General features: G+C 39.4%; 3 protein-coding genes and 1 long non-coding RNA gene across 10 annotated transcripts in view; 3 read left to right on the forward strand and 1 right to left on the reverse strand.

Moving 5' to 3' along the window:
* Positions 1-40,041: 40,041 nt before the first annotated feature.
* OPN4 (opsin 4) lies at positions 40,042-61,498 on the forward strand. Its single transcript, XM_027698671.1, has 12 exons — positions 40,042-40,068; positions 46,698-46,840; positions 48,771-48,904; positions 50,115-50,318; positions 52,151-52,322; positions 53,191-53,355; positions 55,832-55,939; positions 56,779-56,959; positions 59,165-59,314; positions 59,838-59,900; positions 60,344-60,383; positions 61,188-61,498. Exons 1-12 carry the CDS (start codon positions 40,042-40,044, stop codon positions 61,373-61,375), a joined length of 1,575 nt encoding a protein of 524 aa, XP_027554472.1. The 3' UTR covers positions 61,376-61,498.
* LOC113975042 lies at positions 56,801-75,567 on the reverse strand. The gene is made up of 3 exons (XR_003536738.1): positions 75,437-75,567; positions 66,881-67,011; positions 56,801-56,911 (listed from the first exon to the last, which is right to left on the reverse strand). It is a non-coding gene; the product is annotated as an uncharacterized LOC113975042 (long non-coding RNA).
* A 271-nt stretch (positions 75,568-75,838) lies between these two features.
* Positions 75,839-196,842, forward strand: LDB3 (LIM domain binding 3). Of its 6 annotated transcripts, XM_027698652.1 has the most exons (17): positions 81,754-81,796; positions 81,900-82,025; positions 114,031-114,182; positions 128,297-128,372; positions 140,501-140,523; positions 143,981-144,184; positions 151,037-151,206; positions 152,167-152,203; positions 166,608-166,643; positions 172,419-172,589; positions 178,923-178,970; positions 181,571-181,698; positions 187,738-188,041; positions 189,271-189,451; positions 191,653-191,773; positions 193,130-193,245; positions 195,171-196,842. In XM_027698652.1, the coding sequence occupies exons 2-17, from the start codon at positions 81,933-81,935 to the stop codon at positions 195,258-195,260; spliced, it is 1,950 nt and encodes a 649-aa protein (XP_027554453.1). In that variant the 5' UTR covers positions 81,754-81,796; positions 81,900-81,932; the 3' UTR covers positions 195,261-196,842. The 6 variants fall into 6 exon arrangements, with proteins under 6 accessions (XP_027554451.1, XP_027554453.1, XP_027554450.1 ...); XM_027698650.1 differs by lacking the exons at positions 81,754-81,796; positions 140,501-140,523; positions 143,981-144,184 and adding exons at positions 75,839-75,940; positions 135,544-135,950; XM_027698649.1 differs by lacking the exons at positions 81,754-81,796; positions 140,501-140,523; positions 143,981-144,184 and adding an exon at positions 135,544-135,950 and having other exon boundaries at positions 81,804-82,025.
* A 12,423-nt stretch (positions 196,843-209,265) lies between these two features.
* BMPR1A (bone morphogenetic protein receptor type 1A) overlaps positions 209,266-209,414 on the forward strand; it is an 80,273-nt gene continuing 80,124 nt past the window's right edge. For both annotated transcript variants that reach the window (XM_027698666.1, XM_027698665.1), the window contains exon 1: positions 209,266-209,380. The gene's annotated coding sequence lies outside the window, so the exon portion shown is untranslated. The remainder of the gene's footprint in view (positions 209,381-209,414) is intronic.

The following is a 209,414-nucleotide window of genomic DNA, read 5'->3' on the forward strand; positions in this document are numbered from 1 at the left end:
CTGTAGTTCGCGGCGCGGCGCCCGCCAGGCCCCGGCGCGGCCCCCGCAGCAGGCGGGCGGGTCCCGTGGCATGGGCGGCACCGAGGGGCACAGACCGCCGCGGCGGGACCCGCCGCCGCCTCCGCTCCGTGGTCTGGAAGGCGGGGTCGGCGGAGCCCGCCGCGGGCAGCGCGGAGCGGCCCCACCCCGGGAGCGCCCGCGCCCGGGCCCGGGGAGGGGGTGGTGGGGCGGCTTGGGGGGCTTCCGGGGCATCCCCGGCACCGCCGGCCCAGAACGGGGAAGGACAGAGCCCTCCCCGGGAGTTGGGGAAGGCGCTGAGCCCGCCGTGCGCGGAGTCCATTAAAAGTTTGCCGTTCCTCGCCCCGGGCACGGAGCCGCTTTGCTGCTGGCGGGGCTGCGGGGCACTCACCGCGCCGCCACAGCCCCGGTCCGGCCCGGCCCGCACGGCCGCGCCCGGCGGGACACACGTTCGGCACGGGAGAGCCCCGCGCAGCGAACACGGTGCCGCGAACGTGCGGCTCGCACAGGCTCCCGCTGCCACGGGCTGTTCCAGCCACCCACGTGCCTTAGATTTATGCGCACCTTTGAGGCTTTAATTAGTGCTACACGCACTGTGCGGAGCGAAAAAACGCTCCGCGGAGGTTGTGTCATGCGGCAAATACGTGTGGGCATCAAACAGCCACCAAATTCAACGTTTTACGTTCCAGAAGCAGTATTTTGTAAAATGCTTGTGGAATAGAAAACTAGGGATGCACGACTAGAAAAGCAATATATTAAAAAAGAACATCACACTCGCAGATGTAGTTTGGTAATTTTTCGGAGGAGTGAGGAACTCAAAAGAAAAAAAGGAGCAAAAAAACCTCTACAACCTTGAGCCTAAAATGGCCTCACAACATGTGCTCATATTTGCCATCCATTGTTTGAGGCTTTATAGTACAGGTCCCAAATGCAAAACAAAAAATCTAAGAGGCTGATTTCACTGCACGGAAGAGGTTAGAGTTGTCTCAATGCCTCTAGCTAAGAAACATTACTTTTTTCTTAATTTTCTATTTACTTTACCCAGTGCAAAATCACTGGCCTTCAATGAGGAGATGCAGGACTCTGGTTTTGTTCAGTGATCCTGTGAGTCAATCTGGTCTTTACCTGATACCTACTGATGTGTTAGCAGCTTCTAAGTATTACTTCTGATGGACAAAATGTGCACTGTAAAGCCAGTGTACAACAGGTGCTATCAGAGAAAGGGAAGATAAAACTGACTGGGCCTTGCGAGGAGATGTACAAGCTTCATTGGAAATATGGTTGGGATTGGTGTTGTGTCAGAGAAGGTTTACAAGCTCATCTTACCACCTGACTCAGTTATCGAAGAGCCACTGGAAACAGGTCACTAACTTTAAAATTCATAATTTGAATACAAAAAGTGGGATTTTTTTTCCCTGAGACTACTCTTGATCAGAGCTCCTAATAAGTGCATTTAAACTTGAAGAGTAAAATGGAGAGCTAAACCAGTTTGAGTTTTGCATAGTCTTACTTGGTGACTAACTGATCTGAGACAAGAGGAGAACACAGGACTGTGAGAGCTCAAAATACCTTGAGGCTCTGTGAAGTTCTTTACAAGATAAAGAAAAGTTTGTCCAGAGAACCAGAAAAAGTGAAGAATGTGGCTTGAGTGAGGAACTGACACCAAGAAACTAATAGGAGATAGTTTCTATTTTGATATGAAGTTAAAAGAGTTGAAATTAAATTAAAACTGTTTCTAACACAGAGCCTGGGCTACCTAAGTCACTTACTCAAGTAACTTAAAAAATTTTGCAGTCTAATGATAGTAATTGGATGTCATTTGAAAGCTCTCACACACCTTATACCTCCAGGATAGCTTCACATTTCCAGCAGCATTTCCAGTCTTTGCAGACTCCCCATACAGAGTAATCTAAACCACTGCAGATTCATGGTCATGATGGAATTTCCCATGACTAACAGAGGATAAATTAAACTCATTTATGTGCTGCCTGTCCTATCTTGGGTATCAGCAGAAGTCTCTAAGCCTAATAAAGCCTTTTACTAAGATGATGATGGAAAACAAACATTGTTGTGTTCAAGAACAGCAGAGATGGGCCAGTTTTACTGCCCCTAACATACTTGAGATACTTTTGAAAATTTCACATCTTGTGTCTTAATAGGCTTGGCAGTTAACATGTTAAGGTTTGCTATTTCCATTTTCATCTGGCTTACCTCAAATATGCAAGTACCAAGGCAGAGCAAACAAAAGCCAAATCTCATCTATGTTTGGCAGTAGGTAAGTTTAATTCTCAGAAGGTGGAATTTAACAGGCATCTTATGCTTTTTGTGAAATTCCATTACTGATAGTTACCGTCTCCCTTCACACACAAAAAAACAACCCCAAACCAAAACAAAAAACCAAAACTCATCCACAAAAACCTTTTACAAAAACAAAAAGCCAGATATGAAATACTGCAGTTTGGCATTTGCCTCCATGAGAACAGCAGTAGGAGATAAGCAGCCATCTTACAACTATAGCTTTTCTACCTTAAAACTTTTCTGAGAAAGGTATAAGTGAGTCTTATAGCTTCCCATTACTGTTCCCCATCAAGAGAAACTATCATCTGTCCTACTTATAATAAAGTCAGAAAGCCCTGAAAAGCACAGCTTAAATACATCAAAGCTACAGATAAGAGAGATAAAAGTATAACAGTAGAAGGAACATATAAGAGGGACAGAACAGTTATTTGGATGCATCACATCTTAATACACTCTAGAACCCTCCCAGTTCTCTTTTTGAGGTTCTGGGCCAAGATCTCTGTAGGGGGAATAAAACAGACTTTTCAAAATGAGCTGTAACCTAGCTAGTATAGTCTTTCACATAATTCAGTTTTGAGACACCATTGAAACATTTTAAACTGTTTCAGTTTCTTCCAGAAGAAAAGGTAGGCAATGCAGCAGGAAAATGGAAGGTTTCTCATGCAGCAGATACCCTTGGGGCAGATGAAGACAGTCATATCCTTCCAGAAGCTGTCAGGAAGGTTTCTCAGTGCTGCCTCATGGACCAAACCTAGCATTTGACAGTAATATCAGCTTAATTGAGACTACAGGCTTTAAAGGGACCATAGCACTAGGTATCCTTCATACCAAGTACATGAATTAACAGCACAATACATCCTTGCTCCACCCCTTTTCCCACAAAAAAGAGAATGAGCTCCATAACCCCTTGCCCTGTTCCCTGCGAGGCGCTGCCCAAGAAGCAAAGAGCAGCTCACATTACTCCTCATGCCCATCCCGCTCCCCTCACAACTGTGCAAAGCCAGCAGCCTCTCAGTCCACTCATCAGCTTCTCCTTTGCCTCTTCCCTGTTCTTCTGTCTCAGCCTAGTCACGATTTGTCTCCCAAGTCCTCCCCAGCTTCCTCTAGTACTTCCTTCCTTGCCTCTTGTCCAGGTGGGAAGGGATGGGGGTGAAGAGGATGTCCTGCTGCACTCAAAGCTGCTGCAGTGCTTTCATGTCCCAGTTAGCACCACTCAAAATGCTAAACATTTTGGTGCTTTTTGCCTTTTCTCTGCAAAATGTCAATCCCCTCCTGTTCCTGTCCTTCAAATGTCACCAGGCACACACGGGTGAGAGCGCACAGGCCCTCGACATTTCGATTCACCGGGGCTAGAATGTTCCCCTTGCTATTTGCATAGCAAAGGTGAAGGGAGGGTAAAGAGCCACATTAAGTAACTAATTACCATACTTTGGTCAACTTCTCCGAAAATAGTCGCTCACACGTTCATTAGTATCGCTATTAACGCTTGCTATAGGAAGTGCAGCAGCAGCTCCCCGGGGACTGGGCAAGAACAGCGGCACCGAGAGATGCAGCAGCTGCATCTGGGCACATGTGGTGGGTGCACCCAGGCTGGACACCGGGTGCCCACCAAAGCTGCTCTGCCACTGCCCTCCTCAGCTGCACGGGGGAGAGAAAATATAACCAAAGGTTCATGGATCGAGATAAGGGCAGGGAGAGATCACGCAGCAATTACTGTCACAGGCAAAACAGAATTGACTTGGAAAAATTAGCTTAATTTATTACCAATCAAATCAGAGTAGGATAATAAGTAAAACTAAATCTTAAAACACCTTCCTCCCATACCTCCCTCTTTGCAGGCTTAACTTTGCTCCCAGTTTTCTGTACCTCCTCCCCCCTCTCACATATTCTCATTCCTCTCTCCAGCTGCAGTTGTGCAGTTTTCTTCTTCCTCTTTTTAAATCCATTATTCCAGTGGTGCTGTCACCATTGCTGATGGGCTCAGCCTTGGCCAGTGGTGGGCCCATCTTGGAGCCAACTGGCATTGGCTCTATTGGACACAAGGGAAGCTTCTGGCAGCTTCTCACAGAGGCTCCCTCTACCCTACCTGCTACCAAAACCTGGCTACACAAACCCAATACAGCCATCATAAAGCAGAATGTACAGGGGCAGGGAAGGAGAGGGAGATCTGCAACCCAAGTATGATTTCTGTGAAGAATATGGCTTTTCTTAGTGAGGCATTTCCAATGGATAACGTATTGCTTATTTCTGACACTGAACCCTGAGAAGAAAAACTGAAAGGGATTCAAAGAGGGGATCTTTATACAGTTTGGGATCGTTTTTTTCAGTATTTGCATCCTAATGTAGCTATCTCCTCATATGAGGTGGTCAAGCCAAGGCATTAAGTTCAGTAACTGAAAGGTTAAAACAAGTACTGCTGGACAGAACAAAGGAATGCTCATATGAGTCCCAGTTCTCCATGATTAAACAAAAAAAAAAGAAAAAAAAGTTACCTGGATTGTGGCATTACTGAGCCAGGCCCAGGCAGCCAGCAGAAAAAGTTGTGCTACTCCACTCTCTCTGGCCTCCACACCCATCTGTTGCAATCACAAGAGGCAGCATCGTCTCTGCAGTGTAAGAGCCTCTGGAAAGACTCGTTTGACTCGATGAACCAACAGTAGTCATTCACCTACGGCTAAATTCCCAGTGGTTTTCTGTGCAGTTTTTTCCCCAGGTGATCAGCCTGTAAATCTACTGGAAAAACCTGTGGTGAAACACCAGTGGGAAAAGCGCAAAGGAGCTTTCACCTTGTTATAATCATCAAGGTCAGAGCTTTATTCTGCCGTGCAGTTTATCCCAGCAAGCTCTGCTGAGAAAGCAACCACCTGCACTGTTTCCCACTGAAGATTTTACAATGTGCCAGCATGTTTCAGGGGAAAAAAAAAAAACAAAAACCAAAAGCATTTGTAGTAAGGATGCAGCCTATCTTAGAAAGCTGCAAGGAAAGTCTAGGTTCCTTGGTCCTTTGAACCAAAGAAGTTCCCATTTTTTGTTAAGGAATGAAAGGGGGCTGACTCTCTTAAATGCCTGAGTTCTTTTGCAGCTTTATAGGAGGAGCAGATTGAATACCAACCTCTCTTTGAATTTTTTTGACTCCTTCTTTTAAGATCTTATTGTTTCACATTATTATTGAATTTCTGTCTGCCTTTACAGCAGTAGCCCTTAAGGAAAGCTACCAAAGTGCACCAGCATAATGCTTGTTGGGCAAAGAGAAACATGGGAACACAACAAGGAATTGGTGTTTTAAATTGTTCTTATAACAAGCTCATTGGTGGAACTGTCATTGTCCTATTCTATTTCTCCTCCAGCAATAGGGGAGCAGCCATTTCTGTTGCCTACTTTGCTTCCTTCATCTTTTAAAAAGGGCAGGTATATGACCAACATTTTATGTCCCTTTGTCCTCTAATGTGGCTTTTATGTGCAGATCCTGTAACCTGTAACATTACCTTTTGAGTTTTAATTTATAAGATTTTTGTTTTCACCTTCGTATTTCCCAAGTACTTGTTTCTACTTTTTAGAAGGAGTAGAACTTGCCCAGTAACTAAGCACTTCTACAGCAGTTACAAAACATTAAATCCCAGCAACAGCAGGCCAACAATTATGTTGGTGCACTGAGATCAGTACGTGTGGCCATTGAGGGTTGTGTGCAAAGCTACACAGGACAGCAACATAAACTACAACTGGAAAAGAAAATCCACAGAGAATTAAAGCTTGTGGGACTAGTGAGATCTGCATGGATATGTCCTTGAACGTCATGACAGAATTTTAATGTACTATCTAGCAAATTAAGCTGATAAAACGAAAATTAAAAAACCAAATAATTAAATGAAGGTTTCCTCGTGGGAAGGTAGGAGGCAACAAAATACCAGTTAGTGACTTTACTACTTTCCTCCCAGAATACAGCCCTGAATAAATTACTTTCACCTTTATCAGAATACAATGCAGCACTATGAGGAAAAGCTGCAATGCCTTCTGTCTCTTGCACAAGATCCTGGTACACCCAGGGCCATACATTGTGCCAGTCCTGCAAACCTGTTCACACTTAAGGATCATTGCCTACAATAGAACCTTGTCCCATTAAATGGTCAAAGATCACTCTGCAGCATCAACAGAGGGCCTGTTAACAAGTGCTGGCAGAGTATATTCAGAAATGTATTTAAAGATTATAACAAAAGGCTAAAAACAACCTGTGCACTGCTTGGTTCTTTAGACATATCGAAGAAATGACTCATTAATGGACCTAGCCACATGTAAGGGCAACAGAGCATGCAGTGCATTTACTGTCCAAAAGCCCATTATTATTCTAATAATACACTGGCCTGCAGGCAGCCTCCTTATGCTGTACTTCTCTGCTGGGTCTGTGACCTTGAAATTCTGAGATAAATGTTTACGGTGCAGCACTTTTTTTTTTGGTAAACATTTGAAAGAAGTTGGAGGAATGTATTGATGCAAGAGCTTAGGCTCAAACTAAGATGCTACAACTAACTCAGAATGTCTCCTTCCTGGTTTTCGTAACAAATAAGCCTTGTACCACACCTGGTGGACAACAAAAATTAACTCCCTTTTTGTCTTTTGAGTGTGATACCAAAGGGCTTGATCAATATGCAGAAACCACAGGTGTCTAGTTGGTGCTTTCTTGTGCCTTTCAGATAGTAAATACTTAAGCATACTTGAAAGCTCATTTCAACCGAAATACCTTTGCTGATCACCTGGTAAGCCAACACACAGCAGACAAGAACTGCGGTTCATTAAAGAAGGCAAAATCATTCCATGGGCTACTTCAGCAGAGTGTTCTGTCTTCTAATGCAAGGTATAGGAAATCTTGCTCCCTACATGCTTTCTCAGTCTTGCAGAAAGCTGCTCTGTGGCTGCCAAGTCCTTCCTGTCCCATTCAGTTCCCAGACTCTAATTTTGAACACAGACCACTCCCCCCCAAAAAAAACCAGTAGTATTTGGCTTGATTTTCCATATTATCCCCACCACCAAATGCAAGATTGGGCAAGGACTGAGTAATCATATAGGACTTCTAACTGGTTTCATCTTTGCATAAAGTAATCACTTTGGTCATTATCAGCTTGGACCAGATTCAGGCATGCTGGAGAGAAAAAATCAGAATTCTTTCTCAATCCACTGAATTATCCACCAACAGTCATCAGAAGCTGAGACAGGAAAAAAACCGTATTTGAAAGAGCATTGATCCCTGTTCTTCATTTTTATTGGGTGTATGTCAGCAGGTACAACTACTGAATGTTTCTCTATGAAATACATGTTCGATTAAGCAGAAAAGATGTTTTAAAGCAACAATAGCTCTGTGCTGGGCTCCAGTGACACCTACTGGTAAATAAAGAAGTTACCAAACATTTCTTGAGAATGTAACAGCATTAATTTACACACCTGCCCTTAGGATCACTAATAAATATTTTTTTTGGCAGCTCAGGCTATGAACCATATTACAATTCGTGTTAGAGTTGATGAAACTGTGTTTATATTTCAAAACGGAGCTTTGACTCCATCTGATTATTAACTACGTGAAACTGCATTTTTATCACTCTAAAGGTATTTTGAAGTCATACAATTTACAAATCTACTGGCAGCAGTAGATTAAGATAGGCCAGTGAATTTATGGCTTACTAGAGTACACTGGGACATGTTTGCAATGATTTTCCTAGTAATTTCATTAATATGACTGTAGTCAAAAAGTAAATAATACATCTCCATTTGCTTTCAATTGCATGCCTTTTAGCATGGATTCCAAAAATTAAGATCCCATTTAGTAGCACAGCTGGGCTGAGCTCATGGCTTTGCTTCTGACACATCCTTGCTGTTTGTAGTGCTGAACTGGTTTGTCACAGCTGTGTCAGTCTGGTAGGTCATACAGACAGTTCTGAATGTAACTTCAGCCAGCACTTGCAAAAGAATAAATACCAGTAAACTCCCCAAATGACAGTTGGGGGACCATGATTCAAATAAGGTATTTCCAGTGGCCTTTTAGCAAAAACTGGAACAAGCAGCTCTGTCTATGGTGGAAATAAGTAGTCTCATTTCTACATGCCTTTTCATTAGATAATGCAGCCAAGGGCAATCAACTTCTTTTTAGGTACTTGATTATTTTTTTTTAAATAAAATTATATCCACTACAACTCTTGAAAAAACCCCACATGATGCAAGACTTTCCCCACAGAAGATGGATGCAATACACATGATGCACATTCAGAGACACCACAGCTGCCAACTGGAACATGCAGAAGCAACACAACAAGCAAAAGCAGTCCTACTGCTTTGTGCACCACACTCATCTCCCTGTCTACATTAGGCTCCCCTGTGTGAACTAGTTTAGTGTATGGGCATGAATATTTCTATTTGAGACAATCTGGGACTGAGGGATTTCTTTTGAGATTGACATGGAAATAACACATGCAAGATTTTCAAACCACAGTCTGGCCAAACAGTTGTCAGGAACCCTCACTGATGGAGGTCTTGCCATTCACGTTGCTCTAGGAAACTTTGCCCTTACTGTATCTGGCAAGCTTAGAGTTGTCTCAGTTTCATCTCTAACACTGAGGTACTTTCAGATATGGCTGAACAAAGCCACAAAGTTTTTATCCTTCTTTCAAAGAACTGAAGCTTTCTATCCAAAAGCCTACTTTGGTAAAGTCTGCCAGTCCAGTGCAAAATGTCCCAAGACAAGAAAAATGCTGTATGGAGTGAGGAGTCAGCATGGCAATGAGCACCCACCACCACAAAAAGCACAGCTCTCAAAGTGTCAGCCCAGGCATCTCAGATCAAAGACTGCACAGATTTTTTGAGTACCAAACTTCAAGTTGAAAAATCACTCCTGACAGAACACACCAGCCAGATTTGCACAGGCAGGAATATTGTTATAGGTTACTGCAGAGCAGACACAGACAGGAGCAAGGCAACTTAGTTCTATGGTAGAACACTTGCAATTAAATGCTGATCCCAGTTCTCAATAACAAAAATCTTCTAAGATAGACCATAAAGAAAACAATTTCTAAAGGAAGTGTAGAGCCATTTTTAGAAGTCAGGTTATACATCTGTTAAGTGCTAGTTCAACATTGATTTCTACAAATATGTCCATAATAATGACTTCACAAACCTGTGTACATAATTAGAAAACATTACAGAAATTGCAGTATGTTGCAGCTTGAAGATCTGGTCAAAGAATGTAATTCTTTGGTTTTAAACATGATGCATTAAACTTCATCAGAACAGAACTGTGCTTGCTCCCATGGAAATCAGATGCCCAGCTGTTACTCCCTGGCCCTCTGCATTCAGGCCCTGGGTTAACCACAACTTCTGTGAAGTGCAGTGTCGGGCAAACTCATAGGAAGTCGTCATGGTGACAAGCAAATGCAAATAAAGAGATGTATATAGAAAGAACAAGCCCATAAAAACCAAAGAGACTGTGTATTCATACCCTGACTAAACAGAGATTCACATAATATATTATACCAGGATTAATGATTCTCATAAATTAGATGTTAACTTCTCCACAGTGGAGCAAAAATATTTAAATGAAATGGAGGAAAATCCATCCAGTCAAAGATAAGTGGGAAGCTTTTCTTGACAAATGAGGGAAGCCCAAGTAACCTGTTTCCAAGTTTCCATTTAAACCAGTAGTTTAAATGTCTCATTATTTCAAAAAAGACAAGCCCAAAGATATCTTTCATGTGAACAGATGCTGCGCTGTTTTCTTGAAGCTTCAGGCTTAGAGGCAGATTTTTCCTGCAGCTGCAGAATGCAGTCAACAAGCCCACTCTGTTCCAGGGTTGCTATTCAGACCTTTGGGGCAGCAGTGAAAGAAGATCACAGCAATTTCATGCTGGTTTTGCTGCCCTACAAAGATATGAGCAGCAGATGCAAAAACGAATCATGCCTAGATTGCAGGGGAGGAAGATGTGCCAAACTCCTTAGGAAAACAAGGTATAGAAGATTTAATCAAGTACAACTTTTACAAATAATCTCCTACTTCAGAGTACTTTTGGTGCCATGGCACTGCTTCTGTAACAGCCCACACTCTGGCTGAGTTACAGACATTGAGTTCCGTCTGCAATTAAATACCACATGAGTAGGGCCCCTGTATCCCTGCTGGAACAGATTTTACAGGCATTGGCCTCTCTCCCTGTCAGCAGCACTTCACCTGTGGCCCATGTAGGTTCTCAGCATTGTGTTCTGCATCTGACATTACTCCTGAACCACCATCCACCACACTTGTTTTACAATATGAATGTAATAATAATAACAAGAGAAATTCCAACTGCAGATACAGAAAAACCTTTGCAGGCAGGCAGGGGAACAAGGTGCTCAGAGAGGCTCTGTAGTTACCATCCTTGAAGATTTTCAAACTTAACTGGATAAAGCCCTGAGCAGTTGGGTCTGACCTTAGAGCTGACCCTGTTCTGAGCAAGAGGTTAGAGGAGAGACCTCCTGAGGTCCCTTCTCACCAGGGCTATTTTATAATTCTGTGATAAATTACATAACCAAGTAAGTGCCAAGTGATCCATATTCTACTTGAAAATGGCACCCCATATATACATACACCCACACTAATACCTATGCATTAAAATATACTAGCTTCAACTCTCTATGATTTTAAGAGCCTAAATCAGAGCCTACAGGATACAGCATTCTTTGTAACACCAATGCTGTAGGTTGGGATGGCTGCAGTGCATGAATAGAAAATATAAGTCTCAGCACTCACTGGGTTGTTCAGATCAATAGAATAAGTGTGCATTGTTAGACATTGTCTTTTCAGTATTCCAAGGGAGAGGATATAAAGAATTAGTAGCAATTTGGAGGTGCATAGATTGCTTTGTTTAGCCATGAGTTAATAGCAAACCCTAGCATTTAGGGAGTTAAGAGTCTTGGAAGCAAAGCTTGGTGAAAAGCAGCCCATTGACTAGATATCAGAATGACCCTAATCAGAGTTAGCCACACTTAGATATGAACTTACAAAATTAGATAAAAGTAGAGGCACAACAGAGCTAGAAAAGCAAGTTGTTGCAATGGAGTCTGTCAAAATCCAGTTACTGAGCTTTGTCATCTCCCTGTTTTTGAGGGCACTCAGCAACCTCAAGTGAGTACATTCATGTTATATTACACTTATGTCCTGTTTATTTGTACTGATTTCCCATCTTTCATGCTAAACTCCAGAAATCTAATCTATATTTTTCTCTACAGCACAAGGAAGTTAGTGTGAAGCATGCCTGCTAGTAGCATTGATTCATCCAAAGAGTCCTCAGATTGGTAAGTTGGACATAAAAAAAGAACAGGACTTCAAAAATCAGATGGATGAACCGCCTCTGGTGAAGCATGTTTGAAGTCTAACCTTTGATCTGCTTCAGGCCATACTTGTCTGTCTCCCTGATTCCAGATGAAGGCTGAGCTGGTACAACTGGAAAGTCCTCCCCCTTCCCTCCCAAATCAGCAACTCTGCCTTAGTTGGTGGCTGCACCTGTACTGCAGGCAGGATATCTGTGCCCTGAGCCTCCACTCAGACCAGCTCTCCCTCAGGCAGAGGACTGTAAAAGCCAGAACTGCCACAGTGTCCCTGCTGCTGGCACCCAGTGTGGGCAGGCAGATGAGAGCAAACTGGTGTGACTCCAGCAAACCTGCTCTCATATCCCTCCACAGGAGACACTTGAGAAGGTACAAGGCAAGCACAGATCTCCTTCCTCTCTGCTTATGTTTCATTGTACTTAGACATTTACAATCAATATTTACTGTTCTGCTTGTTGGTAAGTTGTGAGTCAGGAGACTTCAGCACATTCCTTGCTAGAGAACAGGGATTAAACTATCAGATCTTACTTGGTTATATGTTTATGCTGAAAACTAATAAGAAAACACTATTTTACAAAAGTATTACACTTCAAACCTGCTGAACCTGAGGCAGTTAATTCAGTTGAATTTTGAAGTCCAGAAAGGTTTTACACGTTACTATAACAATGGCTGCACCACGTTAGACTGTAGAACCCTTTAATGCAATATCCTCTCTCCTGCCTAGGAAATAGGTCAAGAACAGGGCAAGTGTGTAGTAGTTTACAACTGATGCAGGAGAGCACCAAAGGGCTCTGCAACCTGCCACCCCCACCTCTGGGTGCCCTGTGCTTACGGCCAGGTCAGATACAGTGCACCTGCAAAGACTCCATTTCACTTTAAGGTGCGTTTAAGTTCAGACCCTCACACTGGTCTGGCTGAGCAGGTCTAAAGTGTACCATTTAATCCTGAAGTATGTTTTGGGTAAGCCTCACTACGTGTGATATGCCTCGCTGATCTGGACCCTGACTCAGCTCTTCCATTAGACCTTGGACACACCTCATCCCTATGGTCTTGTCTAGTGAGGACTGTGGCCTGCCACTGGACCTTCCCAGAAGTCTCGTGGGATTAGCCACTTCCTGCACCTGCCTTGCTGTCATCCCCAGCTCCTGGCTTGCCTACCTTGCAGAGCAGCCTACTCTTACTACTCCCTGACAGCAATCTCTCTTTGAAACTAAACAGGAAGCCCAAATCTAACCTAATATAAAACCAAACACCAATTTGGTAATAATTAAGGTGCACTAGAAAAGTCCTTGATGAATGCGATCCCCTCTCCCAGGTCCTTCTTCAAGCTCCATCAAGAAAGTATAAAATGCAAGCTCTCATATATTCTAGGTACAGAACAACGAAAGACAACTGGCCCATAAAAGCCACACTTCAGAAAAAAAGTAAGATCAAGCTTCTTTACAGCTTTCTTTACACGTCTACTGGCTGGAAACCTGCTGCATGCCTGTGGCACCTTGTATGAGAAGTCAGACTCAGTAATCAGTAGGAAACAGAATTAGCAGTGAAGGCAATGATATTCACGCAGTGCAATTTACAACAAGGCATCTGTCTGTGCATGAATTAGTATTTTCCTTAATTATCTGTAATAGGAAATCCCAAGATTCTCAGCTGGCCCTGTCAGTCAATATTAACTACAGACTTGGAAAATGATACAAAAATAGAAAGGAAATTGAATCCTGCGGAGGCTGCAGTAGCACTTTACAGGGAATGTAAATAGAACTTCACTGGGAGCGGCTGTATTGGCACTGTTGGTCCCACTCCACTGCAGAGTTTGCCAACACACCACACAACAATACAACGTGACATCCAGTTAACTTGCAGCTCTCAAGTAGTGCAAAAAGAGCACCAGAGATAGAAAAACTGGTAAAAGCAGCAAGTCCAGAGCAACACGTGATGATTATCCACCTACACTCACCTTTTAATGTGCAATGGTTTGTCTTTTCAAAACTCTGAAGATCTGACCATAAAGGTGATATAGTCCTGTAAAGAACTGTGTAAGGCATACCCCGGATTTTGCCTGGTTGGGGAAATTCTGCAGTTGCTGTTCTTTAACAACAAGGGATCTATTCTTCCTTATGTCAGACCTGACTGTCTAATAGCCAGTCACTTGCTACAAAAGATGTGATCTGCACCTAGTAAACCTTGCCTGGAGTAAGATTGTCACTCGGGGATATTACGTAGTCCCACTTGAGGCTTCAGAGTAGAGCTGGCACAGACACTCCTCACACTGCATGACACAGTCCATCTGCAGTTGCACAGGTTCAAGAACATCAGTTATCAAATACAGCAACTACAGACACAGTCTACAGGCTTCCAGATCAGCCAAGCATACTTATCTTCACCAAGGAGCAGCTACAGAAGACAAGTCATACAGCATCTTGCACAGTGTCAGTCCTTCTGCACCATGATAGCTGTAATCATCATGGAGGCAAAGGAGTGAAAACTAGCAAACCAGACACTTCTCCATTACTCTTCCACAAAAATAAAGCATGCAGTCATTCCCATCATCATTCCTCATTCATGTGTTTCATCTCCTCACTATTCCTCTGGCATTTCACATCCACATCCATCTCTCCTTACCACATTCCTTCTCTTCCTTTCTTAAATCTCCTGTATTTTCTACAGTGGCTTCTCTGACATGTTTAAGAGGAGAATGGATGGCACAACAATGCAACTATGCTATGTCTCCATCACTGTGCTTAGCTTTCATCCAGCAAAATACAACCTGGCTCTCTGGCTAAATCAGCAGAAACAGTTTAGGGTTGTCTAAAGCACTGGAGTTTAGTTCCTTTAAAGGGAAGCAAGCATAAACAAGTGAATAACTAAACTAAACTAAGAGCTTTGTTTCCTTCTCACAGGCAAATCCCCAGCAGCAAAAGACTAACCCAATGCACGCCACCACACATCACACCATCACATTGCTTTGCTTCATACAAGCCAGTAATTCAAATCAAGCTCACTCACACCTTCCCCACAGCCAAGAGTCTTCAGAGAAGGCATTCATCACCAGATAACTGTAACTTACTGAAACATTACTTCATACTTTAAAAAAAGTATACCTTTTATAACAATACATTTCTATGTTAATTAAAAAAGTTTTTTTCACCTCCAAAAGACTCCCACAAACATTTGATTTCTCTTTCAGGGAAAGAGTTAAGTCAAGTAATTATGTTGCAAAAGAGAGCACAGTCAATCCTCTTCTACAGAACTGCATTTACAGTCAATTACTTATTAACAGTGCACTGTGTCATGCTAACTTCAAATATCGAAATCCATTGTTTGCTCCCAACCTTTTCTGTTATATAATTTGTTGCTTGGAAAATGTCCATGTAGGTCTTGTCATAAAACCATAACAGCTCCAAATATCAGTGGGAATTACTTCTGTTGAGTAGGTTTGAATGGCTCTGCTTGTTGTACAATGTACCTAGGAGTTACACTGTAAACAGGCCTTGATGTGCCAGAGTATTGCCACTTCCACTGCTTGAAAGTGTCTGTCCTTATATAAAAGCCTATGTATATTTAATATTTACTTGATAGCTTACAATGCATCAGTCATTAAGGAGGATTTAAGATAGACATAAATCTAAAAGTTTTTCTACACACAAAAAAAGAAATGTCCTTAATTAAATTAAAATAGCTATGAAAACAAAAAAGACTTGCTTTTAGCTTCAGTTTTCCTACACACTTTAAATAAGAGCTCCTACCCAAACTTAATAGCTAACTTGTCATTCCTTCACAGGTATTGTATTGTTTATCTTTTATATTCTTGGAAAATATTTTCCCTTCCTTGGAAAAAACTAAACATTGCAATCTGTAACCTAAAGTCCTATAAGACAAAGAAGTTGCACCTCTCCCATGTATGATCTTTTTCTCTGTCAGTGCAGGACTGTTCCTTCTGATACTGGTACAACAAAGCTACACACATTTAATTACACAGAGCACTGGGGCCTGAAAGCATGAGAAGAGAAGGCAAGGTCCTGCTCTGCCATGGGCTGTTGGTGTTGCAGAAGGGACCACAGAAAGTTCCCACAAAGCAGAAGACTTTAAGGCTTTCTGAGAGCAGGTAAACAGATCATTCAGAGATCATCGTGGTGCTGCCTCCCTAAGGGAAACATCCAGGGCCACTGGTGCCCCCAAGGCTCTTGTCTTTAAAGGGTTGCAAGGGTTGAAGATAGTCTCTGAGGAAGCTTGAGAACAGCATGAAAGCTAAGTGCAAAGCAGTATCCTTGGAGATACACTAGCCTGACATGCTAGGAAAGCTGGTGATTTAGGTTGAACATTAATTCCTATGACCATGGTTCCATGACAGATTACGTATCATACGAAGAGTATATAGAACATTGTTAAATATTATCAGTGTCTTGTGGGGGAAAAGTGATTTAACAACAAACTGCAGACAACCTTTAAGAGGAAGGTGGAAGAATGTTAAGGCTGTGAAAACTGCAGAAGTGAGGGGTGGGGGGGAAAAAAAGTAGTTTTCCTGCCTAAGGGCAGGGTCCTCCTCTATACTGATGCAAAAGAAACATACTTGATACATAAGTCTTACTCTGAAAACAGATTCTTCTGTCTCATGAAGAAGATATAATTTTCCTTCCTTGTCTTTTCTAGAGCATCTGGTAGAGTCAGACAGAGTTGACTTTAAATATTTTCTATAACAACACCCATGATGATTATCATTAGTATCTCTGAATGTTAATAAATAGTTCCCACATGCCAAAAACACCTGGTCTGTTTTGCATAATTATACTGCTGAGGCAGCTTCTGCTGCCATAGTCCCCATCTGACGAGGCTGTACCTGCTGCACCACCAGGCCACTCCCAGGCCACCAGGCAGTTACAACCAGCAACTTGTCAAGCTTGCCTTCAGCTTTTTCATCCCTCAGCAAATTCATCCATGAACACAGAATTTACTACTGACTTCCTCTTTAGTAGTAGCCATGAGGCAGAATTAATTTCTTTTTTCCTTCTAGAATAATGTCTTGTGCAAGCAAAGACAGACAGGCCTTCTAGACGAAACTGGGACTCAGGCAGCCTCTATTTCTGCTATAGACTTTCTGAACAGCTTCATGTAACTCTTAATTCATGTTTGACTTCTGAGCTACAAGCAAAAGATACCACTTTTGCATTCCTGCCTTTTTTTGTCTTTCTTCTGTGTGGTTTTGGACAGGAGGAAACCCCCTTTTTGACACTCTTAGAATGCAAACCTGCTGACCCTTGCAGTCTTTTATAGCTTCCCACTAAAAAGAGCTCATTCTGTGGTGAGAAATGTGGCACTGGGGAAAAGGGAATGTTATTACTTCCCTTTCCTCAGTAGCCTGCTTTATGAGAACAGCATCTGGCATAGCAGGCCTCCCTCATAAAATGTGGTAGGACTTGACTGGAGTGGTCACATTTGAGTTGTAGTTTGGCCCATGGTGCACCATAACAAACCTTTACCTTCTCACATTTTTAAGATAAGACAGAGTTAAAATGCTCCTGCAGTAATCCAGCACCATATGGATTGTCCTGTCATTATTATACTCCTGGGATTTGGCAACAGCGCTACATCAAACACCAAATAAAGTAGAAATCCTCACTAAAACAATTGCCCTGTAATTGCTTTCTGAAGCAGTAAAATCAACCAAAGCCACTCTGACTCCTGAAGAGGTAGGAAGAAAACTTCAAGTAATTTAATAGGCATATGTAAAGAAGCCAGAATAGGGCTGGATCATCACTCCTGCTCAGCCTCCATCAGCTCTCTGGACTCACTTTCACTGCACTTCATTTTCAGTTCTCTGACCTGGTTCATTGCACAGGAAAGAAGAACCATACCTTTAAGAAGCAATATGATAATACATTACATAAATGACAAAGTGTAGGAAGAGGCTGAAGGGCAGCTGAGGAGAACAATCAGAGAGATTTCTGCAAGCAGTAAAGCATTGCTAGCAGTAGCATTAGGAAAAAAGTCTACATTACATAGAAATGTAGTCCCTGAAGATGCCTGGAAGCCATATAGACCAGTTCTATAGCTCCTGAGCTTTATTTTGTCAGGGTGCAGTAAGGATCAGCTGTTCCCGAATAGACAAGGAGCCAGGCACAGTAACAAAGCTGGCAGTGCCCACAGCACCCACAGACAGATCCAGAGAGAGCAGCCAGGCTGGATCAGACACCCAGGTTATCCAGCAAGTTGTGGCAGCAGTGCAGGTCCAAGGTCAAAACAGAAAACTGATATACAGATCAGGTCTGGTCCAGTAAGAACCACCAGGGTCAGACATTGCTTATTAAGCAGTTAGCAGACCCCACAAAGATAAGACAAACCAGAGGTGAAGCTAGAAAGGCAACCTGCATGTCAGGACTAAAATCAATATCCAGATAAGATTATCACTAAGCTAGAGATCAGTATTCCTACAGTACAGCTTAGATACTAAAGGCTCAGACCTGAGTTTAAGTAGCACTCCTGGGCCCATAGGCAGTGTGTGTGGGTGGGGGTCTCAGATGAGGTCAGTTAGGGTCATTAAGGCCTCATCATTCAGGCCTGACACATTTAATTCATTTATCAAGCAGGAAAAAAAATGCAACACAATTCTTCAGAGAATTCAGAGTTACACAAACACTGTATTTGCACTCACTAAGGATATTTCTGATGAATTGTACTGTCTCAGCACAGGACTACACAGGCCCCATTGCTACTACAATTTAATTTTCAAGTGATTATTGGCACAGCTGGCTCTGCACGTGACTTGTGCCTACATAGCATGTGATCACATTCCTCACAGCCTTGTGACAGCTCAAAACATTTTTCTCTGCCTGTGCTCACTGGCATCCATTTGGTTTCCTGTCTGGAAAATGGCAGGACCCCCACAGTATGTGCCTTGAATCAATGTGGCCAGTTCTCTTTCCCTCCAACTGCTATTTTAAATAAAGTGCCTTGCAGAACATGCTACATATATACCTTCCCTATGCCAGGGATCTTTGTGTATCCGACACTGAGACACCCAAGAGCACAAGGTGGTGCAGATTCTCAGCTATTATCCCCATCTATTTTCTATTTTATTTTATTTATTTTTACTGTGCCTATACCATACACTGTTTTGCTGTGCAGAGAAACTAGAAGTAGTAAAAGAAGTCACAGAAGAAAGTTAGTGCAGCACTACAATTAGAATAGTTAACATTACTGAAAAGCACTGCTCAGCAGGGGTAACCAGCTGGGAAGAAGTGTTGTGCTGGGTTCTCCATTCTGCTTCCACAATCCAAACTAGCATCTCTGCATGGTGCTCATTGTGTGGTGTTGACATGCCCTCTGTTCTCTCCCTGATTCAGAATACTCGTTTGCTCTGTTGATAAAATGAAGGGGAAGTATGAACAGTCTCGTGTCTATTTGATCTGACAGCTTGTTAAAGACCAAGCTACAGAGAGTAAAAGAGAAGCTGAAAATCACTGAAGTATCATTCGCCTCAGGAACGTGAAGAGAAACCATAGTGAATGTAAATGCAACAAGAGAAATACTCGGAGATGTAATTTAAGCTTGTGTGATCGAGTTGTAATCTTGCAATAGATGCTTTCTTTTTAACTTTTTACCTTGGCAAGCCCAGCAAGAAAAGGTAAAGAACAGCTATATAAATATTAGCAAACCAGCTACTCTCAGGGGAAGCAAGATTGCTTTAAAACTGTCATAGCCTTGAGCAAACTAACAGGCCTTAATTCCCCTGAGCAGCCTCACCTGTTGCCTCCACCCACCCCTGCTGCCAGGAGCTCTATGTAGCTCAGCCCTGGATACGCCCTTCCTTCTTATCTGCAGCCGTGCTGCTGGTCTGTAGCTCCAACCTTGCTGGGTTTGTGTCTTTTTGGTATTGGTTTTGGTTTCTTAGCTTGACTTTAGACCTGCTCCCTGAGGTGTCTTGCCCTTATTATCCTGAATGAGTCATATTCTAATATGCCTTTTCAACCTAATGTTGGCTCTGCCTTGCTGTCTTCAGAAGCATAAATAAAGATCTGGACTCCCAGCTGCTCTCCCTCAACCTGGCAGCTTCCTTCTCAGGTACAGTGGGGCTGGTGGAGGTCCCTGTTCTCATGGTTGTGCTGCTGTGTCTGGTTTCCAGTCCCTTGGGGAGCTGCTGGCTCTTGGTGTTTTCTGATACAGAGCTTTTTACACCAGTTTTACTTGCTGAAAAATTACAGTTTAAGTACTTCTTACATTTGTAAATGAGTGGTGCTAATTTGATAAGACTTTCATGAATGGGCTGAATTCAATAATACTTCCACTGCTGATCCATGTGTAAAAACATTCTATGTGAAAAGAGCTGTGATCCTTGCTCCTAGGGAGCTTTGAAGGCTAATTCAGACTATTGCAGTCAGCTTTGTTAGAAATACTGACTCAATTTTCGTTTAAAGCCTCATATTCAATTGTGTTAATAATACATTAGCAAAGCATTCCTTTATTTATATCTGTGAATCTCTCATTCACATTAGACATCACTGTTGTATAAACTGCAGTGATTCTTATATGAAACTCAAATTGGTGTTAATCCTTTATCTACAGATAAAATATTAATTCTTCAATAACTTAAAACGAGGGTATTTGCTTTTAAGTGATAAGTAAATAAGCAATTTAATCCTTCCTGAGATGCACCAAAGTAAAATTCTCAGCATCCCCTGTGATCCTTAAACTTTCCAAGACTGGAAGAACTAAATTCTGCCTGAGTTAGTCAGCCACTCTGAATTTCAGGGTTCAGATGGAGGTAACATGGCTCACTAAGTATGTGCAGTTCTTCTCAGTTTATAATCTTAAGCGACAAATATGGAGTAGGAAGCATTGATGTATGTTATCCTGTGTTGATTTATTACATCTAAAAATTGCTTCTGGCAAATGCAACTGAGAATTACTTCTACTGTTTAAGATAAAGTCAGAGCCCTTGCAATGAAGCCCTGCTTAGGAGAGGCTATTCATGCTCAGACTTAATTTTTCACAAGTTGGTCTCTCTCGTATGGCTCTTGTCTTGTGACAGTGCCCCAGGATCCTTGACAAACAGACTAACTGCTGCTCTCTTTGTTAATTAAAGTTTAGAGATTAAATTAGGCAATACAGTAGCATATTATGAGCAGGAATAGAAACAATTGTTGGTGCTTACTGTGGGTTATAGCAATGGTTCTCAGTCTTTCTCTGATGAACCAGGCTGTCCATAAAGGTGCTGTGAACCTTGGTGTAACTCCTCACTGAGAAACTTCCTCACTGGTGGTTCATGTTTCAGATGTTTTATGTCCCAGGCCTCCTGATCAGTACTGTCTGAATAGTCTTTTTTTTTCTCTAACAACTAAGAAATTATTTTGCTGCTACTTTTTCCTCTTGCTGTAGCCAGTTTGATAAGCTGGCTAGGAAAAAAGTACGTGATCCTATGATATTGTCTCTTAATAGCTGAACTGTTTCCAGTCACACTAGAGCATGTGGCTTGAAAAAGTAACAGAAACAGTATGTGCTTCTCTTAAAATTGAATATCCTAGAAATCTACTTAGTGATTAATCAGAATCTTACAGATAATATAATCTAATCATATCAAGGAATGGTAGGTAAGTCATGGTGTAACTTGCTTTTCAAGCACTGAGAATTGCCTAGACCACGCGTTAGTACAGAAATAAAGTGGTATACAACTGAGATTATATAAAACATTACTTCCAAAGCAGAACCAAGGGAGAGGAGTTTGAGAAACATGGACCTCTACAAGTTCCATTAAGGAAAAGGACAAGTTTAACCAGAGAAGATTACTTTTCTATAGATGTCGAAAGCTCTTATATGTCTTTCATCACAGCTGATAGCCAAGAAAGAAGTCCTTCTAAAGACTTGGGCTCTTTGCTAAAATACTTTTTTCTGTATTATATCAGAAAGTCTTTCTTAGTTGGAGCTATTATTTCACTTTAAGAGGATGTTTTTCTATAATGTAACAAATATACATAGGGTATCCTGCTGAAAAAAGAGATGGAGACAAGACACTGTAGTTTTGTCATGTGATGAAATAGGTTGTAAGTAAAGGTATTGTGCCTTGTCACTGCTTTCAAAATAAAAATGAATAGCTATTCAAATAAAACTGTGTTCAAAGAAATCAAAATTTGCCTTCTTCGTGCAGAACACGCTATTCCCCATCCCTTCTGTATCAGGTAGTGCTTATTTGGAAACAGTCATTTGTTTGTGAAACAGATATGAAACTTCAACAGGTGCCCCTGGCTGAGCCCTGTGTCTTATCTCAGAAGGTTGTTAATCTTGCTGTGATTGCATTTGCTGGAACTATGTAATCAAATGAAGGAACAAAACCTAATTTCATTGTTTAGTGTTCGATAGACTGTATTAGATTGTAAAACAGATTCTGTAGTAGTTAACTAAGTAGTTCACAAAGCTCTCCTTAATGCTATATGTTTAAAGAAAATGCCTCTGTTCTCCTCATCTAGCTTCTAAAACTGGAATGATGCTGGTTTTGCACTAATTTACAAATAACCAGGTCAACATCTATCTAACAAAACAGCTGTATCTATGAAATAGCTTCTATATAGTAATTCTTCTAGCGCTGGGTGTGGAACTTTTTTAAACTGTTGATTATTTTTCAGAATAAGCACAGGCTATTCCAAATGATATTAATTCAACTAGTGCATTATATGCAGCAACATGCAGTAATGTGCCTTTGCTCTGTGGGGAAAACCTTGTTTTCATCTTCTCATTAAGTAATGTCATCCTTTGCAATGGAGGCTTCCTTCATTACCTAAAAAAAGGCCTTAAGTCTGCACCAAATACTGCTGTGAAAGCTTTTTAAAGCTTTGTGTATTTGTTAGCTTGCTCTTGAACACAAAATAAGAGTGGGACTGGCAGATGTGAAACTCTGAATTATTCCAAACAATAACTGTTAGACTCCCAGATTAGTTTGCTATAGGTATGGTCCACCACTTCCCTGTTCAGGAAAATAACTTACTTTTGTGCTTTTCCATTTTTCTATAAAGCTATTTATTCTTCATCAGAGACTGAAGGAAATTGAAATGAAGAAAGGATGAGTTAGAGAAAGGAATGAGAAACACAACTTGGGAAAATGGAAAGAAATGAAGAGTGGGAGGAAAAGGAAAGTAAGTTGATTGGGGTGAGAGAGAACTGAGTAAGGTGAAAAAGGTGACAAAAGAAATTATTTCATCACTAAGGCAATATTTATAGTATAACAAGAACAGCATAAGCTGGGTGACTGAAGTACTGCTTGAACTCTTCAGCTTTCAAAGAACACTATTTGAATAGTTCTGAATGTGATATTAGGAGGCCATCTTACTGTTAATTTCTTCCACTTTTATTCACAATTTCTTTCCAACCCCTAGGATGACACCTTCTGCATTAGTAGAGTGGTGTGTATAATACCATATAAAGTTATTCTTCTCTCCATATAAAAACTCCTGAAAGAACACAACCCCCCACCAGTGCCTGCCACTGTGGGATTTAACACGTGTGTTCAGGGGTGGCTGCAGGTCTTGGGACTGAGAACTCACCTGAGAGTTTTCTGGTACCAGCATATGCTTTAGTCCAACACAGTGGCCCACAGTCAGACCTCTACAGATTAAGTGCTGTTAATTATTCACTTGTTTAGTGAGGATCTATGTTCATCAGTGAAATGAGCACATCAATATTTACTTTCCTAGCCAACAAAGGGGCTGGTAAAACTAGTCATGCCTTTATCTACCACATAAACACCATTAAAATCAATACTACTTAGCATATGCTTTAGTTTTAGTTACCATAAGCTCTATATCCTTATTAGTTTTGATAGAGGTTAAGTGATCCCAGTTATATTGTTATCACACTGTTCTTACAGACCTTCTGCAATCTTATTTTATACCTTTTTATCTTTATCTGGAAACTTGCCCAGTTTTTGAAATCAGTTTTATTTACAGAATTTGCATTAGCAATGAATTTAACCTAATTTGCTATTTCCAGTTAGTTTAGTTTTTAAGTTGCCGTTCAAGGAAATGACAACTTCTAGGCACAAAAGGAACCAAAGGGATAAAACAAAAGAAAGGAAACTACTAGTGGGGCCTGAAGTTAATGCATATTTAGAATGACAAAGGGAAGCAATGTCATCAGCATTTGTGTCGACCTTTGGAAGTCTCAAATGTCTGCTGGTTGCTTTTAAAAATATTTGACACATAATTTACTTTTTCCAGAAAATTATCTTAGATGTTCTTCTTTTGTGGGTGGTGGGAATGAGAAAGATACCTCTTCCCATTCTGTTTGTATGCTATTCATCTGTCCTTTGGCGAGCAAGGCCTGGAAGAGACCTTTTTCATCTGCTTTGGACATTCAAAGGCCATTCTTCTCTGAGAACAGCTGCTCTTCCAGAGGAGTCCCTTCTTTGAAGAGATGATTGCTGTGACAGGCTTGCTTTACAAATTTGTAATCCTCTCACATAAATGTTACGCCAGAACCATTAGTAAGATCAGCATTTTTTGTGTCAATAGATATTCCTTGTAAGAGACACACTTGATTTGACTTGTTAGTCTTATCACAGCCCTTGCAGTTTCTTTCCTTCTGTCTAAAGAATAAGAAAAAATCTGCAACAAAACATTCCTGTAATGGAATAGCCTTTTATTGTCTAGATACAATAGATAAAAGTATTTGTCTTTTTTTTACAGCTAAAGGGAAAGGTAGCATGATGGCACAGTCACTGTATTTCATTATTTCCACTTTAACTTCTGGTGCTAGTTAGTGCTTTACTAAAATGTTTCTATATCTATAGATATATATATCTATATCTATAGAATATATGTTGTCCCTTAGCAAAAGACAGTTCAACTAGGTATTTTTTAGCGATGTGATCCTGAAAAAAACCTGAATATCTGCATTATTTCACAACCTTTTTGAAATAAAGATATTTTTAGGTTAGAAGCTTCATGCAAAAAAAATACAAAAAGGGAACTGTCAAAAGACTTATCTTGACAGTTCTTTTCATGCAAAAAATCAGAATTTATGCTTTTCATATCACTTGAAGATATAATATTGGGTTTTGCACAGGTAAGATTCTCTGACTAGCACTAATGTTCATGCAGATTGCTTTTAGTAAGTAAGCTTCCCACACCACTAATGACTTTTCAGTTCCATTAGTCTGTTATGTATTATTGATTTCAAGCATTACTGATTAATGCTGTCAGTAGATTTATTTCTGTTCCTAGAGAGTAAAGATTGGCACCTCTGTTAGATAAATGGTGTGTTACTGCTTGCTTTAGTCAGTTCTTTGCTGTGTCCTCTTCCTTTGCTCCTGTCTGTTCCCTGTGCCACAGTGCTGTTCTTTCCTTTACTGTGTTTTTTCTAATACTTGGTTAAATGTTCTGTGCTTTCCATTCACCTTCTATGCAAGGAATTTGCAGTGAACTTTGGAAAGTATAAGCTGGTGCAGAAATGGAAAACTCATGCATGTGCAGCTGTGTTTTTCCAAAGTGAACAGGGTGGTGTGTCATGGTCAGTGCTCCTTCCAGGGCCTGTCTCTGCCGCTCTGTCCTGGCTGCTCCTGCTCCCCAGGGATCACAGGCTGCTCTTGGCACTGGGGGGGCTCTTCAGTCATTGAAGCAGCTCCTCATCCCACCACTTCCAGGTTCCAGATTATTTGTAGTGCACAGGTATGTGGGATTACTCAATACTGGGTTTCTCATGTTTCGTGCAAAGCACTACAGTGCACTTTGGGTTTGTGACCAAGCCCCATAAAACCAGATCCAGCTCTTCAGTCTCTTGAATTCAAAGATTACAAACGTCAGCTCCTTTTATCTTTTTAACTAGTGACTTATTACATTGTATGTGTTCTTCAAGCTACCATCTATTCTGCACTTTTGAATTACTTTAGATGTTGAATACCTAAACTTTAGTCATCAGCACCTCTGTTCAGTACAGGTTATATATCTTTGGTTGTTTTCTGCAAGCTATTCTATAGCTGTCTGATAGCTTATGTCCCTGTAGACCACAGACATTTTGCTCTCTGATATAGTATATAGCTCATCACCTGCACTTCTAAGTCTCTCACTATTTCCATTGCACATATATAATAATTAGACTTCATATTAGCCTGTCAGCACTGATAATCTACACCATATTTCAAAGTCAGGTTTTTTGAAGTACTTAAATGGTATTTTTGGGAAATCTTACTTAATACCAGGCTATCAGCTGTCTGTAAGATTAAGTCACTCAAGTTAATTCTTTGAGAATGTGCCACCTCCATCAGCTGTGGAACAGAAATACAAAGACCACGTGCCTATGTAAATTAAGACTTGGGACTTTAATATCAAAGTTAGTGTAAGTGGTTGTAAAAAAGAGTTATAGAATAGAAGTTTTAAATGTACCTGGTTTCATGTGTCTGGGTGGGGGTTTTCTGTTAGACCTGTCACCTAATAGCCTTTATTTTTCTGCAAGGAGACAGAGTGAAGCACTTTGTATGAAATGGAGCAGAAAGTTCCACAGGTGTGGAAAGGTGGCTCAAAACCTTTCCTGTGAAGGGAAAAGACTGAAATTAGTTTAAATAAAGGAGTTGTTTCCATCTTTTGGTAAACAAATCAGTCAGTGTAAAGTTGTATCCTGAATTTAAACAGTATCAGTCTTCTGCCTTATACACATCTAATTATAAAAGAACAAATTGCCAATCATACCTCAGAGTTTATTTAGGTAATTATCCTGCATAAAAGACCATTGGCATCTTTGACTTCTATGTAAGTACTTTCAGAACAGTGCATCAAGTGAGCTCACAATGAATTATATAGGTGAAGTTCCAGAACCAGTTCTCCAAAATGCACAGGCACAGATGATCATTAAAGGACTAAAATACTTTTCCTGTGAGTGAATGTTTCTCACAGAATGATCTCTAATACAACCTCTCAATATTGGTCTTTAAGCAAAACTTGCCAAGCATCTTTCTGCTTGGGAATATATATATATATATATTTCATAACTCTACTGGCTACCAAATATTAAGAACCTGCCCCACTGGAATGGTTGGAGAATGAAAAATACTCTTTAAAGTCTCCTCTTCATTATTTTTCTATGCTTAGTGAATTGTGAAGAGCCTTTTACTGCAGTAATGTCTAATAAACAAAGGTAAGAAATTCAGAAGCACCATAAAATATAAGAAAAGCCTGAGAAATAGCAGTGATTAGAAACTATGCTCAGCACAGAGACTGTTAATGTTGCATTACTGTGTTACATTTCTAGTTCTACTCAGCCTCTCAGTTCTTCAGCCTAATTCTTATACAAAAACCATGTTCCTAAATCTTCAACTGGTCATTTTTGGGTGCTTCAGTTGCAGGCACTTCTGTGAAATGTGAATCTCAGAGTGCTGATTATCAAACCTTGAAAAACAGAGCTTTTTTAATAAGACCATTTTGGATATTTAAAAAAAAAATATTTTGCATTAAAATAGGTGAAGCAAGAATTCATTTTGAGTGGAAAAACTTTTCTTCCAATCATTAGGAGAAAGGAAGGAAAGGGAGCTTGTCTCAGCTGGTTCATTCTGGCAACTTTTTTAAAAGGCACTTGCATATCATGAAGGGAGCTGCTAAGCTGAGCTGAAAACTGGGTTTTTGTAGTATGACTGTGTTTTAAATTATACAAAGCTTTCCAAGAGAGGCTGTGTTAGCTTTCAGGTTTCTGTGCTTGTGCTCAAGCTAAAGAGCAATTTGGCTTGGACCAAAATAATTTCATGGTTCAGACTGCAGCCTTTCTTTTCCTGGACTTTTAGGATAACAACTTGAAACTACGTTCTTACTTACATCCTGAATCCTTTTTCAAACCCACAAAAGCCCCATCAATGTTTGATTTAGATCACTGAAATATGGTTTGAGAAGCACAGAATTGCTGAGCTGCATACTGTGTGAGGCTGAAAGAGTATTTTAGAGAAATCTCACCATATTCCTGCACTCTTTCCTGGCACGCTGCTTTTAGTCACTCAATGTGGAATTAGAAAAACCTTTGGACTGACTCAGAATGGCCATTGTCACATTCTACTGTTCTTAGAAATACTTACTAAATACCACCATCTTTCTCTAATGCAATAGATTATTTAAAATAATAAATGAATTTTAAAAATCCCTCATGAGATCTCTTGGTCTAAACCTCCAAAATGTCAGAAGATTCCAAATTTAAGATCTTAAATAAATGTCCAGATGGTAAATAGGTATTTAGGTGCAAGGTAGTAAGCCTCTGTATTTGAGAAAATGTGCTAATTTATTAAGAATTGACTTAGCAAGAAGACTTTAGTAGTGAGAACTCAATAAGAATCTGAGACTCAGTGTCTGTCAGGTGCACTTATAAGTGCACTAATAGGACCTAATTTCCCTGACCAGCCTCATCTGACACCCCTCTCAACCCCCTCTACCCATGGGGCTGGGGCTGCATTTAAGCTTAGGCCTGAGCCTGTCCCAGCTATGCCTTGCCCAGCCATGGGTCTCACTGATCTGGCCCTGGTACCTTCACTGGTTCCAAAATGCTGCCCTTTGCTCCCAGGTTTGCCTCAGGCCTGCTTTGCTGGCATGGGCTTGCCTGACAGCCCAGACTCTCAGCTGGTCCTGGCTCACCTTGTTCATGTGCTGTGGGACAGTTTCCCGGCTGTTGAGGCTTCTGCCCTCCTGGTGAATTATTGTCTTCCTGGCCCCTACAGAGTAGCTGGCCTTTGTTGTTCCCTGATGTGTCCAACACTCCTGTTCTTAAGTTCTTTCTTTTCTTTATTCTTAATTTGCTTACTTCAGTGTCCAAACATCTGTTTAACCTTTTTGAAACATCCCCGTGAGAAAAGAAATGCTACTCTTTCTGCTCTACATGTATTGAACTGGAGTTGCAGCAGAGCCAAGTCACTTGTTAAACTGACAAGAAGTTCCTCTGGAGAATGAGATCTTGTAATGATGGAATCTGCAGAGTGAATGGGAAAAATACCTCCATTGTTTTCCCACTGTAAAGAAGGTCTAGAAGGCTTGTCCAGAAAGTAGAGCCTGTCAGGTAACAAGTGTTGCCAGGAAGGTGTTGCTTTGGTGTTTGAACAGCACTTGGAAACTCCTCTGACAGAATCTTCCTTGGGTGATTTATACTGGCTTTGCAGTTGCTTTGTAATGGGGAGCCCTGATCCTCCAACAGTAAGAGCTGAGCCAGTACAGCCATGCTGACACACATCTGAGGAGATCCATTATAAAAGTACACAACTGCTTAATAAGGGGGATTAGACCTGGAAGTTTATTGTATGTTCTGTGGAATACCTATTTTGGTCAACTGTTGTAAATTGGAGTCCTAACAGGTATACTGTTCCTTAAATGTGAAATGTTTATGCTCAGGAAATAGGTTTGAGTTTCTTTGGTATCTAACTTGAGACTGCTGACATGAGATTTTTTTTTTTTTTTTTTAATGGAGTAACCACCCATGATCACTGTTGACTTGCAGTCTCCAAGACACCAGAGCACCCTGAGATCACTGCACTTGTCTGCTGATGGTATCTCATTCTCATTGCTGTCCAAGGATGTTTCTCTGTGAACTGCAAAATAAACAGCCCTGTTCTCTCACATCAAGAGAAATCCGAGAAAGGTACTGTGCCACAAGTCAATGAATTTGAAAACAGAGAGATTTAGTAGACTTTTAAGCGTGTCCATGATCAGGAATATAATAGTAATAGATTGTACTGATTGCATGGTTAGGATTTTTTGAACTTATCTTCACTTAAATTTGTAAAGTCAGAAGTGACTGTATTTCTCTTTACTTCTTCTCCCTAACAATTAGTTACTATAAAAAAATAGAAAAAAAGTAGCATTTTCACCTCTTGTATCAAAGGCAGCAGCAATGCATTTGTTTATTAAAAAAGTATTTGTGTGGTAAGGCAAAGGCTTAACTTTTTGGCTGGATAGATTTTTTTTTTATGGGGAGAACAAGAGAGGATGAGAATAATTAATAAATTATATTTTGTAACTGAAACCACAAAAAGGGGAAAAAAAACACTCAGAAAATGATTTTGTAATCAGGGAAAAGTGCCTCTAAATGACTGGGTTTTGCTGAGGTGTTCTGCAGTCTGAAGTCCCATTACTGGTACTCTGCTTAGAAAAGAGTACATTGATTTTTCTCACTAGGAAAAGGAGTAACTGGATCATTCACTTGGAAGTGAGATAAGGCCTGTCTAAATCTGATGTTTCTCATCATGAAATCCACTTTTATATTACACAGGGAGGGGTCAGTCACTCCCTACTGGTGGCATTCTTAACTTTCAGTGTGTATAAGAAGGAAACTGGTGTGCAAAATAGCTCAAGTGTCCTGGGGAATCAGGCCCAGAAATGAAGTCCATATTCAAGGATGCATGTTGTTAATGTGTTTTGGTGTTTCAAGCACATTTTTAGCCATCTCAGAGGAGCAAAAGAGTGCAATTCCCAGCTTCTCCAATCACATATATTAATTTCAGGATGTTCTTTCAGTGAAAAATTCTTACAGTAAGTAGAGATGACATGTTTGGCTATGTTTATCTGCTATGCAGCAAAATTACCACCCAATTATGCTTTTATGATTTGCAACATCATCTGCAAGTCATGAACAGGAATGTGAGTTCTGTAGGGAGTAGGCAGAATTATAAAACTAGACTAAAGTGAGAAATATTAGTCTGACTTTCTGAGGACCAGTGCCAGTGTTTATCACTTTATATAGGTTTGCTTTTGAGATGTTTGTTTATTCAGAAGGTTTACTCTCTTGCTTTTTAAACTGAGAACAATCTTCAGATGTCCCCATTTTTATTAAAACAAAACACTTGCTTTTTATTGTAGTCATACTGAAATACTTGCCAATTCATCACCAAAAATGTAAGCACAGTGCATTTTTTTAAGCGAATTCATGGCACTACCCGAGAAGGGAAGCCCACCACGTTTGCATTACTGTCATACTTAGAAACTTTAGGCAAGTCAAAGCATTATACCAGCATAGAACAAAAAGTCTCTGCTCCAAAGAGCTTGCTACCAAAGTACAGGGAGACAAGAAATGCAAGGTGTACAGGCAGGAAGGGGGCAGGTAAAATCAGACAGTGTAGGTCAGTGCTGCCAATAGGGCCAGCAGGCTCTGTGTGCCTCCAGCCTGTTGTCACTGTCCCCTGTTGCCACTGCCACCAGCATGGGGAACTGCATGGAGACAAGCAAATTGTGCATGTTGGACACTGTGTTCAGTGAGTGATGGAAATGAGCACCACTGGCTGACAGGATGACAGAGCCGGCAAGCCAGAGCTGTCTGAAAGATGATAGGTAAACTGGAGACAGAGAATCCATCCAGGCTTTTGGAAGGGAAAACCAGCAATATATATCTGATTTAAGAGAAAAGAATGGTGGGGGGTTATCAAAGAATGGGATGCAGGACAATAACAGTAAAAAATGGACTGGGAGGGGATAGGATCAAGATGAGCTGGGCTTAGACTAAGCTGGACATAGCCATGCTGGCACACATGGATCCTTGGCTGCAATCTTGTGATAATTGCCCTGTGCGTTCCACTAATTAAGGTCAGAGAAATCAATGTCATGGCAACTGAAACAGAAGTCAGTGAGGATCCAGAGGAGGCATTTAGCAGAGAAGGTATTAATAAAGGCCACACTGCAGAGTTAAACAAGAATCTGTTCATTTAGAGACCTCATGTGAACACTTGGGAAATCAAAGTCCAAGGTGGTAACAGGCTGGATGATAACCCCAGCAGAAGAGTTTGTAAAGAAATGGGCATATGGCTTTGCACTTCTGTACATGGAGAAGCAGTGATTATACTGCACTGGATTCTGTTCCAGCTTAGGCATTAGGGCTGTTTGAGTTTGGTCTTTGTGTGAAGAATTTCAAGTTGCAGCAGGGACAAACTCCTCATAACATCTCTGTTCTCAGTGGTCATTGTAGAATTCTGACCAAACTTCGAATACTCTTGTAGTCTGTACCAAATCCTGCTTCTGCTTCAACAGCTGGACCTTTGCCTCGGGTAGGAAACTGTTCACTGAAATCTCTTACAGGCTCAGCTAAAATATCCTTTAGCATTTTTACTTTTCACTCATTCACTCATGTTTTCAGAAAAAAATCAATTACAATATTTAGAAAATTCAGTGTTAGCAAGTGGTCTGTTTGGTCCTCCTCATCCTACCCAAATTCCTGAAAGCACTGGGTACAGTGTAGTCTAGAACAGCAAAACAGGGCACCTGCAATAGCTGTGAGTTCCTGAGACTGAAGCTGCAGTCAGTCATAAAGCTGCCTGCTTATTAGTGCAGTAACAGAATTTTCTCCCACCAGTGGCTTGACAATCATAGCTTGTTGGTTTGGGTATTTTTTTTCCTACAGAACCACTGATGGTATTTCCAGAAACAATAGGATTCCTTTCACAAGGATGTTGTAGACAAGACATTATGTGCCAAAAAAAAATAATTGTATAACCATCAGGGCAGTATGTGTATTTTCTCTGGATCATTTGCAGACCATAGTGCTATAATCTAAGGAGAAATATGATAATTCTTTTATATCAAATGAACCTCACTTTGTTTACCTTCTAGTTATCATGAACTATTATTTCTCAAATGTCAGGGTTTTCATTTTGATTGCTGTGTGTGGGTACAAATTGCTTCATATTGCTTAGTCTTTTCACATTTTTCATTTGCTTAGTCTTTTCATCAGGCTGTTTCCATTATCTTCCTCTGTCTTACCTATCAAGACACTTCTGCAGCCCCTTCCCTGAGAGGCTGTAGTCACTGAGTTCTTTCTGTTTCAGAAGTACCTACACCATAAGCAGATAAAAGAACAAACAATCAAAGCCCAAATGGTACCAACAGTTCTTCCTGTAAGAAGAACTATTCATGCTGACCCAAACCTGGCACTGCTGTCTCTGGTTACCTCTAATGGCAGTCAGTACTTGACTGGGGGGAAAATGCTGAATACAATTTCTCTGCAATTTTATTTCTCACCTCTTCACCAATAATCCTCCTCTTACTGGAGTCCTGTCACAGCTGGGAAACACAATTCTGCTGTTTCTCTGCGTAAGCAAATCTTTCACAATGCCTGCTTCCAGCAAAAATGACCACCATGTGCTGACCCCACAGACAACTGCCCACTGCAGTCATCCGTGACAGAGACCTGATATATTAAGGGGAGGAGAGTAACAAGGGAAGTTTTCTTTCAGGTTTGTATCTAATTATTGCCTGAATGATGGGGAGAGTGGTTTTTCTGCAGTGGTACAGCAGCTTTTCAGTCATTTTTAAAATACAATTTTTCTCTGCCGAAAGTAGGTACTAAACTGCACCAGCACAATCAGTTTTAGTTCACATACGTGAGAAGGAGAGAGCTCTTATTTGGGAACTGAAAGTAGGGAAGCTTCTAGCTGAAATGATTTGAAAAGAGTTTGGCTAACCAGAGTTCCCTGGAGAAGGGTAGGCTTTTTTGCACAGAGGTTAAGCCATAGGAGACAGGAAAGGATGAGTCTGAAAGCTCAGTCCACAAAGCAAGGTAAGAGGGTTTTTTTGGAGGGACTGCAAATCCAGCTTGGCTTGGTGTGGGGAGCTCTTTGTACAACTACTTTGCATTCAGACTTGGTGGGGAAGGACAAGAGGGACAGAGGTGGGTTAACCTTTTTGAGCTACCTGGCCTTGAAGTCATAAGCCACTAGAGAAAGCCGGAAATGGAACTGGGGAAACTAAGGCAGAGCATCTGCTGGATTGTGCCTTGCCATAGACTGGCAGCCTAATGCCATTTACAGGGATGCATTCATAGTGTCGGAGAGATCACTGATATAATCTCTTCATCTCAGTGGAAAAGATTTTTTTTTTTTATATATAAGTCTTAGAAAAAAAAAATTGTGTTTGATTGGACTTTTCTAAACCATCCTTTCTGGTCTGGCCCTTCTGTACTTGGTCCAGCCCTGAGATTCTCCCTCTCCTGCTGTGGGGCTAAACAGCCCAGTGTTAGTGTTTGCTGGCTGCACCCTGCAGTTTTTGCTTTTGCTGTTCATCATAGATCTTGGCTACCCTACAAACTTAGAACTGCCCATGAGGTGAATTATTCACTTCTACAGCAGAGCAGAAACCACGTTGATTTGATTTACTGTTTTCTATTTTGTCTATTGATTTTTGAGTAGTCTTAAGTGTATGCTCCCATGAAAGGCCACACAGAACTTTGTACTCAGTCTAACAATTTTATTTACAGAGTCTCCTTGCCTCCATGTCCCCTTGCCAAGTTGCTCTAGGCATGAAGAACTAAATTTAATTTCTATGATTAATAGAGCCCAAAGAAGATATATATTACACAACTCTCTCCCTGCTTTGTTATTTGGGGTGCCAAAATTGCAGTACACTGTCTGAGAACAGCTAAGAAGTGGGAGAGCTCCCACCTGACACATCTTAGCTGTTAAAAGGCAAAAAGAACACAGATGGTCGAAACCAAATTTTTGTATAAAATGAGCAACCAGATTTCTCCTGCATATCTAAGCAGATAACTTTGTTGCAGGTACCATTACAAAAGTATGTCCCTAAAAATGCTTCTGAGAGAAATGTGTTTTCAGGTGTTGCAGCCACAGACGAGCAGTACCACAGCAGACAGCCAGGGCTCACCCTCTACAGCAGGGGCTGTGTAAGGGACTCAGACTGTGGAGTGTGATATTGCCTTTTGAAAGGCAAATACTGCAAATAGTCAGGCCCTCAAGTGAAAAATCAATAGTTCCTCCCTCTACCCCATCACTTACAGGAAGACCTAGCATGGCTAGAGGGCAAGCAGAGCATATTCTGAGCATAGCGTTATCTTCCCCAAGATGTTTGCAGGAATTATCACTATCATTCTCTACCTTACAGTGGGGAAAATAAAATCACTCAACTTGAAATACCCAACAGCTTTGCTTTGTGCATTCATCACTTGTGGAAACTCAAATCCCAGGACCTGTATTTGCACTCAAAGAAGAGTGGGACTTTACTGTTCCCATTTCTCAGTAGTCTATTCCTCTTTCCTCATGCTGGCCTTGGAAACCCAGGTGATCTTTCAAAAAATGTAAGGAAGCCCAGGTGAGCCTTTGTAAAGATGTCTGAAGGTTGTTAATGCCCATGTCGCTTAACTCTGCTGGCATTTCCCAAGAGCAGTCTGTTTATCTTCTAAGCAGCAGATTACCTGTTCTTTCAGTCCACTCTGTATTCCTGCAGACAAACTAAAATCTAATTCCACACAGAGCTCCCAGCCAAAGAAGAGGACAATGAGTTCTTTTTCAGTCATTGTGAGACAAGTCCTATGCTCATTTGGACTTTAATTAAATTTTATCCAGGCATTATCTTTCCCTTTTTTCTGTTAGACAATTTTCTCAGTTTCCTGGAAGGGTCCCAGAATCTATGGTTTGCTGCTGGTTTTGCCTGTAATTTATAAAAAACCCCCATGAACAGAAGTAAATTATCAACAGCAAGAGGCTGCATTGGGTCTGACTGACATGGAGTTAATTTTCCACATTGCAGCCCTCCCAGATCTGTGCTGCACTGGTATCTATAAAGGCGTTGCTCAAACACCAGTGTTTTGGCTACAGCTGAGCAGTGCTGGGGCAGCATCAAGGCTCTCTCTCCAGCACTCCCCTCTTACCAGTAGGCTGGGGGTGGGAAAGATCTTGGGAGGGGCCATAGCCAGGACAGCTGATCCAACTGACCAAGGGCATATTCCATACCATTCTTGGGCAGGATGAGCTCGTTAGCCTTCTGACAGTCATCCTAGGAGAAGGACAACTCTCATCCCAAACCCAGGCAGATGGAACTCGCTTAGCCCTGTAAGGCCATCCATCTAAGAGAAGGACACTCTAATCAAACCTACGTCCTGAGGACCTCGCTGCCACCATCCAAACTTGCTCGGCCCTGGCAGATGAACCTTAGGATTAAAGGGTGGGTTCAGTTCCGTGCACACTGCATCTCACCTAAAAAATCCATTGTGCAGTGTTTACAGAGCCATAGTGCTGTCTACTCTCGTATACGGATCTGAATCATGGGTCATCTACCGCCACCACCTGCATCTCCTAGAACGCTTCCATCAACGCTGCCTCCATGCAATCCTAAACATCCACTGGTCAGATTATGTGACCAATACATCTGTTCTTGAACAGGCAGCAGTCACAAGTATTGAGGCCATGCTACTGAGAACGCAGCTGTGTTGGGCAGGGCACGTCTCCAGGATGAAGGACCACCACCTCCCTAAGATCCTGCTTTATGGTGAACTTGCCACCGGCTGCCGCAAGAGAGGAGCCCCAAAGAAAAGATACAAGGACTCCCTGAAGCAACAACTCAGCCTCGGCCATATTGACCACCATAACTGGTCCACTCTGGCCTCCAATTGGGAGGCCTGGAGACAGACCATCTGTAATGCTGCTGATGCTTTTGAGAAAGCATGCAGGATCACCCTTGAGGAGAAAAGACAAGGCAGACAGAATCGTGTCTTGCAGAATATACCATCTAAGGAGTCTTTCTGCTGTGCCTTTTGCAACCGGACGTGCCTATCTCGTATTGGCCTTTTTAGCCACCAACGCACTTGCAAGAAACGTGGGTAGAGCCCTTCCCAAATCTTCATTTGTGAAGCCTAGCCATGATGTGATGTTTGCTCAGCAATAAAAGCTAAGAGAAAGGAGGAGGTAGGAGGCATTTTTATTACAATGTTTGTCTTCTGGAATAACTCCTATGCTTATGGAAGTCCTGCTTCCTGGGAAGTGGCTGGGCATCACCTGCTCATGGGAAGTGGAGAATAAATTTTTTTCCTATGCTTCTGCACATAGCCTTCACTTTTGTTTTATTAAACTACCTTTATCTTGAGCCACAATTTTTTTCCATCTTATTTTTAACTTCCCCCCTAGTCCTGCTGTGGGGAGGAGGGATAGAGTAGCCTGGTGGGTGTCCAGCTGAAGTCAGGACTCTAAAACTGGGAAGGCCATTCTCACCACAGTTCGATGTGACAGAATTCTGAGATTAATTCTGGGCAGGTTTTCTTTTCTCCAGAAGTGACTGGAGGGCAATTCAGACCTTGCCATAAACCAGGTGAACTTCCACCGTGTTTCACACATAAAACTAGGTCAGAAATGTCTGAAAGCTTTAGGATGAGCCAGATGACTTTGAAAGCACCTGGGGTCACAAACTGATACATTTTCTCCATTGGGCTTCCCAGGAACACAATAGAGATAAGCTTTTGGTAGAGAATAAACAAGGGAGAAAGAAAGGCCAAATTTCCCTCCAGATCCAAGCCTAACATTCTGATAACTTTAAGTGAAATAGCCTTACCTATAAAGAAAAACAACCATCTCAATAAAATACTTGGAACTGTTCTCTCTGGTTTAATACTGCATATAAAACAAAGCAAACCTAAGAGAAAAAAGTTTTATGAATGATTTGCTCTATGTCTTTTTCTGACTTCTTGAACCCTAGAGACAGAGAATGAGATGTCTTGTACTTTACACCTTGTGCGGTTCTAGGATGACTCCTCTCCTTCCATGCAAGCTGAGGCATCACATTTAAAACTGGGCAGCCGAATTGCCTCTAGCAATTGGCTTCAATAAAGGATCAGACAACTGCCACCATATGAGAACATTTCCACTGGGCATGAATCTTAGTGTTAGGGTCCAATTTTCAAAATACTTTCCCCTAGCTTGGAAGTGCTTAGCATTCCCAAAAGCAGAGTCCCGAGGCGAAGGAAGGATACCAGAGCAGTAGCCCTCTTTGGACGAGCATCCGCTTCTCACTGGGAATACTTTCTTTCTCTCCTTTTCTGCATATTGTTTCATCATACACTCCTAGGAGCTGCTGAACTAATCAAATTAATCTACCTGGGAAGGCACGTGCAACAATGCCAAATCTAATGAAGCAAGAAGACACGTAGCTTCTGTAATGTCTAATTTACTTTTAAAAAGACCACATTTATTCCATGAGCTGATTACTCTGCCAAATATACTATGGGGTCCCCTAAAAATGCCAAAAAATTGGATGCTTCCAGGCTAACTGGAAACGAAATATTTTCAGTTCAGTGACTTCTTGTTAAGATGAGAGGAAACAAGAAGGAAGAAAAATGTCATCTGCGACTGAGGGAAAAGGAAAACTTCATGTGCCAGCTGCATGTAAACAGACTGTGTTGGCATTGTCCAAAACTAAGACACAAAGCAGAAAACTAAAAGGATCTAAGCAAAGAAAATGAGAATGTTGAGTCAAAGATCACATCTGATCCAGTGTTTATGCTTGTCTTGAAGATTGTATGCATCAAACTTTATGTCTTATCAGTTTGACAAGATCAGGATGTAAGTCTATGCAACTCCTTTGAACATCAAGTTCACAGAAATGGCAGATCTCTCATTGTCTCCTGTCTCTGCACGTCAGTCATTTCAGTGTCCTTTCTGCTCCACTCCCTTGATAAGCTTTATTTGAAGACAGTATGAGCCTTTGCCAGTCTCACCTTGTGGCTTTCTGCAATGGCACCTCCTGCCTCTTTAGAAGTAAAATGGAAAATTGTCTTCCAAAAGGGTCCTGTCCCTCAAAATGTCCAACACCGTTGTTTGCTGCCTCATCCTTACAGTGTGCTGCCTGGAAGCACTGTGTGTGCAGGAACAGAGTGATGCATTTGGAGTTCACAACAATGTCTTTTGAAATTTGTACCATTAATGTCACATCCACCATAGCCCCGATATTCTTGTGTCTGACGTCACACACAGAGAAGGGGGGAAGAGCACAGTCTAGGAAATGACTGTAGAATCTCAGACACTGACAAAGCTGGAACTTGTCAGTCCTAGAACCACCTCTGGGTGCAGTTCTGCCACAGCTGGTTTAAATCTGGCCTGGTTGTGTCTACCAGCACTACAGGACAGAGATACTCCATGGAATATATTTGCCTGTCATGACAGGTCTGCTAACAATTATTTTTAATATCTCACGGTTTGAGAGGCTGTAGCATCTAAGAAGTGTCTCCTCTGGTTAATGTTCAGTGGCCTGATGACACAAGGTTATCCCTGCCTTCCTTAAATGACTGTCAAGGAAAGGGACTCTGCAGCACTACAGGTGAGTGCCTTTCATTAGAGGCACAGCTCCTGTTCATGCAAAGAAATGCAATCCCTTTTCCTTCAATTTATGGTTAGGTGCTGCTTGTGCTAATTTAAGGAAAGGTACATGAGAAGAGGAGTGTGTGCAGAGCTGGGGGAATACAGTTCCCACCATTACTATCACAGCCTTCTCACAAAGGCTTTCCAGTAACAGTTCACACCATCTATTTTTATCCCCAGCTGCAATGAAGCTAATAGCTTGCATCAGGGTCGTTTTGACGCTGGGTGGAAGGCCTAAACTCTCTGGTATTTAGGCTGCAGTATCTGCTAGAAGAGCTTTTTCACACACTGTGCCTAATTCTCTATTGCATTTAAACTTCACTTTAGCACAGTAATAGGCCTTCAGCTGGGAATACAGCAATTCGTGTCTCTTTGCACAATGCAATGTAAAGCAAGATTGGTGTGAATAAAAACCTGCTTGTGTATGCCCTACATAACACAATTGAAAAAGAAACCAAGCACCTCTTGAAACAGGTGGATATTTGCTATTTTCTGCTAAGGTATTTGCGTGTCTTTTCTTTTTTTTTTTTTTAACTGAAGAGCAGAAAAGGATGATGTCAGTGGGTTTTATCCCTATGTTTTGTTTATTTTTAGAAATGGACCAACAAACAACCATGACCTAAATTCTACAAGACAGAAATGCACACAAGCACATTGTTTAATATCAGAATGTATTTGAGTTCTGACAATTTCAGCAGAACTGTACACATATATCTTCTTTAAAAGCAGACTACAAAAAACTAATTCACCAATACAGTGAAAGTGAACTGCAAGGTCTAGTATTTGAGGCAGTGAACTCAGCCCTTTAACTTTTTTGTTTTCATACACAGATAATGTGCAAATAGCATTAAAATTCAGACATAAATCTGTCAGAGGCAAAAAAGAGATGACAGCACTTTTAAGTGAGCATCAGTTTTATACTGTCATTATAGGAAAGCTGGAATCAGGATGGAACAAGCTTCAAACTGGGCATGTGCGGACTCTGCCCCCTCCTGTATTTAAATGGAAGCCGCTGGTGCTGCCCTTTGCTAAGCTGGGGATGGACTGAAGCAATCTGAAGCTCTAGTGAGAAGCTCTGCACTGGATCTCACACTATTCCAAAGAATCTAACAACCTGCTTTGCACACACACACACACAAAGGTAAACTGGCTGACTTAAATTCAGAGGACAGCTCTTCTTTCTTGGTTTTTGCTTAGATTTTGTTCACTTGAATAATCAGCCCATCCAGAGGGGGATCTCTTGACCCTCTGAGGAAGCCAACAGCACCAAAATTGTGGAGGCCTTCAATGCTTGGAATGACTCGGAAGCCAATGCCTACACACTCATGGATCTGCCTCTTAGAGCCCCAACAGTAAGTGTTTTCTGTCACTAAAAGCTGTAGCATATAGATCTCTGGCAAGGCTGGCATTTATAGGACTGTAAATGGACGTTTAAGGAGCATGTACACATTTAGTGCTGTAATGCAATAATGCACAACATAATGAAAACTTTTAAATCCTCTTTTTATTCCTTAAACTATTTATTTAATGCAGAAAGGACTGCACAAGCAGTGTTTTTCAGCAGAGTTACACGGGTAGAAGGCAGAAAGGAATGGCTGATGGCACAGTGCATCCAATATGTTGCAAACTATCAAAACGTTCTTGTACATTGAACAGCTGTTTAGCAGTTCAAACACAATGCTCTCTTGTGTTATTATTCAGGATGGAAATCCCCATCATTTCTGAAATAATCGGTATGTAAGTGCAGTGGAGTGCTTATGTCAATGTTAAAAGAGTTGTTATGTGCAGTTACCCAAGAAAGTTTTTCCCAGGTAAGTCCTATCAAAGCTCTTTCTCAGTTTTTAAATACTGAAGAGAAAGAAAACTTCCTTGCAAGTGTGCAGGTGAGAATCTGTTGTGGTGACACTTCAGGATGGAATTTTTTGGGGTTTGCTAAAAATATCCTCCATCTGACCCCACAAGCCTGAACCAAAGGAGTTCAGAGGTCCTCTGCCTGTTTTTGTCTCTCAATATGCTATCAGAACTACAAAGGTTTGTTCACCTGCTGTCTATACAAAAGCCTGTTTAAAAGTATATAATAAAAATATGACCCAACCTAATTTTCAAAGTTTTTAAAATCTAATTTTAATAAAACCTGGATGTGTGAAGTGTATTACAGAAAAATTAACAGAGAAGTGTCCTGAGCCAAGGCGCTTACACACTCAATTAGATGGATAACACATGAAAGAGGATACCAGAACATAGCAGGGAGAGAAAAAACGGACTGGAGAGAGCATGGCAAAATGGAAAAGGATTCTGGGGATGGAGTGATTTACATTGGAAAATTAAAAATTGATCTTTGACTTATTCTGCTGAAAGATTTAATTAGCTGTCTGTTTCCCCTCCCTAGGTAAAGTGCCTGTATTTCCAAACTTTTGCGGTTTAATTTGACACATAAAACTGGTTTAAGAGAGTTTCAGGACTGAAAGCAGAATGCGCTGCTCGTGGCTGAGATTAAATCTGGAAGATAGGATACAAAATCTACTATCCAAATTGCTCAACAAGACAAACGTCATCCATGGAAAGCCCTGCTGTCAACTGGAAAGAGGGCTTAGCAGTCAGCGTCACCCTGCTGAAACCGTAATTGAGGTGGGATTACACTCCTGTCTGTGCTGCCTGTCATCACAGAGCAACTGCCTACAGAGGCAAGCTCAGAAATCAGAGTGAGGACCTGTAAGGAAAAATGAGTGCTCTCAGTTGTTTGAGGCCTCTTGTAGGTAGGCAGTACAAACACCGCACAAGAAACCCCAGGAAATGGTAGTGTTTCTGATCTGATAATTTTTCTAAACTATAGAATTTGTTGTAATGTGAAAGGCCTAACACATTGGTTGGATAAGTCATACTGTGTAAATAAGCAGCTTCCTTACCTGTATTTGTAGGAAAATTAACAACAAAGGAAGCTGTTATATTGCCAAAGTCAATGTCAGACTGCCAAAACTTGCAAGTGTTTTGGAACTGGGCTCTATTCCATTCAAACATTAATTCTGCAAAACCAATGCCTCCATTGTCAATTCATAAAAGCCACAGCATAGCAGTCCCTATTTCCTTTTCCTTTTCCCTTTCCTTGTCTTGTTTTACACCAAATTAGATACAATCCATCTGCCATGTTCAGGCAGAAGTAGCTGAAAAATGTCCTTGTTGTAGTCTTTTCTATAGTTTTTCGGAACTTTTTTCAGAATTGTCTTGACAAACTTCATGGTGAAATACAAGTTCTGCCCTACATGCCCTAATGAATCTGCCCTGCAGCTGATTAATTTTTACCCTTTCTGTGCTTGCACTAAGCCTTAGCAGGAGGGCCTGTGCTCTGCTCTCTTCCTAAAGAAGGAGGCTGACTCCTCAGATTGTCCCTCCAGGAAGAATTCTGCCTCCCACAGTAACAGCTGTGGCAGCTGGCCATAAATAGAGAATAATGAGGCTCCATATTGTGTTCCAGCCTCCACAGGCAAGGCCAGAATGGCAAGGATTTAGACATATCTCTCTATAACACATTCATTTTTCTTCAAACTCCTGAAAAGCATCTCAAGTTTATAAGCCTCAGTCAAGTTTACTGAAAGACAACTGAAAACACAGTTCTATTTTAGCTGTCTTGTTGTCGGCAGTATACAAACATTCCTTTAGGGAAAACAGGGAGCATTTTAAGAAGGCCAACTGCCTTAAACCGAACTGTTTGCCTCCACTCTAGTGTTTCCACAAGGACACTCTTAAACCTGCTGGAAGGAAACACATGAATGTAGAGCAACTTCATGACTTCCTGACACTGCATCTACTGAGGCAAATGATAGGGCAGGATTTAGCAATGGATTACACTTCATATGGAGGATAAAAATATGCTACACTAACATTATCCTTTCAAAGGGTTAATAACCCTGTTTTAGGGTACAAACCAATTACTAAGACTATTTAAAATAAAATTCCCACGTCACTGTTCATTCTGCATGTTTCGCATCTCTATGAAGCCCAGTCATGGCTAAAGGCAGGATAATGTTTTGTCAGGAATGCTCATCTGAATTGGTTAACCAGAGTAAAATTATTTATTGATTCTGCAAAACTATAGTCTAAATAAATAATAAATGACATATCTTTCAGAGATTAAAACCCATGATTCTTACACAGCTGTAGTAAAAGGCCTGTTTTCATATGTACCCAAACAAAATTATAAAACCTACTTTTAACCTGGTAAAGGTTGAGAGTTTGGGTTTGTTGAGCCTGCAGAAGAGAAGGCTTTGAGGAGACCTCAGAAGTCTTTCAGTACTTAAAGGGGGTCTACAAGAGGGAATTCTTACAAGGACACAGTAATAGGACAAGGGGAAATGGCTTCAAACTGAAGGTTTAAATTAGGTATTGGAAAGAAATTCCTTACTATGAGGGTGTGAGGCACTGGAACAGCTTGCTCAGAAAAGCTGTGGATGCCCCATCCCTGGAAGTGTTCAAGGCCAGGCTGGATGGGGCTCTGAGCAACCTGGTCTAGTGGAAGGTGTCCCTGCCCATGGCAAGGAGGTTGGAACTGGATAGTCTTTAAGGTCCCTTCCAACCTAAACCATTCTGTATTTCTATGGACACCCCCAAGTCCTTCTCCCAAGGGCTGCACTCAATCCATTCTCTGCCCACCCTGTATTTGTGCTTGGGATTGTCCTGACCCACATTTAGAACCTTGTCTTGGCCTTGTTGAACTCCATGAGGTTTCACAGCCCACCTCTCAAGCCTGTGCAGGTCCCTCTGGATGGCATCCCTTCCCTCCAGTGTGTCAACCACATCACACAGCTTGGTGTCACCAGCAAACCTGCTGAGGGTGCTGATCCCACTGTCCCTGTCACTGACAAAGATGTTGAACAGCGCCGGTCTCAGCACCAATCCCTGCATTATGAGATGTTTGTAGGAAGAAGGCTGAGCAGAAAAGCAAGGCATTATCACTGCAACTGAAATAGCAGCTCGGAGTATTCTCACAAGACAACTGCAACAATACAGGTTGCAACAGCGGGATTTTTATTCTTCCCTTCCAACCAAGTACTGTGGGAGGACAACAGAAGATAGAACAAACAAGGCTAATGCGCTGGAGAAACTGAATAGAGAAAAGCTTTGGGAATTAACTGATTTCTTGATTATCCTGCTGACCTGATTTTCTCAAGCATTATCTTTCTCTTCCATCCTTTCTTTTGACATGCAATTCCAATAGAAGTTACAGAGCTGAACTTGAGACAAGCACATGTTTTTGTCTTGTAGTAAGGAAGCTGTAGGTATGCAATTTAGCGATGAATTTTTAGTCCTTAAGCCTGAGCTAATGCTTTCTTGGTCAACTAGTAACCTTCTTTGACTGACACAATCATAGAATCAGACCTGTATTTCCAATAAAAACAGTGAAATTAATTTTTTTAACAATTGATTTTTACCTTTTAGAGAATAACCAGAGTTGTACCCTCTGGGAAAAAATCTAAGTCCTAAAGAAGTCCATGCTAAAATGCTAATTTATTCCTTTCTGCCACAGATCTCTTTTTTTTGCCCTTATATGTAGTATAATTCATGTCCTTTAACTGCTCCAGTATAAATATTACTCCTTTATTTTTCCCACACTTGACATTTTTATTGACTCTGAACTTGTTTCACTTGTGAATGTCACTTAAGTCTTCTACTTTCCCTTAAGTAACCTTGCCTCTCTTGTGATTTCTCTGTGTATTTATATTTGCCTTTAAGTTTTTCTTGTCCTTAGTCCCACAAAAATTTAATTCAAATTAAAGCCATTCTAATCTGTTTTTTGTAGCCAAAACAATCTCCTTTAGTTGCTTCATTTCTGTAACATTGATCCAGTTCTGATTAAATGGGTAGCTACAGGGAAAAAACATCAGGAATTTCCATTCCATTAATTATCATAATTAACCCTCTGTAGAACAGCAGTTTAAAAATTTTCTAGCCACAAGACTAAGGAGAAATTAAACCAACCCAAACCAAAGAACACCTGATCTCATTTACTTAAAACAGTTTTATCTCAGGCTCTCCCTATCCACTTGTTATTAGTATGGGATTATTTTGTTAGTTTACTGGCAGTGTGTTGAGCACAGCAATTTCCACCTAGGCAAGGTGCCTATTGATGTTGATGATGTGGTACCAACTTACACTTTGCTGCAGAAACCTGAGCAGTAAATGCCGTGATACTGTTATCCAGTTAGTGTATTAACCTTAACAGTCTTCTCCAATTACCATAACAGCCAGAGCTATGTTTTCTCTCTCTAAGATCAGAGTATTTGTCCAGCATTTCATTGCTGCTAATGTAGGAACCCAGGGAGTGCACTCCAGTTGTTGAGGATTGCTGCGGGCAGACCTTCGGCACACAAAACAAAGACAATCTCTTCCAGAATTCCAGACACTCCTGGGGTTCACCTCTTGTTATTGGCACATTGGTTTTAAATACACACTGTCTCTGAGAACCATACAGCTGTAGCATAAAAGGCAGAGCTTCATATCAACCTCTGGGCACTTTCCTCCTTTCCTGCTAGCAACCGTCCTTTTCCTAGAAAGGAATGACTGCACATGACAGCTGTACCCCCACCTACCAGTCCCTACGATTGGAAAGAACATATCCAGCCTCAGAGCACTACTGAAGTTTGGTACAGGCACAGACCTTGGTGTAGGCAATTCCCTTGTCCTGGGTCCTAGGCCACAGCCAAGTTGACAGTATTCACAGGAGGTAGGCTAAAAAGGATTTCCTGGTCTTTTCACAACCCTGGTGTGATTCTGGAAGCTCAGTAGCTGAGGAATGCCATGGCTGCAGCTTGCAGGCTTAAGCTACAAGCAGAGTGAGTGGCCACCCTTGATGAGAAAAGCCTGGCTGTGAAGAAGTTGCAGGTGAATGAGGATGTGACCTGGTATTTTTCATGACTCCATTAGCTGGTTGGAGCTGATGCCAAAAAGGTGTCTAGGACACTGGCAGATGCACAGAGGTGAGTGTTTAAGTCTCCTCACCTGACCTTATGTCAAAAGGCAGCAGAACAGGAATAATTTGGACAGCTGTTCTTCTCTTCAGTTTCTATCAGGTCATCCTGTTTCTTGGGTGCAGCCTTATAGTTTGCTTCATTGCTTCAGTCTTGGCCTAAAATGTTTTTGTGACTCCTCATACTTAAGTAAAAAAATGTTTTAAAAATTATTTAAAATACTGTAGTCTTCAGACTTGGCTACAGAATTTGGCTCTGAGTTATTAATTGATTAAGACACAGATGCTTTGATCAAAGTGCTTTATGAAATACTTCCCAGGCAGCAAAATACTTTTACTCAGTGCAGAGCAAAACCAGAACTGGTGTGGAAACCAGGCATAAGGTATACAGGGTTTGTGTTTTAGTTTTTTCCCGATCCTTAATTTAGTTTCCAAAAGACTCTTGTCATGCTCTTTGTAATCAGCTCTTGAGGGCAACTTGCAATTCAATGTTATTCAGTGGGAGAAGTGGAATAGCCATACTGCTAAAAGAGTGAACACCTATTTCTCCATAGATCATTTCTACTTAATTAGAGTCTATCCAGTGATGTCACAGGACAGCAGAAATCACACTTCACAGGTACAGAAACTTTCCTGAAATGAAAACTATAGAAACCTTACTTGTTAAATACTGCATTCCTTGATGTCATGCAGTAATGTGATGCAATGAAATGGATCCCTTCCTGTCTCTTTTTTTTCTCCTCTATATCCTTATCTTTCTTTGGGGAGGGAACAGGTTGCTTTTCTGTACCAAAATTCTGAATAAACACCAAATACATAAAGTGCCCTTTGCACTGTTGATGGCATATTTATCCCCTGAGGGTTATCAACAGTAAATGTAGTTTGAAAGCCATTAGCTTATTCTGACTTTTTTTGCTTGCTGTCTTTTTGCATTCTGGACCGTTTCCTCTTCCAGAGAAGCACATGCCAGCTTATTCTGAAGTCTGGCAATATACCTATGACCTCTTGTTTGCTCCATAGAAGATGACAGTGCAAGATGTTCCTGATGCCTTTCCTACAGTGGATGTCCCAGACCATGCCCATTATACGATTGGAATAGTCATTCTTATAGTGGGGATCACAGGAACTCTGGGTAATTTCCTGGTCTTCTATGCTTTCTGCAGGTATTTTTCCTTTTGAATGTCTTTTTAAATATTCAAATATAAGAATGTTAACCCTACCTAGTGCTCTGCAAACACGGTGCAGGCATACTATCAGACTGCTATGCAGGCACAGTAAAATGCACCAAGAGACATGGCTGTAGGAAAAGAGGTGGCAACCTGCCATTTCCCTCTGACTTCCTCCCAGTACCCACAGCCGTAGAAAAATGGTTAGCAAAACTCCCCAGAATCACCCAGATATGCCAAGTAGTAGAAAAGCAGCCAAAGCAGAAACATTCATTTTTTTCTACTGCCTGAACTGTGTCTGCACTGGACTGATGGGCTGGTTTGCACCCCTGTGTCCCACAAATCTCTATTTTTGATGCATCCTTCTTCCTGCTTTTAGCTACTCAGTTTCTTTTCCCCCTTTGTTCCTTAGTGGCCATGCCCCATTTTTTTCACATTTTCTAGCACTTGGCTTATTTCCTTTTAACTAAAGCCACATTCCAACTCTTATATCTGAGGGAAATTTGTTCTCTGGCAACAATGTTATATGTCCACCATGTCCACCTGTGTCTGCTTTGTCACACTGAGGCAGAGCATTGGCATCATGTCCAGGCTGGTGAGCTTCTACTGTCTGATTGGTCTTTAGACACTAAGTAATAAACCAAAATAACAGCAATTACATGATAATTTGCCAGGGTTAACTCACATCACTGGAGTGTGGAGGAAAGTAGTCTGGGTCTCAAGTCTATATTTATGGGTGCGTTAAATGTTAGGTTTCAGCATGTGCATTCAAAGTAGATACCAACACTTAAGTGTGAATGACAATGGCCTTAAGAACAGGAAAGGGTTGGCATGCAGGTCAGATATGTGAGGATGAAGGATGTGTGCTGGCTTAGCTCTTTGCTGATCCCATAAGGGAAATCCAGTCACAGCAGTTGCAGTTCCACTGGAGGACACAGGTTGTCTTCACTTCAAGGTGTTATGAAAACAGAAAGGGATACTGATAGCAAAGTAACAAGTACATCAGAAATTCAGAGAACACTTCAGGTGCTTACAAAGCAGTCTCAAGTAATGGCAAACAGTAAAACAGCCATTACTGTTTCTGTTACTGCCTGAAACAGAAATATGTTCTGTAATTTTGCAGACTATGGAACCAATACACACTGCCCATAAGCACCTACCAATAATATCTCCTTGCTCCTAAATTGACAGATAGGGGACAGTAGTTCTAGAGATTGATTCTGGACTAGTGCACAGAACCATCATTTATTCAGGCCATTTTCAATTGTGTCTAAGACTGAAAATTTGAGAAAGGAGCTAAAAAGTTACACTAAGCCCCAGAGTGAGGAACTCTCCATTGAGATTTTATGTGTACTCTTTAAAACACTGCACTGTAATACTAAGAATAACATACACAGGCAGGATGCACTGAAGGCTGGCTATTGCTCTCTTTAAAGTCAATGTTCAGGCCAGTGAAATGAGTGTCACAGAGAAGAACTAATGTTAAACAAAATGCTTCATATGGTACATTGTGAGTTTGCTTAATCCCTGTATTTGGAAGTCACTGTTGATCCTATCAGCAGTGGAAAATGCACTCCCTTCTCCTGCTTGACACGACCCAGATCCAGAAATCCATACTGTACATCGACTTTAATTTCCTGTTAATCATGGACATGCAGTGCACTGGGTTAGAATATTTAAAGAACAATATGATTTATCCCTAACACTGAGCTGGTTATGAGAACAATCCTTTAAAGTGCGCAGGAGTATAAGGGTGTAAAACTGAGCCTTGCTTGTGTTCACTCATGAGGGAAATGAGAAGCACTCTACTCTAGCTTACTGTGTAGCATTCCTTGGTATTTGTGAAGCTGCCAAGGCTCACAGGAAAGAGTAACAGCACAATTAACAGTGCAGGAGTGTTTAGCAACATCTCTTCTGCTCTTTTTAGGACTAGGAGCCTTCGGACTCCAGCCAACATGCTCATCATCAATCTGGCTATTAGTGACCTCCTGATGTCCATTACACAGTCTCCAGTTTTTTTCACCAACAGCCTCCACAAACGCTGGATTTTCGGTGAGAAAGGTTTGTATATGTTCTTTCTAAGACATCACTATTTATGTTCTTACCATAGTGGCAGTTAATCTATTTCCTTATTCTCAGGTACTCTTGCAATGTTGAGAATGTTTATCAACATTGTTTCAATGTTGACATAAATATTCCTTTGAACTTTTTTGTCTGTGTGCAATAAATACATTCCCACCAGAAGAGCAAAATTACACGAGACAGATCCAAAGGCAGCATTGGCAATGTGAGGCACAACACTACTCTCCCTGCCAGCATTCTTCCCCAGTCATCTCAGGACCCAGTTACTTTGTCCTGTGACAAAGAAGCAACGCCCCTCAGCACACCAGCTTTAAAGCTCTTCTAAATAACCTGCTCTGGGCCTTGCACTTGGCAAAGTGAGGCAAGAAAGGCTGGAAAACGTGAGTTTTCACAACAGAAATATTAACTGAACACTTCCTGTGTAGTAATAAAATGTGGAATGCAGGTGCTTTCATTCTTCCTATATAACTGTTGTAAGAGGAAGACTAGTCTTTGCCTCTTGAACAGATACTGACAAAGAGTATTACTTCTTAGAAGTCAGGGAAGGAGAGTTGCTATTTTGATCTCTGATGACCAAAAATGTATTTTTTTAGTTCCATTAAGTGTTCATTTGCATACATGTTAAAATAAAAACCCAATCCAAACCACTGCTTTTAATCATTAGGTTGTTTGAGCAATTAAATTCACTCATTAATATATTCATAGTCTGAATATTTACTTCAGAAAAATTACTCATTAATATATTCATAGTCTGCATATTTACTTCAGTTATGCTGACCTTGAGATATGAATTGTTCTATGATACCAAAGTAACTAAAACCCACTGTTAAGCCAAACAGCTGTTTCTATGGGAGCTGCAGTAAAACTGGATTTAAGCAAGACACTAATTGACAGCAGAAATGATCCCACTAGAAATATCAGAAATCAATGAGTGAAAATATGTTAAGTATCACTGTCTCCAGCAATTGAAGCAAACAAAATCTTTGAAGTTTATCTCCATGGATAATGTAATTAGTAAGACAGACAGCAGCTTTGAAATAGCATTATAACTGCAGGAAAACTGAAGTTTCATTGCTTTACAAATTCCAGGAGACATTAGTTCATAAGAAACACAGACTTGAACTCTCCCAGAAATTAATTAGCATGGGCAGATTAATTTCACTGCTACTTCTGTCATCTTCATTGAAAGGCTGTGAGCTGTATGCCTTCTGTGGAGCTCTCTTTGGCATTACATCTATGATCACTTTGATGGTGATTGCCTTGGACAGATATTTTGTCATCACAAAACCTCTGGCTTCTGTTGGAGTGACATCTAAGAAGAAGGCCCTAATAATCCTGATAGGAGTCTGGCTGTACTCTTTGGCTTGGAGTCTCCCACCCTTCTTTGGATGGAGTAAGTGAAATGGAATAAAATTTTTTTGCCCTCATAGCATTGGATTAAAGACCAGTTACAGGTACAGGAGTGGGTTGAATTAATGGCTTGCATATTAGTCTTGAATAAATCAACTTGAGAAAAACCCTGATGAAATACATGTTGAAACTGAAGATCTCTAATCAAAAGATAAAAATCCAGTGTGTATTACAGAATATTATATGACAATGGCACTTTCTCTTAAGCACATAAAGAACAGCAGATAAATTCACGACCAAAATTTATGAAGAATGTGCCTGCCTATTATCCCATGCCTACTTCTATTGAACCAAATTCAACAATATAAAAGTGAAATAAATGTATTTGTGCTATTTCTGAAGACTTTTTTCATCCTCAAAAGTGCTGTGTAAGACAGTAGTCAATCTAATTTTCTTTATTCACAATAAGGAGGAATACAGTCTGAGCATTTTGTGCAAGTACATCTTTAGTAAGTCTTGACTGTGTTCCAGATGGACAAATTTCACTAGGTATTGTCCACATTCTCCACTCAGCGATTGGTGCTGTCACTGAGGCTTCCAATAAGGATGGCATTTAGTAATAACTAAAATGCTTCTGTAAATGTGAATTTTACACCTGCAAATTGAAACACTCGTACAGCACCTTGATCCCTGCAACGTGTAACAAAGAGAGTTTCTGTTATTCTTCCTCATTTGAATCTGCCTCACTACCATTAATTTATTTCCTGTGAGTCACCAGTTTCAGTCACTAAGTTACAATGAACTCATCATTCAAAACCCCAGCCCATTATTATGCTCCCTAATTCCACAAGAGAATGTGTCTGCTCAGCTGAGGTGAGAACACAGACATGTTTGACTTTACTAAAGGATGTTGCAACCAACTCAGTTACTGAGCAGAATTTCAGCAGAATTTTGTTATTGTCATATTGTTGTCATCCTGGTGCCCCATAAACATGAAGCATGTTCAGGCAGGCAAACTGCAATATTGGCAGAAGCAGCCTTTAGTTGAGTGAGGAGCTGTTAGAACAACAAAATGACAACATAGTCATAGATTCTAGATTCTTAATTGGAGAAGGTGAAATAATTGCTTGAAGGGTGTTGTTATCTTTTAATTAGATTCTAATAGTGTCCACAGTATGAACTCTCACACTGTAATTAGATGCATTTGAGAACATCTGGTGCAATACTTTTAAGAGCTGAACAGAAAATATCAGTGTAAACAGTGAAAATTAAAATTCAAAGGTAAAAAGACATTGCTATTATCAATTTATTTACTGAACAGTTTGACAGTTCTTTTAAATAGATTGAATTTTATTTCACTCAGAACATTAGATATATACGATATTTTTTTTACTTGTACTCAGCTTTACTCCATGACAAAATTAATTTGATCTACACAATAAATCTTTCTCCTTTGTCCAGTAAATTTCTCTTACCTGCACGAGCTTAAAAAAGTGGTAGCCATAGCAATTGGTTTAACTCCTTGGGAGGACAGGAAATGGAGATACTTAAAAATAAATACAGGTCTGGTGCAAGACCCAGTAAGTATTTGGAGAGATGCCCTTTTATTATGATAAGCTTGAAACAATATTCAAGAACTGAAGCAAAATATTTAGTCCTTGGAGGCCTTAGATTGCTAAACATGAATACAATAGGACAACAGAGTAAAAGAAAATAGAGAGGTGTTTTATATGAAGAATTGTTTATCCTTTTAAACTCTTTTTGCCTTTCAGAGAATAAGACTAAATCCCATGTTATTCTGAGTATCTTTCTCTGATTTCTGCACTCAGAATAAGAATGACTTCACGATTTGTCTTCTCCTGTCTGTCTTTCTAGGTGCATATGTTCCTGAGGGGCTGCTGACTTCCTGTTCCTGGGACTACATGACTTTCACCCCATCAGTCCGTGCCTACACGATGCTGCTTTTCTGCTTTGTCTTTTTCATTCCTTTGATTGCCATCATATACAGCTATGTCTTTATATTTGAGGCTATCAAGAAGGCCAACAAGTAAGTAGCCAACAGTCTCAAATTTCTATCCTTCTGTTTAAGTGACTGTTTCTTTTCTTAAAACAAAGAAAGAAAGAAAGAAAGAACAGATGAAAATTGGGAAGTTTTTCACTTTTATTTTGTATGCACAACTGGGACAGGCAACCAGACAAGAATCATGTCAATAGTCAACATGGTAAGAAACATGATCCTTAGAAGTGCCATTCCTGAATTTAAGCCAGAGCTGTTCAGTATATTATCTAATGACATGGAAAAGGGTACAGAAATTAACCAACCATAAGAAATACAAAAGGGACATCAGAGACACCTAAAGACAGTGTATCAATAACTATTCCACAGAAAAATAGATGGAATTGAGCTACAAATTCCATGTTTGACAAAGGGTGACAAGGAGATAAAACGTTAATCACTGGTCTCTGAAACAAAAAACTATAGCTGTAAAAATCCAGGCCAGCCTGGCACTACGTGTGTAACCTGCAGGAATCTGCCCTGTCTGTACCAGCGGGTCTGGTCACTTAGCTCAGAAGTACAAAATGACAGCCAGGGAGAAAATCAGACCCAGGCAAACAAAGACTCCTCTAACTGTCTTTAACATAGTGTTATTCAACTGGGTTGAATACCTGTTTTATGTGGAAATTCTACTGGTACAGGACTACTTTCTTCACTGAAGCACATGTGAATTTTGCCACTGATAAGTGCAACAAAAGTGCATTGGATTGTGAAGCACCAGTCACATACATTAGCATGCATTAAAAGTGCAGGAGTTTTAGCCTAAAGTAGCAGAAGAGTAATTGCTGCCCCACTTTATGAAGCTATTTGCTCAATTCCCTACTTTTGTTTTTTGCTGTTGTATGTTTATTTCCTCTAGGTCTGTTCAGACATTTGGAAGCAAACATGGAAATAAAGAGTTCCAGAAACAGTATCAGAGGATGAAAAATGAGTGGAAGATGGCCAAAATTGCACTGATTGTCATCTTGCTTTTTGTCATTTCCTGGTCACCATACTCTGTTGTTGCTCTGGTAGCTTTTGCTGGGTAATTATAAATGTATCAGCAAAGGAATATTCAGTGAAAGCAAAAGCTATGAAATAGTAAAAGATAGATGAAAGTCAAAGCTACTTGTCAAGTTTAATGTCTGAAGTGTATCCAAAATATTCACCCATTTAGGAGTGATATTTAACAAACAGGCACATGCTGACTGTGATTTTTTTTTCTTAGTTTGACTATAAGAAAAGTAAAAAAAAAAAAAAAAGAGAGAGAGAAAGAAAATAGGAATGTTATTAATGTTATTGCTGGCAACATAAACTACCATGCTGAAGACCTCTGAATGCAGATTCTCTATGCTAGGAAATTTGAACTATCTGAACTTTATTTAGCACCAAGGTACTAAATAAAGGGCCCCAAAAAGATCCACCCAGGGGTTTATTCTCTTTTCTTTCTCCACTTCTTTTACTTACAAAAGTCTTTTCATTTTGTCATGTTACAACAAACTGCTGAAATTCCTTACATGTATGAGCAAGTTCAAAATTAGTACATACTTGCATTAGGAGCTTTTTGATGCTGGATATAAAAGATCCTAAATATAAATCATCAAAGCACATTCTTCATCTATTTAATTGTCAGCATTTTATACAGCAATTTCAACAGAAGCATGATAGTATAAAACAGTATCTGCACACAGCTTCACACCAGACTCTAGTTGGTACAATCCAGGCACAAGTAATGGATTGAGAGTCCAGATGCCTTGGCTCTATGTGGTTATTTCTCCCACATTAACATGTGAATTTTCCTGTGCTTCAGTCCAGCCTCTGTAAAACGTGTGACTATCTGCTTCAGGAAGGCTTGTCACCTGCAAAACCTCAAGTGGAAGATTCCTATACCACTTCTCTCTGTATTTTTCAAGTCAGAAATAAAAAGTAGGTTTTCCTAAAATTGACTAAAATAGCTTAGGAAGGCAGTTTCCTAAACATAGCACTTCTAAAATCTTCTTAAAATCATAGGCTTAAGACGAAAAAATACTGAGAGAAGAGGATTCTCTCCCTTTATATCCAGAAGGGTAATTCCAAGCAGCAACAAACATTTTCTCCATGAAGGAAAACAAGTTCCTCACCTGGAAATGCAAATCCTTAGGATGTGTCCTAGTGTCCCATTTCCTGTCAAAGGGGGACTTAGGTACTGGATATCTCCCACTGGTGATATGTGAACAGTCAGACAGAAATGCAGCACAGCTACCTTGCAGTACTCTAAGAGATCTAAAGAAAAAATAAATCAGGAGATGCTTTCAGATAACCATTTTAGCTACATAGAACTGTCAGGCTGTCCTGTGTGATTCAGCATCTACCTTAGGAGAATCAAATCTGCCTTAGGAGGATCAAGTGCCTGCTGAACTTGACTTCTGCTCCATGTCTCACACTCACAAAAATTTGAACAAATGGACAATTTTGTAACTCTTCAATATGTCACAAATGAGCATTTGCACATTTTGCTCATGAAGATATCTGGGGAGCAATATTGCTTCATTCAGCTTTTTTTCCGTTTCTGAACTATGCCTTTTAGGCAATCCTTCTGGGATTTTTCAGAGATTGATGGACCGATGCCTCCTGTGAACTTTTATTACAACAGACTTGGATAAAATCACTGCATGCTACATCTAGAAGGCAGACAAGCAGTCTGTGTCTATAGCCTTGGACTAAAGACAACTCATCTGACAGAGCAACTTCACTTAGAGTTCACTTTACCAATGCAGGAAGAGGCCTTCAAAGCCTCTAAGGTGTATGGAGGATTTACCTGGTAGAAACTGAAATGTTCCTCTTATTTTGGTCTGAGCTGTTCTATTGACTTTCTTCTGACCAAGATTTGTGGACTACTTCAAGCTATATTCAGAAATTAACTGGCTGATAGCAGCATGGCAGATGATAGACAACAATTCCTTTATCCTTCAGAGTCGCATCACCTGCATATATGCATGGTCACAGTAACAAATGAGTGTAACATAAGAGACATGAAAATACTTTCCCTTCACTGTTTAGTTCAGAAAAATACTTCCCCTTCACTTTTCAGGTCATTATCAGGAAAAAAAAAAGAATAGAAGTAGATTCATCAGTTATCTTTCCCTATAATGCCTCATTCTTCACACCTCTTTAGTGACATATTACCCAGGAAGTGTATCTGCTGAGTTTGGAACAGTTGGATACCCTGATGAATGCACATTCACTTCTTGAAGGCTGACATTGTCCCTAGGCTAAACAACATGGGAATTACCACCACCTGAGTCATAGTAGTGAAGTGCTGCAAGAGAAGCCCCAAGAAAATCATACTTCTCAGAAATGCAATTAGACTGATGTTGATCTTTACAGGCAAAGCATGTAAAATTTGCTCTCTCACTGTTTAGGGACAGAACTCCCCTTTTACTCTCTCTGTAGGACTAATAAAGCATTGTCTTGCCAGTGTATATCTGCACAGACCATACAGAACTCAACACTAAATATATAATGTATTTGCATTACTCTAGGTATTCCCATGCTCTAACACCCTTCATGAACTCCATACCAGCTGTGATTGCCAAAGCTTCTGTCATCCATAACCCCATCATTTATGCCATCACTCACCCCAAATACAGGTAAGTTCGGTTTTATAAACTAAAACTTATAAACTATAAATCTGAGAGTAACTTTGTCACTTTCAGGACTAGCACCCCCACTCTCCCTCACCTGCTCATTTTAACTTGTAGGACAGCCTTGCCCTCCACAAGAAAACTTCTCAATGCCATATATACATCCATGGACTTTGTACTTGGAACAAATTACTACGCAGATGAGAGTTCAGAGATGTTTATGGATACTGATCTCTATTTACCTATTACATGATGAAAGATGGAAGCCTTTCCACCTCAAAGGAAAGCACCATAAATTTTTTAACTATCTTCATGAGAGAGGCAGACAGGAAGAGGAAAGCTGGGCAAGAGTTTCCTTACGTTGCATATGAGCAAAGTAATACTGTAATATAAGTACACATTTTGTACAACTCTAGAGATAGCCAGCAAACAGATGTGTAAGAGGAAGCTAGAATAGCTGCTTAGGGGAAGATTAAAATAATTAATTATGTGGGACTTCTGTGAGGTTCAGTTTAAAGGGACAGAATTTTATTTCTGCCCTGATTAAGCCGAAAGCAGATAAAACATTATTTTAACAGCTTCCTTCAGTTCCAAGAGTTATATTTTAATGCCCTTATCCTTGCCAGGCAATAATTTGAGTTTTCCAGAACACTGTGAATAAGTGATCTTGCAGGGTGATTGTAGATGAGATATCTGATATCTGGAAAACTCTTTTTATACCCAGTAATTTTCCAGTCCATGCAGCATTAGTTCATCTCTCTGAATAAATGCATTGTTTATGATTTTTGACTGAATAGTTGTGCTAACAGAAAAAAATCTGACTGGTTCTACCTCTTATCCATTAGAAGAGCCATTGCAACACATGTTCCTTGCCTTGGATCCCTACTGAGGGTTTCTCCCAGAGACTCACGGTCTTCCAGCAGTTATTACTCCTCCAGACGAGCCACCGTAACCAGCCAGTCTTCTGAGACAAGTGGGCTGCAGAAAGGAAGAAGGAGACTGTCTTCTCTCTCTGACAGTGAATCAGTAAGGGAGACACTTCCCATACACCCATTTTTAATTGCAAAGTAATTCATTTTCATATGGAGTCGTTCCAAGCGGTAGATTCTCCGGATGAAATGCATCACAGCGCTCATTACAAGAGCTCCAGAGAAAGTGGAGGGACAAAGTGAAATGAAAGACAGAAGGATGAGGTGTAAAAGAATGTAGGTCACTGTTTGCTTGATGGCTGGTGACACTGAAGGAAGAGCAGAGAGATGGAACAACAGGAATTTTAGAAAGTAAGGGAAGCTTGGAGCCAGAGCAGCCTTTAAAGCCTGACCATACTTTCAGCCTGCACTTCTCTGACCACAGGTTTGCAGTCTGGACACACACAAAACAAACTGCTCATCACTGGGTAGTTCTCTGGTGAAAGCAAGGTTGTAATGAAACAGATAATGCTTTCTGAAAGTGTAGTGTATTTGGAAACATATTAATCATTACATTTAGACAAATCAGTAAAACCATTACAGAATCTTTCTCACAGAAGACCTCAACAGGTGTAAGTGAAACCAAATGTTCTGCACAGCAGCTGAGAACAGGGCAAATATTTGGCATCCCAGGCTCTCTCCTGCAACCCAAAGTTACTTTACTAAGTAACTAACCACACTCATTGGTTCATTGCAATTGTTTTAAACAAAATTTCTAAATATATGAAATTATTTTCTTGGTGATTCTTTTTCACAGTCAAGATAATGATTGTATCTAATCCAGATAAGTGCTGAATTCTGACAGTTATTTCCAACAGTGACATCTCAATTTCTTTGCACTCCCTATTCTTTTGACTTCTCGGTCCAATCAAAATGAAATTCTTCTGGCTAGTGGCCACCATTCAGGTGGAAGGTTTTAAAACTGGCTAATAGAAAAGTGACATTTTTATGATGCATCTCTTACACCGTGAATCTTGATTCTTAAAAAAACAACCGACTCCTTTGGTAAGACTGTGTGTTCTTGTACTACTCTCAGTGCTGGGGAAGGAGAACCACACAAACAATTCATTTTGCTTAGGAAAGCAACTCTGAATACTCAAAATAAAATAATGGAATGGAGGACAAAAATTCCCCAAAGTAAAAAATTCCAAGCAATTGGCATGCTTCACTCTGGAATTTTCTATAGCCTTGAGTAAGTCTGAATCTTGTTTGGAACAACGATAGACCTGAGATTTTCTGGCAATATATGTTTCCCTATTTGATTTGGCCATAGAATACTCTAATTTATTAGTAAGTAATATCAGTTTAGCTGAATTACAGAGCAGAAAGAAGAGCTCAAGTTTGAGCAAACAAAAGTGTTTCAATGCTCACTGATTTGGGGTTTTTTTTGCACCATATGTGTCTCAATTAAGTTCTAAGATTTCTAGACACATACTCACAAGGCAAAAAGGCAGTACATATGCTGCCATGTGTTTTATGTCAAGGCTGATCATCAAACTGAAAGCTGATAAGATCATGTTTTTCTACACCTCTTATTTTTTATATTCCCTGGGGAAAGTTTATCAAAGTATCAATAATTAAAAGTATCAAATATTGAAAGTATCAATAATTGCTTTGAGTATTGCTTTGCTCCCATCTGATGGAAGCGACATCCAAAGCACACAGATTGCTTATAAAAAACTCTTGTGGAATGAAAAAATTGCGGAAAGTATATTACAGTGTTATGTTCCCCCATTTTAAGGTAAAGTCCAACAGAAAACAGACTGGTATGCCATGAGCTGCTCATCAGTCCCATTAACTCTTTCATTGTTTTGTTCTGACCTCTTGATCATTGTAGTGAAAAGGCTGACAAAGTGAGGAAAAGGAACAGAAGTTTTGACTTCTAGGAGATACTGGTGGGCTGGGGTTTTTGTCCTTTTATTTTTTTGTTTTCTCATTAATTGGAACAAAGTTTATAAAAACCAGGGCTCCTTCATGAAACAAAATGTTTCTAAAGAACTGATTCTGCAGTCTTGAGATATTTCCTTCTATTTATTTCTGCTTCCACCCAAGCCAAACTTTAGACATGACAGACTTGATAGTTTTGTACTTCTTATAAGCAAACATTTTATGAAGTCATATACGGCAGAACTTTTGTGAAATATCTTTTATACAATGTCTGTCTCTTTTACTGTTTCTATCTAGGTAAAACTGACTCTCATGGGGCAAATTGGATGAAAGTCTAAGGAACCTAGAGTGATTGTTTTTGCTGTTTTAATTCTAGGCCTGTACTGAAACAAGTACTCCAGACTTGCAAGTCTCCAGACTTGCCAGAAGACAGATTCCCTATGAAATGGGTAAAGACACAATTCCAACCAGTGACATAAGAGCCAAAACCAACCTGAAGAGCCAGGATTCTGGGATCTGTGAGAAGGTAATACACTGCATTCATAATACCTAAATTCTCTGACAACTGGCAAGTTAACAAATCTGCATATTGTACCATAACTAATCAGGAAGGTTCCTGCCAAGAAGATGCTGATAACCTGGGAGTTAACACAATGAGCAACGATTTAGAGGCTGTAAGAGGTCATCAGCTTTTTATTCCCACCCTGGTTCATTATTCTGCCGTCTTTGTTGTATTTCTGGTGCTGCTTTAGAAAACTTAGCATCTGAGTGGTGTGTTGGCTTGTGTTTGGTTTTAAGTGTCCATTTAGTAAGATATGTCTTTCACTGTCCAAATTACTTGGCCCATCTTCCTGTTGTCTCACCATTTGCTACCAAATGAGCACTTACAGTAAGATGTAAAAAAAAAAAGGCTATTTTAGCATACCACTACTTTTCAGTCAGTCCTCTGCTATCCTCTTTTTTCCCTATATTTTGCATTGTGCATATGTAAAATATTGAGACTTACCTATATGCCATTTATGTCTTTCTTATCTGTGTTCATTTTTCAGACATCAGTAGATGCTGATGACATATTGATGGTGGAACTGAATGTCAGAATCGCTACACCTACTGTAAGAACCATTATTTTAATATTTGGCGTGCATCTAAGTAACTGAGGGAACATAAACTAATGGCAGTCTCTGAGCACAAAATAATTTATTTTTTGAGATGCAAATATCACACAACACTCCCAGAAGAATGCAGAAAACATGACCACAAAGGGTAGATCATTGCTGAAACTAAGCAGAAGGAGAACACACATACTACAGGGTTCTCCTTAAGTCTAACTTCCTGAAGGAACCTGAATATTTTCTTGAATTAATAAGTCTGTGGAAGCAGACTTATTAGTCTGCTATTATTATTAGTGGAAGCATTAATTTATTAGTGGAAGCATTAATTTTGTGCCACCTTCCTATGAATAATATACACACTGAGACAGCCATAGTCCTGTGGCAAGTATTGCTGTACGAAGTGATGTTGTTAACTATTTAATGTTCTCTGTTTTGGGTTGCAGAAAACATCTAAAATGTGCAACCTGGAGGAAATCAAGGTCAGTTTTTGAAACATGCCATGTCACCTGTTCAGTAACATGTTGTTCTAGTGTCTGTTTCTTCTTCCGTCTAACACAGCTACAAACGTGTAAAAAAAACTGACATCTGTCACAAGTGAGTCAATTTGCCTTAATTCTTGACAGATGGAGGAATAAGAGCAAAGAGCTGACAGGTGAAAACAAGGCAGTTTTATCTCTGCAGTATTAACCCCAATGTAATACAACTATCTTAAATTATCTCTTCATTGTTAGCAGTGATCCTTAAGAGCTATTGTTAGCCTCATCCTATCTGACTTTTTGGTCCTGTGCAAATGATAGCTACCATTGCTTATTGTCAAAAATTGCTAATTAATCTTTTCCTCAATTCCTGTTTTCACCTCATTATAGAGTTTGCTTACCCCTTTAATCTATCCATGCTGTTATCATCACATTTTACATTACCTCTTGCCCAGAGAACCTAAACAGGTTCACTAAGCATATTCACAGCACTTTTGTTCATAGTTGAATGTGCTGTCATTAGTCTGGTCTTTCTTCAAAGTAGACCAGCTCTTAAGTAGCAAAAACAAAGTCTGTGCTTCAGTACATTAACTTGTTTAACAGGTTTTTTCTCGTAAGTTATTCATGAAATTTTTGAAAAAAATGTTCAGATCTACTTTATCCTCCATCATTTAAGTTGGTTTTGAGGTAGTCATGGGGCTCAGAAAAGTGCTTATCTAAATATATGCCACTTTTTCACAGATGATGCAATGTGATCTTGTACATGTTTTGGTTTTCCATTTCTTTTAAATCTCTGCATCTGTTTAGGAAGGTGAGAGCCTGAACAGTATTGGACAAAGGAAAGGAGAGTCTTGCTATGGATCATTGGCAGCTCAGATACCCAGCATTACAATAACATGCAGCAATGTCCAAGGAGTAGAGCTGCCTTCTAGATACAACTCTGGTTTCCTGTACCCTAAGACCAACAGTCAGAAGCAGAATAAGAAGCCCAACAGTTAAGTAAGTGAGTGGTGCAAGCCAGAATATCATCCTAGCCAATAGCTCTGGAACAGCTATGGACTGACTGAATCCAGAATACCTTCCTGCATTGTTCTGAAATGCCCCTACAGACACAACACAAGCAAGGAGTAAAGCAGGAAGAGTGATCTTTTCAGCATCAGAACTCTCTCCAGTGGTTCATGTCTTGATCTGAGTCACACTGTATTTTTTATGCAGCTCATGAAACAATTTCTTTCATGTGGATTTTACTCTGCTCAGGTATATTCCACCACTACACAGACCTTACCCACAAGCCTCCTAGGATTAACTTGAGAGGAAAGGGAAATACAATATTCAAAACAGGCCTTTGTTCACTCAGTGTAGTTTAACTTCAAAGCTATTACAGAGGTAAAGCTGAGAGATTTGGGGGAAACTGTACATTACCTCCTGAAGATGGTTTCTTCGTTATTGTGAAGTTTCTCAACCAAAAGAAAACTTAATCACACAGTCAGTGCTCCCCTCTCTCATCAATGATGTTTTACCCCATTTTCTTCTACAATCCAATGGAAAGGCAATGCACTTGAGTGGTAATTTAAAGTCTCAGATCTTTATTTTAATTTCTGAGACTCTGGGGAAAGAGAAAGGGATAACACTTGAGGACAAGGCAATGGTCCTTTCCATCCTTGGCTTCTTTTTCCAACAGTGGCTTAAGAGACCAGTTTAACCCAGTCTTACCCAATCTCCCCAGAGGTTCTGATATCTGCCTTCTGATACTTCAAAGTGGTTTACATTTAGATGTGCTTTTCTAAAGTAAATCTTGGGAGGAGAAGGGTTAGTTCCCTGAAAACAGTTGTTCTAGAGATGTGTGGAATCCACACCATCCCCACTTTGGCATTTCCATTTTTCCCTTCTCTAAACAGCAGCATTCATATGGTGAGGGTTTTTTCCCACAGTGACTGAATCCATGAGATTGTATTTATTTCCCTTGAAAGGAAAGGAAAAGAGTTTTATCAAATAGTGATTTTCAGCTTTCCCCTGGTGTTTCTTCTAGTGCGTAAGAATAAATGGACAAATTTCATTTGCAAATCATAGCAGTCTACATCACAAGAATTATGAGGAATAGACAGTCCAAAGTGGGGATACAGACCTTCTGAGCCCAAAAGAACAGGGCACAGAGCTATTGAAACAGATCTTCTCTACAGGCCCTCCAGCAGTTCTCCCATTGGTTGCAATAATAGAGGGAACCCAGCAAGGCATTTTGTCCTAAGTAAATCAGTTCTTCCCTATGTCAGATCAGAAAAAGCTATAAAATCAATAAAAATGTAACCAGCTTATTATTTTGAGGGGGGAAAAAACGTAAATTGGTGGGTTCCAGAAGACTTGGGGCATTGTTTTGAAGCACACTTTTGGAAACTTACTTCAAACCAAGGTTTATTAAAAGAAAGGTGATTAAAACTAAAAATAAAGGTGATGATGGCTTCTGCAGCAGATGAATGTTAGATCATGAAAAAGTGGGCTGTTCAGGCTGGTCATAAACCACCAAAAGAAACACACTGTTCAAAATCCACAATGTTTTTATGTAAATAAAATCATAGGCATTAGAGATGGAAAGGAGCTATTACAGTTTCTCCCTTCACCCACCACAGCCGGATATTGTCTCCCTGCAGAGAACAATATTAAACTGATAATATATAAAGCCAGTAAAAAGGAGAAAGAAGGGAGAAAACATCCTCAGACAGGAAGTGTGCTCAAAGATATTCATCAAGTCTAAGGAATTCTATTATGACTTATTGCTTGGGCTTTTAAAATTATTTAAAAACATGAAGCATATAATTCTTCCTTTGTCATGAAGGCCTTTGACACTAGTGAAAAATGGGAAGAAACATTAGTAAGTGCTGCCTATTTCATATGGGTCACAAAAGACTGAACCTGTCAAGAAAAATAGGTCAAAGCTCACACATGCTGTTTCATGTGTTAACAAGGAGTGCATGGTATGTGTCATTAATAGCTAGATCCTTTGCTCCTGTCATGATTTTGTTCCAAGCAGTATTCTTGAAGACTACACTCTGCACACTTCTGCATTCCCTTCCACTTTTAGAGGGCATAAAAAGAATACTTCCATGGCTAGAAAAGCTTTACGAATCCACAGCATGTTGTTCTCTATATCCTTCAACTCCAACATGTATTAGAGATTAGTTTGTATCTATAAAAAGAACTACAGCTGTTCGTGCTCATCTACTTACAAGAGACTTGTAAAGCATATATTAATTAGGGAGAATTTGTTTGTGAGCACTTCAAAACCCTTGTGTGTACTCCTTGTGTAACTAACAGTTTTGCCTTCCCTTCACTCTGCTGAGACTATAAAAGTCATTCTGGGGAAAGCCTACAAAATTCATCTCACCTGAATATCTCTACAAGTGGTTCACACTGTAACCCCTGTGGCATTTGGAATAAATCATTATTAGTTCATATTTCACCTCATCTTAGCAGTTTTATTTGTGTCCTGCATCCTCTGCTTGGCAGCCACTCTCTTTGCTGTGCTGCCTCTTTACACCCTGTAACACAGATGACTGATTGGATTAAAATAATTCAGGACCGAGATGATTCACGTTTCAGTTAAAGTCAACTGTACAGCCTGTTCTGCAGTGCAGAGACCGCCTGTAGTTTACCATGCACTTGGATGTGTCCCAGTGCCTTGGAGGTGTGACAGGACTAGGGCAAAACTGAGGCGCTTCCCTTTGGCCTTTTGTACCAGAGCAGCTGTTCCCAGGGCAGGCTGCTGGCAAAGGCAGCAGCAGTGCTGTGAGCTGACAGACACGCTCTGCCCCTCCACGGGGGCACAAACTCCGCCTTGGGTCACAAGTGAAAATGTTTGGTCTGATCATTCGAGCAATTCTGCGAAACTGCTGAGCTACTGGTCACTACTGCTGGACCTGCAGAGAAGGTGCCAAGAGCCAGTGTAATAAAAGGCTGCTCCAAGTCAGGACTGGAGGACTGCATAAGGCAGCAGCCACAAGTTGCCAGTCTTTCCAACTTCCACATACACGCAGGGATCTTAGTCCCTATTTTTGCAGCTTACAGCCTCACTTTCCATACTTTTGGAAACTTTTGTACATCCACCGCTGAACTAAAAAGTGTCATCGTAGCACGTGACATTGAGTATTGGCATTTCACACATTCCCAGGTAAGACAGAATAGCAAAGAGCATTTTTTTTCACTTCATATGCAAAACCAACAGCAAGCTTGACATGCAGAAATAACCAAAGACACCTCCAATGCTTCAATGCTTTTTGGGGCATAATATGGGTAAGTCCCCATTCCCACTTGTGCCTGTTTTCCTCAGTGTGGCTGGTGCCATTTTTCACTTAGGCTGTTCCAAGAGGTGCTGCAATGTGGCCCCCATCCTGTGACCCCTCAGTGACTCTGACAGGGCAACTGTCTGTCTCTGCTGCTGAAACTGCTCCTTCCACAGGGCTTTATTGGGTGGGGCCCTTATCTGCAAGGCAATGTTTGTATCAGACAATGGTATTTCAGTGGCTGAGCAACAGGTATCTCAGTTCAAACACTTGTGTTTGTAGCCTTGCAGTTGTTAGTGTCATAGGAATGTGAGGAGTCTTATGTTATAAATAGGTTTATATAAAAGCAGTTTTAAAACACATAAATAAATTATTAATAGTGCCATCCCTAGTAACCCTAGACACAGGTCACAGTCCTGTACACTAACTGATTCCTGTACCTCCCTTACCCCGTCGAATTTATAACCTAAATACTCATTTTCAATCTTATGCAAACTTCACAGTTGTCAAAATTTATAAGCTGTGCTATTTACTTCCCTTCTATGGACAACAGACTGAGTAGAACATCAGTGTAAGCTTAATAAAGCCAGAAAAGTTTCTTCACAGCAAATCCAGCTTAACAGTCTGATACAAACCACAAACAGTAATAAGAAGATTTTTTTTCTCTTCTGTAGGAAAATACTTCTTTTAGTTACAGCAGTTCTGGTAGCAGCAGGGCTCTGCTGGAGGCACACAGCACAGGAATTCTTTGTACCTGGCCCAAAAGCAAAGCAAATGCTGCGAGTCACATCAATGTAGGAAAATGCTCACCTCGCTATGTATAGAGATGTCAAAATCTCTTACTAGACTACAAAGCTGGACTCATGGTGTTTGGTTCACATATTGCCTACAAACACTTCTGGCAATGAAATTTACTCTCAAGGTTAACATTCCCCTGAAACTGGGGGTAAACAGTAGGCTGAGAAGAATGGAAAGGGATTCACCCCTCTTACAGTGAATGTTTCCTCTCTACTCTTATGTTTCCTTTTTTTAATTATTATTTTTAAACTTACACAAACAGCAGTATCTATGTAGGTTTAGTACCAAAGATATTTTTGATGCCTTTCAGGAAAAGAAGATGGTTTGGAAATAGACCCAAAAATCTGAGACTACATCATTGTATAGCACAAGCTCTCCAATGTAAGATTGATTTCATAAAGGACATTTCCTGAATTAGTTGTGGGACACTTAGGGGCATACTTACAACTGCCATAATGTTTTCCACTGACTGGAAAAATAGAAAGGAAAATCCATATCCTTCCACACAGTGCCATGCCCAAAGGGATACAGAGAAAGTGACTGTACCTCTAATGTAACAGCATTTCCTTCAAAAGCCCCAGTACTTCAAAAATCTATTACAGATACCCAGATGCACCCTTTGGATTGGTATAACTGCTTTTCATTAAGTTTTTCAGATGCCTGAAGTTAATCAGGTGCATAAATATTTACACAACCCTTTAGGACACACAAGTGAAATGGAGGAGTTAAGAGTATGTTAGGTCAGTACTAAAAGTTACTAAATTTTTTAAATATTTTTCCAGGCTAGTATTTGCTGCTAACTCCATGGAACTGTACATTATTAAATTTTCCAAGTTTAGATTCTTCTCATTTTCCCTACTTCCCATAAGTGACCAGTCAACTCTTCACCAGTTAATCCACAGGGCCAGAGAGAAGGCCTGCACTCACTCTCTCCTGGGTAAGGGGGACTGCTGTGGAATAGCTGTTTCTCACCCCACTGCTCTTTGAAACCCTGATCTCTTGAGTGCCTGTAAGCCCAGGACTCAGCTCCCTTCTACCAGACAGGTCCTGCAGTCAAGCATTCCTTGACACTCATCCCAGAGACAGCCCTGCTTTCAGTATCACCATCTTCTTCTAGTTTTCACTAGTTCACTATTGTAGTACCCCTTTCCAAGCAGTCCCCAATGCCCTCGGGTGCCAAAACCAGCATTAATTAAACACAGCCCCCTCCTGGCTTTTAAAAAAACGATGTATGATCCCACCTTAACAGGCAAACAGATGGAGCCTGGGTTTATAATAACCCTCCAACTGTGATTTTAAAATATGAACACTTTTGATGCTGCTGTCCTCAGCTCAAGTCTCTGTGTAACAGAAGCACGTGGCAGAACCCTTAATGTGTATTGATACATCTTATTCGAAGTGCTATTTTCCAGATGCACTTGTTAAAACTCACTTTCTGCTGCTGCTGCTCAGTGAAGTAAGAAGAGAACTTAATCTGATGAAGGACAGAGCCAAGGTAGAAGCATCAGGCAGCTCGGTGGTTCATCACATTCACTGCAAAGATTCCTTTTGAAAATCATTCCTCTGAAAAAGAAAAAGCCACACCAGTCTTTCAGGTTTGGGATCATTGTGTTCAGTTAGATGAGAAATAAATTTCACACAGTAAAAGCTGCTCTCTTTGGGCACTGTAGATACCATTTATTTCACCTATAGGAATTAAAAACATGTAAAAATATGATGTAAACTTCATTGCAATAAATCACACTCACTTTAATTCTTGCTTTACTCCAAATTGCCATGGTAGAATATGCCCAAAGGCAAAGGAAGCAAATAAGAGAATACAATTCAGGATACCCATTAGCACTGCATCAAAATAAAGTGACCCCAAATAAACTGGGGAATCCTAAAATGCTGGAAAACACAGTAACTTTATATGAAACAGGCCTCTTCTCTTTCCCATTGTGGGCCACTACCAGAAAAGGAACTCGGAGCTACCACCTTGTGTTAGATTTCTCCTTGCTCCTTTCACTGACTCAACCATCCCTGATTTTTTCTCATGTGCAGGAGCCAGACCACAGTGATTTCAGGGCTAAGGAGGCCACAGTACATGTTACAGAGCTGTACTTTGCAGCTTCCCTTCATTGTGCTGTTTCCTGAAACACTGAGTCCCCATCACAGCTGAACCTGCTCCATTTTCACCGGGTCACAGCACAAAGGCAATTGCTTATTAAAGCAGTTCACGAACACGGCAATAGTGTGAGCTGCCTGAATTCCAGCTTTTAAAAATCAAATTACTGCAGGAATTTTCAAAATAACACAGCTGACTGTCTACCATCACTGGAAGGCATTTCTGGGAAACCTAGGAATTTGGGTTTACATAAGATCAGGGCATTTCTTTAGTCAAATTATGGCCAAGGCCAAATGTTTTTTACCAGAACAGCCATACAGGTAGGAACGGCATGATACCAGTAAGAACTTACAGCACAAGGATTCAGCCACACAAAGTGGATCCTGGTGGAATCCGGGTTTCAGAGAGATGTAATTTCTCATCCACTATTCAAGGAGAATTCTCTGAACAGAAGATCATGGCAGTTAAGCCACTTCACAGGAATCTTAAATCAGTTCTGAATTTTGTCAGTTAAAAGTGATAAAACAGAACAAAAAGGCTCATGGCAATAAAGCAACACCCTCTAATAAGCACTTTGTGTCTTTGTCACTACTTGCTTAAGATTTTCACAATATTAGTATTCCTTCTCCAGTTTTGTAGCTCTCAGGACTGGAGACAGAGATTTGAAAAAGGATTCTTCTAGTGCAAAGGATATGCAGTTGAACTTCAGCCACTGAAACTCTTTGGAAGTCCCAGCCTAAGGAATACTGCAACACTCCCAAGTATTAACATTTACAGTGCAAATTACACCACATTACACTCAAAATCTTGGTTTATTTGACAAGTCAAGAAGACCCTATAATGTTTCTCTTTCAACATGTGACTAACTTGTAGGCACTTGTCTTTCTACGCTTCCTCCTTCCCAGAGCCAGTGGCTTGGTTCCAGCAGAATTATTTGACTTCAGTATAATTTGACTGTTACTAATTTTTTTAATCTCAATTTGAAAGAGTTCATAAAAGAAAAAAGCTCATCACTGGAACTTTTACTCTGTTTCCTCTACAACTGATATCCAGCATGTAAAGGAAAGGGCTGAGTAACAAAACATGATAAATGGAATAAAGAAGAAGATATTCTTGTTGACTTGTCTGGGAGCTCTGTTCTTGTTAAGTCGTGCACTACTTTAAACAATGGGGCAATTGAAACAGGTTACTTATATAGTAGAATCCTGAATTTCTATCCTACTTGCCCTCCTCTAGGCCACTGAAACTCAGTTGAAAAGCTTGGCTGACCCTAAACAAACTTTTTATTACTGAAATTGCCAATAAAGCTACACATTAAATTAATTTATTTTACTTGTTGTGATTGAACAGAGGTGGTCAAGAACATTTTTTTGACATGGTGTGCCTTTCTCTATTAGTCCTTCATTCTGCTTCCTGCATGAAAACATTGTGCAAGGACAGAGCTGAGAGTTCCCATCTCATGAGTTGTACTTTTCACACCTGACCATCAAGACATTCTTGGTTTTCCTTCCTGTCAACTGAGAAACAATCCTCCTTCACACCTTTCAAACAGGACAAAAATCACCTCTTGGGAGAATCAGGCTAAGTCAGCCAGCACATTCCCTCACCCTGCCCTTCTTCCTTGGAGTTTAGTTCCTCTATTATTGTCAGCACAACCAAAACCACTAAGAAAGGAATGGGAAAATGTGTGAATGGAAACTAAGAAAACCTTGGTTAAATCATTATTAAATAGCCAAGTCCTCGCCTGAAACAGTTCTGACACTATTTTGTTGGAGCATTTGGCTACAGTCTCCTACCTTAAGTAGAAAATGTTTGCTTTTGCACACATTCTCGTGTGGATTTCTGTAACTGGCAGGGCAAAATGAAAGCATAAATGTACTAAATGAAAATTGTTGTGCTAGGTTTCAGTCTACTTTGTTCTATTTCCCTTTTAACATACATGCTGCTACAACAATAGTTTACTCCAGTTATCTATTGAGGTGGTGGTGTTAAACAAATTTGCTTTATGCTTGAAGAGACAGAAAAAATTCTGTCTGAATTGCAGATGCAACCCTTTGAAAAAAACCCATGTACCAGCAGTCATTCTTCAGTGGCTGCTAAGTTAATTTTAAAATAATTATCTTTACCTGCAACTACAATGGGGCCAAAACATTACTTGTAGGCCACTGTGAAAAATGCCACTGAGGCAGTTCACATGTTCTGTTCACAGTAAAATGAAAAATTCTCAGAAAACTGTGGGTCATTTTGCTCCTCCTTTACTGCTTTGATGCAGTGAATTTATCAGCAGCAGAGCAAAATATTTGATAATTCTGGTTTAAGTGGGTGAGGTGGGCAGTCTTTCTTCATTGGATAATCTAATAATATATCCCTTTGTAAATACCTCTTTTAAAAGTTTCTGGGAATGTGTATTTTAATGGTCACACACTATTTTAGTGCTCAAGGAAAAGTGGTGCTTGAGTTAAGCCCTTATTTGGAAGAGCCAACTGAGTCACAGTATTCTCAGCAAAGTTTATCCTGGTCTTCAGATGTCACATTTGAAACTGTTTCAATAAATCAATGGCTCAACTGAACAAATCATCAGATCAAGGCACCAAGTAATCAAACTGAACCAGACTGACACTCAGCAGACACTGCTTGGGGTAAGCATCAGGCAGTGAGTTGTGAGTGAGAGTATGGCATTAACTCTCTCTGGGACCTGGCAATTCAATTTAGTGCAGTGCTCAAGTTTATCTGTAAAAGGGCATGTCATTTACTCTTGGAGTGCTGCAAGGCCAAATTAGGAAAGTTTTGCATCAAGGCTGCAACCTGTAACCTTTTCTCCACACTCAAATAGAAAATTAGCAGTGCTGTTATAAGAAAGATGCAATAATGGATTAGTCAGCCTTCAACTGAGAGGTGCAGAGAGATATCCAGGGAAACAGGTGGGAAAAGATTCACCTTTCCCTTGATATAAATAGCATGCATTTAAAACTGGATATTTACAGTTGAACAGTGAGACAAAATTAAGAGGCCAACATTTATTTAGACAAACTAAGTTAAAATATTAAACTTTAGGAGAATTTCAGCTTTTCTTCTGTATAAAATCGGTGCACTTTGAGGCTGGATTGGCCCCAAGCACGAAAGCAATGAGGGTTATAAGTCAAGCAGCATTGCTGGGGTTCATCCTGTTGACAGTCCATCTTGAATTACCTCCTGCCATAACTGTTTTCACCCTGTCCTAGGAATGTTATGGTAATAATATAGCCCAGGGTAATGACAAGAACAGTCCAAGGAGGTTACCACGTGGACAGCCTTCTCTTTAATGTCTGAGCAACACTCTAGAGTTGCAATTCACAATGTTTTATTGAACTGTATGTTGACATTTTGACTGTTTTGTTTGCATGTTTGTTTGCTCTTGTTTGTGGGCAAATTTAGGAACTCTGCAAAAACTACTAAAACTGAAAATGGGAACAATGAATCTCTTACAAGGGTAAAATTACTAAAGTAGAGTCACTCTAAAAATATGATTCTCATCTGAGCTGTGCTTGCTACATTTTCCTAATATTTTCTGGAAAATTTCTGCAAATAAAATAATTTTGGAGATCCAAAGTATTAGATTCCTTTGGCAGCTTTTTTGCCAATGCCAAAACACAAACCCATGGGGATCAGACTGTTAATTGGAGATACCTATAGTCCTAATTTTAAAGAAATTCCAGTCTTTTGTCAGAAAGGAAAATTGTTGAGTTGTTTTGCAAATGGCCCACTCATTTGTCAGTGACAGAAGGAACAGAGCCCTTCATCTCCTGCCCCCTTACACAGCGCGTGCAAAGGCCTGTGAAAATCAGAACTGTTGGGCAATAAACAATCACAAATGGGACGGCCTCATTTACTGGAGCTGTTACAGTTTGGGTAAATGACAGTGCAAATGCAGCCCAGATCTGCTCTCCTCTAAATGCCAGCAGTTCTGTCTGAACAGTCACACCGGCATCACCACAGGGAAGTAACACCTACACAGCCCCTCCAAACCGAGGCAGTGTCTTGTTACTGGTTACTTGTTACTCAGTAGAGGCTCTCAGAAAGCCACACTCATCACCAGCTTATTTCTGAGTTTGGAACTGCAGCCTCTTCAGCTGGGCAGGGAATGAGATCAGCTGTCAGAAGCATTATCCCGGGAGAAAGCACATCCATACTGTGTGCTGCAGTGATGTACTTTCCACGCTAATTTTCCTCACACCATCATTGGTGAGGAACCCTTAGGTAGCCAAGGAGGCCAAACTTGTTGGGTATCAATCATTCCTTTAAGTTTCCATCCATGGTGGTTGTTCCTTCAGTTCAAAGTTACTGCAAATAAACTGTGCAGACAGCTTATTAAAATACCTCGTAAGCCTAATGAAACCATAATGAAGAAATTTATGAAAAATTAAGGGCCTTTTTACAAGGAAAACAACATTGCTGTGACTGATCTGAGGCTGAACAGCTAATGAAACATCTGGGGAGACCAGATCGTGATTAGAAGAAAGGACATAAGACTGGGAGAAAGACTTGCAGAAACCCCAGAATTTGCCCTTGACAGAACTGTCTAAATTTCCCAGAAAAGGAAATTGCCCAGGCTGGAGTGAAACTCATGGGTCAAAAGCAAATCACCCCGAGTCACTGAGGAAAATGGACAGCTAAATCTATTAGTAAGCTACTTTCCAGAGAGGAAATAGGATTGTTTGCACAGGATGGCCTGGCCAGTGTAGTCTCAGTCTTCAGCTTTTCACACTAAGAGGTGATCCTGAAGGTGCTTCACTGAACTATTCCAAGGCTACCGGCAGGTAAGCAACGCATTTCTGAAACATTATTTAAAATATGAGTTTAATACTGTCATTAGTGCTTTCTTGAAAAATAAGACAGAGAATTTTGACCCTCCAAAAGACAGGCACAGGTTTCTGGGAATCAGTTGGAAGGCTCTTTTAGAGAGTGCTGAGCAGGTAGAGCTCTCATCCTTTCAAATTCCCTTGCCCTGAGTGACAGTGACTTTAATGAGCAACAGACATGCTCACGTATTCCATCCTGTTTCAAACAAAACCAAAACAAAAACAAACAAACAAACAAAAACCAAAACAAAAACAAAAACTGATCCGCCACTTATCAGAACAGGATTATGGGCCAATTTCCAGTCATCCTTGCTGATGCATTTACTGGGGAGCAGAAAATCAGGTTGTTGAGGGCCTTGGAAAGGTCTTAAAGCCCTTAAATATGATTTTTTTCTATCACATGTAGAATGGAATAATAAAATAGATCATCGTAAAATAAACATAATTTCCCACCATCTTGATTATGTTTTCCAGCCTAAGTCATCACGTCTGTTACTTTACAGTTGCTTGTGGTCATTTTGCAGCTTTTGTTATTCAAAGAGGGCTTCTCAGAAACAGAAGAGTTGGTGAGAAATTCAAAGAATTACAAAGAGATACAGCTGACTTCAAGGATAAGAAAGCATGTTTTTTCATCCTTATATTTGTTAACTCATATCCCACTGCAAAAAAACCCTGACAACCAAAACTCCCAGCCCTTAAACACCCTACTGAGTGTGTAAGGAGGGTTTTGAATGCACATGCAGTATATTATGAAATTATTACAGAGCACACAGAAGAGGTGCCTAGACATGTACCACAGAAAGTCAAATCATATTCTGCCCTTATTTTATTCTAACTGATCTTCCTAAAGAGAATCAAACAGCCTTGATGCAAAAAGGGTATGAACTTGTGAAGGAGGGATGTGTACATCACAGTTATAGCATTATTCATAGCTTATAAATTAAATATTTCTTGAAGTTCTGAAGCTTTCAGCCAGAAGAGGAGAAGATATCTAGGTCTTTTGTTATACCAACTTCAGGATCAAATAATCTCTTACTTGAAAAGCACCTCGGTTACTCCCTGCAAATATTCACTATGTTCATTAATTGGTAGATACAGAAATACCTATTATCATCAGAGTTAGTATCATTATTTGTGAATAAAGATACACAAACTTTAAATAAATTGCTCGGAGTAAATTTCCTATATTTTTCCAAACGGTTTCACTGCTGCCTCAAGACTAATCTAAGAGGCAATGGTTCATAGTTCTGACAGCTGTAAGAAGAAGCAATCCTAAAAAAATACTTCGGTATTTCCATGGTTTGAGGTGTCAGTAGCTTCAAACATCCATTTTAAAATCAATTTTCTAATTGCTTTCTTTATTAAAAGAAAAAGTGAATATACTGCTGTCAGCAGAATCACTTTTTTCCCTAATGAGATGTATAATTTTAGCTATAAACAAATTTTGGAAAAGGTGATATCTACTACACTGTTCAAAAGTAAGTGATCTATAAAACTGACTGTGCACTACTCTGTGGGATGCTTTTCTTCCTTCCACAGCAACCATCCCATTATTTCGGTTTTGTCATATTTTCTAGGGGTGGTGAGGGAGAGTATAAGCTGCAAGGATTTTGCTTTTATAATATATGGTAAAACTGATCTGCTCTGTTTGCATGTTGCCTTCATATAAACTGCATTGTCTTGTGGTAATCATTGGTAAGTTAATGCTCCATGGAAAGCGATGTATTCAGGCATTTGACAAGATGCAAAATGTTTCCTTTGGGGATGTAAGCCAACTTGTCAATACTTTTGCAACTATCATTGTTACAACCCATATGAATACGAACTTTGGGCAAATATAAATACAGAAATCATTTAGATCATGTTTTCCTGGCCTGGTCTGTGCACCCCGTGTGTTGGACCAAAAGAGCCCACGTAGTATGTAGCACAGACAGTACTTCAAGAGTAAAGAGACTTTAGGTTCCATAAGACAAGAAGCACTAAACTTGAATTCTTTTGAGTAGGCTGGAGCTGAGAAAGCGGTCAAAACGGTTGTGTATTTCAGCGATGCCGTTGTTGGATTTATTCCCGCACATGACCGGGGAGGAGCTTTCGGATCCTGAAGCTGTGGCGGACCCGGCTCCGCGCAGCTCCCGGGGCGCGGATCCCGCCCTGTCCCTGGTGCTGACGGGGGGCAGCGCCCGGCGAGCAAACCCCGACCCCGGCACAGCCGGGATTCCTGGCGGAGCCCAGCGCGGTGCCACTGGGACGGGAGCTTCCTAGCCCGGGGAATTTTCATTCCTGGTCAAACCCCAGGGGGCTCAGACGGGGCACCGCCCGCGTTTCCAGTGCTTTGACGCTTGGGAACATCTTTCCTTTCGACGCTTGGGAACAGTCTTTTCCTTTTTTATTGTTAACAAACTCATAAAGCAGCGGCTCCGTCACTGCACTGAGAAAACAGCTGGATTCCTGGAGAATATTTCGGGAAGCATAACATAAAAAAGAAGAAACCCAAACCACCAGCCAGCACTACTGAACAGAGGGATATGTGGACAGGGATGCTCGGTCCTTGACAGCACTCAGCAGCCATGTGAACGCACCGCCAGGCTCAGTATCTTAAATTATCTCAGTATCACTGTCCTGGTGGGCAGTTACGTTGATCGTTTTGCATTTTTTGTCTTCCAAACCCTTTGTCTCCTCTCGGGACGTGGTTTTAACTTTTCCACTCAGTTAAAACGACCATCACCTATCAACACCAGTGAATCAGCGGGGGTAAACAAACCTCACTTCCACTTTTCTTACGAGGCAATGAGTGAAATCAGCGATTTCGCTCGGCGAAGGGGCTGAAGGCTGCGGGCTCCAAGCCCGCACGGCACTAAAGCACACGCTGGAGAGCTTGTGCTGAGCTCGGGCAGGACCGCAGCCCCTCCTGCCGCCCCGCGCCGCCCTCCCGAGCGCCCCGGGTCCCTCCCGCGGGCGCGGCCCCCCCGCTCCCGCCGCCATTTCATCCCTCGCATCCTTCCCTGAGGGCGCTCGCGCGCGGACCGCCCGCCCCCCGGGATACCTGCTGCCGCTCCCCACAGCTCTGTGTCACCTTCCCGCTCCGCCACCGCGGCCCCGCGGTGATCTCGGCTCGCACGCGGGCATTTGCACACCGCGGGCAGCGCTTTCTCGCTCACCGGCCCCTGCGCTACCGCCCGCGGCGGAAAATCCCCTCAGCGCGCCCCGCCCGCGCGGCGCCCCCGCGCGGCGGCCCCGGGGAGCGGCCCCTGCCCTCGGGCCCTGCCCGTGCCCCGGGCGCTTTAACAGCCCCATCGGGGCGGCAGCGGCGCTGCCCTCTCCGCGGGGCCGGGCGGGCTCCGCGCTGCCCTGGGCTCCGCGCTGCCCTGGGCTCCGCTCCCCTCGGCCCTGCGGCTGCGGGGCCGATGTCCGTGGGTGCGGCAGCTGCAGCTCCCGTGGGGGCGGGCCCCGCTCCCGCCGGCCCCGGCCCACGCAACGCGGCGGCGGCGGTGAGAGGGGGCGGCCCGGAGGGACCGCTTGGTTACTCGGGACGCCGCAGGTGGGCAAGGTGGGTGCGCCGCGACCACGGAGTTTCTGTAGTGGAAGGTGTTGCCCCGGAGAGCCTTTGCTGGGAAGGCAGAAGTGAGCGGGCGAGGCGTTTGGGAGGTTGTCTTGTCATCTTGTGCCTACGGGCACACCGCTGCATCAGTGTGGTGCAGTGATCCCCTGAGGAGCCTGCGATGGCCAAATGACGCTGATGGCACAGGATCCTTCTCCTAAGCCCTGTTGAGCGCTCTCTGCGCTGTGCCAAACCTCGGCTGTCCGGACACGAGCCAGCGCTGTCAGCGGTGCTGTGACCTCGATGGCAAAGCTCAGCCCCTGCTCTGTGCAGAGCTCGTGGTGACCTGCACGCAGCCTCTGTAGCTGTTCTTGGGTCTGTTGGGGTTTGTTTGGTTTTTTTTTTCATTCGCTATTTCCCCCTTTCTAAGAGAAAACAGTCGTTTAGGATTGCCTGCAACAAGGCACAAATTACAGTAGTCACAGGCTTGCTGTAAACTTTCCTGGTTTCAGCCCAGAGTTGGAAAAGAACAATGAAAACTGAATGGCAACGCATTTGACAGCCTTGTTTTTCTTCTTCAAGTACCTATATTAAAAACTGAGCTCTGCATTTTAATCCAGTTGCTGCTGTTGATACATTTTGTCACTTAAAACTGGTAACCTAAGCGCTATGGTTACATATGTAAACAGGAGTTGGTTAAAACACCAGGTGCTTAGGTGTTCTTTACCTTAAAAAAGAAATTTTATTATCTTGGGAAGGTAGGTGCCATGGAAGTGTTAAGTAATACATGGTGTAGTGACTGCCTTTAAAAACTATAACTGAAAAGCTGATAAAACGAGAACTTAGTAACATACAGTCAAGTCTTTGGAAACACTCTGGACTGGTATCCTTCTCTTCTCTTGGGACTCTGTCTTTCCACAGATTTCCACTTTAACATAGTTACCAAAAACTTTTCAAATATTTTAAAAATCAGTTCTGACTACACTATGTTGTATACCAAATCTTTTGTGGTAGCAGAAAAGATGTGCAGGGAAAAAAGGCCATGTAGTAGGGGAATAAAGTGTGAAATATTTTTTTTGTAAAGGTGAAAGTAGTCATGGTGAAAGATCTAGAGGAGAGGGTAAACAGCAAATTTGATCAATTGGTAAAGTGATACTGGCAGCAACAAACAGGCAAGCAGGAAACACTGGAGCTGCATTTCTGAAGGCATTGTATTACAGGGAAGGGAGATAATATTCTGTCATTATATTGCTCTAGCATATCTCCCCAGAAATACTGGCTTTTGTTGGAACCCACAAAGCACATTAATAGAAATGTATTGGCAAAGTAGAATGAGATGAAGCAAAGTGTGGTAGAAAATTTAGCTTCTTGGGAAAGATCAAAATGCAGGATTTACGACAACTTGATAAAGGTGCTAAAAGGAATTCAGAAATACTAAGTTCTGTGAGAATCGAAGGATTTTGATTCAATAGGTCAAACAAAGCTGTACATGGAAGTAAAAGGAGGATTAGCTCAACTTAGAGCTCAGCAGTGAAGGAAAGGGGATTGCAATGAGCTCTTTTGCATTGTAGAATAGCCTTACTTTGGAAGCAATATTGAACTTGTGCTGAACTTGTGGGAAAAAAATCTCTACTCTTGGTAATTACTTTTATATTCAGTTTGACATTGGCAAGGTGGGAATTCAGAGTTAAAAATTTTTTACATCTCTGAAGTGTCAGTTTCAAATTCTTTGGCACAGCTTAGCCAATATATGGTAAATATGTGCTATTTGTACTGTGGATCACAATGAAGATCTCTCCCCAAATACAGCTGTTGATTCCACATGAAATGTAATTAACATTCGAAATTTTGGGGCTGGGTTAATTCGAAATTTTTGAAAACTCTAGGATTGCACATATCAGTCAACCAGTACAAAGCTTGAGTTTTCTTCATGCATCTGTGCATCTTCAAGGCTCCATTCTCCTTGCTTTTCCACTGTTCTGAAAGAATGTGGATAATTGTACTGGGGACAGTGCAGGAATCCATGGGATGGAAAGGGCATGTTTGTCATAAAGCCGAATGCTGCCTTCTCATACTGCCACTCCCTCAGGTGAGGGAGACTGAAATAAAGGCAGGCAATCTTTTTGTCAGGTTTTTTTTCCCCTAAAGGAATGTTGAATATCTTTTTATCAAATAGGAAATGATAGTTTATTCCTGTGGCGTGCAAGTCTTTCACTTGCCTAAAGAAAAACATAAACCATGACCTTGTATGCATCTTTTTATGTGCCAGGGATGTGCAGTATGTTGCAGATCAGAAGTCAAACTCTAAGCAATCTGCTTCTGAAATCCTTAATGATACAAATCATACAACCGTGTTGCTGCAGTAACAGTAGTTCAAGGCTCCTCTATGCACACTTTTACCTCTGCAGCTAAAATATAACCCGTGAGTAATACATCCAGCTCCATGGAGTAGTAGCAACTTTAACAACTGGAATTTCCATTACTTGTTTCCTCCCACCTTTATTTAGCTTTGACACCGGTGGGTTTGATTTCATTCACTCCATGGCTCTGCTCTCCCAAGCATGCAGCCGTCGCTCTCCTAAAGCCGGTTCACAGTAATGTGTCACAGCATGGTCTCCCAGCACGTGGGGATTGTTTCCTCCAGCGTAACATCTCTGCTGCAGTTGTGGAAGGACAGCTCTGCTCAGGCTCAGAGGCATTTGCTGGAGGTGGTGGCACTTTCCCCTGCCGTAGAGCCTGGTGTCCATCCAGCTTCCTCCCAGCTGTTCCCATCAGTCAGCTGGGAATAGCTCGGGACGGGGCAGGGCCTGGTGAGCTCTGGACAATTCTCTGCTTTGATATGTGTGGAGAAAATGTCACCCTGCTCCTGGAATACGTTTTTTGTTTAAATGTCACTCCTTACATCAGTGACCTCATCTGACTCAGCATAGCTTCTCTCTGAAGGGAGGGAGCTATGAGCAAATCAGATTTTGACATGGCAGGAGAATGTAGGGAAGAAGGCACACCAAGAGAAACAAAATACTGTTATCTGAGCAAACAAAAAATGAGTTTTGGAACAGTCTAACAGGCAGTTATGTAAAGCAACTAAAACCTAATCTAAACATCACAAGCCTCTGAAAAACAAGGGGACTGTCTATTATGTACACACAGTTTATTGCAACCTCAGGTTTCCCAGAAGGTGTTGCTGAGATTTGTGCTGATAGCTGTGATGACACTGTACCTGCTGCCCTTTTAAAAACAGGGTGGGGTTGAACTAGCCATCTGGGTGGATCACCAGCTTTCTTATTTAGAGGCTCATTGTATTGAAGGTCTGTAGAAAGTGAGACCTGTGCTAAATGTCCCTAACAAATGGAGCTGTGACCACACCATGAGCTTCTGTAGCATTTTAACTTCATTATTAAGCACAGAACTTTCTCCAGGCAGGCAGAGGGGATACAGACACAGGAGGGAAACGACTTACAGAGGCCTGGAGAAAGAAAACTGTGGAATGTTTTTTTCTCCAAATTGCGCCTGGTAGTGATAGAGCTGTGGTCCTGTGGTGTTGAAGGGGAATGTTGGCCAGGACTCTGGCATATCCTCTCCACTTTCCTTTTAAAAGTGCCAAGCTATGCTGGACATTCATGCAGACACAGACAGAAACCAAAGGAGTAGGAACAAGTGACCTTAGTTTAACATTTCATTCAAATGACAGAGCCCCTAATGAGATTCCCACTCTAGTTTCTTAGCACACCACCCAGCCTGAAGGATCTCTCAGATCCTTTCAGATGTCCTAAACTGATAAGGGAATGGCATGTTACAGATGTGAAAGTAGGACAGAAACACATAGTGTTTGATTAAACAGCATCTCTGTTTCTTAATTCTTAGCTCTGTTCAGCTTGCTGTGCAATTTTATTCTGTTCTGGGTTCTGTTCCCCCCTCCCCCTTTTTAAATCTTTTTTTTCTATGAATGACTGAAGGTTTAGGTATCAGAAGGTAACATGCACAGAATTTACAGTCCATAAAACTGTAACTTTTCTTCTAATACCTATTTAGGTGATACTGTCTTTACTAGTGAAGCCATAACTTGCTATGTTTATGTTACTCCTAGTAAAGAGTTCTGTTCTCCTGAACCCTTTAAATGGAGCCAAGAAAGGGCACTAAACCAGCATCAATTCTTAGGAAAAGGAGAGAAATACTGCAATGAGCATTCATCTTCAAACTTGGGTGACATAGGACTTTCTAAAAAAAAAAATAAATTCAGTACTAGATAAACTGGCAGGCCCAGAAATTCTGCCATTTGAAGTCCAACAAGTCAGTCTTGTCTCTCCTCAAAGTCATCATCCAAAAATCACTGGTTCTGGACTCACAGAGGACAGGTTATAAATCCTCTTGATGTAAATGTACCTTAGAGGTATTTGTGAGACATCAAAAACCCATCTTCTTCTCAGGCTGTGTCTTGCTATTTGCCTTAGTTTGGGCCAGTTCTGCTGGCTTGGGGTAACTTCCATTTAAATCCAAGTGAAATGCTGTGGTTTAATGTGGATCTCTGGCAAAAAGATATGGTGATATGGTTATATGGTTTAGTCTATGCCGAGATTAATTATTCCCTTGTACAAATGGCTTTTCTGACACTGTGAATACTAAACGGACACTGTATTGCTTCATGATTTTGAAAATTATTGACCATCTCCTCAGATAAAGACTGAGTTCCTGGCACTGCTTGCTCTCTGCCATTTCGCCACCAGATATTTACCGTGTTTTAAGGTAGGTGTATTGGCAGAGTGACCCATTATCAACATTCGAACTCAGCTGCCTCACTCTAGTGCACTGTGTGGTTTTGGTTGTCTTTTGGATCATCAGGGCAGAACTCATGCTTCCCCCCCTGCCACCTTAACATAATGGCAATTTTTTTCTAACCAGAGGATAAAGAAGGATAAATGCTGCAGAGATACAGGAGAGGGCTCCTTGAAATGGGAGAGCAGAAATTTTTTGTTTATATCTGTAGATCTGCCAACAGCTTCTCCCCTTCCCTCATGTCCTCTGCCTTTTAGCAATTTCCAATCTAAGGCAGAAATGCTATCCAGCATTACTGAACAAGGGTTACAGTTTTATGGAAATGCCTAAGAACTGGAATATAAACTATGAAAAAATCAAGGAATAAATTAAGAAAGCAGTTGGCTAACTATTTGTATTCTTAGCCTTTCATTTAAGTGTCATGCCTTTAGAAGACTTGTATTGAAATGACGAGACAGGTATGTAGTGAAACTATGCTTTTGCCACAGAAATTAAATGCTGATTAGAAGTATCTCATGATACATCTTTCTGCATTCAGAGAGAATAAATTTTAATTTTCCCTTGAGAAAGCAAGGGCTGTGGAACCAAGAGCCAAACACGAAGTTGTGGGGCCTTTTTGTGATGCTAAAACTTTTTTCAGTTTAACAAACTATTGCAAAGGAAGGTAAACACTTTTTTGGTGCCTTTCCTGCTACATAAAGTAAGATCTATGTAAAAGGAACTCGCTTGTAGTATATTATATGTCACAATGCAATAAACATTTGCTGAAGCAGAATTTAAAAATAGCTCTGTAGTTGTTAACAGGTTAGTGAAGAGATTTGGGTGTTTGGGATTTTAGCATTGGATTTTGTTTGCTTGTTTTATTAAAACATGTGTTTTGTCCATAAAGGAACTGGGCAGGACGAGGGGCTTCAGGAGCCTAGAAAGATCTGTCCCCTTTCCTGAGGACTATATTAGATCTCTGAGTCATGAAGTCTTTGCATAGTAGGTGTCTGGTTACAAACCTTTTATGGGCCCTGCTCAGCTGGGATATCAGCATCTGCATTATAGCTCCCATCTATTCTTAGGTGGTATCAGAGCACGACTGAACAGGCAAGGCAGAAAGAGAATTGCTTGCGTTACGTAAAACTCTTCCCTCTTCTCATTCTGTTGTTTTCACACTTCTCTCTGTCCACCCCATCCTTGTGTTCTGCAGTGCCTTCTTGTTGTGTGGTGAAAGCAGCACACAATGGCTTACAGCGTGACTCTGAACGGACCTGGACCGTGGGGCTTCCGACTGCAAGGGGGCAAGGACTTCAACATGCCCTTGACCATCTCCAGAGTAAGTGTGCAAAAAACCTTGTTGAGCTTGTTTAGGTTGGAAAATAGCAGTCACATGCACACTCTGACTAGCAAAATAGAGGATCTTTGCACCTAGGTGTGAATCAAGAGAATATAATGTGGACTTTAAATATACCTGTTAAAGTACAACCTGGCATGGTTTATGCCTCAGGAAGACAGTTCTGGTTAGTATATTTTTGTGAATGGTGATACTCTCTCTCTTAAATGAGCTTCCAGTTCTATATTGTACAGTGTTGTCTCTTTTTCTGCTGCCTATTTGAGGGGAAGGGAGTAGAAGAACTATGAATGAGAATATAGATTATGTTTCTAGAAAATAAGCATGTGACTGCTTGTAAACTTGTGAAGTCAGGTGTTAAAACTGGACAAAGACAGGGATATGTGTCCCTTCCTGTGAGGGGGTGCAATAATTGGATAAAAATTCAATATGTCAAGCAGAAGACTCAATAGTGCTTAAAATACAGTCTTAAATTATGCAGAAGCCTTCCATTTGCAGCTGACAAACAGCATGTGATTTAATAATTAATTACCTGGTGCATCTGTCAATTACAGATGAGTCCATTTATTTCCTAGCTGCCTTTTTTCCTTCCTTCCCCTTAAAGCATTATTTTAAGGTGTTGCACTTGAGTACTCTTATGATCTGAATTAGCTCAGTTTCTTAAAAGTTTTTAACATTGGATGGTTTTCAGGAAACTTGATTTTCCCTTACCTACCCTTCTCTTATCAGATAGTTCTGTGTAACTTCTGGTAGCTCCCTTCTCTTTTTCTTTTTCTTCTTCTTTTTTTTTCTTTTTTTTTTTTTGTTTGTTTAGGGGTTTTTTTGTTGGTTTTTTTGTTTTGTTTTTATTTTTGTTTTTGTTTTCTTCTTTCTGACAGTCTCAAATCTGCTCCAGAATGTTCAGATCTCTTTAGAGAAGTCTTGGTTCCTCTACAAATCACCTGCAGAAAGCTTATTTTGCAGTGACAAGAGAGGTTACTTACATAACAGTGTTTAAAGGAATACCAGAATGATTTAATCAGACAAACAAGTGGAATGCAAACAAAAGGTCTGCTCCACTGGGAAAAAAAAGAAAAAAGAAAAGAAAAAAAGCCACCTACACTACTTTTAAAAACTGTGTTGGGTTTTTTTCATAATGAAAAAATACAATCTGTTAAGTTGTGGGTACAAAATTGGTATCTCTGCAACAATCGTGATTCAGAGTCGATCAGTGAGCTTCTGAAATCTTAACTATGCTTTTTCATATTCACCCTATGAAGCTTTGTATCATTTGGTCTCCCTTGTTCTTATGCACATTAGCCCTTTCTCGGAAGACAGAGCTGCATTTACCTTTATTATTAAGGCCTATGATGATGAGAGGACCTTTTCAGAACTCCTTTTGCAGAAACAGTGCAGTAACTGCCAAGAAGGATGTTTGGTCAGTATTATTGAAAGCAAGCAAGTAGAAGACAACCTAAAATACTCCCTGCCCACAAAAATAAACTCACTTCATGAACTCAGATTAATTTCACTTGTAAATAGTGTTGGTCTTTCTTTTCCTATCTCACCCAAGGTAAGTACAGAGAGGTGCCAACATATTTCTGCAGTCATTTTCATGACACTTTGCAGCCTGACAGTCATACCTAGAGGCTGTCAGTCGAGGGCTGTGGCACTTGGACTGTGTATGACACAATCAGTAATGAAAAGCCAGTTGTTTCCCAAATAACTCATTGTCTCATATTGTAATTTATTAAAGTGTAAACTCTATGCCCAAAGGCTGTATGATTCTCATGGGGCTTTTGAGACCATATGAGGAGCAGGAGTGAAACTACAATGGCTGAATTCCCAGAGGTGTGGAGGAATTACCTCTTCCCACAGCTGACTGCTTTCCCAGCAGTAGCAGTGTCAGAAAGCACTGCTAAATGTTTGGAACTCTTTCCCAGTGAGGCCCAACTTTTAGCTGGGACTACTGATTTGGGATGGGACTGGATTTTGTATCCTGCCTTATGAGGGGAAAGCATACATACAAGAATGAACACAGCCACTTTCAGGGCAAGCTGGGATAGTAATGCCTGCTGTTTGTGATGTTTTTAATTGGAACACCGTGTAATACATGGCTTTTGATGGTAATAGTGTATGTTTTTCTTTAGCATCTTTCACATAAATATATCTCAAAATAGATCCAATATTCCCCTTAATCAGAAATTTGCAATCATAAGGGAGTTGAGGTGTGAACTTAGCCATAATTGCAATCTTATCATGGGGGAAAAGAAAATCTGTGCTTACATTCTCAAGATATTCTTGGGGGGCAATGGAGGGGAAGATAACTGGGAGAAAAATCCCTTTCTTGGAAGAGGGATACAGCTTTAAATGTTGCTGGTGGATGCTGTACACTTATCTATGGACTGGTTTTGATCCACAGCTACCCCGAGATGAGATATGACTTTCTATGTGCAAGATGAGTCCTAAACCCCAAACACTTCAACTTAAAGGGTCTTGTAATTGCTTTTACTACCAGATGTCCCATGGCCCTTTTACCTGTATAGGTGCAGTGTCCCACATGCAGACACCTCATTACACTCCATCTGCCCCCGAGCAATTAACCTGGCTGTGGGTGGGCCACAGAAAACAAAAAGGACCATCCTTTTTCAGGAAGGCTCTGTGGTCTTCTGTCATGCTGCAAGACAGTTGCTTCTGAGCTCCTGAGAAAGATGATGGCAACAGTTGAACACAGTGGGATGGTTCATCCCATCTATAGTATTATGCCAACATGTTTCCAAGGACCTTCCCAAAAGAGGGTGCTAATGTTATGCCATAATGAAACTGGCCCATGCATAGACATAAAGTGGGCACCCTGGACTTGGAACTAGAGCTGTGGCTTAGCTGTCTGTTCACCTGCACTCTGTAAGCCAGTCCTATACAATTCCCACCCATCTTGCACTTTACCTGAGGACCAGGAGAGAAATCCTGAAGGTCTTTGAAACCTAGTGACAAAAGCACAATACAAGATTGTGGCATTGCTAATGCTTCTGCTCAGGAAAAATGCTCTTAAAACAGTGGACAAGGAAGGGAATTCCTCAGAGCTGTTTGGCACAACAGTTCACTTTAAAAAGGAATCTTTAAAGTGATGTCTGAGATGCTGTATTTTCTTGCCTTCTGGTAGGTCCAGGTGATCAACTCATTGCTGAATAGTCAACAGCATAAGGCACAGGACTCAGTCAGTCAGCTGGGTGACAGGTGAAGATGTGTTCCTCTGAAATGGATTGTTCTGCTTATCTGTTTTTTATCTAAAAATAAATGCCTGACTAACATAGTGGGTGGGGACAAGAAAAGAGGAGACAAAGACAAGTAGGGGAAGAGTTAAGGTCATTCTGAAGCTTTTACACTCCTTTAACCATGGCATTGGAAAATAATCTGTGAAGATTTTGAAACTATTATTTCAATCCCCACCCTGCATACCATCCTACCCTCTAGAAAAATCCTGTGATAAGATGTCAAATTCTGTCATGAGATGTCATGGACAGGTAGCAGAGGTAGGAAAACAGTATTGACAGACTTTTAGTAAAGCTGAGCATCTGTCAGCCCCGCTGAAATGAATGAGACTTGCAGGTTGTTGGCAAAGCTAAGAGCTGTCACCAGTGGCATGATCACACACATAAATCTGGTCTTTCCAAACTGACGTGGGCAGCAAAGCCGTTTATGTTCTCCTACTGCTTGCATGGACTGTCTGGAAGCAAGCAGAATTCATTAATTTTACAGACCTAATCCTTTGTAAGAAGGCTTTTGGACATAGTTAATTATCTAAGTGCTCTGTTGCCGTGTTACCTAAGATGGTACAATTGTACATGGTTGGATGCAACAGCAGAACCTCTCCACGTGTTTCTGAATGTTTATTGCCGAACGGTAAATTTTCTAGTGGGACAGACTGGCTTGCAGGGGATGCAATGAGCTGAAAGGTGTGCAGGAACTATCATCATCTGAGGTAATGGAAATATTATCTAGAACACTGTGGTAACTCATGACTGGTATATTCTTTTTGTGATTATCCATAGTTTTGTACTTCCTAGTAGAGAGGTTTTTAGTTGCTTGGGTTCCAAATCATAAGTCAGAACCTGAAGCAGAAGGAGATAATGTTTAAACAAAACAAAAGCGTTCAAGAACTCTTTTTCTTTATTTGATTAAGGGAGGAAAAAGCTGAAATATGATGATGATGTAACCACAGTGAGGGGAAACAGCAAACACTATTATGAAAAAATTTGAAATAGCTGATCTGTATGCTTACTCTGATACAAGCAGCCTGAAACTGCTCTTCAATGCTGGGGGAAACCCCTGGTCTAGCATTTTGCATTCTGTCTCTGCAGGAGCAGGAAGGTTTTTCTCACAGTTGTTAGACTCTTTCCTTTCATCAGCATCCCTTCCTGATTGCTTCCTGTCCCTCCTCCACTCCCTAGCATACATATGTCAGCCTCTGGCTGTGACTGCCTTTGCTTTAGAGGAGCTATGTGAGAGTACTCATTTCCTGTGGGCTATTGCATATCAGTGCCTTACAACAGACAAGTGATGGGGGAAGGTAGTCCCTCTACTTTTATTTTTCTATTCTTGAAAGCAGGGAAACCTCAAATGATCTGGGTCAGGCTCTAAGCATTCTGCAACTGTCACTTAAATGGCCATGTGGTGCTGTACATAAATTATAATAAGAATGCAGTTTACCTCTATTGACTGAACCGAAGCAATTTAACAAGTTCACTTGAAATGCTGATCCCACATCACCTCTGGTGAATCGGACTGCTGAGCAGTTGTCCTACAGCTACAGCTGCAACTTTGAGAGGTGTTTTTTTCATCTCTAAACAGGAAGCCCTTCACAATACCAAAAGCCACAGATTATTGTTTGTAATTGTTGATATTCTACTAAACAAACAGGTAAGTCTCATGTCCTCTGAAAGTCTTCCTCTTTAACTACTATGCAGTAGAGATGTTTCTTTTTTTCCCCCAAAGTTCAAATGACTGAGTCAACTTCTGAGAAGGGAGTGGGCCATTTAATATAATGACTGTCTTATGTCTAGATAAACTGTAGTAATTTCTTATGCCTGAGCAGTCACATTCTTCCAGTCTTGTTACAGTTTAACTCAAAATAGTTCCTTGTGAGAGAAAAATTAAATACTTCTAGGCTGGCTTTTAAGAACACTCCAAAACTTTCCTATCTCTTTTTTGATAAAACAACTATTCTGTGGGCATCAGCATTTTAATTTGTAGATCACTTCTTGAGCAACAGTCACCCTATCTGCAGTTACAGCATTCCGAATTCTATTGCATCCAACTATTTGTTATTTGTGCAGATGTGTCAGTATCATGAGAGTTCTAGTTACTTTAGGTGATGTGTTTGCTTTCAAACAAATTTACAAGCCAATTCTTGTGTGTTTACAGCTACAGTTATCAGAAGTTATTGTATTTCTGGGAGCCTGAACCCTACAAGTAACTCCTCAGCCTCCTGATTTGGTATTGTTTATTTGAGACGTTCCAGTAGTCAGCATCTGTACTATAAATGGCAGATCAGTATACAGGGCATTTGTATGCTAAGGTTGCATGTCTAATCAAATACGACAAAATAGCTTTCAGGAAGGATGTGGAGCTAACTACAGCTTTTGGTCAAATGATTTCTCTTTTAAATCAAGTAGGTACTTGGAACAGCAAGGCAGCCCCTCTTACCTGTTTGTGATTAAAGTAATCACTAAATACTAAGTCCACTGCTGAAGGTCAGGGTATATAAGGAGTATTATGTACTCTGCACAGTGCCTATGCAAAAATCATCTGTTTAAGGTTGTGTTCTGCAATTCTATCCTTGTTTTGAATTTCAGGAGAAACATTTAGCCCTGTTAGAATATAGGCCAGATTAATATGAGTAATGGCCTATAGTAGCTGAGGTACTGTCTTAAATGATGTTACATCATCAAACCTGCTGCTCTGACTGCTCTGACACATAATACATAACCTGTGGGTTTGAAGCCCTTTCATTATTTCGCCTGCTAAATGCAGCTCTTTTCTTTGGGCTTGATTGTATCTGAGTCATCAATACCCATGTGGCATTATCCATGAAAAGAGCTCAGTGTATGAAATAACAGTGCTGAATGGCAACTATGCAATTGCCAGTTATAAAGTGACTTTGCAGCTTTCTTCCCTGCAAAAGGAAGGGGAATGTAACCCTTCCTTTGACCAGGAGGTTAGCTGTGAGAAACTTTGGCCCAAGACTGGTAAGAAACTGAGAAGTTCACAAGTCAGGATAACAGTAGTTATTGTGGTTTTATGGAGGAGGAGGAGGAGAAGGTTTCTTAACCTGAGGAAACAGATCCACAACTCAAATGGGTTATGTTCCTTTTTCTCTTGTTTTAACATTTAACAGTGCTGCCTAGCAACTGGATAGTCTGGTCTGACAAATTGCTCGGCTTTTGGCCTAGAGTTTATTTATTTGAGAATACAGTTCATGTGGTATTTCAGGAAGTCTTCAGATTTACAGGATTATTATTAAAGTTAATAATTTTGCAGATCTTTTAGGACCAGTAAACACATCAGGAAGTAACAATTAAATTCTGAATTTAAAGCTGCTGAACTGTTTGTGCTTTATAATTAAAATGCACAATAAGCCTTTTTTCAGGTAGAACTTTTTATTAGTGTCTGATGTCTGAACTCTGTGAATGACTGTCTTAATAACACAGCAGATAACTGTCATTAGCTCCATTCTGAATACATTTTTGCAAAATGTTCTCCAGCCAGTGGAACACAAAGAGAAATTAGCTCTGCAAATATGTTAGCATTAACTCTCTATTCTAGCAGCAACAGTTCCCATCTGGTCACCGTTGTTATCTAATGAGTAGCATAAAGTGTATGTTATTTTATAACTATCTAAAATGTGGGTATTTAAAAAGAGAACAACAACTCAAACCCTAACTAGCACTGTGAAAGTATGAAAATGCTGTACAAAATGGAATGGCCTTCACCATAATCTAGATTCCATAGTGGACTTGGAGCTAGCTTAGAGCACAATTTCATGTAGCTGATCTTTATGTAACTAGAAATTTCTGCACATAGATACCTGGGGTGCCACCATTTTAATGCCTGATATAACATTAAATGGTGTCCAATATAACATGAGATACTGCTCTTCTTTTTTCGCTGATTTTAATTGCAAGATTAGCCAGATGATCAATGTGTAAGTAAATTATTAATCTCATTAAAGATCATGAGAAGGGGAGAGGAAGGAGGGAAATTTCTGCTGCACATGGTAAAAAATCAATTGCAACTGCAAGCCTTGGGGAAATAAATGAATTTAAAACATTGTCCGGCAATGTCAGCAGTAGTATGTTGAAATGAATAATGCTAATTGAAAAAGAATGGCTTTTATACAGCATGTTAAAGAGCTGTTTCTTCTGTACCAGTGTAATTAAAGCCTTAATAAAAAGCTTACCTGAGAACAAAATCTTAGAAGAGGCTTTTTGTTACAGTTGTCTATATTCCTAAATCCTAATTTGATAAAAGTAAGCTATGATATTTCATAAATGGCATTTCATACAGAATTTCATTCTTGCTGGTACCGAGTGAGGACAAGGCCTTCTGTTCAGGCACATTGCGTTGATCCATAATTTACATTAGATAAAAGCAAACAGATATCACCTGTCAAAATGTGCTACATAGCTGATGATAAAAAAAGTTTATTTTACTTAGCTGCTATCATAACCTCAGGTCCTAAAAAAAATAAAGCTTGACTATATGAAGCTGGCTCTGAAGCTCAATTCAGCCTTACTGTTGGATATCCTTTGGAAACAGTTCTAAAAACTTCCATGTTTTTCAGACCAATGAAGAATATAATATTTCCCCCAAATGTAAAGCTGTTTGTGTTCTTCTGAGAGATTTTCAGGAAAATACCAATAAATAATAAACCCAATAATAATACCCAATAAACAGGGAGAAGACAGTATCTGGAATGAAATACCCTGAAAAAAATTCATTTTTAGCTTACGAATGGCTCCACATGACATCTTGAATGGGCTTCATACAAGGTGACTCCTCTTTCTATTAGTGGTGGCTAGAAGCCATTTTCCCAAAAAGTCAATGAGATCTTGCTCTTCTTTTAGGAAGATCTAATGGGTCAAATGTCTTAACGGCATGCAAATCCCCTGACGAGGGTAGAGTTACTTTCTGCACCTCCCACATGCGTGGCTGGTGTTGTGATCATCTGTGCCACAGGTGTTCAGTGCCTGGACACTGCATAAATAGGTTTTAACCTTTCTCCAAAATCCTTCAAAATAAACTTGATTTGTGGCAATGGCAGCTGAGGATTAGGAGAAACACAGCCTTTCAATATGTTCCCACCATACTCCCACCTTTCCCTTGCTCAGAGTCCAAATTCCAGCCACTGGGCTATTTTGGCCCCCTTGCCTCTCTTGCTTAGCCATACTTGTTAATACAGATATAACCACTTATTAAAAGTAACAGGCTTAATGACACATGCTTACTAGAAACAACTGATGGGTTCTCAATTTAAAGCCAGCATTAGTGACAATTAGTCTTTGTGGCATGAATAAAAATATTTGTAGTGCATTGTAGTACTTACTATACCTGGTTAGGGTGCCACGTACACTCTTGAGAAGCCTCTGTGGGACTCTCATGCTATATTTAAAGCATCCTGTAACTTAGGAAGCTATTTTGAATTGGAAGCTATGCTACATTTACCTCAAGCTTCTGGAATGGGACATCGTATCCAAAACTCCAAAAATACTACGTGTAACCCCAGATTCCGGTACCTAGTGCCAAATTGGAATGTTCTGGTATTAGGGTGAATTTGGGTTGCCTTTTCTTGATCCTGAGGGCCACTGGGACCGTCCTGCTCTATTTGAGAATGTCAGCATTCTCTCCTTACCTAGTCATAGCTGGTTCAAAAATGGCCAAGGGCAGTTGGTACTATGTCAGGTGTTTAAAAAACAAATAGGCAGCCAAAACAAGATGTTCTTTTTCATCAGCATTGGCTAAGGTTAACTGTTGTAGGAAATAAATGGATAGTCTTTCTGCTAATTTTTTTACAGGAATTGCAAAATACAAGTACCTTCCTCACCTACTGTCAAAACTGCTTTCCTGTCTAAAAGATTCTTATCTCACTTGTTTGCTTAAATTATCTAACAAATTATTCAAGATAAAATCCTTTTGTCAACTGCATGGGGTGGGATGGGTGAGGATCTCTCTATTACATGTGTGCTTTGCTTTCTTGATGACAAGAAGTGGTCAGCAGTCTGTAAGCATCATAGATTGCGTGAATGACAAACAAAACCTATTTGAACAGCAATTTCTTCTCAGTTTAATTGCCTGCTGCTTGGTACTGCTTCTTTTCGGTGCAACACTTCTCAAAATGCAGTGTGTGCTGTTTTGGCACATAGTTGTCGGTAGCTCAGGATGAGTGTGCAGAGCTGTGGGTAGGAGAGTGTTGACACCTGACAGGAAGAGGGAGCAGATTATTGGGGTGCCAGAATTGTTTGGCTGTTTCATCTCTTCTGAGGGGGGCATCGTCTCACTCTTGAGAACTGTGTGCCTTGGTTGTAGCAGGCAGCTGCGAGGACAAGTACTGATATTGGCATGGTCATAACGTTGGCTCTTGCCATTCACCTTCGCTCCACGTGGGATGGTTCTCTGCTGTCTCCTCCTTCCATATGCCTGGGATGTGGCCTTCCTCCCCTGCTTGCCTTCCCTTGCACTACTCCCACACATTTTATCTCATCAAAGTCTGCTATCCTTTCTTTGCTCCCAGCTTTCCATGATGTTCAGATTAAGTGCACTGAGGGTGGAGGAGCAAAGAGATGAAGACAGCATTTGGAAAGTGAAAGTTACAGACCCTTCCACAGGGTGTTAAAATATCTTATAGAACAGTAAAGGGAAAGGAAGAATATACAGGTTGTACATGTAGATGTGCAGGAAGGAGCTGGCTAAATATGGGACCTCATGGAAGTTCATAACTGCTGTGTGTGAAGCTGTGGAGTTTCCTGTTTCTCTGATTACATGTGTTGCTATATTAAATAGTCTTCTTTAGCCTGTGTTGAGGAACTCACGCTGCAACTAATATCAATATAAATTCTGTGTTGAGAATATCTGCTCTGAACATTCCTGGAAGATACTTTCTTCCCTTTACAGTCACACATCCTGTAGTCCACAAAAGGATGGTTTTGTCCTGCTCATCAGTAATTCCCTTTTCCTATATATCTATGCTTAAGTTTCTGCAGAGCTTTGCTTCCTCACCCTGCAAAATATAATTTTAGAATGTAATCTCCAACTTCGTATGTGAAGAAAATATGCTGAACATAGTAAGATATATTACTTCTTTAAAAAAAAAAAAAACAAGCAGATATTGATTATAAGCAAGTTCTTCATGGCAAAACATGGAAATATATGCATCATTTCCAAGCCTATGTTGTATCTTCTGAGGCTAACATCACTTACTTGATTAAATTTCTAGAAAACATTCTTTAGATGACCTAAAGAAATAGGCAAGTGGATAAAAGAGTTTTTTAAAAAATTCCACCCTGTAGAGTAACAGAAGCTTTTGTGGAAAATGTGCCTTGTGAAGATGTATGTGTGTGTCCTAAATGGCAATGGAGAGAGCCCCAGTGACTCACATCAAAAAGGTCTGGATCTTCAACTAATACAGATCTAGTATTCCTTCTTTTACACAACATGATTCTGTGTTTTTTAGCTTTGGGAATCAGAGATGAATAAAGTGGAGGAGGGGGGAGCAGAATAAACCTTCTGTAAGATCTAGAGAATTTGTGAATTAATTCAGTTTTAATTTCAAATCAGTTTTATCTAGACCTAATTCTAATTCCTTTTCTAGGAAGGATGAGAAGAAGCCTAAGGATTGATGATTTACATGAACAGGGTTGCTCTCTGGAAGAATATGAAGTGGGTTTGGTTTTTTCCCCAGTGTGTGTGACTTGCCATGGAGGTTATCCCCAGCTTGTGGGAACATTCCTGGCCTAAAAAAAAGTGATCATCACTTCCACAATATTGCAGACATATTTGCAATATGATTGACAAGATGAGGAGGTGGTATATAATTTCTTGGCATGTCAAGGGACTGGCAGCGAACGAAACCAAAACTAGAACTTAGCTGCTTTATTTATCCCTTGAACAGATGCAGTGCAAACAGCTGCAGCAAGATCTTTTATACATTCCACCCACAATTCCCTGGAGTTCATGTGTCCTAAAGACAACCTGGAAAAGGAGGCAGGACATTCTCTTGTACAGTATTATATTTTATAAGTACAGTGTGAGATGCTGATCCTTCTCATGGGGAAAGAATTCCAAGCTGGATCTGAGTTTCATGCCATTTGATGATATGGGTAGATGTCTTTTGCCACTCAGAGTATTTAGCTCATACACTTAATTTGGGCTCTAACTTTTTTGGTTTATTAAAACTCTTAATAGACCAGGAAACAGCATAAATAAGTAGTTTTATTGTAATTTAACACTTATTTGCCTTATTAACTGGACATTTTATTAGTTGTATCTGAGGAAAGCATCACAAAGAGGACTGGTAAACAATATTACTTGTTTTGTCTCCATTAGGTCTTGATCCTCCTCCACTGGTTTTGCAGAGATTGGATTGGGTTCTGATATTAAATGCACCTCCAAGCTCAGGAGGCCAGGGAAGAGCCCTTGCCATGTAGCTGATTGTTTGACCTTTTTGTTCAGTGTGTAGATAAAGGGTTTAGGTATAAACTTTCCTTGTTGGCACTTAATTTTAGAACATCCACAGTGAATGTTCTGGCCTGGATGCCACAAGGCTTTAGTTTTAATCTTCCCATAAAGTATCTGCTCTCGGCTGCTGTCTGAGGAGAGACTATGTGGCCCATACATCCACACTACTGTGAGACTGCCCTGGGATATACTAACACTGTAAAAAGATATTTAGAAAATACTCTCTAAAATATTATCTTTTTTCCACAGCAGAGAACCCAATTTTAAAGTAGCAAAATATGGATCAGGAACTATTGAGAAAAGCCCCTAAATTGCCAAAGTCATTCTGAAAATAGAGGGTACATGCCATCCTCTGAAGCTGTTCATACCTTTCCACCATTGCAGCAATGACATTAATGTGATACTCAGTAAAAATTAGTTTTCTCAGTGTGTCATAAGAGAAAAGCATTTTTCTGGCTCAGTTCTAATACCTTAAAATTGGTGATGGTGACCACCTTGAGATGGTGAAGTTGAAACATCTAATTGTTTAACACTTATTTGAATATTTTCATATATTTATTGGGTAAAGCCACAATATTAAAAGCTCCAAATCCCTATGTTTATTTGGGTTTTTTAAAATAAATTAAAAGCATGTTTTTTAGAAGATACCAAATCCTGAGAAGAGATGAAAAATGCAGTGACTTGCAATGTCCTTAATACATTTTTAGTTGAGCTTAGTTTTACATTTTTGGCTGGAATGCAAGAAGTGTTCTCCCCATTTTCCCTCCTGAGTGGAATTTTGCATCACTGCCTGTGACCTGTGTATTTATTTTTGGATACAAATGGCCCGCAGAAAAATCTCTCCTGCTTATTTTTTTGGGTACATCTGTGATGAACAGGTACTCTTGATTATATATATGCATATAATATATATGCATATAATAATATATGTAGCTTTTCTTTGTCATTTGATACACCATGACTTGCATTTTACCTAGTTTATCTTGCTTTGATACCAGAATAAGTCAAATCTAGGCTTTTTTGATGGTATCTTTTTACTTTTTGTCCAGTTTCATTCCTTTAATATGCAAGAACATGGAGACTTGAATTGTCCTCCCAACTGTAGTGCTTTGTTTCCTTTTGCTAATGTTTTCATATGCCTCACCTATTTAGACAAAAGTTTTGATGGCTGTGTTTTCTTTTTTGGATGAATTTGCAAAACTTGTTCAGCAGGCTCAGCATTTCCAACTGAACTTTGGGCACTACTGTGACACCAAGGACAAACAGCCATTGGTTTGGCTGTGCCTCTTGACACTTCCCTCTCTTCCTCTGCTGACTTGTATCACTTTGTAGTGCAAGTAGGTTGCACTGTGACAGTCCTCAATTAACTTAGATAACACAACAGAGAGAGCGCCATGGCCTCATGTTTAAGGAGAGCTGCCTATAGGCCGCACTTAAAAATTGATAATATTAATTTTAACCTCTGCTTAGCTTTGAAATATATCTTTTACTTCCTGTAATTGTTGATGTTGTTTTGAAGTGTATTGTCTTTTTCTTTTCTGTTCTTACCTCTGACATGTTCATCATCTGGTTTTTATAGTTAATTTTCATTGCAAAGACTAGTGAGAGAGACTAGGATGGAACTTTATTTTTTTGGTTAAAATATACATTTTCCATTTTGTGATGTGAGAAGACCATGTTACAAGGTATCCTTTTTGTTGGCTTCACTCCAACCCACTGTTATCCGTAGTCTCAGCGTACATGTAACTGCTTCTATCCTCTCAGTAGAAACCAAAGTAACTACAAGACTGAACAAACTGCACAAATACTAGGAATGTAAGCATATAATCGGAGATAGTGAGAGTGTTAGGAAGCATTGTATATAAGGCTGGATATCTAGGATGCATGTGGAAATGACTGGTAATTTTTTCTTTCACCGTCTCTCACTATCAAAACAGTTGGTAATATTCTGCTTGGAATGGGATGGTATTTTGAGCTTTAAGTTTGGATTAAGTAATGTCTAGAGAAAGGCCAGGGTCAAGTCTGACAGGAGAGAGAGCACTGTAAGCCTGTGCACTGGCATGGGACCACAGGAAAGAAGTTTGAAGTCTTGCTTGGCAATTGTCCTTCTGTAACAGTCCTGTTGTTCTGATGAACACAAGATTAATCTATTGTAATTTAAACAAGGAAGTTGGAGAATAAATAGTCCTGCTTCCACTCTGGTGCTTGCTCACAATATTTACATTGGTATTTAAAACAAACATAATTTATTTTGTGTTGCTCTATATGTTATGTTAAATACATTCTGGTGCTGGCAGCAGGAAGAAACATTCCCCAGTAGGGGTAAAAAGCCCCACAACCAAGTAAAAAGATCCAAAAAGTAAATTCCTAATACTGTGAGAAATTATTTGACCTGTAAAGAACCAAAACTATTCAAGTAATAAAAGTTAAGGTAGAATATAATTAAAGAATTCTTTTGGGTTTGGATATTTCAGACTGAGTACTAAGTTGCTGTGACATGCCCAATTCCCAATGTCAAATCTCGTCTTCTCCCCCCCTTCAGTTTTATCAAAGTATGAAAGTCTTGACTGAGTGAGATGCTATTGTTGGCAAGCCTTTGATGGACACTCCTGGAATTTCATTGCAGGAGCCATGACTTCTGTTTTATCTGAAATCTCACTGGCTCTTGATGACAGACAAACTCTGTTTTTAGCATTGCACTGAAGGTCAGGCAAATGACTAGTTTCCAAATAGAGTAACTGAAGATACTGGAACAGATTTATTCCTGGTATAATTCCACTAGTTCTACGAAGTTACAGGGGAAGTATATTTGTCAAGAGAGCCTTATGAGTTGAAGGATAATACTGCTGCTCTCAATAACTTGTGTATAAAAGGAGCTTGGAAAAAATACTATTTAATGTAACATTAAAATTCCTTCTGTAGGAGAAATTCTACACTTACTAAGATAAGAATAATGTTTTTAGCTGGTATAAACCAGTATAACTTCATTAAGGAGACTGACGACCATAGAATGTAGTACTTTTTCTGATATCAGAGAATGCAGCTCTAGATTTTTAATTACAGATGAGATTGTGGTTTTCTGGGTGTGTAAATATTTTAGGGCTAATCTAGGAAAGGTAGATACTGCATAGGCTGCTTTCCTAGTAGCATTTGGGATGATTCCGTTATTTTTACAGATCTTTAATTTTGGCTACAGTTTTGGCCCACCTCAAGTCCATAAAGTGACTATCAAGCAGACTGGTTAGATATTTCATTTGATTTTTACAAGTTATCTGTGACCTTAATTCATACAGAAAGCAAAAACTGATTTTGCAGATGGGTCAAGAAAACGAAAACTAGATACTGTTGTACCATTGGTCAGGTATTAGTAAAGGAATAATCTACATCTTTATAGAATGACCTTGCAAAGGCCAAAACTACCAGAAGCTGCTTTGTTAGAGTGGATTGGCCAGTCCAGGTTGGGCACATAAAGTCATAAATGCAGAGAGATCCTATGATTGTAAAAAGCTGTCACATTCTATGCCAGTTTGTGCCTGAAGGACTAGGAGTACATTGGTTACTGACATCCTTTGACACTGGGACTTGGCACAAACATTTAAGATTTAATTTTTTCGAAGAGGACATTGTCAAGAATGTGAAATAAACGTAAACTGTGTTTACATGTTGTAAAACAGATGCAAGTATAAGCTTTACAGTTCTTTGGCAGAAATGTATCCCTTGAAGGTCAAACTGCATGTTTTAGTACTTTGGTCGTACTTTCCCCAAAGGGTTACACTTCAGTGAGCTTTTCCCTTAGAGGTGTCGAAATGTTTCTTTAATGACAGATACTCTGATGATCATGAAGTACAAAGAACTGTTGCCATCACAAGGCAGGGTTTCTTCAAATTTAGTTAGCTTTGACGCTAATGCTGTACCCTGAAGGCTCCACTTTTCCAAACCATTCGCAACATATGCTCTTTTTAAATCCATCAAACAATCCTGCACTCATTCTATACCCTACGTTCTAATGTCAAAGCAAATCTACGTTCTACTTGTGGCACCTGCTGTGGCACATACTTCAGCTACTTTAGGGTAGTACTAAGCATACCACCAGACTTAAAGTCCTGTCAACATAGCTGTGATAAAGACCCTTTGGAAAATGTATAGCTTCACCCTAAAATAATCATTTATCATAACTCATAAGGGGGAATTAATTGGCATTTAGTACTTGTAATAATATGGATTAGTGCCCTTGATGAACAGGGCCATGTATAAAAGTACAGGCCTCCTAGAGGTGTCCTTTCATTTTTAACAAGGCAAAACAGTTTCTGTTACAAATAAACTCCACTTTTAAAAACATACTTAAGATAGTAAATATATTGGCAAGCGCTGTTGCACTGAATACTCTTAAACCAGGCTTTAGCAATGTCAATCTGTATTACTAAATATTGAAAATACTATCATAGCTTCAGTTACAAGTTTATGTTAAAAATAGATTAAACTTTTTTTTCTTTACTAACATCAACATAGTTCAAATGATGGGTTAACAAAATGCTATATTGTAATATTGCTGTCCACTATGGAAATACCTGTGCCATGGACTGATAAATTCTTTGTCTATAGTTTATGCAAAAACATACAGATCCCTCAAACTCTTTGGTGTATTAACATATTATGACTGGATTTGAGAGTGTGCACTATCTACACACGGATCATGTTTCCCAGTTGATTGTTATATCTATTACATAAAGCTAGAAAGAGAAACAGAAGATATTTTAAGAGGGAAAAAAGTTACTTTCTTAGTATTGACTCATGTTTACCTCAGAAGTTTCTGTAGTCATTCTTTCTTCCCATTGAGATGTGTACAACTCTGAAATCCAGTCTTTCCTCAATCCATTATATGTTGATTTTTTTAAAAAAGAATTTCTACGCTTCATAGATTTGTCATGACAAGGAGTTGCTTAATTGAACTGAAGATAAATGTAGATGGATCCTTTTGATTCCGTGGACATTCTCCTGACTTTCTCCTACTAACATGGGCTTGTTGTCTGCATTCTGCCAACACAGGCACTTTGAAACTTTAATTTCTGTGATTTAAGCTTATTTGTCACTCAAAAGATTGCAAAGATGATGTGTGCTTTGGGTGTTTGCCTCCTGGAGCAGAAAAGGACTCTCTGGTACAAAGAGGAAGGTGTGCTACTCATTGACTTTGCAAGATGGCAAGTTACATGTGAGTCCTGACAGCTCTTTTGTGAAGTGTTTGCTGTGGCCCCAGCCACAGTCATTAGAGAGGGGCTCCCAAATGTAAGGGTGACATGGACTTACAAGCTGTTATTTTTGATAAGAAGAGCAGGGAGGTTGCTCTTCAGGACAGAAGGAAATGGGGACAGGAGCACCAGGCTGCCTGCTTTCCTTAATTTTACTTCCATACTCATAAAAGTGTAGAGGGAATAAAGAGCTTTTAGAACCTTATTGTAAATTAAAGGTGTGTTTTCCAAATGTTATTTGAGAAGAAATCATTTATGTTTTGCCCGAGGTGAAAAATGAAAACTCTGATTTACTACTGCCAGGCAGTTTATGAAGGCATTTGTAGTGCAAAGCAGTTAAGAGAGAAACTGAAATACTTGCAGTTGCACTGAAGAGAAGAAATTTGTGCAAAGTAGTGGGAAATCGGAACAATAATATTTTTGCTGTGCAAAAGCTTTATTTCTAATGTGTTGATAGGACAGAAAAATAAAATCCCAAGATATCTCTGGTTCTCCAAAGCAAACAGGCTGGGGTCACAGGAAGAATATGCACAATGGAATTAATTTTCTGCATGAGACTCCTTGAGTCATGAACTTTCACAACAGCTTGATTCACACCTTACTTGGGGAAGGTACTTGTAATGGTGCTGTTTCAAAAGCTTTTAGTCTTGGAGCAGTTCAGTTCTTTGCCCTTCCTTCTTTAGTAAGATGTAACCACTTTTGATATTCAAACTTTCAGTTCTCCATTCTTTTTCTTTTTGCTTTTTTTTTCCTGATAGTTGATTATCAGTGTCCCTACTAATACAAGCACAAGACTTTCTAATTCCTCGCTGATATACCACAAACAGCACACGGCCTTCTTATCAGTTTTTACATAAGATGGGCATGACTTCGTGTCATATCTGAGTTGCAGCCAGCAAAGGCTTAGCCTGAAAGCCTAGTGCTTTTTTTTTCTCTGGATGATTGCATTGCACATTCTTACAGGGTCATGCATGTTAAAAAAGGATAAGGGGCCTCTAAAGAGACGTGACCAACACCTTATTGTCTGTGGAGCTTTTACCTCTGCACCATCACTGCAAATCTCTTCACAGAGGCTGCAACAGATGCCAGAATTACTGCCTAGACTGAAGGGCAACGTAGCATAGAGCTTGAAATGCATGCTTTCGTGGCAATTCTGTTTTTCTTTGGTATTCACACAGAGCAGCAGATGAGATGATTTTAAATGTTTTGAAGTAGAGAGTGTCTTGTTCTTCTCTGACACAGCCAGAAACTTGTAAAATAAGTTTTCTCTTCTTATTATGTCTCAGTTGCTCTGGGTTTTTTCTATTTGAATTTTTTTTAGGAACTCATTTTAGTGCCTGTATGATTTATTTATACCGGTCTTCTGTGTCATTTGCCCAAAATATTGCCTGATGTCTTGCTTGTCACTGTGAAACATGCTGGTTCTTTATTTGCAGTGCTTATATTACCCTGAAGTACAGAGACAGGGAGGGTCTAAGCCACATTAAGCTCAGCATTGGCCATGTGTGGAAGAGGTTTCAATGCCTCACTGTTTAAAACCAGAGAATTTCCTCAGGTCTCTGGTGTGTCCCTTCATCAGAGAAGACAGATAGCTAGATGAGTCTAGGCTTACTTTTACATTTTCTCTGTGTGGTTGATAATACAGCTTTAATATCAGCTACAGCTTATGCTTAACATTTTCCTCTGCAGCCTTGTGAGTGTCTCCAATTTGATAATAAAATTTTGCTGGTAAAATGATATTTCCAGTTGTGACTCAGTGTTAAGACTGAATAATAGGAGTCTTTTTCTAGTTCTTACTTTGGATAGCTCTTGAAGAATAGCATCATTATGAAATAATTGCTTTCTAGATATAGAATAGGAGGTTAATGTCACTGTGTGGAATAGAAATTACTTTTACTTGAATGTATACTGCACTGGCTATGACCCAGAAGACTCATTGGTATGATCTGGACTTATTAAGGAGCTCTTTTCTGAGGATTTTATGTTGGAGATATCCAGGAAATGGAAGCAGAAGGTAGAGGGTGAATTTCTTTCAATCCTGACAAAAATGCAGAGGGGAAGGCCATTCAGAAGAAAATGCCTTTCACCAGCTGAGAAAAACAGATGGACATAATATATGGTACTATTTAAAATATTTCTACTAAAATTTTGGGAGCATCTTTGGATTTTATTAGGCAGTTTCATGTAAAATGCATATACTGCTCCCATATCATATACGTATGCAATCTTATAGCCTCTTCAAGGGCTGCATAATTCTATAAATAGAAGACCCATCCTAGGATAAAGAGAGACTACTAATACAGCTCTTTCTGCCCCAGGAATCTCCCCAGCTGCCAAATAATCATCCAAGCATTCTTAATTTTCATTTATTTCCACTTCCTGGTATCTGAAGTAAAAGCCTCCTGTTCGTTAAATAGGTGCATATTCACTTTGCAAAATGGTTTCTGCTGCCATTGCAGTTGTTACAGTGTTGATGTGGATCACATCAAAGTTCCATCACTGACAGTTTCAAATATTTTCTCTGCAAACATGTTTAATGAGACTAAGCAATGTTACTGAACAAGATGCTGTGAGAGGAGAAAGGATGTAAGAAAAACGAAACAGATGAAAAATAAGACTAGGGAGAGTGGGAGCCAGTCATCCACTTTGTAATCTCCTGATTGAAGAGGCTGTAGAGAAACTTGGCCAAAATCAAGCTTTGACAACATATTGAAACTCCAAAACGCCTACAAATTTTGTTTGCACGTGGGTGCACAGCTCTGAAAAATGTCACTGTAAATATAACTGCCTAGAACAGAGAACTTTCCTAATTCCATCAGTCGTAATTCTGGCTGAATCTGAGATTTGCATGCTGGTATTAGGGAATACATCCATCTTCTTTAAAGACATTTTTTCTTTATGCAGTCCAAAATGTCACTTTAATTTAGCCATTCAGATGCTTGCTTGATGACAAAATACAGTGATGAAGCTCATTGTCCTGCAGTTTAACTAAGTCCTCATTTGAGATCAAAGTGGAGGGTTAACTTTTTTTCTGTGTTCCTTTCATTCCTCATTTGTATCAGGCAAATAATGGTTTCACCAGCAGCAGGAATCCTTGTTAAAGTAACTGTCATATTTTCTCGTCTATACAATCCATTGTTTAGCAATTCATTTGGTGCCAGATGAAGGGAAAAAGACAAACTGGACACAGAAAGGCAGACCACCTTAGACCTTCTGAAATTCTGTCTTGGTCAAACAACAACTTTCCTGCTGCCTCTCCCAAACCAATTATTTTGACATGCTCCATTGCAGAAGTTAGTGTCTAATGCAGCCAAGGAAAACACTGCTAAGGCAAATTCTGAATTTGATTGCATTCTTTCCAAGGATTTAAATAGATGCCCTGTGAACATTTATTCCTTAACAAAATATGCAACCAGATTATCATAATTAGCGTATTTGCCCTGGATCAGGCAAGGAAAATTCCTAATTTGGACACGCAGAGTTTAGAAACAAATCGTGGCTAGGTGTGTAGCTCATTCCAGCCTCTGCTTGCAGCGCAGAGGAAAGTGTCTGCAGTTATCACTGAGAAATTAAGATAAAAGTACAGCTTTGAAATGGAAGTGAAGCACTTCCTGCAGAATAATTCTGCACTTCCTGCAGAACTTCCCCATAAATTGCACAGCCTGATGATCCATAAGGAGCAATGCTCTGAACTGAGGGTTAACAAGTATCTTAAACAAAGAATCAGGACCATATTCGGCTCTATAAAGCCTAGCTAAGTATAAAAAGCCGGCTAATTATGATTTTCTCACAATTTATGCGCCTAGCCTTTGTTGCCGGAGAATGTTTATTAGATACAAATGTCTAAGCCATTTTGGAAAATCCACACTAAGTTCCTAAACCATTGATCATGCTGCCAGACTGGTAGAAATCTTACATTCACTGTTATTTCAAAGTATAGTTAATCACTTGAAAGAAATAGGAATGTAAAGAGGAGTGAGAGTTGGAGGAGTATATGTAGACAGCAAACTTCAAGGCCCTACCTGAAATGCTCCATTAAAACCTGCAGGCTCTGGAAGAAAAATCCTGCCATATCTTGGTGCTGCTTACACCAGTAAATGGTGAACACCAAACCTAGATGAGGAAAGAATGAGAGTACCCAGAAAGGAATTGGCAGAAACATTGCTCCCCAAGTTAAAAGGTAAAAGTATCCCTAACCAGCAATATCAGTGTCACAGGCAGATCTGCAGGCTGTGTTTTGCAAGGGCCTGTGGGTTTGGCAGAAGGTGTTCATTCACAACTGATGGGTCCTCTCTGTAATTAAAACAATGGAGGTTTTTGACTGAAGCCTCTGAAATGTAGTACAAAATAAAGTTGAAGAATGTATTAAGATGGGATACATCTTAGGATTCCCCATGCAACTGAAAGTTTTCCAACCCTCACCTGTTGATCACCAGGGTGAGCAGCACAGAAGGTGAAAGGGTGTCCACAGTAACATGTCTGCTGGGTTGGAAATACTGATTCTTTTCCTGCCTTCATACTTTCTTTCAAGTGCCAGTTACTGATCGTAGTCTTTGCACATTGAAATCCCCCTCCACACACACCTGTGCTGGGTAACTCCTTGGGGGAATTCAAAATATGTAATCAGAAACAACACTGTAAAAAAGAAAAATGAAACCCCCACTGGCTTATCCAAAGATAATTGAGGCTGCTTGAACTATGCACTCTGCTGAGTTAGGAATCACAAGATGACAGACTCCTGCCGTTCTCTGGAATGAGAATTCCCCAAGAACAGCTTTCCTTGTAGTTGTTGGGAATTTTTGAATCAAGTTTCAGCCCCAAACTTAGGCATAAAAACAGGAGCTGTGATGCAGTGAAGGTGAGTGGCATTGTTTGGATCTTCATTTTAAATGAAGAGCCATTTACCATAGGCAAATACTAGCTAGCTGAGGTCTTTAATTTCTTAAAGCTCTTTTTAAACAACCTTCTAAATCTGCTTATGGCTTCTCAAATTTATAGGACATTCTTGTTGAAACCTTATTTCAATACACCCTTCTTGATGTTGTATTTTCTGAACCTAGCAGTATTTTCAGTTGTACCTTTCAGGACGTGTTGGCTTACATACAATAATGATGTTTAATGAAGACTTTCCTTAAATTTTCAGAACATAATCTCTTTGTCTTTTGTGTAATTTTTTGCAAAAGATTATTACTTCAGGTTCTCCCTGTGAAATAGTGCAGGTTGGGAAGGGGAGCTGATGAAGCAGTACTCTATGAGGGAAGAAGACTGTCCGTCCAGATTACCTTTGTGTATAGCACACCCATCTGATCTGACTTCTTTTTGATCAGAAATTAAACAAGCATTAGGAATTGAACCAAAAATTATCTTTCTCAATAAGTGATTCTTTTTCCATCTTAGTAATTTGACTTTTTTTTTTGAGTCTGAAATAGCCTTTAGCTACAGACAGTACTAGTGTCCTACAACATTTCATTTCTATTGTTTTATTTTGTCTGTAAACAGAAAGCCATTCAAAACTCATATGAAAGTTTGTTATTGTAGAGTTATGGAAAATACTCTAGTATTTGCAAAAAAACTGCAGAAAACCACATTTTGAAAACTTAGCTTAATACTGCCATGTGCCCTGAAGCCACTGAGAGACATGTAGGAAGATACTGCATTTATGCAATACAGGATTATAAAGCTAATCAATGTAAAATTCAGTTAGAGGGATGCTCAATAAAACCATATATGTCACTGGCTGGTACTTTATCAAGTAAAATCGTGTGTGTGTGTTGTTATACTCTGCAAGCTTTCAGTGGGAAATCTTTGAAGATTGCTATACTCACTACTGTAATGTGTTAAAACACCCAAAACCAGCATTGGCATCATCATACTATCAATAAAGTTCAATCCTCTGAACCCTCCTTAAGGATGCTTTTCTTTTAAAAGAATTTAGAAAAACAAGATCTTTCCTTTTTTAAAATTCAGATTGTGCTGCTTCAACGTAACAATCTTCAGCATAACAGGATTTCCCTTTTAGATTTGAGATTATATCAATATGTTCAGATTACTTCCTCTTAAACAAATGTGGCTTCCGTGGCTTCCTAAGGGAAGTGGCCTCTCTGTGTTCAAATGAAGAGCTAGGAAAACAAAGTTTAAGCTGTTACATTTGAACAGGTAAAAGAACCATCCTCAGTCTCTCTAACTTCCCCAGCTTCCTTAAACATCCAGCGCTGTAGGTACCCGTTACATGCATCAAGATTGTATTTTATTTACTCCATCTTTAAATTTCCAAGGTTCCTGCTGGGATACCTGGCAGAATGTCATGTTATGCACTAAATGTGACACAGCATATTACAGAACAAATTGGCATTACACTTCCTTGGGGGAACTTTCTTTCTATTCTTTTTTATTAACTTTGATCTTGAAAAGAATTCTTTACTCTCTGAAGTTAGAAGCTTGTGCTTTTGTTTATTCTCTCACAGAGCATGGATGATTGCTGCAGGTACAGAGCAGTTACTCTTGTGGATAAAGCAAGTGTTTAATGAGTAGTTGCTGATATTTGCTGAGTGGTTAATGCTGGGCCTTCCAACTGGACTAGATTCACATTAGGCAAGACGGCCTCCTAAAACCTTAGATGCCAAAGTAATGGCACGATACCAAGTACAGTTCCTGCAAATTTAGTTCTGATTCAACATCTCTGTCACTGTGGCCGTGTGCTACATTTCATCTTCTTTCATGCAGATGCTGTTCTGTGTGTACTATACTGTTCTACCATCTGTAGGCAGAGCACAGAGTTGAGTACTAAGTTCTTCTGGTTTAGAGGCAGGATCACTATTTGCTGTGTCAAAATGGCAGTTCATATTTTAGTGATCAGAGGAAGAATTACTACTTTGTATTCTGGTGGCCAGAAACAAAAATAATTCAAACAAATGCACATTTAAAGAACAGTTAAATGTAAGCCTGCATCAATGTAATAAGTACCCTCCTTTACAAACACAGGAGCAGAGGAATCACTTTTATATCAGTCAGATCTGTGCTGGAACCTCAGGACTTAAAGTCAAAGCTGTCTTAAGTTGCTTAATATCAGAAGTGGTTGCAGGCCACTAACTGCCAAACTAAAATTCTCAGTATGTCTCAAATGTCCTTTTAGTCAGACCTTATTGTTGCTGAACCAATCAAAAGCCCTTCAAATATAAAGCGTTGTGGTCTTAGTTACATACCATGAGATGCATTAAGCAGAATGAACTTGAAAAAATAAAATCTTACCATAATGGCCATTAGCAAAAGACAGAAACCCCTCAGTTTATTGCTAATGCTTGTAGGGGGAGACAAGACAGATTTTGTTTCTGTGAGCAGGTCAAAAAACTGCAGAGAATGTAGGATTCAAGAAGATGATAGCTGTGAAAATGTAAAAGGCAATATTGCTAACTGAGATCTGTCTACTTGAAACACAAAGAAACATCCCACCTTCTACAACTTCCTTGAAATGAATTTAGATTTGGAAAAGAGAAGCAGAGAAGAGGATGGGGAACCTTTGAAGAAACTTGGCAGTTGTGATCCTGCAAACACTTGGAAGCTGAGTGTCTGTTTGCTGCAGGGGGTTGTCCTATGCAAGTTGACAGAACTCACACACACAGGGGCTGCCAGAATACTAAGGATCAGTGCCTCCCTTTTATTTTCAGTTTTGATTTGCATTCAGGTTAATAAACTCTTTGATACCAAATAAGAACTTTGTCACTAGTTCCTTAAAACCTGTCGTTGTAACAAAACAATCCACATGTATTGTGTGACTCACCTCTCTGCTCCCATTTAACTTCCGTGAGATGCACAGCACACACTACCTTTCTTCCCTTTTTGTTTTCTAAAGCAGGATATGCCTTTACTGATTGAAAGGTTCTGGCACAACTGTGTAGACATGGAAAGACACACATAAAAAGAAACACTACGGAAAGTCCCAGCACAGTACGTGATGCTAACTGAGAACAGACTGAATAGATCTAACAGCTATATTTAGATAAAGACTGGGAGAAGAGATATTACTATTAGTCATACCATGCAAGATTTAAAGAGCTGCTTAACCTTCTAAGTAACGCCAACACATCCTATTAAAAAGCCACATCCACACTTTTACTATCATCTGTATCGCTGGTGTACACAGAGTACTCATGTTTCTAACAAGCTAAGCTGCAAAGTCCACAATATTTCCTTTTTTTATTTTTTAACAAAGGATTGAAATTTTTTCAATCAGATAATGTGGAGGGGGGGGCAGGGAATGAAATGATCTTCCAACTAGAAACAGGAGTATTCACACTGACTCTCAAAAAATCCCCCAAAGCCGTGCCTAGGGCAATCCCCTAAGCATTGCCTATATGCTTCCTTTCGTTTCCCAGCTGAAAATTTTTTACATTTGGTTTATTTTCATCACCTGGGTCTCATTAGCTTGGCAGGAAGGGCTATCTGTCTGCTTCCTCAAAGAGCCTATATATTGTGCATGAAAAGCAGTGTTGTGGTATTATGTGGCAGGGAAATTCTGGTGTTAATCAAGGTGGCATCATTGTAGTATGGCCTGGCACACCCGAGGTTGAGGTAAACCAGATAGCTGGAGTGTTAGAGTATGGATTTTGGCACAGGGTGTCCTGAAACCTAAGTGCTTGACTGGCCATCCCACGAAGTCTCTGTGCTACTGTGGCTCCTGGTACCCAAGAGAGGTAGATTAGAGCTATTTTGGGTGTTCTCACATGTATTGTAATCTCCCTTCCTAGCTACAGATGAAGCAGAGCCTGAGAGGCCACTTCAGATTGTCTTTGCAGCTTGCCAGCTCAGCTCTGTTTAGTATAAATGGAAGCTCTTCAAGGTGTCAGTGGCATGTTTTGCAGATGCCATGAGTGTTCATTTAAGGCAGGTTTTGTTGTCTCATTAAAACAAACAAACAAAAAACAGAAAGGAAAAAAAAGCCAGTAAAGCCCAATAGTGAATTTAAAACGATGAGACGTATTGTTCAGGCAAATGGTAGCTGCAGAAAGGGAATTTTCTTTAGGTTTGCTTAGTGGTACGTACAAGGACTTTAGTTTCAGGTTTCCTACAGTCCTGTCTTAACATTTAATTGTGCTTGCTCAGCTCTCCCATCTGACACAGAAAGCTGTAAAAGCCATGATCAAAGATAGTGGGGTGTTTGCTCTATGGTGTAGGTTATCTAGGCTGTTTCTTTCCTTGACTCTTGTTTCATGCCTTCTGACAATGTGTCGAATGAAACGGTGAATTTCTGCCTGTTGACTTATCCCAGTAGGTTTTATTCATTTTTCTTTGCTGTTTTTTCTAGCTGATAATTGACTTCTGTTTTCTAAGAAAACCCATGATTTTACCTTTGAAGCTGTTACACATTTATTGTGGGGACAGAGTGGAAAGTGACTAATTTAGGAAACAGTAATATAAATTTCCTCAACTGACTTGTTCACAATGGGAGAGGAACTGATGTCTCTAGTCCAGAGATAATTGCTTGGATTTATATGGGCATTCAGCAACTGTTCTGCAGTGGGATTTCAAAGCAGGTCTGTCCTTTCAGTAGGTCATGCTCCCATGTATAAAGTGAGGAAGTTTTGTTGCCACTCTCAGACACTGAGAGCCTCAGGGCTCACAGACTGCAAAGACTTGTTGGAAGCATCTGTGAAAAAACCACTTGCATAAATGCAATGGAGAGAGATTTAAATGCTGTTTTCTCTATAAAGGAAGCATACTTTATTTTCTAGTGATCCTTAGTCTCTGTCCAGTCCTTTTCTTGTAAGAGCATATTACAGACTCTGGTCACTGGTAGTTTATGTCCACTCTCTGAATTTTTGATTATGGAAAGGAACATTTTCTTTTAATAATTTCTTCTATTCCAGAGATCTTGAAGAGGAGAGGGTGTTTGTTCCCTATACTTTTGCCTATTTCTAATGCTAGTGAATATTTGATTCTCTGAAATGTTATTCTTAAATGAGAAGCAGAAAATATAAGTGGTTGATTTTGGGGTTGAGGTCAGGCATAGCTGAAGTCCCGGAAAAAGAAGAGGCCCTGGCTAATGCTGCAGGCTACTATATTAACATCTTCTCAGTTGTACAGGCCTTCCTTTGTATTTTCGTGTGCCTTGTAAACTAGGAGTTCCTTGGGGGTAGGAAGGCTGTGTCCATCCATCTGTTTATACAAGCATTCTCGTTAGTATTTTAACACTCATCCACTCAAATGCTGCCTGATCCCTATCTCTCCCCCCCTTGGAGTGGAGCTAAGAGGCCTTGAATGGGAACATGTGCAGTTCTCAAGGTGGTACAGCAGCTGCACTTTGTACACTGCCTCCCAGAGCTCTGGCTAAGGAGTATTTACTCTGAACCTCGTGCAGACGTACTTTTTTAGGGCACAGCTGTCACTGTGGTACTATATATTCCCCCAGAATACAGAGCTGCTCACAGCAGAGAGTAGTAAGAATTCTCTGTGGTGCATTGAATGTAACATGTGATACTTCCAGCCTGCCCACTTGCTTTAAGCCAGGGATATTGGAAGTCAGATGTCTGCCTTGTAGGAAATTTGTGAGGGCTGAAAATTCCCATCTCTGAAGCAGCACATGTTCCTCTGCTTTTCTGAGAGGCATGAAAGATGCTTGCCTTTTCAATATGAAGTTTGTGCTTGGGCTGGAGGCACTGAAGAAACACTATTAAAATTAGATCTGTCGTTGGTACCTTGGCTTGGATTTTGTAAATCAGTTGTCAGAACTGGCTGTGCCTTGAATCTCTGGTGAAAGTCTCTCTGTAGCCTTAAATAAAGGCATTTGTAGCACCCAGCTACTGAAAGCTCTGTTGTAATCCAGAGCAAGTGAGCTAAGACTGTTACAAAGGTTTTCTGAAATAGTCTAGATTTTTTAAGAAAAAAGATCATGGTCAAATTGAAAAATGCACATTTGGCCTAGACAGTTATATGTTTCCCTCTGTTTGTTACCTCTGTTCATAGAAGAGAGGCTGAGACAAGAGCAAACTAGAACTTACTGTGTAGATCTAGATTTGCATTCTGATTCCAAGGGTTAATTAACATTTGTCCTTCAAAAGTATTTTTAAAAAATATTTTTAAATAGAAAATATTCCCTAAAGATTTCACAAATACACAGTGAGCTCTTCTCTGCTTGTGATTATATTTAGTAAATTTTAGTAGATCAGAGATGAATTTTCAAAGGAAAATACCAACAGATAAAAGATAAACACTTTGCATTCCATTCCTTTCAGCTGGATCTTTAAAAATGGGAACAAGATAGTCTTGAAAGTGCCTTGACACTTCAGATCTGGCTGCCCTATATCTCCATCTGTATGCTGGTATTTTGTCCCCAACAATTACTGACTGTTCTCAATGTCTGCTGTTAATGCATGCTGTGACTTCTCTTGAAACTCTCTCAGCTTCTAACTAAAATAGATATAATTTTGTGCTTCAATTTTTGAATGTTTTATACAGATTCTGCATCCAGTCCTTAATAATGCCTTCTATATAAAGCTCTACGGGACCAAAAAATCTAGCATGCTTTTAGACATTGGAAATACTGGGGGAAGAAGTAATTCTTTTCTGATACTTATTATTTTTCTGAATTACTGATACAATAAATTGGGTCCATCTTTTATACCTGTGAGTCTTGCTGTCTATGAAGTTAGAATAAGCTGAATTTAAGCCCAGAATTTGCTACCATTATTCTTAGTTGAAGAAATGACTGCAAATCCCTTTCTTTTCCTTTTCAAATATAAGAACAGTGGCTGGTAAGCCAGGATTGAGATATTTTCCTTGTCTCTCACAGTATGGTTCTCCTGGAGCTCTTTGCCTCAGAAAGGGTGTTGCAATGGCTATAGTTATAAATTCATATAAATCACAAATTCAAAATTATTCAGGACTTTTTGTTCGAGAGATTCTTTTGATGAATGTATTTTTTTTCATTTAGGGAGTGTTTCCCAGAAGTGTTATGCAGAAAATATCCCGCTATAGTAGGTGAAATCAGGTCAGTAGTTGACCTCTAAATTGGCTGTAATTCTAGGACAATTGTAGTTACCTGCTGCATCTTTAGGATATAACATTTACATTTGGGGCTGCTAAAAGCAGAAGTCAGAGAAAGTGAGAGTGGAGTCCGTGTGTTACAGCTGTATTAAACTAGTGCCAGATCTGGACTGTTTTATCCTTTCTGTGGAAACTCTGGGCTTATTTTGTTCGAACCATCACTGGGGAGTGGAAAGGGAGATATATGGGTTAGGTAGGAATTGCCATATTAGGGCAGACATTTGACTTTCAGTAACTGGGTTGATGTACAAAAAACAGTCTTTGTTCTTGATGAGAGAAAGTGTGTATGTGTGTGAGGGAGGGGTGTCCCAGAATTTGGAACCAGCTGTCTGGCTACTGGAAACACCAGCATCACACAGCTAATGTTTTGTGGCAAGAACTTGCATGTTTGATGAGGAAGTAAAAGGTAGAGTCTTAGAAAAGTGTTGTGTGGTGATTATTTATTAAAAAACCTCTATCAAGCAGGCTCAAGCCTTGGTGTCTGCCTGACTGGCAAACAGTTCATGTTAATAGAGAAAAAGGATAATTTGAGAAAGACTGAAGTGTCCTACTCGATTCAAGTCTTACAGACTCAGACAAATGAGTTTGGCATTAGTTCACGTTTTACCCTTTCCTGACTTCTTATTTTATTTCAAATTCTGTTTCTTGATATATTTGGAGGACTGAGCAGGTACAAGTACATATGGGTATGCAAATAATCTGTATTCTTTATAGGCTTCTGGATTCTGTGTACTTGGCACAATGCAAGTCAGTAAAATGCATAGAAGCTAATGTTTGTATATAATAATGGCCAGTCTTCGCGAACGAAGATTTTGGGAAAGGTCTTTTACCTTTCCAGCCTGCGCAATGGATTTTTTTAGGTGAGACACAGCATGCGCTGAACTGAGCCCACCCTTTAATCCTAAGGTTCATCTGCCGGGGCCAAGCAAGCTTGGACAATGGCAGTGAGGTCCTCAGGATGTAGGTTTGTTTAGAGTGACCTTCTCATAGATGGATGGCCTCACAGGGCTAACGGGCTCCATCTGCCCGGGGGACCGAGGAATCGAACCCGGGTCGCAGCAGTGAGAGTCCTCCATGCTAACCACTAGGCCACCAGGGGTCCCTAATGTTTGTATAATAGGTTAGGAAAACAATGTTTGGAACATGAATCTCTTGTTTCTATTAATCTCTTTCTATGAGGGTGTATTAGACTACAGAATAAAACTCCATCTTTGAAACTACCACAAAATATTTCTCCCACCCCTCGGTGCCTTAACACAAGAAAAATGCTTTGGGGGGTGGTGCTGCCATTATCAGTCACTTCTGCTTGCTTGAGAACATTATATCTGTGGCTGTCTTTCACTCAGAAAACATAGAACTCTTATTGCTTCTGTCTCTAATGAAAACGTATAAAAACTTATCCCTTCCAGTCAGATCAGTTCTGCGATGTTATTTACAGTGCCTAATTTGAAAGTAATCTTTATTTTAAGCAATGTCTGAGTAAGCAGGGTGCTGTGTTTTAGCTCCCTGATACTAAAGCTTGTGTTCTAGTAAACTCACAGCTCCCACTGTCAGGCTACACTGTCAATTAGGCTGCCAGCCTCAATACTGAACACCTTTAATGGGATGTGAAGAAAGGGTTGGGGTTTTTCCCTTCTTTTGCTTATTTTTCTTTGCCAGTGAAGAGCATAAATAAGCAGTCTGGGGAATTGTTTTGGAAGGAGTTTTTCATTTTGAGTATGTACATATTTATAAGTGTTTTGAGGTCATATTAGGGAAGGGAAGTTCAGGAATTCCACTTCACACTTAGAAGTGTTTGAATTTTTGTTGGGTTTTGGTTTCCCTAAGAATTTAACTTCACAGTTTCAGCCTGGCTGAATTCACAGGGGAGTTTTGGCTCGTAATCAAACACATCTTTCTTTTATGTCCTCTGTACTGAAGGAACAGAATTTTTGAATGCAGCCTTTGTTGTAGTATTTCAGAAGATCCTTGGGCTTTCTTAGAAGTGAGGAATGTAAGGCAGCAAGTCTCTAAAAATAAGAGCAAAGACCTATAGCTTATGTCCATATGCTTCAAGTTCTGAGTGCTGAAAGCAGAGGACATCTCCGATGTGTGCACTAAAACTTGTCTGACTGTCGGTGTGTGAAGGCTCTTCTGTTTTAGTTGGAGTTCCCCAGTGGAGTCGAGTTTCATAAGTAGCTGCATTGGTGTCATCCATATGGAAGCTGAGACTGCTGTGTAGAGCTGAGGTCAGGGCACTGTCTATTTGGAGAAGATGCAGTTCACAAGGTACCTGGGGCTGTGTTACCATAGTGAATGACCAGAATTCTGAACTGTTGTGTCAGTGTTTGCATTTGTAGTTGAAGCATTGTGGCTTTTTATTTCTAGCAGTGCCAGTCTGTCTTTGGAGTGTGAGGTCCAATAGGTTGATGAGATCATCTTGGGGATGTAGTGATCTGCCTTGGTAATGGAGCTGTAGTTGTATGTAGGTAAGGTTATCCTATAAAGCTTGCTATAAAAGAAGCAAAGCATGCCCAAGGCCCCTCACACACAATCATTTTCTGTCTGCTCAATAAAATTAATTAATTTTGGGAAAATGGCTTTTAGGAGGAAAAATACAATAAAATCAAGCAGTAGATAGTAGTTCATTAGTTTTCTGCTTCTGAGTAAAGTCTCTATATACTACTATAATATAAATAGTGATAATTATCCCCTTGAGGGAGAGATAATAGGCAGTAAGGAAACCACTACATATGGCTTAAACTCTCAAAATGGAAGTAATGACAAGTAGATGTTGTCCTGGACCTCTGCAGAAATGTGAGTTAACTTTGATTTGTTTAATTGCCACAAATGTTGTTGTTTCACCCATACAATAGTAGATACAGCTAGTGTTGTATCTGTTAGCGTATTTATTGCTGTATGTATTCTGTATTATAATTCAGGGTGAGTTCTCCAACTGTTTTGTGTACAGAATAACTTATCCTGATGAGACCTTTTTTTGTTTTCCTGCACAGATTACCCCTGGCAGCAAGGCAGCACAGTCACAGATGAACCAGGGGGACCTTGTGGTGGCCATTGATGGAGTCAACACTGACAGCATGACCCACCTTGAGGCCCAGAACAAGATCAAATCAGCCAGCCACAACCTGAGCCTCACTCTTCAAAAGTATGTTGCTATAAGTTAAAGTCTTTGCATTCCTAAGGGCATCCTATGAAACTCGTGACTAAGAGTTATAAGTGTTTTATCTCTGCCTTTCAGATTTATTTGAAGTGCTCATGACACAGATAGGAGATAGAAAGCCAAAATCTGCTCTGATTCTTGTAGAAATTGGATGGTGGTTATGTTGGAATTTAGCCCACTGAATGGAGGTGTCATGCCAGATCCACTCAAGCTTCTGTTAAATAAATTCAACAGTGATGTTTCTTTCATTTATTCCCATATGGACAACACAGTTTTGTTTGGTTCATTTATGAACCACCGTTCTAGAAACAACCAGTGAAATAACTGTTATGGGTGCACGGGAGGAACCTGTCATTCACAGGAAGAATAGTCCCAGCAGGCTGAGAATTTGTGCTGTTGGTCTGGCACCTGAGAGTTTGAAAGTGTCCACTTTGCATCTGGCAGAACGAGAAAGGTGTAGCCCAAGTGCAGGAAAGGGAGTCAGTACAACATGGCGAGGGCAGGTTTTCTCATAGAGATGTGATGGAAGTTGTCTTGCCATTAAGAAAGCAGATAATAGGTCTTTTAACTTTTCCTCGTTAATGTTGCTTCCAAGGAAACTTGTTCTCAAGTCAGATAACCTTGCAAAGAGAATTTCTGTAATAAATGCATTAATATTTAAAGCTCCATAATTATAGAAGGCAAAGTAGCTGCTAATTTTATTGCATTATGGAGAAGATAATTTTTACATAGGACAGGTAAAGACTGGTATGGAAAGCAGCTTGTAATGTGGAAGTACAAGTTAGAATATACCAAAAAATCTCATCCAGGAATGTGCAGCAGGGCTAATCAGTATCAGGAACAGACTAATACCTAAAGGAATAAGATCTTTAGCCAAGGTTTGCAAGACAGAGCAGTCTATTCCAAAGCAAAATGTATGGCTGAATTTCCCTCATGGCTTTAACTTTCAAGTTTGTCTTACAGGAGTGTCCCAGGTAGTGTATAAAATCAGTACAAAATGCAGAATGATGCTAACAAAACTGCAGCATATATGTTAGCTTTTGTGAAAACACTGGGTAGACTTCTATATTTCCTGGAAATGTAGAACTGTATTTTCTGGAAAAGGGTTTAAATTAAAGCACTTGAGATTTTGAGTTGTTCCAGGTTTAAGATTTTCCTCAGTGTGGTCTGCCTGTTCCAGTGAATGCAGAGGAGGTAGGAGGATGCATGGAATAATTTCTGCCACCTCATATGATGTGCACGTGTGCCTCATGTGTGCTTAGGGAAGATTAATGAGAAACTGAACAGTCAAAAGAAACCAGTAGCTTAATACTAAATGTGCTGAAATGGGCATTATATCAGAAGCCAGAAGAAAATAGTCTTCCAGAGCTGTTGAGGGAAGATGAGGCACTATCTTGATGTGTGTAGTGGAATTCTCATTTCTATGGCCAACTCCAGCTTCTCTTTTTCTGCACTCTAGTGCATGCTAGTTTTATTATGAATATATGTAAGATAACTTTTTTATAAAGATTTACATTGTTCTGGATTATTTTGTATTTGAAAGTTAAGGAAAATCCTTTCCGATTATTTTAGAACTTCTGTCTGCTTTTCTGTTGGATCCTTGTGTTTTTACATTGAGAGAAAATGTTTCTTATTATGCTTGGGGTTGTTGCATACTTGGAATTAATTTTCCCCAATAGTGGATCTGAAAAGTGGTCTAGTGTCTGCCTCTATTGGCCTGGCATTTAAAACTGCAACCCAAAAGCTCTCCTTCCACACAGAAGAAGGGTTTCCAAAAGTGTGACTAAAAGGAAAAAAAAAAGAAAACTAGTAGAAGTACCATTATTAATTGCTGTCATGCTCTGTTTATTGTTTCTTCTATTTTTTTAAGCCTTGCCCTATTTCTTGATTCCAAAACAATAGTATAGAATTCAGATAATCGAGTTATGTGGATAATGACCAGCCAAAGAAAGCAGTAATGGAGTACTCCACAGACTGAAATATGCTTGCCTAGATAATAGATGTAGATGAGCTAAAAATCCATTTTGAAAAGAAGAAAAATGATATAAAGTAAAATGAAATACTAGTAAGCACAAATGGGGCAGAAACGTGCTTTTTTAACAAGGGAGAACTTTCATAGGTCATGTTTTTGCTCTGAACTTACACAATTCATAGAATCTTCTCTTCAGCTGCTTTATGGTGTGAGCTCTTAGTTCATCTTGGTGACCCATTCAGCCTCACCGGAGTTATGTGGGAAAAAGAAGTGACAAGAACTGAAAAGTAATTTATTTTTTTAACAATGTTTTTTTCTTAGATGATTAGGGGCTATTCAAAGAGTTGTGCTCAGAGGCATTAAGCTGGCTTTTGCTCTGTACAGTTCAGTATTTATACAAGCTAAAGCTTATCAGCATGTGATCTCAGCCAACTGACATATGCATGGAACCCTATTAAATATCCACTATCCCAAAGACTTGAACAAAATCCACAATATTCAGGAACTTATATTAATCTTGAAAAATCACTTTTTTCCTGGACACAAATGGGTTAATTTACTTAGGGATGAAAAGATTCTGTCAGTTTAGTCACCTTCCCAAAATTCACAATGCAATATACTTTTTTCAAAAAAAAAAATAATTTACAGGTATTGTATTGGTGAGAAGAATAACAGTTAACGTGAAAAATATGGTAGCAGGGACAAGGGATAGTAACTTTCAACCAAATAAGAACAAAACAGAAGACAGGCAGAATCTCCTGGGACTTGGTTAACAGGAAAATGACTGTGCTGAGAGATCACTGTGACATTTTTAGATATGGCTTGCAGGACGAAACTGGAGTGGAGTGTTCCACTACTGTGGAAAAACAACAAGAGTTGCCATAAAGAGCACAGAGATGGAAATGCTCACTTATTTGTATAAAAATTTGCAAACATTGGAAATCCATTCAAATGGAAAAGGCAAATATGTGTATTAGGAAATTGATTGTTGTGATAAGAAAACTTAAGCCCTAAACTGTGATGATATTGGGCATTTACATGAAGTAGTCCCATGGCTCTACAGAATATGCTTCAAGGTCATAGAAGGCCTTGCCAGGCAATCTGTGGCTTGGTTTTGTTGTTCCAGCACTAGAAGTTAGAAGTGAACTTGCTTGCTTAATCCAGTGAAGAAAGAGTGGAACATGAAATCTAGACATAAATGCTCTGAGATAGAAAGCTTTTTATTTTTCTAATGGTTCTTGGCTCTCAAGAGCAATGGCCTTTTCTTTTATTGATCCTGGCCATGAAGGTTTCATGAGCATTGTTTGTAACCTGACAGCTCAGACAGTGTTTGCTACTACTCACTTTTATTATCACAATTCAGTTCCTAGTGGTTTTTTTCAGGGTGGGAAACTGTTTATTTTTTTATTTGGCTGTCAAGAAAATCTGTAGATGGTGTCAGCACTCGTGCAGGACATCAAACTGCAAGACCTCAAACGTAGAAGGGAAGTGTTAAGAGTGCCCATTCATACTTGCCTGCCTAAACAACAAGAGTCTCTGCTTCCCTGGCTGTACTAACTTAGTTTTATTTTGAGTACCATCAGTCTGCACTGTTCAAGGCACACTAACATAGCTCTTCAATGAGTGCTAAGTGCTCAGTGCTGGCCTGAATGCAGTTCTCCATGTTTCGCTCATGTAGATATCCCATTATGGGTTCAGGAATTTGTGGATGTTAAGTTTTTTCTGACAGCTTCCTTCCCTAAGCTCCCTGTTAAATTTGTTCTTACCACCTCACCCATGCAATGTTTTCACATGAAACCACAAAATTAGACTGGAAGTCTCGCCAGCTGTGCCAGAGGTTTGATCAGGCAGCCAGAACTTGTTTAGTGGCTTGAGTGCAACACTGCTTTGTCTGGTTGCCTATTTCTCCAGAGCCTGCAACATGCCTCCCCATGCTGCTCTGGGAAGTTAAAGGATGAAGACAGGCAAGTGTCAGTATTTGGACCATTCCTGAAGAAAGAGACCTGTGATCCAATGATGTGGGAATGTATGGGACCCTCCAGACTAGCTCTGCTTGCTTCAGTTTAGAGGACGAAATACATCTAGGGAGTGAATTCTTTTTTGCTGAAGGAAAGAGAGCAGGAGTGAGGGGAGAGGGAAAGAAATGTCTTTGGCACAGTGCACCCAGTAGAATTCCATGAGGCACAATAGTATCCAGGCAAACCAGACTGATATTCTAAAACATTAGATATATGGGTGCAGCTTGTTCCTTAGAAATGTGCATTCTTCCAGGTGTAGTGAGCGGGGTGTTGGTGCTAGTTCTTCTAGACCATGCTATGGAAGGCCATGATCATACTCTAGAATGGCCTGGATCATGGTGGAAAAAGATATTACCTTGCTTATAGTTGTTTTGTGACCTCCTGGAGTTTAGTTCTCAATCATTTTCCAGTATCAGTTTCTAATCAGTTACTTGAGCTACACAGCTGCCCTCAGGCATTTTAATTCTGGGCCAGTCAAAGTTCATCTTTAACTATCTGGCTGCCCCACAGATATTAGGCCACAAACTTTTTGTCCTGCAGTATTCAGTTCACAGGTGATGAAAAGAAAAATGCATGCAAAATTTATTTTTATTTCATAAAAATGGGTTTCTCTTTTAATGCACAGTAAATGCAATGCACAAGAGAGCAGCATTATTTGTCAACATGTTTCACTGGAGCATCCACAACATTCATTTGATCTTAAGTAATCTGATCAGCCTCCTTGGAAAGGATTCACCAAATGTACTGGCTTGGTTTTGGAAAGTGCTGTAACATGAGTGCGCCTCATTCTGCTGGCACAAACATTCCTGTGTCACTCGAAGACTCTGCTTTGGCGTCACTCTGTGCTGGAGAGGAGCAGGGGAGGTGGAGACCTTCCCTGCCTAGTGTGCTTTGACAAAACCTCCCCCTCCCAGGGCATACCAGTGATGCTGCCATTTGCTTCCAGACAGTCACAACTGACTGTCTTTTGCTGGAAAATCATGAGCTAAATAATTCTTTTCTCTACTGAAAGGGAAAGTGTCAGAGGCAAAGCCATGAGAGACCTACGGTAAATATTTAATAGCTTTCATTTTTTGTGAAGCACCAAAAGATGTCTGATCCTGCAGTATTCATTTCAGATCTACTATAAATAAAGCGTGTGGTGACAGCAAACTGCAAGCAGGGGGAATTCTGTGGTTATTGTAAACTGCTTTCTTTTGTCTGAAGCTGTGAATAGCAACCAGTTCTGTGCATGTTTTAGGTCTGCTGATGGGCATATTTAAATCAGAACCAGATTTAGGCTGCGTTTATGCTCAGGAGAATTAGAAGAGGGTATCTCTTCCAGTCTGAGAGTAAATTGGAACTATATAAACAATACTGATGAAAGCATGGTCTGAACTAGTCATAATTGGACTATTCAAAATTTTAAGCAGATTAGTACAAAAAAGGAGAGGAACACTAATGTGGATGTGACATGTGATACCAGTTAGTTTGCTTAGACATGTGACTCTAGAACTTTGAGAGTCATCTACCTCCAATAGCCAAGGTTTCCTCCTTCCTTCTGGTGATGCAGTATGCTTAAAGCACTGAAAAAAAGACATATCCTCCTAGGGAATTAAGGAGACTACATTACTGTGAGCTCAGAGAGGTGGTCCTCCCTCACTCCTGGTAAATTAGAGGTGAGTTCCATTGCGTGCCCAGTTGTCTCTGTATGCAGGTATGAGAGGACAGTAGATTTGTTTACAAGAGTCAGGCTAACATTTGTTCAGGGCTGTGAGTTACTGCTTTGGAGCAGCAGCATTTACTGCTGTTAAAATTAATGAGCGGCTTTTTCCATGGAAAATGAAATAAAATATCAGTCACTGCAATAAATACAAATATATTCCTTACATGAGCAGTTTAATTGAGTGGACTGCTATTTACACTCACTGCATAAAGTGTCCTTGTTAGTTTTAGAAAAGAGCCTGGAAACTGTGGATATATGCCAAGGCTTTAAAGGGCAGTGAAGTTTTCATTACAACAGGATTCTACTTAGGGATTAGAACTGTTCTGAGTGCCCATCACTTTTTTTTTTCCCAAATACCAGTTTAGAGATGAGGTTAAAATTCATTATTTTATTCCTCTAAGAAATATTCTCTGGATCCCCTAAAGATAATATCCATGGGAATTCTTCCACATATTATATTGCACTCACCATGGAAAGGTCAAGATGGGTACCAGGGGCACATCTCACCGAAGTCAATGAGCTGACACAGCTAAATACACATGGCAGTTGTATTCTTTCAGACAAACACTTGCTGGTTGCATTCTGCAATGAGGAAGCAGGTATGTTAGCCAAAATGTCACAGTGTATTAGATCTGGGACCTTTTCTTATTGATTAACATTGATTAGCTTAAGCGTGGTCATGGAAAGATGTAAATTACACACTTGAAGCTAATTGGAATGGATGATAAAGTATTTTTTAGAAGTGGAATGAGAAATCGTTCAATTAGGTAAAATACTAAGGCTTTACTAGATCAGTCTTGTAATACATTCTTTGCACATGTAAGGCTGTTGGTTTCCTTTGGATCCTTTTTACTGTGGTGTTTCTTGCCCACCAACCACTATAAAAGCTGATGGGCCTCATTCTTTTTTCACCAAGTTTTAATCATTGGTAAATGTTTTTTTTCTTAGAGCGAGAGCAGCGATACACCCTGGTCCATTTTGCCTGGCTTTTGGCCACCTCCTGGGGTCTGTGCTCTCCCTGACTGGTGCTGCTGCAGCATGTCAGTACTGAGCACTAGGCACAGGCTGGCACTGGGGTGTCACTGCATTAATGTAATGACAACTCCAAACAGCACTCAAATACCTCCAAAGGAAACAAAATCTTTTGACAGGTCCTGGCTACCCTTCTCGACTCAGCAGTCTGAAGACATAGAGTTATGTTTTCAGTCAAAGTCTCTCAGGTATAGGCCTTAATGGAAAGCTCACTCAAGTGTTTTAGTGTAGAAAGTTAGAAAGTGAAGGCCTAAATGAGGCAGACTGTAGTTAAGATCTAATTATCCATGTTCACTAATTTTTCCCTTCCACATATGCCAATTAGAAATGCTCTAAAAACCATGTGACACGCTGTAAGGTCCACATCCCAACAAAGAGGAATTACAAGAAAATCAGCTAAATAAGTATACCTCATTAATAGCTTCTGGAAACTAACAAAAGTGATTTGTGGTCAGGATGCCCAAAGTATCCAGAACTGGGCTTTTCCTTTTTGAAAATGTTGAGTGGTAAGGGGAAAAACAGAGTTTTTCCGTGTGGTGTTAGAAATCTGTTTGGATTTGAACACTACTCGAATTCCTCTGATTGAACAGAAGGCAGTTACAATGGTAATTATGTTATTATTTTGTGAATCACCATGTCTTTGAAGTTCAGCTGCAACTTCCTGATTCTGGAGCTGGCTTTTCAGGGTAATGCTCTGCAGCAGTTCCCAGTGCTGTTCTGAAATCTGTACCAGAATGGCTTTCACCTTTAAGGGAGCTGTTAAGAAGCCAAGACTTTACAGTACTGCAGGGGAACCTGATGATACTGGAATAGGGTAGTCTAAGTCTCAGGTACACTATTTGTATGGGAGGGGAAAAATAATCAGAGTAAATCACTATGGTTCACTTCGGGTATTTAAATATTTGATATTCAATTCTTCAGAATTGTCATTTATTATATTTATTGAAGAGAGTTGCATCACATCTCAGGACCAGGGTATGGTAGGCTACATCCAAGCACTAAATCTTTATTCAGTGTCTCTTCTGCTCCTTATTAATAATAGCTAATTCTTTGCTTTACACTACTAGATCTTTTCATAACCCAAACATTTCTTCTGATCATTTTCTAATTTGTATGTTTACCTTCAATAGATTTTTTTAGCATCTCTCAGTAATTATAAATAATCATCTAATAATTAAATCATTAACAATAAATAATTATTCCAAACTGTAAGATTTCAAGGGAGACACTTAATTTGAAGGTTATATACCATTAAGCTTTGATCCCTCTCTCATAAATTTGATTGCATTTCTGCAGTTAGCGAATTTATTATTGAGGTGAGAATAGTAGCTTCTTATTTATAATCAATACCTATTTATATATTTCTGAGTATTTCAAGTACTGTGGGTTTTCCTGCACTGGGCTGGAAGTACCCCTTCTATTCACCTTAATGTTTCTGCTGTTATTTTAAAGCAAGCTTTGAGAGGAACATCTAATGCTTTTACCAGATCTGTAATAACCATAGAAAACATGCAAATAAAAAGTAGAAAGTTAAAAGAACTCATATCCTCTCTCCAACAGAATCCTTTTCAGGCTAGTTAAAATGTATTTTACTTGTGAATCCCATGCTATTCAAGTGGAGTTAGTGTGCATAACTAGAAAAGTTGTGCAAAAGCCCTGTAATGAAATCTGAAATAAAATGTGAATTTGCTTTGGGTTAACATTAAAAATTCAGGTAAGTAGCATTGTGGTGGCAATCTATGGATGAATGATCTAAGCAAAACTAGTAATACCTTACTTAAGCTTAAAATGTAGCACCTTAGCTGTGGGAGAGATTGGGATGATGATATTCTGATATCAACAAGGTTGTTGCAATCACTGTATAACTGAGTGATCTATTTGGTAACTCACCATTAAAGCAAGCTGACCTTCAAATTCTTATGATCTGCTTAATATTACTTAGAAACAAAGTTATGGTTTCTATATAAAATAATGTATTTCTTCAACCATGTTGATGGCAATACATACAGATTCAGTCCACGACAGCACAAGTTCTGTAACTGAATGAAATTTCCTTGGGATGAGCCCACATTTCTTTATGGGTTATCTGGGTTTTTGATAGTGATAGGGAGAGGAAATTTTTGGAAATGTTTTAGAAATAGTGCAAAGACATGAAGAAGGAGACAGAAGGAGAAATAACTTGCCTGAACAAAGGTGTTCATGGAGGTTAAGTGTGGAGCTTGCTGTGCGTGTTGGGTTAGTGCCAGAGATGTGTTCAGCATCTTATAACTGTGGATAACTGTCACACATGGAGCAGAGCTGCAGGGACACTGCCAGAGCCTCCCAGTTTGCCCACAGTTGCTGCTGGGATGGAAGAATTCTAGGGTTGGTACCAAGTTAATTGAGAGGAGAGGAAGGCATCAACAGCCAGTTACTCCATTCAGGAGGAACAGACTGGAGGGCAGAATGTGAGGCAGTTCAAGAAAGAAGGGATTTTGCACAGCAGGGGAGAGGGCAGGAGTTAGGAAGATGCAACTGGCACTGTGCAGATGCCACAGAAGTAGAAAGAGTCAAAGAGAGACAAGGAGAGACTTTGCAAAAATCTCAGCTTTACACACACTGGCTCCAGTTCCCTTTCTTTCCTTCCTTTCACAAAAATCTCCAAGGCTTCTTCCCTTTTCCTTTGCCTCTCTGTCCCTTAGTGTTTGTGGTTGCCTCTGACTAAGATCCTTTGTAAGGGAAAATGAGTATGACATACTTACAAACAGCTTTTTGATTGGAGAGCTGCTTCCTTTTAGGCTGATGCCATTTGTGCACGAGAAGTTCTTGTCTATGTGTTGCTGTGTGTGTGAACATTAGGTCTGGAAAGTGTGATTGCCCACCTTGCAATCCAAGTGCAGCACAATGCAGGGAAATAACGAACTAATCAGTCATCCAGCCAAATGCTAATATTTGCATTTGCCATGGATACATAGAGAACAAAACTGCTGATGAAAATATTTTTCAGTTTTATTGCCGGCACAGATGATATCCTGAGAGAGGGAAAGTAGGTCTCATCCCAGCCCCAAAGGGATCACAGTTGTATTTGAAGTACTGTGAAATGCTTAGGGCTTTGTCTTTGTGATTCTCATTGGAGTCACTAAGACTGGTTGCTGATGTCCCAGGCAGGGCTTAGAGAATTAAACCATGGTATCATGAGACTCAAGATTTTCTGTGCAAGACTTAGAAACAAGAAGAAGCTTCTGTTTGGCTACTTAATTCACTGGTTAGCTGAAGATTTAACTGGCACATTGCTGTCTCAGCATTTAAATTGATAACCACGAGGAACACTTAGTTGGTCCTTTTTACGTCTCTTCCCCACACTCCCATCATCCCCACTAAATTGTCAGGAATAAGAATGCATTAAAACAAATACATATCAGACACTCAATTCTACATGCTCTGTTGTTTTGCATTCTGCAAATTCCCACTCCACTCCAGAATGACTCCATTTCAGTTAGGTGATAGGTAAAGTATGTAAGAATTGTTCTAGGCATTTCTAACCCTAGCCTAATCTGGTTTATTACCTTTCCATAAACTTGACCCTTTTCATCTTCTAGTGGTTGAAATATTAAGATACAGTTATTACGATTCTCAACAAAGTATAAATAAGAGCTTACGTCACAAAATAAAAGCAAAAGCTTACTGTAAGAAAGAAATGTTCATTTTAGCTGTCCTGAGAATTAGGAAAGAGAGGCACTGACTGGTAAAGATATAATAGAAAAAAAGCCCCATGAAGATGAAAAAGCTATTATCTCTTAGATCATTTCACCTCTCTGCAAGTACAATATTGTGCTCCTCTGAGGATGCAATTTAAACTGATAGTGAATCACAGAACTCCTTTGCAGCCCTTCCTTGGGCAGGCAGCTCCTCAGTGCAGTTGGCTCCTAATGAACCTTTGTTGTGAGTGCAAAAATATCAGGATTGAAGTCAAGTGCTCTTCAATTAAAGATATATCTAGGAAGGTGGGAACAAGTAGGAATTTTGACAGCCATTTCAGCAGTGCTATCAAAATAAAACTGCTTTGCAAAACTACATCCATCTTGGTTTTGAACCTCATTAAAAAAGAGAACCAATATTGAGGGAGAGGAGAGTTGAGGAAAGGAGAAAAGTTTAAAAAAATACCAGAATGATGTATTTGGTCATCATTAGAACTGTTCTGAGTTTTCATTTTGAAATGAGGTCTTTGTTTCCATTTTTAACTTGGAAAATATAGAAGAAAATGTCTGAAAGTTGAAATCTAATTAATGGCTTAAGAAAAAGAATCTTGATGGGAAATTTCAACATCAAATCTGAAATTATCACAGTCATTCGTGAAATTTGGACTTTCATCCCTCTCATAGCCCTACTGAGCAGATACACTCCTCAAGTGTTTGGAATAAAATAATTTTGCAATCAATGGATTAAAATGTAAACCTGGACATATATGTTTACCACAGCACCATCATCACTTGAAAAGCAAACTTGTGTTGCTGCAGGCTTGGATTCATCTAGCAAAAGAGGGAGGAAAAAAATATTCTGAACTTGCAGATGTTTTTCCCGGCGGAGTAATGACTCTTATGTAAATAATCACTTTATTTTGCAAGTGCATAGACTTTCATTCCACAAATTGATTTCACCTTTCCTGCCCTTTTCTCTGGTGCAAGCTTCTGCTAAATCTAGCAAGTCTCATTATTCTGTTTTTAAATATCAAAGCTATAAAAATCCAGGGCAGAGTTATGTAGGAACCTCATTGTTTTTGAGTAACATCTTGAAACCTCCAAGTTGGTATCAAATAAAAATCTTGGTTTGATAGCACTGGAATGGCAGATGTAGTTTATCAGTAATATGGAAGGAATGCAGCTTTTTAACATCATCTTCTGTGGTCAGGTAATGAGTGAGAAAAAAATAGACATACAATAAACATCAGAAGTGATGGAGCAGTCTGGTAAATAACTTCCTTTGCTGCAATACAACTATTTTTCAGTTACACATGAAACATGCAGTGTGCCGTTGCTTGCTCCACCTCTGTACGTGGCAAACCACATTTCCAGTGCTCTGCAACTCTGGCCCTAAAATTCACGATCAGGGAACAGAGCAGGGGGACACTCAGTGTGGTATGCCCAGGCCCACCCCTGTCACTTCACAGAAATAACTGGGTGTACTTGGAAATTATACCATTGGAAAGAAGACCAGAATCTTCCCCTAAATCTTTGTCTGTTCATAAATTGTCACTGTCAGTTTTCAGCAACTCTGTGTTATGAGCTGCAGTTGGGTTTTTTTTTCTCTTTTTTGCTGTCTTTAATGATACATGTGCATGTCTCATGAATATGATTTATTGTTTCTTTTTGTAAGCTAAAATGGTTGGAGGAAGGGTATGGCACTTATTCCTGAGGGAAGATCAGATAGTAACTTGCCTGAGGAAAATTTGTTCTAGGCAGTAAGTGATTAGTTCTTGTTCCTAGAACTTGAAAGAATATCTTTCTCTGATAATTATGTCTTAGGGAGTATATTGTGATATATTTCAGCTATGAGTATGAATATTAGTGCCTTTAACAATTTTCTAGCCTGTTGTTTCAGGAATACTTTGTCAGTGAATTTCACAGGTTGATTACACATTGTTTAACAAAATGCCAGTTTTCACTGTCTCCTTAGACTGTTCATTTTCACAGTATCTGGTTGTGAGATAGGCATCTGTTACATTGGCTTTGTTTTCAGCTCTCAAAGTTTCCATACCTTCTATGTGGAAATCTTCTGGTTCCTGTAAGGATTGCTCCTTTCTCCTAGGTGGTCTTTTTTTGTTTGTTTACTCCTGTTTATGGAAAAATGTTGTGTGTGGCAGCAAAAGCTGAACACAGAGCTCAGTGTGAAGCTCGGTACTGATGCAGGGATTGCCACTGTGATGAGCCCAGTTTTTGTCTAGCTCAGCTTTCCCTCTCTGATAGATACCATTGCTAAGTGTTTCAGGGGAAAGTGCAACACAGCCCTCAGGAAGGAAATAATGAACCTAACACAGAAGGTTTCTCCCTATCAGTCTTTAAAGCTGTGCCTTGAAAAATGAGATTCTATATGTTTATTTATTATACTCAGTGTAAAGCTGCTCTTGGGGTTTTGTTGTAACCATAACTCTCTCATCCTTTCTGATATCCTGCTATTCTCATAGTCTCAATGATGTTTTGTAACAATGAGTTTCACCTCAGGCTAATCAAGTACTCTAGGAAAAGATGTTTACCTTTATCAATTTTATATGTGTTGTCTTCAATTTCACTTAATGTCCACAAGTGTAGCTTTATTTCCCTTTTTCTAGCTTTCATTATTTTCTAAGCCTCTGTCTTCCATTATTCATCTCCTGTCTAAAGCAAACAGTTCCAAATGTCTCAGTCATCTCTACTTGATTTGTAAGCTTTTAAGTATTTTTATTTCATTTTTGTCCCTGTCCTAATTTTGCAGTGTACTTTTTAAAGATTAGAATTCAAGGCATGACTCTGATCTGTGTGTTGGCAATGGGATATTACTTGTAAAATTATGATTCTTTTGACTATTTTTTGCATTTTTCATTTCATTTTCTCTGGTGATCCCATGTGTGTTGGAAAGATTTCAGTAGAATGTTCAGCACTATGCAGATTTGTACAACACCTCCCACAAATACATCTTCACTTACCTGAGCATCCTACAAGTGCTTCAGTTAGCATTTGTCACTGTGCTTTCTTGGTTGTTTACCAATGAAAGGGCAAACTGTGTGTTTTGGAAGCATTTTAGTGTGGTTTATTTTTGTTTTCTAAATGATCAAGTATATGTAAAATAGAGGTGAAAGACAGTCATTTGGAGTAGCTAATTCAGTAGTGTTCTGCTCCTTGTGAAACTAAACTGTCTGAAATGAAGCCCACGTTTCTTCCCGCAGAGAGGTTTAAATAATTGCAGTTGCTCTACAGTTGAAACTATTAAATAATAATCTTTTGAGGAGTTGATCTTGAGGTGCCTCAGCACTGAAGTTTAGCCTCCACATTTTAAAACACCACTAAGTCCCTTTTCCCAGAGTGCTGCCCAAGCCTGAATTTATCCAGTTGTGGCTGATTCTCATCTATGAAAATGCAGTTTGTCACAAGGTATTGGAAAACAGATGATCTCCCAAGTCAGAGGCTGCTTCCATAACTGGTGGGTTTTCATCACTCAGAGAAACTTTCTCAAACTATTTCTCACATATAAGACCTTTGTAAAGGAGGATGTAGAGAAGGTGTGATGATTGATAGAAAACGTCTAGGCCATGCTGAACTTTCGCTCCTGATGAAGGAGAATTTTGGCAAGAAATTAGAGCTGAAAAATAGAAGTCCAGATTGCTCATCTTTTATTATTTCTTTTTTTTTTTGATCCCCAGATCTAAACGTCCAGTGCCAGTTTCAACCACAGCTCCCAGAATTGACTCTCCTCGGGCTGTAATCCCCCACCAGAAGGTAAGTGACACATTCTCAGCCAAAATGAACACCATTTTTATCTGCTGCAGTGAAGGTAAATACCTACTACAGGAAATAGCTTTTGCCTGCCCCAAATAAGTAAACGTTGAATGAATGCAGAGGCAGCAAACTGCTGCAATGCAATTAGTGATCTGTATTTTCCTAATTTTTGATTAGCAGGACCAAAGCCTCCAGCCAGCCTCTGATGTGATTTTGTCTAACCCATTCTGAGCAGCTTGTTTTCATCTGGGCTGCAAGAGGCTACTAAAGCTTCTCAAAACATACATTAGCTTTTGTAGATTATTGGGGGAAAACCATTAGCCTGTACGTCTCTCTCTCCAAATCCTGACTAGAACTGAACAGACACTGACTTGGAAAGAGGACATGAGGCCTTTTGAAAGCTTGCATCATATTGCACTCTTGTCACAGTATTCAAGAAATGAGAATAAAAAAATAAAGATGATAAGTCAATTTAATGAATAACATCAAGTGGCAGAGGAAATGGATGGCTTGGTTTCTGTTGTCAAAGCTCTGCATCTTTCATAAAATAAACATTCATTTTAAAACAAACAGCATTCATTGACTGTACCTGGCAACTCATCTTCTGTATCTTTGGAGGCACTGAGGAGCAAGGATACCTGAAAGATGGTGTATATCCTTAGGCTCAAGCCCTGGGTAGGATATTAGGATGTTTGTAGTGCTGACACGTTTCATTAGCTAAATGGAGAGGAGGTAAAATCTCCATTGCTGCAACTTATCCCTTCTGTCAGTGCCAGTTTCATCTCTACCATGCACTAAAAAAATAAGAAGCAAAAGATCAAAACACATGGGGAATTAGATGATGTTCTACTGGTTTTGGCAGTTCTGACATCCATAGATCAATTTTAAGTAATTTTTATAAACACTATACCTTCCAAATTCAGAGCAGAAGGTAACATCATCCCTGAAACTGCTTCAAATAGGTTCAAACTAACAGAGGAGAATGCACTTGGGGAGAATAATTTGATTCAGTTTTATTTTGTGAAATTTTAAATGAACCTGACTGGCCATTTATTAGTTGAGACAAAAATAATGTTATTTCAGACTGGATCTTGTAAACTTTTTGGCAAGGGAAAATTAAATTAAAGATTTATCTTGCTCAGAGTTGTTTCTGCTTATATCATGATTTTATAAAAGTTATCTTGGAGAAAGTTACTGGAAGAGTCACCGAACAGTATCGTGAAATTGCTGTAACAAAAGCGATGGATCATTTTTTTTAGTTAGACCAGTGTTTGACTGCACCAGCAAAATAATAGGGACAGGAAGGGGAGATATTTCTTATTTCCCCTCAAGAATTAGACAGAATTCTGTTAGTTTTCAAGGCAGAGAGTAGATATGTCTCTTCAGAGTTATTCACGATCACAAGACTGACAGCTACCTTTTGAGACTCTCTTTGGCACCTGCACAGGTATGAAACATTTGTCTGCTTCCACCACAGTCCCACTGAGCTTTTATATATGGGATTTTCATGACTCTGTGTTAGGTGCATTTCTTCCTTGTCAAGTGTCAATTTTAAAATTACTGCCATAGGTATTCAAACCTGTTTATCACACAAAACATTTTCCTCCCTTAACTATCTACCATATAAAAAAGTTAACTCTTTGTGCTGTAGGGTTTTCTTAAAGGTCCTAAAAGAGCCTTTGGCATGAAAGCCATAAGGATATTTTATATTTTCTATCCTAACCCTTCAGAGAGAGGTGAGGATCAAAGGACTCAACCCATTTTCAGAAGCTTGCTGTCTCAGATTTTGAGAATTCTGTGTGTTGGTGCTTAGGAAATGTTTATAGGAGCTGTTCTGAATGGGCTACAGGTAGTGCTGGCAGCTGGAAAAGAGAGTTACTGGAACATTTCTAGAGGAAAAGGGTGGCATCCAGGATAAGGTATGCTGGGAAACAGTCTATTCAGGAGTATCTTAGGTGTAGGGCCTTTGGCCCAGAGGGAAGAGGTACCAGTAGAGTGCTGGAGTGCGAACCCTTTGCAGGTCAAGAGGAGGGACATTTATATCACTGGTCTACACTAGTAGACAACAGTAATTTTTAAGTGAAGAAGAATTCTTCTCTGGAGGTAGTTTGGAAGGGAATGAAATCATTGAACCATCAGAGAAGCCTCAAAATCCAGAATAAAAATTCTTTACTGATAAACAATGGTATGGTGATGTTGCAGTAAGGTATGGTACAGTAAATACACTTTAAAAATCAAGGTTTCTTTGCTTGTCCCTTTATTATTTCTAGTAACAGTATCATTGTAGAAATGAGGAATTCTGTGACACATAGGCAGAAGCTGTCACCTCCACATCACTGCTTGACAGTGTTTAGACTGATGGCTCACATGAAGTGAATTTGACTGTATTTAAAAAAAAAACAGCAAAAAACTGCATTACAGGACAGTCGTGACAGTGTCATCCTCAAACATCAAGAGAAGCTTTTCTCACCCTTCTCTGGTTAAGGTTAAGGCATGTCAATGTGAGCTAAACAATCTGCATGTGCAAGTTCAGTGTCTAGTTTAAACCTGAAATTCTCTTGTACATAATGCTGATCTGATTGCAGCTTACACTAATTTTCAAGCATGCATTTCTTCTTTGAGTACTGTGGTCTTGGGATTTTTGTGTTTTAGGAAAATAGGCACACATTCTGTCACAAAGGTCAGTCATTCTTTCACATAGCTGATCAATGTTATGGATGATACAGGTTCTGCAACTATAAATAAGGCACCAACTGAGCTGTGGGGATATTATTGGAAATACATGTTTGATTTATTTGCAGTTTCACTATATCTTTATCTGACATTAATCTCAAACTGGAAACAATGCTCATTTAGTTTAGTCAGTCTTTCTCAATTAGTCAAAAGATTTAGTAGTCTTTTGCACAGGTGCGACATAGAAGGATATAGTTAATGTTGAAAGCATTCAAATAACAATAAGCATAAACATGAGTCCAAGGACTGAAACTAAGCCATCATCAGTCAGTGAGTTCCTGCAGCTCTTCAGGGGTGACACAACACAGGTGAAGATTCAGCTCAGTGCAGTTCAAAACATTCCAGCTGAAGCTTTAAGGGTAAGCACAGCTTTAACATTTGTCCCTTTGCATGAAGGTATTGACAGCCTCTTTAATTTTAACAGTATGACTGTGTGCTGTGATGTTTATGAAATAGTGATTATTTTGGAGTCCCAGTGAGGATCTTGTAATACTCATGATTTGTTTCTGCCAAATTTGGGAACCTATGTGGCTAAGAGAACATAGAAGAAGAGATGATTGACTTTTTAAGTAAAGCATAGGATGGAAGAGCTGGCTCAGCCAAAAGCAGTTTGTTGGATATCTTTGAGCAGAGTCATTTGGTGCCTCCATTACCTTCTTTCTATAAAAAGTTTTAAAAAGAACAACTGCTTCTTGGACATGTTGGGTGGTGAAATTCATTAGTACTGTTAAAATTGTTCTCTCAGAAGTGCAAAAGGTGGGTAAGAACTGTCGGGTCATAGCAATAGATAAATAGAAAATGAGCTGTCAAAGGAAGAGGATCTGCAAAACTTGGTATCATGCCGTCCAACATAAATTTGTTTCTCGCTTCTCTGATCCCTAATAAGGAGGTTTTGCCTTTCACAGAAACTGGATGTTTATAATAATAATATTTCAGAATGAAACTCCTCTACATTTATCAGATTTAAGCTCATTCACTGACATGACGCTGGGAAATTAAAACGCAGTTTTCCTCTTGCAGTGAGGAATCGCTGCCCGATCCCGGCATCTTTCTCGAGGGAAGCCCATTGCTCAGTGTCAGAGCCTCCTCTTCTGGTCGGCTGCAGGGCTAGCATCAGACTCCCGTAGTTGGAAATGCCGTCTTGCTTTTCCAGGCACGGAAACTGGAACAGAACGGGATGAGAGACAGGGAACAGGGGAACGTTTGTTACTGTTGGCTGCATTCCATGTGATGCAATGCCCAAAGCTGTGCTGCTGCTCAGTATTAGAAATTTGCCCCTCACAGACAGAAATGGTTTCAGAAATGCTGCATTGATCTGGTTTTGCCATTGGACAGGGGAAAAAAAATTCAAAAATACCCTACCAGGAATAAACTGAATGAGGGATTCTTTGTCAAACACAAAAGGAAAGAGCTAAATATGCTGATGATTGGGCAGTAATTCCTTAGAAGAAGTTATACTGCTACTCTCTGATACACTTCCTCAAAATGGAGAATGCTAACCTGGCACTGCTGGGTTCTTAGGAATTCTAGTGTTGAGTTACCATCATGCTGGTGTTCCAGCTGGTAATTGTTTCAGGAGTGAAACCAAAATTCCATCCATGTCATAAAGGTGAGCAAAATTATCAACCATCATTTTTTATGGTTATCCTATAATTTTCCCTTTGCCTACTGTTACTGTCCGGTAACCCAAAAACTTTGAAAATGCATTTGGATTAAAAAAAAATCTGGCATTTCTCTCATTAACAGTTGAAACTGATACTTTTTGATCAGCTCTCCTTGCATGTCCTTTTTATTTTGAGGTTTAAAAAGGAAACCCAGAGTTAACAAAGAGCCAGAGAGTTTTCAGGGTAACAAACAAATATAACTCTGGCATATCCTTTTTCTTCTCTCTTGCCTCTATATTTATTTTCTGTTTAATAATTGTTTTGTCCCTCTCTGCTGGCACGTGAAACTCATTTGCACAAGTGATGACTTAATTTTTGAACAAGACCTTGTGCATTTGTGCTTCTTTTTCAACACATTTTTATAGACAACCTCTGTTTTCTGTTTATTTAACGATATCTCAAAGCTTGCAATAAGCCACTGAGGGGGAGGCTGTTAGCTGTTTTCAATGTCAGTGTATAGTGACCAAAGTATTTATTTCAAATGTAGTTATTTAAAAAGGCACAGTCTGAAAAATTGCTTTTAGGATTATCTGTTCCTACAGCCTCGGGCAGCTATTAATGCCAGCTAAAATCTCTTCCTGTTTATTACTACGAAAAATTATCTCAGTTCATTTTATCTGCCTTACTTTTTTGAATCAAAATGTCTTCAATATGTTTAATGGTATGATTAATTATATCCTTAGACCTTTAGGAGTTTTTTTTCAATAAATTTTAATTAATCAGGCCATGTTATCTTGATTTTTTTCAAATGTATGCTTCCATAGAAAAATCCAAGAGGACAACATAAATATTTATTTTTCTAGTGAACCTTAGTATCAAAATTAGTAAATCACATTAATGATAACCAATAGTAGCAAAAGTAGAAGATCAGAAGGCAGATTATTCTCAGGCCTGTGTTTCATGCAAGGCTGTGGAGAAGATGAGTGATTGAGCCCAAATGAGGCAAAATGTCACTGCAGGCCACCACCTGCTCTTGAACTGGCTTTCATTGAGGCCAGATTGTGGCTCCATTGCCTCTTCAGGATAATGTCCCCTGCCTGTCCCCATCCCCTGAGCTGGACTGCAGCAGGCAGGATTCCTGGTGGGCCTCTTAACTGTGAGCATCTGGATCCCGCTTGTGGCTGCAGCATGTCCATGTCCAGAGAGAGAGGCTGAACTGATCCTTTTCCTGTAACAAAAACTACGTAGCCCAAGTCAGGCTGGAGCCAGGATCTTCTGCAATAAACTAGAATATCCCAACTCTAGAAAAATCTGTAAATTGCAAAGCATTCAAATAGTTCATTGGATAGCTCAGCTATAGACTTTTTTTTTTTAATGCAAAGCACATAATTACAGACAAACAGAAGTGAGGAATAGAACAGTTTTTGAAACTATGTAACTCGTTCTTTTAAAATGTGCTAATGAGGTCCGATATTCAGGGTGATAAAATGGCAAACATTAAAGAGATGTTAAAGGTAATCGACATCAGAATCTAGCTATTCATGTTCCAGTCACCAAGCCTTTAGAAGTGAAAGAATAGCAAAACCAAGAGTAAAGGTATAAAATTCCCACCTGAAAGTGAATTTCCTATTTCTCTGTAATAAAATTGTCCTTATTTCAGGTAGACAGGCTTCCAGAAAGTTTAGAGCTGTGGTCACTACACGCTACCAGTAGTTGGAAGGAGAGGAGGCGATTTAACCCTAATGGTGCTCTGTGCTTCCCACAAGGTACTGAGTACCCTTCAGGCCCAGGTGTTGCACCAGAAGGAGCTTGAAGCAGTGATAAGGTGTTTTTAGGCAACAAAAGCACAGAACTTCTACATGAACGTACCTCAGAACTCACATGACAACTTATCACCTGCATTGTGTTGCTGATAAAGCACTATTTTTCTTTTTTTAGTATCACCTTTATTTTGGTTTAACTAAGTTGCATTAATAGTGAATCATTTATTAAACTGAAGTGTAGGACTGTGTTTTTCCCGGATGATTCTTCTCTAGATTGTTTCTAATTTAAGCACCAGCACAGACTTCTATGGGTATAGCTATTGCGGGAGAGATTCCTGTGACTTGCACCCTGGTGTCCTAGTTAGGAATATTATCTGGGACATGACAGTGGGATCATGCACACATCATCAACGTAGTCATGTACACATTCCTTCAAGTGTAAATTATGCAGGAATGATCCTCATAGAAACATCTTCTCTGTGGAGCAGTGCCTGTCCTCGAATCGTGTTGGTCTATTTGCTAACCCTGCTGCATGGCCTAATTAGCATGAACCAGAGCCCAGGAAAGCAGTGCCATGTGTGAGCTTCCAGAATTCACAGTGCACTCATGGAAAATAGAAAATGGAAAATGGCGTGGTTTAGAATCATTATGTATTTCTAATAATGGCATTGACTTTTATGTTTGTATATTATCTAAAATGATTCTGACCTCAAGATGTTTTTTAAAGGTTTTTAAATATACTAAAAATTGATGGACAGCACTGTGTTTGTATAAAATTATTGCTGTGAGGTTGACTAGTCGCAAATGCTCTTTTCATGTTAAGCTTTCTTTGTTGATTTCAACTAAAACCCAGTAAAAAATGCCTGAGTATGTTTTGCTTCCCTTATTTGGAAACAATGCATTTCTTTGTTGAAAATCTTCCCCAAAAGTTTGAATGCTTTGGCCCCAATCTATTTATTGCAAGTTTATCAATATGTTTAAAGCAGTAATTGCAGATGTTATTTTTGCATGTGTTCTATGATTGCTCTTTTCTTTTTTTTCTTTTCTTGGCCTGCATGTTTGCTACTACAGGAACCTGCTTGGGAAATCAATGGCAACAGAACAACCTTCAGCCCTCTAACTAACACGGCGACTGGGCCTGTGGGTAGTGGTTTAGCAACCAATGGAACGTTTTCAGGCTACCTCAACCAGCAAGAGATCAGCTTTTCAAATAGTTCTTCCTACTCAAAGACTACCACAGTTAGATCTTCCATGTCCTCTCAGTCTGTGACTCCTGACATTTCACCTGCAAAGAGTACTCTAGGTTCCAAACCAAGCCCTGTGCTGGCTGGTGGCAATAGCCCTGCACACCAGCTGAGCCCTGCAAGGCAGTATAACAACCCCATTGGCCTTTACTCAGCAGAGACTCTCAGGGAAATGGCTGAGATGCATAAATTAAGTCTCAACCGAAGGGCTTCAGAAGGTGGACTTCCTAGAGGGTAGGTAACATATTTAATATTTCAATAAGTAATGAATTTGCTGAAAAATGAGTGTAATAGTACCTACCCTACTGTGCTTTTATCTGGTAATCATGATTAAGGTGTGGAACAATCATTAAGTTTTCCAGTAGCCCCCAAGACATATCCACATTGTCATCACAGGATAAGTCTTGTTCTTTGGTATCTGAAGTGCAACATGGGTTGGCAATAGTCACCAGAGCATGAGGAGGAACACTAGGACTGAAGTGACTGGGATTGTCTCGGGGTTCTGGCACACAGCAGTTTTAACTGATGCCTGCAGTCTCACAGAACCAAGTATTGCTGTTGGCCATTAGAGCAGCTGCCATCAACCAGGTCTATCTTTGGTACTTTGCTAAAGACAAATGGCTTGGACCAGCAAATCTGACGTGCTCGGCTACTGGAATGTCCTGCTGTAGTTCCTGCCTTAATGTATTGGCTTTTCTATGCAAAATGAGTCAAAATTGCAATATTTTGGACATTGTCGGGTTTGGATGTTGTCTGTCTTGCATCCATTAGCTTTGCTGTTAACTTGTATGTAACAATGAACGATCTCCAGATACTGCCCAGATAGTTTGACCCCATGCTGTCCAAGGTTTTACATATTACTCTGTTGCAGATCAACTGTTTTCTTAGAAGGTTTGTGAAATGAGGACCTGGGACTACAGTACATGAGAAAGAGCAATGAGAAACAGGTTTTCCTAATTTTCCTGCCTTCATGTACTAATTGGCAAACAAATGTAATTTTTTAGTTTGTTTATTTGTGTTTTGGGGTTTTTTTTAATTAAGATGAATTTCTTATTATGAATATGGGGAAAAGTGTACTTTTGACACTAGGGACTTGGCTATATAAGGAAAAACAGAAAATTCAGACAATCCACTGAGGTCTGATAGCAAATGCATATCTTCAAGTACTTTATATCTCTTTGCAGGAGCTCTTTGCAAGAGCAAAACCAAGGGGTTTAACTTGTAGCAAAGTAAGGATATTTTATCCTTATAAAAGAGCATAAGTATGTGTTCTAGATGATTCAGGTAGTTTATATGATTCATTGCAACTCTCTTGAGGACTCGGCATTAACAATCCTAATTAAGTTATCTGCAAAAATCCTATCCTCCCTTCTCATACTGGATAATTAAGAAAAGCAATTACTGTTTAGAAGAAAATTATTTCAGTTAACAAAATCAGCAAAATAAACCTCAGAATGCTTCTCTCTTAATTTACAATTTTCTTGAAGAATACTAATCCTTGTTTTTTTTCAATATGCAGAGTTTCCAGGGAGTATATCTCACTATCTTTTTCCCACTATCTTCACAACCCTCCTTAACATCTGCAAGGGTGAGGGTGAAGTGGCTGTATTTTGGATAGCTCAGCATTGTGACTGTTTGTTATCAGAATTCCAACCCAGTTGCATCCATCACTCATCAAAGGCTATGTGAGCCTTTATTTTCATGCCAGAGGGCATTGCAATAAGACTACATGATATCACAGTGATTAGTGGGGTGCAAAAAAGGTATACCTGCAGAAAACACTTCCCTGTCTTCGCTCTGCTGCTTTTTCGTGTTTTATGTCCCTTCTATATTTTAGTGCAGTGCCCTGAATTACAAAGCAAAGTCCTACCTTAGAACAACCATCTGAGATTTATTTTTTTTTTTTAGTTTGAACAAAATTTTAGGGAGTTTCTGTCTATCTGGCTGTGATATCTGTAGCACTGATGAACAAATTAGAAAATTTTAAAAATCAGCCTTTTTTCTGCAACCCAGGAACATTCTGAAAAGATGAAAGAGCCCTGAGGCACTAAATAAATGTGTCTTCTCAGGTAACACTTCTGAGATCTCTATGTGCAGAGAAAATTCAGAGCTCAAGAATGCTGTCATTCCCACTCCCACTTGACTGTTACCCATGAACTGAGAGGCATCTCTCCTTCTGCTCTCTGGAGAATAACACACAGAACCTGTAACTACCTTGGCACTTGGTATCATCCATGATAATCTCAATCTCATAGTGGATATTTGGGACAGAATGCACAGGGAAAGCACTGTGAGCTCTGCAAGATCAGCTCTGGACTTTGTTGGGGACATTCTTATCATATAGTACAACATGAGATGCTATGTAAAGATTGTGATATCGTGGTGCTCCAAAACTGTGAATTCATTGTGAATTCATGAACTTGTGCTTAGTATGGTAAAAGCTGTTGGAAAAATTCAGGTGTGGGGGCTGATCTTAAGTATATTTCACATTTCAATACCATGTGCTTTTCACCAAATAATTTAAACTTGTGTGAATTGCTACTAGAGGCTTAGCTAAACCCTCTGGAAAATTCTATCAAGGAACTAAAATTAATTTTGAGATTATTTCCTTAATCTGTGAAGAATAACAAAGCACCTGTCTCTCTGATACACTTTACATTAAAGCTTTGTCACCTTGACCCGGGGTAAAAAAGTGGTGGCCTGTTAAGAGTGTGCTGTGATGTGCTGGAAGCTCTGGAGAGTATTAATAAATATGAAGAGTGAGTCATAGTTTGTAACATGTGGATCTTTTTCATTCCAGTGTGAGTTACTTTTCACATTGTAGGTCAAGGGCAGTAAATACCTGTCCCTCAAGTGCATGCCAGGTGGTTTGGGTTACTGGCTTCTTACCCTGTGACCTCTGTGAGCAGCAACTTGGGTGTTTCATACATGTCCATATTTAGAATCAAACTAAAGTAATGTGTGGCTCTGAACTGGGGGGAATTTTCTCATCACATACGAAACATAAGGAGAAGCAAAGCTTTACTCTTTCTGAAGGAAGCTGTAGTAGCCTCTTTGCATCTCAAAATCTTGACTGAGACATGTCTGTTGAGCTTTTCTTAGTGTGTGCACATAATGATTTTTATCTTTTAACACTTTTATATGCAAACATATTCCTCTAATTAAGTTGTATTTTAGGGGTGGTCGTTCTGCCTTTAAAATATTATTTTATATGTAAGGTGGAGGCCTGGATTAGTCAGAAAATGATACTATTACATTGTTTCTTTGTAAATGATTTCAGCTGTCCTGCATAAACCTAAAATGGATATAGGATCACTAATGTGCTTACAGGCTGCAGCTTGTTCCTAATATATCTCTACCGATTCCTGTAACAAACTGATACATTTGGCTTAATGTGGGGTTTTTATCTGAGAGTCTGACCAGTAGCTGCAGAAGGTGATCTGTGATATTGTTTTACCATGGAAATGCAGAAATGCAAAGCCTTTACTACAGCTTGGCTCATTAGAGTGGTTTTGATCATGAAAAAGGCTGTTGGATGAGCCAAGGCAATAGGATGTGTATGTAGAAAGAAGCAGTAATATCAAAGGTCCTGCCAGGCAAAAGCAGAAGGAGTCAAATTCACTTGGGATGTCAGCATAACTTTGCTGTCCAGTACTTTCTATCGGTCCCAAATACAGAAGTGTCACAGCAGCAAGTTGGAAGGTTCAGTTCCCAGTTCTGTCAACAGCATTCTGTGCAGCTAAGTAAGAAGAAAAGTTTATTAACTGATCCTGGATCTCTTCCTCTTTATTTTGCGCAAAATAAAATGGACTAGTCTTCAACCAAGAAAAGAGCAAAATGTGGGTATTTTAAGCTTTGAGAAAAACTAAGTTAAAATAAACATCCTTACCCATTACTGCTATTTGTTATTAGCAAATACACCACAGTCCAGTGTGAGCACACTGTTCATCACTCCCAGCTTTTGCTGGTTTGTGCTGCTTTGGAATTACTGTGCAAGCCACTGTCGCTCGTTTATGCAGCAAAGCAGAAATGTAGCATGAACAGGTGGTTTTCTCATACTGTATACATACCAGATCAATAAAATATCCTGATATTCATATCCCAAAAAACACATAATGCACAGCTTGCTTCATTTCACGTGGTATAAAATTAGGAATTACTATTCTGAAGCTAATTGGCTTACACCACTGTTGGCATAATGTAAGTACAGTCAGATTTAGGCCAATACTTTGTTAAATACAAAGGCATTTTCCTTAGTTTTAGATTTAAAACATCTACCAGTGTATTTTTTGGATATTCTCCAGCATGTAAAAGACCAAAAAATCAGTCTTGCAAAACCAACTCTGAAGGTGGCCTGAGGAGAACAGACTTCATCCCTGAATATTTAGTATCTGGGGGGGAAAATATAATTTCTACCACTCATATGCTATTTTCAGATGAGAATATACTCTGCAAATCCTTTTTTTATTCCCTCTGCTCCCTCCCCCATACACTTTGGTAGTAGTACTTTTAGGGATGTACAGCAATAAAATCATGTTCAAGGGTCAGCCAAAATGCCGTGGTACCCTACTAAGTCCTAGTGGATCAAGTATAATCCCTAAATTTTTTCCTTTCTTAATCATGTTGGGGTTTTTAGGCATACATTCACTTTTTGTTCTTATTTGTAGATGGTGTGAAAAGAGCCTGTAGCAAGCTTTCATAAATACGTTCTGCCCTTTGCACTCTAAAAACTATTGACTTTTTCTGTGTGGTTGATGTTGTTTGTTCTCTTTCTCTTCTTTTAGGTCATAACCAACACCGCTGCCAAGTTAGTATCACTTCTCTATAGTGCCAAATGTTTGTGTTATGCTGTGTATGTGAAGATGTGTTTTCTGGGGTAGCATGATCCCCTGTGCTCGTGCTGTGTCTGCTTGCAAGTGGAAGTGTTTTTCTAAAAATCTGCTTGGTGTGGCCAGCATCATGTGCTGCCTCTGGTGTCCAGCAGTGCTCCCTTCTGAGCACACCAGCACTCGGTGATGCTCTAATGCTGTGAATGGAGTTGGCGTCTGAGCTTGCTCAGTTCTTGTGAAGGCTTTAAAAAGTGTTTGTTTCTACAGTCCAGGTTTAAGTCCTCTTAAATCTTTCAGTAGCCTTCATGCCTTCAGAATTTGTTGAGCGTTATCTGAGCCTTTTTTAGTGTATTATTAGCAATGTACTTTGAGCTTTGACATAAAATTAATTTCCTAAGCCCCACCCCGCTAAAATTCAAATTCAGGTTGGTGTGAGATACTGATATGGAAAAAAATCCACAAAGTCATTTACCTTAGTAAATGTATTGCCCAAACAAGATATAACTATTTGAAAATATGGTCAATCTGCTTTATTTAAGAAAGTTCACAGAGTCCCCAGTTTTGATCTTCGGTTTTCTAAGGGCAGAGGATTATCTCTAAACTCTCACTTTCTGTCCCTGTAATGGATGTTATCCAGAAATTTCTAGAGACTGGGTTAAATTCAGCATAAAATAAGTAATTCTAATAGTTAAATGTGAAATTTAAACTGACAAACAAGGTTAGAAGCAGTAGAATACATAAAAGTTGAGATAATATTTAATGCACAAAACTTACACTGATCTGGCATTCTCAGTTAATTTTAGTGAGATGTGGGTGTGATGTCATGCAAACACTGGAACTCCTTTAGTGTGACAAAGTCTAACCAATTTACATTGATAATTATTCTGACACAATTGTCTTAGAAAGCAGAAATCACATTATAGGGGTGTTTTTAGTCTTACTTACTTTGGCATTTATTTTTCCAATCCTTTTCTATCTTAGGAGAAGATCCCATTCATTTTGCAGCAGTGCTCCAGCTGTTTCTGCAGCCTTACCTCTCCCACTTTGTCCTAGAGAGCAGCACCCCTTACAAGCACTGCACTAATATCTTCTCTCTACCTCCAGAGTTATAAACAAAACTCTACAGTTGAAAATCTGTCCCTTTTTCTATTAGTTTTATGGGAATCCTGTTAACATCAGTTGAAGTTTTGCCTTGGTATATGTAATGTGACTAAAACCTCTTGAAAGACATCACTGGAACTGTTTAAAGACCACAAGTGAAAGCCCAAATCACTCCTGCTGCTACTGTTAGGGAAGTTTAGGCTATTCTGACGTTACTAGCTTCTATTTCTGTGGTGGTGGAAACCAACTGCTTACGACTTTATTCTTTAAAGGTGGCATATTTAACCTCTGTCCTTGCATTCACACAATCTTCTCAGATCTTGGGTTTAGAATCTCTTCAATACTTCCAGCAGCATGGAGGAAAGGGAATACTAAATTCAAGATCTTGAGGACCTGTGTGTTTGTAATTATTGTGTGATCATTTAGGGTATTACAAAGAAAAGAGATGATGTTGTTGAAATAAGGCATTTTCATGCTTAGTGTAGCAACCTGCACATCCTTGCACATCACCCTTCAACAGATGATGTCAATAAAATTGTCATAGTTGATGAACACTTAATGGAGATATATTTTAAATGTGAAAATGTCTTTGTAAAAAGGTGATTTTCACTTTTTGAGTGCATAATACAGCTTCCTGGTTCCCTCCCTTAAAAAGTTGACCTGTGTACCTAAAGGCTGTGGCTGTGATGCAGCATGTGCATTTATGTGTCTCTGTTCCTTGAGCATGTGGCTGTCAATGTTCTGTCAAGTATTTGGAATGATATGTGACCGTATCTCTCTGTCCATCTTCAGTCAGGGCATCCCACCAAACAAAAAGCTGAAAACATAGTGGAATCCCCTGGCTGGGTTCAGAGGTGGCACATCACCTCTGATAATCTCTGGAAGATTAAGTCAGATGGCTGCCAGCTTTATTTGATTTTACTTTTTCCTCCATGCTGGATTGAGGGTTCAGTTTTAACCCTCTGGGGTTAACCCCTGGCAAACAGGCAAACTATTGTGTGTGTAAAGAGAAAAACTTGACACTAGCCGATAAACCTACAGTGAAATGTCTTAAACTGAAAAGGAAAATTTCCCTAATCAAGTGGTATTACATTTTCCAGAATTCCTTCTGCAGGGGAAGATGTATCCATTTTCAGCTTTTGGGTTTAGTTCTAAATGAAACATTTGGGAATAATCCGTTATTTCCCAAAGGACAGAATTCCCAGTTTTGTCCAATTTAGTGAGCATACGGAATCTATTCTGCTAGCATCCCTCTGCTGCTGGCAGGACAGGAAGAGCAGACTAGAGAATCATCTGATTTCCATAGGTTAGAGAAGAGCAGCTACTTCAGTGTCTGGCAGCTGAGGGTTAACTTTCTCCTTGAAACTCTGGGCAATGCTCAGTCCTTGCTCTAGGGCTAGAACAATGTACAAATCTCCTTGCTCTAGGGCTAGAACAATGTACAAATCTCCTTGCTCTAGGGCTAGAACAATGTACAAATCAGCCCTACAAGGAAGCCAGGTGCTCTTTGGCTGCAACCTGACATTAAACTGGCTTGTTCTGATGTAATGGGAGCTTTATTTAACTTGCTTGGGGCTCAATCTCTCAAATAAAAATCCTTCCTCATAAATGGAAACTGCAGGAGCTACTCTTCCAAATGCAATTGTCCCATTGGTTGCAATGTATGGTATGCAATGGTCTGAGACTGAGCATTTATCATGCTGTAGCAGCACTTTGGGCTGGCTGTACAGAGATTTTGGGAAGATTTAGTCTTTGTGAAGAAAACTTTGAAGATTATTAAAAGGCACAAGAACTAAATTTCACTGTGATTAATAATCCAGACAGAAAGTAGTGGAACCTTCTAAATAATAGAGGACCAGAAATCTGTTCACCCCACTGCATTTCCTAGCACTTAGTCAGAATGCTGAAAGCATGAATGGATGCAGTGGATAAAGTGCAGTATGTGTGTATATCCCATGGGCATGCACATATACCTGTGTGTATGTCTGTGTACACTTATACGTATATATGCATGTAAAAACAGAATTTTAGCATCACATAAATACTTAGGGATTTGTCATGATATTTTAACGCAGTGACAGCTATTTGACCTTTGTTTTCCTCTTTATACATCTGTGAGTCAACACAAAAATGTCATCCATTGGGGCAGCCAGCTTTTAACTGTGACTTGGTACTTGTGTTGTCTCCTATTCTGTGATGGGAAGCTTTGCTGGTGAGATGCCATGAACAGACATGCACACTCCTCTGCTGGTGGTGCTTCTCTCACTTAACTCTCACGCCTCTCTCCTTTCTTCCCTTCCCTTCCCTGTGGAACCTCACTCTTGCATAACCCAGCCCGGAGTTCACGGAGCGTTTCAACCCCAATGTCCTGAAGGACTCTGCCCTGTCTACACACAAACCCATTGAGGTGAAGGGCCTTGGCGGCAAGGCTACTATAATTCACGCCCAGTATAACACCCCGATCAGCATGTATTCCCAGGATGCTATCATGGATGCAATTGCAGGCCAGGCACAAGCCCAGGGTGGAGAATTTGCTGGGTAAGGTCATTTCCTTGTGTGGAATGCTCTTTGTCTGCATGGTACATGTAACAGTCCCTGCCTGCATGACATGGTTGCTCTTCCTGGACTCTTTTTTTTAATTGGGGTATGTTACACATAAAAAATACATATCAACACTAGACGGTGTTTGAAAGCACTTCCATGTTTTGAAGTTAAAAGGATGGATAACTAGAAAACCGTAGCATGGTTTGTGCTGGAAGGGACCTTAAGGATCATCTAGTTCCAAAAATCTGCCACGGTCAGGGATACTTTAATTTAACTTTTCTCTTTTAGTATTCCTCCTAGAACTGGTAAACCACACAAAAATATATCTAGTGCTCTGTATATGACATTGGATGGCTTTTCATTTCTGATGACCATGCTTTGTAATAACCACTGTATTGTATGCATAGCTTGGGAATAACAGGAAAGGGGGGTGGAATTTTTATTGATATGTGAAGAATGCAAAATATTTATTTAGTACTGACTACTGTTTTATTCTGCAGAATGGAGTGTTTTGCTGTATTTTCCCTATTTTCCCACTCCCTGGTTTACATGCAGTACATGTGTTTTAAAGATATCCTTTGGACTATGGCAAAAGCCACTGATCTTTAATAACTCTGCTTTTACCAATGCATGTTTCTGGAAATCCATCTGATTAACTTATCCAGAGTTGTTACAACTTAACTGAAATTACATGTGCAATGAATGCAGCCAGGTTTCTCTCTTGCCAGGTGTCTTTCTACCCAAAATCGAACTTGCCTTCTTTTCATGTGACACCAAAACATAGGTACAGCAACACACTTTAACGTAGTTTCTTCTCAATATGTTAGTTTCAGGCTTGTTCAAAACGAACATGGTCTATGTATTTGCTTCTGCCCCGTTTTACTGGTCATTTTTCTCTCTTTTTTATAAATTTTTTTTCCCACTAACTTTTTGCATCACAGCTCTACCTAGTGATGGATCCCAAACAGGGATTGAGTAGACTTGTATTTCCGATTAGCCAAGTACAAAGAGAGAAGTTCATTCATTCTGTGTTCTTTAGAATGGTTCACATCTTTCATAGGCATGGATTATATGAGACATTTTATCATATATTGGACTTTTCTACTAAATGCTGTAGTATTATTATATGATGCAAATGGTAATGTTTAAAAAAATTGCTTATTTAAGTGATCGGATGATTATAAAATTCCACTGCTGAGTACATGGATCCTTTTCATTTTATAAGCAACACATGAAAAAAATCTCTCAAATGCAGTTCCAGTCATGAGGAGTGGCTCTACTGGACTGGAAAAGATCCTCATCTTTTCCCACCTGTGGAAGAAATCAAGACACACTGTGTTGCCTGCGTTGCAGGGAGGGGAAAATGCCGTTCCTGGAAACTCCCAGATAGAGTGAGAGAAGTCCAAAGAGTGCAACCAGGGAGATTAGGGATTTCTTTTAACATGTAGAATTGTGAGGTAAAGAATCTCAATAATAAGAGAGGCTTGAATCATAATTTAAAAGATAGTCATGAATTATATTAGATACATACGTATATATATTAAAGATATATACATATATCCTTAAAAGGCCCAAATGAATGGATACATAGATAAAAAATAGACTGTTATGGAGTGTTGAGTCATTACACCACTAGCAGCAAAGTCTGTGTTAAACATCACTGTGTTCTAAAGTTTTTACTTTTTTTTCTCATTTTGAACGTGGAAGCCACCTATTGCATGGGTGTTTTTGATATGAGATGGTTGTTTCCATTAATCCTTTTCTATCAGACAGTTCTAGTGAAACATTACTCTTTGCAGACAACTCCAGGACTACGTTCTCCCATGTAATGTTGCAAAAAATAATTTTTCTTTAAGATTCACTATGTAAGCTACCATTTAAGCTTTTGCTTCATTTTGGAATGTGACTCCTAAGCCAAACATTCGCCTGGTCCCAAGGAGAAACTAATGTTTTTATTCCTACTGTGCTCAGAGCTACAGCCTGTTTTGTAACTTCTCTTGCCTTTTTTTTAAATTTATAACATTTAGTGACTATCCAATTTTCTCTGTAGGTTTTTTTATTACAATTACAATTTTTATTACAATTAACACAGCATTTTTAATCTAGATATCTAGAAACCTAGCAAAGGTTGTGCTGCCATAACAATGGCCTACCCATTGACTGATATTCATTCGATTAAACCTTTAGGTTCTTTTGTCTTCCATGATATTCTGAACTTTAATTTGCAGTGGAAAGTGATATGTTCTTTCATTTGCTTAGTTGGTCAAGTCTGAGATAAGATTATGCTTAATGCAGAAGTATTTGTATGAGAAGTTTTTCATATAGAAGCAGACCAAATTGTGTACTGATTCATTTTGTGTCAATTCTCTGCATATAATTCAGTCTCAGTGCTTAATTTTTCTTCTTCTGGCTTTTCATTTCACGTTAGAGGTGAGCCCTGAAGCCACAAGATGTCTGTAAGATGGTAAGCACACTCAGACTGCAGACCTAAAGGGCAGACAGTACCTGGAAACACTGCTTACCTCTTCTATCCGTGATGAAGGACAGACAGGCTCAAGATAAGAATTCATTTTCTAGTTTCACTATTTGAAATCAGTGATGCTGTAACTTAGTGAGATCAGAATCAGACTCTTGTCACTTAGAAAATAACCCACACTTACTGGACCACCATGGAAAAGACAAAGGAAAGCACAGAATTATTCATACTGCAGTTATTCAGACATTACACTGGAACTGAAAGACAGAAAATTTTGAATGCCGTGGCTTCTTATCTTTTCTTCTCTTGCTATGTTTTTTTTTGTTTTAATTGATTTTACTAAACCAAGAAGCAAGAGTTCGTTGCAGTAAAACCACGTGGTTAGTACGTTTTGATTATATTTCTGTCAAACCTCTTCTAAATTCTATTATGCAGTTTTAGCCAAATTCACAAGTTGTAAGTAGGCATAAATCCAACAACTTTATCCAGATTAAGAACTGAAAAGTTAAAGTAGCAGAATCAATAATGTGATTGGGTAGAAACTAAAGTCTTGTGTATCCTCTACAGTAAGTCAACTTGGCTGGATATTTACCAGTCTACGTGAACTTTTGTTTGTTGGGTTGTGGGGATTTTTACCTCTTAGCACTTTTATTGATTAGCTGGAATCAGTCCAATACCTGAAGTCACAGTATTTCATGCTATGTCTACACCAGGGGTAGTACACTGCAGTGTTCCTAAGTTTTACTCATTATCTATTTAAATTAAACCTGGTTAATGACTCCAGGGTACCATTCACATGGTAAACTGTAGTTTATAATGGACTCCAAAAAATAATAATCCCACTGCTACTTACTCAAAGAAATTTGACTGTCTTTAAAGCTTGTTTTAATGTCAATAATGTGTGACTAGTATGATGATGTGAAAAAGGAGTATCATTCTTTATTGACTCCTACTAAAATACCTTAGGCTGTAGTGTGAAAACCCTCAAAAGCTCTAACCCATTTGGGAAGAATTTTTTTTCAGTGACATCAATTTAGAGTAATATGCTTAAAGATGAATAATATTTCTGCACATCCACACTCAGATGGAAAGAAATTAAATTACAAAGAGGTATAACAGAGGTATTAACGTGGTTATGTGCATCTTTAGGCTGTCTGTAGGAATCAACTGTCACATTTAGGTTTATGAAATGCTCATAATCAGCGATGCGCTCTATTTTGCACTTCCATGCTGAGTGGCTCATACGTCCTAGTTACTCATCTACAATGTAATTATGATTTTAAAAAAAGAAAAAGGCCTGTTGAATTAAAGGCAGATTTGGAAATATTCCAATGTATTACATTAATTTAGTTCAATTTATATGAGCATGTTTCACTCTGCTAGGGAAGGTTAATTCACCAAGCTCCATTTCCTGCCTTGAGACCCCTGGTGGCCTAGTGGTTAGCATGCAGGACTCTCACTGCTGCAACCCGGGTTCGATTCCTCGGTCTCCCGGGCAGATGGAACCCGTTAGCCCTGTGAGGCCATCCATCTATGAGAAGGTCACTCTAAACAAACCTACGTCCTGAGGACCTCACTGCCATTGTCCAAGCGTGCTTGGCCCCGGCAGATGAACCTTAGGATTAAAGGGTGGGCTCAGTTCAGCGCAGGCTGTGTCTCACCTAAAAAAATCCATTGCGCAGGCTGGAAAGGTAAAAGACCTTTCCCCAGATCTTCGTTCGCGAAGACTGGCCATTATTATTATTTCCTGCCTTAATCATCTACCATAAGGATATTAATACGTCCTGTTAATGCCACACGTTACTACTGTGAAATTTGTGGTCCAGCCTTTAGCTCTAGTTTTTTAACTAACCTTGAGTTAATAGCATAATTATACATAAACCTTTAAACTGCTTTTTTTGTATATTGGTCATAATACAAGAACAAAGCATTTCAGCAAGAGGATTTAGTCCAAGGAATTTGTACTGTCTGTAACTTGCACGGTGCTGTTGCCACAGTGGTCTATGGTTGAAGTCAGCAGAGGTTTATTATCCACTTTGCAACAGTATGCAGCTGGGAAATTTTCTATCACACTGCTAAAAACAGCAGTTTTTTAAGCTTCAGCAAGATTAAAAAGTCAGTCTGGGGATATAAAGTTAACTGTTGGCCCAATTCGGGCAGTCACCTATAGCAGTCGTACAGGGCAGGGTACTGGGTGCTCAGCACCCTCAAATGCCTCTGGGGTCATCTTTTGGGGAACATTAACAAGACCCTTTACAGTGACAGAACTTTTCAGTGTAGCCAAGTGTCAGAGGCAGCAGCAGAATGGTCCCGAGTGGGTTGCTGACTTACTGTTGATATTACAGAGAATCTTTTCCATGCAAAGACTATTCCTGCTCCCACACTTTCTGCCCTGCCTCAGCAAGCCCTTCAGCCATATATGATGGGCCAGAAGAGGAAGACTACTGCTCTCCCATCTTCCACTAGGAGCAACACTAGTAGAAGCCACTAATGGCACACCCTTCCCAAAATAAACAAGTCTACATTATGCCTCCTGTATCTGCTAGTGTTTAGATATTGTAAAGATAGTGATCTGGAAACATGAGCTAAAAGAAGAGCTGGAAAATGCTGCTTCTTCCTACAGGGCATCTTTCACACTGAGAAACTTTTTTTACATAACTTGTATGTTTTGTGGCAGAGCTTAAACTGAAGAGTCAGGTTTTTTTCTGAGTTCACCTTTTTTCCAAGCTGTGCTCCATCTCATAGATGATTGTGCTGAAAAATGCCAAAAAAAAAACTTTACTGAGGTTTGTGCTGTGCTGGGTCCTCAAGAAAGTGATAAGTTTGCATATATTGGGGGTTATGAAGAACATCAATACTCCTCCAATAAACCCTGAAAATTCCTAGAGAGATAGGGTGCTTTTGGGTCCATATAAACACCGACCATGTTTGTGAGCCACTTGTGGTCTGACCTGAAGAACACGTCCCATGCTATTATATCCAGATGCATCAAAACCGTGTATTGATGAAGAGGAGTGTGTCAGCTGGAAAATACTGATATTTAAAGCACTACCTGGTAATATTTTTCATCACAGTATATGTTATTGCTGTGTGTAGGATGTCAGACATGGTTCTTGGCTTTCTCATGATTTCTCTCAGGTCTTCAAATCACAGGCTCAACTTCTCTGTAGATTTTCTCTGCACAGTGGTGTCTTAGAGAACACTAAGTTTGAGCCTGAACCAAGGAAGAAACTTTTATAGCAGGAGACTGTTCCTGGAACTTTATGGCAGTGACTTAGTTGGACCAAGTGGCCCTTAACTTTTAACAGAACCATTTCTCAGTTTTCCTGAAGTTGAGCTTGCTGCTTGCAAAGCTCTTTATGGAATAACAAGTTAAAGCTGTTACAATAAATCACTTGCTTCAAAAATAGACCTTATATTTAGAGCAGCCATGGAGCCAAGTTACTCCAAGCATACATCATCCCCTCAGTGTATATTCCTGCAGCTCTGTTAATAGTTAATTTTAACTGTATGCTATGCAGAAGTTATTTTCACAGGGGAAAAAAAAGGCACTATTAAGTTACGAAGCCTGTTTCTAGCTTGTGTCATAAATCAAAGAGAGGTTACTTCACTTGTGCTATAGACCTTTGTGGCTTTGATTTTAGTTGTGCACAATTGAAAGTTTTTTCCTGGATATATCACTTCACAAGATGAGTAGACATGTTGTAAGACTCTGAGATACATTCTGTTGCTAAAGATTTCAGTTACAGCATATGTATGCAAGTCTTGAGTACAAGTCTAGACTTCTTTGCTTTACAGGTTTAGTAGACAATGAATCCAGACTTATGGCAGATGGAAATTTAATTCAGAGTTTGACAAAGAATCATCTCTAGAAAGAGCTATAAAAGCCTACCACATTATTTTTAATGAAATATGGTTTTTATTTCTAAGTGCAATCTCGAAGTACATTGGCCCAACACTGTAATTTAAAGAAGTAGCATAAAACAGTGTCAACATGAAGTCATTTTTATAAGAAATAATAGGGGACAGGAATTCTCAGAGAAATAAATGTTTTTGCCTGGCATACTCAGCTTTATCACCACACGTTATTCTAACCACTGTAAGCTTGTGGCTTCCTTGGCTGAGGAATCATGAACAGATATTTCCAAGCATTTTCATGCTGTTTTGAATATGCAGATTTGATGATAACTAGCCATTATAAAGATAAAATGAGCCATAACATAAAATTGATCAATGTATATTTTTAAGAAGTGGTAATTTCAAAGCCACATTGTGGGATGCTGTTACTCTGGGTGATAAGCTGAGACCAGAGGGGTTGGGAGGAAAGGCACCATATGCTGTTTCACAACGTTTCACTTTCTGAATTGCAGTACCCTCCCTCTTAAAGACCCTCACGTAGACAGTGCCTCCCCGGTGTATCAGGCTGTGCTGAAAACTCAGAACAAGCCTGAGGATGAGAGCGAGGACTGGAGCCGCCGCTCTGCCAACCTGCAGTCCAAGTCCTTCCGCATCCTTGCCCAGATGACTGGAACGGAGTACAGTAAGTGGAATAACAGAACATCCTCCTCATCCTGATTTTAGTCATGTTGTTATGTATCGCCCTGGTATTGGCCGCTGATACTGAAGGAATACTCATGACCAGACTCGCAGTTTTCAGTCCAAGATCCTGGATGGAACTAGAGAGAATAGGAAATCAAAGTGTACAGTCTCACCTTATGCTTTGTGAAGAAAATTCTTTGATCTGCCAGGGGTCTCACCATAAAACTATAACAGACTATGCAGTGAAAGAGCATTTGGGACCCCATAGTTCTTCCTACTTACAAAGAAAATTTCTGCAGTGCAATTTTTTGTTCTCCAGCAGCCTAGACATACAAAGCTGTCCATTCATTAGAAAAAATGACAAATAAGTCGTGTCTCTTGTAACAGCCTTTTATAGAAGTGACTTCTGGAGGTCAAAAAAAATCACGGATCACCATTTGTCTTGAATCTATGGTTCTATCAGCCCTGTTATCTAAACCTAGATCTGCTGTGAATGTCACAGGAGATTGAGCTTTGCTGCTTGTTGCCTATGGAAATGTTTTTCTGACCACCTGGTACTAACCTCACAGCTGGTTTCTGATCTAGAGATAAGGAAGTTCAGGGCCCTTTCCCACATCGGGGGAAATAGTTTGTATTTTGTACGAACCTACTGCTGATGCCTCTTGTGCTTTCCTGCAAAACAGCAGGACCTCTCTGTAGAATCATTGCCTACAGCTGTGAAACACTGCTAATAAATGAATGACAAAGTAGTTGTAATAGCTACATTCCTCCTGACATCCTCATTTCCATCTCTAGGGAACTGCTCTTCCTCATGATGTTCTCACAAATTCAGTTGCTGCAAAATCAACATGAGTGCACCTTTAGATAGGCTTTTGATATGTTTTTAAGGAACTTATAACTTCATCATAAAGCCAATTCCTTTCTTTCTTGCTTTTTTAACTGGAACATTTTTTGTCTACAGTGCAAGATCCAGATGAAGAAGCCCTGAGGAGGTCAAGGTAGGCAACACCCTGTGAAAAATATGGCTTTCTCCTTCCTGATAACCCGATAGTGTTTTAAAATGGCATTAATATGAACCTCCTTTATTATATTTTTGTCCTAAAATAGTCTAATACATTTACTTAAAAATCACTAAAATTAAAATGCTCTCTGTGAGAGGCCTTTGAATGAGAAGGATAACAAATTAGCATGCTTTTAGGAAAGACAGTGCAAAATTCCTGGAGTGTGTTTTCAAATCTCAAAGCTCCTTGCTCATGCAACTTTCCTGTACTTTACTGGGTGTATGAATGTGTTGAATTCCAAGCCCTATGTAACTACTTGATTGTGTAACTGGATGAAAATATGTAATGTTGTGATAGCACTGAAATTTGTGAGCAATTTATTTGGATGACCCTCTGATTGACATTTGATTCTCCCTAAATGATACAGTAAAGGAGTTGTTTCCATCCATACCCATAATCCTTAGCTTATGTTTTGTTTGGAATAAATACGACCCAAATTTATAGAATACGGAAGCACAGGACTGCTTTTGCTAGTGGATAAATGTATTTGTTTCATATGATCTATCAAAAACACTTAAAAAGTGGATATGTTCAGAGATATAATATGGAATTAAAGATTTATCATCATCCTGCATAGCCAGGAAATAGATGTATTAGAGATTCTTATGTTGAGCTAAAAACTGCAGTTGAATCAAGAGCATCCTGCGTGTAAGCCTTATTTTCTGTTTGCATATTCAAATCCCTATTCACATGAGCTGCTCTAAGCCGCTGGCTGGGTTTGTGATGTGTTTGATACTCAAACCACCTCCTTTCCTTTTTCTTTTTTTTTTCTTTTTACTGCTATATGGCTTCTTTAAAGGTTCTGAGCTTTTGATCACAGCGCAAGTTACAAATGTTGAATCAGTGAGAAAAAAATCTGCTGTCTTCCCCGTGAGAATACAAGCGTGCTTTCAGTTGATGTTTGCTATAAACCTTCCGTTGCAGTTCACCCAAGTTCATGGCTAAGTGCCCGAACATCAGGCTTGACATTATATCCCTCAGGGATTTATTTCTTCCCTCAAATGTGCAAGCCTAATTCTCATTAAATGTATTGTGCATTATCTGTTTTGATGTAATAGCACACATCCAAATCCTTACTATGATGGGATTTAAAGCATTGTGATGAACTTAAGAGTCCCCCATCCACATCTGAGATTAATATGTTGTTTTAAAGGAATAATCTTTCTAGGTGTAGTCTGTGGCTTTAGAAAATACTAGATACTGGAAAATTTAGGTGGTATCAGATATGTTGACAATAATTATCTAGTAACACCTCAACACGTGGAAATTGCACATTCTATCTCAAAGTACATGACTATATTCACTGTGCTTTGCATGTTTTCTGCAGTTTTGAGGTTTCACTGTGTTATCCTTTGTTTTCACAAGGAGATTCTGGCTATGTTTAGGCACACCTGAACAGGTTTAAGGGCATTCATTGGCAGTAGATTCAAGGGAACATATACTAGGTAGTTACACAGGAACTGTGCAATTGGTGTGAGCTCTGGGGCAAGGAATGAAACGGGGTCTCCTTCCTGCCTCCCTGACAGTGCCTGTCCCATGTGGGTGGGTTGGTGCCTGCCTCAGACATTGCACACACTCCACTGGAGATGTGGTAGCAAAAGCCCCAGTTGTGCATGCATCGATCATAGACAGCTCTTTGGGGCCTGTTTCATCTCTTGGGAAGGCTCCTGCCACTTTTGATTTTGTAAGGGATGGAAGGACCTGTGTCAGATGCACAGACTCCATGCTTGAACTCCACTCTTCCAGCACAATAATGGAGTAGAAAGTCCTCTTCAGTATCTACTCCAGATCCAGACTATACAACCACACCTTTCTCCACATCCACAGTTTGGGGTCATCTGGAAGGTTTCCTGGGTTCCTGAAAGCAAAAGGTTTCCATGGAACTGTGGAACCTGAGTCTTGCCCTGCTGTGCTGGAGTTCTGGAAAAATCCTTCATGTTCCAAAAGTTAAACTGCCAGAGATTTTGGAGGGCAGGGGATTTTGGTCTCAGGGCATGCTGTGAGCAATCTCTCTGGTGCTTTCTCTTGCAAGAACTGCATGAAATGCTGATCAGATTTCTCCCAAACTCTTGAGGGACAGGGGGTGATACATGTAGCTTATTTTTGGCAGAACTGTTTTACATAAAAATAGTCACTTTTAGATTGCTGCTTCTAACTTCATGACATATGTTCTAAATGAGACCTATGAAGCTTGGGCATTTTTGGGTGGCAGAATATCCCTTTCAGTTAATATTAATGAGTGCGTTGCATGACTGTCCCTCGCTCGTGCTGCTGCTATTTTGAAGGCACACATGAGATTATAACTTGCTATGAAAACTTTCCATTGCTGGTGTGATGATTGTTGTGGAATATTTTCTGGAAAGAAGGGATCTATTTCAAGCCAAACACATGTTTCTGAATACCTTTTCCTTGAATGGAGGGATAATATCTCAGAAGTAGTAAGGGAATTCTTAAATTACATATCAGACCCACTGTAGCTGGTACACTCCGGTGTAACTGGAAAAAATGCCATCAGGAAGTTTCAACTAGGAATACTTTATATCTTTTAATTACTTAAAAGCATAAAAGATATTTTGAGAAGTCATACATCAACACTCCTTTAGGAGTGTTACTTGCATGACACTGTGTTATTAAGAACAGAAGATTTAGAAATATCAGTGAATTTGTTGGCATTTACTCTGTCTATTGTTATGTGCTTTCTTCAGCCTGAGGAGTAAAACCAGCTCAGTCTGCTCATTTCTGTTTGGCTGGTTTCACTCTCAAGTTCCACTGCATTAACAAAATTAATTGTCTTGTGTTTTGAGTGTAAATAATGAGGAAAAAAAATTACCTTGTTTGCAGTGATTCAAACACGTTTTGCAAATAACAAGAACATTTTATTTTCCATTCTGTTTGATATACTTCTCCTTCACTGTGCTCTCATCTCACATCCTCCTTCTTCCCCTTTTTATTTAGAAAACCTGAATTTAAACTGTAGAGTGTCTAGAAAAGGCTAAATCCTGAGAGGTGCTGAACATGGCTCGACAGCCCCAGTGTGCAGTCAGAGGTAGCCAGGGAGGGCAGGAGATGGCCAATACTTCACAGGACTCTGCTTTGAAAATCCCATGTTGTTCTGCTTTGTGACACCCATGACCAGAAATATTTATGCAAATGTAAACACTAATACTTACTAATGCTGAGAAAAATTGTAGAAAAGTACTGCTTAAACCTGTGGGTGATGGTCCTTGCAGGAAGGACAGCAGGATATATATGGGCTGGCCTAGGTGTTACAGAATGGAAAATACCTGCATTCATTTTGCACTTTTATGAGTTAACTGTCACTGACTGCTCAGCTGGGGGCAAGGGAGGGAAAAGCCAAGAGAAACTGGTGGCAGGGAAACAATGGGATTACACTGCATTTCTAGCAAAAGCAGCCCTGTAATACCAAGCACAAGTCAAAGAATAAGAAGTTATATCGAGTTACTTCTCAGAAATAAACAACTGCAAAACCTTTCATACATGGTCCAAAAAGCATCACCCAGCCTTCATTGTGCTGATTTGATAGCTGAGGAGAAAATCCAAATAAATTGCCATTGCCCTAGTTATAAGGCAGGGGAGTGGTAGCCATGGTCCCTAACCCCTTTCTTTCTCCCTCCTTTCTTTCTTCTGTGTTTGTGTCTCTCTCTGTCTCTGTCTTTCTCTCTCTCTCTCTCTCTCTCTCTCTCTTTCTTCATGCCACAGGGAAAGGTTTGAAACGGAACGTAACAGCCCACGCTTTGCCAAATTGCGCAATTGGCATCACGGCCTGTCAGCGCAGCTCCTTAATGTCAAAAGTTAAAAGCCCACATTTATGGGGCAAACACAGACAGAGTTACAGTCAAACATTAGCTGCTGTCCTGAGTTAGAACCCCAGTGTGTCACACACGCTGCTGGGGCCTTGCTCTGTAGGTTTCTGTCGTTAGCCTGTTAGCCATTCACTGTCATCACAACTAAAAGTAGCAATACAACCCAGTTCGTGTTCTTCATTTTAAAGTAGTTTAGCTTTACTCCTTTACTATCTCAAACTTCAGTATACAGGAAAACATCACTATTGCGGTCCCTTGACTTTAGGAGAAAATTAGAGGGAAGTTGCTGACAGTATTTCTTTAGGAGGAAGAAGAATTGAGACTTTTACTGAGTTTTACTGCTGTAAAGATAATGAAGTAGGAGAAAGTTGAAAAGAAAAACTGACTGGCCTAGACCTTGCTAAATGTACAACATACTTAGTTTGCATAGTTGAATGATGCTGTTTGAAATAAGATATTAGCAATGTGAAGTTATATTTCTTCAATATATTACACTGGTAGAGGTTATTTGCTGAAACCATTGCTGTAAGTTTTGTGTTGGAAAATTGAATTTATCATTATATAAAAGTGAGAGATAGCTGGGGTTGCTCAGGATCTGCGAGGAAATGACATTTTGCTAGAGGTGATCTAGGAGTGAGAAGAATATATCATAGTACTGTTGCACTGAAGCTTTTAAAAGCATCTTTTAAGTTTTAAGGAATATGTTGCCCATTCTGTATTGCTCTTGCTTTGACCCACACTTTTTCTGTATATAGCAGCATGCTTTATCTGAAATAAAACGTTTTAAAACTAAAATAATTATGTGCCTGTTTTACAAAGTACTTTATTCTGTTTTAAAACAGTAACTGCTTCAACTGATTATTGAAAGAGGGAGAACTTTTCTTTCCTGAATAGAAAATTTGGTCAAAAAGCTTTCCGTTATTAGCTAGAATTATTATTGACCTTTAAGTTGTTTGAATTAGGATAAAACTGACAAAGCAGTTGAAAGAACAACAGAAATGAACAAAATATTTTACTAAGTGTGAACAAAGCATAATTAATAGATAATAGCATAATTAATAGATGTTAGATGACAACCTATTGATAATATTGTTTAGCATTTCCATTTAAATAATTTGCGTTCTCTGGCAGTAATTATTAATTTGTCTCTGTGGCAAAGGCACTTGAGACAGTGCTGGTGCTTAGAATGAGATCTTTTTGTTACAATAGTACAGTTCTTTGCTGTGTCAGTTGAGACATGGCAAACCTATAGCCAAGGCTGCCAAATATTCCATCTGAAGTACACCAAGGGCAATGCTACTTTCCTTTCTAATTTGTGCTCTGATCATCAAATGAAACAAAAAATGTAACTACATTAAACAGTTTGTGGTTTCCATAGAAACAGTTGATGTGAGCCGTCAACAGGCTGTATTAGGAGTCCTTGGCACTGACTGAGGCAGAAGTTTCTGTGATGAACCACTGGTCTCTGCAGTGACAGACTGACTCTATCACAGGCCTGCTGGCAGCCTTTAGAGTTATTTTTTTTCATTAACTTCTATAAACTGCAAATCAGGTACCTTTATCTGGTAGCAATAGTTCTGATCAAAGGGATTAATCAGTGCATGAGATCAGACTCAAAGTCTTGTGCTTTTCGCTGCTTCCAAATTTGTATCAGCAGTCAAGTTCATTCAAACTCCCATTTTTTTTCTGTGTTAGAAATAAGGAAAAGCTACAGTTCATGAAGAATTTTGCATGAATCAACAAAATACTGGAGTGTTTAAAGGGCTATCATACATATTTTAAAAAAAGCAATTCTTGAGTATTATTAAAGAGTACATGAGCACTAGTTGCTTCTAAAATGCATTTCACTTTTCTTAGCTAAGTACCATAGCAATTCAGTAAACATGCTACTTAATTCACAACATGCATGTACACTTTCCTTATGGGAACACAAACAGATTTGCTAGTGCCTGTGGAAAATCAGCATCACTGCATGAAATAAGAGCAACATTTTAACTTTTCCTGAATGTTGCCAAGATCAAACTTTGGTGAACCAAAGTGGTGGTGAATTTTATTTATATATGGGAAATTTTGATAGAATTTAAAATATCAATAGGCACTTTTTTCACAAACATTAAATGTACCTAAGTAAAAAATTATCCAGTTCTAATTTTTAACCAAGTTAGATTTTTGATCATTTTTTGAATAAGTAGTAATACAGTCTCTTCACTTAAATAGGACTTGTGTATCCTTAATATTTTATGAACAAAATACAGATACTATTTGTTTCAAATAGTCCTAGTGCATGTGTTATAATGAAAAAGAAAACTTCTAGATTATATCTCAATGCTTACACTTAATGTTATTTTGAAAGGTATTTTTTAGTAATTTGATAAGATATGAAATTAATGGAAATGTAATTAAGGCACCCCTTCTCCTTAGCTCTCTTCAATGGATTTAATGATAAAAATTCATGCATATAAACCATGTAATCATATAGAGAAATAATATTAATCCTTTTTTCTGTTGGATACAAAGTGGAATCTAAACAGGCTTGTAGAATTTCAATTTTTTATGTAGTTACAGAGAAAAAAAATTAATAGAAAAAGATCTTGATTTGGTTGCTTTTGGAACTTTCGCAATATTGAAGACCATTTGTAAAGGTGCCTTCATTAATCCCTATGGCAAGATTTTCACTACAGCATATTTCTACTGCTCAGTCCAGTCCCTTTTAAAAAAATATTCTGAGTGATGGACTTTGGATTAACTGTCAGTCAAATTTTCCTATGCCATTTCTTGTTTATATTTAGATTAGTTATTTCTCAACTCTTACTCCTCAGAAATCTTCCTTTATGTAGTCATGGCAATCTTCAAGTCCAAAAAAATGAATGTTACAGATCTTTTTTCATGTAACTGTGAATAGGCCTTGGTTTTGCTTCCTGAGTAGGAGGTGGCCTTTGTAGAAAAATTGGCCTGGAGTTTTCATTCTGCTACATACCATTGCTAAAGACTGTAACAGACTGTCTGATAAGAAAGCATTAACAGCTTTGAAGAAACAGTAGCTTTGTTCTAGCAAAAGGTCAAGTCTGCTCTAGTTTTGCTCTATTTTTAGTATGTTCAGGCTTATCTCACTGTATGTGGCTTCTGATTGACCAGCACCATCCTGCAGTGTTTCCTGACCATTTGCAGAAGTCTGCTGTTTTGCCTAGGAAGATTATTCACAATTAATGACAGTGAGGCTTAAAATAGGTTCCTGATTGAAGACTCGATGAGTCATGTAATTCTTTAAAACAGCACTGACGACAGGCAGGTGAATCTGTCCCATGCTGAATCTATTTTGACCTGTGACTGCTCTGCTGAGCAGAGGACAATAGTCAGTGACAATACTGTCTTCTAAATAGCCTTCATGCCAAAAATAAAGTAAAATGCAGGATGTGAATAGTGATATTCACCCCCTGCCCTTCCCAATATTACCAGTAAAGCATAGTCTTGTAACCATTTAATGAAGACACAGCAAAGCTGATGCCAGTAGGAAATCAAAACCAAAAGGCCTTCCAGGTAAATCTGCTTGTCTGGTTATGGCACAGGGACATGCTTATTTTCTGCTGTGGTACAAGACTCCTTGATCTAAACTAACCTGTTTCCCAAATCCTGCTGCCCTGCCTCGTGCTCAAATGGTCTCCCCTCACCTGCTGCAGTGCTTAGTTTGCAGCAGAAACACTGACTGCATGCAGTGTGTGCTGATGGACGTGGTTAGAGTGTGACTTTAGGAGAGTGGGTATGAAAACTTGACCTGTCTCCCTTTCATGCATGACAAAATGAGAAAGGTTCTGTGGCTCTTCCCCTTGCCTCCCTCTTCTCACCCCTCCCTGCACAGGAAGGACAGGACATTTGTGCTAAGCCATAAATACAGAGGTCACTTCATTGCACTTTCTCATTATGGACAGCTGGGTGGAGTAAATCTTCCATAGCAAGGAACAAGTATTTTAGGGACTACTTTATCACATTTGAAAAGTCCAACTCTTGCATATCACAAAGCTTTCTGAAGCTATCTTCAGGGGCAGATGAGGTGACACCAATTTTTCACTTGTACAGTCGGGTTCCCACAGGAACTGGGTTGATTTTGTGGGTTCTTTAGCAGTGTCTACCATGAGTTTCAGTGACTGGGACTATCGTTATGTGTTTTGGAAAATGCATGGATACTGACACAAATGTTAGTTTGCAAAGTTAAAAAGCTAGAATTTTGGTATGGTACATGGTATTACCAGATAATTGCTTCCTTTAATCAATTTGCCTTTAATTAACAGCTTTCTGCAGTATCCATGAAAATTAATCAACTAAAATTTGCCCTCAAGCACAATAACATCCTTTGTTCTACTGCTGCTTATCAAAGCCATCTGACACCACCAAGACAAGGCACCTTAATTCCCTTCCTTGGTTGGCCAAAATTTCCAATGATTAGCATTGCTGACCTTCCCAATTGCCAAAAACCTGTTTATATGCTGGTCAGATTACCAAAATCCTTTTGAAAGACATACTCTGTCTTTCCACAACAGCCAACGAAATAAAGCAGACTTCTCTATGTAGACTTCTCACTTAAGGAACATAACTGCAATAAAGGATAATAAGCACATCAATTTAATATATTCTGTTCTCTGCTTACCTTTTAGCACCTCACCTTTTAGAATGACAAAAGTGTAGGAATAGTGAAATAACTCAGTTGTCTCAGTGGAATTCTGAGTGAAACCAGAAGGGAAAATTGATCAAATGTAAAGTCTTTCTTCCTCAATATACTTCTGGAGGTTCTGTGGGGAAAAGAGCTATTTAGAGATCATAAATCCCTTGTTTTCAATCCTGTAGAACAAATTCATCACAGATAGTGAGTGACTCTGGGGTACAGTGTATCCACTTGAAAACACCCACTTAAAATTGAACGAGTGAGGGCTCCAAATGCAATTAAGAAATACCATGAAGCTTTTCTCAAAATAGTTCGTAGAGAAAGTAATGCATGAGCTAACAGAGCTTGTTAAAGCTCAAGATTCAATTTTGGGAGTGGATGTACTGACCTGTATGTAACATCTTGTCTTTACCATCTCAGTCTCCTGCATGTTCCTGTCCATCACATAACCTTTGCATGAGCAGGAACTAACATTAACTTTCATTCCTACTGTGCAACCTTTAAAATTCTCGTATGCCTTCTGCAGCTGCTGCAGGCATCTAACCAAGACACCAGTGCACAATGCTGCCTTTCTCTCTGACTAGTCCCTTGCATTGCCTTCAGTCCAGCGAGGGTAAAGCAGTTCTAACATGCAGCAGGCTTTCCAACAAGCATTGTAACTCAGACCACTCAGCTGTGGTCTGTGGATCATCAGCCTGGCTCACAGAGCCCTGCTTAGGGTGAGCTGGAGCATAGCACTAGCACTGCTTCCTTTTATTCTGCTTCTAAATTGCATTAGTGTCAGCAAAATTACCCTAAATACTAATAACTTCCTAATAGTTCATTTCCATGTGAGCATTTGTTGTAGCTGACCCAAAATGTTATATGATTACAAATGAGAGAGAGGGAAGGTAAGAAGATCCTTAAGAGAGTTTATGAAATAAAATGCAATCCACATTCTGAAAGAATAACAAGTGTTCTAATTCATACCACTTAGTTACTTGATTCAGGAACTGAACAGCACAGACACATTGCTGTATTTCAGAGGCAGCTGCAAACTTAGCATAATGCCACGTAGAAGAAGTATGAATTTTCTTATCATCAATACGCACAAACTAAAAAGTAGGTCTAAAAGATCTACCAGCTGAAATTGAGATCTCTGGGTTCTTGTCCTCTCAGCTTCCCTGGAGAAAAGTGAGGTCATGAAGAGAAAGAACACTTCAGTGAAAGGGGAATTGTTTCCTGGCATACAAAATCTAAATTTATTGTGCACTGGTTTTGTCTGTAATGGTCACAAACACAGCCTGAAAGTCCAGATCCTGTGCTCAGGTGCCTGGTGGCAGATATCTGCACTTTACCAGTGGGGCTGTAAAAAGCAGGGCCAAATCATTCCGTTCAATCCAATTGCACAGTTAAGGCCAAGATAGGGAACAATTATGCGAATTACGTCCCAGCTCTAATTGCTACACATGCTCAGAATTTTGCAGTCTTTGGTGATAAAATTGAAAATGGGAGTACATATACTTGCATGGCAAATATCACTCTACAAATCTTGGAAAAGAGTGACCTTCCCTTTCCCCCACACCAGTGCTGCTGTGTGCCCAGCTGCATTTATTGTGTGACTGTTACATTTAACAGCAAACCTGCAGGTGCCACTAAAATGCATTCATGGGAGGGTGTTGGCTTTGATTTTAGCGACCTGCTTTGACTGAGTTCCATGCTACTTGTTGAGAATGAGTTGCTGGTTGTTTTCCACTGAATCTATGATAATGCTTTTCCTGTTCTGTGCCACTGTCTGCACAAACCAGGATACCTTCTGGGAGAAATGTATTTCCCTGTTTTGGAAAGCAGACACACTAGGAGCATATATTGCAATATTGCCACGTTTTGGCGTGGGCTGCTCACATTCTTAACTACAGTGGCTGAAAAAGAGAGACTAGCTCTTCTACCCCTTTTTTTCTGATTCCAAGCTAGTTTTAACTAAACCAGCATGATAGTTGTCTTCTGTCCTCTCCATTAACTGCCTATGATTTCTTTGTGTGTCTTAGGATGTCTGTGTTGGAATAACAAAAATATAGCATGGGGGGAAAAAAAGACAAACATCCTCAATAGTTTTATAGTCATTTGACCATGGAAAAGTTCTCAGCTGCAAACACAGAAAGGTAGAAGCAGCCTCATTGGATCAGAACAACAGTTAATGTAGCTCAGTGTCCAGTTTTCAACAGTGTCAGTGTCTCATGCCTTTGAGACAAAAAAATGTTGGAAAGGTAATTACAAAATAACTGTCACACAACTTTACTCCCAGACACCCTATAAAAATTTCTTTTGAAGTTATTTTGTAACTTCTACTTCTTAAAAGGAAATTGTATTTGTAGGCAAATATGTTTATGTAAATATAAGTATGTTAGGATGAAAGCTATTGTAAGTCTAAGTCCAACAAATCTGCACCATACTACTAGAAAACCAGAATTTTTAATTTCAATAGATATAGACCTTAATAATCTGTAAATCCACTTCCCCTTTGAAAAAAGGCCAGTATATATCTCTCAGGCTCTGTAGAAGACTACTGGATGACTAATACAGGAAAATACCAATAAACTGAATAGATATATTTATTATAAAATATATAATCTCTCATTAAAGAGGGTGAGCTGATATTTTAAATACTCAGATGGGATTCAGGAGAGCTTATTTCAATTCTGTGCCCTGCTGTAGACCTTCTTTGTGACCATAAGCAACTCTATTAAGTTTTAATTTCTCATTTGTAAAATTAGAAAAACAATCTTGCTCCATAAGAGTATAGAGAAAGAACTCAATTACAGTATTCACTTACTGCTTCAGTCTGAAAGAGAGAGCTGAAGGACCATGTGGTCTCTCAGGATGCCTCATGTTTCTTGTGTCATTAGGTCTTCATTAAACACCTGTTGCCATCTAAAGAGAAGGCAGATGGAAGGTACACAACCTCCACATTTCAGCTTGCCTGTTATATGTAGGTGCTTGGGAATCTTTTACATTTGGTTTCCAAAAGTAAAGTAGAATAGGAAAGTATTCCCATGTCCAGTTCATACAGTTCAGATTTAACATACTCATTGGAAACTCTCTTAAGTGTCTCCAGGCTCTTTTTAGGATCCAATAGCACACACAAGCTTGGTCTGCAAAGGAATTTTGCATTTGGTTACACCAATTCTTGTTGGTGTGTGGGGGAAAGACTCTATTTCTGTAATTTCAGTCACTCTGTCTACGTGACCGTATCCTGTAGCATATTTTTATGAGAAGGAAGCATTTCAAGATTTCCACTGTATAATATACCGTGTAACTGGGAAGACAGTATATTGTGTAAGTCTAGTTTAGATATATGTCCAACATTTAATGAAGTCTGTGGGAGTTGCACTGTTCTCTCACAATGGTCATCGACTAAGGCCCTTCTATCAAAAGCCATTTCAGTGGGGAATAAAAAGGCTGCAGACAAAAAACAAACAAACAAACCCAAAAACAAATCAAAAACCCATTCATTTTAAATCTCTTCCAGATAGCTCAAAACTATTGTCAGTTACTGGAGCAGCCTGTGTAGCCACAGAGATATAAACTGCTCATAATATTCTGAGCCAAATTTTTTCATGTGGTGAAGGTATTGACTTTACTGAGCCTGCCCCAGGGATGTATTTGGCTCAAAAGTAAAATTATTTCTGCATTTAGTTAGAGAAAATGTTTGATTGTACAGTAGCCTGTTCCTCAAAATGCAAGTATTGCAAATAAGAGGCACAATGGATCTTGAGCCTTTCTTATTGTTAACCAAATGGGCATTACTCCTGTTGACTGGGAAGAGAAATAGTTCCTGGAAGCCACACCATGAAGAATTATTGTGTGCCTTTGAACTCATCTTTCCCTCTACTCTCTGCCTTTTCCTTTGCTTTATTCTGTGGAAGTATTTTTACTACTCTCTCTTTTTCACCTTCCCAACTCCCCTGCCATCGTCACTCAATGTCATCCTATTTTGTACACTCGGGGAAAAAACTTTTGTGAAATGCTGACCTCAAAATCAAGTGACGACTTTTTTCTCTTCTTTGGTGTAGCCACTACTAATGGGGCAGAAAAGTTTGGATCAGATTAATAATAACAAGAGAGGCTTAACGCTGCTTCAGCCTGACCCCAACTGCCTGCCTTTTGGTCTTGGCTGTGATCCCTCGAAGAATACTTGGGAATAAGCAATGCTTTATTCCTTTCAGGCTGTGGCTGTGTTCTTTAACGTCCTTGCATGACTGTGGCTCTTGGTGTACTAACACTTCCCCCACACACACACACACAGCCTCTAATCCATCCTCCTCTACCTTGTTTCATCCTGACTTTGCAATGAACTCACAACTTGATTACCCCAAAGGCAGTGTTTGGTTTCTCATTGCTTCAGAGTGGTGAGCTGATTGATCTCATCAGGGGATTTGTTTTTAAGACAGGCTCTTCCAGACCAACCCCAGTAACATTTGTAGTCAGGCGGCAGCATCTGAGGGGCATTTGAGATCCACTTCTAGGTTTGAAAATCTGACTTCATGTATTTTAGGGGTTACATTTTAGTTAGAGGTTTTAAAAATTTGTAGAGGACGCCTATGCCCAAACCTTTGCTGATCTAAACTGGATTGGTTTTTATAACTTTGTTAAAACTGAACTAAGGAAAAGCCATTTCACATATGACTATACATACGTATGTATCTGTAAGTACATAAACACAGAGGCACATATAAAATACTGCTAATAATGGGGAAATTATTAAGAATAGCCTTCCAAATGTAATGTAAGTTAATGATTGGTGCCCAGCAAATCCACATAAATACATGTATTCCTTTTTTTTTTTTTTCAAAAGGACACTGCAGAAAGAAGGCGCAGTAGGATAAATGAGGACATTTGCTTTGTGTTTTGTAATTTCAGATCCCAGTTAAGAAAAGTGTTCTCATTTGGCATATTTTAGCTTTAAACCTATCAATTTCAGCACAATTCCTTAAATAGAAAGGGACACAACCACCCACTAAATTGCTAAATATTGAGACTATCTCAATTACTTAACTAACTGGATTTCAAACTTAGGAGTTTAAGGCTAATGGATTCTATTCTTTATGAAAATACTTTTGTCTTAACTTCTTACAGATACACAGTTGCTTGCACTTAAACTGATCAGTTATTTTTTTAAGTGTGTGTGTGTGTTTACTGAATAATAGCCCAGTTCTCTGTCAGAGAAATCAAGGCTGATTTACTCCTCACCTCAGGGAAGGAATGATTTCTAATTGAGGGAATTGTCAGTGAAGGAATTGTTTCTAATCTGATTTACATTGAGAAAACAAGTACTTGGATAGGACAGAGAATTTTTAAGTGATACCAGGCACAAGAAATCCTTCTTGTATGAATCTTTGTTACCCATTTTTTATCACTTCAAAATACCAGATCCTTGAGGATTGCCCAAATCTGATTAGTTTCACTGCTTGGATTTGGCAACAAAATATGTTCTGCTGGAATATTATTGAATTTTTTTTTTAAAGGGAACTTATTAAAATCAAAACTATTCCTGAAATTAAAAGCAGACATACAACATCTAATTTGTAACTGTTAATTTTCCTTTTACTTTATTATCGAAACAAAGTTGTTTGCAACTGATAAGAAGCATATAATTATAAGCAGCAGTATGGAGTAAACTTGTATATTTGGTGGGTTTCACCTGGAAAGCTGAAGAGATTTCTCACAACTATATTTATGAGCAACCACTCTAGGATGCTTTTTGCAACCAAACATTTCTCCTCAACCCATTTTCTTTCTCCTTGGTTGTTTTTGGGTGGGTTTTCTTGCCACCACTGGCAATTGCATTTACTTCATTCACACTGTATCCCTCCTTTCACAGAGACAAGGAAAATGTTGCAGCAGCATCAGAAAACAGGTAATGTTTGCTATGTTTGACTTACTTCCTATTAAGAGTGTATCTCCACTTTCCCCATATTGTTCTTACCTCAAAAACATGACATTTATACACTGTTTGAGCAGGTGATGACTGTGGAGGCTTCAGCTAAGTGGTTCATTAGACATTTCTTTCTAATGCAGACTTCAAGAAACACTATGACATGGGACAGGTGGGGATCATGTTTCTCAGAAATTACAAACTTGAAAAATAACAAGTTTTTAGCAAATAGTCTCAAAATGGAGTATTATCAATTTGTGGTGGAGTTTTAAGAACCGTTTCCATTTTAAACTTTGCCTAGATCATTCAAGATATTTTTAAGATCTAAATAAGTTTATCTTTTTGGTATTTTAAGAACTCTTACATGTCGGATTCTTGCATATATTGATTGATCCTCAGTGGGTTATGAGATTCAAAACAGTCTCTCTGTAAGTTCTTTCATGTCAAGTTGTTTTCTCCCAAATGATCTTAGCACATTTTGCAGTTACAGATAAAAATGTGCTGTTTTCTATTAGTTCATGTACTAAACCACACAAGTACTGATACAAGTATTTCTTGAGTGAATCTGACCAATAGTTTCACGGAGCAAAGAAATGCCTCATCAGTTTTTCATGAAACGAATTCTGTCTCGCTGCTTTCCTCTGTCTTGTTGATTCCTGCCTCAGATGTGCAAACACTTTGTATTTTTTCTTTTATTTTTTCTTTCATTTTAACAAAGGTTGCATGGAGTTAAAATCTGAGTGCAAGTGTTATTTGTTACTAGTGACACAAGCAATGGCAACTGGCCCTTGAAACAGTAGGGAAAATTGATTTTTATTTTTAAATTAATTATGAAAATAGAAGGAAATAAACACTTTGATTCCTGTATATAAAATTAAAGTGTATAAAACAAGGAACACTTTAGCATTTCACCAACAGTTTCATTTGTTTAAAACCATCTACAAGACTGTGCAGCTGCTCCACTGAAATCTCTTTTTCTTTTAATTATTGTTTTATTTTACCAGGAACAATTTCTGATATATGACTGGTGTTAGTGTCATACTACATTGCCTTAATCTTGTGTGACTTGTCCTACCATAGCTTTTCTCCACCTCCATTATCATCACAGCCTTGCTATGTGTCTTATTTTGATATTCATAGCAATATGGTTTCCAGATTTAACACAAGGTACCTTTTTTAATTCTTCAAGCCTTTCCTGGTCTTAAGCAGTAATAAACTAATGAACTATCAGGATTTGTCATTACTTCATCTGCAATACCATGATGATCTCCAGCTTCTTCTGTGACTGGAATTCTGTCTCTTCCTCAAATACCTGCTATTCCCTAGGAAATGCCTCGTTTTCAAACCCCCTTGTAATCTTTGTTACCCAGGCCTGCAGACACTGCGCATGTGCCACAGTATGTGACCTCCAGTATTTGGCATCCTCCTAAACCCTCCACCAGGGATGCCAACACTGACAATGCCAAGCCAGTGGCCTCCAAGGGCTCTGTGAGGCTTGGAGCGGGTACAAGTCAGAGGGAGGCCACTTTCACCACTGCTGGCCAGAAAGTCCCTCTTGCTTCATCCAGTAACCAAAGGTACACTGTGATGTGTAACTGCATAACTGACCTGCTGTGGAGCTTTGGAGTGCTTTGGTAATAACAACCTCTAACTCCTGGAGTTCAGCTGGAAATGCCCATTGCCTAAAAGGAAGGTGTTCAAGTTCTACAAATTCCAGCAACTTCCAGTTCACGTGGGTGTTATGTTTTCAGTGGCTCTCTTAAGGATCACACATAAAATACAGAGACAACAGTCATAAAAGCACCTTTAGCAGAGAAAGAGCAGCTGATATTTCTCTATTTTGACTGTATTTCTACAACCATTCCCATATTCAAATGTAAGACTCTTCCATGTTATGGCTTTCTCTAACCATATTCTCAGGCACTTTTTTCTACAAATGCTACAATAAGAGATATTTTTCCCTATATGTTTTAGTTTTTATTCCCTATATATTCAATTATTTACATGTGATATGTTGGAGGATTAGAAACCAAAAAAACCTTCATGCATTACATAAAGGAGACTAAGTACTGCTTTAATAATCCAATTGATTGTTATTTGGACAGAAAGTCTCAGAACTTACGACTTTGCTGAGAGAAAGAAGTATAATCTGCACTTATTTTTTCTACATCTTAAAGTGCATTTGTTGCTGTGTTTTCTCATTATGGTTGTTAACTATTATTATCCTCTTAACCTCTACTGATCTGTGTTCCTTTTCATGAGTGAAAATCAGCTGAGAAGAGATGTGTGTTTGTTTTCATCCACCTAACTTACTTTTATGTTTGTTACCACAAATATGAAGATGTTTGATTTTTTCAATTTTCTTTGATTTTCCTTAAAATACAAAGTACTGTAAAGATTTAAAATCTACAGAATGACTGCATTTAAAAACAAACCAACCAACCAAAAACTCATCTGTAACATGTAATAATGAAGCTGTTGCAATATATTATCTATTTTATATAACAGCACTCACATTTATCAGTTCTTAAAATTCTGCTGCACTTGAAGTACTAAAAAAATCAGACTGAAAATCTAGGAAGTAGGCAATCTTGAGGAAAAGAAAAAGTTGTTTTATTTGACTATCTAAATATTTATTTAAAATTTATAGTTGTTAAATTAAAACCACTCAAGTTAGTCTTCAGATCTTTCTAAAAACTGAGTTGAGAGTGTTACCAACTGCATATAATTTATGGAACAAAATCATCCTGATTTTTAAGGTTATATCTACTTCATTTATATTTATTCCAATTCCTTGGTGTGTTAATTAATATATTCTACCATGAAAGAAGACAATCAAACCCCTAACACTTTAACTATATAAAAAGAAATATTGCAAACACCATGCAAGATAAAATCTGTTTGTATTTTCTTTAAACTATAAAAGGTACTTTAGTATATTTGCATTTATTTTATTTACATGGGTTGTTCCGTTCAAATCTGTCTCCATACAGGTCCTTGTCCTCAAACACAGGTTTTTGGGTTTTTTTTTACTTTCTTTTCAATATATATCACTGAATATGTATTTTGATTAATGTTTTGGAGATTGTTACAATTAAGTAAGTTCACTGGTTTCTTCTCTTCAAAGTAGGAAGTCGCGAATCTATCGAAATCTGTAGCAAATTCCCTTTGACATCAGTGCAAATAGACAAAATAGGTGGAATCCTAGTTTGTGTTTGTTTTTAAGACATATACGAAGTTCCATTTTTATGTACAGCATAGTTTCACTCCTTTCCTGTTTGCCTGATCAAAGACATGTAAGTACTAAATTGTGACTCCACACCTTTTAATGGGAAAATTCCAGTACCCACTGTGGCACAGGGGAAAAAAAAATCCTGTGGATATTGAAACTCAGTAACAGACTCTCCTGTGACCCATAGTTGTGATGGGTAATATTCAGCTACTCTGCTGCACAGGCTTTGTAATTGATAGTCTATTTGTTAATTGGAAGAATTTGCATCATAAAATGCATCAAGATGGGAAAACTGATCTGAATTTCAGCTGCATATTACGATGGGCAAACTTTTGCAAAACTGTTGCAAAACTTGGTGTAATGATTTGAAACCCAGAATTGCAAACTGGGTATTTTCAGGACCTCATTTCTTATGTGCATAATTGCAGATGAAATTCATAAGGGAGAAAATACTGATTTTCTGCTTTTGTTGCGGGTTACATTCTACTTTGAAATGTATGGTTATAACAACCTCGCTTCTGTTGCAGCTAAACAAACAGAAAATAATTAAGACACCATCATTAGACTACTGAGCCGTACAAGAAGAGAAGGACAGGTGAAATGGGACAGTCCCTTTAAGAACAAGGGGTGTCACAAATTCTGAAGTACCAAGCACTCACTCTGGGTCCTCAGGAGTGTAACTTGCCAAGTTAGCACTTTTGAGAGAAGCAAAAAGAAAATATGAGGTAGAATGGCTAAAACAGAGAAAATTTGCACAATGGATGGTAAATCTGCTAAGGAAAAAATGCTGAGAGAAAGAATGCTTGAGCGCTAAGGTTGGCTGAGAAACAGTAGTGGAACTGTAAGCTTTCTTCTGTTATTTGACACTTACTGTGCTTAGGAAGGAGTATTTGGGGCATTTTGTACCTTGTGCAAGAGAAGCACAGAATTCCATCACCCTGATAGGAGTGATTTGTAAGAATGCAGAGATGTGGCAATATACTTATGAGTTAGGTCTAAAGAAGTATAAATATATCCATTATTTTCTTAGGCCGCTGCTCATGGACAAGACAACTATGTACAGTAATGCTCTGATTTTAGAAAAAAAAAGTATGTATTTGGATAACTACTAAAGAAGTATCAAGAAAAATGTCCCTTATGCCTACAGGACATATGCTTATATTGTCATCAAAGTTTCTGCCCCAAAATAGTGTTGCAATTTGTTATTTTTCAGTGGCTTATTTGTTCTGTGGATAATAATTAATAAGATCCACACTAAAATCTGCCTAAACACAAAATAATGAAGTTTTTCTCTTTTCTTATTTCTCCTTTTTAAATTTTAAATTACTTTAAATTATTTTTATTAGGTTTATTGGCAAGAAAATTATTAATGGACCTATTATTAATATTATTATTCTGTTGATATTAAGTTCAGTGAAACAGTCATCAAATAACTTGAATGTTTTCAGTGATTTTATTTTGGGGTTTTTTCATTTGATGTAAGAGCTAATGGAAGACAATAAACTGAACCTTCCAAAAGATTGGTTTTCTTAGCAGTGGATGACTTTGACTAAACTATGTTGCAAAGCTGTCTGATAACTTGGCGCCATTTTTCTCTCTGTAAGAGATGAGTAATTCAGGCTGAAGTATGTTCACAAGCACTGGGTGATGAAAGACACTAGTAGTTCAGTAGGTTACTAAAATGGCCACAGGATACCAGACTAGATTATTATTATTCATTTCAATTCATTTATTTGCAATCAAATAAAGAAAAAATGAAGAAAATTAATATTACTTTGCTCCAAGTAATCTGTGCCACGATAGTACGAGAGGGCCACAAGGATAAGAACTCATGCTCATCACCCAAGTGGTTTTAAAACTAGCATAGTAAAATTTTATGCTACATCATCCCCTTGTATTTTATATATTGTTCTGTGTTTGAAAGGGCATCTCATTATTATTTGGGTTGGGCGGTGTAATGTAAGGTGAATTCAGGTCAGAGACGAAGGGACTCCTTTTCCACTACCCAGGTTGCACAAAACTGATGAAACCCAACAGAAAACTGTGCTGACTGGATTTCTAGACTATCGGAATTTGCAGGAAACCTGCTGGCACAGGACTGAGATAATATCCTTTAAATTGCTTTTCTTCATCTAATTAAAAAATTTACGCTAATATAAACTTCAGTTCCAGGAGTAAATATTGGATGAAAGTTATCCGAGCTCAAAGAGTTTGTGACAGGCTCTTTGCAACCATTTAAGTCTTCCATGCCACATTTCCTACCACTGGCTTCAGTGGGAGCAGGACTAAAGTGCTGTGTAACACCTGGGATAAATTTCAGTCAAGCAGGACCAAAACTGCATTTCAGTCTTAACTGCACAACGGAAAAGGCTGAACAAATGTCTTTTTTTTTTCTTTGCATAATTGTGCTTTTCCCTCAATAACCCAGCCTGCTACTATGTTTGCAGGTTCAAACATAGTAGGTTTTGTGCTCTACATTTAAATGTGTGCCTTCTTAAGATGCTTCTTGTTTTATTTAATTCAAGTCTAATTAGTACCCCTGTCGAGCATGCTCCGGTGTCTACCAGTTCTGCTGCTCCTGCACCACATGCTTCAGCACCTCAGCCTGCTGCTGCTGCTCAAAATCCAGCCAGCCTGATGACACCACCAGCAAGCACCTCAGTAGTGCAGGAGTCGTTCTCCTCCTCCTTCCAAAGGTAATGCTTCACTGCTTTATCCCCCTATATGGCTCTGGAAATGCTGCATACACATTCTTCGCTTCAGAATGTGGTATGAAAAGCTGTAACCTGTTTTATATGCTTTTATATATTTTGGTGCATTTTTTTTTCATTTTGAGGTACGTTGTTCATGTTTGCAAAGCATTTGCAAAATAATGCTGCCCCAAAAATATAACTTTGTTTTCAGAAAGCAAGTCTAGGGTTAAAACTAGAAGTGTTTTTTCATCACTTGTAATAAAGCCAAAACAATTCCTCATAATAGTTACAGTGAATGGAGATTCTTTTAATAATGTGAATGAAGGTTCTTTTAATAGTCTTTCTGCAGTGGGACATGAAAAGGAAAATTATAAAATGTCATTTACTCACGTGGTTGAGCTCAACCTATCATAGCAGATGTCAATAAAACATGGTGGACATTTGATGATTGACTTGCTCTGTAAGTCAAGTCAAGTAGTTTCTATTAGATTTATCTAATACTTTTTCTCTAATGAGAATTAGCCTTAGAGCTGAAGTGAGTTTCAAGGAGGTGAGCACTTGTAACACTTGTAGTACAGTGGGAGTTACAGTTGTATATTAAAAGCTGTCAGACATCACGTGAGGAAACCTGTGGGATTTATACAGCTGTCACTTATGTTACAGTAATTTTAGAGATAGTAAGAGTGAATTCCTTTGGTGCATATTATTCTTTTATCTTTGGGGTTTGCTACATGAATATTCTGAAAAGATGTATGTTTTAGCATGCTTTACAAATCCAAGGAAAAGCACACTTCCAGTAATGTAAACTACTTTAACCAAGACCTCAGTTGTAGCCAGTCATCTTAAATGTGTGTAAATGGAATTGGAAATGTTCTCTTGGCTCTACTTCTTGATAATTTTTGCTAGTTGACTTCCATTATGTATGTATACCAAGTACTTAGTTTCTCACTTTGGTCAGTTTTTACCTAATCGTGACCTACCAGGATCCAGTGTTTTTATTCCAGTGCAAGAAAATCAATCAACCAGCAGAGGAGGTTTGAATAAGGTATTATGCTGTAATTCAGAACTGGGCTGTAAGGCACTTTCACGTGAAATAATGATAAGGTTTAAGTAACTTTTATCCCTCAGTTGAAATTGTAGCATGAAGAAAATGGATTAACTAGTATATGCTTCAAACAAAAAAATGCCTCTACAAAACTAATCATTCCAATTACTTCTGTTTTAAATATCAGAATCTTCTGTCTGGTACTGTTTGCATATTAAAATTTTTATCTTGTATTCAGACTCAAACATCTTCAGATCTTGCAGATAAAAGCATGTATCATTGACAAAGTCCTGTCCTGTAATATTGTCTTTCTTAATTATCAGTAGAGTCTGGTTTTAAGATTTTTACATAATGTGTGCATTTTGTCTTGTGTCCTGTAGGAATGTGCTTGGTTGTACTATTCTGTAAGTCTGCAGATGTATGCTACAGAAAACCTGTTCCTGGTAACTATGCAGCAGTCCTCCTGTATCTGAACTCTGACAGAGCTTGGTTGTGATGTCATGATTTTTGTCCTTGTTCAATCATTTTGTTCATGTTTCATGCTTTTACTGTGTCTTCTGCAGAGTACTTGCAGCCCCCAGCTCTCTTTCACAGCCTAAGCCTTTCCATGGGTCCAAGAACATGTCATTAGCAGCTTCCACTATTTCATCTGCTATCTCATCTCAGTCTAGGTATATCTGTAAAGCTCTCTTAACTTAATTTGGTTTGATTTGTATTATGCTCTCTGATTCAAGGTTTTCAGTTTCTTAAGAGATTGACTTGGCAAAGACTGTTGGAAGCATGATGTGTTTGAATCAGTAGCCTCCTTCCTTATCTTTCACATGAAAACCGAGAGGGGAAACAACTAAGTTTTAGATATAGGAGATGTGACCAAAAGGTTCTTTTGGAACAAAGGTGTTTCAGTTGGTTGGTTTGTGCTGCTTTTGCCATCCTAAAATCAAAGTATTTGTCTAGTTACACTGGGTGGGAATGATGGGCCTTTTTTTTTTCTTGGTGAAAACATAGGATCACAGGGATCACAAACCTTTTATTATGCTCTTAATCACGACTAGTGAAAGACGAGTGACAGGGAAAGGTAGTTTCTCTCACTAGAAAAAGAGGATGCTGCTGTACTGCCTCACTTCTAAGCCTTTTCACTGCTTTCATTAACACTTTGACAACACTAACAGAGGAGAAAACAGCAGATTTTAGGATTCATTTGAACAGTCTTCAGAAATAACAAAAAACTAGCAATACTTTTGAGATTGTAATGATCCACGTACCTCTTATCTTTACATAAGAAGGTAGTTAGGAATCACCCAAAGGGGATGTTTGGAATGAACACAGTGTGCAAGTTTGATGGCTTCACATCAAGAAGTATAACGATCTTTCTCAGAAAAAACACAGAAAATGGCAGTCCAGTGCTGTGCATAGGTAGTACTTGAAAGCAGTTTGGTTGGCTTCACATCACTGAAACCAATGCAAAAATGAAACAGCTACAGAACACAACATGAGAGTTTTCAGTTTTAGAATGTAAACCTGTCTGTTTACAGCCATGGGAATTACATAGGGGAAGTAATTCCTGTATGGAGCTAATAAAACGTAAGAAATAAAATTAACTGCTGATGTAATTCCATTTATTTGAGTGGAAGTACACTAATCATAACTAGTTTCAAGGAGCTGGTGAATGTCACCAGAATGTTACTGGGAATAGAAGGTAAAACAGATGCAGGGGTGTTTATTGCCATTGACTTCTAGTTTTATGCATGAACTTTCAAAATTCCAAAGTGATGAGCTATTTAGAGGTATCCATTACAAGGACCTAATCTTTACATAATGAGAATCATAGAATTGTTTAAGAACTTCTAAGATCAAATCCAACTGTTAACCCAGCACTACCAAGTCCACCACTAAACCACATCCCTAAGTGCCACATCTATACATCTTTTAAATACCTCCAGGGCTGGTGACTCCACCACTTCCCTGAGCAACCTGTTCCAATGCTTGATAGACATTTTAGTGAAGAAATTTTTTTCCTAATACCCAACCTAAACCTCCCCTGGCCAACTTGAGGCCATTTGCTCTTGCCATGTTTCTTGTCACAAAGGAGAGTAGCTATGCTTTTCAGAAGTAATACCTAACGCTTTTTCGTTCAATCTTCTGGTGCAATTAGACTCTTAAATGTCACCAGAAGTATTTAATCCACTGTTTGCTTTACTAACAAATCTCTTTTAGTCAGTTGGAATCATCACATATCTCTGTGAAAAGAGGGTTCTACATAGTTGTTGTAGGAGGCAGTTAAAAGCCTCTTATACTCAGGTAAGGTCCCTTGCTTTCAAAGCATTAATAACAGTGCATATTCGAGCTTGACTAAACACTGGCATGCAAAACCTATTATTTCTTCTGAGCTACAGGAAACACTTGATCTTAGGGTTGCTCTCAGCTGAAGACTGAAATGTATCCATCAGTCAGAAGATGAAATAAATTGAAGCTTTGGTGACTACTCTGGCCAGACAGAGCACACCCATTCACATTTCACCACTCTACATCTTAGGACCTCTATAAATCTTCCATAAAAGCTATGTTTTCATTGCTGTCTTGGAAATCACAGAATCATAGAAAGGTTTGGCCTAAGAGGGACCTTTAAAGATCATCCAGTTTCAATACCCCTGTAATAGGCAGGGACAAGTTAAGCAACCACTAGGTATAATTTACATATAAATAGCTAATAAATTAATATAAAGATAGCCAGTATTTGCTGTCACTCCTTGCATGACTATCTTAGAGCTAATGTAGTACTATTTCTTGATTGAGCGTTTTTCATTTCCCTTTAATTTCATATCCATTTAATGGGGAGAAGGGAAGCAGTGTGAGGCCTTAAAACTATAAATTCATTTGTGTTTATGTATCAATATGGACTAATCAGTGTGAAACACAATTTTAACGAGTCATGAGGATAAAAAGATCACCTTGAGATATTAAGACATTTGAATTGGAAGTAAATTTCCTGCATTAGATAGGCATGGACCATTTTCCCCTTTCCTGCCCCTTTGAAAGGAAATGGGTTGTCTGGGGAGGCTGTGTGTCTCCATTCTTGAAGGTTGTCAAGACATCACTGGATAAAACATGGAGCAACCTCATCTGACCTCAGAGCTGGCCTTGCTTCCAGCAGGAGGTTAGATAAGACTCTTCCTGAGCTCTCTTGCAACCTGAAAGATTCTGTGAATCTATGAAAAATTGCTGTCCTTTTGAAAAAGCAATGCTTTAATCGGACTACTAAAACCTCTTGCTTGTGCCTGGCAATGTTCTAAGTCAAAGACTTCAGATCTACAGCACATCAACTTCATGTGCTGCTGCCCTGAAATCCTACTGCCAATGGATGACACAAGGTTTGATGCTGACATACACTTCAAACTGTTACCAACAGGCACGTGTTCCTGTCTGAGCTTCAGCAAGCCTTGGGACATAAAGGCAAATCAGAAACTTGTAGGGCCTGTAAAAATTTGGTTCCCTGATTATCAGGTACAAGGAGCAAACTCAGTTTGGTTGGTTGGTTTTGGAGGGCTGTGTTGCAGCTGAAATAGGTTCTTTATCTTTGTGTACTACTTCCATGTTTGTTTTAAAAACGGTTGTATGTTCTAGCTAGTGTATTCAAACATAAGAGACCAAAACTGGCTTCTAAATAATGTAAGTCAAATTTTTGGGCATCTGATAGTGTTCATTTAGAAATTAAACAGTGCTTTAGCATACCAAAATATGGACTTAAAAATCCAGTTTCAACTTGACAACCAGAGAAGCACTGAGCATTTCATATAATTTTATTCCAGAATAAAATATGGATGACCTTAGTTACAACACTGTCCCCATCCTGTAAAATATTCTCAGGAAGATGAGGCTGAGATTTTACCACCATTGTTCCAGTGTTTGGGTTGGGTTTTTTTCCTTCTAGATGGCCGAAAAAGATCCACAAAGAAAATGCAGAAGGATTTCTTGATATCTTAATATCCTTAAGTATTTGAATATGATTTCAAACTTTGGTAGATCCAGTTCTGTAGTAATTTTACTTCTGTGAGCAAAGCCATATGCATAACACCTAACCTGAGTAAAATCTTTCTAATGCTCCTGAAGAGGAATGTTTGAATAAGTCATTAATCCTTAACTGACTGTGTTACTCTTACATCTGAAATGTTATCTGACTTTCACTTGTGATCTTGCTTACAAAGAACAAAGCATAGCAGGAGAGTTTTAAATAAACTTGAAGCTCTGTATGCATCTGTTATTCCATCTGGAGGGTTGAAGCAGGGCACCTCATGAGACAGCATTCTGGGAATACAAAACCAGGAGAAACAGTGGAAAGAGTTACGATTATGGTTTTAAGGAAGGTACAGCTTCTGATCCTGGGATTTTAATCCAAGCACTGTATCCATGGTAAAGGGAAGAAAAACTTCCCCAGAAGTTAGAAAAATAACTGACATGTGATAGGCTTCTGGTAATTCTGGCAAATGTGGGCTGTGCTCTCGTGGGATGGAGTTGATGCCATGCACTGCTCCGCACTTAGACAGGAGCTGAGTTCATTCTGAATCCTCTTGTTTCTCACACCAAACTTCCTTTAAGTACTTCCTGTATTTGCGTAAATGACTCATTTATGTTCTGAAATGATGCTGTTTCCCCAAGAAAAAAAAATCTACCTGTTTACCTACAACTCTGTAACAGTAGAATGGTTCTGCAAGGGCAAAGTTGAACATGATGGGTTTTTGCTTCAGCTACTCCAGCCTGTCCTTTCCATGGGGTTCTCCCAGGTGCCTCATAAGCTGGAAACTTACCTGTCTTTGGCCTTTAGTTCATTCAAGGTTTGCTTCTAAGATTTGCTGCAATTTAAGCTTATGACAATGACAAAAAACCCTTCATACTTATTTTTTTTTGCTAATACAAATAAATGGTGAATGTCAAATCCAACAGTCCAGTGGTTGAACTGAAATTCCACAACCAAATAACAAGCAGACCTGATGAGAGTGGCTTAGGGAGCAATATACTCACCTCCTTTACTTATGTTACCATTATTCAGGTCTCACTGTGATTCCTAGCTTTAAATGAGAAAACAAAATGTAATGTAATACTGATCTTATATGATTATAAATATGTACATGTTGGTTTCTTTAGCACTTAAGAGCACCTCTTATTCATATAAATATGTACATGTTGTTTACTTTAGCACTTAAGAGTACCTCTTATTCATAAGAAATTTATGGTAGGAGAAGATATCCCAAATTTTTTTGTGTATTTTTTCAAATACAACTTTTGTCTCATTTTAGTTTCAACCGGCATTCTTCCACCTCCATCAGCTACCAGTCACAGAAGAGGTATAAAAATATTTTGTGCAGCTACTCTACCTTAAAAGCACTTAACAAACCAGTTTATTGCTGCTAGTAAGCATCTAGTAAAGCGTTAACATAAAAATGATCTGTGTAGAAATTTACTCTTTCTTTTTCTGACAACTAATAGTTTTCAGAGCCGGTATTTAATTCGCTGCCTGTCACCTGCCATTGACTGCTACAGATAAATTCAGTAAGGTTGCTTCCACTGCTTTTCAAGATGCCAGTGCTTCCTGATCCATTAAAGCATCTTTGGTCCTTAGGACATCTTTTTATTTTTTCTTAATTTCCTTCTTTCTTTTAATCACACGCCGTTTCCTTCTCTTCAGCAAAAATTCTGAAAAATCTTTTAACTTCACTAAAACCCTTAATGATGTAGTGTAACACTTTATTTCTCTTTGACAAGCCTTTTTATCTTTCTTACTGTATTTAATATGCATCATAAACATCTAAAAGAGTTTAATACTTCTTTTAATTTTGCTATGATTTTGGTACTATGAATGCGCGGGTGTTTGTGTGTGGTTTTGTTTTTCAACTTCATTTCTCTTGACCATAGAAGGAAATCCAGTGGCATGGTTTCACTATGCTATTACATTTGGGAAACACTTTAATTTTGAATAACCCTTCTTCTTCATGACAGTCTAAATATCACTGATCTGGCTCAGAACTTCTTTATGTATTTTGTGCACTAAAGGAGAGTCAAATGAGTCTTTCCAACCAATGGACCTGTGCATTTGGGAGTAGACTTTCCTGACTGTATGACATCTTCAGATTAAGGCTGTATGACACGTGATTTAAAATCTTTTAATCCACATTGTAAATACTGATCTGTCTGGTTTACCTTGAATAGTAGATTTTAAACCAAGGAAAATTCTTTAGATAGTGTGTTAAGGTAATGGCATTTTGAAAGCTGTGTGTGGATCCAGTGTGCCTGCAGTGTACATCTCCCTGTCTGTGCTATGGTAGGAGCAATGACCCTGTGTCCCCTGACCCTGAGTACAGTGTGTTCTTAGGTACCACAGATGGGGAGGGAGCAACAGGAAATAGATGGTAAGAAGGGAACATAAAGAGTATTACTGTGCTTACAACAGCTTTGGCTGTTACAAAATCACAGCACAATTCACAACAGAACTTACAGTGAATACAAACCCCCTAAAATAGTTTATCTTGGAGATTCCTGTTCACTCATGGTATAGAGGACCCAAATCCAGCCCTAAGCCCTAGAGTAGGTACAGAAATAATTAACTATTGCCATTGTAGCAATAGCTAAGTTTCTAGTTCTTGCTAAATAGACAAAATAAATTAGCCTGAGGCAGCAATGCTGTGCAAACTAGATCTATAGTAGCAGCACTGTCAGAGCAGCAAAGAGCTACGTTGTGAGCATAGGTTTATTTTGTTCAAAATTAAAAATCAGAAGTTTCCGTTTGTCAGAATGTTTGGGTTTTACCAGTACTGGAGGAAATTTACTGGGTTTGCCACATAAAATTATAACATGTTTTCTCCAGGTGGCATCTGTTTCCACTGTTAAAGAAAGCAAAAGTGAAGGTGGAGTCTGGCAAAGCTGGACACTTGTTTTCAGGTGCTGACAAATATTTCCCTATAGACAAAACCACTGTGTAAATAACTCCTAAACTGTCAGCACAAATGTATAGGGATGTGGTTCACACAGAGAGAAACTGAAGGGAAAAAGAAAGTAAAACTGTGGTTTTGGGGTGAGTAAGAGCGATGTTCTGTAGTGAATGGTTCTTCTTACTGCACACATCTGGGTATCTGTTGCTTCCCCTCCTTGTACTTCTTTCTTCTCTCTTGCTTGCTTTGATTGTGATGCTCTTTTAGTGGTCTATGAAGCACAGACAGTACAAACAGAATCATCCCAAGGCAAATAGAAGAGGGATATATTTCAATGTGTTATTATAATCAAACTGAGAATCGCCATTCAAGCCATGAAATAGAGAAGAACTATTTCTTATGGATGTTTGGAATTCTGAGCAAATGTTTTTAATCTAGGAATGCAGAAATTGCATCATAATATTGCCTATCACGTGTTTTTTGGGTAGGCTGAACCTGAACATTAGGAAAATTAATGTAAATTGTGGTTTCAGTCTAAATGGGGGAAAGAATTGGTTTTAGAAATGTTTTTTAAAGGTCACTACGATATTTTTGAAAGGAGTGCAACACATATAGTTAGAGCCAGTGTATTTTTAAGTCAAGATATCTCTCATTGATTTATCTTATACAAGACCAGGCCTTTTTGTTTGTAGAGGAACAGAAAACAGACATTTTGTATGCAGGTTCCTGAAGTCTGATCCCTTGTTAAACTGAGAGTTCCAAATTTGTCATATTCCCTCAGTAAGTTATTTTCTGTGTCAGCAAGAGCAAATTGGCATTATTTAAAATCCTTATTCAACTAATACAATTGTCCCAGCCTTTCTTAGCAATGATAAAGACTGATGAATCTCAAAGTATTCTCTCTGTAGCTCTCACAGACTGTTCCTCTTGGAGTGCTTTGGACGCTACCAGATCTGTTACTTCTTTATCAGTAACTTTTACTGTTTATAAAGTTGTTCACACCTACATTTTGCTTTTAGAAACACAAGCCAGTCATATACACCAATACCAGTTTCTGGAAGCTACGGTGAAAGTCCTGCTGCTTCTGGTACTTCAAAACCAAGAGTTGTTACTACTGCCAGCATAAAGCCCTCTGTCTACCAGCCAGGTAAGGTGCCTTCAAAGTACTGAAAGGATCCAGAAAAAAAATGCACACACATTTCTTTCAGAGAAAGAAAATGCAAAGAATGCACATTTTGCAATAGGACACAGATGCATCAGAAAATATTTATAAACATGGAACTAAATGCTGCTAGCTGCTAGTTTTGGTTCAAATTATCTGAAGGTCGAGGATTTTGTTGTATTTGTATTCTGCTTCAGAGGTAAAATGTAGAACAAATGGAGGAGAAAGAATGAAAGCAAGGGAAAAGTCTGTGATAAAATATGTGTAGCCTGATTTTTGAGAAGAAATACAACTGGAAAATAACACAGTTAGGAGCCCAGTGACACTACAGAGTAGATAAAATAGCTTAAGAATGGACAATTTAGGAATAAGATAAAATAAGTGGAATTAGCTTGAGTAGAATGTATTTGCAAAATAGATAAGGCCATATATTGAACTCCTCAAACTAAGGCTTACATTTGAGATAAAGAATAAGGTATTAATGTACTTCATAATGCTATGCTTCCATTTTCCAGAGGTCTAGTAACTGAAGGAATATATTTGGTTAGTCATTCATGTGGAAAATATGCTCCTTGATATTATTTTAATTTCCTTTTTATTAATGTGTTACAAATGGAGTGAACCTCTAAAGCCATTGATGACCAAAATGTGAACCTTCAAAATGAACAAATTAAATGAGGCAGTGATATAAGTCTAAATACAGTTCTGTTTCAAATTAAGGTTTTTCTGTTCTTAGCAAGAGAACTAAAAAGTTGATTTATATTTTGACAGTCAAGTAAATATGAAAAGGCCAAGAATTCTAAGAGTCTTAAACTCTGTCTTCTGTAATGTCTATTTCTGGATCTACTGAAATTAAACAAATGTAGAAATTTTACTTAGACATAAAGCAGCCAGACAAATCAATTGATTGATCTTTATATTTGAGACATAAAGGGGGGAAAAGAGCTATCATAAGCTATTTAAGGATCTCCAAGTAAATAAACTTTCAGTTTTTCCTCATTTGCTTTTGGTTAAGTGTGTCAGCATATACCATGTTCTCACTGAAAGCAAATGTTACTATTTTTGACTTGTAAAAGGAAAGATGAAGACACAGGATTTATTTCAATAATGCAAAAACTGTGGCAAGTCAAAATATCTCCTAAATACACTGATTGATGCTAAGCTGTGTGTTCGTTTGGGGGAAGTATGAACTCCAGTTCTCAATATACAGACCTGCCACAGAAATAAATCTGCAGCTATTTGCAATTATTAGCTGTATCTGTTAAAGAAAAAGCTGGCTGTTGAATTCAACTTGGAATAAGAGGCAATCCTTTTGTTTTCCCCTGGGTTGGGCATCTTCTTTGCACTTCCTTACATTGCTGATTTTTCTTTGAAGTTCCTTATATTGCTGATTTTGAGCCCTATTGCCTCCTAATAAAAGCTTAAGTAGGTGGCAGAGAAAGAAAGTGTAAGTCTCCCTGTATTGTTCAGGAGTTTGAAATATCCAGTGAAGGATTCTGAAATACTTTCATAAGTGAACACCAAGGTCACTGTGGGTCCCTTCCAACTTTGAATATTCTGTGATTCTGTGACTCAGGTACAAAAGAGATTCCAGACAGATATTTTACTGAAGATATTTGGGGTTTGTTTTGACATCTTTTTTAAGTTTTATATATTTGATGTAGTAGCACTTCACATTGGTTTTGGAACATGAGTTGGCCTTGGAGACAGTTGCGGTCCTGAGCAAATGGGAAATTGCCACTTGGGAAGAAATGGAGAAAATGGCATTTCCTGCCACAGACCTGAAAGATCAATAGTACTTAGAAACAAACCATCAAGACAGTTAGAAAACTTCCTCACCCAGCTTTGTCAACGCATATAAATTCTGTTCTGCAATGTAAAATGCAACCCCAATCTGAGAGGACTAGCTGTTCTCTCAATTTATGTCATATGTCAGAAAATACACCTTCTTCTTCCTAAGTGCAAACTCAGGCTTTTGCAATAACTGCACTCTCACTTTAACAAATGACATCTATTTTTGTGAATCCACTGTGTGAAAAGGCTGAAATAGTGGAGGTTGCTGGGAGAATTTGCAGTGTAGAAATTAGAAGTGGAAATGTCTTTATGCAGCCGTCAGTGTCCATGGGAGTGACATGACCGGCTTCCCTTAAAATGTGGGGCACCAACTTCCAGATTACAACACCTACCAACAGGCCCATATATGCAATATGAAGAAACCTGATTTAGTCATTAAGAGGATTTACAAGACTCTTTTAATCTGTCTCAGATTGGAAAAAAAAAAACAAACAAACATAAAAAGGCTAAATCTTGTTTACACTGAAACAAACCTCAAAATGAAACTGCATTGAGTATCTGGCTCAGATGGGAGTAATCAGGAGGTCTAAACTTTAACTAACCTAACTCACGTGGGAATTTTCTGCTGCTAAAAATCTTTGTTTTCTTCCTACAGGGAAAGCTGTGAACACTAAAATCTTTTCCCTAAATTTCATAACCCTTTAAAATTTCATTTTTAAAAGGCGCACAGACGTCTCATCTGAACAAGGACCACTAGATGGCAGGGTATCCCTGTGTATTCCTTTCCCCTACACTTTCCCAGACTGGGATAGCTCTTTCTCATATTCCAGGGAACTCAAATGCCAGTTTTGTGTCACGATGCAACATGATATTAAGTGTCAGAAAGCAGATCTTTCCTTTTAAATCCCCACGTCCAAATAGGACCACTCGAGTATGCAAAGTGGTCAAGCATAAAGGCCTGATCTGCTCCTTTAGAAATTGGTAGATGGATTACCACAAACCTTAATGAACTTTACACTGAAGCCTAAGCACCTTCACTACTAAAACAGCAGCCTACATATAATTTCATTTTTAATTCTTCTGAATAAGAATAGTGTCTCCTTATAAAGCATCATCTGCTTTGTCTGTCATCTACTGTATTCTGTAACAGTGTACAGGAAAACTTTGAGCTTCAAGGATGTGGCCACTAAGTCTAGAACAAGCCAAATCAGTTGTGGTTATGAATTTAATTTGTTACTGCAAATAATAAAGAATAACTTATGTCATCTACTAACAAAGAAAAAAAAAAAGGAAAATTGTTCTCACAGTGTGAGCTGGTCTATGACTAAAGCATTTGAGACTACATAAATCTTTACTCAATGAGTCTTTGGTAACATACCTTTTTGGCTGGAGGGAAAATAGCCATTGATACTACATTGATGGGGAGAATTCCAAATTCCCCAGAAGCAAGGAATTGGCTTGTTCCTGCTGCTGTTAAGAGACCTCTTCTCCTGCCATTCTCTGAGGATAAAAATAATCCCATTTATTCTTTCCTTCTCTAAGAGAATCTGAGGCGTGAGAGAAACAGGGTGATAGAGGTTAGTTCACTGAATTTTCTAAAGTATTAATTTTTTATCAGGTAGTGGTCAGCTCATGCAATACTGAAATTTTAAGAATATATTCTCTGATATACTGAATCTTAGTACTTTTCCAGCAGCAAACAGTCCCTTTTTTCTGCTGCATATATGCTGAAAGACTTGGAAATACATAAACAGGCTAGATGAATGTATATGGCAGTAGCTACTAAAACAAAAAAGTTGATCATATAAGCTTAGGGATATAGTTCTAAGATAATAAGATAATAATGCCTTCTTAATAACAACTGCCAAAATCTCAAAAGTAAGTGAAATCTTTCTAATACATTGCAATGACACTATTTTAAATCAATACTAGTTGCAGCTTGTTCACGGGAAGAAAATGTATTATAAGAAATCAAGCCTGTAAAATTAAATTACAACAGCTGAAAAGGGAACTCAGAGCAGTTGCAAACACCCAACATTTGTCATTTTGCATTAATTCCTCTGGTACTTTCTTTCAGTAACTGGAAAAAAAATCCTATTTGGTTGCTTTATTTTACCACAGCAAGTAGAAAAGACAGAGTAAATAGAAGGTAGAGAGAATGAAAGACAAAGACTTTTCCCCAGTGGTTATCCTTGAAAGGGGTCTAGATTAACCTGAACCCAGATAAATCATATTCCGTCTGCATTGATTGGAATAAACAAACTGGAAAAATAGAACACCAACACTGTGACATTAAGGAAGAAAAAAATGACAAAGAGCCTGTAAGCTGAATTTAGTAAAGACAATAATACAAAAAGACATCCTAAAAATGGTACCTGGACTGCATTTGTTCTTCCTTTCTGGAACTCTGGGTTTGAATATCTGCCCATTTTGTTAGGCCCTCTGTGGGATACACGGCCATCCTCTGCATGAACCACAGCTCACTTTTAGGGGAGGGAGAATCCTTTCACAAAATGAAGTGAGCTAGAAGTCACCTTATTTAATTAGAGAGGCTCATAGGTGGGATCCTTTTGAACTCACCAATTAGAGATGAAATATTACCTTCTAATTTTGCCTATCTTAATGCCGTAATACATAAATAGCAACAGCCTCAGGATCTAAAAAGATTGCATATAAACTCTGTTCTGAAATCTTTAAACACTGTTTACCATTTCCAAGTAAAAAAAAAATAGGAAGCCTCAAGCTAAGGTGGGATATGGTTTTTGAAGCAGAAACTTGTTGATACTGTAGAATAAGAAAGTTTTATCAAGAAAATGCATTAGATTCAACTCTGACCTCGATAAAAAGAAGATCATGATGGTGATTGCAGTGCATTGATATATATATGCAATTTAAGCACCTGCAAATTGCCAATAACCAGTGCAAGTTATTCCGTGTAGCAGGGTGTGGGCTAAGGGAGGAGTGTTAAGTAGAACATAATCTCACCACTTAGTATCTCACTTAATTATTCAGAAAGATCCATGTTACACTCAGCACTCTTTCTAACTGCAAGCCCCTTAAAACTATCCATGTTGTATTTGGTCATCATTTTATTGGCGCTGGGATCTCTTATGCAGAATGTCTGCCTGGACTGCTGCAGAACTGGCTTCTGTTCCTGGATCTGTGCTCTCTCATTTGGGCAAAACACTTCAGCTGTCCAAGATTCTTTTCAACCATTCACTTTGTTTTCCTTGCAAAGGAAAACTGCTTTTAGTGCTCCTGTACTTGGCAGTAACTTCAGTCCTACATAATGCGCGATCTGATGTTTTAAACAGAGCAGGGCAATGGGAAAACTTGTCGGTATGTGCAGGCTGTAGCTCCTGCTTATTTTTACATGATAAAGCTCCACCCAAGATTAGAGCCTGGTGCACACAAACACAAGAGGCAGTCTGCACTGAAGATTTTATCTGATAGTCAAAGGGTAGAAAAAAGAAAGTGTAATATTCTATTTTATACACAGGAACTGAGACACGGAGATACTACACTTTGCTCAAAGTTATACAGGAAGTCTGTGGCAGAGCCAAGAACTGAACTGAGATCAGTCATAACCCGAAGTCTGGCCTTCCTCTAAGTGCTGTTGGCTTTGTCTTGCTGGTCATGTGAGCTGAATTGGCTCCCTCAATATTGCTTCCAGTGCTCTCTATCTCTGTGTTCCCTGTGTGAGCCTGTTTTTCTTCAGAAACCGAGGAATAAACCCACAAATGATAGATAACAGTGACATCTATAGAAAACGTTGCATTTGAATGAATATAATGAGACCAAAAATTAATCATAACTTATGGAAATTCTGAGGAATTCCATCTAAAACTTTATTATATGATCTGGCCTTTCTGTTTTTAACCTATCTTAAACAGATTATATGGCAGTCTTCAAAATTAACACAGAATTGTCATATCCATTCCTACTAGAAAATGAAGAGATGACCTTGAAAATGGTCTCCATAAAATCTGTAAAAGCCAGTAGGCAATGACTTCTGTGATGCATGTGGATTAAAAGTCACTAATTGTGCTGATATCCTGGGCTTCACTCCAGAATAAATGAGCAATAATGGAACAGACAGTAATTAGGTATCATCTGAAGCTTTTACTTTTTGTGTGTCGTGGAGTACCCTTTGGTAAGTATTGCTGTATTGCCATCAGAAGAAAAAGACTTTAAAATACTTCTTGGTTTCTTTTGGGATACTTAAAACAGCACCAGCACCAGCACCAGTTCATTCCTACACCCCAGCCAACACGGAGCCTGCAAGTCGCCCTCCCTGGGTAACAGATGACTCCTTTTCCCAGAAATTTGCACCTGGAAAATCCACCACCACTGTCACAAAGCACATCCTACCAAGGGGTGCTCCAGTGCCATCTCCTGCCTCAACCTGTGCTTACCCATCTCCAGTTCCAACTTCTTCCCAGCCTCCAATAGCCCGGGGAACAGTTCAGAGGGCTGAGCGTTTCCCAGCCAGCAGCCGAACTCCTCTCTGTGGGCACTGCAACAGCATCATTCGGTAAGAGCATGAGGTCTTCAAGAGGGATGAAGCAGAAAAAAAAAATATCAGAGAGACTGGTTATTGTGCATTAATATACAGTACCAGAGCCTAAGACTCTGTTAAATTACCCAGCAGGGATGTCTGTTGTCTGCCTCATTAATTTAACATTTCCAGAGCTCATTTTGTTATTGCGCGGTTCACTTTTTATCACTGCAAAGTTATACATGCTAATTGTTGGTCTCCTGGATGCTGTGGCAAATCACTGCTTGTTTTTTAAACAGGTTTCTGGTCCTAAGGTAACCCTTTGAAGGAGGTTTGTGCAACTTAATTAGGAGAGTTGGGGGGCTGGGGCCAGAGAGGGGGGATTACAGACAGAAAAGGAACAAGGCATCATTTTGGAACAGCAGCCAAATGTAATTGTTGCTTTTGTGTCTGGAGAAAGATAATGCCTACACTCTATTACCAGTGATTCATAGCATGCCTCTCCCTTCTCCTCTCCCAATTCATTGTGCTGGACCAGTGCCTACTGTTAGCCTGTGGACTGCTATCCAACTTTAAGTAATCCATGTTTAATGACAGTCTTCCCCACTAAAAGGAGCTAGTTTGGTGATGTGGAAATGCTGATTATTGCCCTTTATGTATTCTGAAATGGAAATACTCCAGTAATAATCTCTATATCTAACTACAATCAAGAGTCAATCACCAAAACGAATTTAATGTGTCTTCCACATAATGAAACAGCAAGTTGTCATCTGATAGTCTGGCATTTCCAGAACATGCTACATGCAATACTCTGGGATGAAAACAAGGCAGGAGACTTTTGGAGCTATTGTGAGGTGTGTGGGTGTCTAGGTCTAGAAAGTTGCTTGTTATTTGATGCTTTCAAATAGTAGCATTATCTTCTATGTTGCAACCCTTGGCCTTTTCCTGTTGTCTTTGCAGCTGCTTACAAAGGCCTGTTATAGCTATGCAGATATGAAAACAATTGATGATTTTTCCAATAGTTGTCTGTAAATCCAGTGTATGTGAGCAAGCAGTAATGAAATGTTTTAACAACATTTGAGTATTTGAGTAATGATCTTGAAAAAGACCATTTCTGTTCAGGCTTCTGGATGTTTTTAATGTGCACCTCATGGTTCAGGTAGAATGCTTCTTACACATGTATGTGGTGTCTGACAAGGTGGGTTTGCACTCAGGGTCTTCCAGTCTTTTTGCAATACAAATAAGATAACTATGATTGTTTGCAGAGGTCCTTTCCTGGTAGCCATGGGTCGCTCTTGGCACCCAGAAGAATTCAACTGTGCTTACTGCAAGACATCCTTGGCTGATATGTGCTTTGTGGAGGAGCAGAATAGTGTGTACTGTGAGCGCTGCTATGAACAGTTCTTTGCACCAACCTGTTCCAGGTGCCACACTAAGATCATGGGGGTAAGAAAGCAACATTAACCTTTTCTCCACCTGCATGGATCACTGAAGTAGTGAAATAGTTTGGACTGTAAGCAAGGAATGTAGATATTTTATTATTTTCTCCTTTTTAAGAATTATTTCCCAGCTTGTTGATTATTTCAGAATGAGAAACATATTATTTTATAATAATTTTTATCTATCTGAACTCTTGGATGTTTCTGTAGTTTATTCAACTCATAGAATATGTAATGCAGTTACCATCTCACTGAGTGTAAAATAAGAAACACTTTCTGGGTAGTTTTTTGCTATCTGATACACACTGTGTTACTTTTATCCCTCTGTTCCTTATATTTATAGTAAGAGATTTGAACTGGGTTTTTATTTCTTACACAGGGCTTAGTCAATATTTCATTGGAGAAGTCAGTGATGTTGGGAGGAGGCTCATTGCTCTCAATGCACCTCACTGGTAGTTACCAACACAGCTGGCTTTTTATAGTTAAGAAAATACAGAACAAATACAAAGACTGAATTCCAGAAAACCAAAAATACATGCCATTTTTGTGCTAAAGTACTCATGTACAAGTAAATATACAACTAAATTTGCTCTCCATGTAGCTTAGATGGTGATGAGGTTGGAATACCATGAGATAATTTTAGCAGTGTATTTGGACATGCAGTTGTAGTGAATATATGACATGTCCTCTTAAATGAGGAAGCCAGGAGTACCACACTGGTCTTTCACCGCTTAGCTGTCACCTTTGACATCTGTCTAACTGTTTGCATTGACAGACTAGATGCTCTTCTCTGCAATTGTCAATTAGGGATGGCAGCATCAGACATTGATGGTGAAGCTCTGGCTCCAACCAAACCAAGTCTCGTTTGCTACTGCAGCAGTAGGAGTAATTTTACAGCAGAGTACTGACTTAAGTTACCTAATGAATGCTGGCACAAAGCAGTTTCCCATTATGGATTTTCATCAGGAAAGCAGCAAAGATGCCAGCTGCCTCTATTTATATTATTAAGATTTCTCAAGCTATTTTTTGCTTCTTACTTCACTGATGTTCATAAATGGATCCAAACCTATTTATCAGTGAGAGTTGTTTTGCAAACGGTAACAGAAGTTAATGAATCTCAAACGGTGATTCTCTAATAAGATGTATGGCAAACCTAAATTAGAGTATTTTGCCTATTCACTGGATTAAAAGCATGGAAGAGGACTTCAATCCATTTTGTCATAATCAATGGGCATTAAAAATAATCTTTAGAAGAGAATCAGACTCTATGTATATAATTGGAAGCAGCAAAAAATAGGATGGAGATTCTCAGCTGGTATAAATCAGAGCTCTTTCACTGAAGTTAACAAAGTTAATTTACACCAGTTACACAGCTGGTCCTTTGAAATCTGGGCTGTTTGACAGAGATACACTGTCAAACATCATCCTGGGCACATGTAAAATTGACAAATTAGCAGGTAACTGTGCATTAGAGCTCAGTACAGCAGCTTTGGGGCTTAGAAGGCTTCTGTATGACAAAAGAATGAAGCAGTAATAGAGATCCATACAGAAGTCAGAAGCTGATAAAATCTAGATGCTCTGTTTAAGAGAACATCAGTTGCACAGAATTAGGGTTTTTGGGGCTAAACACATGGTCTAGGAACAGACACACAGGCTCATTTTTACTAAGTTTACATAAGTTAAAATCTAAGAATTTTTTTTTTTTTTAGATTTTCACATTAGTTTGTGAATCATTCTTGTAAGAAGCATAAAGAAATTGCTACATTATCGAAACTGTTTTGAAACAACAGACTTAAATCACTTATTCTTGGTCTTAGAGAGAAAATCACTCTTTAAAATTTATTTAACAAATCATACTCTTGCACTGAAGAGTTCGTACTAGTCGTGACAAAACAAAAGAGAAAATAATCAGAATCTTTGTGCAGAATCTCTCCTGCAACACCGACTGGGCATGTTGATACAAACAGCTGGCTGAACCATATTGTTTCATTTTGGCAAATACATTGTTCTAGAAAGTTTGCAGTCCTATTTCCTCTTTCTTTCCAAAAGGAGCCCAATTTCTGTCATAATTCTTTCTTTTGAGGAAGGGAATAAGCTGATAAAGAAGGGAAGAATTTAGAGCATCTCTGCCTTGTGTTAGTTCTCCAGTAGGTTGTTGCAGGGCTTGCTCTTCTGCTAGAGATTTTTGTTTGTTTGCTTGTTTTACAGGAAGTGATGCATGCCCTAAGACAGACTTGGCACACAAGTTGCTTTGTCTGTGCTGCTTGTAAGATGCCATTTGGGAATAGCCTGTTTCATATGGAGGATGGGGAACCTTACTGTGAGAAAGGTATGGCAAACTGGAAAGTTCTGCTCATAATCATGTGCTTCATGTTCGTGGAAGAATAAAGCAGCTGATGAACAAAATAAAATCAGTTCCCCATCCAGCATGGATTTTTTTTCCACTCTCCACATAAACAAGTGTTTCTATCTCTGTACTTTTCTCGAGTTTATATGATAGAATAGCTGGTCTTTGCCTCAATGTCCCAGAATGTCTCACCTGACTTCTCTCCCTTATGTATTATGATACTTACTTTGCATTTCTCTTCCTACACCTTTTCCCCTGTCCCACTCCCTTCCTTGGCAGATTCTGCTCACTAGAAATGAAAAATTATTCCTTTAGGACTGCCCACAATCTCTCTATTGAATCACTTGAGTTATGACCTCTGATGCTGCTGCCTCACCCTAAAATTGTTCAACCACCATATATGAAAAGATAGCTCTGCACAGATGTGCAACACATGGTAGTGCAGATTTTGTTTTCTGCCTGCTGCAACATATGAACTGCTTCTTGCCAATTAACAAAGGAAAAGGCCAAGTTTTCCCAAACTGTGGAAAAGGTAATACGGTTTAATAAATGGTACTTGCCATGCAAATGAGCTGCCTGACCTGGGAGGGAGGGAGGTTAAAGTTCAAGAAGTGGTATTCCGTCTGTATCCCCTTGTCCATTCAAAGAGCCTCCAGCCTACTTCTCTCTGGAGATTCCTTCCTTATGGTTTATGCAATTCAAATTTTACAAATCAGAGTAACTCTTAGTGAGGAGTAAAAACCACACAGCTGAACTGACTGGGCACCTACCTTTTAAAATTGGAAGTTTTGTCATAACATCTAATGACTCTCATGAATTCCATCTACCTTTAGAATTTCCACTAATCTTTTTCAATGTCAAGCCTTTCCCGAGTGCACTTGATAATCAAAGTAAAGATGTATTAATCAGCCAGTATGGGGTTATCATAATATTCTCTCAATGCAGAAAGAACATAAATCCAGTGATGAAAACTTGTAACATTCCCTGGCCATTAGACTCTTTTGTGTGACCATATTTGTCCTTATTAATAGATTCCACATACATTAAAGCTAATTTAAAAGTAATGTGAGAAACATAAGTTCAAATTCCATGAATTTTTTTGTTTGTCTTTTAGATTTGTGATGACAAATGTCATACTGACGTGGGGTTTTGAACTGAGTTTGTATTGAAATAATGAAAGAAAATAACCAAATTTCAGTATGAGTGTTTCAGTGAATGTAGTTGGAAACTGAGCAAAAACAATCAAAAGATTCATTGTCTGGAAACTTTCTATTTCTCTTGGATTTAATACAATGACATTAAGAGTTTGTGTTAAGTTTGCTTTCTGTTTTATTTTAGATTATATTGCTTTGTTCAGCACAAAATGCCATGGCTGTGATTATCCTGTTGAAGCTGGAGACAAATTCATTGAAGCTCTTGGACATACTTGGCATGATACTTGCTTCATTTGTGCTGTAGGTTCCACACCAAATACTGTCTCATTCCTTTATACTCCCAAATTGTGTAGTAGCATCAGAAAACCTGAAAGCAGGAATGACTAACATACGCCTAAGGATGTGGAAGGATGGAATTTCATTTTTCACTTGCAGATGGAGAAGGATGGGAGTAATTTCTCTTCTCCTCCATAAACTTTTACTAGAATTATGAAATTTGACTGTCACAAGTGAGTGTTTTCTGATAAAACATCCAGTTTTAGAGAGTACATACAGCAATACATACCAGTATTGCTGTTACTCTTTCCCGTGTTTACCAAATAAAGATAGAGCAAGATTGAAAATAAATTAACACCATACTGAACAGTATAACCATAACCTTACTTAAAAAGCAGCAAAGTTTGTATTTCCAAGCAGAATGCTTGTTGAAACTTGCAAAAAGGAGTCTGTTTAGAGAGAATGAATAGCAGTTAGCATAGAAGTTGGTCAAACTCATCAATCTGTGGTGTGCACACAGCTATAGAGGGTGGCCATATTCCCACACTCTGCACACAAAGCAGAAAAATCCGTATGATAAAAGTACTTTCATCTGGTTCTAATACTGCTGTGCAGCTCTACAACATAGTATTCCTAAAGTGATAATATCTAGAACCTCTAATTAGCTAAAAATAGTATGTTGGCTACGCCAAACTGACAGTGACAATTTCTAATGTTTGTTTAACTCTAAAATTTAGGTTGAAGAGTTGAAAGTATAGAAATGTTTATAAATATCTAAAGCTAAACTAGCTACTGGTCTCTCAGGGGTACGTGGAAGTGAGTGACACAAAAGTGTCTTGCGAAAACTGAAGTCTTTTGGAAATTCTAACATAGGAAGAGAGTTTCCTTCACGAACTGAGAGCTATTAATCACTTATAAATATTGATCACTTATAAAAGACACTTTCTCTGAATATTTCATGTTCTTTTTTGCTCGTTCATTTACCTCAGCTACCCAGTTTTCTGTGGAGGTGATAGTTTTATTATGCCTCACAATGGGGTTTTTATTTAGGACCTAACTTTATTTCTTTCATGGGTTAAGTCAAATGCAAATCAATACGACTCCTGATTTCTAAGATGCTATCCTCATATCCTGCAACGTGCAGTAGCACATCTGATGTTGCCACCTAAGCCTGCCATAAGCATTAGGGACAATGTTTACTCCTACTTCTAGATTGTGACGTGTTGCCTGCCTTAAGTGGTTCTAGTCAACTCTGACCTTGCAAGTGGTGTTGCATTACCCTGTGTAGACACCTGTGCAATTCCAGGGCAGTTCAAGCTGACCTGAACCTGGGCTGCCCTGCCCCAGCCCTGCATTCTCACCTGCCTTGTTATGTCGACACCGACACCTAAGGCAGCCAGGCAGAGAACACTTGGGTTGCAGAGTAACCTGGTAAGAATAAGTAATTAGTATTCAGTGATGGCTGTCTAAATGACTCACTCCTTGATCACATAAGTACGATAGAAACAGGTGTCTAATGGTCTCATGAAAGGCTGGTGCCCCTGGGAGCATGGCACCTCACCAGAGCCTTTGGGAAGTCCTGCGTGTGTTAAAGGATCAGAAGCAAGTTCTAAAAGTCGAAGCGTGTGCTCCAGTGTGCCAATATCCTTTGACAGTCTACACAAACACTGCTTGGATGTGCCAAAGCTGCCCAGGTGATCCTGTACCAGTAAACTTAGTGGGCAGGAGTGTCAGGAAATACAGATAGGAGAGCTGATGCAGACCAGAGCCTAACCTCAGTGTGGAGTAGGAAAACTACCAACGCGTGTACTTTGATCCAGGAAATCAGATGCACTTCTAGCAATGAAATGCATGGGCAGAAGAGAAGCACAGTTGAAATTGATAGTCACATCTATCTCACTCTTTTTTTTCCCTTAATTATTCCTGATTGTATTTATTATTAATTCTAGGTATGCCACGTGAATTTGGAAGGTCAGCCATTCTACTCCAAGAAGGATAAGCCACTGTGCAAGAAGCATGCCCATGCCATCAATGTTTAAAAGAAGAGTTGGTAGTCAGTAATGCTGGGGTAAAACAGATGACTAACTGGGCAATCATAAAGTTGATAACCATGGCTAGCATTTCCCTTGGTAAAAGCTAGGCAGTTGGTACTTCAGAAGTTTAACTTTATCCTCTTTCGTAAATGCAGAACGTGCTTTTTTTGCAAGGTTCATATGAAAACCTACTGAATGAACAGTCAGAACCAAATGAACCAATGAACTAGTCCATTATTAAAGCAGCAGTTGGGGAAAATTTTGAAATAAACCGAAAACCTTAATATAAAAAGTAATGTGCAAATACAGTTTCAAATGAACTACCCACAGCAGTTTTTACTGCTTAGACCACACACTGGTGTTTAAAAACAACTGGAAAAATCCTTTTGTAGTAAGTCATTTTCTTTCACAGCAAGAATGAGTAAGTGCCATATGTACAGTCATCTGTAGAACCAAAGGCCATAGCTTTCAAAGGGAAATAAATAGATTAGGGCTTCCTCTATGAAAGTGAGTGCTATTCCATTATGTTGTGGTGCTACCTCATAGCATCAGATATTTTAGATTCTTTCCAAATAACGTCTGCCTTGAATCTGGATGTAGCTGGGAAGCCTAGGTGACAATCCATAACAGTTTGAAAATGAAGTGGAAACAGAATAACACCTCCCATAACCCAGTAAGATTGAGAAAAGCATGCTGGGTCAGCCTTGCCAGGGCACTTGGCTTATATGTGTACAGTAGATCAGTTCACTTTCAAATCATAATGGAAAAGGGACAACTGGCTTTCTCCAAATTGCTCTGACATTGAATGGAATAGAGCTATCTGGAAAGGCCAACTTTTAATTTGAAATCAGTTTTCCTTTCCTCTTGAGGAAAAAAAAATTCAAAGTCTCTTTGGTTTCTAATTCCCAGTGATACCAGAGGGAGGTAGAAATCTACATCTGGACCTTCACATTGATGAATACAGAAGAAACACATCCATCTAGCACAGCCAGGAAGTGGAAGATTCCCTATTCTATCTCACATAATTAGGAAAAAGGCGGGTTTTTTTCCTATAGTAAATTAACATTGATTAAAAATTCATAAGGCAGCAGGCACACGCTCTCTATTACTTTCCTTAGTTTAAATGCAACACATCATTAATTGTAGCAGTATTTGCCATTGTAAAACAGTAGTTAGGTTCTGACAATTAGGATAACCATACAGTCACCTTTTCTAAGAACCATACAGTCATCTTTCTTCTAATATTTTAAGAACAACTTTCAAGTTGCTCAAACAGTTATTTATAGAACATTTTTTTGGATTTTTTTCAAATGAGCAAAACTTGTAGTACTGATAATACTTCTGAATTTTTAAATAGCAATTACTTTTATACTGGAGACAGCAGTTCTGTCTGATGGAGTTAAGATGGAAAGTCTGATCACTATTCAAGTTTTATTAACTCGTTTAAGTGAGAATTATGATGTGTGTGTTGACAGCTTGCAGTACTGACAGTTTGGAATTAGTATTTCTGAGGCTGAGGATGCATTCTGTGGGCCACATGCTGGTGCCATCTGCACCTATTTTACCTTGTGCTTTGAGCAACAAAAAATTACATAACATTGTCTGCCTTGCCCCTCCTGTGGGTAATGCCCATTTTAAGATATTTATGTGTCCTTCAAGGAATGAAAACCTGTCCAAAGTTTAGGAGAGGAATAAAAGAAATTTGGAGTTCTAATATGAGATTTAAGTTAGCTGCAGGCAGTTTGCATCTTGGACAAAAATAACAACCTGAACTGCCTGTGGCAGTTTTGACATGTATGACTGGTATTATTCAGTAGGTATCTTAGTTTTCACTGATCTTAGCAGTGATCTGACCTGAGTGCTACAGGCTCAGATTTTTGTATGCATGAATTAGTCTAAAACACTAGTACATTATATGCAAAGCCTTTTTTTTTTCTATAAGCAAGCAAATTTTCTGTTTTCAGTCGGTGCTGGGCTGGTATGAATATGGTTCCATAGATTACAAAATCCAAAGATCTGGCTCACAATATTCTCCAGAGGAATAAATAGTAATTATGGAAGTTAAATATTTTTTCCACCCCTAATTTGACTTCATTAAATACATTTTCACAACAGTGAGATAATTCTAGATTTCCTTTTCATTTTTCAGTGTCATTCTACAAAATGATGTCATTATCTGTTATTTGAGAGAATTCATATCAGCATACTATATACTAGGAGTGGATTGAAGGTATTCTTTAGACAAATTTCTGTGTTACCCACTGACTGGGACTAGTCTCTGACTGCAACATCAAAACAGGGAGTCAGGCTCCACGGGAAGACACAAAATGGTAGGGCTTGTGGTGGAAGCCTCAGGAGAATTTCAGGAGGTCTTTCACCTCTGATGTGCACATGTGTGTGTGTGTGTGTGTGTGTGTGTGTGTGTGTGTGTGTCTCATTCTCCCTCCACCTTCCCCCTCAATGTCCCTAAAAGCTTCCCTGGCAGCGTGAAGGATGAAGCATTCTAGGATATGGCCAGAGCTGGAGGGCTGCAGCTTGGACAGGGCTACAAACTGGGAGATGCTGTTGATAGACACAGCGTGGCTGAGACTGTCCCTTCTTGAAGTCCACTGAGGAGCCCAGACCGGCAGCTGGAGCGGCCCAGGGCAGCCTGGAGTTGCTGGCTTGGACAGGGCTGTGGGAGATGGGGCTTTCAGTGTGGGCAGGGGAAAGGGGGCTTGAGTCAGAGAAGGCAGAGCTCCTGCAGCAGCCAGAATGTGGGGGCTCTGGGGACCTCTGGTTGAGTGTAAAAAGGTAAGGGAAGCCCTTCCTGAAGCTGGGGTTGGAGTGGGGGGAATAGCCAGGTAAGGCCGGTTTCACCAGGCTGACATGTTAGGTAGTTGGGGTGGGGCAGAGTGGGAACAGAGGTGGGGGCATAGCCAGGATGACTCACTACATTCAGGGAAGGGCTTGAATTAAGAAATTAGGGTACAAGTAGCTCACAATAGTCCAGAGAGGTGCTGTGAGTATGTACAGAAGAGGTGAGCGAGGATCCAATCCCAACGTACTAAACCTGAAGTCAGTGCTGCAGAAAAGCGAACGCAACGTCCTCAAGCAGAGCTGAGCTGAACTTGTGAGGTGGCAACAGTGAAAATGCAGCAGCACAGACTTCAGTGGGAGCTGTACTGGCTTGAGAGAATCCTGAAAATTTCCTTCTCAATGGGAGCCGTACTAACTTGAGAGAGTGTTGAAAATTTCCTTGGGCAGATAACCTGCACTGTAGCACATGCCCTGACTCCAGCTGGTGTCTGAGCAAGTGAGATTAAAGCTAGTTTACATATCACTATATGAGGTGCAGTAGTATCTCTGGATGAAGAACAGAGATACCCTGAGGATTATCATGTAATAAAAATTTCCTGTTATGACTTGTGCTGCTTCATAATGTGGTCCAAAAATAGGGAATCCACGTACCCGCCCTTGATATCTATATTAAGATATAATTTTTGCACATATCTGAATCAGAAATTTTTGAATAATGTAGCATTTTAACTTTCACAGGGGTAGGATACCACATAACTGCTGATACTCTTCTGTCACATGTCACCTTTGTGATGTGGAGAGTGTAAAATGCATATATATAATATATATATATCAAAAATTCAAAACATGGCCTTTCAATTATCACTGAACATAATGTTGTACAAAAATATGCAAGGTTAATAATGTGTACTTATTTATGTTTTATGTCTTGTAATAGATACCTGGGATGAGTCCTAAGTTCCTCTGAATATTTCTTTTCATTCTAATTAATGTGGGGGTTTACGTAATAAAGCAAAGATACTGTACCTCTGAATGATCAATTAAAAAGACCAGTCTTTCATCTAACTAAAAAGTGTTCAATAACTTTTCAGTCTAAGGCTTCAAAAACTATCTCAATGCTTTTCTCTCTTTTTGTGTTCTTCCTGCAGAACAAGGTAAATTAAATGTTTCCAAAGAGGACTGCTTTTATTATCTGGGAAAAAAAAACAGTCTTAGGACTTCTAAAAAAAAGAAGTTAGTTTTTACTATATTGGATTCACACATTACACAGTTCTAAAATCAATTCAAAACAAAGAATATTTTTTTCTTTGGTCCTTCAGTGGTCAGTATTTTGGGTGAAATGTTTTATTAAAGATTATTTGTATTTATGTTTAATAATGTGAATTTCCACAGCACTGAACACACTTATTAGTGTCTAATGCTGGGCACGCTAATGTTTGTTTGCCAGACTCGTCTCCTGGTAGTGGATATTAATTTGTTTAGTATTTATAAACATCAGAATTTGAAACTGAGTGATTTATTGCCTGCAGTGATCATATATTAGAAGTCTAGGTTTTATAATATATTGACATATTGACTTGATGCCACAAGTGCCCTTGCTTTTAGATATATATTTTTTCTTAAGTTCCTAGTTATTTCAGAACAGAATGTAGTGTGGTTTATGAGATGTGAGTAACTACCTTGCATGGATTATCTGTGCCAAGATGAATAAAACAGTCTAGTAATAAAAGCAATGTGCAAATACAGTTAAAGCTTTATGATTTGGGCATATTTATTAATATGGCATGTGAACAGCTGACAGCTTTCAGCCATGTAACACTGATAAGAAAACATACACAAGCTTGTACTCTCTACTTCAGACCTGAAAATAAAAAGTAAAAGCATTGGTTTCAGCGTTATTGTTTATCAGTCTTGTATATTTTATTAACCAAATAATGTTGTTTTAAACAAACAAATATTAGAATGCTTAAAAAATGTAGTGTTCTGACAGTACATGTTATAACTTAGCAAGACCTTTGCAGTCACAGATCTTATTGTGTCAACAAACACTGTTTATGGTAACTTTGTAAGGAATGGGCAAATTCTGTCTTAAGTTACATCGATGCATCTGCAAACAATGTTTGCCTGCATAAGTTCAGGTAGGTGTTCTTCCATTCCTTAGCAAAAGTTATTTTAAATAATACACAAAATGTTTTAAACATCCTCAGTGAGCTCTAGTGCCAAGAAATACTTCCAAATGAAAGGATATCTTCATGTAACAGGGTGTTTTTTAAAAACAGCCATTTTGTGCATTCCTGATTCACACTCCTTAGGAAGGCAGGCTTTTTAGAGATACAACTAAGTACATTAAACCTAATTAAGAAGTTAGATGATAAGGAGACAGACTTGGCTTTAGATGGCATTACAAAGTACAGCATCAGGAGTCACAGCTGTGTGCACTTTGATTTTATTTTACAGCCCTGATTTCTGTTTATAATGTGCGTAAGGAAAAACAATTCAAAAGAATGACCAGATCACATTGCAATATTCTGCCAGTTCAAAATCGCTGGTTTTCAGATTGTCTGTTCAGACCTTTGACCTTTGCACAAGACAGTGGTTCCTAAACTGTGCACTGTGATCCCTGGAAAGCTCAGTTGTTGGAAGTGGAAGCAGCAGAGGCACAGGCATAGCCCATGCCAGCTGAGAGGGAACAGGGCAAAGTTCAGTAGGAAAGGACATGGTGCAAAATAGCTTGACAAGTGTTGCAGTAAGAGATTCTTAATAGGAGAGACATCATTACTTGCTCTGAAGAAAATGGTGATTTCAAAACTATAGGCCTTGGCATTATTCCCCCCCCCCAACCCCAATCATGCCTCTTGAATTCAGCCAGTTTCTGTTGATTAAGGAAGGAAGGAATGTGTGAATAAGATTGCTGAAACTATTATTGAATACACAATGAAATGCTTTGTTCTCCCAGCCAAATCAGAGTTATGGATGAGATTCAGATTATATTCAGGCATAAATTCTGTGCTGTGTGCCTATAAAACATGCCCTTGGATAGCTGTTAAAATACAGTTCCTCCTCCTCTTAGGAAGATTACATCAAAAGAAAACAGTAACAAACGTGTGTTGTACTAATAAGGACTGTCAGGCTGAGTCACAAGACTTTTCTATGCAGTAAGGACAAGCAGAATGAATTTTTTTTTTTTAACAAAGCTTAACTTTTGAACAAAACAGTTTTCTTTTAAAAGTTTCCAGATTTTAACTGTTAGGGAATAATAAATTAGTATGCATAAGGTATCATTAATAAATCTGCCTCTACTACGAAAGTATTTTCTAATCTTACTGCTTTAAAAATCAGGTTATTTTCACTAATGACAAAGGCATTATGCAAATTCTTCTGCTTCCACTTAGTTTTACTATGTGTAGTATTACTGAAAAAGAGAGGAGGTCTTTCTGAAACAGAATTAATTATTTATTTTTCTTTTAATTAGAAGATACAGATAAAAATACAACTTCGAATTGAATAAAGGTGATGGTTCTTCCAGTGCTTGTGGAATGAAGAGTGCTTGCTACACTAAAGCCAGGAAACTTTACTATTCTTCTAGATTCTTTTGGGAAGTTTAATAAATATCTCTAGCTATAATTAAATATTTCAGAACAAAATAATGATTTACAGGGATTAAATTATTTTAAGATGTAATCATATGTAGACTGGAATTGGGATTGAGGTTTAGTTTCATTTAAAGAAATCTTAATGTTGATTAATGCAAGCATTCCTATATACATGTATGGAACATGTATATGGATTGAAACACTCAGAACTGAGGCTCTGATTTCCTTTAAGTGGATGTGTTTCCTACCTGAGGTATTTGAGCCTAAACTGTTGTCCTATAGTCCATTTATTAGATATAGCTGAAGAATAATACATGGAACTGAGTGCACTTAGAGACCTAGATTTTTTTACCTGTTAGGTATTTGTGCTTTATGAGGTAACATCTCTAGACTTCTGATAGCATAGAAGATGTGGGAAAAGAAAAAAAGGGCACACTTTGCAAAATCTGGCTTCATATATATATTTAAAAAAAAAAGGATTAAGGAATAAAATTTTTATTTGCTCATTATAAACAAAGATACATTCTTTCACAAACAAATGTTTTTCTGCTGCAACCATCACATTCCTTGACATGTTTTTGTTTCTTCCTGCAAATTTTTCCCTGTACTGATTCTGAGGACATCTCAGTTTCCCCTGCGATTAATGCACAGGCAGAAGCCCGACCAGTTCCTGTTACTGACACTGGCCTGGAAACTGGGGGCTAAAAACTAACAGAATGGGCTGAGCTGCCAGTGCGAGTGTACTCAGCCACTACCTCCTGCAAATACCTTACTGAGACTTACTGAAATTCATTGTGAATACACCATATATATGACACTAATTGAAAGTTTCTGCTTTGTTGCATGGACACTACACAGCATCTACTTCTGGCCAAAAAATCCTTGCAAGAAATGTGATAGTGCAAGCCAGAGCTTCAGGTTCTAGCTCTGGCATCAAATAGAGCATACCTAAATCTAAGCTGTGTTGATATAAAATAATGACAGAGCAGAGTTTTCCTTTCAGATTGTATTCCCACTGCCAGCTGCTGCAGCAAAAGGAGAACGGGGCTGTAATGTTTTGTGGATGGTGATTTTCTGCCCTCTGTTATTACGTAAACCAGTTTGTGGAATGTGAGCTCTTCTGAGCTCCCATTCTTCTGCACTGTGACACCAGTCTGAATTCAGACTTGCAAGATTTCAGTTCATTTGGCAGAATTTACTTGTTCTCACATTTTCCTCATGTCACTTATTCAGCTTTGTGTTGCACATCCTAGAATGGACTGGAAACAGGCTGGTGGTGGTAATTACACCTATGCACATAACCACAGGTTAGGAGGCACATGCTGAGAGATTAAATTCTCAATGCATAACACATTTTGCACCTTTTATAGACTTATATGGCTAGTGGTGGTTGGAGACTTCATTGATCTCCTAAGCAGTCCCAGAAGCTGCTCTCTGTTCAGAAGTTCTCTAAAAAGAAAGAGTCAGTGTTATTAAAAAGTAGATATTAAAGTTTGGGGGTAGTATATATCCTTAGGGTCCATATTTGCCTATTTAGTACAACCTCAAACAGTTTTTGCTCCTATGCAATTCTCACCAAAAAAAAAAAAATAAAGAATGCATAGCAGAGGGCTGTTACTACTCCTCCCTAACTCTGGGTAAGAATCATCATTCCCCTCCAGCTTAGGGAAATTCACTGGCACAGAAAGGTATAAATTACATCTCTGTGTGCCAGAGAACCTGGCCACAAACACTTCAGCTGAGACGATTTTATTCATTCCTTTAAAGGAGAGTGACGAAGGTTTTGCTTTCTCTGATCTTGTAACATAAAAAATATTGATAGAACAATCTTTAAGTCAATGGATAGTTAAGTAAATGTTTGTTTTAGACTTACATTATTAAGTGCAGCTACTTTAAAAGTGAATAATTACTATCAAAGTGGGCACACGTGAAAGGAGTAAAATGAGATAAAAATGTAGGAGAGTGAAAAGGCAAGGAAAAAGCGGCTTTCAGTGTAACAATTAACCACCCAATCTACCCTGCCTTTATTCACTGCAGGATAATTCATTGTAACTGAATTAGTGGTGAAACATTCAGTAATAGGCCGTGGTAAGGAAATAGGAGCAGTGTATCAGGATATCCTTTTTCCGCCCCGCAGTACCAATACTTTCAATTTTATATACAACGGAAGTAATTAATTGTAACACAAAGAAGCCCAGCTGTGTTTCCTGATGGTCACACAAGCAATAGCTACTATTGTTTAGCATTTTGAGTACGTACAGTGAAAGCTGCTCAACTGCTTTTTGGGGGGGATTTAATTTCCATTAGTAGCTTTTGAATGCATAGTGGATTATTAATATGCTATTATCTTAGATCCAATCCTGCATCCCTAATCAGGTAATTTTTTGCTGATGCCAGTGAGAGTTTAAACTGTATTAGGTACAGCTGCCAAATGCAGAGATTTGCAGACACAGGCAAATTTCTCACTGGAAGCAAAGGGAATTATAGACTGTTTCTGAGGATTTGCTTTTATTTGTATCTTTAACTTGTTCAAGTTGCAGTTTCAGTACATATTCAAGTATCTTACAGACTAAAAGAGAAAAGCTTCATGTCTATGCCTTCAACTTCATTATATATTTTCAGGCATTTTAGCTGACTGCTGTGACTGAAATACAAGTATATCCTTTTATTATTTAGTAGACCTATGTTATCTTAGTTTTTGCTAGAATATGAAAAAAACAGGAGAGTGAGAGTATTTTGCTGCATTTGTTCTTACTTCACAGCAACGCATTCATGTTTAAAGATAGGATTAGACTGAGAAAAAAAAAGGATATGATTAAATTATTTAGTTCATTTGTTTTGTAAAGAATTCAGATCTGTTTTATTCTAACAAGCTTGGAAGAACATAGCATTTCCAGCCTCATAAATGTCCATCTTTGTAAATCTCTACAGTACCCACCACTACAGGTGCCAGAAACACATCCACTTGAATCCATGCCTCCTGAGGACAAAGTTGTTACACACAACGAGAGAAATTTTCTGTATTGAAAAGAATTCTCCTTGTGTAACAGCAGGTTTAAACAATATTTCTGCTTTCAGCACTGGTTCAGTTTCAGGACAAAGCCTGAGCATCAGCAGAGGAACTGTTAATACAGTATGGGCTTGGAGCTAAGGATTATTCAAACTCTTAAAAGAAACTAACAAATACCTCTTAAAATAAAAGGTGGAGGAACACAAACATAGCTTAGTTATTAGCTTCTCTCTGAGTGTACTTAAAACATTTGGCACTGCTGACTGATAATTCAGAACATAAATTTTAAAATCAGCTCTACAATCTAAATACTTAATCTTCTCTGAGAAAATGAACACTTTTGGGATTTTACGTGCATGCATCTAGGGGAAAACATATTACTAATTCTCCAAACAAACTGATGTGAGTTTGGCACCCTGGTGAAGCCTCTGCTGAGCCTACAAATATTTTCTTTTTCTGCGATTAAACTTTTAATGTTCTTCCTACCCAACACTGACTTTAAGAAAAACAAAATAATTTGAGGTGTCTCTTTGTATTTACAAGTTATCTCAGGGTTTATTATGGTCTGGTGAAAAGACTACATTACGGCTTTTGTACCTGGGAATCCATAAAACCAAAATAAACCAGCTTCACTAGGCACAGGAAGAAGAAACAGAAAAAGCAACAGGAAGTTTGGTTCTTGACTGGCAAAATGTCTCCTGGAGCAAAGTGCTCCCATTCCTGCAGCCCTTTGCAAGGTGCAGTGGAGTTCCCCACCACACAGCTCCTAAGGAATCCATTCCCCCCCTGCAGCAGCTGCCTGAGGCAGGGACAGGTACAGCCATTTGTCCTCCTTCCTCCCCAGCCACCTGCACAAGGCAGGAGCCCGAACAACCCCAAAATATACCAAGAGTTTCCTGCTTCCTTGTGCCCATGCTCTGCACGTTGAGCTGTTATTCTTTGGATTCTTGCCACAGGGCTCTCCAGTGCTGCACTGTGCTCAGTTCCACATCACACTGCTGGGACCGAAGGTTGGCTGGGGCTTGACTTTTTATTACCAGTGCTTCACCAGCAGAATTAAAAAAAAAAACACCTTTCTTCACAGATTTGATTCTGTCTTATTGAATTAATTGTGCTTAAATTTAAAACACTTAATAAAATCCATGACATTTCTAAGTAACAAACAGCTGAATAAATTTATAATGAAAAGAATATGCTTTCAAGTAAAATAAATCTGAAAAAGAGACAAAGCCAAATTCATGTCATTTTAAGTGAAATAATTGTGTCCCTGGCTGAAGGGCAATATTCTTTTAATATGTAACATGGAATATTTATTTTGGTAACAGTAACAGAGAAATACTCATCTAATTGCTAACAGTTTTCAAAAATATATTTGGACACAGATTTAAGACATATGAATTCCAGAGACTGAAGGGAAGAAGGATCTACAAAGATAAAGTCCTATCACATGGCTGACCTTCTCCCTATATATATATACCTCTTTGTTCTTTTGATATTCAAGTCTGTAGTTCCCAAGTGATTCCAAGAACTAATGAGAAATTCCTGGAGAGGACATAACAATGAAAGCAGCTGGAAGATTATCCAGTTCTTGATTTATTTTTTTTTAAATACAACTCTCTTCCTCATGACAGTCAGTCTTGAACTGCTTTTTTTGTATCTCATGTTAGATTTCCACATCTCATCCTGGCCAAATGAACATATGTTTATTTTCAGATTTTCAGACTTCAGTGTCTTTTGAGTGCTGCTCAATTCATAAAATAAATACTTGATGTTACCAAAACCTGGTGTGTCTGACTTTTTGCAGATTCCCAGAATCTTCACCAGGTAAGATTCTGTTACTGATAACTAGCTCAGTGGAACCCTGTGCCTTTCTGAGAGCCTATCAACTAAAGTGTTTGTTCTCTGGTTCAATAGTTATATTTCCTATCCTGGTAGAGATATTGGAAACATATTTTAAGTACTGCACTGTTTTGAAAGACACCAGTATCTTCTACGTAATGTTTCATCAGACATCCATCACAATCTAAATACTTTTTAACATGGCTATGACTCAGTATTTGAGATTAAGCTTCAGTTCATTCTCCTGCAGCCCTAATATTATCCTAATGTAGTTTACTTTTGCAGACTTTATTTTGTGATTAAGACGGGGAGTTACACGGTGCTCCTTAATGCAGAGAATAGGCATTATTTGCCATAGCAATATAAACTTCATTCTCAGCAACAGTTTCTGACCTGACAGGAACTATCACTTGTGGGCATCTTCAGTGCCCAAGTGTCTTGAAAAGTGTCAGCTGGGATGGCAATTTCTGCAATGTGCAAATCTTCACAACAGGAACTGGATGAAGTCGATCCATTTCACAAAACAGATTAAATGCATTACAAGGCTAGTGGCCTTTGCTAAATTCATGCATACTGGATTGAACTCGATATCTAACATCTGAAAAGCACAGGGCTGTATTAGCACATAGTATCACTGAAGAGATGCTGGCATTAACAGCTCTGGTTCTGGTTGGGAGCACACACACGCATGTTGCATTCTTCTTCCATATTGAGTGTCTATTCTGCTGCTATAATCTGATAGTAGACAGAGTGGAAGAACAGCAGACTCATATTTTCCTTTGAAATTATAAACATAAGCATAGGAGTTCTGTATTGCTTGGCATGGAAGCTGTGATTTTGTCTTTCTTGCTGGCTGGCTTTGTTTTGGACACTGACAGATTTTTCTGGATGATGGTGATCGGAAAAAATTTTCTATAAGTCTGGTAAGACAGAAGCTGCATTTTCAAATGCCTATCACCATAGTATCTGGCCACATACAATTACTAGGTGTGCCTTTGTTTTTTAAAGGCCTGCCCACATTTTAAAGGAGTCTGTGAAGTCGATAGGTTTGAAATTATACTTCCTCTTTTGTTTTGCTGCATAGGGTGGCACACAAGCTGAGCACTCACCAAACGATCTGTGGGTACAACACATGTGAACCAGACTGCAGAGCCAGCGCTCTCATCTGACAACTCAGGAGTGGAGTGCACAACATTTACAAGTCCTATCTGATATTAGCATGCAAAAATGGAGCTAGACTGTGGAGAGGTCAACAAAATAAGCAAGCCCATGTTTCCCACAATATAATGCACATGTGGCTATTTGGCACCGATAAACCAGATTGCTTCCCAACTGGTTATTCTATGGAAACAGTTTATCTGGGCAGGCATCTTGACATGAGCAATTGCTGGTGTGTCCTGAAGGCCTAAAGGGCGTTTTGGTCTGCAGCAAAGGGAAACTGAGTTGGTCCGTATGATCCATATGATCTTCATTTAACCCTACATGTGCAAAGTTCTTGAAGCAGAATAACCGGGTGACAGGACAAGGGAAAGGCCAGACAATGTCAGCAGCACAACTGCTGTCACTTTGTTGAGTGAAGGACTGAAACCAGCAGCCCTGGTGGGAGCTGTGGGATCTCATGTTGACAACATGATGTGCTGTCACTGAAGCTCCTTCTGCACTGCTGCTGCTGGGAGACCTCACTTGAAGACAGACAGACAAATTATTACTTTTCCCACTTGTCCTAATGATAAGGAGCTGGGAACTGCAATGCAAATCATGGCCTTCAGCATCCTTATCAGCGAGCAGAGCAGCTCATTGCAGAAGTTATAATGTATTCCAGTCTAACTGGGCTTATTTATTCAGAGACACAGGAAATGGAAAATGCAAACAAACAATCCTGTCCTCTGCCATGGAACTCTATCCCTCGTGCGGCACTGACACGTCAAACTTCTCAGAACTGTTTTTCCACGAAGCCAAAAGGCCCATTGGAGTCCCTCATTTTTCCCTATGCTGCTGCCACCATGTCCTGCTTCTCGCCCACCCCAGCTCACACACACAAAGGCCCCCTTGAATCCACATCAAAGCTGCTCCGGTAATCCCCACCACCACCTACTCCGTGAATCCTGGCAGCTCCCCCGTTTTCCATGGCGCCAACTCCACCAGCATCTGGATGGAGCTCCCCGGCCCTGCAGCCAAATCCAGCCGCGGCTGCTTCTCGTGCCTCGATCCCCCTTCTCGTGCCTCGATCCCCCTTCTCGTGCCTCGATCCCCCTTCTCGTGCCTCGATCCCCCTTCTCGTGCCTCGATCCCCCTTCTCGGCCAGCAGCGCTTCCGTGACAGCGACCTGGCCGCTTCCTGCTCTCACACCTTCCTGCCCTTCCCTAGAGGAGCTGCTTCCCCGGGAGAGCCCTGCTGGGCAGCGGGGCGGGATAGCGCCCGGGCCCGGGCGCTCGGAGACAAGCTCGCTCAGGCGGCGGGCCCGCGGAGGGGCTGCGGGGGAGGCAGAGCGAGCCCGGCTGGTTCCTCCCGGTCAACTTTTCCTCGCCGCGGAGCCGCTCCAGCGCTCCCGCCCCCGGCACGTGCTGACGGACGGGCGCGCTCCCGCCTCCACGCGCGCCCCCGCCGCGCGCGCGCCCGGCCGGCAGTGATTGGAATCCGGCTCGTTCCCGCCCCGCCCCGCGGGGACGCGCCGGGAGCGCCCGCCGGGACACGGAGCCTGCGCCGAGCCCGCGCCGCCGGCCCGGCCCGCCCTCCCTCCCCCGCCCGACACGCACCCGCCTTCGCCCCCGTCCGAGCGCAGCCGTCGGGGCCCCGGGAACGGCCCGCGGAGCGCGGCGGGGCGCGGCCCCCCCTCCCCGTTCTTCTTCCCTGCCCGCGCCGAGGATGAGGAGCCCCCACGGCCGGTGAGTGCGGGCCGGGCCGCGGAGGCCTCGCCCG

Source organism: Neopelma chrysocephalum, unplaced genomic scaffold (assembly GCF_003984885.1).
Source record: "Neopelma chrysocephalum unplaced genomic scaffold, ASM398488v2 Primary Assembly neopelma1_131, whole genome shotgun sequence".
NCBI lineage: Eukaryota > Metazoa > Chordata > Aves > Passeriformes > Pipridae > Neopelma > Neopelma chrysocephalum.

Bases quoted from the DNA above. Each gene is read 5' to 3' on its own strand.
- OPN4 (XM_027698671.1), top strand. From the start codon at position 40,042: ATGGATCTGCCTCTTAGAGCCCCAACA. The intron at 40,069-46,697 runs GTAAGTGTTTTC...TTTGCTCCATAG, and splicing joins TGCCTCTTAGAGCCCCAACA to AAGATGACAGTGCAAGATGT. The intron at 50,319-52,150 runs GTAAGTGAAATG...CTGTCTTTCTAG, and splicing joins CCCACCCTTCTTTGGATGGA to GTGCATATGTTCCTGAGGGG.
- LDB3 (XM_027698650.1), top strand. From the start codon at position 81,933: ATGGCTTACAGCGTGACTCTGAACGGACCTGGACCGTGGGGCTTCCGA. The intron at 128,373-135,543 runs GTAAGTGACACA...TTGCTACTACAG, and splicing joins CTGTAATCCCCCACCAGAAG to GAACCTGCTTGGGAAATCAA. The intron at 152,204-166,607 runs GTAGGCAACACC...CTCCTTTCACAG, and splicing joins GAAGCCCTGAGGAGGTCAAG to AGACAAGGAAAATGTTGCAG.